Source organism: Rhipicephalus microplus, chromosome X, assembly GCF_043290135.1.
Source record: "Rhipicephalus microplus isolate Deutch F79 chromosome X, USDA_Rmic, whole genome shotgun sequence".
NCBI classification, from domain to species: Eukaryota; Metazoa; Arthropoda; class Arachnida; order Ixodida; family Ixodidae; genus Rhipicephalus; species Rhipicephalus microplus.
The window spans coordinates 376,129,475-376,417,832 of NC_134710.1; the positions used below are offsets into that span (position 1 = coordinate 376,129,475).

A 288,358-nucleotide genomic window follows, 5' to 3' on the forward strand; every position below is an offset into this window, starting at 1 on the left:
TATGTGTATAATCTTCCAATTGGACAAATCCTTCCTTTGTGGTTAAAAATACAACTATATTACTCTATTGTTCACTCGCATCTCCATTATTGTCTTCTGTTATGAAGAAATACGACTAAAACAAACATTGATAAAATTTACATCTTGTGAAAAAGAGCTACATAGCTAACGTCGGGGGTTTCATTCAGGCATCATGCCTCGCCTCTCTAAGGAACATAAAACACTTGCAGTAACCAACGTCATAAAACAAAAATTGACAATGCTTATTTATGAACAGGTACAAACTGATCACTCAGGGTTTTAATAAAGGCACCTCCCAAGAAATCGCAGTCACAACCTACAGCATAGGGTGTATCCATATGAAAAACCACGTACAAATTACGGCACACAAAAGCTGTTGTATCAAATTTCGCATTGCCTCAACGGACAAGAGATTGTAGCTTCTGCAAGTTACAGTACAGTCTCATAAGGCATTTTTAAAGAGAAGATACAGGAACACTTTTCATCTATATAAACATAATCACCTTGATCATCTTCGTTTCACACTCCAGGAAGTATTTTCCTTGTGTACCTCACACTATCGTTTGGTTATGTAATCTAAACTGTGTTTATTTATTGTTGTACATATTGCTTATTGATGATGTTGCCTTTTCATTTTTGAAACCTTGTCTATCAAAATTTCAAGTTTCTTCAAGTATTTTACACATTTTATATTATCATTTGTTTGTCTTTTACACTTTGTTTGATTTGTCAGATACATATATGCTTTATTAACCTCATTGCTGGACAAACTTTCGTTCATATGTGTTTTTTGTACACACATGTTTTGTGTGTGGAAAGTCATTTATGCTTATTTTTATTCACTTTTTATTTTACACTGAGCACTGTGTCATTTAGGTGGGTTTTGGGCTTACAGGGAGCAAGTGCCTCATCAGGCTTTTATGCCTTTTTGCCAGTCCTTTAGGCACATTGTACCTTCCTTTTTTTCGCTTTTGCCTAGAATAAACTTCTACTTCTATTGTTAACAGGTTAAAAAAATAGCGAGTGTACATAACAGCCTCTATGGAAGACGGTTTCTCTCACAAATGGAAGATTTGTTCGCAGCGATGTAAAAAAAATCATACAAAATAGGTTAAATTGGGACAATGAGTACCTTCATCCATTGATGCTACATGGTGTGGAATTGTATGCATGAAGAGTTTGAAGTGTGAAGCATGCTTTTTCTGACCTGAGTGGTTATGAACAGAAGCAGCAAAAGAAAGGCGTGTACACTGTTGTAGAACCTCATCAAAAATGATTGGATTGCTTGCTTGATCAGTAACTTATTTTACTTCGATTTGCCTGGCTGACTACCGGATTTCCTGCAGTCATCCTAAATGAGCGTGGCCATAAATTGCCCGAAAAAAGTGCCAATGTCTCGGCACAAAAAGAAAATAACAAAGAACAGCGTTAACACATTTTCTGGCCCGGATACATCGAGTGCTGGATGTTGAGGTTACTTTCGCCAAAGCACACTTGTGTGAAGCAAAAAAAAGCGGAAGTGCCCAGGCCTTCTGGTTGACACAGGACACAGCACATTTAGACCCTTAATTATGTACGTGTATGCACCCTCGTTAACCTCAACTTCTGATAACATGCTGAATTCCTTAACAGCAAAAATAGTTTGTTGTTAATCTGAGTGATCTTTTTCGCATCACACATATGTCCTACAGTAAAAATTAAGTTTTCCAAATGTGATAGACTAGGCTAAGAAGACTTTAGAAATGCCATTTTTTGTTGCTATTATTCCTATTTAGCGGTGATGCTGTTTTTCGGAAGGCTTACAGCAGTGCCCATACAACCGGGAGGATTACTCGAAATTGAAGTCTCGCATGCAAATCTCAGTGCACTTCTTTGCATGACAGATAGGTACTGTGGTGAAAGTGACTTGAGCATCCCACATGTGATAGACAAGGGTGAAAAAATTTTAAAACAGCTGTCATTTGATACTATTATATGCCAGATTCCTATTGATTTTCAAGTTCGCAACAAGTTTTTCCAATGCTGATACATTAATAATCACAGGTGTCAGACAAGCCCACAGCAAAGGGAGGAAGTGCCCGAGATCCCTTTCTCTCTGAAATTTTTATGAAGGGGGTGTTTTGCCTGTTTTGTGGAAAACGATAAAAACAGGTGTTTTTCTAAACGGCCATTTCCAGCAAGTGCCCCCCACCCTCTCCCCCCAAAATTCCTGGTTACGAGCCCGGTGCCAGGCCAGCAAGCATGCCAAAGGAGGGCTTCGCGTACCCATCACTGTACACCGATGCTTCATGTGCATAGACATAACCTCCTTGGTGCACATCCATAATGGCAAGTGATTGTTGCGCTTCGAGAGAACAACCGAAAACAAGGAACGAGAGCACAGTGCCTATTCTGCAGACCTGGCCAGAGAACAGAACATACCATGAATAAAAAACTATGAAATAAACAACCGCAATCAAGCCATTCATGAGAAAAAACCCTAATCAAAAGAGGCCGGCTGCTCGAGCTACAGTGCATTCTCCAAGGCCCACAGCATACAAGTTTATCATGTGGGCCACAAAACAAAGCAATGGTTTATTTTATGGTCTAGTCCACAATATAAAGGTGGAGTTTATTCTGTGGTCTGGAGCACAGAATAGGCACTGCATTTTGAGAATCACTATGTCATTATGAAGCCCTACCGATTACCCATCTGTCTTTTATTCTGCAAAAAAAGTTTCAGTATGTTACGCATGTAAACCCTATTTACCTGATGAAAAGAGGCTCTTCACTTATTTATTAATTTATTTTTTAGAACTCCAAATGTACCCGAAGGCATTACAGAGAGGATTGGTGCATTTGAGGATGCATGAGATTAACAGTTACACTGAAATAATAACAATACAGAGAAGGCAGTACAAGAAGGTATCAAGCAAGTATTATGTAACAGTAATGCAGCAAGAGGAAAATATAGTGGATTATTATTAGCCTTGTGAGTTTATTGCTTTTGATTTGCAGTAAACCTTTCAGGACAAGGGCTGTTCAGCACCTTGTCTACTGATTTTGATTTTTTTTCTCGAAAATTAATATTCCTGTTTTTTCTAGAGACTAGTACGATCATGCTAAAGCAACGCCCGCGTCCCCATTTTTCAGCACGGCATTGTACACGCACAGCCGTGTGCAGGAGAAGAGAAGGGGATTTATCACACCACCCCCACTTCCTTTCAGGGCAATGTATGGGCAGTTAGGCTGACTTTTAGGTAACTGAAATCCCCCCCCCCCCTTCCGTGCGCACACCTTATGTTTACACGGTCTGTACCAAGCTACGGCTTCGTACACACTGGTCGGCTCTCATTGGCGCGCCTAAGTACATTCCTTTTTATCTTGTGTCTGTGTTCAGTGTGGTACTCGTACGACCCTCCACCAATATCAAGACAGAGGCAAAGATGTCACTGCCTGCAGCAACCGATTCTTAACTGGCTTTGAAAAATACCTTGCCAGAAACAAGTGCAGCCACAAGCTGTGTGCTTAGATTGAGATACACAGCACATTAAAAAACCCTAGGTGGTGGGAACGTCCGAGCCCTCCACTACGCCTTCTCTCACACCATCCCATATCTCAATTTTGTAATGTAATATACCAACTATTATTATCTACAATCAGACTGCGAAAGTGCGACATCCACTTTAGGCAAACTTAGCATTTCTATATTTTAAAACACATATAAAAATGCTCAGCATTTATTGTGGCAAAACCATGATGTAATCATGAGGGACGTCATAGTGGATGGCTCTGCAAATATCGGCTACCTGGGATTGATTACATGCACCTAAATATACACACACAGGCCTCTAATTTTCGCCTCTTATCAAAAATGCGGCCCCCATGATCTTCGGGTTAGCACTAAAACACCATAAACCACTATACCTCAGTGGCGAGTGTTATTCGAAAATTTAGAGAAGCATAACCATGTAACCTATAATACCATGTTTCAAGGATGGCTCCTCAATTCTGCAAAAGATAGTCAACTCATATTATTTTATTTTACTTTTTGCATTGTCAATGAACGGCCAATGTACTGCAAGTACATTGGCAGTTTCATGAGCATTTTTAGAAATTATTTATTTATTTATTTATTTGAGCATACTGTTAACCCACATTTGTGGGTCATTACAGGGAGGGAGTACATAAAAGTAATACTTGGTATATAAAAACACTCAAGTAATGTCAACTGTCAACAATGGTATCCTGTCTTTAATAGAAAAAATGAAACTGTCATCCTCGGCGGGCACCGACGAAATTAGATCCAAGCTGTTAAAGAACACAAAGCACATATCAGCCGAGTTTTTGTTTTTGCTGTTTTCCCAGTCACTTTCCTCAGGTATTCTGCCTCTCGACTGGAAGTGTGGTAAGGTCATTCCGGTTCACAAGACAGGTAAAAGAGACTGCCCGTTAAATTATCGTCCCATATCATTAACCAGCGTGTGTTGCAAACTCATGGAACCTGTCATATACACTCATGTCATGCATTTTCTTGATTCTAACAATTTCTTTCATTCCTTTCAACACGGATTTCGAAAAGGCCGCTCATGCGAAACCCAACTAGCCCTTTTCCTTCACGACCTGCATGCTAACCTTGAAGGTAACCTCCAAACTGATGCTATTTTACTTGACTTCACTAAAGCTTTCGACAAAGTTCCACACCAGCGCCTACTAAAAAAACTTTCTCAGATAAATCTACCAGCTGAACTTCTTAATTGGATTGCTCAATTTCTGACTAACCGCTCTCAGTTTGTTTTCGTTAACAACGTCAAATCTAACTCGCTTCCTGTTAGGTCTGGAGTGCCACAGGGATCTGTCCTTGGCCCGCTTTTGTTCCTAATCTACATTAACGACTTACCTAACAATTTATCCTGCAACCTTCGTATGTTTGCAGATGATTGTGTCATCTACCGCAAAATAACCAACACTTTTGATCAAGCAGCACTACAGAATGACCTTAATGAAGTATTAAACTGGTGTGACCATTGGCTTATGACCCTTAATCCTAACAAATGCAAATTAGTTTCCTTGCACCGCCGCAAAACCCCACTCCAATTTTCCTATGAAATTGCTAACATGCCAGTCGAAACAGCCGTATCCTATAAGTATCTTGGTGTAACATTAACCCCTGATCTTTCCTGGCGAACGCATATCACTAACATGATTTCATCAGCCAACCGATCATTAGGATTTCTAAAACGTCACCTACGTCACTCACCGTATCACGTTCGTCTTGTGGCCTATCAGTCGCTAATCCGGTCCAAACTAGAATACGCATCACCCATCTGGAGCCCTCACCAAGTTGATCTGATCAACGCTATCGAAGCAGTTCAAAATCGTGCCGCTCGCTTCATTCATTCTTCTTATTCTTACGATGTCAGTGTTTCATCCCTTAAAAATGAATCTGGTCTATTAAGTCTTTCACTTTGCCGCAGAATTGCTACGTTGTCACTGTACCACAAGTTGTATCACAGCTCACTCCACCAACCACCTTACATCGCTCCCGCCGCACGCATTTCTCCCCGCACTGGCCATCCACTTCAAGTCTTCCGACCCCGATCTGGCACCTCAACATTTTCTGCATCATTTCTCTGCCGCGCCGTCAAAGAATGGAATGACCTTCCCCACGATGTTATTTCAATCACCTGTCCATCACGTTTTATTCAAAGTGTGTCAATGCATCTGCAATGTTAACCTGTGGCTTTTGTATCTTTGTTGTACAACCCACCCCTTATGTAACACCCCCCCTGTGGGGTCTTTAAGGAAATAAAGTGAAAGTGAAAGTGAAATAACAAAAACAAAAGGAAAGCAAAACATCAACACATCATACAACGATTTTTAGGTAACATATAGTTGTCAAGCAAATATTCAAAAGCCCTTGCATCCATTCACTCAGCAATATGTGCAGGTAGCTCATTCCAGTTTCTGATAACCTTGGGGAAAAACGAATACCGAAAGACGTTTGTGAGGATGACATATGTTCTAATGGCTGCACTATGGTTTATTCTTCTGCTAATTCTACCAGGTTCCCATATGTACATACTTTTATCAATATTTATTTGACCCTGGAGAATCTGAAATAATAATTTTATTCTATTCCTCTGTCGCCTAATTTCAAGCAGTTCCAATTTACATGATTTTTAGCATCTCGGTAACTGAGTCTGTTTTTTGTATCTTGAACATATGAACCTGGCTGCAAGTCTTTGGATTCTTTCCAGCTCATTTATTAAGCCTTTTTGGTGGGGACTCCAAACTACGGCAGCATACTCCAAAACAGGCCGAATAAAATTTTTATATGCCATCAGTGTGACGTCTTTGGTTGCGTTTCGTTGTTTTACTCGAAGAAAACACAGCTTTTTGTACGAGGAAGAACACACATTTTCAACGTTGCTGCGCCAGTTTAGGTCACTTGATATCACAATGCCTAGATATCGAAAACTAGAAACATTTGTCAAAATTGCACTTCCCATACGATACTGGAAATCAAGAACGTTTTTCTTTCGGGTAATTCGCAAAAGTGGTTTTGGCATAGTTAATATCCATATCCCATTTTTCACACCAGGTATGGAGATCCTCAAGACACTGATTAATTTTTTCCTGGTCGTTTTCACAATTAACTGGAGCATAAATTAAACAGCATCTGCAAACAGTCTCAAGATCACTGGCGGCTGAACAACTGTGGCTACATCATTGATATAAAGTAAAAACAATAAAGGGCCTAGCACCGAGCCCTGTGGTACCCCGGAAAGTACATCCAAAAAGCTTGACACAGAATTATTAACACGCACTACTTGCCTCCGCCCTGTTAGATAAGCTTCAATCCAATTTAAAACATCATTACTGATACCAATTTGACGCAGCTTATAAAGCAGCTTACCATGTGAAACCTTGTCAAACGCTTTTTTAAAATCGATGCAAACTACATCAGTTTGTTGGTGTTCATCCAAAGCCCGCGCAAAGTCGTGAACCATTTCGATAAGTGGTGTCACCGTGGATAGGCCCCTCCTGAAGCCATGCTGAGTGGCCCAAAGCAGCTTATTTGTTTCCAGAAAATGAATAATATGTTTAGCGATTGCGTGCTCCATGATCTTGCAGCATACAGAGGTTAAGGATACAGGGCGATAGTTGTTTGGATGCATACAATTTCCACTTTTAAACACGGGTATAACAGCAGCGCAACGCCAATCTTGTGGAACGGAATGGCTACGTAAAGATTGTTCAAAAATAATTACCAGATAGAAAGACACCCACTCGGCGTATCGCTTTAAAATTTCGTTGGTATTCCGTCAGGGCCACAGGCTTTCTTTGGATCTAAGTTCAACAGTTGCTCAAACACGCCCTCCTGATGAAACGAAAGAGGTTCCATGGGGCATGCGCAGGAATAGTTTATCTCGTCTGCGACGGAACTTTGTGCATCTCTATTAAAGACTGAATGGAAAAACTCATTGAAACCATCTGCTATCCTTTGTGCATCTGTCACAGGAGCATCTTCTATACTTATCTGGTCTATTTTTGATTTCTTTCCTCCCAAAAAACGCCAGAATTTGGTGGGCGAGCTTTTAAGGAAGTTTCCCAGCATCTCATTGAAGTACTTTCTTTTTGCTTCTGATAATGCTGTTTTTAGTCTACTGCGTGCCTGTGATAGTTCAGTTGACTTCTTTGGCTGCCTGCGTAGTCTTTTTATTCTGCGTTTCATGTGAACAATATCTCGAGTTATCCATGGATTTTGCTGTTTCTTTCTTTTATAACGATTTGGTACAAATCTGTCCATGCAAGTAGCAATGATGCATTTAAAGCGCTCCCACAATTCCTCGACTGTCTCTGAGTGGGAGGCAATTTCAAATTCATTAAATGATTGTTCTAAGTAATCTAAGATCGAAGTATCATCCGCTCGCTCGCAATCTTTGACCAACAATCGTTCTTTAGACCCTAAGTGATCAGAAGGCTTGCTCGACAATGGCAGTATGTTCACCGAAATCATCTTATGATCAGATATACCCTCCTGAATTGACAGGCTATAATCTTCAATCCTGCTGGACAAAAAGACCAAATCTAATAATGATCGTGATTCGGGTGTTACCCTTGTGCAATCATTAACAATCTTTCTTAAATTGTGAAAGAAGGCAATCTCTAATAGCTTATTTGCACTCATTATCTCAGTATGTTGACTAGACAAAGCCTCCCAATCAATGTGTCCAAGTTGAAGTCACCAGCCAATATTAGTCGAGTAGTACTGTTGGCATGAGTGCAAAGAAATTCATTAAGCTCATGTAAAAATTCAGGTGGAGTCGCTGGTGGTCTGTAAACTACACCAATGAGGTACGTAATGTTTTCAAAAGTTATTTTACACCACACTGACTCGGACATATCGCTGTTCACCATTATGGCCCGACAACAATCCTTTACAATAATAGCAATGCCCCCACCGCGTGCATCTCTGTCCCATCTGAACATGCTATACCCTGGAGGTGTAATACAGTCACTGGTAATGCAAGTGCTTAACCAAGTTTCCGTTAATAACACGACATGGGGACTCTCCGACAGCAGTATGTATTCTAGGTCAGTGATTTTATTAACGATACTACGAGCATTCTAAAGAATCAAGCGTAGCTATGCTTGAGGTGGCTTATTCCTTGTTCAATGCCACGATGAGCCGGGTTTAGAACTTGTGCTTCCATGGCTTTTGTATGGGCGGTACTGATACGGACAACGCTCATTTTGCACTGTATCCCACGCGTAAAGTTCCTCGTCTATTTTAATCTTGTCACCGAGCATAGTTGTATTTTTGCCATTTTTGCCATTTGCTCTGTCTGCAGCGACACTCTCCCACAATTTTTTGCGAACTGCGACAGTTTCCTGCAGAAGTGCGTCATTATATACATATTTACTCGCATAATCCTCGTTTTTTTTTTTTGCAGAAAACCAATGAAAAGTTGGCAGGGTGCGAAAATTGCGCAGGGAAAACTTTCTGCGAAAATGTATGGAGCAAAAAAAAAAAAAAACGAAGCGGCTGCAAATCGGGGTTTGCATACCAGCAACTAAATATGAGCTTTCAGAAGTACCAATGAAGACTTATCTCAATAATAAAACAACAGATTCAATACAAGGACCGATTTATTTGCAGACACAAAAGCCACTAGCAAATAGTGTCTCAAGGGCCTTCGCATGAAGACCCTTGACGTAATCAAGAAGTGCCGCCTCAACCTGTGGATATTACAGGTCACCGTCAAACTTCCGCTGATGACCATCTAAAATGAAATTGTCCACAGTTGCCTTTTGATGAAATAAAAATTTTACCATCCCTCCCTGTCTTAGACACATGGAAGGCCAGATGCACCTCCATGGCTTTCAGCTGCTCGTGCTCCCATTGCCAGTAGTGAACAAAACACTTGTCGACTCCAAAGTGCCTGCCAGCGGCCCTGTTGTTGTTTAGTGCATGATCAATCACTTTCAACTTGAAAGTGCCGTGTAGCTTCCATATCGCCCCACAGCATAACCACAGAATGGATACAGCAACGTACGTACACTAGCAGGTTACCAGATGGCACAAAACTTCAAACAGCCAAATTGGACTCTGCAGTAAACAACCCTTAGCCAAATGCGTAACTTTGAAGCAGCCCAAAAATAGCCCCAATAATTCGTTTCTTGGGGATTTTTTTTTGCACTCTTGGAATCACTTTCTCTAAAAATTTCTGCCTATTAGTTTCTTTGTAAGCTAAGAAAGTCTTCAGTAACTAGCAGCCCAAATGGCACTTTTTTTTAGTTTTTTTTGGGTGCCATATGAGTACCAATTCTATCGCATAACTTGTTTTTGTCATTCAAAATGACAATGTGGTTACAGTACATTATAAAAAATGCTAATTTTCACTTGACAACACAAAAGCTTCCGTGTGAAATGGAAAAAATGAAAGCTTATTTACAACATTGCAGAAAATTAGGGGTACAAAGCCTCTAGAGAATATAATATATGCAGGTAACAAAGTCAAGACTGTGGCCACATACAACTGTAGCAGCGGGTAGTGAAAGGTTATTTAAAAGTACACAGTAAGATATCTTGTAGCTACTTGATAAGAGGTCAAAGTATTGCATTGTGGCAGCAGTGGACTTGTGGGGCCCCGCGGTCTCTGATGATTCGCTATTAGTTTCACATAAGAGCCTATTTTACACTTCTACACGCATGTGTAGGGCATGCTAAGCCAATCCTGAATTACCACAGTCGGTGGGGTAGCGCAAAAGGGTGCACCGGAAAGCTACGAAACCGGTCCAGACAGGACGGCGGCTAACGATGTTGGTAAATGGTCTAGCCACTACAGGCCGGCGAGCCAGCGACGACAATGATAGTGTAACAAAACCAGCGATCAGAAACTGAGGGGAGACCTATTGGCCGACCGATGTTGCGAAAGAAAGGTGGCAATGTTAAAACATGGGCTTTGTCTGGCGATACGGGTGCTCAGAGTAGCTGGGGCAAAGGACCGAGAGGGTGCGTATTAAAAACGTTCGGGGAGAGCAACAACAAAAGGGCTACAGAAGCAGGGACGGCAATGAACAATAAAAATGCATGGACACCTTGCTGGTGGCGTATCGGTTATCGAAAGCGGCGTCCCAGGAAGTCACCGGAGCACCGACTTCGTTCGTTGTAACCGATTGGTGGGGCTCAGAGACGTTTGTTGTAAGTGCGATTTCGAGCCATTGAAAGAATGTATTTTTTCATGGTCATGCGGGCATCGTTCGTTTTAAGCAAAGGCTCGTTTCAAGCGAGGCCGTTATATGTAGACTCGACTGTAGCTCAATCACCCCTTCAGCCACTGCCTCAGCTCTAGGCCAACCACACACTTGACATCTTTAAACCGTTTTCGAAAAATGACTTTTTCTTAGCACAGTAATTTTATTCTGTGGTGAGATTTAGTACAGCTTCACTGAGTGCTGCAAAAGCTTCAGCTGCAACACGTGTAAACTCATATCTCATTATAACAAAGTTCCATCTTACATGAAAATAAGTTTGTTATATCCGAAGATTTGTGGTAAAGGTATGTTCCTAACACAAGACCTATTGGAAGACTATTCTTCATTTACTTTGTAATAATCAATAATTTGTTATATCTGGTTTCGTTATATTGAGGTTTCAGTGTATATATGCATTTGTTCTACACACTTTGGTTTGACACCATGGCTACAACAACAGCGAGGAGAACACTATAGAGCTGACCATAAAACATGAAGAATGGATGCTGTAGAACACCTCCAGTACGCCACAGGTCATTACAAGACCTATGTAAGCGTGCATGCAGCCACTACTATACAAGACACTGCGCCACGTAGCCATAGCACCGCTGATAAGATAACCGTTTCTTGAGAAATCAGTGTTATCTGCTCTTGCACCACAAAACTGGCTTGTCAGCTTCAATTTTTACTGAGTTTGCATCGTATGTTCCGCCAAATTATATGTCCATTTTTTATGTTTTCTTTTCTTCAGAAATTATGTATCAATGAGGTTCTACATGAGCTTGACCATGAGCACTAAACGTATTGAGATTAGAGCAATAAAAACATTGTTCAGTGAAAGCACAAAGCACACTTCATAAGAGTGGTTTTCTCTGTAAAATGAGATGTGTTCTTACTACTACTGATATGACTCAAAGCTTCCATGACTACCATGACATTTGTTTGCAAATCATAAGCTATATAAAAAGCACAAGTAGGAACGCCAACATACACGTCACAAAATCAAGAAATGATGTATAAAGGAAAATTGCAATAAAATGTTGATCTATACTGAGAGCCTAGTTCAGACATAGTGGATTGTACTGAGCAGCTTTCATAAACCTAAAACTTTCTTGTCTTGGTCACATTCAGTCTGCTTGTCATGCATGGCACAGAGGTTTGTGCATTCCACCTTAAGAGGAGATGGTGGTCTTGAAATGAAAATTTTTATTATTGGAGATATTGTAATGAAATTAGGTGTATATATGTATTTCTTGCTCCTCTTTTCAAAAATGTAAGTAGTTTTAAAGTTATCAAATTGTGAGGGCATAAGTGAAGTCTAATTGTGTCATTTCTTACAGGTGGTTAAGGTACTTTCCCTCAATATTTTTAGGTTCTGTTTAGAATGCAACTATAGCCAAAGAGCTGCCGTGTGGAGCTATGCTATTTATATTGTCGATGAGATACATCATCACATAAAAATTCTCATTTGCACTGATGCTCTACAATTCTGAAATTTAATTAGCTCAGATAACATCTGATATGTCCCTCTTAACTACAAAAACATAGCATAGCTCCACAATCCTGTTTCTTACGAGTTCAGCGGTATAAAATTTTAAAAAATTGCTTGACAAAAACATAATGAAAAGTGCCGTAAGGCTGGTCAGGTTGGCAAAAAAATGAAGCAAGACTGAAATTTGGGCTAGTTGGTGATACATTATAGGCAGAAACAGCGCACAAACTCACGGGACGAAGAGTGTCTCTTCTCTTCGTCCCGTGAGTTTGTGCGCTGTTTCTGCCCATAATGGCAAAAAATGTGAAGCTGAGAAAACCGCATTTGAAGTTTCGACATGCACTGCAAAATTTTCTAGAAGGAACTGTTACCACAAATTTTATACACATGTTCCCCACCTATTCCTTGGCAAAACAAAACAAAGTTTGCCTTATTTCACCCTTGGAATCATTTCTAAAAAATTTTTCCAATGTGGAAAGAATCATCAGAACTCCACCATGACACGCTGTTGAGGGGTTCTGGAAAATGTGTGGGGTATGAGGCTCAAAAAACTAGCTATGAGGCAGCATACTACCCTGGGAAATAAATTGCTGTGTTTTGGACCCTCAAGGGACCATCAAAATGTTCAGAAAACCGGGTATCCGTCCGGCAAATTGAATGCCCGCAAAAATGCTTCTTTTTTACAGGTGTTTTTTTCTTGACACAGAGAGTCCCCATGGCTGTAGTACGAAGTTCTTGTTGTAATCTTGTAAATGCATTGTTTAGGTGGCTCTGAAAAGAGTCGTTTATCGAAAAAAAATTTATGTGGCTGGTGCTACCTCAGTGGTCAACAAGTTGGCCCAAAAAAAATTTTCCTATTTTCTTTTGCACAGCATTTCACTTGCGCATGATGATGTATGCCTCAATTTCAGCTACATGCCATGCTGTCGCTGTTCACCGATGACAGTGTCATCAGTGCTCGCGTCAGCTCCGAGCTCGTTGGCTGTGTAGGCACTGCTAAAAATGGGATGGCGAAGGCTTTAAGCGCCGACTCCAAGGAGGTTTGAACTTTCGAGTATCCGACTTTCCCGACAAATCGATCTTCGTGTGCGCCAATTTCTCAACTCGCTGCGCCTGCTTCGCCATTGAGTAGTACACAGCATCAATCCGAAGTGTATAGCTCATCGAACTTGGTCCCACGGCGTCGTCAGTAGACAGCGTCGTTAAAGTTTCTGGCTGATTTAAGGGGTTCAGTCGTGACAGCAACTAGCTGCCAAAGGGCACTTGTGGCCGGCACCTTCTTGCTCCAAGGCCATTTTTTACAGCTTCCGAAAACTCGTCGCGACAATAATTTCAGACGGGAGTCTCCAGGCATCTCGATCGCGATGAAAAAGTACCGTTGCAAAGCAGAAACATGGATACATGCAACAAAATGAAAAAAAAAGACGCGTTGGTCACCCGAGCCAATGGGAGACTATGAAAGGTGCGCTTGCAAAGCGCGCTGCGTGAGGGCCAATCGGCGATCTAAAAACAACCTTTACAAATCCCGCGACAGCAGCCATTCCTCTTGAGCGACGCCATTTTGAGATGGCGCAATATGTGCACAAAGAAAACAGCTTCAAATCAAGCCCAAGATGGCGGCGCTCGGTCCGCCGCAATGCATATGGCGGACGCAGGAAGTTTGAACAAATTTCGTCCTTTTGAGGACATTTTAGTGCGACTGGGGTGCATTGAAGGCCGATTTTATTGCGTTTCTCGACTGAATTCAGCGCTGGAAATTTGAGAGTAGGTGCCCAGAAGTACCAAGGCCCCGAAAATAATTGGCTTTACAAAAAATCAATTATTTGACCATTTTTTACCGTTCTGGGACCCCAGTGCCACCCTAAACAAGACCAAGCTATATTAGTCGTTCGACATTTTTCTTAGAATATTCCTCGTTAGTGTCTAAGGAATAGCTTTTGCTGAGATTACATAAAGAAACAAGCAAAAAACCTCAATTAACCACAAATCAATAAGTGCGCCATAAATGTAGCTGCTCCTAAACATTGTGCACCACTCTTATTGCTGTACATCATGTACAGATTGCAGAACGAAACATAAGAACGGGGGCATCTTCATTACTATTACAGTTAAACCTGCTTATAATGAACCTTCATATAACGAATTCCTCGATATAACAAAGTTTTTCCATTCCCCGCTGTCGCTCCATAGAAGCACATGTATTTGCTAACTTTATGTAACAAAGTAACAGCGGGAGACAACCTTGATATAATGAATTTGCCCCACGAAAAATCTGGTAATATTGCTCCGCATTTTGGAATTTTTGGTACAATCATGCATTGTCCGTGGCTACCCCCCCCCCCGCTAACGAAGCGTGAAGTGAAGGCAGCGGGTGCACAAGCCGTGTTTGTGCCTGCGTGAGGCGGGCCTGCACCCCACGAGCCTGCATTGCCGCGGTCCTCGCCATCGTGGTCGCATGCACGAATGTGCCCCTCACCCCCGGCCCCCTCCCTACTCCAGACCAAAAAATAAAAAAAGCTACTACTTTTGCGCGTTGGCAGTACCACGTTTTCAACTAGCATCATATATATATATGTGGGGCCGTGCTGCATGTGGAGGGCGCTTTACTGAATAGTTTCCCGAGGTATCCGTGTCTGTATCCATGTCGTTCGCTCTTCGTTTTTGATGCCATGCACGCGCGCATAGTTTCACTGCGCATGCATGATGTGGCCACCGCCAACGTTCAGCTTTGCCTTTTTTTTTTATGACGACAGCAATTATGTATATGGACAGTGTCGGCTGGTTTTTTGACACCGCCGCCATTCATTGTATATGATATGTATACGTATCTATATATATGAAAGCTAAAGAAAAAAAGCCACCCGCACTCGGCGCCGAGCTTGTAATGATGCACCGACGCATGCTCATCTCCCACGCGTACTTTGCCCCGAGAATGGGGAAGGAGTTAGATGCTTCTGCGCGCACACTTATCTTTCGGTGGGGAGAATCGTGCGCAATTGACTTTAACCGGAACGATTGTGTTAAGTTGCCAGGCCCACAAAGATCACTTTGCTCACTGGACAGGTGCCGTTTGCAAAAGGAGTGTACTTTTCAACACCGCAAAGTAACAACTGGGGCACTTCTTAGTTCACACTCATTTTTGTTTAATTGTTTAAACAGTGCGTTAAGTGCCGAGGGGTAAACATTGTTCGTTTGCTCTCGTCCTGTCTATGTTGTTTTCATGCGTCATTTGTGTGTGAGCAGTGCGCTGCACGTTTCGATCTGCTTGCCGTTCTAAGCGTTACATTTCAAATTGTTATCGTATTCATTGCTATGCCTTTGCGGCGAAACTGTGACTTTTCTTAATTTCGGACAATCATGTCCCCATCACCGAGGAGATGTCAGATTAGGCGGTGATAAAAACTCTCCGAGACCTCGGTGATGCCGGATCTTCGGAGATTGACTCATTATGCGCTTTCGTCTTGTGCTGCGCCACGATTTCGCAGGCCGGTAGCTTTCGCGATTAGCCGATTAGTTCTGGCAAGACGGCGGCATGTTCAATGCAGTGCAATGAGCGTGATAGCAAAAAATTGTAATGTTACAAGAAGTAAGGCTGGCAGTCAACTCTTTCTGATCCGATATCGTGGAAATCCTATTAAAATAAAAGCTGGTGTGAGCAAATACGGCCACTCTAAGGAGAAGTGCTGTTTTCACACAATCTCTTCCCGTTGAAACTACACTGATACCGTATATACGCACATAATAATCGCACTCGCGTAATGATCGCACCCCTAAATTTTGTCGTCTAAAAGCGATTTTTCCCCCCGCGTATTGATCGCACCCCAAACTTGCCGCATCAAAATGTCGTGTGCCAAGTCTAGCCGATTATTTGTTGAATGAAACTCTCCAACTGCACGCACCAAACATATTCTCAATTTTTGCCCATCGTTGGCGGAAACGTGCCATTAAGAATTGCAGTAAGGGCAAATGCCGCAGTTTTCACTGAATGCTCGCCATGTGTTTTTATGTCTGGCAGATGAACGCGCCTATCATTGTTTTTGTGATCTGAAAGCAAGCATCACTACGCTAATGCCGTAAATTTACTGATTTAAATGAAAGCATTCCTTATTTAAATAGAAGAAACTGTTTTGACACTCGTGATGTACTCACAACCTCCATAACTGACCAAAAGAAGAAAAAAAATGCGGTCGCTTCGCTTCGTCAGCCGCCATGTTTGTTTTGACATCCCGCACTATTACCGCGGCGGCAGCCTGTTGGTTGACCTGTGTTCATCCCGCAGCAATGTTTTTTTCCTGAGACCACGTTTTTACGTTTTTTGTGTGTGTGTGTGCTTTGTGATCATCTGTTGAAGCGCCGTTTCACCATGAGGCAGTATGCGAGCTTTACTGCCGCGTTCAATCTGAAGGCGCTTGACTACGCGCTAGAGCACGGCAACCTAGCTGCCGGCAGACATTTCGGCATCGACGAAATCCGGATCCGATTTTAGAAAAAACAGCGCGACAAGCTCATGGCTACTAACAGCACGCGACAGGCTTTTCGCGGACCCAAATCTGGCAAGTTCCCTGAGATGCCCTGAGATGGAAAAGGCAGTCTTCGAATACGTGAAGGACGTGCGCAAGGACGGTTGTGCAGTGTCGTTAGAGATGGTACGGACGCAGGTGCGCACAGTTTCCCAGAGGCTGGGATTAGCTACAAAGGATTTCCGCGCCAGTTCCAGCTGGACGACACGCTTCATGCGGCGGAATGCACTGTTGCTGAGGCGGCGGACGTCGTTGTGCCAGCGACTTCCATCCGCATACGAAGACAAGGTAATCGATTTCCACAGGTTCGTCACGAGAATACGGCAGAAGAACGGCTTCCTGCTATCACAGATAGGCAATGCCGACCAAATGCCGTTGATGTTCGACATGCCTCGAAGTACTACTGTGAACGAGAAAGGTGCTCAAAGCGTCCTCGTGAAAACGTGTGGTGCAGAGAAGCAGCGATGCACCGTGATGCTCGCAGTGACGGCAAATGGGCAGAAGCTGCCGCCGTATGTTATTCTGAAACGGAAAACAATTCCGAAAGGAAACTTTCCCCGTGGCATCCACATCCATGCTCAAGTGAAAGGGTGGATGACGGCAGACCTCATGGCCGATTGGATCAAGACGGTTTGGGGGCGAAGAGCAGGAGCACTTCTGCTTCCTTCACTTCTTGTGCTGGACAGCTTTCGAAACCATCTCGTTGACATTGTCCGTACCAAGCTGAAGGAGTGGCGCACGGAAATCACAGTGATCCCTGGGGGTTTAACTTCGCTGCTACAGCCTCTGGACGTGTCACTGAACAAACCGTTCAAGGACAACGTCCGAAGACTGTACGCAGAGTGGATGGCGGCGAGCAACCAAGATTTCATGCCAAGTGGCAAAATCAGGAGACCATCTGTAGAAGTCCTCTGCTCATGGATTCTCGAAGTGTGGATTACCATTTCCGACGAGGTGGTCGTCAAGAACTTCAAAAAGACTGGCATTTCCAACGCGCTTGACGGAACGGAAGATGACCATCTGTGGGACAGTGAAGACACTGCCGGATCCAACAGGGAATCGCGCGGCGACAACACTGACACCAGTGACGCTTCGGAGTATGCATGAACATTAGGGGGTCAGAGAAGTAAAAAATACAGGGGCAGTGTGCTATGCATGTAGCTCCTGCGTAATGCGAGCATTTTATTACAAAGGTAAACCTTAATTCACTTTTATTTTTGGTTATGTTCATGATAGTTATCGTCGAAATTCTGATTAGCGACTTTTTGGGGTTTTCAATGCTCAGATTAATTTTTCACGGAAAATTTACCACGCGTAATGATCTCATCCCGAAGTTGCAGTCAATTTTTTTGAAAAAAAAAGTGCGATCATTATGCGAGTATATACGGTACTCACCGAGATAGCAAGCACGCCAGCGATCGCGACCGCCCTTAAAAATCCAAGTTTGGTATTGCTACTCGAGTGATTACCCCTCTCCTTCCCCACGTTGTTTCATGCTCGTTCAAGAAGGGTGGTTTACTTTCTGTTAGAGCATTTGACGGCAGTTTTAACAACACGCGGGAGATGATATGCACTTTTCAGGCGATAGGAATGGGCTGACTGATTTGCTCTCTGCTTCAGCAGCACTCGCGCACTTTCACCTGCTCGTGAAAGTTACGATGCACGGGGGCATATGTATTATCAATTTGGACTTGTTACAGAACATGGCGGCAACGACAAACACCCGCCGAGAGTGTCCATATAATTAGTATCACAATAATAATGCAGTTTTTTACTGTAAAATAGGTGTTTTGGGTTAGCTCTGCCTTCAACCCTCCTTTTGTTTATTTTGCGCATTTATCTTTCAAATTTTCGTACCGAACCTGCATATAACAAAATTGTCTTTATAAAGAATTTTTACGAGAATTTATCAATTTCGTTATATTCAGGTTCAACTGTATTTGCATCATCAACATATTAATAACTAAGTTTGGTGCTGGCATCCGATGTGCCAGGAGAGCTATGCCAGCTGAGCTGGGCTATGAGCCATTTCCCATAGCAGCGTAATAAATCACAGGACTAGATAATCTGGCACTTCAGACCATTGTTTCACATGAACTCACACAAAGGACAAGCCAACCTAGTCAGAAAGTCACAGCAAAGAGGGGGAGCTGGTTGGGTTTAATTTAACATGACACAATAATAAGATAATGCATTAACTGAATCCTCAAAGAACACTAAATGACATGAGTCAACACAGCTAGCAACAACTTTTCTGCCTTCCTACATGAATCCTACTAATAATATAGCAACTGCTATATTATTAGCATTCCTCTTCTGAATAGTCAGGTTTAAGGGGTTGAAGGACATTGCATCTGACTATGATACAACACAATGCTAAACAAAAGCTATGTGCACTAGGTTTTTCATATAATGCAGTGGTGTTCCAGCCAGTTTAAGATATGAAGCAATTTGATGGAGCAGAGAAAAGTCCATTTTGGAGTACAATTGGACCTGGAGAAGTGTGTTTTGAAGCAGCTTTGGAGCAGACAAAACAGAAATTGGAATAACTTGGAGTAGAATATGTATAAATTTTCGGTGAATGACCTTATTAGTCTACAAGGAGCCAAGGCTAACATCCAGAGAGCATCCATTAGTCAAGGTCTTAGCATGAAAAAGTGTCACATCCTGGCTTCAGTGCACAGCACAGGATATGTGTTGAAATGAAGCATTAGTGACAAGGCAAGCATGCACATATGGTTTATGCGAATGACAAGTGTCATAAGGTCATTCCAAAAAAAAGAAGTCCTAACCAGAAACCAGCAGTTTAACAATTGAAGAAAAAAGACAAAAAAATTCGTTGCAACTAAGAAAATACTGTTTAAAAGTGCCTGCGTATACAGCGCCTTTATTAATCACAATTCGCTCGGAATGACGTTCTGTCAAACTCAATAATTTTTAGAGGCATGAGCACTGCATGAAATTCTCCTTTAACTTTCAAGAACTTCGGTTGGAGAACTTACTAACGATTTTCCAAATATCAAGAAAATGTCTTCAAAAAATATAACTGGTACAAAGTAAACTGGTACGAAGGGGGTGGGATCAGTGGACAATCCAAACATAAATGGGAGGGATGCTCTTCTTCAAAGCAGACAAGTCCGCCATTCGAACATAGGCTTCCACAGTGACACCCTATGTTGATGGATTTTTCACCTTAACATATTGCCAAGATGTGATTGGTGGGTATGCTATCACACGGTCGGGGAATAACTATGGCATTCCACAAACAGGACACATGATACAGGACAACCCCCACATTATTAAGTGGGAAGAGTGCTACAGTATATTTTTTTGAAGGGCGGGAGCGGCCCAAAACCTCCTCTTTCCCAAAATCAATACCCCCTGATTCATATCCACCGTTGACGAGGGTCCTAAGACTGAGTTTGGCTGGGAAGGATGATGTATGGTTTAGCAAGTGCCCAGGACTAACAGGACTGCATATAATTTACAGTATTGCTTTACAATTTAGACTTAACAAAGCCACTGCACCTGCACAGCTCTCTAGGTGCTCCGTGAACAGTGGGAAATCCCCATGGCAGCACCGTTCAGTGCCTGCGTTATACACAAACTGTGGCCTCGGAGGAAACGAGTCAGAATGACTTGCAACCTAGACTATCTCTTTGACCTTTTATTGCGTTAGCAATTACATGGACACTCTCGATTGGTTTTTGCTGCCAGCGTCGCCGCCATGTTTTGAATAAGTCCAAGCTGACATGCCCATGCGCATCGTATGTTTTACCCACGGGTGAGGGTGAACTCGCGGGAATGGCAGCGATGAACGCGGCTGAAGCAGAGGTCAAGCGAGCCGGCCTATCTCCGTCACTAGGAGGGTGCATGCAATATCATCCCCCCATGTGTTAGATCGGCCTTCTAATGCTCAAGCAGAGGAAGCACCCCCTGCCACCTCTAACGAGCATAAAGGAATGCACGGAGGGGGCAGAGGTCGCGCTGGAGGAACTGTGAATTTTGATTCTAAGGCTGCGGTCACTAGCGCGCCTACTAACTCAACCAGCATCAGCAGTCCACTCGCTGCGCTCTCAACACGAAAACACTGTGTGAAAAGAGCACCTTTTCATAGAGCGACTGTATTCTCCTACATCAGTGCATTCTCTAGTTACAACAAGATATTGGATACAAAACAGATAGCTACCAGCCTCACTTAGCATAATGTTAAAATTTTTTTCTACTGTATTTAATGCTTTGCTTGCGGTAAACAGCTTTTTTTTTGTTTATTGATGGCAATATAGATTATTTTAATGGCGTTTAGGCCACGGCAGAGAGCACTTGTTTTTTTTATTTGTGGCTGACTGCATGGCCTAGCGTCTACGGTGGCTTTTCACCGAGTTACGTCAGTTTCCCAATGAAGACGCGCGATGATCGCTGAGACATGCGCGAGTAGCAGCTGCACCACATCATGCCAGAGGTGCTCAAGAGGGTATTTAGGTTTAGCTTTATGATAGGCATTCAGAGGAATATTGCGCAATGCAATTAGGTGGCATTTACCAACTTTTTTTTTTGAGAAATATCAAACTTTCACAAGGCCACATTTTCATTCGCGTGAAGATAGCAGACAGTGTCGATACCTAGCTATTGCCGCTTGGCCGCGGTGGCTACATAACAGAAGGTAAACTGACTCGTGAGCGAAAAAAATAAAAACTTTTCTATACCTGTTATCACCAGTTTCCTCACAAATATGAGAGATTGTTGACGATATTCTAAACTTTCAACATCGGAGACACACACAGAGATGCAGAAACTTTCGCTAGGCTGAATATTACGAAAAGCACGCCGCAGAAATGAATTCAGTAGAGGGCATCGACGGCATTATGGAAAAGCTCTAGTAGTGTTTGTTGTGACTCAAATATTTTTGGGCAGAAAACAGTTCGATGGCTTAAAAAATGTGGATTAGTCAACTTTATTGCAGTTGCCGTCAGCTTTACTTGAATGCGTGCAACAAGGTGCAGAAGCATGGAATTGTAGCGAAATTGGGCAATTGGACCATCACTGCATAATGATATAGCACTTGTGCAGAAAACCCAGTGCACAGAACCAAACATTTCCTGTCAAGTTAGTCTCGAGCACGATGGTGAAGTGCCAAACTGTGGCCAAAAAGAATCTCAGTTGACTCACCGAACAAATTTTCTCATTTCATCTAGCCGCGATGACCGGGACTTGATCATCTGAATGAAAGATTCCAAACAACATATTAGTAAAATGCACGTCCGTCCGTATGTAGAAATACAGCTGCTGTGGCTGGGAATCCCACTTGCAACAGCGCATCCAGTGGCAGCAGCGGGTGAGCCAACCACACGCTAAGGTTCCAATGGGAGTATTCATCACACCGGAAGTTATGTTCAAATAGGTATAGAACATTCATTTTTGCTTTCCTTCACTGTGATTCCAAATTATCGTGACATGCTGGTTTACATTGCAATTCTCTCAGCTGAGAAAAAATCTGCGCACTATACCTTTAATATACATAAAAGCTATATAATATACTAGCAAAAAAATTTGTACATTAGAAATCAGTGCACGAAAGAAAACTATCAGAACATTAAATGTCACTAACTATGAGGGTGCGTTGTGCTGACGTCTTCTTTTTTTTTTAAGTGCTGTGCTTCGCACTTATACACTGCATTCTTTGGAAGCCTAAAATAGCATCAAGCTGCAGTGATGGCCGTTACTCTTTTCAGTGGGCCGATGTTCACAAGAAGAATTATAAGACTGTGCGAATAGTGAACTTTACATTCAAAGCGAATAGTGACTTTGGTTGAATATTTTGAATCAAATTCGAATAGTATATATGACATATAAAGAAAAATGAGCATAATTATCATGACCTAACTAGTCTGCACAATATTTTTTGAAAATTGAACTGGGGCCTCTACTCAAATTCTATTTTTTATTTTGTTCAAAGGAAGTCTAAAGAACTTTGAGTAGTAACAGGATTTGAATTTCAGTAGGATACGAGTCATAACCCTTCGAATACATAACATTTTAAAATGTATTACACTTAGAGCATGTAGGTTGTCATAATTAGCTTTTAAGCTTATTAAAATGAATTGACTTGAGAGTAATATAATTTTAAGGGGCCATGCGACTTTTTCAAGTAGTCATGGAATAGAATCACTAAAATGCTTATTTATTGGCTCGTGAATTCACCGCAGCAAATATTTCTAGAATCCGTCCAGTACACGCAGAGTTGCAAAGATTTCTCGCACACTGCAAGTGCATTCTCTCTTCTCATCCCAATGAAAGCGCTGAGAGCAGGAAGGGATGGCACAGGGAAAGAAAATACGCCACATGTGCTTTCTGAGCTTGTGGAGTAATTTGCCGAAAGAAGAGAGCAATTTTTAGCTGACTTTTAGAATTTATTATGAATTGCACGCCGCGTGCTGCGCTATATTATTTGACTTGCGTGTCCTCGGTAGCCTAGACTACTGATCGGCAGCGTTTTCTGACAATGCTCAAAAAGTGTTGCAAGGCCCCTTTAAATCTGAAGGGGAGCTTCGAGTAAAGCGGATTTTTCTTGGATAGGTGCTTTCACGGTTCAGCACCCCTACACTGCAGTGAAACCACTTTTAGAGGTGGTACATTCGTACTAATATGCACTTATTCGTTCCTTGCGAGTTATTCGAAATTTTCAATATTTCAAATGTGAATTGAAGCGAATTCAAATACCATACTATTCATTCCAATATTTGAAGCATTCGAATATTTGCACAAGCCTAGACAATTGAATTTATGGGCATACTTTAGAAGTGCTGTGATATGAGTGCAAATGAAAACATTACATTTATTTACAGGAAGTGCGAATACTTCAAATTGTAAAATTCTAGTGCGAATCAAATCAAACAGCAAGCACTATTAGAAAATACTAGATAGTTCAACTATTTGCAGACCCCTAAAAATGCAACGCGGTGTTATTTATTCCCCATCCCCCTCTAGTCTACGGACTCTGTTAATTCAAAATTTTAGCACAAGAACGTTCACAGGAAAAAAAAAGGGACAAGCACAGTAAGTCAGCTGAACAAGAAAATCTTTTGAAACCAGATGACAGAAAAAAACTACTATGGCCTTGTCTTACAACCCTACTAATTCACTGACACATGTGAGCTAGCAATGACAAAATCATAGCTCACGTGGAAGGAAAATGTTGACTGGTAAAGGCTTCTAATATTATACTGTATAATCATTTGTCTTTGTACAGCAAAACTCATATTTTTAAGCTCGGTTCAGTTGCTCTTGTACTCAGCATTACTCAATAAAATGTTCATCGGTTTTTGTTTTTTTTGTTCACAACACCAAACACACTTCAGTTTTCTTAAGCTGAAAAGTTATCTGACAATTCTAGATGTCACAACCTAAAGAAAAACTACAGCAAAAAACTGAGTTATGCTTGGTATGCGCCTACACAAATATATAATACTTGCGATGAACCTAAAAGCTACAATGTTAGAGGGTATTATTGAGAACTAACAGACAATGATGCCAAGGAAAGTATGGGAGATGTTATAACATGTAATTGTAATGTAAATATGAACTAGAAAAAGTGGATAAATGATGACTTGGCACAGGCAGGATCCATACCGGCACCATCGCGTTGCATGTATCCGATGGTTCAGTGACTGTACCGCCTTGTTTAAGTGTGCTGGTTAACATGGTTAGCAACATCAACCGAACGACTTTCGAAGTTGAGAAAGGCAATGCCTCCGTGCTGTTGTCTCGTCAAGTATGCGTTGCCCACGGCCTCATGGAACTGACAAAACAGCCTGAGAAAACTCTACAAACGAATTTCAGTCATGAATAACATCACTTCACGAGGCAGTGTTGTCACTTACTTCGAAGAAATCAACAACTTGAGAGCTAGCTTGTCACTTGCACAACTCTCTTGCAGTCCTCCCGACGACAAGCAAGACTTCCGGTTAAGCTTGATGTGAATTCTGTTCTATCGACTTCACAGAAAAAAAGTCTTCGCTACCTCCTGCTTTCCTTCAGTGACTTCATTGCCACGACGTCAAAAATCAGACGCCCGTTGTGAAGCACAGAATTATACCCGAGCCTAAAAAGACCTATTCAGCAACATGCTTATCGTTTTTCCCGCAGAGAAAGATACCATTAACTACCAAGTTCAACAAGTGCTTGCTGACGACATCATCCAGCCATCTACAGGAACATGGGCATTGTGTTGGTCAAAAAGAAAGACAGCACATTGCTTTTCTGTGTTGATTATTGCAAACTGAACAATGTGACAAAAAAGACACCTATCCACTTCCTCCCATCAATGACTCACTCGAACACCTTCAAAACGCCAGGTATTTTGCATCCACAAATCTGTGCAGTGGTTATTGGCAAACTGAGGTTGATGAGTGTGACCTAAAAAAGACTGCATTCATTACTCCTGACAGGCACGTTGAATTAAAGGTGCTTCCTTTCGGACTGAACTCTGCTCTCGTAACTTTTCAACGAATGATGAACACAGTTTTGTAAACTCCGAACTGGCAATTGTGTCTTGTCTATTTATATAACATTGTCGTTTTTCCGGTGACTTTCGAGCAGCACCTTTAGTGTCTTTGGACAGTATTTGACGCACTTCGAACAGCTGACCTGTCACTCAGGCCTAAAAATGCCATTTCAGCTCTGAGGAGCTGATATTTCTCGGCCATGTCATAAGCAGCAATAGGATTCGCACAGACCCCCGAGAAAACGCGGGCTGTTGCTGCCTTCCCAAACCCTAATGAAGAAATACGACGTTCGCCACTTTCTGGGATATTGTGCGTACTACTGTCGTTTTGTCCCAAACTTATCGAAAATAGCAGAACCCTTACACAATCTTACGTGAAACGCCGCTTTTGTCCGGGACACAAAACAACACAAAGCTTTCTGCGAGCTATGATAATAATGCCTTCAGATTCCACCAATTTTGGGTAACTTCGGTCGCAGGTTCAGATGCTGCAGGTGGCAAGTAATCTTTTGTCCACTTTTCTTTCTTCACATTTACATAACAATTACTTCTAATAACATCTTCTATACTTCTCTTGGCATTGTTGTTTGTTATTTCGCATTACTATTGTGTTTAACCTTGAAAACGAGCCCTTAAATTTACAACTTTTTCCTATGTTAGAGGGCAAAAGATCTATTTACAAAATATGCACAGAAAATTACCATAAGGACTTCAGAGTCAGTCTGAATTTTATTTTTCCACTCGTATCTGCAAAAGAAAACAAGAACTCTGCCATGAACTGTAATTGTCAGAAGATTATTACAACAAGAAGCTGAAAATGTTTCAGTGAAAACTTTGCCGCTGATGCCTAATCTACAGATTTTCAACTCGTTAAATATGTGCACACAATATAATGAGTCATTCACACATGCTTTTCCTCACCTTACACTAACTGTGTCATGCAGTGTATTTACAAGATCAGAATGAACCAAGTAGATTGCAAAAAAAGTAGTTATTGAACAACTAAGCTTATCTACAAAGCCAACAAGGCACGCACGTGCTGTCCAGATGCAGACCAAGTCTTAAATTAAAAAATAGCCAGATAAAATAAAACTATAAATACAAAATTTCTTGCAGAAACAAACCATGGAGTGTCAACACCTTCCTACCCAAGGAGCAATGAGAGAGTCAAAGGAGCTATTATAACGAGCAATAACAGTAGTACATGTGTCATCCATACTCTTTTATGATGTACTGAAGGCCTGCTTGATGCATTGTTATGCCTCACCTTTTATATAAGAGGCATTTTCATGAGTCTAGCTACTACTGAGTTAAAAAAATGCTACTACTTGATAACATATCTTCATTAGCAAAAAGTAAGGAAAACTAGAAAGTCCAGCCACTTACACTGATGTAATGCCAGGAACTATGTTGACACATGCTGCCAGCTTCTTTTCAACTAGGCCACTGGAAGAACCAAGATAGTTTCAAAAAATTAGTGCTCATGTTTATATAAGAGCTAGTATACAAGGAGCCCTGAAAAACTTCACCTTCACTCAAGGATTTTGTGCTTGAACTGCTGTTGCAGAGATCAAAATGCTTTAAAACAAGGCAAAAGTACTATGCTCTGCAAGCCAATGAGATCATCCTTTTTATTCATCTTTTGAGCCTGTATTGAGGCCTACTAAGCGCATCTTCGTCAAGCAGCAAGAACATAACTGACAAAGGGAGTAAATAATAGAATAATGAGGTTACACCATTGGTCTAAAACAAAGTGGCTTTTTAAAGTGGCAAATAAAAGCGTTAGTAAGGATGCATAAATAAAGGCACTTTCCTACAATAAAAAGTGACAAGTGCCGCCAGTTGAGGCATATCATGTAATTTGTCAGGACTACTTGAAAGCCTGATATACTATAAATTATCAACTGAGCATTCTTTACATGATATTGTTACGTTTGAATCAGGCTTGACAGTGTTTATTTTCAGGATGAGAATGAGGTCAGGCAATGGAAGGCTAAGATAAAGCCCACAGGCGACACCCGACAACCTAGTCTTCCTCTTCCACATGCCCGGCTTATACCGTAGCAATCCCCGGTTCACAGACGAAGCCTACTAAACAAGTCCAAGTCACTGGAGGAATGATATCTCTTGGGCAAGCCACATGCAACAACTGCGTTTGATTTGACCGATGACGAGGTGTCGTCAAGCGTGCCACAACGTACGTTAAGTCACTCAAGCAAAGTACAATGATGAAAGAGCCAGTATACTGTGGTAAAAACATTTGGCATATACCACGTTTGCATTGGGGGGTCCACAATCACAAAAATTCACCTCTGTCAAATTAGATCACACCACGGCGTTGATCGAACTTCTGCTTGGGGCGACCTTATGATGCCAGTGTGTGCAGGCGCGAATTCTGGTGGGCTTCTTCAGCCTAGCACGTTTCGGCCACTGAGTCATTGGCATGGAGCTTAAGTAGAAGGATCGTATTGAGGGAGCTGTACGGTGACAGAGCGTAGAGCACGTAGAAAAGAGTAAAGTCCATAATCTAGTGCTTCATTGTATTGTACGCAGAGAAAATAAACGGTAACATTGCATTCCAGCTCTTGTGATTAGACAAGACATACATAGCAAGCATGTTCATACGTCCTACAAGACCGTTTGTCTGGAGATGGTATGGTGTTGAATGTCGGAACTGCGAAGTACAGAGGCGAAGCAATTCTTCCACAGCATCCTCGATAAATTAGCAACCACGGTCACTAATGATTACTCGAGGTGGACCATGAAAAGAAACTACAGAGCGCAACAAAAAGGCAGCGTCGCGATCAGCTGTGAAAGATGGCATTGCAGTGGTTTTGGCAATCGATGAAGGTGATCAATGCACACTGTTATCCAGCCGTTGTTGTTCAAGCATAGTGCAGGGGTGCAACAGCTGAAATACTCATTAGAGAAATTTGTGGAGCAGCAAAATGTTACTTTTGGAGCACTAAATTACAAACATGGAGCACGTTACAAGGAAAAAAAACACATTCTTTATCATGAAATACCAAATTTGGAGCAGTATAAAAAAGAAGGGTTACATTTAGGAAAAAAATATGTATAATTCAACATCATCTTAATCGTGTAATGTGAACATGAGCACTGCTATTTCAATAGAAGTAGTATTTTCAAAGACCCCGCTGAGCAAACAATGATAAAAGTCGATATTAGCATTCGTTGCATCGGTCAAATCATTTGACAGACTCAGTGAATTTAAATATTGATCTGCGAAGCTCCCGACCTTGAAATTTGGGAGATTCATAAAACCGAGGAGTAGGTGTGCTGAAAAGAAAACTGGTGCACAATGCAGTTTATTATTTTAGGGAAGCAGAAATGTCATACACTTCCAATGATTGCCAGTAGCTTATTTAGACATCAGTAAATATACTTGTACTCAGAATTGTGTGGCATACAAACGCATGAGTAACTGAGCAAAATGCGCAGTGTCTCACTAGCACTTACAGCCTCATTTAAATCTCATTACACTTTTCCGCAGGGCACCGGTGTACTGCGGCCAAGGTAGCTCAAGCAGCATTAGAACCAAAGGCAAGAAATTTTCTAACCGTCACACCACCACCCCACTTCCCACCTTTTTTTTCACAGTGGGGTTCCATTGGCCCGGCAACGGCACCAAATATCTATTGCCAGGACAACACAACTTCAAGAGAAAAGTGTTTGATGTGGCACTGCTAGGGCAATCAACGTGGTCGCTGGCAATGGTGGGGTTCGCAGCACGTTGAGCTTGTTCGGGAGAGGAAAACACTCCCAGCTTTAGTTCTTAACAAGGCATATCAGCGTTTTCAGGCTAGGTAATTTACATTTCCCGTGAAGTGCTGGTGGCTACAGCAACGTATTTTGTCTTGAAGCTCTGTCGTCCCGCTGATAGGTATTGGCTGCGGTCAACGGACTGATGGGCGTGCCTAGAAACCATAGTGCTTAGAATATTTTAAGTGTATTCTAGGCACTATAGTTTGGGTCTGCGCAATTTGCTTGATGGCGCAAACTGCAGGTGGCCAACGTGGCCTGCATTTCTCGCCGAAATTAGCAAACCTGAAAAATATTTTGAGGCTGGCTGGGCATTTTGGCGCAGCGTCATGCAATTTCAACCAATTGGCACAATCGATGCAGCTGTTGCACCACTGATAGTGAGAACAGGTCCAACAGGTCAATGCCACGTAAAGCCCATCTTGCTAAGTGGCCAGAAGGGTCTCTAACAGTAACAAGTCAACACAATGAATGATGGTCTGTCACAACCGTGAACGAATGGCTACAGATGTAGCAAGAGAACTTCTGAATGACGAATACAGCCACTATGCATTCTTGCTCTGTCACCGTACAATTCTTTTCAGCCTTGCTTAAAAGTCAACTTGTACAAGTAACTACATGCTCTGCATTATTATGGCACTGAACAAGTGCACCTCCAATGCCAATTCTACTTGCGTCAGTCTTCAGTAGAAGCAGGTGGATTTAAGTGACGGAAAATAAGTTCTGATGTCAGAAGAAGCTTCAGTTCGGGAAATGCGGCATAACATTCAGGCGTTCACTTGAATGAGCTCTCTTTTCACAACAAGCTTGTCACTGGGTGCACAACATCCACGAATCTAGGCACAAAACGATGAAAGTAGGAACATAACCACAAGAAGCTGCGAAGTTCTTTTACAGGGTGTCTACCGTTTTTACTTTTCCAAATTCCCCGACTTCTCAAGGTTTTCCATGATGTTTAAAAGCAAATGCCTTGACCGTCATATCTTCCTGGAAAACTCTGTGCACAGGAAACAAACCTTTGAGTGAAAAAAAATAATTAAATCAGGCGCTCTTATAAAATAAGTAAACATATATACCGCACGTGCTCAGAATGTTCTGAGCGTGTGCGGTAAATATGAAGAAGTACATTTGGCCAAAATAAAGTCTCTGAGCCAGGCAGTGAGCAAGTTGGCTATTTAATGTACGGAAGAACCAGAAGCAAACTCCCAAGTTAAAATTAACTGCTGCTGAAAGTTTGAAGGAGCGTGCGACAGTCCAACAACGCAGCCAAAGCTGCTACGAAACCTAGAAGCAGTGCTATCTCGTGGCATTCATCTAAAAGGAAGACACAGGAGCCCGGTCTGCTCTCTCACTGAAGTATCAAGTTCACTATATATCAAGTTCACATCCAGGCCGCTCAGGATGTGGATAGAATTGGATTAGATTGACATGGGTTATATTGACATGGACTCCTGTATTGACTATTGATTTGCATCCCCACCTGATTTGCACACCTCTAAAATATAGTTTTAAGCAACAAAGAATAACGACTACTCGCATACTCTGTGCCCCTTGCCTTGACAACAACTAATGACAATGTCACAAGAACGTAGCCGTACAGCAAAATCTTCTTTAGTTTTCTTTTTTTTCCACGGCGAGCACATGCCTGTTGGTGTTCTATTTCTCTGGACTTTGATGCTTGGAGCACGACGGAAGTTCTTAGATGCCTGCAATAAAAACTGGGGGTAGCATTTAAAGAGCTGACATTTAAAAAATATGTGATGGCAAGAAGGGAATCTGTCAGGTCAGAACAGAGCTACCTTGATCCCATAGCTGAATCACAAATGCCAGCATGTAACCTTTGTTTACGTACTCTTCTATGGATGTGACGCCAAAAAATATACACAGATTTACGAACACAATCTCAAGAAACTAAAATGAAGAATTTAGCTGAAGTTATCCAATGCTACCCTTGAAACATGAGTTACCAGTAATAAGTGCTTAGCTGAGGACGTTTGCCATTGAATCGCCAATAATAAAAATAGTAATAACAACAATAAAATGCATGACGTACTCCGGCATGCCTGTGCTGATGGCAGTTCTACCCTAACCAAAAGAGCTTCAGGCAGAGCCGAAAGCGTGGTCAAAAAACATGCACAAATTTACCTACGTGAGTAATGTGGTTCAAAAGTCATATGCTGTATGATATGGTTACACGACATCGGCTACGAGAGAGCATCAGGTAGACGACGAAGACGATGAATGCGATCGCGCTCATGTTGTTGTTGCTGTTGTACCTCCATCTTGGCCACAGCTGCTTCTGACTCTCCCTGTATATTTTGTAAATATATTTATTTCATTCATTCTCTCACCCCCGTGACTGACATTTGGTGGAGATGTGGGGTACAACACGATATAACAGAGCTCCGCAGTGGCCGACATTTGTATTTTTCCACCATGGCAAACCAGGGACCCGCTCCCGCCGAGGCGACTACAACTGTTGTCCTTCCGCAACTAAAAGATCCTGGCACGTTCTGTGGCACTGATGATGTCGACATCGAAGAATGGTTGCCGTTGTACGAACGTACAAGTAAGAATTACCGCTGGGATCAAACTCTTATGTTGGCTAACATCCTGTTCTACTTGAAAGGAACAGCAAAAGTGCGGTTCAAGAACCACGAAGATGAAATTGGAAGCTGGGATGCGTGCAAGAAAAAGATGCGCACCCTTTTTGGCAAGTACGTGGATAGAAAGGCAGCGGCCCAGAAGGAGTTGGCATCTCGTGCGCAAACGTCAGCAGAGTCCTAGGTGACTTACATACAGTCAGCAGAGCCCTAGGTGACTTACATACAGGACGTGCTTGCCCTTTGCCGAAAAGCAGACAATGGCATGGAAGAAACCGAGAAAGTAGCACACATATCGAAAGGCATTGCAGATGATGCGTTCATACTCTCATATGCAAGGACTGCAACACAGTCGATGTCATCATCAAGGAGTGCCAGTGTTTTGAGGCCGCAAAAAATCGACGTATCGCCCATCATTTCACTCAACTACTAAACACAGCAGCAACCTGGTTGTGCGAAGACGGGCCTGCACTACAGATGCCATTAACTGCAGAGCATGTGACCAAGATCATCAGACGTTAACTTGAAGCTCTGTCTCCTGCGTCCACGTGCTCCCATGCCTGTGACTCAAGCCCTCAGATGGTGCCACTGGTACATGCCATCGTGTGACGACCTTTCCCATGCTGGACTGGCCTCCGAGTGTACTACAGCTTCCTCTCAGCCGATCAACCGTCGCCGACCACCAGTTTCGTATGACCAAAGCCAAAACCTTCTGGTGCGCCCTCGCAATCCAGTCGAGTGTAGGACTGCTGAGGATCATCCGATTTGTTTCAACTGCCGCCGTATCGGTCACATGGCCCGCCATTGTAACACTCGGCGGTATTGGCATCAGGCATCCTATGGGTACACCCATCGCCCAGGGAGGGATCATGGACACTTTCAACCTTGCCGAGAATCACCTCAGACCACCAGTGAAGACGGTCCTTCTATGTCGCCTTATCGTCGTCGTTCTCCATCTTCGCATGCTCACCAGTCCCGTTCACCCCTCTCCCGTCACCCGTCGTCTCGCTCGCCCCAATTTCGCCGACTGACCACCTGCCGCAGGAAAACTAGATGATGCAGCTCCCGGAGGTGATGCTGCATCAACCACTTGCTTGCCAAATCCTCTGACCATGCTGCCAACTCGACGCAACCTTATCGACATTGAAGTAGACGACACGCCTGTTGTTGCACTTGTGGACACAAGGGCTCTCATTTCAGTGATGAATTCAGAACTCCGTTGCCGCCTTAGGAAAGTTTTAATGCCACCCACAGTATCACTCATTCAGGTCGCCGACGGGGGCATATTTCCCATGCTCCGCGCGTATAAGTGTTACCGATCGCTCCATGACAGTGCGATTTGCTGTGCTCAAGAAATGTTCCCATGAACTTATCCTCGGCATAGACTTTCTATACGCCCACTCTGCCCTTATCGATTGTGAAACCGGCATGCTTCAACTTGATTTATCGTGTTACCATGATGACCCAACACCAGCTCAACCACGTCTGTGTTCTGTAGATCCCGTTCGTCTAGCACCTCAAGCCGTTACCTACGTGAACCTGAGATCTGTCCCTCCTGTTCCCGACGGTGCCTCCATGTTGATTGATATGTGGGGTTCAACGTCCCAAAACCACCATATGATTATGAGAGATGCCGTAGTAGAGGGCTCCAAAAATTTCGATTACAGGGGGTTCTTTAACGTGCACCCAAATCTGAGCACACGGGCCTACAACATTTCCACCTCCATCGCAAATGCAGCCGCAGCAGCCGGGATTCGAACCTGCGACCTGCGAGTCAGCAGCCGAGTACCTTAGCCACTAGACCACCGCTGCGGGGCCGGTGCCTACATGTTGACACCTATTGCTGATGTTCTGCTGGCCAAAATTGTTGCCGCGCCTCACACACTTTTGAAAGTCACGGGAAATACAGCATCTCTTCCGATCCTAAACTTCAGCTGGTGCACTCAACTTATCCCAAATGGTATGACTTTGGCAGAAGTTTCTTCTATAGATGCTGCCATTTCGGCGTTCGTTGCCAAATCTTCGTCATCTGCCCCATTCTCCTTCTAGAAGAGCGCAGCGGATGCCACCATCGACAAGATGATAGCCCCTGACCTTCTTCCAGCACAGACAGCTGATATCCGACATCTGCTGAAATCCTACCATGACAACTTTGATTTTGATGACCGCCCTTTGGGTCAGACATCCTTCGTAACTCATAGAATTAACACTGGAGACGCCAGCCCCATCCGTCGACGTCCTTATCGCGTGTCTAATGCTGAGCGACAAGTTATCCAGCACAAAGTTGAAGAAATGCTCACAAAAGACGTCATCGAACCTTCCTGCAGTCCATGGGCATTGTCGGTCGTGCTAGTCAAGAAGAAGGATGGCAGCTGGCGCTTCTGCGTAGGCTACCGTCATTTAAACAAAGTAACACATAAGGACCTGTATCCACTGCCGCGGATTGACAATGCTCTCGACTGCCTACATGGGTCTGCCTACTTTTCATCTACCTACTTACGATCCGGATGCTGGCAGATGAGAAAACCGCATTCATTACACCTGGTGGACATTTCCAGTTCAAGGTTATACCATTCAGATTGTGTAATGCCCCAGCTACATTTGAAAAGATAATGGACTCTCTCCTGCGTGGATACAAATGGTCTACATGCCTGTGCTATCTCGATGACGTTAATTGCTATCTCGATGAACTACAATCGAAAGCCACCTTAGCCGCCTATCGGCTCTTCTTGAGGTTTTCCGGACAGAAGGACTTTAGCTCAACTCTTCCAAATGTCATTTGGCCGTCGGGAAATCACTGTGCTAGGCCACCTTCTCAGTGCTCAAGGCATGCAACTTGTTCCTAACAAAATTAGAGTTGTCAAAGATTTTCTCCTACCATGTTTCGCAAAATATGTTTGCAGTTCTATTGGCCTCTGTTCTTACTTTCGACATTTTGTGAAGAATTTCACTGACACTGCCTGACCACTTACAGAACTACTGAAGAAGGACATGCCTTTTTATTAGGGTACTGACAAAGCGACTGCCTTCAGCACCCTGATTGATTTGTGGGGTTTAAAGTCCCAAAACCACCATTTGATTATGAGAGACGCCGTAGTGGAGGGCTCCGGAAATTTTGACCACCTGGGGTTCTTTAACGTGCACCCAAATCTGAGTACACGGGCCTACAACATTTCCACCTCCATCGGAAATGCAGCCGCCACAGCCGGGATTTGATCCCGCGACCTGCGGGTCAGCAGCCGAGTACCTTAGCCACTTAACCACCGTGGCGGGGCTGCCTTCAGCACCCTTACAACCTTACTTACTTCCCCAACGATCTTGGCGCATTTTGACCCGTCAGCCCATACTGAAGTTAGTATGGGCCAGCAGACATGAAATCAGTGCTGTTCTCGCCCAGCAGCATCGAGGACAGGATCACGTCATCGCTTATGCCAGTCGCCTCGTTTCTCCTTCGGAGAGCAAGTTTTCGATCACAGAGCGTGAGTGCCTCGCACTAGTCTGGGCAGTCAGAAAATTTCGACCATACTTGTTTGGCCGCACCTTTTCAGTAATTACGGATCACTATGCCTTGTGCTGGCTGTCGTCCCTTAAAGACCCAACTGGGCTACTTGGCCATTGGGCCTTAAAACTCCAAGAATACAGCTTTGACATGGCATACAAATCTGGCCTAATGCACCAGGATGCCGACTGTCTATGCCGTCAACCCGTGGACCCACCTGACCTTTCAGCACGATTCTCTGACCCTTGTGTCTTCACCATGTCTGCTTTCAACGACATGCGCAAGGAACAGCTCACGATGTCCACTTGCGGTCTATCATGCAGAGTCTACGTTTGCCCCACCTAGACCCGTCGCTACACATGTTCATTCTACGCGATGGCATTCTTTACCAACACAACACCAGCCCCGAGGGACCACAGCTACTACTTATGGTTCCTGTGACACTCCGTTCCGCTGTTCTTGAACAACTTCATGACGGCCCAACCGCGGGACATCTCTGGGTCACGCGCACGTACGATCGCGTGCGGTGTATTTTTCTGGCCAGGCCTTCCTCGTTCTGCACCGGTGCGCCGATACATTGCTGCTTGTGAGTCCTGCCAGCACTCCAAAATTCCACCTTGCCACCAGCTGGTCTGCTCCAACCAATAGACATACCCACCGTCCCCTTCTACCACGTCAATCTTGATCTCGTTGGACCATTTCCTACTTCTCTCACTGGAAACAAGTGGATAGCCACGGCCACTGACTACGCCACAAGATACCATATCACACGAGCGCTACCAACAAGCTTTGCCACTGACGTCGCGGATTTCTTGCTTTATGACGTAATTCTTCATGGCACTCCTCGGCAGCTGCTGACCGATCGTGGTCGTTCATTTCTTTGAAAAGTAGTAAGTGACATCCTTTGCTCGTGTTTGACGCGTCACAAGCTCACTACGGCCTACCACCCGCAAACAAATGGTCTTACCGAGCGCCTAAATAGAACATTCACAACAATGCTCTCCATGTATATTTCCAAAGATCACCTTGATTGGGATAGTACTTCGCCTTATGCGACATTCGCATACAATTAGTCACGCGCCGACACCACTGGCTTCTCCCCTTTCTATTTATTGTTCGGCCTCGATCCAGTGTTACCCTTCGAGATTCTTCTCCCATCGACTATGCAAATGGTTACACAGTATGCCCGGGATGCCACTGCTCGGGCTCAAGTGGCCCGCGAAATCGCACAGGAACGTCTTCTTGGCTCGCAGCTCTCTCAGAAGGCCCGCTACGATAGCCATCACAGAGTAGTTTCCTACTCTACAGGTTCATTGGTCCTCTTTTGGACATCATGCCGCCACGTTGGCCTCTCTTCGAAGCTCCTATCTCGCTACTCTGGGCCTTACAAGGTTTTACGCCGGCTTGGTGAGGTCACATATGAGATCACTCCGTTGGACAGTCAGTCGTCGTCGTCCGCACCCACCACTGACGTCGTCCACGTGTCCCGTCTGAAACCATACATCTCTGCATATGATGCTACTCTCCTTTAGGCACCGAGACGGCGCTACCGGCGGCAGGGGGTTATGTTACACGACATCGGCAACGAGAGAGCATCAGCTAGACAACGAAAATAATGAATGCGATTGCACTCGTGCTGTTGTTGCTGTTGTACCTCCATCTTGGCCACAGCTGCCTCCGACTCTCCCTGTATATTTTGTAAATATATTTATTTCATTCATTCTCTCACCCCCGTGACAATATGTAGAAGCAACAGACATCGAAATAGTTTATGTACTCATATGAAAGCTAAGAAATGCCATAATCAACGTGAAGGACAGGTTGCCGAGCGTAAATTACCCCAGTCTTGTGTATGCCACAGGCCCCCATGGTTGTGACAACCAGTACAATGATGAAACCGGTGATTTCCAGAAGAGTTAAACAACATCAACATGATGTGATAAAACGAGGCGTGACCTCGAATGCCCTTGCTTAACTCATAAAATCTACAATTAATCAGATTAACTGGTCAAACGCACATGCCCTGGGAGGGAAGGGGGGAGGGAAGAGAAGCTAGCATTATCCTGCAGGTGGAATCCCTGCACGGACAGCCAACTGCCTATAAACTGAACAGGAGCTTCTGACAATAAACTCTGAAGGCTTATGTCACGTACTAAGGTGTACTTAAGTGGACACTAAAGAGAAACAGTCACTTGGTATAGATTGCAAACTGCATTTTGACAACCCTAATGCCTTACTTTTAAATATTATAAGAATAAAATAAAGGTTGAAGTTTCATTTCAAAATGCATTTCTTGTATTTTCATGACATTGACTTGAGAAAATGTTCTGAAACTTCGTTTGCTACATCTATGGCACGTACAGATCAAAATGTACATTTCTATTAAGGAGAAGTTATGTACGCCCCAGTAGACGCTTTCAAAATTTATGACATCACGGCGTTCGGTACAGGAATCTGAAGGTGGTGTCTCCATCCGCATTTTCTTTTTACGGGCTTTCTCGTTTACCAAGCGTTGCGTTGTGATGAGAGTGGTGTTTTAGAGATTCTCAAATTGTACTTCACCAATACACAAAAAATAGTTCTGCTCTTAGTGTCCCTTTGAGTATGCTGTGCCTTTTTTATGGGTTTTACTGTGAACAAGGCTCCCGCACGAGGTGCCAGAATGTCAGTAAACTGTATTCCCTTGGTTCGTGTATCCTTTCGTGCTTGCTCTAAGAAGCAACAGTTATGAACTGCCTTTTTTCCCATCTTTTCTAGCTGTTCATTGTAGCCAGCCGAAGGAGAGACTTTTCAAGCTTTGATCAATGGCAATGCTTATTTTTGTTACGAATGCACAGACTGCCGTCAGTTTCCATGATCTGGCCAAGTTTCTCAGATATTCCCCGACGTTTCCAGAAGGACCTGAATTCTCCAACTTTTCCAGGTTTTCCAGGTTAAATGACACCCTGTTTTAGTGTTTGGGGTGGTTTGAATGTGCTGACTTCTTTAATTTTGCGGGTGTCTGGCCTGACACCATCTTTGTCAGCTAGGTGACCGAGATCCGATGCTTGTCATTTCCCAAAGCTGCACTTCTTACAGTTCAAAATCAAACGGTCCTTTTTGACACAGTCTAAAACAAGACTCAATGATGACATATGGTGTTTATTGGCACAAGGGCCATGTGATGGCCAAAAAGCAGCATGAACTATGATGACCGAAAAGCAATGGTACGCTATTGAAGTGATATGAACAGGATACGAACATTGATAGTGTTGCGAAGCTGTAAAGCAGCCTAAAATTACGCGCCCGGAGGCAGGTTAAAACTCAAAAGTATTAAAATCATGGAGATGACATGAAACGCGTGACGCTGGAATAAATGGCAGTGTTGGTGGTCCGGCGCGCCGCAGCCGCGACCTCTGTGCAAGAGTGGAGTTACGGATAATTTTGGTATATGGGGTGAAAACTATGTACATCTTTTAAAAACCTAAGAACTGACTGAAGTTTAAAAAGCGGATCCCTACCAATCAGCACAACAGGATCTAGTGGTAGCTGCTGTCGGGCAATAAAAGGTGTTTTTTCCTTAAATCATCTAAATCACTACACTGAACTAGGATGTGTAGTACTGTAAGTGGATCTCCACACCTCTCACAGATGAGTTGGTCATCGCCAGACAAACGGTATGAATGTGTAGAGTGTGTGTCTCCTATTTGCAGCCTTGTAAGTGTAACTTGTGTGTAGAAGGGAGATGATTTAGACTCCAACCAAAAGTTTTGAAGAAACCTGACGTTTCGAAACCGACTTGGTTCCTTCCTTTGGGATGACTGCGGAGACTACATAGCAGCGGCGTCTTCAAAGCACTCTCAAGGTGGATAATGAACCCCCCCTTTCTCTCTCTCGTTTTGCCGTGGAGCCCAGTCCAAGTGTATACGCTGGGGGAAGGGTTCCGAGAAAGCGGTTCAGACAGCACCTAAATTCCGGGCACCCAACCATACAAATCACGACCGAGTGTGAAAGCGACAACTGCCTGCCCTTTCTCGACGTCCAGGTGACAAGAAAGCGCAACGGCCTGGAGTTCTCCGTTCACAGGAAGCCAATGCACACTGGTTTTCCCACCCCGCCTGCTACAAGGCCTCAGTTGTGACCACGCTACTCCAGAGAGCTAAGAACTTATGCTCCAGTGACACGGAGCGAAAGAAAGAAGAGGCCCGTATAATTGCAGAACTCAGAAAAAACGGATACCAAAAAAACTTCAGTCGAGCTGCCACCCACCACACAGAGCAACGAAGGATACAAAAACATCAATCAACCTTAAGGAGAGATGCTACTCGAAGACACTTTTTTTTATTATTCACCCTACAGCAATGAAACTTGAGCTGTTTATGGAACATTTTATGCTGATTTCCAATTTATAATCAGTTTTCTTTCAAGTTGCTTACTTTCAGCTCTGCAAAAGGACAAAGTGAAAACCTTAACCCTTTTGCCCCCCCTCTTTTCATCCCTGAACTTCTGTAATTTTTTACCATTCATAGTTCATAATGTTTGAAATAAAGTTTGGAATGCAAATAACTAATTAGGAAGCATATACAAAATATGTAATGGGCGTGAAAAATAATAGACGTAAAAAGTCCATATTTCACCTACCCTAGTAAAGGTTTACATAGATTTTTTTATTAGACAATAAAATATTAAAATTTAAACTAAATAATTGCATTCGCCATACTTTAGGAAAAATTTGGGCAATATTTCACGCAGATCTAAGCACTGGAAGCGCCCGAAAAAGGAGGGGCACATTGAAAAAAATGCCAAAATTTGTTTTGAGAAAAATGAGTTTTTAAGTTAAAATTGAGTTTTTATTTATGAAAGATAATAAATCTCATGAAATTTGCGCACCAAAAAGAACACTCTTTCTTGTAGTGGCCACTGAGACTAAAATACGCCAGCCCCATGAATTGGTCCCTTTCGGCTTTTTCGAGCCGACTCCTCACAGACATTTCGCTCCCAGACAGAGCCATGAAACGCTTGCCAAACTTCCACTCCATCTGGCAGAGCCTTGTGCCAACTGCAAGCTAGGAAGTAGTTCGACAGGACAGCGAAATCCAAACTAAGTCCAGTGTCATGCCATCTTGCGGCCATGTTTGTGCCACATATCGTCGTACATAATGGCAATGTCGTCTCTGCTAGGTTCTCTCACTGCGAGCTCTTTCAACCTCGCAAGATTGGTGATGACGTCATCCATTGCCGCATCATGAACTTTCCGGCTGACAGGTGTGAATGACTTTTGATGCATTGGTTTTGACTTTGATGCATTGACCGCAAGTTTGGCATTGATCGCAAAATGGTTTGATTTTGATGCATTGGTCGCAAGTGCAATCCACACAATGGCTTTCACTTGCGAGCAATGCATTTTTCCTTCATAACGGAGATAATTACACGAGAAAAGCATTGTTCAGCTCTGCTGCTCGACAAGACATGGACCCCGCAAACAGGTTTCACAGCACATATAGGCGCGCAGCGGCCAATGGCGGTCCCGATCCGTACCGCGTGATCAGCCAGTCGCGGTGCTCGAAAAACGCGCAGAAGCATGCTTCTTTTTATTATTTCTTGCGCTGCATCAGCGAGGGAAACTGTTGTTATTTGAAGAGCGAGGCTCGACCCTTCGGCTCATGCAATCAACAATGGCGAGCGGCGGCGCATTATCGGGGGCAAGGTGCTCGAAGACTGCACACTTTAGACCTTTTAACAGGCACCTTGTGCTCTTTAGATGCAATTTTAAAACATTTCCGGTTAAGTCTCGGCCTGTACTTTTTTTTATAACAGTAGAGGAACTAATCTAGTAATTTTGAAAAAAAAACACTCCCGTTTTTCGACCCGCATCTCCGCTTAATTGATAGCCCCTAGAAACGCGTACCGGTCCCATATGCTCAGGGAATTAGCGAGATGTTGGCGTGGATCTTCAAGAAGGAAGGGGTTCGCATCGGGCACGTGCCTTCATGTAGGCTGGGCCGCCTCCTCCCTCGCCCGAAAGACCGGCCAACAAGGGACAGAACCCCTGGTGTCGTTTACGAAATTTCGTGCATCGAGTGCCCCTCTTCGTATACCGGTGAGACAAAAACCTACCGGAACGACTGAAGCAACACGCGAACAATGTGCGGAAGCTCTACAAAGAGCGCAGCACAGTCGCCGAACATTCTGAGACGTGGGATCACCACATAAATTCACCGGGAAAGCGAGCCAAACTGGAGAAAAAGGTTATTACTCAAGCCGTGGCACAAACAGAGGACAGCCCATAACATCAACCACTCTCTTGGAACCCTTCCCCCTGTGTATACACATGGACTGCGCTCCACAGCAAAACGGGAGAGAGAGGGGGGTCATTATCCGCCCCACGAGTGCTTTGAAGACACCACTGCTACGTAGTCTCCACAGTTACCCTTGAGGAAGGAACGAAGTCGGTTTCGAAGCGTCAGGTTTCTTCGAAACTTTTAGTTATAGTCTAACTCATCTCTCAGTTTTATATCCAACCAGACAGACTTCTCTCGAATGTTTACTTTCAACATGTGTGTAGCGTGATCTAGACACTCGAGGCAAACTTCCAAGTATCGGTTTAATAACATGTGGTTTGCCATCTGTTTGCCAATCCCATAGGTGCTGCCAGCACGCCCTGAGCTTCCGCCGTAACAAACGTTTCATGTCGAGTGAAGGGACGGCCATGGGTGCATTGGCGGGAATGTGGTCGTGCGCAGACGCAGACGCAGCTAGCTGGTCTGCTGCCACATTTCCAAATTCCCACAGTGCCCTGGAACCCAGCACACAACAACATGTCGTTTTAGGGTGTAGATACTGCATAAAAGACAGTAAAGCGACACAAGTACAGGATTTTAAAGTTGTTTAGGTGTTTTCAAAGCTGTCACAACGCTCAGCAAATTTGTGAATACAACCATGCATTGTAGTTGTAATTGCTTAGTATGCCTGACAGCCACAGATACCGCATAGGCTTCTGCGGTAAAAATGCTTGTTTGGGGGTGCAGCATACCGTAATATGAAAAAAATAGGCCAACAGCTGCATAGGACACGCCAGTGTGAGACTTCGAAGCATCTGTGAAAAATTCTGGGCAAGTATACTTGTGTTGCAGTTCGAGGAAGTGTGTGCACATATGTGCAATAGGTGTGTGTTTAGTGACCTCCACAAAAGATAGAACGCAGTTTATAACCTGCCATTGCCACGGTGGCGAATATACTGCTGAAGCCATAAAACAGTGTTCTACAAGTAGCACGGCTGTTTCCTAGCGAGCCTCCTGACAAGGAGTGAGTAGGGCTGTCTCAGCGAAGGATGGTTGTGAAATGAAGTAGAATTGGACAGATCGTTAGTTATGGAGTGAGTGGGATGTTCCTCATCTGAGTTCACCCAGAGATAGTAAGCAAAAGACGTTTAGCATCTCTGCAGATGGAGTGACCAGTAGTTTCACACTGCCTAAAGGCTTTCTATGGGGCTAGTTCGAAAAGCACCCGTAGAAAGGCGAATGCCTAGGTAGTGGACAGGCTTAAGCATCTTTAAAGCTGATGGTGTCGCAGATTGGTAGCTTATAGCACCGTAATCAAGGCGTGTGTGCACAAGGCTTTTATACAATTTCATCAGGCATTTCCTGTCACTACCCCACGTAGTGCACGACAACACTTTCAAAATATTCATTATTTTTAAGCCCCTGTTCTGTAAATACTTGTTGTGGGGTATGAAGGTTAATTTTGTGTCTAATATTAGACCGAGAAACTTATGCTCAGACTGCACAGACAGACGTCGACCATGTAGTTCAATTTCGGGATCGGGATGAACTCCCCTCTACCAGCAGAACAAGACGCATGCGCGCTTTCGCGCATTCAGTTTAAAACCATTCTGATCTGCCCATTGAGAAACCTTGTTCAAACCTAATTGAACCTGTCGTTCACATATTGAGAGGTTGCACGATTTAAAACCAACCTGTACATCATCAACATGTGTGCAGTAAAACATATTGCGAGGGATAGCAAGGCGCAAGGAGTTCATTTTGACTATGAAAAGTGTGCAACTCAATACACCTTCTTGCAGCACTCCTGTTTCCTGGACAAATGTTCGCAACAAAACAGTGCCTAATGAAACACAGAATGTGCGCTTGGTCAAGTAGCTTTCGTTATGATCAACAAACATTCTACCCCATACATCGAAGTGTGAGAGGTCTCTCAGTATGCCAAAGCGCCACGTATTATCATAGGCTCACCTGCCAAGTTCAAGGGTGCTGAATGAATCCGGGAGATTTCTGCAACGGGGGGGGGGGGGCACAAAAAACAAGGACATACAAACAAACGAAAACATTGCGAAAAACAAAAGGCGGTGGGAGGGGGTCTCAATCGCAAGCACCAACATCAGCGTTGTGGTCTTATAGTGGCTAGGAGTGGCCGAACACACCAGGGTAAGGTTTTTTACTAAGGTGAGAGTCTCAAAGGATCAACACAATTAGCAGAATCTATTTCAGTCAAAACAACTCTCGTGTGTCTTTCTGGGACACACGTGAACGGACGGGACGGCGCAGCTGGCTGCCACAAAAGCGCGGGTCAAAGCTTTGCTCACTACTACGTTCTTTTGACACGAACGCCAAAATGCATCTGGCCCATTTTTGTTGCGCAATTATATGGACAGTCTAGGCTGTTTTTTGCCGTCGCCACCGCCGGCATCCTTCACAGTATATGTATACCTATCTATATTTATGAACACTCAAAGAAAAAAAGCCGCCCGCACTTGGTACCAGGCTCGTCGCGATGCGGCGACGCGTGCTTATCTCTCACGTGTACTTTGTCTCATGGATGGATGCCTGCGTGCGCGCTCATCCTTTGGTGAGGGAATTGTGTGCCTTCGGCTTTCACTGAAACAAAACCGTTAGTTGCCGGCCCCACAAAGGCCACTTTGGTCTCTGCACAGGTCCCTTTTGCAATAACAGCACGCTTTTCATACACAGCGAGGTATAACACTGGGACACTCGTTAGTTTGTACTCATCTGTACCTGTGATAGCGTATCGTGCATCGTTTTTGTTCAAACAGCTCATTACATGTCGAGCGGTAAACGTTGTTAGTTACGATACTCTTGTTCTGCGAGTATCGTTTTCGTGCATCATTAGTGTGTGAGCAGAGCGCCACACGTTTCGATCTGCTTGCCGTTCTCAGCGTTAATTTCAAGTTGTTGCTGTCGCATTTATTGCTTCGCCCTTGCGGCGAAACTGTAGCCTTTTTATTTCTGATGCATTTACTGTCTTTAACCTACTACTGGGTGCCCTCAGAGCTCGTAGATCCCTATCGCGTTGCCACGACCGCGGTGTTGTGCGCAGTGGTTGCGGAAAACGGTAGTTCAATTTACAATTCCCAAGTGCTTGGCTCCGCACGCGCCTTCAAAACTAAGTCATTTTATGCCATCTACGATGGCATGTGCCGCAGTTTTGTCTGCAGAGTTTGCGGAAAACAGCATTGCTTTGACTGGTTGAGCGCACACTTTCGGGGTTGTGCCAGTTACGCCGTCACCATACATGATCGTGTCAAGAAAGACCGTGGTTTCGTCCACAGCGGTTGTGGCAATGACAATCACATGCACTGCACAAGACAGTGCGTGCACCGGTCGCACGTGTACTTCTGAAGCTCTGAGTACGCTGCTCTCACTATTCCACCAAGGGATGCAACGTTTTGTGCCATGTCCCGTTTGTGGGATACAATTTGTTGTAGCATCAATTAGAAAAGCTGTAAGGTAGTCTACAGCTGCATCTATACTTAAGCCACACATATCAGGTCAACTTAGGTTGCCAGCATTCCGAAACTTTTCCCAGTCTGCCTTGCCAATCTGCCATCTGAGATCCTATGGAGGGCCTGTTTTATCTATTGTTGTACTCAAAATTAAAGGAAAATGATCACTTACATATGAATTATTTATGATTTTCCATGTGAGTAACGATAGGAGCAATGGAGAGACATACGGAGGTCTATTTATGAGTAGGTGTTGTTAGCGGGACTATAGTATGTTGGGTCCTTTCGATTTAGGAGACACGCACCAAAAAAGGCAAGGAACTGTTCAATTAGGTGGCCTCGCGCATTACAGCCAGAGTTACTCCATAGGCTATTATGAGCATTAAAGTCCCCTAAAACAAGTTACGGTTCTGGAAGTTCATCGATTAGTGACTGGAATTCATGTTTGTTCAGTTGATGATGTTGAGGTATGTAAATACTGCAAATTGTTACCAGTTTATTGAAAATGACAGCTCGAACAGCTACTGCTTGCTTCAAGAGATGTTTGAAGTGGTAAATGTGCGCAGGCTGTTCCTTGACTAACTATTATGGCAACACCACCGTATGAAGCTACAGCATCATCTCGGTCGTTTTGAAAGATAACCTGTGTAGAAAGTTAGCGTGTTTTGACTTTAAATGTGCTTCTTGCACGCACAGCACTTTTGCTGTGTGTTTGTGTAATAGTTCCTGGATATCGCCGAGGTTTCTCAACAGTCCTTTGACGTTCCATCGTAGTAATTCTGTCATTTTAATGTTGCGTTGTGGTGTGTGTACAAAGTGTTTCCTAAGATTACAGGACCTTTTGGGGGCCCTGTAATTCGGGTTTTTTTTTCTTGGCGCGTACCAAAGAGTTGCACCTATCCTTCAGCATCTGAAGCGCTGTAGGTGTGGTACTTGTATCCATCACCTCCTGTGAGGTGGTGAATGATGCCCACTCGGCAGGCACATTCACAAACTTTCGGATCTGCTTGCAGTGGTCCGAGGTCCAGCAGACACGGGGGTCTGCCGACCCTGTTTGTCAAGTGGCAGAGCTGTACAGGCTGTTCCAGCTGGGGGTGCTGGTGGTACGATCGCAGCCACACACTGTGTGACATTCGCAGGTGCAAAAACATGTGGCGCGGCGCCCCGGCACGTCACATTGGTGAAGGAGGGAAAATACAGGTTGTGTAGTGCGAAACGTTGACGTGCTTTTATGAATGAGATTGAATTTGACCTTAAGTTCTACTGTTTGTTTCTCTTTTTTCCATTCGAGGCATGCTTGTGAGAAGGCAGGATGATCTCTTTCACAGTTCAAACTGAGTTGCTTCTGAGGTACAATTGTCGGATGTGTGTAATGGATGCACACTTTGCGCAAGTGGTGCACCCTCTGCAATTCTGTGATCCATGCCTGAAATGTTCAAACTTGAAACATCGACAAGGATTGGAAATCTGTGGTCTTACACGAAGCTTACGATAGCCAGTTTCAATTGATTCTGGTAGGTCACTGGTTCCGAAGGTAATTATTAAATGTTTTGTAGGAGTATGTTGCTGCGCCTTATTGTTATTTGTTGGACTTTGACCACGTTCTGGTCGTGCCAAAGGAAAAGGTGACTGCCGATTTCCCCTAGGTGGGTCAGCCCAAGGGTGCCGTCTACATAAAGCCGGGACCAAAGGTGCGTGTTGCCTCTGCTGGGGGGTCTTAAAAGTCGAATCACTCGGCGTCGGCTCAACCCCCAGGATCCTCTTTTCCCCAGACTCGACCGCCCCCCCCCCTTTTGTTGGCTCGTGTCCGTGGTGTTGCCACACACACCAAACGCCTGCTTGCGCAGACGCCTCTGCGGGGCTAAAACAAGACTCAAACAGGCGTTATGCTCTTGAAAGGTACGACAATAAATGACAACGTTGTCAACGCAGCACAAATACTCTTCCCAAGACCCCAAAAGATACAGTCCATAAATCTTTTGAAGATAGCGGGGCGTTGCAAAGCCCAAACGACATCACATTAAATTGGTACTGTCCACAAGGCATCATGCATGAGGCTTTCTCTTTGTCTGAAGGGTGCATAGGTATCTGCCAGTATTTTGATCATAGGTCTACTGAAGAAAAGTACGAAGTCAAGTGTAAGCAGTCAATTATACCGTCAATCTGAGGCAGCCAATATACATCTTCTTTGGTGAGGGCATTGAGTCGCCTGTCGTCAATGGAAAACCTCCAGGAACCGTCTTTATAACCAAGATGACTGGTGCTGCCTTCGGGCTACACGACTCTGCGATGACGCCCTTTTGCAGCATTTCCTGAACCTAGTCAATAATAACTTTGTGTTCTGATGACGATGCTCGATAAGGTTTCTGCCAAATCGGATGAGCAGTGCTGGTATCAACCCTGTGCCGAGCGCGAGAACATGGTAGAGGTAATGGCTTCTTGGCAAAAGTCAAACACAAAAACATATTCTCCAAACAGGTGAAGTAATGTCTGCTGCTCGTGTGACCGCAAAGTGGTGCTAATGATGCCTTCGATCAGCGTCTCGTAAGAGCAACTGCGCTGGCTGTACAGTGAAACCTAATTCGAACTCTGTTATTTCGACATCCCACTTAATTTGCAATATTTCTGCGGTCCCATATTTTTCAAAGTAAGTCTGAGTGGATAATTTGAAGCGGCGGTCAGCACCAGTCTGGTTAATTCAAAAACTTTGGGTGCCATGTGGGAATTCCTGATCCCAATTTCGCTGCAAATCCGGGAGAACAACTGCCCTTAAAGGGACCGACGACTGCCCAGAACATGAGATGACTGCACGTATCGAAAGATTGTCCCTTATAGAGATTCAAACCAACCGCATTTTTCTCGTGAGAAGTGAAGTTATATTTTTGTTTCGTCATTGAAAATCGCAAAAATAATCTGTGGCTCCACCTGGTGGCAGAAAGTTCAATTATCCGCGCTGCCTTATCACGTGATCATAAACTAGTGTACGCGGTGAACAATTGTCCCGTTAGTATTGAAATATTGTATGTTTCTTTGTAGTAAAAAAATATTGCTCCTTATAAATGTATTTATAGGCCTGCGTTAGTCTTAAGCAATAAAGTGGCGCTGCCTTGGCATGATGAAATGATCCTGTGTTCGTCAGCGCGACTTGACCCAACTTGCCTACGTGTTCCCCGCGGCGGTGGTCTAGTGGCTAAGGCACTCGGCTGCTGACCCGCAGGTCACAGGTTCGAATCCCGGCTGCGGCGGCTGCATTTCCGGTGGAGGCGGAAATGTAGTAGGCCCGTGTGATCACATCTGAGTGCACGTTAAAGAACCCCAGGTGGTCGAAATTTCCGGCGCTCTCCACTTCGGCGTCTCTCATAATCATATGGTGGTTTTGGGACGTGACAACCCACATATCAATCAATCAATCAATCAATCGCCTATGTGTTCAAGAAATCGTGCATGTAGTTTCCAGGCCTCCACGATTTTAGAGTGATGTGTTTTTACTGACACTTTGTCTCAGAAAATACACACCGTGAAGTTATTGGTGACTTGACTTGGCTCGTTTGTCAAGAGAGTAATGATGATTGGACAAGCCATCTACGACACAGGCGCATCAACCTTGGGCGCAGGCGCATGCAACGCGGTACGAATACAAGGAAGCTGTATAAAGGCACATCGTCTCATTGTAATGGCTTGTTATTTTGATAAATGGTTGTAAAGCTAAGAATAAACGTGGTTAAGCATAGATAGAGAAACTCCTGCGAAAGCAGAACAATGACAGCATGCACAAGTCGCTAAAATGGCTACCGGCACCACTATCAATTCTCAGCGTTGCCGGCCAAAAAGGCACTTCAGTATTCAGAGCCTTTCAAATAAAAAAAATACTGCTTAGAGGGGTAAGACAGCTGAGAATAAACTGGAAGCAGCTTCTGAAGCAGCAAAATTCAATTTTGAAGCAGACGAACCTTACTTTGGAACAATCAGCGGCATTTATTATGTGGTCCTGGAAGCTTAAAAAGCTCATTTTTAGCAACGCGGGGGGGGGGGGCACAAGTGCATTTTACTTACTTACAGTACACATTACTCTAAAATAGTCTTTAAAGAAGGTTTTTGAACAGATTATCGCCAGGTATGAACTTCACTACCTTTTTACTTAACACGAGAACTCTCCGGCCCTTGTAAAAAAAGTGAAATAATATTTTAAAAAGTTTTTGAAAATTAGGTTCACCGCAATCACTTCATAAGAGAAAGGCACCGCACTCATAAATAATTTAAAAAAATTGCCCTCTCACCTTCCCGAAGGGAATCGTGAAGGCATTTCTTATGCCGAGACTACACAACATAGTAACTTTAACGGTGTAAATTAATTATGAGACGAGGATTTATACTGTAACCATTTATTCACACATTCATCAGCCAGCGAACGGTCGAGATTGAGGCACGCTCTTCACTCCGTTTATATATACGTATGAGCAAGGGGACGGGAGAGTGGGCCGCAGGGAGGAGAGAGAGCGAACAGAGAGAAAAGGAGTGGCGAAGCACTGCAAGTGTCATTGTACCTGACAACCATAATGTCAGCATCTTATCAACACAAACACTACACAAATGCTGGCAGCACAAACGCTACAAACGCATTTAAAAAACACTGCGTTGAGGCGGTGGCAAGTCACGTTCAAGTCAAGAAGGTGGAGGCTCTGTTTGCTTGGGACAAGGATAAGCCCGTGCGCCTGCAGCTATTGCTGACAGCTGCTGACGCCGAAACGTGACGCGGTGGGAGCTCCGGTTGCTAAGTATGTGCGTGCCCGCAGCTGTTGCTATGTGAGAGGGCGGTGAACAAATGCCAATGAACGCCTGACAAAGCCCGACTAAGAAACACATTCGCATTTAAAATTGAGATTGCACAAAAATAATAGTTACCTGAGAGTGGGCCTTCACTTAAGAAAAGTGACATGCTATCGTCAAGTGTACTACAAGCTTTTAACTGATAATAAAAAGCGCGGTGCACTGCCGTTCATGGCCACCTCGTGAGGAACCACTTTCAAGAGTGCCGCGCGAAAGTCGAGAAACCTCTCCGCATCGACTATCTTGTAAAGCACATGCTATGGCACTAAGTGATAAGCCGATGGTACTAGGCGATAACGCCTCTCGGCACAAGCAACCACACATTATCAGTATTGCGTACGTTAGCCTGTTATACTTTCTTTAATATCTATGGCCATTGACTTGTGATTTACACCCGCACCACCCCGCAGTCCACGCAAACGAAGTGCCAAACCAACAAATGCCAGATTTCTTGCAAAAAAAAAAGTATGCCTGTCACACTGTGGAATGGCTACCGATCAAAACACCAGTCGAAAGTAAAGCTAAGCCTAAAGCTCCTGTAACCCAGAGCCGGCTCGCAGGGATGCCTCTTAAAGCGCTCATCACAAGTTTCGATTATAAAACAGAGCAGTATTGCAAATCACAGTTTACGAAAACTGTGCCACATGATCACCAACGCGTCACGAGTCACGAACAAAGCACGGATGTGCCCGTTTGAAACTGGTTTGAATGCCACAGGTTTTGTGCACTACGGGTTTGCAAATCTTATAGGTTTCGTACCCTGCACTATGAACGAGTATTTAGTGCTGCTACTAAGTGGGTCTCTCGCTACCTGCAGACGCCGATGTGGGAACACGTGCGCGCAAGTGACCGCACGCGGCAGTGCTGACATGAAAATTGCAACGACCAGAGAAACGTGTTTCGCACAACAAAGAACCTGAAAGTAGAAATCCAGCTACGCAGCCCACTCGGTTGGGGCGGCTAACTCGGTGGTTTTCGCAAAGTGACAGTGGCCTCAGAACACACAGTCTAGCTAGCAGAACACTTGATTCACGACAGCACATTTTTGTGGGGTCACGCATATTTACAATAGTCCACAGGAGATTATGACGGCACCGTGGGAGCCCTCATCACGAGAAAGGTGTAAAATAAAGAACACGCTAGGGTTTTCTTTCTATAGAAACTAGGGCGTCTTTTTTTTATAGTATTCCTGGCACTGTTCAAAAAATTATGTTGTCAACTCAGTCTTTTTTCCCCACTGAAGCTGAGGTTGGCATCAAAATTCTTCGTTATTTTGGAGCAGCTTGGTCCAAGTAATCACAAACGTATAAAAAAATGTGCAATATGTACAGCTATTCCACCCCTATGCTTATAAAATAACTACGCGCTTTTGGGAGTAACTACTGCAGTTGCGAACACAGTGAAAAGTACGCTTCCGGACGCGCCGAGAAAAACTGGGTAAAAAAAATCACTTGTTGGTCCTTTTAAGAGAAATAGGGAAATGCAGTGTGGCAATGCTAATGAGTGGCAGCTGAAGCACCCCAGCGTGGCTACTTCCAGTGCAACAAAAAAAGCGAGATGAAAAAAAAAAAGGTTAGTGGTCAACTAAAATGTGTGCCTGGGGAGAAGACATGCTTCACTGCAACACAGCAGTGACGCCCAGGCAGCATATCACGTGTCTCCAGCAACGTCAGCACGTCATGGTTTACCCATTCTTGGTTGGATTGTAAAGAAGTAAATTAAGGACAGTTTTGCGGAATTTGAAATGAATGCGAACATCTGATTGCCAGTTGCTCTAGCAATTTGCGCACTTGCACTGCTACCGGAGTTGTTGCCTGCAATGCCTCCTTTGAAAACTAAGTTCAAAAGCTTCAACAATCAAGTTTTCCAACCTAACACATTGCGAATTTCACCACACTTGCCATTATTGAATTCTTTATTTTACTTGAAAGAATGGGAGAATGGTTCCCTCATGACGTGCTGACGCAGGGAGGAACAGGTGAAATGCTGCCCACGTGTTATTACTGTGTTGCAGCGAAAATGGCTTGCTTTCTGCAGATGCACAGTTCAGTTACTCACCCCCCGACAGAGTTTTTTTCTTTCTCAGTGCCAGTAGCGAGGCCTTTTGTTCCCCTGTGTTTGTGAAAAAAATTAAGACCAGGTATTGCTGGAAAAAATAACCACTGGAGCCACAAACTAGCCGGCACAGCAAACGACCAGCCCTTGATTACTTCAAACGATTCAAAATTACTTGCATCCAACTTTGTGAATTTTCTGTTAATTAAAAAAAGCCACCTATTTCAAAGATTTCTTGTGGCCCCAGTGACTTCAAGTTAACGAGGTTTTACTGTACTTTGTTTACTTCCATCTTTTACTTTACTTTGTTCACTTTCATCTTAGCGATGCCAATTGGGCAGACGGATGCACCAAACTACGGTCAGATGCGGAAGAACTGCTTCGGTAATTCTCCTGCCGTGAGGTGCCCTTAGAATAGGTGGGACAATAACCGAATCATATCATGATGTCGGCTCTCTCTCCTGATGACAGAATCGAGCTATATGCTCGGCGATACCGCAACAGTAACACACAGGGGCTTGGCTGTATACAGTGTACTCCTGGAAGGTATTGCGGGGATATGGTGGTGGCACAAATGCACCTTCTTTTGGGTTGTGATAGGTGTTGGCGGGCTGGCAAGGGTAACTGAAATGGTGTTCATACCTATGTACCAGGTCGTTATTGCGCTGTGGCCTCGGTGGTGTGTTTGGCTTGTACATGTAGTCATCGATGCCTGCAGTGGCCATCGACACGTGACAGTGAGAGGGAAGCGGCTATAGCGTAGCTTCATACAGCATGAAGTACCATATTTACTCGCGTAATCCTCGCACTCGCATAATTCTCGCACCCCCACATCGCCCAACAATAATAAGATTTTTTTTTCCTCGAGTAATTATCACACCCTCAAAAACTGCCGCAATAATGTCGTCTGCTTGTTTCAGCCACTGATCATGATAGCGCACACCATCTGGCGCCATCTCTTAAGCATCAAGCGTACTATTATACAGCAATTCGATCTAATACAAGCCGAAGTGACAAGTGCGCTTTGCGGCGTGTTTTGTATGTTGTGTCGGTAATCTTATGTTATGGGGGAATACTGAAGTTACACAGCTGCTTTCAAGTTGAAAGTGATAGATCATGATATAAACAACGGCAACAGGGCCGCCGGTAGGCCCTTACGGGCATAAGAGTTTTGTGTTCGCTACTAGTGACGGCACCTGAAAGCCACCAAGACACGTTGGGCCTGCCATGTGCCTAAAACTGGGATTGATGGTAAACTTTGTTTCTTCAGAAGGAAACCACTGATGATTCTGTTAAATAGTTATTAGCCCAATACTGACGTTCTACGCTTACTTTTTCAGGGCTCCTGTTGAGCAACAAACGCTACTGCCACGCCCGCAACGCCCACAAGCTTTGCGTATGGTATTCTAATTCTTGACTATTTGCTTGCACTTTTTGTGTCTCAAATAAATCTTGCCTTGTGTTCAACCTGTGCATTTATTGTTGAAATAAGTTTTAATTAGTACTTCTTAAAGCTTGCTGTTAGTTGCTGTTTTGAGAATCCCGATTTGGGGCCACTTCGTTTTCTTTTTCGCTCTGTACGTTTTCTGGAAAGTTTTCCCCGCGTGATTCTCGCACACCCCAACTTTGCATCGGTTTTCCACCAAAAAAGTGCTAGGATTATGCGAGTAAATACGGTAAGCTCTTCACGAATCATCTCGCATATTGTCGACGCAGTATCAAGCGGCGTGTTTGTGAACACTTGCAACGGTGGTTACATTTGGTAGGCGACCGAGTTTGGAAGTAATATGCCACATCTGCAGAGTCTCGAATGTGCGACAGCGGCTTATGCAGTGATGAAAATGACTTACTTTTTGGAGCATACCTTGGAGCAGGAAAAGTACTGCTTCGGAGTAGCTATTGGTGTTTCAGTAGCAGATACTAAATTAGCCATATACGAATTGAAGCTCAGAGCCTTGTTCATGCATCTCGTAAATATTGAAAGGGCCCTGCAACACTTTTTCAGCATGGTCAGAAAATGCTGCCGATCAGTAGTAGAGGCTCCCAAGAACACACTAGCCAAATGTTATAGGGCAGCAGGCGGCCCCGAATTCACAATAAATTGTCAAAGTCAGCCCAAATTGTTTTCACTTCCCTCAAGAAATGACCAAAGACACTCAAAAGTCACTCGTAGAAGGCCATCTATCAGCCATTGGCTGATTTGAACATGGTGCGCAAGGTTGTTACAGAGATCGCCACAGGAGGCTGCGACTTGTCCACACGTGCACGAGCAGTCGCACTGAAAAAACCACTGTTCTCTACTATACTTTATACATGAAGAAAACTTGTATGTGTATTTTTGAATCAAAAATTGTTATGCCTAGGGGCAGACTTTCGAAATTAAAAAAAATCTGCTTATTCAAAAAAAGAGAAAAAAGTGTTCAAGGTCACGAGGTGCATGTGACGTGTTTTTTTTTTTGCCCCTGCTATTTCTCTCTGCATAGATTGCAGCCCTTTTGTCGGGACGAGAGAAGAGAGAATGCAATTGCTGTGTGCCACGAATCTTTGTAACTCCACTGGCACAGGATGGATTCCTAAAATTTTTGTGGCGTTGAATTTTTTAGGCAATAAGCTCTTCCGGTGAACTCGTTCCATGATTATGAAAAAAAGTGTTTCAGGGCCCCTTTAGTACTTACTATAGAATACATTCAACTCTGTCACTACAGCGAGAAAATGGCTATTTTTCAGATGTCTCAACAACAAAAGTTTTTGCCAGTTATCAAAGTACTCCAGCACGCACTGCAGAGAACCAAATAATGCATAATGATAAGCTGCAGATCTTATCGTCACTCACTTCCTGTTGTTGCGCAGGATCGGCGCCTGCCAAAAAGGTTGTATCTATCCTTGAGGCCACGCTGCCTATCACTGACTTCGTTTAAGGCGGCCAGCGAAACAGGCGGAGATGTTGGCATTTCAACCGATAGATCGTGTTCTGTCATTGAGCCGCCTGGCACTGGTGCCCTTCTGATGTACCCGTGCCATTATCTCGCTGTGCCGTTGATTTATTTTGCTTTTTCTCAAACTTGTTAGCGGTGCGGAACTTGCAATACAGCTTAGCCATAATGAAAGATTACAAAATTGGCTGACAGCGTAGGCATAACGCACTGTTTTGGAGACTGCGGCACAGCGCAATGCCGGTACACTGTCAGAACGTACAGACTGTTGAGAATCAGAAATGCTTGCTCTGATTTATTGCTAACTTGCGCGGTTTCGGATGCCGACGAGAATAAAGTGATATGCCAGAGAGATACGCTCACCGCTTCATGTGCGCTTCGCCGCCGCGCACAGCAGACAGCTCGGGAGGCCCGGCGAATCAGAAAGTGCGACTTAGTCGTGTGCTCGCAGCAACAAAAGGCTCACGTGGCGAGACTTTTTTTGATGCGGATTCATGGCGTGCATACTGAGTAAATGAAAACAAGCGCGTTGGGATATGAAAAATGAAAAGGGTGGTTCTTTCGAGTGCGACCAAGATGGCTGTTGTAGCAAGCGTAGAACGGCAACAGCTCGGTGCTGAGAAAGCCCATTTTTCACGCATCCATTGCTAAAAGTTTAGCCCACTAATATAGCATAAAATGCTGTCATGGCTATAATAGCAATCTATGATGCATGAAAATCAGTGAAATTATGCATCGATAGCGGCCCAAGAATCTAAAAGTAATGTTTTCAAAACATTGACTTGTTTTGAGACTTTCGGTCTCAAGGACCCACCTCCCCATTCAAAACAGAAAAAAGAAATCTCAGCCAAGGTACTGCTTCAGAGCTCTTGCCATGCAGGGAAGCATTTCCCAGTTTTTCTTAAGACACAGGTGCACTTGTATATTTTTCAGATAATTTTTTTTTATGAGAAGAGCTTGCTGGTGTTCATGATTAGACGGACACATGCAATATGGATAATGCTTATATACAAACAACAGCTCTTTAGTAAATAGCTGGCATAAGATAGAGCCAATTACGGTATTCATCATCATCATCATCAGCCTGACTACGTCCACTGCAGGACAAAGGCCTCTCCCATGTTCCGCCAGTTAACCCGGTCCTGTGCTTGCTGCTGCCAATTTATACCCGCAAACTTCTTAATCTCATCTGCCCACCTAACCTTCTGTCTCTCCCTAACCCGTTTACCTTCTCTGGGAATCTAGTTAGTTACCCTTAATGACCAGCGGTTATCCTGTCTACGCGCTACATGCCCCGCCCATGTCCATTTCCTCTTCTTTATTTCAACTATGATATCCTTAACCCCCGTTTGTCCCCTAATCCACTCTGCTCTCTTCTTTTCTCTTAAGGTTACACCTACCATTTTTCTTTCCATTGCTCGCTGCGTCGTCCTCAATTTAAGCTGAACCCTCTTTGTAAGTCTCCAGGTTTCTGCTCCGTAGCTAAGTACCGGCAAGATACAGCTATTATATACCTTCCTCTTGAGGGATAGTGGCAATCTACCTGTCATAACGGTATTATGGATCAACATTGTCAGATTGCGAAGCAGCTACCATAATTTGACATTTGACTCGCTGAGGTTTTTTTCGATTACCGAATGTCAATGTTACTGCAGCATAGCCACAAATGGCATGCATTTTTTTCAAGTTCGTCAGCCAATCACATTCCCCCCCCCCTCGCACACACACATTGGTTCACGAAAAGGTCTGTCAAAAAGCACTACATTGCCAAATCGGGCAAATTCAAACTGATTCTGGAATGCACTTACTAGGAAGTGCTAGGTGCTTGTGAAACAAATTCAACATGACAAAAAAGATGGTTCAAAGCATGAATCACCACTGATAAATTTGAATAGACGTGGTGACGAAAGAGTTAATTAACACACAACAATCAATGTAAATTTCATGAAGCGGACAGTGGCAGGTTGTGAAAAATGTGCTGCGAAATGAAGTATAATTTGATATATTAGTATTTGTGGCAGAAATTAAATCAAACCAAAAAAGCTAAGGGCCACATTTTAATTGATTGATTGATATGTGGGGTTTAACGTCCCAAAACCACCATATGATTATGAGAGATGTCATAGTGGAGGGCTCCGGAAATTTTGACCACCCGGGGTTCTTTAACGTGCACCCAAATCTGAGCACACGGGCCTACAACATTTCCGCCTCCATCGGAAATGCAGCCGCCACAGCCGGGATTCGATCCCGCGACCTGCGGGTCAGCAGCCGAGTACCTTAGCCACTAGACCACCGAGGCGGGGCGAGCGCCACATTTTAAAACTATCCAGAGTTGCATATACCTTTTGCCAAATAAGCGGTAGATAATCGGTATGAGATAAAAGGAATCCCGTTCATTTTCACATTTCACTGCACTAGCCTGGAAGTCTAGTTGAGGAAAAAAAAAGCCAAATGAACTATATGCTTAATATGCCAGTTCTTGTTGCATAAATGAAATCAGAGCTGATAATGCCCTACACTATAGCACACTGGGATGATAGTACACAGATTTTTTTCGGTTTCTTTAGGACTTATGAGTCAGTCAAACAGTGAAAGTTTGTCATTCTCATTCTCTCAGTGTCATTTCAGAGCATGTTTGGAGCAATCATTAACGAAAATTACTGTTTGGAGCATCATTTCTCTTTTGGAGCAGCACTTCCATCACTGCTTATGATGTCGGTTATTGTGCCAAGGCTCTCTTTGCTGATGAAAAACTGATATACATCTTTGGCAATGCCCTTCAACCGCTGGCCAACTTTGTCCTCCTCTGACATAGAAGTGTTGACGATTTTGCAGAGATTCAAGATGGTTTGGATATAGGTCGTGTACGCCTCACCTGGGATCTGGGCTGTCTACAACAGCATTTGTTCTGCTTGCTTTGGCTTTGATACAGTATCTCCAAAGCTCGGCCTTATTTGAGACACGAAGCGATCCCATGACGTGAGCGCATCCTGGAGGTTCTCATACCACATGAGTGCTGTGTCTGTCAAGAAGCATACTACATTGGATAGCTGGGTCTCGGCATCCCACTGGTAGTATTTGCTCACCCATTTGCAGTGTGTGAACTAGGTGTCCACATCCTCGCCAGATTTGCCACCAAATGTGCGAGGCACTAACAGGTCCTGACGCAACCAGGGACCAGCCACGCCCGAAGCTGGCACTAGCGGTGCTGTAAATGCCAGCTTCGGGGATCCGGTTTCCATCATCACCGTGAGACACCCCAGCCGCCAGTGGTAGCATAAGCAAGGAGGCGACTTCGGCGTAGATCAAGTGCTTGCAGAACCGTGGCGCTAGATCGACTGCCTCGAAGCTCCACCAACAACAGTAACGTTTGAATTAAGGTTGACGGTGTTTACTTTCAAGATGAGAATGAGGTCAGGCAATGGCCGGCTGGAGTCCACCGGCCACACCCGACAACCTATTCTTCCTCTCACATGCCCGGATCACACCGTAGCAATACTTTAAAATTTGATACACAATTCTGACAGCCTGAAACTCAGTCTATGTTCCACATTCGTGTCAGTTCTGTGTCATCAAAGCTCTGCTCATACTATAAAAAACTAAGAGCAGGCCTCAAAGGTGATGAATGACTTTCAGTCTCAGTGCAAGAATGAGAGACAACCAAGAAACATACGAATAGCACTTTTGATTAGCACTTTTCTATTGTCAATATTTTTTTTTTCTTTCAGCTGAAACTAGCACTTTCTAGTGTCTCTTGCGCACAATAGATTTTTTGTGAGAAACTATGGAACCTAAATATGCATGCATAAGTAAAATAAGCTGGTACAAGAGCCTCACGTGGCAAGCTTCTTGGCGACATCCTGGTTGGGTGCCGTGACATAGGAAACCGAAAAGGTACCAGAGGAGAAGTTTCCTGAGGCACCAATGCCTGCCATAGATGCTAGGGCCCGGCGAGCTAGCAAGGAAAGTAGGCCTTGGTGCATTAACAGCGCAACAAAGATGACCTGCAGATGTAGAGTCACAATATAATAATGGTAGTTATTCACTTATTTATTTATTAGTACCCTCAAGGCCCAAAGGCACAACAGAAGGGCGTAGTACATACGGCGATGCATAGGACAGTAAATGGTGCATGGAACTAAACTAATACGAAAAGTAAGTAACCACTATCCACTGATATCTAGTGTTGTATAATAACAGCGAGGTAGCGACCAATGTGCCAGTAATGACTAGGGACGAAATTGATTATGATACCAGTGTGCACAGGGCTCTGCATTAGAGGGGAGAAGGGGAATGCAATTTTACCACAGCGTCCAACCCCCTCAAATTAGTCAACTCTATAAAAAACAATCTTTGCAATGAATACGAACATGATGACTAAATGAGGACGAGTTTCCCAGAACATCTTTCCTTTGGCCTCGAGCTCTGCGAAGGCAAAGGTGGGAAGTATGCAGTTATTAAAATGAAATCTGACAGATGCTCAGCTGACAATATCCTTGAAAACCTGCACGGCCATAATAACCCTGGGCTAGAAAAAATGACGGGGTAGGCCTGGCCAAGTAAAGGTATGGGACAGACAAGGCAGCTCCATTCAATGGTTAGAAGGGGAAGTAGTGCACCAATGTGTACACTAATGCTTATGATAATATAGATTTAGCTACAAGAGTGTGAAGTTGACAGGGTTTCAAGTGGAGGCTATTGATCCAGGTAGGCCGTTCTAGCCCTTATAATCAGGTTTTGCCTGGCACAGCCCACTACTGATGTAATTGAAGGTTTTAGATGCATAGGACAGTAGCGACATTAAGAAGGTGGCTGCAAAATATAATAAAAAGATTTTCGGAAACAAAGATAGGCGGGAATATTTGCGGCAGGAGGCGCAAGCACATCACTAAGTTTTATAAAGTTTTTCTTTTTTTCAAAAGTAAAAATTAAACCTTAGTAATAACATCTGGGGTTGAACGTCTTAAAACCACGATATGATATGAGGGACACCGTAGTGGCGGTCTCCGGAAATTTCGACCATATGTTGTTCTTTAACATGCACTGACATCGCACAGTACAGGGGCCTTTACTATTCCGCTTGTATCGAAACGCGAGTGCCGCGGCCGAGATCGAACCCGCGAAATTCGGCTCAGCAGTCGAGCACCCTAACCTCTACATCCCCGCGGCGGACAATCATTAAACCTTCAAGTGCCACTTTAGCTGTTGTACACCCCCCTTCCCAACACACAAACACACCCGCGCGCGTGGCACTACGGTGACGGGGCCCGTCAGCACAGTACTATAGTTAGGGCGAGGGGTCCCGTCAGCGTAGTGTAATCGTAGCGAGAACATAGTGTCAGATAGCGACACCAAAAGACACAGCACAAACCTGCGAGACAGACAGAAACATTAGGTCGGCAGAGCAACACCAAGGCCGTAGTTTCTACCCTGGCGCGTTCCGACCAAGTTGTGCTTCAAGTTATTTACAACGCCACAGAAACTCGTTCCTGCTGTACTGATAAGCTTGCAATCGCCGGCACCACGCACCCTCTTTTCGTAATGCACGGCTTGAAAACGGATACCAACCGTGAAAACGCCGATAGACGTCCAAGTAAACTGAGATCGTTTCAGCACATCGACGACCTTTGGCACGAGAATTGGCATTTACTGTAGACTTGAACAAGCTATAGAATTGTAAACGATATAGCACTAGGGACACACGTTTTTTTTTTATTCCTCTACTAAAGCAAAACCAATTCAAGAAGCAACAACGCGATTTACAAGCGTAAACAAAACTGGGCGCCGCTTTACTTGATGATGATATCGAACAAAAACAAACCTTACAAAAGTAAAACACATTTATCTGTTTAAGAAACAAATATACACCACGTTATAACAACTTCCTAATACATTACATGTAAGTCACTTTTTAGTTAAATTGAACGTACGAAATTTGTTTTTATTAGGTTCAATTTTGTTTTTTACAGTATTGGTAGTCCAACGCAGTCAAGACTAGTCAAGATAAACATGACAAGACTAGCCAATATGGCCATAGAGAAACTTTTTTTCTCTATGATATGGCAGCTTTCATTGAACTCGAGCGCCCATGTGGTCGCCGCTAGCGTGATAGTGAGAGTTTAATCAACGCCTCCTATTTAATCAGTTAATCGCCTTTTGAATCAGTTTACGTCGCCATAATGTAAGAAACCAAAGACCCCCCCAGCATAGTCTCGTCACTGCAGTCAAGATATCTTCAGAAGTTCGACGGCATAGCGCTGTCGAAATGCGGGTCGGGTAAGTCGTCAGGTGCCGTGTTCGCTCTTCGTGGCAAGCGCTTGATCACATATAATTTTAGTTCCTGGCTGTGCGTCAGCCCCTCTGTATAGAGAAGTGTGGTTTTACATATTTGCAGACGACTCGGATGACAATGATGACGAGCCTAATACGCCCGTGTTCGTCATTGACAGCAAACCTCGGATTGAGCCAGAGACTGAAGAAGCACCATGCACGACCAGAGAAAGGTGTGTGCCATTCTTGGGCTTAGGCCGCTTCTCCTGTACGTCATTTTTTTATTGAGCTGCGAGACACTGCTGTTGATATGGTATGGCTGACGAAAATAACACAGCATTATTGCTTCTTTTAACAGTTAAGTGAGGATCTGAATGTTCCTAAACGAAAACACCATCATCATTTTGTGCACTTTAAATCGCTAACCAGCCCAATCGGGACCTAGTTTTGTGATCACAATTTCTTCCTTTGCGTAAGCTAGGGAATAAAGTCAATGATAGCCGAACAATTCGATCATTGTTGTGATCGAAAGGTTACCGTGTGACACCGTCACAGCACGTGTATCCAAGCAAATGGCCTAGATTTACCTCCTGCGTGATATACTTTCTGTTTCCCATGGTACTCTGTGCATGTTCTGCAAAGCTTCTCCCTGTGGGGTCATAAAGTACATGGATGGGGGGAAGGGGGAAAGCGGAGTTAGCCTATTTCATGCATGTCAATACATTAAAACACCTTAAATAATACTGTTGGCTATATAAGTGCTCTTTGGGAAAAAGAAGCTAATTCTGGCGTTTTGTCTATTTTTCAACTTCTATATGGAGTGGAGTAGTTAAGACCGCAAAACTTGTCCCTTGTTAGTGAGAGTTCGACTTGCCATCCATCTGTCCATTGTGTGTTGTTCAATGTTTGCATATTTCGACATTAACACACATGTGATTGTCTCTGGCGTGTCAATTGTATGAAACTGTCCGAGTGTGTGCTTGATGTATATCATGTTCTGCTTGGAACTAATTTCCTGCCAAATTATGAATAATTGCTGCTTGCCTTTCTTTTTCATTGTGTTGATGCAGGGTAAAGTTAGCATCGGAGCTGAACCCGGGAATTATTCTGGATGACACATATGTGGCATCTCATGATGCTGCATCCAAGTCGGCTCAGAAAGTCAAGGAACTTATGCTTGAGTCATCTGCTGACAGTGTGAGCATTTTGCTGTTATTTAGTGCATGATCCTCCTGTTTGTGCATAATTGTGCACTTCGGTCACATTGCATGCTATGTACTATCAGCATCAAATGAAACGCAAACAGCGGAGCGCGTGGTGCAAGCCTTATCAATGGCATAGTGCGTGCTGTCCACCAGTCAATGACACAGACAGGTCCACACATCCAGTGTGGCAGCACTGCACGGTTCCTCTATTATGCTATATTTCTGCTTGTGTTCCAAGTAGGGTACTTGAAAGGAATAAAATTTAAAAAAAAATACAGAGGTTAAACTACTGGAGCCGAAGGCGAGTATTGTATAGCACGGTTTGTCATCATGGAGTCAATTATCACAGAATGCCTCGCAAATTGTATTTATAGTAGACAAAGGTAAGTTCATAATGCTGGCGATTTCACGCTGTTTCACTTCGTGGCGGTAAAGTGAAACAATTTGCGTGCTCTCTTTCTAAGAAACACTCGGCGTTTCCAGTTAAAATGAAGTGTTTTCGGGTCGTCCTCTGAAATAAAGGTGTAGGTGAAGCAGCACTGGCGAACTAGATATGACAGTCGTTTATATTTCTCTTTTCGTTTTATCGTGCTGAGACACCGATTGCTCTGCGACGCTGCAGTAAAAGCAAGAAATTGCGAGTGATACGATCAAAAGCGCTCGGCACGCCCACGATTTCCACCATTGTCACCATATGAAAGCTAGAGCAGAAACGGAGATAACGCACTCTAGGTGGATCGCGCAGTGCTGCCAAACCGGATGTGCCTGCCTGTCAATAGTGATGACTGGACGGCCAACACTGTACTGTTTCTAATACTTGAAACACGCACTCCGCTGTTCGGTTTCATTTGACGCCAATAGTACACTGTAATCGCCTAAGTGTCTTTTTGCTGATACAAGAAATTTGGCAGCCAACAATAATGCACAAGCATATTGCTTTTAATTTTAAATCTCCACGCCTTGATTCGAAAACGGCCCCAATAGTCCTTTGAGGTAGATGCAGTTTTATGATGTACAGACGGGTCCACTGTTAAAGGAAACACCTGTGTGAGCAGCATTTTTAGCCTTCGCTATCTTACGGAATCATAGCGGCTTAGATATGCATAATGCTACTGTTGGTTAAAGTTCCCACTTCTCTTGACAGACTATTGGCTTCTATGAAGATTGCTTCTTAATCCACTTGCTCTTAGAGGGCCAGGAATATTGATATTGTGCATTCGGGTGTTCCTTTTAACAGTGGACCATACTGTACATCAGTGTTGCCCTTGGGTAAATTCAAAGAGGAACCAAAACTCAGGTTAAAGTAGCCAGGCCATATAATGGTATTTACTGTTACCACCAAATTTGTAGCCAAATGATAGAAATGCTGTATAATGTAGAATTTTTTTTTCATATTTGAACGATGAGTATTATAGTTTTGAATGATATTACTGATTGCAGTGAAATAGAAATAAATAAATACTTTTTTTTCCAGTCATCCATAGTTTTCAAGCGTAATCCAGTGGTAAATAAGCGAACAAATTGTAAGTTCAGTGAGCATACATGTAGTCTACTTAGGATGAACAAATTAACTGCCAGTAAAAAAGATTGGTACATTTCTGCCTACTGGTGGGAACATTATTCATAGTAGCAGGCCTTGCTTGAAGTGACGGACAGGAAATGATTAGTAGTTACTGCAATGCCAGCCCAGATTTCCAGTAGTGCATGGTTGAAGATGACCAGGCCACCTTCTTTCAAGTGTGCAGTACTTTAAAGGGATACTGAACAAAAATTGTAAAAACTGACGATACTTTGAAATTCTACTCAGAAGATGCCGCTGTTGAGATAAACGAAGTTTATTTTCTGTATTTTTGAACAGTTGGTTGTATTGTGAGCGCATGGCGGCTGCTCGCTAAGGCGAGCAGTTATGTCAAACTCACCGAGGCGCATGCAGGATGCGCGTTTATTGTCCTCCACTTCCTTTTCTCCAGCTGTCCTTTCACTCTCCTCTTTCCCTTCCACAAAAGCGCTGGCACTTTGCCCCAGCCGGAAGCATTGTTCGCTGCTGTTGCTGTTCATACCGGTTTCGGGAACCCAAATGAAAGATGAGTAAGTCGAGAGACGCGGGCGATGGGCTGGCATTGTTGGCATGCCAGTTTCTGTTGAGTTGACGTCACCCAACCTCATATCTTCTAGTTCATGGCGCTGCCGCTAAACACGACAGTTTGGGAAAACGCATTATGTTAATTATTTTTCTGTAGTTTCTGCTTGGAATGAAGGTTGTCTCTATCGATTTCAGGATCCAATTTATCGATCTGGCTGAAAATATTGGCTGCAAAAGTTTTGTTCAGTATTCCTTTAAAGGGCCTCGCTGTTGTATGCTGTCAAACAAAGGCGTGCGCTTGGGAGGGTGGGGCAGGGAGAGCGGTCGCCCTCCCTAGTCACCCAAGTGGTGGGGTGCACAGCCAGCCCCATACATTGGCAATAATAAATAGGGAAGCGTGCGCTCTGGCGCACCTTCACCCTCCCCTGAAAGGGAACCCTGCAGACGCCTATGCTGTCGTATGCCGCGATCGTATTCTGTTGTCGTCACTTGTAGTATTGCAGGCAAATACATGTTTAAAAATTTGGAAGAAGTAGCAAGCATGAAAGAGATAATCAGAAAGAACCAAATAAGAAGCAAAATAGAAATTTATAGAAATGGGAAAACAGAGAGGAAAAAACCCTGAAAAAGATAAGAAAGAAAAAAACGAAAATAAACAAGGTAGATTTCCCATTTCTGCACTTCCCTCAGGCTTCGCAGCACTTGTGTGAAACTGCATCAATTTTTTGTTTGTTTGCGGATCTCCTCCGTGATTGCCAAGTTGGCAGGAGAACAGGTGCTTGCTGTGCATGAGTTGTCAGCATGAGCTCCGTGCTAGTCGCGCATTTACCAATGTGCGTGCAACTTCGTCAGTTTGAAATTAGCCAAAAGGGGCCCTTAAAAAGGGACTTTTCCCATGTATCACTTCTACTCGAATTCATAAAAGCACTACTTTTTTGGCCTTTTGCCCTCCCGCCCTCCCCCCCATTCCTCCCAGCATGTGTTGGTCACTACTGACTACGCGAAAAATAACATAAACTTTATCGCTATATCCTGGTAAGTGCATTTTCTCAAAGTGCATCAGTGATCGCGGGGCGAAGACTTGCGGACGCATCATGTGATGTGTCAGAAAATCTTAGGGGAAAGAGTATAGTTGCTTTGTTTCCTAGGTATTTTATGCCCAGATACTCAGGAAAATTGCTCCTAAATGCAGCAAAATATAAGTTTAAAATACCCAGAAAAAAACCATGGTACCAGCCGGGAATTTTCGTCACCAGATGAGGTGAAAAATGGCCAATCAGCTGCAAAGTAGCCATCAAAGGCAACCCTGGTGTAGTTGACAATATTTACTTTGTCAATTTCAAAGATCTTATTTTTCTGCTAATAATTGGTTAAACAAACATTTGAATGTTTTTGTCCAGTGTATGTTTTCTACCTTAATCATAAGACATGGTACATGAAGCTCAATTGCAATAATGCCACTTAATATATACATAATAACTCTATGCCACGACTACTTTTCTTCAATCACTTGACATCCTCATACTGACCCTGCTTTTTATCTTTTTGTTTGTTTCCATCAATTTTTTTCTAGTGGTGTGCATAGCTTTCTGGCATATAGTGGAGCAAATGTATTTTTATTCTTTAAAGAAAGTGTTACGTTGATCTTTTTTAATGATTGATCAATTCACTGATGGCCATGCATTGCACAACAGATGTAAATTTCTGCTATATTAGGCTATGTTGATGTTATTTATTGATTGATCAATTTACTGATGGCCATGCATTCCACAACAGATGGAAATTTTCGCTATATTAGGCTATGGCACATTTTCATCGTAAAATTATTGTTTAGCTCACAAGATCCTCTACAAATCAGAACTTCGCATTTGAGGCTGTATTGCTAGGCATCACAAAAATTTAACTCCTTTTTTTAATTATAATTTTCTGCTTGAAAGTCTTGTGCCCTTGTAAACAGTGGCTCGCTCAGTATGCATAAGCGTGCAACCATTCTTCTTTAGAACATGAGGAAGAAAATAGTAGTTGAAAGCCATCGCCTGTTGTGAGCTCAAGAAAGTTTTTCATTGCAGTTGCTGAAGGGAAGCTTGCTCACTCCTGGTTTTGGGAAACAGGATTGTGTACCTCCGTACTCAGAGTCCCCGAGACGCATCAAACTACGCCGCAAGGTAGGCGTTCACTTGTAGACCTACTGTCGTTGTTGATCTATATTGGAAAGCATGCTGGGGCTTAATTTTTTTTGGCACTCTGTGTGGGTGTGTTATATATACTTCTGCAGGAGTGTTTCCAACTGGGCTGGTTGGTATGTGATTAGGACGGCAACAAACTGCACTGGGACACAGGACGGCGAAAGAACAAGAAACTAAGTATGTCATTGCTTTGCTGCCGTGTGTCCAGCACTCTTTCTTCTTGCCCTAATATATATGTGAGAATAAAACAAAAACAGTTTTCTGGTGAGTTGCGAGCAGATGAGCTAGAGAAGAATTTTCATTTATTTATTTGTACATACTGCAGTGCATTATGCACTATGGCAGAAGTGGGATCCACTTGAATCACCTTCTTTTCAAGCATCTGCCCAGAAAAGCTTTTAGAGCACCGAGTCACATTACACAAGATTCCATGCTATAAACCAGGGAGAAAGTTTCTTCATGTTCATTTTTTAAGCTTCCAAAGACTTATTTTGTTATTTGTTTTATTCTGAAAATTGCTGTATTTATTATGCAATAAGTGATTTGAAAAAAAAACTACTAGTGCAATATCTTGAGCATTTTAATTAGGTTCTTCTTGGTTTACCTGTACATAATTTCATTGGGCAACAAGCCTGTGTACACTGATACTGTCGTGAAACAGTCAAGCCAATAATTTCTAGCTGTAATATATACGTTCTCATATACCTACACAAGCTGTAATGCTCTTTGATATTCTCAGGTTACTGCTGCATTCTACCTCAATTATGGATGCTCAGTTCTTCGCCTGCCTTGAAACAGTATTCTCGCATTTCTAGGCTCGATGAGGCGGTAACGCAAAAACTCTAAGCACCAGGGTTGTCACCCGTCCTGTTTTAGATTTGCTCAGCTGGTTTTTTAGACAGCGAACTGGTTGCTGGTGTGTAGCCGCTGTCAATGGTAGTTTTTTTAGAGCAGTAAACGAAGTGTCATTATAATCATGGGCATTTTTATGCCAGCAATTAGATTAGTAGGTTACCTCAATGTGCCATTTTTGTTTGTACATCAGGTTTATTTGGCTCAAGGAAAACAATGTTACATTAAATGGCACTGCATGCTGAAGACCTGACATAGCGTGTATTTTTCAACACTAATCTTCTAAGTAGCTCTCTCCCCCCCTCCCCCATCGACGGGTCGTTTCTTTTGTTTGAGAAAAGGTGGCAACCCTAAAAAACAGCTGTGTGCTTAGATGTAGTTGAAATGACCCCAGAGCCCCCACTACAGTGAGCCTCATAATCACGCACCATACCTGCCAAGTCTCGTATTCGCCGGGAGACTCCCGGATTTCGACTTTTTCTTCCGTTTGTACGATTGTCATGAAAATCTCCCAGAAATCAAAATTTCTTTGCGTGATCTGGACACATTGACAACAAAGCAGCTGAATCCGCTCTAGGCTTTTCGAACTTGCCCCATTTTATTATAAATGAATTTAAAAGTTGAATCTCAGGGATGCGGAACCCTGGTAGATACAAATTCGTGAAATTCTCCTGCCAAATTCTACTATATCCATTGGGCCGGAATTAGAATGTTCTGAACACTCTTTCTAATCGTGGCGGGTGATATGAACTTTAGTACTGAAACTGTTGAACGAAGGCCGAGAGTAACATGATCGAAGCTTCGGAAGTTTGCATGCGGCTGGGGCACACACTGTCTTCTACAGTGCGTGTGATTGTCATTGCCACAACCGCTGTGGATGAAGCGGCGGTTGTTCTTTACACAATTGTGTATGGCAACGACCTACCTGACAAAACCCTGAAAGTGTGCCCGCGCCGAACACTCAACCAGTCATAGCAACGCTGCTTTCCACAAACTCTGCGGACAAAACCACAGCAGAGGTGATTTTAGATAGCATAAGGTGACTTAATTTTTAAGGTGCATAAGCAGCTAAGCGCACGGGGATTGAAAAAGGAACTACCGTTAGCCGCAAGCGCCGCGCACAAAACCACAGTCATGGCGACGCAATAGCGATCTACGAGCTCCGAGGGCATGCGGCGAACGCAGCGGTAGGTTAAAGACAGTAAATATGAAAAAAAAAGGCCAGTCACGATTTGGTGTTCCTGTCAAAAGAATCTAGTACAGTCGACTCCCGGTAATTCGAAGTCGCTTAATTGGAAGTTTCGGTTAATTAGAAATGAGCAAGTGGTCCCATCAGTTTTGCATGCAATCGTATAGAAAAAAATGCTCGATGATTCGAAGTTAAAAACCCATAATATTGGTTAATTAGAAGTTTTTCAATCGACAGTCTCGTCGCGACCGTAATTTTACAGTAAAATGGGGAACTTTTCATATGCCAAAACATCTGTCGGACCGCGCTGGTGTCTTCGCCATCACTACTGTCCGCAGCCCCACAGATCTTGAAGCGGCAATCTTTTTAACGCTGGCGAATCGCATCGGCGGCATCGACTGACTCTTTAGTTGACTTTTGTCGATACTCGAGTATGTCACCGCATCACCCGCACGCTGGGTTGATTCCACACGTGTTTCCGCGCTTCTGATTTTGAGTGTTGTGGTGGTGACGTACGTTTGATAATGGCAACTCGTGGCCCTTACCGAACGCTAGACCTAGCGACGAAAGTCGAAGTCTTGAAGGAAGTTGACCAGGGAGGCACCGCCAAACAAGACATTGCAAGAAAGTACGGCATTAAGCCTAACACGCTGTCGACTTTCATAAAGAATAAGCGGCTAATATTGGATGCGTTTGAAAGTGAAAAACTCAAGACATCGCGGAAGCGGATGCGCACCGGCGCCTACCCCAAGTTGGAGGAAGCACTGCTGATTTGGATCAGAGAAGCACGAAACAACAAACTTCCTCTCAGTGGTAAAGTCGTCATGGCAAAAGCGTCATCGCTTGCTGAAATGTTGGGCATCAACGACTTCGCTGCTTCGAATGGGCGGCTTACGCGTTTCAAACATCGCCACGACTTGATTTTTAAAAGCGTGTGTGGGGAGAAGGCGTCAGTCGATGAGGAAACGTGCCTGACATGGAAAGCGGGCAAGCTTCGCGAGTACCTCGAATACCAGCCGGCAGACATTTTTAATGCAGACGAGACTGCGCTTTTTTATCGGCTGCTACCGGACAAGACCCTGACATTTAAAGACGACGACTGTTCTGGAGGCAAAAGAAGCAAAGAGAGAGTGTCAGTGCTAGTCGCGGCGAACATGACTGGCACAGAACGGTGTCGCCTGCTTGAGATCGGGAAGGCTGCCAAGCCTAGGTGCTTTAAAGGCGTGAAGACGCTTCCTGTGGATTATGCCTCGAACAGAAAGGCGTGGATGACATCCGATATATTTAAGGACTGGATCACCAAACTCGACCGCAAGTTCACGCAATCAAGCCGTAAGGTGTTGTTCCTTGTGGACCAATGTAGTGCCCACATGAACGTACCTGCCTTGAGTGCCATCCGTCTTGTGTACCTGCCTGCAAACACGACGTCCGTGTTGCAGCCTATGGGCCAGGGCATAATAAAAAATGTGAAGGTATTGTATAGGCAGCATCTCGTCGAGCGCATGCTTTTGTGCATGGACAACTCGTCGCAATACGAGGTGAGTTTGCTTAGTGCCATCAACATGCGCCATCAACATGCGAGCTTGGACCCGCGTGAAAGAAGAAACCATCGCCAATTGTTTCCGGGCCTGATGTTTCATGAAAAACTCGGGGGATGCTTCTCCTTGTGCGCCAGAGGAAGTGCAAACAAATGAGCTCGACGACGGTAGCTTTCGCGCCGCTCTCGGTGACGTCCGTTTTGACGAGTATGTCGCTGTGGACAGCAACGTCAAAACATGCGGTCCACTAACGGACAGCGAAATCGTGCAGATGGTTCGGCCCCATGACTGCATTCCTGAAAATGACGATGATGACGACGACATCGGAAATGAGCCACCACCGAGGGCTGCCGATGAAGCAGCGGGTCTTGCTCTTGCGCAGCGGTTTTTTGTTGGAGAACACAACGCATATCAATCAATTGAGTTTGGGGGTTGTTGTGTTCCAAGCACCCCTGTGTCACGAGCGCTCCGAACCTGCGAAGGACCGGTTGCTGAAACTGCTTCCAGATGTTGACTCCTCCCCTTCCCCCGCTCGGCGCAAACGAGCCACCGTCGTTTCCCCTAAAAGTTCGGCCGCCGCCTCCATCCGAATAGGAATAAACTTGTTTTTAACCGTTCGAGGCTGTCTGAGCTTTTTGGACTACCGCGACCAACGCGTACGTCTATGGGCTGACGACAACACCGGACATAACAGTGGTGACGAGGATGGGATTTGGACCAACGCTACGCAACGATATTGACAAGCTACAAGCTATGGCTACGCACGGGCTCCCAAATCGGCTACCCGAATTCAACGGCTCATCATGGTCATCGTGGTTTGGACGCCTGCAATTTTACTTCGAGGCTAACAACATCACTGATGCAGCAATGAAGAGGGCCAACCTGCTAACGCTGTGTGGGGAGCAGACATACGACACAGTCTGTGCTCTGATTCAGCCACGCACTCTAGCAGCCGTTGACTACGACGACATCGTAGCAGCGATACAAGAGCACTATGACCCAAGGCCATCGGAGGTCTACTGTCGAGCCCGCTTTCAACGGCGAGACCAACTGGAAGGCGAAAAAGTGGCCGAATACGTAGCAGCTCTCAAAAAGCTCGCTGCTGACTGCAATTTCGGGACGTTGACCGCGACAGCTGCAGCTACTGCGCAGGAGGGAGGATCGACTGCCACACCTGCTAACACCACTATGCTCCCCTTGGACATTATGTTGCGTGACCGTTTTGTGTGCGGACTGCGTGACGCAGGCCTACAACAACGCCTGTTCGCGGAGACGGGTCTCACCTTCTCCAAAGCCTACGACATCGCCCAACGAGCGGAGAGCGCCGGTCACCAGCAGAGGGATATTCGACGGAACGTCGAGCCGGTGCATCACACCAGTCAGCAGTCAGGTCACTCCACGTCTAAGGCGAAATCAAGCAGAAAGACACTGCGCTGTTGGCGATGCGACGACATGCACGATCCCCAGGTATGTTGATACAAGACAGCGACCTGCAATTTTTGCCAAAAACTGGGACACATTGAAAAGGCATACATCTCGAAGTGCAAACAGCTCGGACCGAAGACTTCAGTGCAACGGAACAACAATGTCGACGCACAGAAGGGCCAGACGCAAGATACAAGCCGAACAGCACTAACGTCATCGGCACTATATGACTTAAACGCCGTTACAGTTCACGATTGTCAGCCTTGCCAATGCAACCACAGAAGCCCGCCAAGAGCTCCTATTCCTGAATGGGAAAGACCAGACACGCCTTGGCACACCCTGCACATTGATTTTGCTGGACCTATCGAAGGGTGTTCGTTCCTGGTGGTTGTAGACGCATACACCAAGTGGCTGGAGGTAAAACAAATGGCTACAACTACATCGGCGGCAGTTATCGACACTCTGCGGTCGTTGTTTGCAACGTTTGGCCTACCGCGCAAGGTGGTCTCGGACAACGGCACTCCGTTTGTGTCCACGGAGATTCTCAAGTTTTACAGCGACAACGGCGTCTCGTCTGTTACATCAGCTCCTTACCACCCGGCTACGAACGGACAAGCCGAGCGCTACGTGGCTGAGCTAAAGCGCGCCCTTACTAAAGACCAGACTGGGACAATGCAACGCCGCATCGCGCGCTTTCTCTTCAGACAGCACAACACTGTTCAAAGCACTACTGATCAAACGCCAGCGAAATTGATGTTCAGACGAGAAATGAGAACCCAGCTGACAGCAATTGTCCCGGAGCCCTCAGCGAAAGCACCATCGGAGGAAGAAAAGCTCCCGCATAGCAGGAGAATTGAAAGTGGACAGCGCATATACGCCCACCAGTTCCACAGAAAGCCCGGCTGGGTTGAAGCGACGGCACTCAAACGCATAGGTTTGCGGTCATGGCTCGTCGACATTGGTGGAAAGGCCACACGCCGCCACCTTAATCAGCTACGCCGTTCAGGTAATTTGCCAAGGGAACCTCCCATTCAAGCAGCCACCTCTACGGAAGCTTCGTTCCACTTAGCCTGGCATCTCGCACCAGATGAATCGGCGCCGCCGCCCGCCGGCCCTGAACACAAGAGAAACGACACACAGCGAGCGGAGGCTTCTCTTCCTAGTGCGTCCAAAGCGTCCACGCGCCCACGGCGGCCCCCAGATCGCTTCCAAGCGACAAGCTAAGGAGGGAGGAGATGTTGTGTTCCAAGCACCCCTGTGTCACGAGTGCTCCGAACCCGCGAAGGACCGGTTGCTGAAACTTCTTCCAGATGTTGACTCCTCCCCTTCCCCCGCTCGGCGCAAACGAGCCACCGTCGTTTCCCCCGGCAGTTCGGCCGCCGCCTCCATCCGAATAGGAATAAACTTGTTTTTAACCGTTCGAGGCTGTCTGAGCTTTTTGGACTACCGCGACCAACGCGTACGTCTATGGGCCGACGACAACACCGGACATAACAGGGGTCAACGTTTTTCATCTGGTAACTAGACCACCGTGACGGGGCCGCTTCATGGCTGATGAACAAAGTTACATCAAAGAGTGCTAGCTAGGTCTGGCAATGTAGTCAAATTCCGCTACAACTGAATTGATGGGATGCGTGAAAAAATTTGTTGTCGCGGAATTTCGTTATAGCGAAAGGTCATCGATAAACCACAAGCTTTGGTAAGACCTGATGATTTTGAGTCATCCTTCGGTCCCTGCAAGCACATGCACTGAACTCTCACTAACTCAGGCATCTGGCATCACACAGAAGGAACGTATTTTATCGCGTATAATACTATCGAAATGTACAGAAAACTTGGAGATAAAGTCGGGGTGCGAGTTATACAAGTCTTGGTCTACAAGTCGGCTTCACGGCATACCTTCACGATAATGCAAGGAAGGTGGCATTTCATCCATACGGGGTTACTTTTTTTTTCTTCACCGCATTGCAGTAGGGGGCGCTGGTTATATGCAAGGGCGGGTTATACAAGAAAGTATGTGCATACGAAGACTCTTGGAGAGTGTCGAATGCACAGCGCCGCGATCGAGCATGCCAAAGCTTCGCTAGAGGCCTACTGAAAACTTCAACTGAAAGCGCCGAAGCTCCACACTATCATAGCCGTAAGTGAACAACAGGAAGATCGGCATCATTGATATATTTATTTGCATCGACGTGGCTTTGTCCGCAGCATTGAGGCAAGCAGTAATGGGTTAAGTCAGTGTGCATTGGATGCGTGCGTACTTTTGCAGTCACCCATGGTGACATCGACACGCCCACATTTGTGTTCTCAGAAGTTGCAGCAGAATGTAGTTAGGCTAGAACTAGGTGCGTGCTGGCCGCACATGCGCTTTCATAATGCCCTAGATGCCATTCATGATTACAGGGCTAGTGACAATGAGCGGTAGTTTTGTCTTGAGGGTGACGTCAAAAGCATACAGCAGGAGTTCTTGAAGATCGTCATTATGACGCACGCGGTCCGCACGGGCATCAGACCCACCGGCAGCATCATAGTGGATGGGCGATTAGTCGACGAGCATCTAAATGGCAAAAATTTACCAGAATGCGCGTAAGGTGTGGCAGAAAGCGTGCCTCCGATCAAGACTTGGGTGTTGCGATGCGGCCGTGCGCTCTGGATGTCACAAGCCAGGGAGGAAATGGCCAAGTTAATAGCAGAATTTAGAAGCAATCCTATGCAAGCTTGTTTTTCTTTTGCAGTAGCACTGGCGATAACTTCGTTGAAGCAAAAGTATCCAGGAAAAATATTCGCAGTGACGAGTCATTTTTCACATTGTTTTTTATAAGCGGTGGGCGGGGAATCTGAAATCAATGTGGTGGAAATCGCATTGTAGCCCACTTTGTTGTAGCTGGATTCGACGATACTGGAGGTAATCTTCAGGCACTCACCACATCCCACATCAGGGTGGCTGACGCTGGCTGATCCCACGGCTGCCATCACGGTTAGGTATGGGATGTCGCAGCATTTTATCACTTCCCCCACTGTTAGGAATGGGGTTGTGTGGCCGGTGCGAACACGTGGGTGTGTTGGGCTTGGCGGAGTTATGAGGATGAGTTGGAAGACAGAAAATACTTTATACAAAGTATTTACGTGTTGATGGTCTCAACTCTGAAAGAACAGGCACAACACTCTTCAGTGCGTTGGATTAAATTGGAATGATGATGTCAACCACCACATTATGCTCTCCACCCAGTTGCCAAAAGTCCACCGATCCTGCATCTCTTGTCGGCGCATGGTGCATAGTGATGATCGTACCTTCGCTTCCAAGGCTCAATACCGGTAAATGACATAGGGCCACAAGGTTTGTGAATGACCGCTCTGATAACCCCATTGGGGAGTCGGTGGTTTGCTGAATGCATCTGTTGCACCAAGGCGGGGTAAGGGCGACCTGACAAGATCAGCGTGGCGTGGAGTAAGAAGGCACTGTATTTGCGCAGGGCTTCATCGTTTCTCTCGTTCATCCCACTCAGAAAGTTGCTTTGCAGTCTCCGAGAAGCGTAGAAGGACGAGTTATCGACTGGTGTAAGTGGTAGGGGCTGGCGAAGTAGCGGCACAACACAAGCCTGCTATGAACAGCCATATTTCTGCTAAATGCAGTAACTATGCGCCTGCTCTAGGCTGAAGAGTGCACTCCGTCTTTCGGAAACCAAGCCACAATAACTGTTCAAGGTTATTTGTCCTCGCACCTTCACGTTAGGTACCAGATTCGCAGCACATGTGAGTCAAGCCAAGCGAGATAGCAGGGCTGCTGTGTTCATTGTGATGCCTACTATATATGTATCAACATTCTTTCATTTGTGGTACAAATGAAAAAATGCGTGCTTTTTTATATTTCACCAGCAGTTTTATGTAGAAATCATATATAGATACTCTCGAGTTTTCCTAGCTATCAATTGGGAACTTTCATCATTTTTAGAGTATGTGAAACCTAGGTTTCTCCTTTTTTTTATGCACTCTTGATGCAAGCTACACATTTCATGTTCCTTTATAATTATAAAGTAACTTGCAGAGCTGTGCGTGTAGCAAATGTTTGGGTGTGAAGCAAACATGAATATTTCCTGAATATTTTTTGAATAGTTGGAAGTGAAATTGTGGGGCAAAAAAGTTGGGACGCATATTCCTATGAGATGTAGCAACATTAAAGTGTTCCTTTTCGCTAGGTTGATAAAGCGCTGGCAGGACGGTGTTTCATAGCCTTATTAAAAATGAAGCAATGCAGAGGCTGAGTAGTATTTAATTATATAATTTAGTGCAACGAAAGTCTTGCTGACAACACTTCACGTGTGAAAGGCAACCATGCTATTTTCTCAGCCTCTCCTCCTCTTCCAACTTTGGAGGCCCAATGGATGTAGCACACAAGGTTGTGCTCCCTTCGAGTTATGAGTTCCATATCTGCCTCGTAGAAGTCAACACAAGATTTAAAATTTTGGATGCTAAAAATCTTGGGCATCCAATTTTTCATATCTCAAATTTTAGGTCCTGAAAGGCGCACTGACACAAAATTTTGCAGCCGAGATAGCCTCCAGGGTGGATTTCCGTGAACATTCCTATATCATCCGCAAAAAATCAACAGCAAATATAGCTTGGAAGGTATTTTAAGTCAATTTTGAAGTTTGTGTGAGCCCTCGACTTCATTGTGTCATTGACGCCCTCGAACGGGACCCTTTGGGGACCCCCTAATTCTCTTCCGTCACCATGCTGCAGTCAATGAAACAAGTTGTGATGACATTGTAGCTGCCATTATTCTTTTGCCGCTTTTGTTCTCGCAGTCTATACTTCTCTGCGGCTGGTTGTAAGTGCGTAGCCATGGCGCATGCTTTGAAAGTTTTGTGTTTGGTGATACTGCAGACCCGTTTCATATTTGAAAGTAATTCTTGATGCGGACTGTGTGGAAGTGTGTCAAGTTCTGTCTGCTCACGTGTTAAAGAGCGGCACACGTTAAGTGGCGATAGTTGCATTCGGCTTTTGGGGCTCTCTCAAATGGAAACTGAAAGTGGTCGATAATGATGGTTCTGTAATTATCTGTCACATGCTGCAGCAAACAATGTGTCATTTCATGACTGATAGGCGGCCAGCAACACATTGCAGCAGCAAAATGCAAGGCCAAAGTTTTTGTGTCAGTAACCCTTTGAGTCCCCACCTCTGTCACATCTATCATCTCCGTGTTCGAACCAGCATTTTCTTGAGTCAATACATTTGTGACCGTAGCAAAGCCTGAAAGGCAGCTTGGCTGCAGCATGAAAGTGGGATCAGGTGAAGAATTTAAAAATTTTAAGGGGTCACTTCTAATCAGACAATTGTACTTTTCTGAAAAGTTTGACTGTGGTGCCTGAAAGGCAGCTTTGCCGCAATACGACGATGTGGTGACGTGAAGCATATTTAACCCTTTAATGCTTGAATTACGAAACTTCTGAGAAAAATAAAAATCGTATTTATTTTCCAGTTTCAAATAGCAACCTTTAAATGATTCTGCAGTTATAAACTATCTGAAATGCAATTTTAATGCCTACTTTTGTGTATGTCACGAATTCTCAATATGTTACAGAAACAAGGACATGGCAACAAAAAACGTACTGCAGAACTATGTAACATGTGTGAGACCTCTTGAGTGCACACACAAAATAAACAAAACCATTGAAGATAGAACTTACATCACCAAGGCGAGAAAAAAGGAAGAAATGAGAGCTCTTGCACATGTTTCGTGCTCTCCGCCATCAGCTTCAAAATAATTAGTTCTAGCTAAAAATATTTTAGAAGAGACGATGTAAAATTTTTCATCTTTATAGCTACATGCCCCTTGAGTACTTGACAGCCAGCATTAAAGGTGGCACGCTTGCATGACTTACTTGCTCGAAGTTTTTCAGTATGTCGCGAACTCGCGACATCCAACAGTAAAGGGTTAAAGATCTTAAGGAGTCTCTTTCAATTGGACGTTAACTATATTTGTCTTTGGGAACTTCAAATTGTTCAAGTACTAAAATTCCAGTAAAGTTCCAGTGTGAATCAAATCGAATGGCGAACATTATTTTTAAATATTAGAACATTTGAATATTAGTGCACCCCTGGTAAATTATTCACTGTTTAGTGATTGTTTATCATGATTATTATATTAGTATAATTGATTCTGGCTATTCATTTACTGTTCGGGCCTTGTAGGGACCAATGCAATCAGTTTTATATACAGTGTGTCAAATGAAGCAATAGCTGAATAGTCACTCAGAAAAATACTGAACTAAAATTTTAAGCTTTTCTTTCCCTCTTTCTCTTTGTGATAAAAGAAGGTTCACAATACTATAGAAATCAGCAATAGCTTATTTCATGTCTCTTGCAGGCCACAATGATCTCAACTTACCACTCCTTGTTTTTTCTCTGGTAATGTCAACTAGAACATTACAATCACTGTTCATTCTCTGACTTGCTGCGTTTTTACCATCTCCTTGAATTTTTCGTTTCATTGCTCTCAACGCAGCTCCAAAACATTCTCTTGAGTTTTTGCATCATATGTTAGCAGTAGGAAAATTCAATTGTACTGTGCTTTTTTTTTTCAGGGATCTTGGTAAGCTGCTAGTCACAGTTTATGCCTGCCTTATGCACTATAACCTATCTTCACTCATTGATACCATGAACTTTCTTCTAGTGATGAGCGTATCTTGTTAAATTGATCTAAAAAAAAGCTATCTTCGCTGTGATTCTAAATGCCTGCTGTCAAACCTGAATTATTTTCAAAGCATCAAAATAGGTTAACTAATTTTACGATAGTACATACTTGCTTCTGCAAGTGAGATTTAGTTGCAGTACCAAGAGATTAATGTTTTATCTTGTCTGATAGTACATTGAGTCACTGAATTTCTGCTATTTGATATCACTGTGGCTATCACACATGAGCACAGTCTGAAGAAGCACACATAGCACTCTTATCTTTTATGAGCATGTCGTAATCCTCTGCCTTATTGTCGCTCTGTATTAGATAATTGCTCCGTGTTGGCATGTCACAATAATGTTGATGACGCCAGCTCTGGCTATTTTGCTGCTACCTAATAAAATGTCTTATGTTTCTCAGTCTGCATACTTCGGTGAGAACGTTTTATGCGCAAGAAGCTCATGTTAACATTTATGCGTCATTGAAAATATATCTTCTTGTAAAGTTGAAGTTTCATGTTGTATCCCATGAGTTTCGCAGCCACTGTACATCATTCACCTTTCATGTAGCTGGACATTTGGGAGAAAAGAAAACAACATAATGCTACTTTTCTCTCACTTAGTTTCAACAACAAATCTTCATTTCTGCTCTTGCAGGAGGAGCGCAGCAAAACAAAGGGTCCTGGCTGGTTTGGCTTGCCTGCACCAGAGATGACCAATGAGCTGAAGCATAATCTGGAGGTTCTCCGCATGAGGCATGTTCTCGACCCCAAGCGCTTCTACAAGAAAAATGACCTCAAGGATCTGCCGAAGTATTTCCAGGTATACAAACACTGACTTCTCAGGCCACATACCTGAGAAGTCAAATAGCGCAACACAAAGCCGAGGTCACAATTTTTAGGCACTTTAGAGACGAAAAGAGAAGTTTAAACTTTAAACACAGTTTTCTCAATAGTGTTTTTCTGCATTATGCACAGCACGTGGAGCAGATATCTTGGAAACCACTTCACAGATTTTGATTTCGTTTGTTTTTTCACGCTCCTTGAACCGTGCTTCAGGGGGCTGCCATCTTAGTTTTTCATATTTCCTCCTAAATAATTTTTTTGTAGGGCTTCTTGTTTGTAGTTCAAGTGTGCTCATTGCAGTGTCGCTGAAGAAAACGTTAACTACAAGTTTTAATGTTGCTAAAAAATTATTTCGGAAATGCAAGAGCCCTCTTTAGCATACATTTGGCGGTGCATACAGTAATTACCAACTATTTTTGTCATTTTATAAATCCTCCAGCCCCTTCACGAGGTTCAATGAAAAAATAATTTGTCTCTCGTCAAGTATTCAGGTATCGCCTGTGAAGCCATTCTTAGTGTCTGTGCCAATTTTCATCAATATCCAACCAGAAACAGGAAAGTTTGCCAGAAAAAGCCTGTCGAAAACTTCTACAGGCATTTTCTCACAAGTGTGTTTTTGACATTGCGCATTGCTTGTGGAAAATGTAGCACTGGAACGACTGGACTGATTTTGATGAAGTTGTTTTTCTTGAATCTCAAAACATTTCTTGAGGGTCTGACAATCTTTGAACTGTTATTTTTAGCCCAGATTTTTTTCTAGAAGATGACTTGTATATGACTTTGTTTCTGACAATGTGTGTAGGCAGCCATGGTGATCTCTATAAAACAAAAAGAGAGAACTGATAAAAAAAATCTTGAGATTCTCATACCCAATAGTCTTCTTTTGAGTAACGATCAACACCATTTGGAGCTTTCTGGCATGTTTTGTTACAGCGCTAGGTTTTTCACGAGCAGACCATAAAAATCGAACCATGTAGCATGATGTAACTTCAGAACTACTCGAGGTATGATAATGAAACTGCATATTACCTTCTTTAAGACGCTTATTAGTATGCATATCAAATTTCATTGCTCTAGGTTATCAAGCAAAACAGTTTTTTTTTCTACGCCACCTCTCCCCTTAAGGGGGGACGCGGCTTTGGGATCGCGAAAAATGGCAAAAAAATCGATTTTTTGAAACTCAAATTTTCAGTTTCTGGAACCCTTTTTCTGTCTGGTTCCAAAATATCTACACTGAAAACCGCGCAGAAGTGCTTCGGAAAATTCGTTTCACCCACCTAGGTAGCAAAAATTTTTCTGGAAATGGCGAGAAAACGGCGATTTTAAAAAAATAGCTTCGCGATGCTTGGGCCGGGAGCCGGCTTCTTGGGCTCATCGGAAAGAGCATTCATTTCTCCGTGTTTAACTTTCCTGCCTCAGCTGGCTCCTCCCTTTAACAACAATCGAGCAAAAAGCAAATGTTTGAAGGTCGTTTTGAGGCCCTTGATTGACCGTGGCCGCCGTGTTGCCTCAGCTCGCCTCGCCATAGGCCCGATGCTCGCTCCAGGAGATCGTCGTCTGCTGCTTGTGCGTCGCGAGGACATGGCTCTCGAAAATCGCCACTTCGTGATGTGTTCACGGCTTGATAATCACTTAAGATATAACTACGCTTTAGTTACGAGCAGTAAGGGGATGCGCGATCAGGTTACCACAAGCGTCAGCGCGGTCTACGAGCGCCGCGCGTCATTGGAGTCGTCCTTAGCCCTAACTCCGCCGACTGCGGGCAGGAACGACGCGCTAGCGCATTCGTGGCGACGTGCTTCTTCGCAAACAACGAAGCTGTAAGCGGCGGCACGATCTGATTACTACGAGTGGCTGCACCGAATGCACGATCAGATTACTACAAGCGGGCATGTGGCGGTCTAAGAGTGCGGCGCGTCATCGCAGTCGGCTTTAGGCCTAACTCCGCTGACAGCGAGACTGCGGGCAGGAACGACGCGCAAGCGCACTCTTGGTGACGTGCTTCTTCGCAAGGAATGTACCACATCACTCGCTAGCTCCTCTGAATATTGTACGGGCATTTTACGCATCGGCAGCGGACAACACAGTCAAGCTCGTCACCCCCCCCCCCCCTTCACTGCCAAGGATTGCTCGGAACAGCGGCTAGCAGATTCGCGCGTCGTCATTCGAAAATGCGATGCCAAGTGCAGTGCGTGCCGATTTTTTGTCTTCGTAGTTACACATTTCACGCATCGTGATCGAACGCCGCCGGCAAGTGCATTACGCGCCGGCTGCACTGTCCACGCGGCCGCGCACCCCACGGTCATATGGAGTGCTGTCAGTAAGCTTTTGTGATGCGATTCAGACGTGCTTGGAGCCGTGCTTGATATCGCCACGAACGTCAATGAATGTTCCGAGGTTAATGAATTGCTGTAGATTAGAGTTTCCGCGACCGGCTGTAAGATGATGCGTTTCACGGCTAGAACGGCGAAAGAGCATGTGTGAATCAGGGGCACGAATTTTTATATGCCCGTTTCGTGTGAATAATTATACTCCTGGAAATTCCCGTGCCACCAGTCTTCTGCCCATAACTTTGTTATTTAGAAAGAAGGCATAGGCCGTCATGGTGTGATCCATTTTTCTGATGCAATAAACTTCTCTCCAAATAAAAAAAAGTTCAGTGAATATTTGTAATCAAGTACTTAATTACGCTAATTACAACTTCAGCACAAAAAAGTGTGTAATAATTTCAGTATATGGTTTTATTCAATTACAATCTTTTCTGTCATACCTATCACACCACTCCTTCATACAAAAAATTTGGTTTGAAATCCATACTTGTTCTTCGTAACTCATGAAAAGGAGTAAATCATGAAAAGAAGTCAAATATCACAAGACAAACCTGAGATCACAGTTTTTAGGTGTCTTAGAGACGTAAAAAAAAGTTGAAACTTAAAACACAGCTTTCTCAATACACTTTTTTTTTGACATTATGGTCAGCCCCTCCACATGGTTCAATGAAGAAATAATTTGTTTCTCGTAAAGTATTCGTGGTATCGCTTCAAAATTTTTATGGAAGCACTGCGAGGTTATTCTTAGTGTCTGTGCCAATTTTCATTAATATCCAACGAGAAAGAAAAAAGTTCATTGAAAAAAGCCTGTCGAAAACTTCGACAGGCTTTTTCTCACAAGTGTGTTTTGGACATTGTGCATTGCTCGTGGAAAGAGTAGCACGAGAATGACTGGACCGATTTTGATTCTGTTTTTTTTCCCTGAATCCATGAACACTGCTTGTGGGTACAGCAATCTTCAATTTCTGTTTTGTGGCCCTGTTATTTTTCTAGACGATGATTTGTCCGTGCCATTGTTTCTGACAATGTGTGTCGGCAGCCATGATGATCTTTAAAAAAAAAAGAGAGAACTTATTAAAAAATTCCGAGAGTCTCATACCCTGTAGCTTTCTTTTGAGTAAAGTTCAACACCATTCCCAGCTTCCTGGCATGTTTTGTTGCAGCGCTAGGCTTTCCACGAGCAGACCATGTAATTGGATCATGTAGCATTATGTAACTTGAGAACTACTGAAGCTATCATGATGAAACTGTATATTTCCTTATTCTAGACACTTATGAGTATGCATGCCAAATTTCATTGCTGTAGGTCAATAAATAAAAAAGTTTTTTTTCAATGCCACCTCCCCCCTTAAGCCTACTGCACGCTTTTAATAGCCGGTGGCTACCTGTGAGCGCTGAGGCGCCAATCGCTGCCGCCTCAATCATTGTGCGGAACCATGTTCAGCATGCACCGCCTCGTAGAAACGAAAGCAGCTCGCTGTTGCGGAGTCGAATGTTGAGGATTGCGGGCACCGAGACAGCAAGCGTAGCGCACGCTTTCATGAGGCGACAGCCCAAATGTGCCTCCTTCTGCTGCCAGGACCGCTAGAGCATCGCGTGCAAAAAGCTCGCATCGTCGCGTTATTGCAACTCAGGCTTCTCGCTGCATCTGTGCACGGTCTGAAGCAAGCTGCTCAACACTGTGTTTGTGCAAGTAAGCGAAGCACTGCATGCAACTAGCCAGTAAACAATAGGCTGCCTGCGACGGTACCGCACCTCAAAAAAACTGTCGTCAGTTTTCGCTTGTGGTATATCACGGTACACATTTATTGCAAAGAGCCGATTATTATGTTCGTTTCGTCACTATGTCAGTCGCTTCATTGGCTGCGTATGCCGGACTCCACAGTAGTTTCGAAATGCTCTTTTATGTCGCCACCGCGTGCCATCGGATTGTCGTGCGAGAGTGCCAATAGTTTCTAAACATTGGCAAAAAAAAAATTTTTTTTTAGTGGCTTTGTGGTGGGTACTTTAGGCAATATTTACTAAGGCAGTGCACTTATTTCATTGGTGATGGTACACGTAAGGAACTGCAAATTGGTTCTTCATCATAGGCGAGCGCACGAAGGGGGGGGGGCGAAAGGGGGGCACAAAGTCAGCCCCATACATTGGCATGATAGGGGGAGTGAGAAGGGGGAGCAACATCAGCCTCAGGCATTGACATAATAGGGAGGGGCGTGCGAAGTCAGCCCCATACATTGACATGTGGGAAAGGAGGGCAAGGGGGGTGTAGTATCATCCTCCTACATTTATATAATAAAGAGGAGGTGCGACAGGGGGGCACATAGTCGTCCTTATTCATTGACATAATAGAAAGGGGAGAAGCAGTGGCCAGCCCCATACATTGACATTATAGAGAGGGTGGCGCTGTGAAAAACCTTTGACCCCCCCCCCCCCTTGCAGGGGAGGGAAACCCTGCGCCTGCTTATGTACTTGGTGGTTAATGCATACTACGTTTACGTTCAGTGCGTAGTTAGCTGCGTTCCTGGCACCTATTTCGTTTCAACGAAATTTTAGTGTAACAGGGAGGCACATAGTCGTAGTTTGACAGGGGGGCGCATAGTCATCCTCATCCATTGACATAATAGAAAGGGGAGAAGCAGTAGCCAGCGCCATACTTTGACAACATAGGGAGGGTGGCGCTGTGAAGAACCTTTGACCACCCCCCCCCCCCATTTTTAGGGGAAACCTACGCCTGCTTATGTACTTGGTGGTTAATGCATACTACATTTACGTTCAGTGCGTAGTTAGCTGCGTTCCTGGCAGCTATTACGTTTCAACGAGGTTATAGCGCAACAAGCTTTGAATGTGTGTGTGCATGCACGTGAATTGGCACACTTGTGCTATTATCAATTTCATGCTGCAGCTAGCTTGTTGGTGCAAAATATGTCGCCATGTTAGGTCACTGTTTCTGTACATAATCCTACTTTGGTTATTTTTTGTGCATATTTTGGGGGCTTGCTGCTATTGTATAAATTATTATGTAAACTGAGAAAAAATTCAATTTAATTAAACCTAAATGTTCCTCTGAGTGTGCCATGGAAAGCCGATGTGTGCTCCAAACACAGAGGTGGCTGCTCCAAGTGCAGATTTTGCCTGCTTCAATGGCTGCTTCAAAATGCTGGAAGGCATTCCCACCACTGAGATGAGATAACTTGTTGCCAGGGGAAGGAAAACCTGTAACCATTGCGTTAAATGTGTGTTGCATTAGCACTTGTCTTATTGTCCTATAGGAATTGCTTATTCTCTCTACACCTTGGAATTTATGCAATATGTATACAAAATGTAAGCCTGAAATTCACCAGCACCATTTGTGGCCTACGGGGGAGGGGAAGAGGAGGATTAGATGTGGAATCACGGTTGCAATCCTGGAAAGTAGGAGAAAATTAGTACGTACAAAGGGCTATGTGTTAATATTTTCATAACGCAGGAGGAAGCGCAAATGTAGTGCAAGTTGTGTGCTATTTCAATGTTATTTGGGAATGACTTTGTGGCAAGGCCAGAGTATGCAGGAAAAAAAAATATTTTTCATGACAAACTTGCAGTGGCAGATGTTGTTATTATGTATTGTTCATAGAGTTTCTTGTCTTTCATGTGCATAAATTTAGGTTGGGACGGTAATGGACTCGCCAGCCGATTTCTACCATGCAAGGGTGCCCAAGAAGGACCGCAAGCAAACTATGGTTGAAGAATTGCTGGCTGATGCAGAGTTTAGACGGTAAGTGATGACAATGTGAGTGCCAGAGATGTTGCCCAATTTCTGGCATGACGATGATGATGATCGTTGTTGCCCTGCTCTTTGTAGTGGGTGGTCTAACGGAAAATACATATCTTGCTCAAAAACACACAAAAAAAGGAAAAGGTCTCGTATAACTGGCTTAATGTGCTTTCTACTGGACGTGTTCTATCTTGCGGGTAGGCCGCACACCACCAGTGTTCCAATCTTCAATTTGTTCTTTGAACTGTTTCTCACTGCAGTTGCTCCTCTTGCGTCTCTAGGAAGCCTAGCACTGTCGCCAGTGATCGTTGTGGCTGCAGCTAGAGTTTTACCCCTGTCACACAGGCACCCGCGAACACCGTTTAAGGGGAGACACGGCTCTCGGGACCCGAAAATTTGACCCAAAACTGAATTTCCCAAAGTGGTATTTTCGTATTCTTTCTGCAATCGCGCACCTGTTTGCAAGTTTTCGTTTCGAAGTCCCGCGTATTAGCAGCGTACACTCTTAAAAAAAAGTTCGTAAAAACCTAGTAACTGGAAGGAAAATGTTAGTAACAGCCACTGTTACTAACTCTCTGAGACAGTTACTAACCTTTTACAAACTTGAAAGCAACAGGCGTGTTGTTACTACCCAAACCGCCTAGTTACTAACTCGAGTTAGTAACAAAAAGCTACCTTGCTTATAACCCTTCACAGTGCTGCAAAAACACGCATTCACTCACTGAGTGAAAGATTTTAATAAATTTTGCCATTTATCCCCTCGTACCTTCTCAAACCCTTCCCGTATATTCACTTTTTTTTATCATAGGTTGAATGCATATAATTTATACGGCCAACATTTTTAGAGGAATTGATATTTGAGTCTAACTGCATGTCACCCGAAATTTTATGCTGTCGTGTTTATCTTTGTTCCTCTGGATACGACGCTCTTCTTCGGACCATGGGCCCCTGGGTTTGAACCCCACTATGCCCAGAAATTTGTTTTTTTTTTCTTTTGAGCCAAAATAGCCTTAGATGATTTATCGAACTGAAAAGTTACCGTCAGCGTCCCGCGGCGTCGGGCAAAGCACAAGTGAAGCGAGAAATTATGTCGTGATGACGTCACTATTGATGTTACGTCATAAATCGCCAAAATATGTGACGCCGTTATGCCGTTATCACGTCCCGTTACAAAATAACGTCATCACACGACATTGTAGCTTGGTCAAAGGTAGATCTATCACGGATGATGTGCAAAACCATGCACGTTAGGTGCAGAAGCTTTCGGAGGGATCAATACGACGACGGAGATGAACAAGATGATGGCTTTCGTCTTCGACTCGTCTTACGTGAAAGCACATGAGACCCTATGAGTTTTTTTTTCTTCTTCTTCTCTGCATTTATCCACTTTTCTTTCCTCCAACACCTTGCTAGGGAACGCATGGTGGTGTATACGTCATTGCTAGGCGAGTTTATGCTGCAAACACTGCCTGCGCTGAACTCGCTACTGCGCCCTGTGCACATTTTCTCGTCCTTCGTTTAGTAAGGCGTTGTTTCACCATAATGAGCTTAATGAGGAGCCCGTGAATTACAAAAAAAATTGTGACGTGTTCACTTTCGCGCCACGATGTGTTTCACGAAGTGAAACAATGAAATCGTTTCGATTGATAAGTTGCTCTCTGAGAACCTTAATGTCGTAATTTCACTATTAAGAGTCTACTAAAAGAGAAAATTTTGATCACTGTTCCATTTTTAAATTTTGCGCCGCAAAGTCCACGTATATATTTTGTACTTTCGCGTGAATGATAAACGATATTCTCTTAAACTTGGTAAGTAATACCGATGGCCCCCTCAGTGGAGAATGTACTTCATTTTCACTGATTACGAACTACATAGGACTTCGTAGACGCGATCAAACTCTATCACGTCAAGGCGTTTGGTTCGGGAACTTCAGGTGTTTTCTCTTCGCACTTCCTTTTTGCGGGTCTTCTCGTGGCAAGCGCGCCGATTTTGGAAATTCACTAATGAGATAAAATTGTTGTTATCCTTAATGGCCCTTTAACGTATAAGCTATATGCTTCGTTCACGGCGGCTCATAACAGCGATAGGCAGGCGCAGCGGTTATCACTTTTGCTCTCGCAACCACCAGGTGCGTCGTCGCAGAGCCACAGCCATCGTCGCAGAGCGGCCGCGGTGGCAGAACGTTCGGTCAAATACAGGGGTCGTTTGCGCGCGGAACATTAGGGAGCACTGTATTCAAGGTGCGTAAGCGGGCACGCCACTTAAACTTTTTTCTTATTTCGCGGGCATCTGCAATAATCAGAGAACAGCAATACTTCAAGCACAATAAGTTAGAAACAGTCAAATGGGATGTTTCACAAACCGATCAACTACATCTTATTTAAAACTTTTTCGGCCAGCTTCATTGCCTCAAAAGCTGATACATAATTCTTGCCTAATTAATCAGTGTTAAATGAAGCAACGAAATAGCGCAATATTCTCCATGCAATAACCACAAGCATTATTTTGGTTGTATTGTGATAGTCTGTATGCAATTTTTTGTTACTTTTTCTGGCTAAATTTAGCTTGGGCATGTATGCAATTATGAAACTGCATTCACTGTGCATCTTATATTTCTGCTTCAAGTTCTGAAATAACAGTTGACTAGTATTGCAGTCCTCACTTAAAGCAAGTTTACTTTACATTAGTTTTGTTGTAGCTGGCATGACACTTTATGAAAACGTTCATGTCCACAATGTGATATAATGCTTCTTGAAATTTTCTATGAGAGGACTACAAAATGTTTATAGATAGAAATAATGAACGTGGTGAACTGATTATGAATGTACAACATTAAACCCTGGCACTCATATCAAAATGTCTTCTGCCTAAATTTTTCCTCCAGTTGGATATGTATCAAACTGTGGCAAGTAATGTGTAGGTAGTATATAACAAATAAACATGATTTTAAATTAATAAGTTTATTGTCATTGCAAGCATTTTGCGTACAGTGAGGAAGGAAGGAAGCAACCAAAGGTAGAAGGCAGGGAGGTTAACCAGAAAGACATCAGGTAAGCTACCTTACACTGGGGAATTAGGGAAGGGGACAAGAAAGATGAGAAAGAGAGAAGAAAAAGAAAAAGGAAAAGACAGACAGTCAATTCACTGTGGCGTGTAGAACTCTACCGCAAGTCAGAGGCATTCACACAAACTCGTAGTCCTCAAAAAACATAAGAGGGCTTTCACTGTCTTGTGGGCTGTCGAGGGATGTGGACGGTGCTGTATTAGCACCTGCACAGAAAGAGGCCGATCATTCAGTCGCCGCAATGCGTTGGCAAGTACTTGTCTCTCTGAGGTCAATCGAGAACAGCAGGTGTTCAATATTTTCATCAGTGTTGCAAACATCGCATGCTGCACTATCAGTCATTCCGATTAACGTGGTACAAGCTTTCGTGAAAGCAAGTCCCAGTCAAAAACGATAGAGAAGCGAAGTGTCACGTCGATGTAGGCCGGGTGCAGGTCAGAGTTGTAGTGAAGGGTCATGTTCATGTAGTCTGGTACGTCGTATGCTTGGTGTGTTCCACTCAGTCAATGTGAGACTGCGAGCCAGTTGGCGAATTTGCCTCGCAGCGTCCGCTCTTGAAAGCGGAATCAAAACACTGTTTACTTCCTGATCTGATGTGTGAGCAGCATGATCTGCAGAATCATTTCCATTGCTGCCACAATGCCCAGGTAACCACTGAAAGTCGATGTCGTGGCCTTTTTGTATTAAGAGGTGCTGAAGTTTCACGGTTCGATAAGTCAACTGCCCGTGGCATCCGCGTCGGTGAACTGATGGCACGCACTGTAACGCTGGTTTTGAGTCAGAAAACACGGCCCATTTACTTGGTCTTTCTTCAAAATTGACGAGTTCTAGTGCACTGCGCAAAGCCTCGAGTTCTGCCGCCGTGAACATCGTCGCATGCGAAGTCTTAAAACGCAGAGTTACCTCTTGTAATGGTATAACCACTGCTCCACATGAACTAGACGATGTAGACGTGCCATCTCTGTAGATGTGCACGTGGTTACTGCAGGTCTGGTCCAGTACTAATAGACTCAGTTGTTTTAGGGCATGTGTCGGTAGGTCAGATTTTCTCCGCATTCCTGGGCTCATTAAGTAAACTCGTGGCCGACTCAAGCCCCAAGGAGGAAGCAGTGGCTTTGATGCAGGTGCATACGCCTCAGTAAATGATGAGCATTGCTTGCAGACAGTGGCACCGTATGTCGTGCGGGGCCTTTCAGCAGCGAGGCTCCCCGGGTGGTGGGAAGGGGTCCTGGTATAATGCCTGTGGTGCATACGCGTTGTCTCGGTAATATTATGTGTCTTGATTTAGTGATCTCGGGCAATGACAATGGTTTCAGCTGTTGAAACACTGCAGGGTAATCCAAGGCATATCTTGAGTGCTTGGGCTTGAATGCTCTGAATTTTATGCAGGTTAGTCTTGCCTGTGTTAGATATTGTAATTAAACTCTACCATAAGAATCCGATAAACTGCACCCTGTACAGTTGTAGCATGGACGGTACGGGCACTCCCCATTTCTCTTCTGCAAGGAATTTGAACATGTGAATGTTGCGATCAACTGCTTCTTCACATAGTTCGCGTTCGGAGTCCACAACAGGTTTCTGTCTATTATGACTCCTAAGAATCTGTGGCTTCTGCTGAACGATATGTGTTCTCCGTTAATCGAGATGCTGTAAGCAGGCATCGGTTTCCGCGTGAATGCTACCACTGCACATTTTCCGCAGGACACCTCGAGACCTTGTTTACGAACGTAGCATGACGTCGTTGTGGCAGTTTTCTGAAGGCAGTCTCGAAGCTGTAGCCTTGTCACACCTGATGAAGTCAGCGTAGATAGAAAATTCTTCAGTGGTTGGTAGGTGCTCGACTAGTCCACTGAGGGTTATATTGCGAAGTGTAAGGCTTAGCACTCCTCCTTGAGGGACTCCTCGGCTACTGCAATACTCAGGTGTTGGGCCATTCACCATCGTCACGTAGAATGATCTCAGCTGTAAGTAGCTGTACACCCACACATATACCTTTCCACCAAGACCTACTGTTTCCAAAGCACTAAGGATGGCTTCATGGGCGACATTGTCTTAAGCTCCCTTAACGTCTAGAAACAGGGCAGCACACAGTTTCTTAGAGGCTTTCTGGTGTTCAACATATGTCACCAGATTAACAACATTGTCAATTGATGAATGGCCGTGCCTGAATCCAGTCATGGATACTAGATAAATTTCATAGTGCTCTAAATACCACTTCATTTGTGTTAAAGTAATTCTTTCCACTGTTGTTCCCACACAACTGATAAGCACAATATGACGGTATGAGGCAATATCCACGAGATTCACCAGCTTTGAGAAGCGGAATGAGGCGACTTGACTTCCATGCTTGGTAAACCATACCAGTCTGCCAGGAGTCATCGTATAGGCATAAGAGTGCCTTCCGAGATTCGTCTCCAAGGTTACAAAGGGTACACAATGCAGTCAGGTCCGGGTGCTGAAGAACGTCTGCACAGTGCCAGTGCCACTTCTACCTCATCCATAGAAAGTGGGCATTCTATGCGGGGATCACGTGAGAGAAGCGGGTTGTCGAGTATTGCTATTCTTGTTTTCATGAAATTGGACTTGACGGCGATTCTTCGACAGAAGGATTCTGCGAGGTCAATCTATCTACATTGTAGGTGAAGTGCCAGAGATGTGAATGGGTCTCGCTGACCAAAGGTTGTGCTAAGAGCCCGGATAGTTCTCCATATCAGAAATAGGGGCTTTTCACGGATCCGACGACTCGCAGAAGGATGCCCAACGTCACCAAGCCAGTTTATTCATGTGCCGTCGTATTTTCTTTTGAGTGCATCTAGTTAGCCTACGATAGAGGCGAAAATGCTGTAGGCCCGTGTGCTCAGATTTGCGTGCACCTTAAAGAACCCCAGGTGGTCAAAATTTCTAGAGTCCTCCACTACCGCGTCTCTCATAATCATATGGTGGTTTTGGGTCGTTAAACGCCACATATATATCAAATCGTCTAGCCAGCCTCTAATCATCCATGCACTTTGTCCGTATGTATCTACGTTCTGCACGACGATGTATTGCATGTAGTTTCTCAAGCTTTTGAGCTTGCATACGATGAGTGTTGCGAGTTCAACCAGTCAGCATTACTTCAGGCCTTAACACAAGTCGAGAATCAAAGTAGAGGTCGAGAATCTGTGATGATGCAAGGTTTGTCGGTTTGACAAGTTTCTGTTCTGATGTTTTCTCGACGACATAGCACCAACGATGTCTGTCAAACATTGTATTCCCGAGCACATTCACAAGACAAAACACATCTCCACAATATATGTACAGCTCTGAGATCTGTCCAAAACTAGGTAGTATGGCTTTCTGCAGAATGACCACATCTTTGACTTTGTACGTTATCTGATCGACAGTCACAGAATTAACTTTCCACACAGGAACGCCGGGTGAGAAAACTTCAGCCATGCAAGGGGGCAAATCTTTCTCTTTTAAAGGCCTGGCTTTAGTTGTCTGAATAGAGTTGTGAAACTCTGAATTACAGAGTTCATAGCTCTGTAATAACTGGTGTCGCCCCGCAATTGTCTTACAAATATTCCTGAAATTTTGGTTACGCACAGCAATGGATTTGAGATACTGATGTTTGGCCTCATAGCGCATACACCAGTATTGCTTCAGTGGGCCAAGTTCATTGATTAGTCTTGGATAATGCACCAGGAAATGAAGTTTCGGAATTACGTGGCCAGGGTACAGAATCTCAAAAGAAGATGAAAAGTAACGAATGTCATCCTGCAGACATGCAAGGTGGTCATGTGGAAGGCTGTCAGCAAATATGAGGTCAACAATCCTTTTGAAAAGCAAGTACACTTCCCAGTGCTCGTTGAGTTCCGGAACAATGTCTCCAATCATAAGGGACAAAAACCTAAACAGGCACCACTTCTGCGATGCAGTGCCCTTATATGGAGTTTTCGAAGTAAGAAAGTGTTTTTCGACAGCTTGTGGTTTGTTTTTCTTGTCATGTGCACCAAAACTGAATGCTGTGATGCAATCTAGGTCTGAATATCTAATAACATTGGTACTGATGAGGCCTTGCAAAACATGCTTTAAAACGTGAGGTATGCTTCCCTCAAGCACATCGTGCATCAGGTCCGGCGGTAGCTGCAGTGTTGCATCAAAGTACCAAATGTTTAAAAGGGGCGATTCACCTTTCACACCATAAAGTGCAGTGCTTAGTGGCTGGTTCACCCTAGCACCTTCAATGTGAGTTTCATGCAAACTCTTGTTTCGAATTCGCACATCCATTTCATGGAATACAGAGCTAAAAGTTGCATATGGTGCAGTGCAAAACCTGCACGGGCGCCCTCTGTTAAAACAACAGGTAAATCCACCCAGCCTATTCATAGAAAGGTTGTCGCCACTAAATGCAACGAGAATTGCTCTGACTTTAGCAGTAGCTGAATTTATGTGCACTGTAAAGCCGGTTGCTTCCAATCTCACAATGTCTGAAACAACAGGTTCCAAGATTGCCTTCATGCCATGCTTGTCAACAAGCCTGTATGGCGCAACAAGAGCTACATGTATGGAGCGTAGCTGTGACCTGTGACGAGCATGTAGGTTGAGCACACTAAAGTACACAACAATTACTTTATGAATGCCTCGTTTTGACCCCAAGGGGTTCACAATCTCGAGCTCATCGCTGTAAAGAACAAGAAACAGAGTGTATTGTGCCCCGTTCTCCAGAAGTGCCGACAGTTTTTCCTTGAAGAATACACCATCAAAAAAACTTCGGAGAACTGGTGATGGCTGCCCAATTGTGAAGCTTTGGTCTAAACGTTCACGAAAAGTCTCGGACAACATCAGGTTTTGGAGGACACGAGGTATAGGCACATACTGAAATGTCTCGCCAACAGCAAGAATGTGCTCCTCGGGTTTGACATAAGGAAGATGTTCCTTTGCGAAATTTTCCCGGAGTGACTTCGTGCTGGCACTTTGGAACACATCTTCCAGAAAGTCACAAGCAAGCAACTTTTGCACATCTTCTCCAGCAGAATCTAAGGGGATGTTTTGTTGTATTTGAGAAGCAAATGCCTTCATTATGTCAAAAAAGGTGTCCTTGAAATCGGCAAAAATGCTCTCTGTTATAGAGTGCGGCAGCTTGTGCACTTCAGCTACGCGAAAAAAAAGTAAACACATCTGCTTCTTGACTTTTAGTGTGAAGTCGTGAATAGAGCTAGAAGAACCGTGTGCAGTCACAGTGCAGGTACTTTCTTGTCCGTTGCTCGTATCTTCGGCAAATGAGCTCGAAGAAGGCAATTCTGCGTCGTCGAAAGCAGTGACATCTGTTGTAGCATCCAGCCGCGGTGTAACACTTCCTGCAGCGTTCCCCTGTTGAGGCTCGTCGAGCTCCACGTAGCTTCTATGGCAGCGGTAAATGTGTCTCCGGTACGATTCGAACTCGTGATATGTCTTTGCACACCCTTGCACACCACACATGACAGAAAAATCCGTATCGTGGCGATGATCTCTGATGTGCCATATGACCTTGCAAAACTTTGCCGACGAAAACGGGCACCGTGGGCACGTATGCATGGCGTGAATTTGTTTCACTCACACAAACTACGGCGATTCATTCCCGCAGAACAATCTGCGCGCACTGGGCCCGAAACTAGAGGAGCACAGCACAATAAAACGTCAGCCACGGCAACTAGCTTGAGCATACCATCACAGCAACAGCAACATTCCAAGACAAATACGATGATGAAGGAGATCGGCTCTACTAAGGAATTACTAAAAAATATGTGCTAATTTTATGTTGCGCTGCCTTCATTTCTTTTAAAGGCACATGCAGTTGGCGTAACTAAACTCTTCAACGTCAGAAATATCTTTTTATTATCAAATAAAAAAAAACTGCAGGTAGCGCGCACTACTACCTCTGAAGCCTTTCTAGAACTAGAGTAAAGAGGTAAAAGAACGAGGTGTTTATTTCTCCATCGCTGTGTGCCACTGTAGTACAAGCCAAGACAAGCACGTAAGCCGTTCGCCTCTTTCGCGCCTTGCTGAACTTGCCGTAGGACTGCTTCTCCGTTTGTGTGCTTTTTTCTTTTTGCTGCCGTGAAAATGTCGACACCGATTCAATGCTTGGTGTCATGGAAGGAGCGCAAGAAGATTATCTCCATTAACGGACACACCATGGAAGATGTCTTGGCTGCCGTGAAGGCTACAGATTTTGGAGATGTCGCGTCAACCGGCAGAATAGAGGTACGTTCTGGAAGTGCCTTTTGTTTTCTTCGCTCATACATTGCTCATACATGGCATTGCTGAGTAACCCAGGGGACCCATCTGCAATAGCGCGCGAATAGGAGAACAATACATGGCATTGCTGAGTAACCCAGGGGACCCATCTGCAATAGCGCGCGAATAGGAGAACAAAGAAGGAAAGTGTGTCCCAACTTGGGAGGCAGTCTTTTTTTTTTACTTGAGGAGCTGCAATATTTTTGTCGTATATAGTGTACCTTTGTTAAGCACTTAATGAAAGCATAAATGTGGCGGTCGTGTTTCAGCACCGGTGCTCGTTCACGCAAGTAATTAGCACTGGCCTTATGTGCGTAAAGATAAACACCAAGGTAAAATACATAGTGTGTCACGTGTGATGTGTCAATTCGAAGGAAGTGGTGACGTAAACCAAATGAAAAAAATCGGATGCCTTTATTTGAATAGAACCTAAGTGTTTCATTTGTGTGAGCACCAGAAGCCACTCCAACAGTTCAGTCAGGGATAGTAGGTTGTGGTATGCTGGCCTTGTCAGTGCACAAATGGCTAAAGGGATTTGGATGAACCAATGCCACCAAGAAACGTGATAATGGGAAGCATGAATGTAGGGTGTAGTTGTAGCTTCTGTATTAGCTGCTGTGGCCACACTGTTACTGTGCACTTAATAAAGTGCTAAGCCCCTGGCTGTATTTACTTCCACTAAAATGACGTCCCTTTTCCGTTTTGTAATGCAGCTGTAACGACAAGAAATAATGCCAGCCTTTTTGCTACTATGTTATCTATGTTACATTGGAGAAAGGGTCACTTTTGGCACAGTGAAAAATGCCAAAATGTTACTGTTACTGCGAAATGTTATGATGAATACCTTGCAACACTAGAGAATGCAAAGCATAAAATAAACTGAAATTTCATTGAATATAATAGGCTGCTCACAAGAAATGATCCTGCAGAGTATCAGCCATGCTTGCATCAAAGTAGTTATTGGCAGTAAAATCATAAGACGAAGAAAAGAAAACATGAGGACGAGTGCTGACAACGTATGGCAAAATTGCTGCTCCCGACACAAGTGTTTAATTAATTTGCATCTTCTCGAAGCCACCTATTCATTCACCACTCAGCCTGTCCCACATACATTTTGCCCACGGTGCAAGAATACTTCAGGTGAACGAACGTTGCGAAGCGAGCGCTTGGCGGGGAGGTACCGATTATGTTCTCGTTTGCGGCATGCCGATAGATGGCTCGACAGACTGAGGACCATGGCGGGCTGTTGGCAAAATCCGCAAAGCACATCCAGCACGTGGGCGGTGGGTCCCAATCTGAGAAAACTGGCCTATCGCACGATATCAACCACGCGACACCCATAGAGCGGCACCACTGAAAAGGGGGGTGATAAGGGAACGGGGTTGATGGCGGCGCGAAGTTGTTGTGGCGACAATAAATGAGCGCCGTTACTTTCTTACGTCACGGGGTTTTCCTACACCCAGATGGGGGGGGGGGGGAGAGAAGCCGGGGCAAAATTTGTAGCGCCATCTCTCGGGCCTCTTGCGAACCAGAACATTATCAGGCAGCGAATAGTCCCGGCGTTCACTCACCTAGAATATTCTTGCACCGTGATCTTGCCGCATCAGCATTGAATTTCTTAGATGCTGCCTGTAGCACACATGGTCTTTTTCTTGAAACAAGTGGCACTGCCTCTTACCTTTTGTTCAGGAAGTGATGTATAACCAGCTTCAAGGGTGCTGAAAAACACCATGTGAGCACTAGTGTGTCCAGCTGTCATTTTTATTTGATGCGACACACTATGGAAAGAAGGAATGACAGTAGTATTACTAATTCTGCATCATGCTCATGCACCACCATCAGTAGAACTTCAAGCAGCGACACGAGCAGATGACATGCAAAACCAGCAGTAATTAGTCTCAATTTAGCTTGGAAAGCTGGGCCACACCCTGTGTGTGCAGGAACGAAATACTGCATTCCACATGGCAGATGGTTCACTAGCTCCTTTTGCTCTCAAAAGGGCAACAAGCTCTATGAGAGGGTGAATACTCCTAGCTAACACAGCTGGTGAAGAAGTGCATAACAAGGTCAAGAAATCTTATGCTACTTTTTGACAAAAGATCATTTGTTAGTGTGAACAAATTCCGAGCGATTTCGAATGTTCTGATGATGCTTTGTGCTTCTTAATGCTTCCCCATTGTAGACGTAAATATCGCTAGAAGATCGACCACATTCCGAACATGTGAACCACTTATAAACCAACCGATTCTCCAGAAAGTCACCGAGAACTGGTGCCGAGCCTGAGTCAATACATGTGTTTTTGGCACATTATAGGCACTGCCAGCTGTATAGGAAAAGCACAGATGGAAATCAAGCAACTGGAAACAAGCAATGAAACTCCAGCCTTCCATGCTGGCCTCCTCGTGCGCCCCTCGCATTTCTTCATCTTTCAATGTTTCTCTGTCTCCTCTTCACAAACATTGCACTTGTCGTTCCTGAAAGCCTCATTCATAGCAGAGCCTGTTGCTCTTTGAGTTCACTTATTTGAAGAAGAAAAAAAGTATCGAACTGTCCATCATTCAAAATTCATTATACCACACTCGCACACACAAGACGCAGCCCTGCTTTTCGAGACTGACTACTGCTGGTTTTCTGCATCATCTGCTCATGTCGTACTGAAGTTCATCTGACAAGCTGCAGTCAGTCCCGACATCCATAGGGTGTAGTGTCGAATCAAGGAGGCTGGCAGACGTGCTACTGCTCACATGTGCTCTCAGTGCCCACGAAACAGGTGGTACGTGTTGCCTAGTGAACAAAAAGAGAAGAGGATGTGCTGCTTGTTCCAAAAACACACAAAGTCTGCCACATGCATCGTCTATAAAATTCGATGTTCATAATGAATTACATACAGCGCGATATGGACTTTTTTATGCAAAACCAACTAGCCCAAAGCTTCACTCGATGTTCATGCAGCAAGATGTATGTGGGATTTGCTATTCAGTTGACATTCAGCGCCTATCCTCATGTTTTTTTTTTTTTTCTTCGTCCTGTGTTTGCGCTGTTAATTTATCTGATACAGTTGATATTCAGCGTCTATCCTCATGTTTTCTTTCTTCGTCCTGTGGTTGCGCTGTTAATTTATCTCGTACACGCGCCAACTAGCCTGTCTTTTGCCACTTGAAAGTAAAACTGGTATGTGTAAATAAACATGACAGGGACATGGAAAGAATGAACAAGAACAGTTTGCCACTTGTTCACTTCATGCATACAAATTGCACCTGTGTGGCTAGCATAGTAATGTCTTTGAAATAATACTGACAGCTGAAAGTTTTATTATTTGTTGCCCACGGTAATTGTGTTTGTATAAGCATTAAATTTCTTTCAGGTTTACAATGCACAATTTGAAGCTTATGTCGACCCTCCAGGGAACCATGTCTTTTGTGATGGGAGCAAAATTAGAATAATCACTGATGAGGCCATGCCTCATGCTTGCAGGTGAGTAGCTCAACTTCGAATTGTTGCACCAAACTGAAAGCCTGCTGATTTTTATCCTGTTTTCAGCACAAATGAACTGCTTGTGGTTTCTCCCGAGTTGGAGCCATCAACTACTCAACCTTTTCACGGAAGTGATTATAGACTGCCACCCCTTCCCTTAGACCTAAAAGTTGCCATTGGCAATACAGAACTCGGAAAAGTTTCGAGTCGGACAAAATCAAGGATTGTGTCTTGGTTAAGCCACCATTTGATGAACTTCACTGTGTAAGTGCCTCCGTACTCTCCTGTATATTATTGAATACCGGCTGAACATTTGTTGCTTTCATAGATACCCAGGAAGGCGGCTCTATGAGGCTGCTTCAAAGGCACTCGTTGTTGAATACCCTGTCCTTAGAGACACAATTGGTACTGGTTGGGTAAGTGAAATTTTTTACGATTTGGACATATCGCAATATCCACAGAAAATGTTTGGCAGATTATGATAATGCTATCAGTTGGAAAGAAAAAGGGACTGGAAAAGAAAACGGTGAAACATATAAGATTGTTTGAATAACTATATTCTTTGCATTCTCGAGACATCATATCGGACCGGCACGGTGATATTAAAATTGTATATTGTGTGTGCTGCATGCTAATTAGTAACAATCTGGTGTCACGCGGAATGCACTATTTTACGTGCAATTTTCGAACCTGGCTTGTGGCATGTTTTGTCACTTCTAGAACTAAGGAGTAGCTGGTGCCTCATTTGTGCACCAACATCTGCTTTCATGGCAATAAAAAAAAAAAGCAAAATGTATGTGAATGGGAAAACTAGGAATAAAGAACGAAAACAAACATTTGAGAGCTACAAGGCTAAACATAGAATGTAGCACAAGCAAGTAACAAGTCCTTTTATCTGAGGGCGGAGGGGGGGTGAAGGAGCACAAGTGCACATTAGAATCGGGGTTTGCACTATTTTTTTTTTTTCATGTAAATGTTGTGTGCGTTGGAGTTGGGTAAGTCGGTAAGCTAATGTATGGGTCATTGTATGGGTCATTCAACGCCAACTTGTACGAGCCTTGGCGCTCAACCATCTGCGATATCAACAATGGACCATCCATATAAAGCAAGAAGTGGCCCGCCGAAATATTTTTGGGTGAAAAAAGGTCCTCAGGATCAATAAACAAAGTTCTTCACTGACTGACTGGGAGCAGCAAGCCACACATGAAGTTTTTTCGGAAAGCTTGAAACTTTAGCTTGTAACACGCGTAGTGAAAAAATCTGGTCTTTCCAAATTAAGTTAGGACAAAATTTTTCCTATAGAATGATGGTAGGCTTTTTACTAAAAATAGGTTTAACAAACTTTTATGTTTGCATGGGTTTTTATGTTACCTTAAATATGGACACAATTTTTAATGTTTGGGATTTTTTTACAAACAGACTACATTTAGTGATATGCAATATTTTGTATTGTTTGAGTGTCAGAAACTTTTACTGTCACACAAAAAATAGTTTGAGACACATATACTGTCAAATGGCTTGCAAAGCTGGCGACAAAGTTGCATAAAAGGTAATTTTTGCTCTAGTTTAGTCGTAAATTTTACACTGAGGTTGTTCTAGTAAAATTATGCTAAATAGCATATTTACTAGCAACATCAATTATCTATTCGTGGAGACAGTTTTATCAAATTACTTTTTGTTTTAAGAAAGTTAAATATTTGTGAAGTGTACTACTGGTTCTTGCACGTGTTCTGTCATCGAAGAAATGCGTCTAGCAGTAAGTAAAACATACGTTGGCTCAAGTTCTGCAGCGGAACATCTAGACTACATAATCGCATAATCATCGTTGCATTGTTGTCTGTGCTTACTGTAATGTTTTATATTGAGTATTAGCCTTGGTCAGTGAGAAATGCGAGCCCTACTGGAGTGTGTTTAACCTCGTACGGCTTCCATTGATGGCCCGCATTGTCTGATTACATAAGGGGTAATTAACACTCATGTGTGTGATACTTTGTTACCTACACATTTAATTAAATGTGGGAAAAGAAAAAGATATTTGTTGCTTGAATATACCAGATAAGTTGCACTTATGAACACACACAATCCTATACAAGTGATGATGTTTGACCAGTGCCATAGGTTGGTGCAAAATTATGTGTCCTTGATATAGCAACATATATTTTTATGAACCGTAGTGTTCTTCCCACTTTTAAGTGTGAAGAACACTCTATTGTTGTGGTTGCAGATTGCAGCTTCATTTGCATCGGATGAAGGATCCTGCAGATGCTTAAAAGTTTTTTTTATAACTTGACACATGCCTAAATTAGGCTCAGGGCTCTTTAACGAGATATCATGCTTGCGATAGTTCTGCTTGCGAATGTTTCTGCTTGCGAATGTATCATGCTTGCGAATGTTTGCGATAGTTCTAGGAGCACCTGACAGCAGGCCTGCTGTGGCGAAGCATGAAGATACAGACGTGCGAGAGATAATTGAAGCTGATGCTATCTTTCGCAAAGGTGACACGTGCGTAAGTGCACCGTCAGTTGACCTGTTAGATCGGGAAAGTGGCTAGTGGATAGACTGGTGGCACCACTGTGCACGGATATATAGCTTGGCGTTTCCTGAAAATAAAAATTGTTGAAGCTAGCGCATTGTGTTGTCCACTCCCTCATGTCCCTGTCTCTTAGCGCTCAATATGTCGTCAAGTTCTATTTACCAGCAAGCCCAAAAAATGGCACTATCAAAATACAATACGCTTTGAAATATTTTAGATCACGTGCACACAAAATTTAAAAATGAAATTTTGAACTCAATTTTCTCCTCTATCAATACACCTATGATGGTGAAATAAATTACGCTATAGAACTCTGAGCACAATTTATCAATCTTAACAAATTCATTGTTTCTCTTTTGTGTCCCTTTAATGTGTTGCACCTAACATCATGTTTCTTTTTATCTCAAATATTTGTTTATGTAGCATGAACTTCAATGAGACCACTACGTAATCTCTATGTAAATAGTCTTCCAAAGTCCAATATGCTTATTTGCAGGACTCTTGGAAAGTATCCATCCAGTATAAATTCGGGTACATGCGAAGAACTCTCAGTACTCTGCCTGCTGTGCAGGAAGCCAAGGAGGTCTATGGAAAACGGAAACCTCAAGATAGTGCCATTGCTGCACAAACTAAACGGCAACGCCGCGTGGTAGCAATTTCTGTTTTTAAGTTCATTTCAATGTTTTACAAGTAACATTTGCATGGGGCTTAGCTCGCTAATAACAGTCTACGGCTTCATCATCGCTTGAGTAAGTGAAATGTTTTGGCACTAAAACGGCACTCCGCATGAGCTGTCTTTTTCTGCTTCAACAAGCCCCATTTTAAAAAAAATAAAAAATGTGGGGGGGGGGTTAATGACATAACTAGGTAGCAGCATGTTGCCTTAATTCCAGGAAGACTATGGTTGCCTTATACAAGTGTTCGTTCTACTTTTTTTTTTTACCCTGTTAGACAACAAGCATCCCATATGATGACCACGATGAAGGTGTTTTAGTGGGACACTTGGAATTCATGTCCAAAGAGATGTCGAAGCGTGCTCCGGACCTCCAGAAATTGAGCGAATCGATGAAGCAGACACGCTCTTCTAGGAGGTCGTGGATGAAAGATACAGTGCCTACAACAGCTGAGATACTTGAAAAGTATCCCGCTTTAGGAAATGTTGAGATGGTCAGTATCATGTGAATGCAGCATCTGCATTGCATGCTTTCACTTACGATATTTACCAGCTGTCTTTTTGAAACTTGAATAGGTTTTCAAAAGTAGCTTGTGAACAGGTTAGTGGGTCTTTAGCTGTACTACATTGAAGCAGGCATTGCTTGCACAACAGTGCTATGGTCAAGTTTTTAAGGAATTATTCATTCATTCTTTACTGACTTAAAGCCTCATTTTTATGTTAAATGCATGCAGGGAAGCAAGAGGCTGTCTGCTTAGCTATTTCGAGCATATTTCTGCTTCCCAGACCACTGGCTCCAAATCTGTTTTAAAATTTAAGTATGTTCACACTCTAACAAAGTTTACCAAAAAGCGTCCCGTGGATGGTTCGATACGATCATTATACAGTCCCAAATCCTTGACTACCAGGCTTATGAAAGCAGTAGAATACTAGCACGAAAACACATGGAGAAAAGAGTGGACGACACACTGCACTTCTCGCAACATAGTTTATTGCTGCAGCTGTAACATGCGCTTAAATACATGTAGGTGCAACTCCTCAAGTATATAATTAAAATTATGTTACACACCTTCGTGTTTTTTTAATTAGGTGTATGTTACGGCTGCAGCAATAAACTATGTTGTAACAAGTGCAGTGTGCCGTTCACTCTTCTTCTGTCCATGTGTTCTCGCGCTAGTATTCTACTGTCATGAATATCCAACAAGCCTAAGCCGCTACCAGTGTTATGAAAGCACTTGACACTAACTCCTGGCTTTTTTATTTATTTTTTGTTTGTTTGACAAAGCATTTTTAATTGATTTCATTTCAGTGGGCAAACACTGGCCGACATGTAAAATAATAACATGTTTATGCCACCATTCCACAATAGCAATAGCAAAACAGATTGCAGTAAATGACTTGTGCATTGAGACAACTTTGTCTGCTTAGTTTTATATATTTGCTTTTGCATTTATTTTTCTTTTTTTACTCATGATGGCTGTCAGCTACAACAGAAATTTTCGAGAATGTCTTATGATGTTGCCAAAAAAAAAATAATTTTGGGTAGCAGATGGCACATAGTGTTGATAATTTGAATCATCATCATCAGCCTGATTACGTCCACTGCAGGACAAAGGCCTGCAGTGGAGTCAATATTTGAGTCAATTTTTTTTTTCGTGCTCAAATTCAGACAAATCTGAAAATGCATCAAGGTATATTGGGCATTGTCCATTCGCATTCACTCTGACGTAAGCACTGAAATGATGCCATAAACTGCATTTGAATCATTTTTTTTTAGGTTAGTATCATTCTGACAACAACTACACCTGCAGAAGCAAATAAACTTGTTTTTGATAAAATAAGCCACTTCGCGATATAAAAATTTTTTAATGTGTTCAGCCAAAAAAAATTGGGACCTGCTCTGTAAATATCTAGATACACCCATGTGTGTTTTTGTTTTCTCTACGACGAATTGACTGCCAAGTGTCTTTTTGACCTTCATTTCATTTATATGTTAGCTGGAAACTTGTTGCCCAGATTTGTAATTGCAAATTAATTTAAATATACTTCTATGATTATAGCTTCATGAAGAATTTACAGCAATAACAAGCATCCAGATGGAAAAAAAGCTGTTGGAATTTTTCAACAACTTTGGACCCAGGATTCTGGAGCTACTGAAAACTCGCCATTCAACAAAGGACCTGGTGAAGGAGCTCGAGAAGGAGCTTGAAAAACTGGAAGGCAATAGCCGTAAATGTAAGTATGTAAAGTATGTTCAGTCATTCTAGGTTCTCTTTGTATTACTGTTGTGATATTGCTGTGTGATTGTGATATTATTGCTGTGATATTGCAATAACAATCCTTTTCCAGATCGATTTGCAGTTGCCTTAATAGAACTCCTCCCACTGCTGCTGAAAGAGAAGCCGAAATTTCTGAGGGGCCCTGTAAGTAACTTTACGTTTCATTTAGTAAAGTAAAGCATATTGAAAAGGAAACGGCACAATTTTTTTGCACAGAAACAATGGTAAAGTGAAAAATAAAAACTTTTGACATAAATTTCATTGCACCCTAAAAGTTTATATGTTAAGGAAAACCCTATTATAATAAACACTAAAGCGTGACATGACCTTTTGGAATGACCATGCCTGCTTCTTTAGAAATGAGCATTTCTTCTGCATCTGTTTGTCGCAGAGGGAATTGTCATTTCTAGATGAGCACGTGTGCTTATGCCAGAAGGTCATGTCGTGCTTTAGCGTTTCCGTTGATAAATTTTCTCTTAGTATATTGCAATGCATATTATCTTGATGTATTCGGGTCTCACCCGCAATGTTTGTTTACAAGACTCCACTCAGACCACGGCGTGGTGTGTTGGAAGCCTCACGATTGTGTTAGATGATTCCGTTATGATTGCGCGCCGGACGCCAATACAGTCGACGTCCGATTTCCCGGACCCTCAAGGGACCACGAAAACGTCCGCAAAAACGAATGCACGTGAAAATGCACCTTTTCTTGTAGGTATTTTTCGCTGACTGAGAGGGTAATGACCGGAGTACAAGATTTCCATTGCAATTCAGCCAATACATCGTTTAGGTGGCTCTGAAAATAGCCGTTTATTTATAAAAAAAATCTGACGTGGCCTGCGCTACCTCATAGGTCAGCACTTGGGCGCGAAGTAGTCGCCTATTTTCTTTTGCACGACGTTCCTCTTGCCCGCGATCATGTCTGCCTCAATTTCAGTCAACGTCATGTTGCTGCTGTACATTGATGATAGTGTCATCAGTGCTCACGTCAACTCCGAGCTCGTTGGCTGGGTAGGTGATGGCTCTTCGTTCACGGTGTCAGAGTCGTCGGAATCCTCCGTAACTTGACGAATGATTTCGTGATCGGTTAAGTCCGCACATAGCTCAAGGTCTTTGTCAGCGTCGGCGAAGCCCTCAAAGGTTATCCCAGCTGGAATCGACACGCCGGCAGGGCGCAGGACGAAGGAGCAGTTGGTGCCATCGCTGTAAATGGTGAATCCGCTAGACGAAAAGTGCAGCACGAAACGGCTAGGAACTCGATGGATGCTGGAGGTCGGGAAACGTGATCACTGAAGATAGCGCGCAGCAGCAAACGATCAACCGCAGGCACGACTGCAGAGCTGACAAAACAACACGTGAACGAACTCAGCGAGGTTTGGCTTGGCTAAGCCGCGGCTAGCAATAGATTGACACATGCGGTTTCGAGGTTACGGCAGCCGCGGCGCGGTGCGGGAGTTGGCAACGGTGCGAGTATGGCGGGTTCGAGGATATAAAAACAAACAAAATGGCGGCGTCAATGGTAACTTTCGGTCGGCGGTTAACAGTAAAAAGTACGGGAAATTGGATGCCAAAGGCTATAAGCGTCCGGAATTTCGGACTTTTTAATACATTGACTCTATGGGGAACTTGACGGTGCCGCAGATGAGTCCGGGAAATCGGGCATGTCCGGAATTTTGGGCGTCCGGGAAATCCGACGTCGACTGTAGTCTTGCTTCGTTGAGTGATTACGCGGCCACCATTGATAATGCTGGAATCTTTGATCGCACATGTATAAAAACAAGCACGCTTTACCACCTGTCAGAGGACCAATGGACATCGCTTTGTTCGCCACTAACAGTGCAATGTACAGATGGGCCACGTCTGCGTATAGCGCGTGAGCAGCCGGCCTTGCTTTGCGGCACGACACCTTGTGTGGTCATTGCGGGTTGTGATGTCGCGTGCACAGGAGCATGCACAGCTTTACAGACATGCGGGCCTGTTTTGCACAGGTGAGAATGGTGGAAAGTGTACCTGTTTAGCCAAAGATTCGCGATCCCTCAGGGCACTTTCGTCACATCTATTTCATAAAACAAAGGGCATTTTGATGGATATAGCGAGCCTGCACCAATGATGCAAGCTTTGTGGCTTTTTTGAGGCATGCGATTATATGTAGATATGATGATGCCAACAGCTGCGGAAAAAAAAAAGTCTAGACGGCCACAGAATCAAAACGATCACAAAGAGTGCGTTGTTTTGCAGCGTGTGTTATCAGTCGAAACGCGCCTCTTCTTATGCAATAGATATGACCAAAGTGCCTTGAGCGAGCGCGGATTTTTGGTTAAACAAGCACACCTGCCAACGTTGTCACCCGTGCAGAGCAGGCCTGCACGTTTGTAAGGCCGCGCATGCTCCTGTGCACGCGGCGTCACAACCTACAACGGCCGCAAGGTGTCTTGCCACAGAGCAACGCCGGCTGCTCGTGCACTATACGCAGACGTGACTGCGGCTGTACATTATTTGCAAAGTGTCTTTTCCTTTCGCGGCCACAAGTTCAGCGAAATAAAGATTTAATCTTCGGCAGCCCGACTGCTTGCTTCGTCCGGATCATGACTCTGTGACAATATATACGTTTCATGTGCAATGAAATTTGAGTCACGAGTCAACTCTCATTTGTGTTGTTTCTTTTATTATTCGTTGTCACCATTTGAAAAAAATTTGCTCTTTTCCATTTTTTAGCATTTTGATTCTGCTAATGGCTAATACTAATGTTTAACTTTACAGGACATCTACCCTGCTCTTTGTTTTGAGGGAACAAGTATCAGAGAGGCCGAAGAAATGACCGTAGTGTTTGAGGCATTCAACATTCATGTCGTCGATGTTATAGCCGGCATGACGGCTATCATGGAACTGTATTGGGTACTGGACATCATGTACTCGGAGAGTAACAAAAACACCTTAACGCTCCTCGAGTACTTTTGTGGACTACCAAGTGTGCCCAGAGCACCACTACTTTTAAGGACGATTTCGTCGATCAAGAGCTGATCTGACAGCAATGTGCAATAAGCAGAGCTTATATAATAAAGATTGAAGTGTGTGTATCAAATGCTGAAAGTTATGTATTTATGGCATGTTAGATGATGAAACTTGTGGTTTTCGTCATGTCTGCAGAAAGCCTTTCACCAACAACATGCACAAGAAATCTAGTTGTAGAGCCGCACTTCACCTATATTTGGGATCCTCTCATTATCTGAGGTTTCCTGCACTTTACCGTGCAACTAAAGCAGTCGGAGAGTGATTAGCGATTAGTATGTTACTGAAGTTTCTAAGTTCGTAATGTTTTTATCAAGTAGTGTGGGACGTGTTACGATTTGCACTTAGTAAGTGGTTAGGACCAATTACTAACTGGTTGCTAAGAGGGTAGTATTTGTTACAAACATGCTGCTTGCTTTATTTACTAAGAGGGTAGTATCTGTTACTAAGAGGCTGCTTGCTTCAGTTACTAAGAGGGTAGTATGTGTTACTAACATGCTGCTTGCTGCAGTTACTAAGAGGGTAGTATCTGTTACTAACAGACTTCTTGCTGCAGTTACTAAGAGGGTAGTATCTATTACTAAGATACTGCTTGCTTCAGTTACTAAGAGGGTACTATCTGTTACGAGCATGCTGCTTGCTGCAGTTACTAAGAAGGTAGTATTTGTTACTAACAGACTGCTTGCTGTAGTTACTAAAATAGTAGAACCTGTTACTAAGAGGGTAGTATCTGTTACTAAGGTACTGCTTTCTTCTGTTACTAAGAGGGTAGTATCTGTTACTAACATGCTGCTTGATTCAGTTACTAAGGGGGTAGTACTTGTTACTAACACGCTGCTTGCTTCAGTTACTAAGAGGGTAGTATATGTTACTAAGATGCTGCAACTTCTGTTACTAAGAGGGTAGCACCTGTTACTAAGATGGTAGTATCCGTTACTAACATACTTGCTTAGTAGCGGTTACTAAGCCTCTTGTTACTAACTCCAGTTACTAAGAGGGTAGTAACATATGTGACAAGCACTTAGTAAGTGAAACTTAGTAAGTATTACAACCCTTTTTTTAAGAGTGTAACAGTAAATCAAAGATGCGTTGGCATGCCCCCCGCCCTTTAAATTGTGGACAAATCCCGCTTATTTCGGCAGCCTGTAACTCTTGAACGGCCCGCTCTAGTGTGGCCATTTTGGTACCTTGAAAAGCTCTCGTGTTTGGCTTTTTTTATCGCTAAGTTGGGTAACATTGAGCTTGCCCTTTCTCAAATAACAAGGAAAAAGAAAGTAGGCATAAAACATTCTCATTGGCCACTGCCGATGACGTAGCTAAAATGGCATCACCCGAATGGCGTAGGGCGCTGTATTTGAAAACCTGGCTAGTTGAGGCACCATTTTGGGTTAGGTTACAATCCTAGCACAAACGTGCTTAGAGGATTGAGAAGGTTCCACTCGGTATATCAGATTGGCCGAAGGCGAGCCAAAATGAAAAAAACGTGCCAACGGCACATCACGGGTTTCTGCAAGCGATCAGCAAGCGAGCGTCGTTGCTTCGGCACCCGATAACAGCGATGCAGGTGACTGGCGGTCCTCTCCACAAAGGCACGGCATTGCGCTGCTCTGCAACCGATGAGCAAGTGACTCGCGGTGCCGGGACATCGGATATCGTCGGCGCAGAAAATAGCAGTCCGCAAGATAAGGGCAAGCCGTCGCCCGGCTTTACAAGCGATAAGCAACTGACTCGCGACGATGCAACTGACACCAATCCGCCCGAGAACGACGGCATTCTTCGCGCCAACTCTAGTTTTCTGCCAGTTCACACGGAAGCTGTCACGAGCACCAACATAGCCCAAGTAAGTGCTTGTGAGCAGGTCATGCCTGAACGACTTGAGTCAACATCCGCGACATCGAGAAAGAGTGCAGTTTTCACCGATGCAAGCGACGCCTCATATCGGCCTCCGCCGCGGACACTGCAGCTTTGTATTTGATGGTCGACTTGGAGATCCTGAATAGGCTGGTCATTCATTCCCTTCGATAGAAAGCGTGGTGCAAAGTATGCGGCTGGCGTGCGAAACTAGTCACGAGTGACCGCGACTACGGCCTCGCTAAGAAAATTATACAGTAAAATCTCGTTAATTAGACACCCGTTAATTCGGAAATTCGGATAATTCAGACGGCTCTATTGGTCTTGGCCAAAGTGCATGTTAATCTATGGGTGCAAACCTTCGTTATTTCGTCGGAATTCGGCTCCGCACCGCTTAATTCGGACAAATGCTGACGGCTGCTGCTACACAAAAGTGTGATAAAGCAGCGCTGGCACCACTGGAGTGAAACCGAAACCTCAGTGGCATCGCCATTACCATAAACTAGTGGGTGCGATCGCAGCGTCACCGAACGTCGGTGTCTTCTTTCTTCTCCACTCAGCGCCTCCGACGCCATTTTTCCTTGTGTTGTCGTGTCGGAACCATCTCTTATTGCGGAGTTCTCTTTTTCTTCCATTGTGACCGTATTTGCATGCCACCACCATCGTGCGCTACAGTGATGGCAACAATGAAAAAGCGGCAGAACTGCGAGTGGTCTACTGACCAATCAAGAGATTATTAATGATGTCACGGGCGCCCATGAAGACCACGATCCCGACGAAGAATCATGCGAGGAGATACAGCCGCGACCTCATCGCACCTCACGGGAAGTCTCGGAGGCGCTGTTAATATAGAGGACGCTTGCCTGAACACTCCCGACAGCTTGCGTGCTGTTGGCCATTTGGAACAGTTAAGAAAAATTGTGATGTCAGCCGGAATCTGCGCGAAAACGCAGACGACAATTACAAAATACTTCAACAAATAAAGGTATGCTTCCGCAGCTTGATTTTAAATGTTGTTTTCCCGGTTCATTCGTTAATTCAGCATTCGGTTAATTCGGACAGTTTTCCCGGTCCCGTGAAATCCGAATTAACGAGCTTTTACTGTAGTCAAGTGCGACTGTTGTGCCGAAGTGACGATGGCATAGAATTCGCACAGAGTCGCTGGTGAAAAGTTGTGCAATGCATTTGAGAGGAATATTTTATTTATGCATGCAATGCTCAGTAGTGGAAAGGGCCACACATTCATGAATGATATTTTCGCGTCGATGGGGCTGTCGCGGCGAGGGCTGTGGAATTTCTGGCATTTCTGATGGTGTCTTATTAGAGCAACAATATCTCTAGTTCTACTTGACCAGTTTCAATATTTTTTTTTTGTCAGAAAGGTGGGGAATTGACAAGTGCAGTAGGGCTAGTACATAGTTACATATTATTAAAGAACATTTACAAAAAGAATTTTTTTGAAATTATTGTTGGGTTTTACAAATAAATTTTCAGATTCTTAATTTTATTTGAGATTGTTGTAAAATATTCATTCTTGCCTGATTGAACACGTATATTATCCTCGATCACTGTAGTGTTCAATTGATGTTCATAATTATTTCTAAGTTGTCCTGAAATGTTTTTTCTCGTTTTCTCAAAACTGCGTTTTTATCACTGTAGTTTTGAAGTGACGATATCTCTTGTGGTACCTATCCTATCACAGTGATTTTTGTTTTGTTAGAAACGTGGACAAATGTAGAGTGCAGTAGGCATAAAATTTGATTGAATAACATGAGATATGTTTTCAAAAAGTAACAATTTCTCAAGGGTGTTACTAAAACATTCGGTTACAAAAGTTTGACATGCTGTAACTTTGGCCTAAATTATTCTAGAGCATTCATTTTTATATGCCACTGTCTTTTATCACTACCAGCATTCAAGAGAAAGCTCACTTACAAATTAATCAATGCAAAAAACTTGTATTTCTCAATATTTTGAAAAGTACTTGTTGCACAGAAAAAGTAATAGCATATTTGAAATCAGCATGTCAAACTACGTCAAAGATGGAGGTTTGATCAAAATTCACCCATAAATAGAAAAAAAATTTGAAGTGTGGTGTCCACCCTTAAGGGGGGAGGCTACCCTGGAGACCGAACTTGTTTTTTAAGATATCTGGAGGAAACTTTCAGGGGTTGTTCACTACAATAAAACTAGCACAACTGCCAAGTTTCACGAAGCTGTGTTTCTTAGTTCCAGAGTTATTGAGGTTTAACTGGGTGCTTCACATGGGTGCCTGAGGAAGAGTCGTGAGAAATCCCAGGACATAGTAGAAAGCTGAAATTCATTGTGGTCATTCCTTGATAGCTATCCCAGGGCACTACAAAGCAGTTTTTTTTAATTCCCCCCCCCCCCAAATTTTCACGCAACTTTCAATTTGATGTAACCAGTAATGACCAGATTCATCAAAAATTAATTGTTTATTATAAATTAACAGCACCAATTTTAAAAAAAAGGAGCTTGTTACGCCCTTGCAAGGTCATTCAGGAACAGAATAAAAAAAAACGGCACACAAATCTGATGAACGGTTTTCGAGTTCTTGCTTTCCTCGGCACCACAACTAGCAAAAAAATCCGTTCTGAGAAAACAGGCCGAGAAAGTTCAAAACACGTGTTTTCTTCAAAAAGCTCCAGCACAGTAGCTAGAAGTGTCCTGGCGCACTCTTTTCTTCTTTTGCCTGGCCTCCATCTTCTCTTGGTGTCTTTTAGAATTCTTTTTTAGGCGTAAAGCGTCTTTTTCACGAGCTCGCTGGATGGCCAGATGACCTGGTTGAAGTGCAATGGAGTACGATATCACTTGGGTTGCTTTGCAGCAGCCGGCATTGTAGCGCAGCACTGCTTCATGCAGTGCTGTTTCTACCGCGATCAAGGATGAGTGTTGCTCCTTCGGCATCAGAGACCACAGAATGGAGTGGAAGGATTCTGATGCATTTTGCGTCTTCGCTCCCAGGCAGCGCTGAAGAAGTTACTTTTGTGACAGTCTTTCGTAGATGGGCAGCATAGCTGCAGCGACATAGTCCGGTAGGCTGTGTTTATGTTTTGGCTGTGGCTCACGCTTTGCCTCTGCAGCTCTATGGCGGCACCACGATTGAGCTCCCTCTGGGCAAAGTTCATGGTGAGGGTCCTGGTCAGTCGATGTGACGTGGTGATATGTTGCCATCACTGCACGCTGCATGGCTGTTAGGTCAGTTGAATTGTTTCAGGGCCCAACCATAATATCCTGTCAGCTTTTCAATGAGGGCTTTAGTCAGCTTCCCCGTCCCACTCAGTGGCTTATCACTTTTCTGCACAATGTTTCGAAGAGCACTTCCAATCCTTTTCTGAACATGGTTCAGACATTCTTCTTTTACAATTGGCACTAGCCTGTACACATTCTCTTCTGTGAGGGCAGCGAAGGTACGGCTGTCTCCGTCGGACACAAGAGTGGTGTACCCCAGGCCATGCTTGGATACAGACCGCCCAAAGAGAGTCAAGCCTGCCTCCACTTCCATGCTTCCCGATTTTGCGTCTGTGTTTTTCTGGCAAATGTGGTGCTTCTGCCAGCTTTCGTATGCTGCATCTCCAGGTTTGGGCCCTGTTTGGCATCCAAGGCAGTGGTTTGAAAGAACTACAGCATCCAAGATGAGACCTGTAAAGAAGTCAATTACGGATCCCACTCCGATGTGTGATGTGTGACGCCGCTTATGCCATGTGCCATCGTACACTACGGTGATGTCCTTGCGGAAGCTGGGGTCCATTTCTTTATATGTTTTGATCACTGCTGTGGCAGAATCAGCATAAAACTTCTCCAAAGCGGTGGCCTCTGGCTTCCTGAACGTCTCTTTCAAGTGCTTTTGAAACGTCTTGTGGTGAAGACCTCTGTAAGAGACGTTCATGGCAGCCCAAAAGTCATTAAGAGCTGTTTGCCCCTTGCCTATTTGCTTTATAGCCATTATGGCGCGGACATTTACATCGAAGGCCTGCGTGTCCTTTTTGCGGGGTGATGTCCATAATTTATCGACGGTGCCACAAGAGGCGCACACGACTTCAAGTTTTGTTGCAAGTCCAAGCTTGGTGCTCTCTCGGACAGTCATAGCACCTTTCAAACATTCTTTGCACACTGTGCGGCTGAGCACGACGTTAAAGATGTTCATTTGAACGAGCGAAAAATGTTCGCCCTCACTTGTCACTGCAGGTGCAAGAGCCGGCTGCATCAGTTGAAATTTCTTCTGCGTCGCCGGCGTAGACTCGAGTTCAGCGCGAACGGCGTCACGACGTCTCGCATTCGCATCGATTTCTTCCTTCGTTAGGAAACGTGTCCGCAGATGAAGCGACGGTCCACTCACGCTCTATGGCGGCACCGATTCAGACGAAGTGCTGGGTCCGGCGATATCAGAAGCACTCGGTGTCACACTGGATGGCATCGATTCGGAGCACGTGTCGAGCCCGGCGATCTCGGAAACACTCGGTGCATTTGCGGCTCCAGCCACACTCGATGTGTCGGATTCTCGACTGGCGACAGCCGACAACACAGTTCCGTCGCTGCAAGCGTCTACGCAGTCGGCACCCGCAGCAGAATAGCGGAATTTCGATAATCGTACAAGCCGCATAGCGCGCCTCCGCGCACCGGACTTCCGCACTGACATCGGCTTCGTTGCCGGCATCGCCTGCAACAACAAAGACGAAAGGCACAGAACTAGTGCAAAAAGAAAAAAAAAACGAGAGAAAATGATCGAAAAGATAGAACAAGGCGAAGAGCGGCTCGTAAGCAGACGTCTGTCGAGGCGGACGGAGCAGAGAGCAACAACGAAGCGAGCGCGCTGGACGCGCCATAGAGAGGAGCGACCGCCCCCGCTGCTGCACAGCAGCCAATGGCGGGCACGCTTTCTCCCGCGAGATATGAATGCGCTGCTCTAGCCAATCAGCGCTCCGCATCGCATTGCGGGAAAACGCCAATAGCGTCTCAACTGTGCTGCCGACGCCATGTTGCAAGGCGGCGAACGAGAGAGAAAGAATTCACGGTCAAAACAACACCAAGATGGCGCGGGACGACCGCATGGTCCGGGAATGGCGCGCGCGCGAAGTTTCGTTTGATTTCGGGATTTGCGCCTGTTTTGGACGCCGCGGCGGCCTCGAAAATAGTATTTTTTTTGCACTTTGCGGTTGAATTAGGTGCTGATAATTACAGAATAGGTAGTTTATGAGACACACAACCCAAAAATGTGGTTTTTCAAAAACCGACTTCTTCGCGATTTTTCGGTTTTCAAGGGCCGCGTCTCCCTTAACTCCCTCATCTTTATGACAAGGGTGATGCGGTCCATGCCACGCAATCACCCTTAGTAAAACAGAAATAAATGGAACATTTCGCAAAGGAAGTTTGGCGATCTCCCTTTGCAGCAGAACGAGGTACTCTTGTCCCCATTAGTGTGCAGGTTGGAAAAAAAATTTTGAGCACTGAACTGCCGCAGTGAAAACAATGATGTATTTTGGCAATACTAAACGTTCTTTCGTTGCAGTACTCTTTCATAACGTGTGTTTCTTCACGCATATATATGCCCGCCAGAGTGAAGCTACTCGCTTACACGGATGCCCCGTGCCTCGCGAGTCGGACCGGGATATTTTGTCGATGTGTGCAGTTGTCGTCGCCAGGTTTGCGCTTGCCCGTGAGAGGAATGACCGACAGTGCGCACGAGGCAAGGAAACACAAGAACTTTGGTACACTGGCTACAAAACATCTAGTAAAGAAACAGCGTTAGGCACAAGGTGACCAGTGGTGCTGCTAGCATCGCTACATTTAGCGAGTGCATTTCAATTCGAAATACAGTCGAATCTTGATAATTCGAACTCGAAGGGGCTCGAAAATTTGTTTGACTTAAAAAAGGTTTGAATTATCGAAAGCTAAATAAACAGAAGGCTCTCCATGCAGTGTGTATGTGCATTGAGCTAACACACGAGGGGGAAATTTCAGAAGACTTACATTTATTCACAAATCACAGGACATCCATCATTAATTGAAGTAATCAGTGATGCGCGTCTGCACACATTTACCTTGCAGCGAGGCAATAAATTTCACACGCAGCTTGCACATTTCTACTTCGGCTTCAGTATTCTCCTGGTAAGAGAAGTTGTGCGCGGAAATGTCCAGCGCCGACACTCTCTAAAGACGACGACAACGACTGGGTAGCGGAGCCGCAGCATGGCCAGCACTTGACGAGAAAGGAGGAGCGTCTCCACGCGAAGAGAAGCAGATCAGCAGCGAAAACCGACACTCCACGGCAGCTTTTTCTTCTTTTTCTTGCTCCCTTCGTGTGTGTCGTTGAAAGGAGAAGGGTTACGTGGCAGGGAGGGGAAAGGGGAAGCGTGGCAACGGCCGGTGAGAGACCCCCCTCCCCCAAAGGCGCAGAGCCATGCTCCCGCAAGACACAAGGGCTGCAGAAGATAGTGCCTTTTTCCTTTCCCTCAACCACACAACCAACCCCGCTACAGCTTTTTTTTTCCTCTCTCCGTGCGCGGCATCGGAAGGAGAAGGGTTTTTACGTGGCCGGGACGAAAAAAGAAGCGTGACACAGGTGCGTGGCAGATCGGCATTTGAGAGAGAAAAAAACATTCCACAGCAGCCTTTTCTTTCCTTTTCCTTTCCTTTCCTTCGCGCCCTGCGTTGAGGTGTGGCAGGTGCCGCCGTGGGATTGGGTGGGGTGCTGAAAGCATTTTCGGAGCGCGGTATGTTTGAATTAACCCTTGCAAGTTCTTGCGCGTTCGAATTACCGGGCGTTTTCGCCCATTGGAATACACATAGCTTTGACGGGACCTCACCGTGAGTTCGAATTAAGGGGGGACGCGGGTCTTAGAATGGTGAAAAATGGCCAAAAAGTCAATTTTGAGAAAATGCAATATTTGAAATTTTTAGACCTATTAGCATGTGTCCTCAAATTGTGAACGCTGAATTCGATCAGTAAATGGATTAAAATTGATTATGAAGTCGCCACGGGAGCCGCAAAACAACCCACAGCAGGTAGAATTCGTTCAAACTTCTCGCGCGCGCCGCAGGCGAGGCAGTCGGCCGATCGCCGCCATCTTGGGCTTGTTTCGAAGCCGATTTCTTTGTGCGCATTTTGCCACCCTTCAAAATGGCGTCGCTTAAACAGAGCGGCTGCCCTCGCCCTTTTTCCAGAACCTCCTTCCAGGCCGCTGATTGGCCGGAGCGCGCGCGCACCAGGCGAGCCCCCTGTTCCTCGCTTCCCATTGGCTGATGCAGCCAAAGTTGCCCGCGCTTTTTTTTTTGTTTATTGTTCGTCGGCCGCCGGTTCCCGTTTGCGCACGTTGTTCGTCTGCTTCCCGCACGTGTCTGCTTGTGCTACGCGCCCGACGCACCGACTTTCCTTCTTTTGCCGGCATAATTGAAGACGCTCGTCTAAAGAAGAAGACACGCCAAGCGTACGGCAAGAAACGGAGGCGCCCGTGGAACGTCCTCCAGAAAAAAGCAGCCGACAACGTGCAGCCGATTTCGCCCGATCCCGCCGAAGCGGCAAATTCCGACGACGGCGCGCAGCCGTGGCTGCTTGTGTCCGAAGCGGTGCACTCTCCTGTGCCTTGCAGCAGCACCTCATTGGATTGTGTCATCGTCGGATCGTCATCTTGCACTTCCAGCAGCATCCTAGAACGCATTGACACGGCGTTTTATTCGGCGGACAAGTTTGCTGAGTGCGCGAGAAATGCAGCAGGCTTCAAGGCATCACTCGCAACGCAGTGTGCGACAGAATGTAAGTTCGAGTTACTAGATATTGATCTGGAGGATGGTGCCAAAGGAAACGGGACAGAATTTCTTATTGTTGATCTGGCGGCGATACGCTCCTTATTTGGACTTGTCGCGTTCCCAGAATGCGGTGAAAGAAGCGTCACTATTTCAAAGGCCAAGAAAGAGTACGGCTGTGTTCGAAGCTCATAGTCACGTGCGGCAGTTGTGACTTTCGGGAAGAGCGTTTTTCGTCCCCACGTATAGCCGACGAGACCGACGCCAAAATAAGGTCGTTTGAAGTTAATATGCGTGCCACGAAGGCCATCACCAGTATCGGCAAGGGGGCAACGGCTCTGTCGGACTTCTTCGCCGGGATGAATATTTCGCATCGAGGGCTTCACCACATAAATATAATGAAAGAAGCCTGCTGTGCGACTGCTGCCGAATGCGAAGCGCCGAGCGTTGCTCGTGTCAAGGAGCTCTATGCGGAGTTCGGCAACGCGCCCAGAAACGTCGTCATTTATGACGGCACCTGGCTTACGCGTGGACATAGCTCGCATATATGTGTTGGCTGCATTGTTGAGATGTATAGTGGCCTCGTGATAGACCATATCGTGCTATCGAACTTTTGCCTGGCTTGCACCACAGGACCCAAGGAAGGTGAAGCAGGACATTCTGCGTGGCTCATTCAGCATGCCCCTCTGTGCCAGAAGAATTTTGATTGTAATTCTGGCCAAATGGAAGTGGAGGCAGCACTACGCTTGTTTGAGCGGTCACTTGAAAAGCACAAGCTTCGTTATGCGACAATGCTGTCGGACGGCGACAGCAGGACATTTCATGCACTCACAGAAAATGAGGTGTACGGCTTCATAAAGGTGGCCAAAAAGGACTGCATAAATCATGTACACAAGCGTATGGGAGCGGCCTTACGTATTCTTGTAGAGAAAAAAAAAAAAGCTCAAGGTGGCTGACTTGGTGGAAAGGGCAGACTTACGCAACAAAAGATCAAGAAGATCACCTCATAGTATGGCTACGCAATGAGAAGCCACAGGAACGATGTTCTAGGTATGCAGAAGGCTGTTCTAGCAACTTTGAACCACAAGTGTTCAACTGACAAGGCACCAAAGCATGACCTTTGCCCTGAAGGCCTTGAATCTTGGTACAAATTTCAGAGAGCTCTTGCGAAAAATGAAAAGCCGCCACCACACAAGGACAGCCTGCCTGATTTCGTAACTGAGGCATTGGAGCCTATGTTTAGGCGGCTGAGCGACAAAGCCCTCTTGGAAAGGTGCAGCGATGGGATCACCCAGAACCCAAGTGAGAGCCTACACGCTATGATTTGGCAGCAGGCCCCCAAAACTCAGCATGCATCCTTGCGGAGCATTGAAAGGGCAGTTGTCGAAGCCATCAGCCGCTTCAACCAAGGCACAACCAAGAGCAACGTGGAAATTGCCGAGAAGCTGGGCTACAGCGCTGGCCATAACTTGGTGCGTCGCAGCCTTGAGAAGGACAAGGGCAGGCTGCAAAAATGGCGAAGAGAGCATCTCGACAGCAGTTCAATAAAGCAAAGACTTTCAAAGCGTCATAAGCCAGCAGGGGACTCTGCTTACAGCCCTTGTCTGCTGTAAACAGTCATGATGGCAAATAGTGAGAATTTTTGCAAAAATAAATAATCTTGGTTTTAGACTTAAACATTGTGTAAATTTATTGTCTATGCAAGGACAACATTATTGCATGATTTTTTTTTGTGTTCCTTTCACTTGCAAGGCACTGGAAGACCACAAAGTAAAAAAATAATAATTCTCATGCTGAGGCAATGACTATTTTATAGTTCTAGAACAAGCTGTGAGCAGTATTCTGGGTGGGTACAGTGAAATTTAGCATGGCAATTTATCCTATAATATAGAGCTACAGAATGATGTCATTAATATCGCTGTAGCTTCACTTTAACAAAAGTTAAAGTTGCTAGAAACTTCAAACGCGTTTTTCTCATGTGGGAATTGAGGCTAGCCCGCTGCCTTTGCGCAGGCTTTGCCGCCTTTTCTGCCGTTCTCAAGTCTCGATGTGTCTGACCTCCTTTGCTGTCTACTGCGCTGAGAGAGCGGAGTGACGTTTAAGTCCCTCACCCGGTAGCGGATGTTGACTGTGGCGTCGCGCGTGGAGCCTCCCGAGAGGTTTTCACGCGCTGCATCAGGAGGCAGGTACTCTCCGGGACTTCAAACGGTGAGCCACGCAATCTTTTCCGTTCGTCGAGTTCCGTCGCTCGGGGCTCGCCAGACTTCGCCGATGGCGCCTCGCGCCCGAGGCGAACGCTCATCTTTTGTTGCCCCGCTGCGTACTCACGGCCGAAGGGCAGTACGGTGTCCTAGTGCGTGGCCTAGCTACGCCGACCTGTCTCCCTCCGAAGCCAACGCGAGCGCCTTTGCCTTCGCTCGGGTAACCGGGCCTTGGTCCCGGTGTCTCCGTGGATCACCTTTACCGCGGAGACGTGCTCGTGGCACCCTGTGTAGTACTTTTGTGCCCGTGGCGGGGATAAGCCTATTTGCTTTCCCGCCGCGCCTTTGCAACGGGCTGTACTGCGTTTGGCGTTGCCACAATAAAGTGTTGCGACTTTGAGCAGTATCGTGTTCTCGCCGCAGCGACGGTTAACGCGTGCCCTGCGGCTCGCTAAGACCGGACCCACGCTGGTGGCCGTACTCCTTCGGGATACGTGTACACCACACTCAGTTCGATGTTTTTGCACATCGCACTCTGCCTTAAGGGGTTTTTTCCTATGTTAAACTTGAGTGAATGCGACAAAGTTGGTATCATTTTATTCGTCTTGACATGATCTAGGGCGTGATGCTATTTCTATTTCTCTAGCATCACTTCAAAAATTATCATTGAAGATTTTAGTGAGAGAAATGTATTGTAATATGGTGACCATAAGTGTTCGTCCGTTTTCTTGCTTATAAAATGCCTTCAAATGGATAAAAATAGCATCACCCCCTACAGCAAGTCTCCAGTATTGGGATTATGCATTCACTTTTTGGATTTAGCAAGAATAAATTGCTAAGAGGTCCTGTAAGAAGTACGCAATTAAGATTCAGACCTTCAAATTTTCTAAACCTCTTGAAATAATAAGAAACAAATTAGAGTTTTGAAATCAGCATGAAAAACTAGCTTAGGTAGTGAAGTTTAGTTAATATTGAGCAAAAAATTCCTTAACCGGAAGTTCGAATTAAGCGTGTTTGAATTTATGAGATTCAACTGTAATTTTTAATGCTTTGTTCGCTTCAAACCTACTTAATAGTGTTTTTGTAAAAGCAGCATAAGGAAGATTCACAAAAAACGCAACTAGATATGTATTTATGATATTTCCACAAAAATTTAACAGTGCCGGCTGGGCCGCTCGCGGCAACTATTACAGTCTTGTCATTGCTGTGTGATACTGCTACAACTCCTTGTACCTAGGGGAGATTTACGTTGACGAAGTTTAAGAGAGCTTGGTGGTGGCCGTGTGACAGGAGTATTACTGTATATGCTGCCTTTAGATAGCAGAGTTGCGCATAAGTCTGCCATCTTGCTCCCCCTCCCCCTCCTCCCTTGATGTCTATGTCATGAAGAAAAGCCACCCCTTCTGAATGTAGGAGCCGACGCAGCCCAGCGGTTCCGTGCGTTTTCTCGCTCGTTCATGACTTATCGCTGGTGCAATAACTTTTGCTCCGTAAAAAATAAGAAAAAATTGAATAAATAATGGTTTTAGATACTAATGATGCTATAGCTTGTTCGATGGCAGTCACCATAGGAAGATATTTTTGTTTTAAATAGGAAACAAGAAAGCCTTGACTTAATTTGTTGAGAATCGTGTACAGGACTCACGACTACTTGGTTTTCGCACATTGCTCGTTTGACGTAGCTTTTCGCTATTTTAAACAATTAAGCAGGTGGCTTGATAAAACAATTGCTAGAACTATAGAGTAAAACCTCATTTATTTAAACTCGGTTATTTTGAAATCCCACCTAATTAGAAATATTTCCGCGGTCCTGTTTTTTGCATTTTAAGTCTGAGTGGATAATTTGAAGCGTCAGTAAGCACCACTCTGGTTAATTAGAAAACTTTGGTTGTTGTGTGCCAATTTCTAATCTCAATTTCACCTCAAATCCGCGGAACCGACGTCCCTTAAAAGGCAAAGGCAATGTAATCTAGCAATAATAATGAGTGTGAGTTGAAGCAGCCCAGCCTTGCGACCTCGAGCACAAAAAAAGAAAAAAAACGTGGTCAGCAAAAACGTGCTCCTGCTGAAAAAGAGGCATGCTGAAAAAGGAGACATTGTCAATTAAAAAGCAAGTATTGCGCATATCTGAGGCACCATTACAACATGTCAATATTTTGTATATGTGTCTTTATACTAGAGAAGGCATACATAAGTAATTCTAAGGACCATAGCGTTTATCATGCTGGGCTGACAATGCAATGCAATGCTCAAAAACGCAAGTGTTTCCAACGCTCTGCTAAGACAACACGATGGTGGCACCTGCACGTCGCTTTGCTTTCTTCACCTTATTGCTTCCGAGACAGGCGCGCACGCCTTCCATCGTTCTCGAAGATAACTGCCAGATAGTGCTCGTGTCTAACGGGCCTTGATGCGCTCGCTCGCGTTCGCTGCACGGATCGAGACTCTCTAACGCAGCGCCTCCAGTATACAGTCGAACCCGGGTATATTGAACTCGCCAAAAAACGTTTATTAGTTCAATATACAGCATAATTCGATATAGGCCCAGTATAGGATTTGACACAAAAGCACATACCGTATTTACTCGATTCTACCGCACCCTCGATTGTAACCCGCACCCGATTTCCATGACGAAAAAAAAAAAAAACGTAAGACATCGATTGCAACGCGCACCCATTTTTCTCGCTGGCCCGCACGATCACACCACTCGGAAAAACAACTCTTTTCAGGGGCGTCTTCCATCTAAATATGAGGTACGGGCGAAGCTTGTGCCCATCTGACGTGTAACAGAGCATAGCCGTCACTAGTTTTACCGTGGACCGATGTCAGCACGCGAACTTGCTTCGCCCCCTTCTTCTCGACGGTTGTGGTGCCAGGCATGTCGAAGTAAAGAGGCGTCTGATCGTCATTCCAGGTTTGCCCAGGCAGGTAGCCGTTGTTGTGCCGCAAGTTTAGGACGAACCTCTGAAAACTGTGAAGCTTTTCAACGTACTCCTCCGCAAAACTTTTCGCATATGCCCGTTCCCCTTCCGAGGCAAAAGCCTTTCCTCTTCATAAAGTTAGTTAGCCAGCACCTGCTCGCTTTAAATTGGCTCCGCATTAGACCTTTTTCTAAGGCTAATTGCATAGCCCGCACTTGGAGCAGTTCTGTCGTCACGGGCCGCTGTGCCGCTCGGTGCACAAGCACATACTCGCCGAGCAGCTCTTTAATTTGCGGAAACTGACCCTGCTGTGGTCCACTGAAGCCTTTGCATGAAGCTCTGCTGTCGACAATCTTCTGCTTTTGTTTACGCGAGTCCCGCAGGCACGTTTCGGGAACTCTGAACGACCGCGATACGGCCCGATTTCTATCCGTTTCTGCACACGCGATGACTTTTCTATTGAAAGCGGCATCATGGTGCACTCGTGTTTTTGGAGTCGGCCCTTCCATGCCGTCGATTAATGCACTACAAGATGACGAACTCCTCAGCACACGTACGAAGTGCTGCACAAGGGGAACACATAGGCAGAAATGGCTGACGCGCCATGCCGACGCACGTAGGGGGCGGCCATTTTGGAGTTGTCGATGGCAATAGAATGACCGCATTCATTTTTTTTTCGTACTCTATTCTAACGCGCATGCGATTTATGAACTCGCTTAACCGTAGAAAAGGTGCGCGTTAGATTCGAGTAATTACGGTAATAAATTATAAGAAAAGTAGTTTATTAATATGGCGGCTTACTTGCGACTCCTGCTGTGGTGCAAAATAGTCCCGGATTTTCTTCTGGGTCAACGACTTCGCTACCTGCGACAGCACGCACGCCTTCATGTTGTCCAACGAGTCGGAGCAGCTGTGGCTGCAACCGTCCACATTCATGCAATAGCGCCGTACCAACGCAAGTGCACTAATCACCTCGGAAGATGTAGGCAATGGGTCATCGTCAATTTCCTTATTGCTGTCGCTTTGCCTCGTGGTCGGGACGACTTCTGAAATGTAGTCCTCATCTTGCAGCTGATCCGTGATGGCGACATCATCGTCCGTACTGATGAACTCGTCGAATGTCAATCCGTCGACAGTACTTAGGAACACTTGTAAACAGCCGCTTCAAGATCTTTGTACGCAGCAGTGCGCACACGTCAGGCGCCACGAGCACCTGGCCTTTTGTCCGACTTGGCCCTGATGTCTGCCTTGTTCTTCAGGATAGTACTCAAGGGGCTCCTAGGAATTGTGTACGCGGTGGCGACGTCGGACTTCTTTTCATCGCGCTCGACCCGATTTACGATCGAGTTTCGCGGCAAACGACAAATTCTGCCTTTTTGCGCAAGCCATGATGACAGCGCGCCAACACAGGTCACAGAGCAACAGGGAACACCACCAGCACAGACCACATTGGATGAGGACTCAAGGAAAACTAACACCTCGCTGCTCTTGGAGCCTTGAAATTGATGAGCGAGTGCACGAGTTTGGTCTGCAACATCAACAACCGAATCGGAACAAGCCGGAAAAGCTCTTTATTATATGATGGATCGTGGATTATGTGCGCACATTTGTCGCACATAGGCGTCACCGAACTGATAAACGGCCTAGTCGGTAGACGAGCATATGGCGACCGCATCAGCTCGCGAGTGTGTCTCTGCAGAAAACATGCAGTGGGCATTGAAAAAACGCCATTTAGGTGACGCAAAGCAGAAGGACTATATGCCTGGCGCCTACTGAGAAAGCTCAATTAGCATATCGCTGTAAATAAACAGCTTTTTCATGCTACTGTCTGCCAAAATCGGACTTGTGTTTTTGCGTGATTTCTCAGGATTCAAATTTTGCTGCAGTTGCAAACTTGTCTACAATATATCTCTGCCTTCAAAGCAGCTAGCACTGTCATTTTTGTTGTGACGTGTAGCTGTATCTTCAGTTTACACAGTGGTAGGTGTGAATTTTCGATTCAGACCTTTAAAAAATTTAATTTTTGCCAGAAATTGAGGCATAAAGTGGGTGTGTCTGCACCACTGAAATGCAAGATGCGACAAACCTTGGTAAAATAATCAAATAAAAAAAGCACTCCTATTGTTGTGTAGCTTATGTTCATTAGTACACAGGCACGTGCCAATAGTAGCTCTGCAATACAAATTTCTTGTGACATGATACCGGCAAACAATGGGCAATTAATATTAGGATATCTCGGAAGCTAATTAGTTTAGAGAAACAGTAATTACATTTTTGAAATCAGCATCAAAAACTCAATCAGACTGAATTTTTTTATAAACACATGAAAACATCTGGCATTTCGTCTCAAGTACAGTGTCCCCCCTTAAACCTTTCCATGCAAAACCAGCATACGGGGCGGGGGGGGGGGGGGGGTCATCATTCTTAATTGTGTCCCGCAAAAATTTTATACAGCTCCTGCAATTTCTGCTCTCTTCTGCCTTCCTGCATGTTCAAGTAATATAGTGTCTTATTATGGCTCTTGTTTATTTATTTATTTATTTACATTACCCTCAGGGCCCATAAAGGCGTTACAGAGGGGGTGGGTAATATAACAAAAATGCAGCAATAACAGAACACAATAATACAACCAAATATTTAGAATACATGTTCAAACAATATTCAGTTATTATAGGCTTAAGATATGATCGGTTAGTGCAGTCTTGAAGGATGACACGTCCTCAATGGAGGCGATGGAGGGGGGAAGGTGGTTCCACTCGGCACTGGTCTTTGGCAGAAAGGAGTCTGAAAAAACGTTAGTACGGCAGAAAGGAATAAAAACTTTATACTGATGATCAAGACGTGACGATATGTATGAAGGTTGCGAGAAGAATTCCTGTTTAAGTGAATTATTTTGGTAAAGGATTTTGTGAAAAAGGCATAGACGAGAAATTTTTCTTCGAATATTCAAATCAATTAGTCCAAGGTTTGATTTCATTGTTCTTGCTTTGTCTCCTTTTCTTGACTCGACCATGGCTGTCTCTTTTGTGAGAGGGATGAACTGAATGAGGTGGGTTTCCTGTTGAGCAAGATTGGCTATTTTACTGCCATTATGTGATATTTAAATGGAGGTAATGTAACTCGCTTGTGTCCCAACGTACCCACATTACTTATTTATAGATAGTGCAGCTGCAGGTAAGTTCAAGAAGCAGCGTACCAGCAGAAAACACTTCTATTCTTGGTACGCATATTTGCTAGTACCAGTTGCTTTCACTGAGAATTGGTAGCGTCTGTCAATATCATATCGTCCGACACCAAGAAAAAAAAATGGCAATGTCATTTAAGTGAGTGTCCAAGCTTAATCTGTCATGAGGCGTTCTGTTTTTAGGTTGGCCGGAAGTGGTACCAACCATTTGAGTTTTAGGCATATTAATAACTTATATAAAAAACCACAAATTCAAATCAATTGGCATTGTTTCAGTGTTTTAGAAGCTTAGATTATAAGGTAGCTGAATGTTTTTAACGCGATAGCGTTAAGGAGCTCGTTTTACAGAAATTCTGGTGTCAGTGTCAGTGGTTGTGAGCGAAACATTATCTTGTGCGGGACCGAGAAATTGAGAAAGATGCAAATAAAATAAATGATATAAAATTCTGGGTCTGATTGGTAATTGAACCCAGGTTGTTTGTGTGGCAAGCGAGTGTTCTAACACATAGCCACGTTGCTTATAAACAAACTGAAGTTAACTTTCTCTGCTTGGAAATGTAGTGAAAGTAACTTTCGCGCTTTACAAACACATGCGTATCATATGCATGGTTCACAATATAACATGAAATATTGCAGTAATAATGTGTGGTACAAGCATACATTGCCATCAGGTGTTAGAACATGTGATTATCATAATGGCTTCATAGTTTAACGGGACCCACAACTGGCCAGAACACAGTGGTTAGATTCTGGTGGAAAGAAAAGAGCATGAATTATTACAACAGGTGACAGTATACTTTTTGCGATCTGAGTAAGATTTATATTTTAAACATGATAGTCTTTTTTGGAGTACTTCGACGCAAAAGTCTTAGTAGGTCTTTCTGCCTGTGCATTTGTCTGTTTGTCCATTGCAACGATGCCTCAAACGGCCAACCCCATCCACAGCGCCCACCAATATTGCTCAAGTTTCAGCGTTCATACTTGTGCGATTGTCAATTAGAAGGAACTATTGCGCATATTTGAGGCACCATAACGACACGTCAATAGTTTGTATGTGTGGCTTTATACTAGAGAAGGCACGCATAAGTAATTCTGACGAACGTAGGATTTATCATGCTGTGCTGACAGTGCAACGCGATGCTCATTTATTATTATATGTGGGGTTTAACGTCCCAAAACCACCAAATGATTATGAGAGACGCCATAGTGGAGGGCTCCGGAAATTTCGACCACCTGGGGTTCTTTAGCGTGCAACCAAATCTGAGCACACGGGCCTCCAACATTTCCGCCTCCACCGGAAATGCAGCCGCCACAGCCGGGATTCGAACCTGCGACCTGCGGGTCAGCAGCCGAGTACCTTAGCCACTAGACCACCGTGGCGGGGCAACGCGATGCTCAAAAAGGGCAAGTGTTTCCAACGTTTTGCTAAGACGACACGGTTATGCCACCTCCACGTCGCTTTGCGTTCTACACCTAATCGCCTCCGAGACTGGCGCGCATCTTTCTCCGTGGGCACGCATGCCTTCCTTTGTTTTCGAAAATAACTGCCAGATAGCACTCGTGTCTAACGTGCCTTGATGCAGTAGTTCACCTTCACTGCACGGATCGACACTCTCTAATGTGGTGCTCCCAAAATACAATTCACCAATTTTCTCGCTCAGAACATCAAATAAATGTTTTGTTCACTCTCTCTATATGCGAGACTATCATTTTTCATCGACATTTGCAGTGAAACATGCAGATACGGGGCCAATTTTTTAAAATCGCGTTCAAAAGTAATGAAAACCGGTGTGTTGCGCCTCTAGCGCTAGAGCCATAAACGACAAATATCAAGACCTAATAACTTTGCTCTGAATATTTAAAGGCATCGTGAAACGTCCTCCAAAAATTTTCAACTACGTGTGTATTCATAATCCTAGCCATCCATTTAATACTAAACTTCGACTCGTTTGATGTCTGGGTTCGCTGAATTACTAAAAAAGCGCAATTTTGGTTTCCCTGCTCACGTTCTTGTCAACAGTGCAGTTGACGTCAGTTTAAGACAGCCAATGAAAAGTCTGTGTCGTCGACAAAATATGGCGACGCAGCGATGTTTTTGCGTTTGAGTTGACCGTGGTTTGTAGCATCACACTGTTTAGATTGGGGTGCCGGCAACACCGTAACATCATGGACACTCGGCATGCGATGGCCGACCTCCCCTAACTACAGCGTCATCTGCTCGAGCGGAGTCGGCTCTTGGGCAACGATGGTGAAGAAGCCTGCACTGTAGAGGCACCCATATCGAGACCGTGTGGAAAAACCTCCGCTAGCGGAAGCCCCGACCACGACCGTGACAGCCCGAATATAGCCCGGACGTGACAGCTCGGATGTAGTAGAAAGCAGAACCGAGCAGGTCACTCATTATAATTGTACAGCTTAGAACTCGGAGCACAAAAACAACTCTGTTGTTTTTTCTTTTTTATCATCCTATAATTATATTACTTTAGACCGAAGTAAAGCTAACGCTCTGTTTTTAACTTTTCTTAAGATGACGTATCACTGACATCACATTTTAGTGCTTATAGCGACCGACGGTCGCGCATAGTCGCTAGCGATCTCCAAAAAACTGTGGTTTCAAACGGGCGTCATTAATTAAAGAAGGGATATTGTGCCGAAATATTTCGGAATTGGTATGTTCTCTCCTTATTAAATCAGGGGAAAATGCTACCGGGAAGTTTAATTTTCGTTTCACAAACCCTTTAAAGCGCTCCGAAATAAGGGCTTCAATTAAGAACTTGTATGTTATTGTCCATTTGTTTCTGTGTGGCTTCCATTTAACAGAGGTACAGCATCCAAAGTAGCGCTACTTTCGTGGCCTCTGTAAAGAAACGGTTGTAGTCGCACAGGCGCTGCCATGCGGCGTTTTCAGTGTACCTCGATTCCCGTCGCGTCAGGCGCAATGGAAGAAGCACTCGAACTTGTGGATGCGATCGCTGTGACACGCGAAATGTCGTCAACCAACTGCTCTGTGGAGAATTACTTCATGCATGGTGCTGGTGGTGGCTATGGTGACGGTTCGTCGGATTCATCGCTACCGCCGTCGTCTGTCGAAGCATGTCTCCTCTGACGCTACTTGGTAGGGGTCCAAATTAGAGTTCAAATGCGAGCCAAAATTCGTTTTTCTAATTTGCTCAAGTTTTCAAGCGATGACTTGTCGAAGCCATCCAACTATGGCTGGCTGCACATGAACTACTATGCGTTAATGGCCGATCACTTGTAAAGGCATCGTTTAGTTTTCGCAGACTTGGCTTAGCTCGACTTATCTAAAGTAGAAAAAAACGACCTGTGCATGACCAAAAGTACTTGCATAAGAAGCCCTGGGAGAACGCTGTAGCTTTTTTAAAATAATTTAGCTTGCTAGGAAGCAGGGGTCGTGGGACTGCAGGCTTAGCAAACACAACATTACATGTTTTGTACTTAGGTCTTCACTTTTCATTACTGCTGGCGTTACACTGGAGTATAATCCCTATCGCGATCACATCCACTGTTTGCAGCATGTCTCCTTAAGACTGCATAATCGCTGCAAATCGACAAATTCTAATTATAAAAGTTCTACGATGTTTTCCTCATTACCATTCCGTGATTACAAGCTCTGATAAGGCTTCCGTTGCACTCAAGAAAACTGGTACTATAAATATCGATGGTATGTCCCTTCAAATAAAGCCGGTCAACCACTACAAAAGGAACGCGGTACTGCACCTATTCCCTTAAAAGGACCCTGAAACACTTTTTCAAGTAACTATGGATTGAATTCACTGGATGAGCTTATCACCTTACGAATTCAATGCAGCAAAAATTCTAAGAATTCGTTTAGTGCGAGTGGAGTTACGAAGATTTGTCACATGCTGCAATTGCTTTCTCCCGTCGCGACGAAAGCACTGGAAGCTTAGCAGGCAGGGATGACAGGGGCAAAGAATATACGTCACCCGCGCCGTGTGACCTTGAACACTTTTTTTCTTTTTTTTTCTTCAAATGTGTGGCTTTTTCAGTGTGATCGTGCACGTACGCGTGGACAAGTTGTGGCCTCCCGTGGCAATCTCTGTAATGATCGAGCATGCCATGTTCAAATCAGCCAATGTTTGATAGATGAGCTTGCTACGAGGGATTCTTGAGAGTCTTCTGTCATTGGTCGAGAGAAGAGAAAGCAATTTTTAGCTGACTGTATAATTCATTGTGAATTCCAGGCCGTGTGCTGCGCTATATTATTTGGCTCACGTGTTGTCGGTAGCCTCTAGCCGATTGGCAGCATTTTCTGACCATGCTCAAAAAGTGTTGCAGGGCCCCTGTATGGCCACGTAGTGGGTGCATAGCAAGTTCGAATAGATTTGCACTAAGTGCTTGAAGTATGCACTAGAAGCAAGATATCACTATTGAGTTCAACTCTTACCGGTGAAGTCTAGGGATCCTTCTATTTTTTAGCGTTGCGGCTTTCATTGTTATAAATTTTTTCGGCACTTTCTAAACTTGACTTTTTCTCTTCATAAAAAGACGAAGGCCTTTTGAATGGTAATGAATAAACAAAAAATGGGGTCAAGAATTGTTTATACAGTGGTAGTGTTCTGTGTGCAGCAGTTTGAACGCTAATGAGTGCAGCAACTATACTCAAAAGATCTATACTGCTAAAATCGTTAAACATGGGTGGCTTGAAGGGAACCCAATTTTTCTTTCTTGTTCCACTATGCAGGTTTAACAAGAAAAAATACAGTGAGGCCATGGCCTGGCAGCAGCAAGGGGTCTCAAAGAAGGCCTTGAAGCACATGAAGCGGCTGAAAAAGAGAAGGAAATAAAACCTTTTGTAAGAGCTGTTTACATTATCTGAAAGTTGTGCTTGAGATTGTGCCATGGGTCCTGGATGTTGTCCCATTTATAGTCTGGCTAAGAAGGCTCCAAGTTTTAGCCAGATAGTATTGCAATACTATAACTTGAACCCTTTACGCAACAGTGGGACATACGTCCCACTTTTATGTCTGCAGGGGTGAGACAGCTGCGCATAATGCGCATTTTTTATAAGTTTCCGTTTCTTGTACCAAGCTGTTCCAAAAGCATAAAAATTGTAGAAATTGCGCGGAATCGCTTTGAAACAGCCCCAAAAACAAAAGTTTTGATGCGAACCTGCGCTTCAGTAGGGAAAAAAAGCCGAGTTTACTACATGACTTTCCGAGCAACACCAGGAATAACTAGAAAATAAGACACGCCCAAGTGTGTTTTTTACTTTGCAATTTTTCGGTGACGAAGGCTCCCATGGTGCCGCTATAATCTTCTTTGGACTATTGTAAATATGCGTGACACAGCAAAAATGTGCTGCCGTGCATCGAGCGTACTGTTTCGGCTAGCGAGGCTGTGTGTTAGACACCACTGTCAATCAGGGAAAACCACGGAGTTAGCCACTCTAAATGAGTGGCATGTATAGGGATTGTCTATCAGGATCTTCGATGTGCGTAGCACGTGTCTCCGGTTGCCGTGGTTTTCATGTCGACGCTGCTGCGTGCGGTCACATACGCGCGAGTTTTGCCGCGAGCGAGCGGCTTGTTGCATGCATGGAGTCATCCTTTTGCATGCGACGAGTCTCCTGGATGTTCTGGCGCGTGGGTTCTCGAACTGGGTTCCGTGAGGGACAGAACTCGTGCAACCTGCTCCCAGTTTCCCCAATTAGTAATTAAATTAGTTAGATATGCGAGTTTTCATTCTTTTTTGCATTTAAAAAAGCCATGGCACGCCAAATCTGCACATTGGTGTCTGCAGGTAGCGAGAAACCCACTTGGTAGCAGCACTAACACTTTCCTGACCAGGCCTATCCCCATCGATAGTATGTTTCAGTATTTACAACTTACGCTACTCAACATGTGAAAAGAGAAGTATTTTACCATTTTTGCTTTCGTTTTTCTGATTTTCACCTCGTGGGGGTTTTAAAGCGTCTGTCTTTATGCACGGGTGAGCGTGTGTAGCTTCAATGATGGCGTCGGTGTCGCATGTGACTGCTTCACAAAAACGTCGAAATGCAGCATGTCGCATTTCACGCTGGTTGCCGTGAGGCCGCGCTGATGGACGCTGGTCGCGCCTGGCATCAGACTTAAGAGTGCTTGCATCTTGCTAATGTAGCATCGCTATGCATAGCATGCGCGTGCGTAAACGCTGCATTACAGTATATTGGGCCTTTCATGATGCGCTCGCGGCCGTTTTGCTAGCTCCACATATACCAAATTTGGTGTTACGTGACGTCAATGGATGACGAAGTATATGACTGGTGCAAACATAGTAATTTTGACACGCGTGTCATGTAAGAACATGATAACATACCACGCTCATAGCGTGCTCACGACGATTTCGCTAGCTTCGCGTATACTAAATTTAGTACTACGTAACGTGAATAAGCAACGAAGGTAAACAACTTATTCAAAAATGATAATCATGACACAGAAGTCATGTACAGTATCATTTACCTCCACCTCATAATGTTGGGCTGATTTTAGACTGACATATCAACATTTCTAATTCGTGCTTCGCATGTCATCGATTCCCACTGTACGTGGGATCTGCCAATTTTTTTCAGTCTTGCCAAGTTAAGGAGGTGAGCATGAGAGCACCCAGATGCCGGCCTATAGATAGATATAAATGCTCAAGGTGCCTTTGGTTCTATAAAGAAATGCTTTGCTTTTAAAAAGCTTCTTAAAAGAAAAAAAGTTAGCTGCTCAAGCATGTTGACCTACTCAAGGTAGGCAAAAAGCAATGAAACATCAGAGCGACTGGAAGATGCATTGAGTGTGTGTTACTAAAAGCACTGGTTTTGTGTATAAATAAAAATCTGTTTGTAGTACACTGTTTTGCTCATTGTCATTAATATTTACTGTTTGAAGTGATGAAATATGCACTATATGAAAAAAATTACCCAGTTACGAGTGCAAGTATGTTTTAATTTTTTGACACTTGCTATTTTCATTACTGTTCCCCACGTAGCTTCCAGCATCTTTCTGCTCTATTTCTCCCAACCTGCACATAAAATCTTCAACAGGGTTACGGATATCACTAGTGCACAATTCTTGGTTCCACCGGGCACCCCGTGCTGAACCACTTTCATCTAGGCCTTCTTGCTCCAAGTCAACAAAATTAAAGCGTATGGTATGGAGCATCACGGGCAATAAAAAACTTGTTCAGCCACAATACGGTGTGGAGCTTAAGGTAAACGAGCTGGCAGAATGTTTCCTTTAGGCTGTCAGAACTGTTTTCTAGTAGGACGATTACTGCTGAAAAGCACTTGCCGAAACCTTTGTGGGTGTTGGGAGTAAGGTACATAAAATAATAGGCTGCATCTCTAGAAGCTAATGGCTAAGCATTGTTTACACATAGTTTAGGAAGTTTTATGAAAGTGATGGTATTTTGAATGCTACAGGATAAAGAATGTTGCTTAATCTTCTAATGTTGAAGAATTGCCTTTATGGGCACAGATCGCTTAAATTTTGAAGCTTATGGTAGAAGCAGTTGCAGTTGGCAGAAGTGACCGTTTCTGGGAATTAACGTTAAAGGAGTCGCATGCTTAGACACCTCGGGTAGAAAAATGACAAGTTCCAGCTAAAGCATACATGCAGTGATGCATCTTTAGGACAAAGCTCTCTGGTGCACAACTTGTTTTTAAGAAGAAGTACTTGCTTACCTACCATCCTTAATTCACTCGACAGTTGTTGTACGCTGGAAGTAAAGAACACAGCAGATGGACTCATGGCGAGGGGAATGTCGGCCATACTGAGGAGGATCCTTTGAATGGAACTCTTCGAGCGGCTTTTTTTGTTTAATTAGCTTCACACCAGCGTATATTTTAAAGAAGTTGATTCCCAGGGAAGAACAGAACACTGGCCTGAATTATGGAGCTGGGCATTTATTTTTAAAGAAAACGTGCACGGCAAAAGAGCACAAGCACGTTGAGCAAACATAGTTTAACCTCACCACATAAATGCGAGTTTCAGCAGATTTCGTGGGCACTCGCATGTGGGTGCTTGTTGACGAGCACGCATGCGATACAAGTTCTCAGACACACGGAAGTTTGTCTCCAGAAGTAGACAACACAGTACTTTTTCTTCTTGATTTTCTTGCAATACTTCCTATTTGTGACGTGCAGTACCTTGTCGTTCCTCGACGGAGGCCAAACACATTAAGACATTTCGACAGGCAGGCGAATCATCAGACCGAATGCTCGGTGGTATAGTATACCATAGCAGCATCACAGTGAAACTACAGGCTGAACTTGCAACTCTTTCTGAACTGTTACTACAAGAAACAAAGGTTCACGGAGTGCCGTGTTTAATATGTTAGCTCCCACGAAGTGACAGCGACATAGAGGCGGCAAACATGCCGCACGTAAAAAAAGCGTAGCAATGCATGAAGTAGTTTCATTCCTCCATTCTTGGCCGGCGTGTTTTGCAGGAGCAACCTAAAAACGAGAGTACGGCACGGTGGCCGTTGCTAGGGGAAAGTCATGGTGCGTCCCTGCTACAGTGTAGCCAATAGCGTGCCACTGTGGTTGCCATGCATTAAGCGTTCTGCAGATTACACATGCGCAATCGGGCACGCGCAGCGGTGTTTCTCCGGCAGTTCATTTGGCACGCGCCCCATTGAAAAAATGCAATTGAGAAGCGCCACCACGCGCCACAACGCGGCGCTCTTCTCCCACTTCCCCGCAGACAACGCCAACGGGGCCTCCCCGTAGACATGTTTGAAGAAATGCACATTGGACGTCGTTCACGTGGTGACTGGAATAACGGAACTCTAATATCTATTCTTAATCAGGCTTGACACAGTGAGTGTTGTTCTCTGTAGCATGCTATGATTGAGACAGAGCCAACCAGCGTGAGGCGACTGCGTGTGGCGCGGCTTGTTCACAAATTTCGCCTTCATGACACATCTATTAAGCTGACTGACTACGTGATCTGCCCCGCTTTCCATTCTTTGTTTTAGCGATAGTTTCTTCCACTGCCACCTGAAACGGTGCGCGTCAATTAAGGCGTCCTTTTTCTCTTAAAAGGAATGCATTGCGTCGTTGTCGACCCTGCATATATAGCTATGTTACGTAGTCTTGCTCTGTCCTCACAGCATCACATTGCTGGAAAACTAAACCGCAGTGCTGGTAATGCTACAGTCAATTTCACCTACACGATGATCGGCAAAATTTTGTTGTGGGCACGACACTTCAGCATTTCTAAATTCCCATGGTACGACAGTATTGCGAATGCGACATTCTTATCTAAGCGCACATCGCATGTAGGCGAATATGAACGTGAAAATGAAGGGCGATGCTAGTCGCCTGCAAATTATAGGGTGCCATGGATTGGTCACCCCATCATCAAAGCACTTTCTTTCGCTTCGGTGAATCGTGTCATTTTACAGTGCAATATCGTTAAAGAGCTTGTTTTGCAGAAATTATGTCATCAGCATCTGTATGTGAGTGGAAAAGCTGCGTTGGCCATGAGCAAAAATTTGAAGTAGATGCAATGAAGATGGTGCTTGCACTTTGGCCTTCCTTAGGGTAAAGTGTAGGTCTCCGCCGAAAAGTGAAGGCTTCGTGCTAGCGATTGGGGAGGAGATTGTGTGTGTGTTCTTCCGTGCATGAGTGTTTATGTCTGTGCACTAGTGTGTGTGCATTCACTTTTGTGTGGGGTCCAGTTTACGCGCGCCGTGTGTGTGTGTGCTCTTCGGTGTGTATATGTGGGATTGTGTGTGTATGTACGCGCACGCTCATCAGTCTGTGTGTGGGCACTTGTGTGTTGGCAAGTGCACGCACTTGCGCATGTTCTCTTTTGTGCATGCGAATGTGTGTCTGTGTGCGCTCTTTTGTGAGTGACTGTGTGCAAATCTGTGTGTATGTGAGCGCGCTCGTCTTTTGTGAGCATGTGTTCATTTGCAAATGTTTTTGTGCGTGTTTCCACACGTGGAAAAAAACGACTTCTACGTGTACCTCAAACGCTAAGCGTTGTCTGTGTGCATGTAAATTAACACTGGTTGCGCTCGGCCGTCACTTTCCGCAGTTACGAGACGCGTGCCAAACCAGACTGTTTCGGGTAGGAGCACATTTGCAGAAAGCTCCGCTCCCGTAGCTTTCCCTTCATATCCGAAAAAAGTTGTCTGCGAGTAAGGAATGTAAGATTACGCATTGAAGGCCTCATTACCCTAATGTATTTAACCAACATCCACGATGCAGCTCAGCTATTCTTCGAATTGTTTCCCTCTTCTGGAAGCGGTCAACAAAAAAGTTAAATAAATCAATCAGGTGACTTCGGTCTCCTGTGAACTTTCTATATCATGTGCTGTACAGGAGGGCACCTAAATTTTTTTTTAAACTGGCTCACAGATGTGTTTGCTTCGGTCACTATCATCGCGACAGCTGCTGGCGCATGAAGAAAAAAAAGAATGTAGTGTCAACCACCATAAATTCTTCTATATGTTTTATTTGAGGTGGTTGGGGGCGAGGAAAGATAAGGTGTACAGCTAACCAGCAGTCTGCGGTTTCTATAGAGCGACATCTTCAAGCACCCCAAACCATCCCGCATAGATATGAAATGAAAGGATGGATGAATAGATGGATTGATGTGGCTGTATCCTTTAGATCGGGCGGCGGCTCACGCCACCTAGCCGTAATACTTAGTGAACATACAACTAGATTTATCTTTTTTGTTCTTTAAATAGAGAAGCATAGAACTGGTACTTTGCAGTGAATTCTTTAATTTTCACTCGTGCCTTTACTTTAGTCACCAATCAGATAACCTTTTTCTAGTTAATTCTACCCACTTAAAGTCGATTTTGCCCTCCTTGTCTCTAAACCCAAGTACTTTAAAAACTCTGCGCCATCATCCTGAACTATAAGGTCACCAGCGGTTTGGTAGCGTAGGTTTCTCAGCTCGCAACTGCTTCTGGGCAGAGCTGATGGACGAGCAGACGAAACGACGGTGAGTTAAGGAAAGGTTTATGTACAGCATAGAAATAGAGGTGTTACAAATTCGGCAATGGGGCCGACAGCTTGGGGACTCGAAGAGCCGAGATCTCTTCTCTCGCACGCATCCATCGGCTTCTCCATCTGTTACGAAGCGCACCGCCGACGAGGTTACGAAAGACGCCACAAAAGTCGCCGCTGCCAAGGACACCGGGCGCGCCGACTGCGAAAGGGGCTTGAAGCAACGAGAGGCTTCTCTGACACATAGGTCTACTGCTGGCGATGAGCCGCAGGGCTGTTTTTATAGGCACCGGGTGGAACTTTTGAGTTACCAAACGTCCAACCAGAAGCGCCGCTGGCCGTATTGTCAGAATCCTCCAATATGGCTCGCCGCTGGGCCGCGTATTGCTCATCAAATCCGGAGCCGCTGCCTGTGGTTGCAGCCAAGGACGAGTGACGTTCCCACGCATTGCGTGAGACTCGCCAGACTGGAGGGCGCCGATTGCTTCAACGGGCTCATGGGCTGAGGGTGCTCGTTGTGCGTTGTGTGACAGACCGGCGCCGCCGCTTGATGACGTCGTTGAGTTGATCATGTCAGGCGGGCTCGATTGCTAGCCTTGACACAGATTGCCATTGCAGAGGCATTGACGTTCGATGTGGCGTAACAATTTGCAACTGCTGCAGCGAGACAGCAGTTCTGAAAATATACAGTCAAACACGGGCATATCGAACTCACCAAAAAATGTTTATAAGTTCGATATGTGGCATAATTCGATATAGGCCCGGTATAGGTTTTGACACAAAGGCACATAATAAACTAGAAGAAAAGTACTTTATTAATATGGTGGCTTACTTGCGTGCCCTACTGTGGAACAAAACAGTCCCGGATTTTTTTCTGTGTCAACGACTTCACTGCCTGCGACAGCACGCACGCCTCCACGTTGTCCAACGAGTCGGAGTTGCTGAGGCCGCAACCTTCCACATTCAAGCAATAGCGCCGGACCAATGCAAATGCGCTAATCACTTTGGAGGATGTAGGCAATGGGCTGTCATCGATTTCCAAATTGCTGTCGCTTTGGCTCGTGGTCGGCGTGACGTCTGCAATGTAATCCTCATCCTGTAATTGGGCCATAATGGGGACATCATCGTCTGCACTGACGAACTTGTCGAATGTCGATCTGTCGATAGCTCCCAGGAACTCTGCCAGCTCGTTCCAAACTTCAGCGGAAACACCTGCGGTGTCTTCAGTGCTGTCAGAATTTGGGGTGTCATCACCAGGCATGCGGAAGCCGGCATGCCTAAAGCAGTTCTGGATCGTCTTCTTCTTGACATTTGCCCACGATCTACTCAACATAGAAATAGCTCCGAGCAAGTCGATCTTAAGCTCCCTGCCGACACAAAGGTTCTGCAGCAGCCTCTCCACCAGGCGCTTCCGATAGCCGGCTTTCATTGCGCGTATAACACCTTAATCCAGTGGTTGCAGTAGAGACGTAGTGTTCGGAGGCAAAAAAAGCAGCTCGATATTGCTGAAGGTCGTACTGCAGTGGTGCGATGAACAATTTTCCACGAGCAGGCACACCTTGCGATTTTTGCCTACCAAATCATCATTCCACGACGATAGCCATCTGATGATAAGCTCCTCGGTCATCCATGCTTTTGAGTTTGCTCGGTAGCTAACTGAAAGCGACAGCGCATTTCGAAAACACCGCGGTGCCATGCTTTTCCCGATAACCAGAGGTCGAAGCTTTTTCGATCCGTCTAAATTAACTGCCAACAGCACGGACACACGAGCTTTGTTTGCCTTCCCGCCGCTTGTCTTGTCGCCACGACACGCAAGCGTCTTGTTTGGCAACATTTGCCAAAATAGAGCGGTTTCATTTGCATTGAAGATATTTTGGGTTCTATATCTTCCTGCGATATCTCGCCAGTTTTCCTCGAGCCATTTTTCTACGCTGTCCAGGTTCGCCGCTCTGCTTTCACCTGTAACAGCTTTGCCAACGATGTCATGCCGTTCTTCGAACCGCTGAAGCTAGCCTGAACCGCCTTGGAAATCATTCCTGCCAAGCAGAAAAGCAAGGTCCTTGGCTTTCTGCTCGATCATAGGGCCGGCCACCGGGATGTTTCACGACCGAACGTCCACAAACCACTTGTAAACGACCGCTTCAACATCTTCGTACACAGCAGCGCGCACACATCGGGCGCCACAGGCACCTGGCCTTTTGTCCGACTTGGCCCTGATGTCTGCCTTGTTCTTCAGGATAGTACTCAAGGTGCTTCTTGGAATTTTGTACGTGGCGGCGACGTCGGACTTCTTTTCACCGCGCTCAACCCGATTGATGATTTCGAGTTTCACGGCGAACGGCAAATTTTTTCTCTTTGCGCAAGCCATGATGACAACGCGCCAATACAGTTCACAGAGCACCAACAGGCAACATCGTAGACCACGCTGAATCTGCACACAAGCATAAAGAAAGAAAAAATGACGCTCACTTCTACCGCCTCCGCGCCTCGGAAAAAGCATGACGGCCTCTGATTGGCTGTAAGCGCTGCGAGCGGGCCAGGATCATTTCTTGGAGGGGTGTGTTTGCCCACGCACAACCAGGTCTAACCAACTTTTTCTAGGGTGGCGCCAGCAGTTTTTCCCGCCGCTGCGAGGGAAAGCCAACTTGCTGGGGCACTTTTGAGGCACATGGAGTTTGATATATCAGTTGTCGTTGCTATTTTCGTTCGATAATACAGTAACTTTTGCTATATATTCTCAATGTAAACTTACCGTGTTTAGGAATTGTTTGATATACGGGATAATTTGATATAAACGGGTTCGATATAGTCGGGCTCGACTGTAGCTTTGTCAGCCGTAGAGTACAGCATCTTGTTACTTAGCCTGTCGCGTTTACAGTCATCAAAGGCAATGGTACGCCAGCCATGCGCCAGCGAAAGCAGTCGGCCGTCACAGGAGCAGCCATCTACACATTCTGTGAGCTAGTTGAGCTAGAGAGACTAGGTCATTCTAGTTGAGCTACGAAATGCACATAAAGAATAAGTAAACTTCTGAAGGTACGCACGAGATTACCACGGAAATCTGAGTGATGCCCCGTTGACTTGGTTATTAGCCTAACCAAAGAACACACCGGCACAAGTTCTAATAGCATATTGCCAAGATACGTCCCCAAATTCGTTGGCCCATGTTACTAGACTGCCTGCATGTGCCCGCTGTTTCTTAAACCAAAAGAAAAAGAAGGGCACTTAACCACACACCAAAAACCAAAGCTTTATTAAAGTAAACTACAAATTTTTTGTAACAAATAAAATAAAACTACTGAAAATAATCATTTATTTTTTTGTTTTCCCTTTTTGTCCCCCGTACCTAGTTGCACTTCAATCGTCACGTGGTTGTTGATATCTGTCGCAATGGGTTCCAGACCACTTTTCGTTCCGAGTTTCGCGACTTATTTAGATTGACCTTGCAATCGTCACAGTGGACACATTCGTAGAGATAATGACTGACCAAAGACCGTTCCAAACAATAATCTTTATGCACTTGAAGTGAATTCACAAAGCAAAATTAAAATTTGCAAAGCTCCACATCTACACAAACATCACATCCGCAGCGCCCACCAATATTGCTCTGAATTCTGTGTTCATACATGTATGACTGTCGAATAAAAGAAAAATATTGTGCATATCTGAGGCACAATATCAACACGCCAATTCTATGCAGTGTGTTTCTTTATACTAGAGAAGGCACATGAGTAATTCTAAGGACCGTAGCGTTTATCATGCTGCGCTGACAATGCAACGATGTGCACGAGAAGACAAATGTTTCCTACGCTTTGCTAAGATGCTACGGTGATGGCACCTACCCGTCGCCTTGCATTCTACAAATTACGGCCTCTGAGATGGGCGCACATGCCGCGCGCTTGCCATATCAGAGGTCATACTTTCGTTTTCCAAGGTAATTGTCAGATGACGACAATGTCTCACATTGTAGAGTGTCTCGATGCACTCGTTCACCTCCGCTTCGCGCATCAAGGCACTGCCTCCAGAACCAATTCACCGATCTTCTCGCACAGAACATCCCCCGCCGCGGTGGTCTAGTGACTAAGGTACTCGGCTGCTGAACCGCAGGGCGCGGGTTCGAATCCCGGCTGCGGCGGCTGCATTTCCGATGGAGGCGGAAATGTTGTAGGCCCGTGTGCTCAGATTTAAGTGCACGTTAAAGAACCCCAGGTGGTCTAAATTTCTGGAGCCCTCCACTACGGCGTCTCTCATAATCATAGAGTGGTTTTGGGACAATAAACCCCACATATCAATCAATCATCAATCAATCGCACAGAACATCAAATAAATGTTTTGTTTACTCTCTCCAGATGCAATCTTTCGACCACATTTTCAGAGAAACATGTAGATACGGGGCCCATTTTTATGAGGGGACAGCTACAGAAGCACGCAGTAAATTCACTTCAGTAGCGCTAAATCAATGTGTGGTAGGTGGAACACAAGCAAAACACGTACAAATAAAATAACCACATCAAAAAGCGTCAGTCAAGATGAAGGCGCAGACTGTCACTAGTGCTGAGAACGCATTCCAATGGGCAGATTGCGTTTCTTTTACCCTTGTGCTAATGCATCGTGCATTTATACGGTGATGTAGAGTATAGATATTAATAGTGTGGTGCCATTAGTGCTTTTTTATCGCTGACAATCGGCTCAAACCTATGAAAACGGAGCGTTTCTGTATGAATTTGCAGACGTTCCGCCAACCGCATAACTACACTAACGCTGCGACTTTCTTACCACCATATAGGTTGATCTCACGGCCAATATATTACAGCAGCAAGTTGCGGTTACCTATAACGGAAAGACAAATAGTCTAAAGTTACACACATATACCGATATGATTGTGCAACGGCTATACTACCTGCGTTATCAAACATTAGACAAAAACTTTTGATGCTGACTAGCGACACATACGAAGCTTCTAATTAACATTATGAACTCTATTTTTCCAACCACATAGAGAAACACACCTGAAGAGTGCACACTCCTGTAAGGTCCTGCGGCCGAGATACTGCGCTGCTTTCAGCGCCATGAGTGGTTGGTCGGACCCAATAATGTCTTCAGCGCGAATCAAACAAATATCTTTCGGATACTTGGATTTTAACCCGAACCCTCATGCTCCGAAATCCACTGTGTTTACCACCAGGCTACACATTCATGCCACCCACATAGCGGCGCGAGGACTAGTAAACCGCGTAGCTATCGGGGCGCACGGCACTGGTTTTTTGAAGAACCATGACACACTCATCTCGTATAACAAACTAACAAAATATTTTTACCTGGCGCGGAGACAATACCCTCCACCACACACATAACTAAGCTGGCCTATCAGGCTCTGACACTCAAGCTTTTTCAGGTCAGGGCGTACCCAAACCCGCCGCTATCGAAAAAGATTTATCGCGAAATACAGCCAACTAATGGATGTTGCTTCTGTGGTGATGTAGGTAACTTAGCACGTGCTCTGGCGGTGCCCCGCGTTACGCTGACGAGACGTCGTGACGCCGTCCAAATGAGAGGGTGCTATTACAAGCTCCGGACTTGAACAACTGTTATAGGCAGTCCAACGGGCCTGCGACGCAGCAGCGAGACCTGGTCTTTCTGTTCCGACATGGAGCGGCCCGCAACGTGCAGAAGCGCGTTCCAAAGGACCAAATAAAGTTCATTCATATCCATCCATCCATCCACCCACACACGAAATAAATGTACAGAACATTTAAACTATATGAATGTGCATATACCCTTGGTGCAAAAGAAATGCAGAAAGATAACACTTTTATGGTCAGACAATAATGATTTTTGTGGTAGCGTCTTCAGCGGGGAACGATGTAGAGGTGATATGGAGAATTGCGCAAATCAATATGTTTTTTGGAAAAATTTTTGATGCCAAGTTTGGGTCTTCGTGGTTCTCCTGAGGCCACTACGTATTACATTTGTTGACTAGCGAGTAAAAGCGTATAGAAGCGGGCATGGGCCTGCCATCTTGCGGTTGGGCAGACCCTTCATTGCTCGGCTGCGGAAAGGCTCCAGTGGTCACTCTCTACGAAAGTATATTTTTTTATGGCGGCCAGGCCTACTCTTGGCAGCAAGGAGTGCATTCGTTACAATAGCACAGGATATAGCATTCACAATTTCAGTTATATTTTCGTGTTTAGAAAACTTGCAAGACAAATATAAATGGTACTAAAACTTTCATAAAAGCCTTTGCGTTCGAAAACTGACGATTCTTCAGCTGCTCATGGGGCTCACCGCCATCTGTGTGAGAAGGGCACACTTCCGGTGGAACAAAAAATCAACCGTATGTGACGCAATAGTTGGTAAACAAGTTACGTCATTTTGTGTGCACTAACCTTGATCTCAAATCTGGTGTCAAATTACTTTTAATGGGCCCCTGATCACTAACGACTCGCGCTAAGGCGATTGTCGGTGAGTCATTTACGACTGCGCTTCAAGTCAACGTCAGCTAATATAATATGGACTGAATACTGACTAGTTATGTTCAAGTGCACTACCGTTCATTTTGTCTCAATTTTACACAAAAAAACTTATTCTTCAAACTTTTATTTGCCGTTTGTGGCATCGTCCACCAATGCATTAAGGCAACCAACAGCGTAGCAGCGTATACAAGTGATACCTTGCTGCATGGCTTATTTGTTTCACAATACGCAGGTTCTCTAGCATGCACAATGCTTGTGATTTTCTGTTTTAACAGGATGAAAAGTCCTAGTCATGCCAAAATGTTGACATTTTTGTTTTATTCAATGGTCACAATTACTCAAATTCATTCCATTGCACTAAATGGCAATAAGAACAAAAACATCAGCGGACACTCCCTGCGTTGTCTTTTTTTTTCTATTATGCTCCGATAAATTACCAGTACCTATGCGAATGAAGACATGGGAATTGTGCCGTGATAGATAACTTGGCAATCTTCTGACCGATAACGCATATAGTAGACACTGCATGCTACAGAAGGAAATCGGGCTGCAAGATTATTGATAGATGAAAGTACAGCGAGCAGTGCTTTCCGAACCATTGCCCTTGTTTCTTATCTAGAAGGCATGTGTCACCAAGCATACGTTTGTTGCTATTGCATTCTTGCACATCACATTGTTTCCGCAGCTACCGACGAAAGCACTCAGTGTTAAGTGTAATTCGCATCATTCCGCTGCCCGTTGGACACTGCACTGAAGACATTCACTAAGGATAAAACGCACCTAACATTTTCGCACACAACAGAGTCGCAAGCACGCTTAGAACACTGAAACACGCGAGGGGGTGTGTCTTCGCAGACGAATGTTACGAGTGGGCCTTGCCTTGTATGCTCATGTAGTGCAAGGGCTGGCTGCACTAAGTAATAATAGCATGGGCCATGGGCGCTAGAAAAAGATTTTTCGTCATATTAAAACCATCATAAATTCTTTGTTCATTACATCTATGTAATATTGTTGTGGAAAAGAAATCTCATTTGTAAAACTGATTGATTGCTTCGACTTTGAAACTTGGTTTTTCCTTATTAAGGCTGGTGCACACCGGCGACTAGGAGCGGTCGCACGACCATTTGGAACTGGTCGCAAGCAGTCCCGAACGGTCGCAAACGGTCGCAAAGCGACTGCTTTGGCTAGTCGCTTCGTGACCGGTTTTTTGGTCGCGCGACTGCAGTCGCAAAATAGTTGGAACCAATAAGCGAAGGCCAGAAGTGATGTCAGCTTTGTTTACATCCAGGCTTCTCGTTTGCTTTTTTTTTCTCATTACGCTGGCCCACTGCCGCAAGGTACGAATGACGAGTGCGTTCCTCCATGGATGTTTCCTCGTGTCTGGCGAACGCTACCATGGGCTCCTTTGAGTACTCGGCCGAGCTCCTAATCGACGCGATTAAAATGTACGCATATCTGTATGACAAGCGGCACCCTTTTTTTAAAAATCGGACGAAGGACCGGGCTTGGGCAGAGATCAAAAACATGTTCGGCATCTCGAGTAAGTACCGTGATTTTGTGTTTGAATAGCTATATAAGCAAGAACAGTAGTGTAGTGCATGGCTAGCATTGAATGAACAATGAAAATATTGGTATTTGTACTGCAAAGTGACATGGTTATTTTGCATTAGATGTATTGACAGTGATGTATGCGAGCGCAGTTGTGTGCACGTTTATTCTCGCGACTTTCCGAGTTTAACATCAAAATCTATGTGAAAGAATATTGCATAGCTGATATTAAAGCTCAGACGTTCAAAATACTGCTCGCGGTTTGCGACTCACCTCGCGCATGCTCCTTGCCGTGTTTTTACGTCATCGTCACGCCAAGAAAATGTGTGCTTTTGTGAACGTGCGGCCTTTGCAATGCATTACATCGAGTGCGCGATGAGGGAGGGGGGTGCAAGCGTAATTTTACTTATGTGTTGCAATTCTACTGTTTTAAAAAAGATTACAAAGTAGCTTCTGCTTTGAGAGCATTTTGTGCGCTCCATAGAGGAGCGTGTAATTAAGACATACAAAACGTGTTTAGCAGCACACTCTAATGTCCGGATTTGTGAGTCAGACAGGCTGTTGATGCCAAATGACATGCAATTGTGAAAAAAAAAGATATGGTAGTGTTCTGGTGGCAGTGCGAACACTGAAGGAAAACACGGATGGGGGAATTTATTCTTCTGTAATGTGTCCCATATCTAATCCTCGTTTCTTCACAATCGATCCTTTCCTCTCCTGTGTTTGCCTATTGGTGCCTTTATCTCTCGATTATTCCTCTTTCTTCCCAGTGTTTATATCTCTCCACTTCCTACTGTGCCTCGTTTCTGTTTTTGTTTCTTCGTTCCTATATTTTAAAGCCAATTTTTCATGTCTGCTTCTATGTGTTGGTATGTTTTCATGTTTTGGTCCCTTTATTTTCTTCTTATATTTTCCTTCCTATCGCTCTCCCTATGTTACACTTTGAGTCATATAGTATGTTTGTTTCATTTCTTTCTCTCGAAAATTCTCATCTTCTAGTTAGTTTCATCCTTCTTTTCAAGTTATTTAACGTTTGCTTTTGTTTGACAACACTCGCTCCCGCTGTACACGGCGGGGCGCTTGGCCGTTACCAATGGTATATACTCGCCTGTGGAGCTTTGCACAGTGCAGTAATGCTTAAAAAGCTTCACTGAGAAGGTGATGAAGACATCATGTGCTGGTTCATGAAATAGACTTTTTACATGTGAACCTCAGTTGCTGACAGCATAAACAGCCTCTTTGTTACAATAGCTTGGCAGACAAGCTTACCTTCAAGAAACAGAGTACATAACTCTTTGCATAATTAATCATTGCTTCAGCTGTGATGTCGTGCACATGTAGGCGGACGGTCCGAAACACTAGGTGGGCGTCAACTCTGGAATCCTCGACCGTAGGTTCCCTCAATCATGTCGTGGTTTTGCAATGTTAAGCCCCTACCAATATTTTAGTATATATACCGTAATTACTCGAATCTAACGCGCACAATTTTTCCGGTTAAGCGAGTTCATAAATCGCATGCGCGTTACAATCGAGTACGAACAAAAAAATTACGGTCAATCTATTGCCATCGGCAAATCTAAAATGGCCGCCCCCTACGTGCGTCGGCATGGCGCGTCGGCCATTTCTGCCTATGTGTTTCCCATGTGCAGCACTTCGTACGTGTGCTGAGGAGTTCGTCATCTAGTAGTGCATTAGCATCGACGGCGTAGAAGGGCCGACTCCAAAAACTCGAGTGCACCACGATGCCGCTTTTAAAAGAAAAGTCATCGCATGTGCAGAAACGAACGGAAATCGGGCCGCATCGCGGTCGTTCGGAGTTCCCAAAACGTGCGTGCGGGACCGGCGAAAACAAAAGCAGAAGATTGTCGACAGCAAAGCTTCACGCAAAGGCTTCAGTGGACCACGGCAGGGTCGGTTTTCGCAAATTAAAGAGCTGCTCGGCGAGTATGTGCTTGAGCAGCAAGCGGCACAGCGGCTCGTGACGACAGAACTGCTCCAAGTACGGGCTATGCAATTAGCCTTAGAAAAAGGTCTAATGCGGAGCCAGTTTAAAGCGAGCAGGTGCTGGCTAACTAACTTTATGAAGAGGAAAGGCTTTTGCCTCCGAAGGAGAACGGGCATATGCGAAAAGTTTTGCGGCGGAGTACGATGAAAAGCTTCTCAGTTTTCGGAGGTTCGTCCTAAACTTGCAGCGCAACAACAGCAGATTTTTTTCCTGCGTGGGCAAATCGGGAATGCCGATCAGACGCCTCTTTACTTCGACATGCCTGGCACCACAACTGTCGAGAAGAAGGGGGCGAAGCAAGTTGGCGTGCTGACATCGGTCCACGGTAAAACTACAGTGACAGCAATGCTCTGTTACACGTCAGATGGGTACAAGCTTCGCCCGTACCTCATATTCAAATGGAAGACGCTCCCGAAAAGAGTTGTTTTTTCGAGTGGTGTGATTGTGCGGGCCAGCGAGAAAAATGGGTGCGCGTTGCAATCGATGTCTTCAATTTTTTTTTTCGCGGTGGAAATCGGGTGCGCGTTACAATCGAGGGCGCGGTAGAATGGAGTAAATACGGTAGCATGCGATTCAGTTTGATGCCCAATATTCATATTTCTAGGGTCCTGCAACCGAAATGTTCCGGGCAAAGAAAATAAAGACCGCTCACAATTGTGCAGAAATAAAGTAGAAAATTTATCAGCGATACAGTATGCACAAGACATTGTTACAGCAAGGGTCTTGTTTTCAGGTGTCCTTGTTGAGAAACGATTTAAGAACCTTCGTGATACCTTCAAAAGGAAACAACAAGATATACGTGAGAAACAAAGAAGCGGAGCCAGAGCAGCCGACATTCCAACAATAAAATGGCCCCATTTGAGGCCACGCTTGAATTAATGGAATGTGAGTCTGAGCCTGAGGCGTAAGCTCAGTATTAGCTGACTATTGAGTACTAAACAGGGAAAGTGTATTTAATTCACATGACTGTTATACATACACATAAATACACACATATAAATACACGGAAGTACACTGCACATAAACATAGAAGTCCCAGGAGGTAATTCACAGTGGGCATGCATGTGTTCAGAACATAGTGGCATTGGGCTGTTTTAAAGTCGAATAATTGTGGATACAGCTACGAAGAATAACTCTGTGCATCATTCTTTCAGGGTACTGTGCAACATGAGTGCCATTGACCAAAGGTAATGAATGATGCTTGCCCTTCATTGAACAAAAAATGAAATGTTTTGGTTAGCATAGCACAATGCATCAAAACAATGCAAAAATATAGCATACCGTACAACTGGCATGTGAACAGCTTCACAAAACAGAACTTCGAACACCAAGAATTAGAGAATTGAGTGTACTTTTGTGTCATTCACAGTTCTCAGTTACCGAAAGAAAGAAGGCTTAATATAAAATCTAAATATCTGGAGAGATCGCTTATAGCGTGTGTCATAAGGCTGTTCATAGGCAAGCATTACACATATTCATTACAAGAATGCAGCTTGAGTATTTATATTGTAACAAAACAGTAAAAATGCTCTAAAGATGTACACAATAGCACTGACAGAATCGCATATTGCATGTTCTCTTGCAGCAGCCACATCATAGCAGACGAGGCTGACGAGAGGTGAGCATGCACAAAAATGTTCGGTACCATGTGCATGCACTTGAAGTTCTACACGCATGGATTTGGACCTAGAAACATTACTTTTTATTGCTAGGTGATTGTACTTTGCAAAATTACAAAAAATGCAAGCATGTTTGAAAGATGGTGTTCAATTTGTTAGCTTGCCCTAACCACTGAATTTTTTAAAATACATTCAGCACTCAACAATGAACAGAAGCAGACAGGAATACATGAGGGCACAGGCATTGTTTCTGTGTGAATGTAGTTATTGTGCAACGCTAAATATTTCTGAAAAAGCAAAGTATTAATCAGTGAAAGGCTGCAATTGAGCAAACTAATGCATTATCTACACACACTGGCAACACATTCATGTCATTTCGTTATGAACAAGTGCCCAGCACTGATTGCTATACAAGTGAGCTGAATAATGTGAACCATTCACTCATTCGTAGCAGTAAAATCATGCTGCGAAAGTCGTAAGCAGCATGTGTTCAAGAAGCATAATGACAGCACACACAGTTTCATCAGACACATCATTGCACAGCCATTTAAGATTGACTGTATAAATTTCATTCACATAGCCAGTGAGATTTCTCTTGTTCTCATTTTGATGTGCAGCCTACATAGCATTTTATTAACATAATGCGCACATTAAACTTCTGTATGCACACCTTCTATACAGCAGTGCTTAATCAAGAACGCAAGTGACTTCTTATGATGATTAAACCTCGTATTGAGTGCAATCATATTGTCATTTTAACTCCCAAAGAATGCCTAAAACAGTTCATATACTAGTGGCACCATCAAATACACAGAGAAAAGTTTTCATCACTGCAGTTCACTGCCTCGGCCAAGCCATGCAGTGGAACCTGAACGTACCTCTGATACGGCTGAGGAGACTGGTGTCGACGTCTGCAGCAATGAGTAAAACATTTACGAATCCGCCTAAGTAATGACAAATGAAGGGCATGCATAGATAGCCAACATAAAAACATGTTTTGTAACTTTCTTCATGTTCTAGCACATTTGGAGAATGTGTCTAATGTTTTCACAACAGATTCTGCTGCAGGCAATTGTAACACTTCATAAGTTATACAGTAATACTTCCTTCTTCTGCAGTGACACTTCAGCAATCACCTCAAGAGAGTAGCCACCATCAAAACAGTGCGTAAATGGAAAAATTATTTTAGGTACTCCTGGCGATAGATCACAATCACAACATTTTGAAAAGGATCTCTTTCTGTACATTTAAGCAATATGTATAATTCACTGCAGGTCACGCTCGTCAAGATGACAAAGGACCTGCGAAGGTGCTAGGTGAGATATACCGCAAGAGCTATAGGATAAACTTGCAGATTTTGCACAATCTTGCACATGATACAAAAAACAAAACTTTATAAGGTGAACGCTTGGTCAAGTTGGTACACAGACATAGTAAAAAGAAACAGTGTGAGAATGACAAGGTAGAAACAGAAAAAACAGGAGAGAGCACCGGCTTTAAACTGATGTTTTTTATTGTGGGCACATTTATACAATGACAGACAGAACCCATGCAACTACCGCAATATTAGACGTCAATATCACAACATAATCACCCTATCAAAAAACACGAGTGTCCATTTCAAAGATGAAAAGCCCATTTATTTCTCAAAGAGAAGTAGACGCCCTATTGGCACATTTATCTTTTAAGTGTGCCATTTCATTTGCTTCAGTTACTCTATTTTTTCTTCCTTTCATAGTGTCCAAAATCACAAAAATCAGTTGAAGATCAGTGCTGTCTTGTTTCTTCTGTTTCTACCTTGTCGTTCTCACACTTTTTTTTACTAAACAGTGCTTTATGATGCAACAATGCCACCTTAAAGCATTCATATGCATAAATCACAGATCACACTTGCTTTATAGCAATGCAGGAGACGGCACACGCCATGAAGCTGTGGAACAAGCGTGCATGGAGCACCTTGAACACATCTGAGCGAACAGGGGAATTAACAAAAAACATAACTTTGGTTTCTTCGCTCTACGTACCGATGCACGCCTCGGAGAGCTACCAGTGCACATTGCGCAAGATATAATGCATGCACTAGAACTTATGCTGTATGAAGCAGAGGTGAAACTCTGTCAGAGCAGTGCAGCAACTTGAAGTGTTTACATACCGCCGATGACACCCACCTTTTTTTTATCTTGTGTTCGCTTCTCTAGTCCCAACTTAAAGGGGTCATGACTGGTCACCCAACAATGCACGGTTATCAGCAAAAACAAAACTATAGAGTCAAATGTGCTAGTACACGTGTGAAAAGTGGCCTTAAGAGACTATTTTAGACAAAAATAAGCCGTAGAAATCATCGGCTCTTAACTCAGCCAACCACAGGTGACCCCCATTTTGTCATGGCGTGCAAGACGTCACAAGCCGAAGGAGCTGTGGCAAAGGTATACGCATTGCACATTCACAGGACCCATTTTGCCATCCAAAATTATTTTCTGCAAGTACCAGCACTACATTGGTAATGCAGTAGCAATGTTTCAACCCCTGGAAGTCACTTAGCTTTAGTGGCGAGTTCGACAATGCCAAAAAAAATTTTATTTCAAGCGCAGTTGACGATGAAACACGACCATTTGCCAGAATGCACACCGTGCAGCAGCTTGCCGAACAAGCGGTTCGTGATGTAACGGCTAGGGAGTGCGTCAGTGTTGCCCAACTGTCAGGCCACTAGCTCGTTTATAAAAATATTCGATTATAAATTAACAGCTCGAGCAAATTGCTCAAATTTTGCCAGCTTGTCTGTGAACATACAAGAATCAGCCCGTACAACACAAATTATGGTTGAAAATTGGGTGTATTGACCCCTCTAAGGCAACTTATTTCTGTGATAATTATAGTGATAACTGTGCATTAACTCAAAGACTTTAACATGAATTATTTATTTTTGTGTTTTCATGGTTATATGTGGACATGACATAGTTTTCCCTGTAATGTATCTGTTGTGTCACCGATAATTTTTCTCTTCTTTGTTTAGCTTAAGAGGATCCCATGTAGACAAGTTCTGTTAGCAATAAAATGCATTTACAACACATCTTCACCTTGTACGCCTCAAGTGCTGTTCACCACTCTGTCCTGCCAAGGAACCTGGCCGTCTGTGACGAAGTAGTGCGCCAATTTATCTCGAACTTTCTTGGCATACCTGCAACGCATAAGTGCCATGCAAAATTTGTGTCAGCGTAGCCTGATGGAGGACACACACTGTAAAAGGAGCATGCTGAGCTTGAAAATCTCACGCGTAGTTGCATTTCAGTGTCGTAGTCATGACGCTACATCGCCAAAGTGTTCCTCAATTTTATGTAATAATGAGCACTACCTCTGCTGTCTATTTTCTACGGCATCATCACAGCTTCTGATAGAATGCGTATTTAATGACTAACTTTAGAAATTTTGATATGTCAAGTTTCATGACAGCCAAGGTCAGCAACTGCTCGCATTTGGACAAAACCATTGTAGACTTTTGAGAGAACGATTGCCCTGTACAGTTAAACCTAATTAAATGTAACTCGGTCAGCTCAAAATTTATCATAATTGATGGACCCGTTCAATAGGGATCAGCAAGGTACTCAACAAGAATATCGTTTTGTTTTGTTGAAACCTCATCTTGCATGGCACATGGCTGTGCCCGTCAATTTGGAACAAGGTTGACCTCTATGTTCTCTTATTGCTCCTTTGTTAACATATATTCAGCTACAATAGGAAAGTAGAAGAATCAAGGACTCATTTCTGTTAAGTAGACACAGTCCTAATTGGAACAAACAAAAAAACTGATATAAGTATATAGGGTGCTGTTTGTAGTAATTATGATATAAATGTGAAGAAACCAAATGGATGTAAAGATTGGCACTTCTAGGGACAAAACTTGTGCCACAAATCTCCCATAAAGTGACCGGGGAGATTTGGTAGAAGCTACCATGGTGGCATGATACATGAGAGCGGCCGCGTCAGCAGCACGGGTAAGTGAGCTCTGCACATATCTACCTATAACTTTACAAATTTTGGTTCTAGGAGGGTCAGAGTGGTGTATATTTGTTTGTGAAGATACAAGGAGTTCAACCGCTACAAATACTGCTATTACAAACGAAAATTTTTAATTTTAGAAGCGGAAAACAGTGTGAATCTGTGAAAACAACAACAGTCTGACCACGTGTTTTTTACAATCGCTTGTAGCTTTGTTAATATTCCACCGGGAAACTTCTTACTTCTAAAGTTGAAAGTCCTTAGGGTAGACCTGACGCTACTGAAGTTTGATCAGGCTAGGTTTAATAGTTCCAGAGTTATTCCTCAATCAAAATTAAGCCTAATCACTAAAAAGAATAAATTGGTAATATCACCTCGCAAACGCATTTAAATTTTGTCCGCTTAATATAATAATAAACCGCACCCCATAGGCTACCAGGAGGCCCACTTCTGTACACTTTAGGCCCTTAATTAAGGTGGTAATCAGCAAAAAGCTCATTTCAATAAAACAAATTTTCAAAAGGAGCTACAAATGCCACCGAAAAATAGCTAATATCTTCTTTTAGAACACAACAGTCCGTTTTTTTTCGTGTAAAAATAATTTTGATAGCTTAAGGTAACTGGAAGATACAGAGTTAGAATATAACGAGAACCGCTAATAAACAAGTGGCGCCCGCGTCTTCCCTCGTCCTCGCTCAGAGAAGGATGGTGGCTCACTGCTTAGGAGAAAGGTACCCCCGTCAGATCAAAGTCTTGAACCACGTGTTTTTTTTCCTTACGATCGCTTTTAACTTTGCTAATAACCTACCGGGAAACTTCTAACTCATACAGTGCAAAGCCCTAGTTGTAGACCTGTCGCCGCTCAGGTTTCATCAGGACAGGAGTAATAGTACCGGAATTATTTCGTGACCAAAATTAAGCTTAATCACTTAAAAGATTAATTTAACATCATCTCACAAACAAATTTAAATTTTGTCCGCTTGATATAATAATGAACAGCACCCCATAGGCTAACCGGAGGCCCAACTCCGTACTCTCTAGGCCCTTAATTAAGGGGGTATTCAGCAGAATTCTCATTTCAATAAAATTTTTTTATAAAAATAACCACAAACTTGACTGATACACCGCTGAAACCTACAATTAGAACATAACAATCCGGGTGCGGCGATGACGTAGTGGTTAGAGCATCCGCCTCGCATGCAAGTTGTCCGTGGTTCAAATCCCGGTGCCGCGCAGTTCCCAACCGGATTTTAAAAAAAAAAATCCGCGTGTTGATGGAACTGCATGAAGAGGCCTGGGGTGCGGCCTCACCCGTAACCACCGCCGGGAACGCCTTCCTCACCAGAGAAGGATTGGCCACCCTGGTGCAGTATCTGGCCACTACCTCCCCCATGCATACGTCAAATAACTCACGGCCCACAGTCCCCAGCAGCTGCAAAGCAACTGACCACGGCGGCGGTCAGATCTGCAACGCAGCAGAGGGTGCTAAGAATCTCTGGATCCGGACAGGCCGCCATTGAAACCTGAACTTGGCAATATTTAACGCTAGAACCTTATCTAGTGAGGGAAGTCTAGCTGTACTATTCGAGGAGCTAGAGGGTGTTAAATGGGATATAATAGGGCTCAGTGAGATTAGGAGGACAGATGAGGCCTATACTGTGCTACAGAATGGGCACGTTCTTTGCTATCGGGGCTTGGCAGACAGAAGAGAACTGGGAGTGGGTTCCTAATTCACAGAAACATAGCTGGCAACATAGAGGAATACTATAGCATTAATGAAAGGGTGGTAGGTATTGTAATTAAACTGAATAAAAGATACAAGATGAAGGTAGTACAGGCTTATGGGCCTACATCCACCCATGATGACGCTTCAGTTGAAAGCTTCTATGAAGACATGGAATCGGCAATGAGTAAGGTAAAAACAGTATACTATAGTGATGGGCGACATTAATGCAAAGGTAGGGAAGAAGCAGGCTGGAGACCAGGCAGTAGGAGATTATGGCATCGGCACTAGAAACGCCAGAGGAGAGCTACTAGTAGAATTCGCAGAACGCAATAATTTGCGGATTTTGAATACCTTCTACCGAAAATGAGAAAACCGCAAGTGGACATGAAGGAGCTCTAATGGCAAAAATAAGAACGAAATAGACTTTATAATGACTGCACACCCAGGAATCGTGCAGGATGTGGAAGTGGTTGGCAAGGTACGATGCAGTGACCATAGAATGGTACGGTCTCGAATTCGCTTAGACTTGAAGAAGGAACGACAGAAACTGATACGCAAGAAGCCAATCAATGAGCTAGCACTGAGAGGGAAAGTACAGGAATTTATAGTGTCGCTGCAGAACAGGTACTCGGCTCTTAGTGAGGAAACCAACTTTAGCATAGATACAATGAATGATAATCTGACGAGTATCATTACGGAGTGTGCAGTGGAAGTTGGAGGCAGGGTAGTTAAACAGGACACTGGCAAGCTTTCCCAGGAAACGAAGAACCTAATTAAGAACCGTCAAATCATGAAAGTCTCAAGTACAACAGACAAAATAGAACTGGCAGAGCTTTCGAAATTGATTATTAGGCGTAAGGTATGCGATGTAAAAAGGTATAACATGGAGAGAATTGAACACACTCTGAAAAACGGAGGAAGCGTCAAAGCAGTGAAGAGGAAACTTGGGATAGACAAAAGTCGGATGTATGCACTAAGGGACAAAGAAGGCAAAACAACTACCAATATGGATAGGATGGTTAAAATAGCGGAGGAGTTTTACAGAGATCTGTAGAGTAGCCGAGACAACCACGACCTTAATACTATAAGAACTAGCAGTAGCCCAGATGACACCCCACCAGTAATGATAGAAGAAGTCAGAAAAGCTTTAGAGAGCATGCAAAGAGGCAAAGGTGCTGGTGAGGATCAGGTAACATCAGACCTGCTGAAAGATGGAGGACAGATTGTGTTAGAAAAACTAGCCACCCTGTTTACGAGGTGTCTCTTGACGGGAAGGGTACCAGAGTCTTGGAAGAACGCTAACATCATCTTAATACATAAGAAAGGATATGACAAGGACTTGAAGAATTACAGGCCGATCAGCTTGCTCTCTGTGGTATACAAGCTATTTACAAAGGTAATTGCTAACAGAGTAAAGAAAACATTATAATTCAATCAACCAAAGGAACAACCAGGATTTAGAACAGGCTACTCAACAATTGACCACATTCATACTATCAATCAGGTAATACAGAAATGCTCAGAGTATAACCAACCACTATACATAGCCTTTATAGATTACGAGAAGGCGTTTGATTCAGTAGAAATATCAGCAGTCATGCAGACACTGCGGAATCAGGGCATAGATGAAGTATATATAAACATTCTGGAAGAAATCTACAGGGGATCAACTGCTACCATAGTGCTTCATAAAGAAAGCAACAGAATACCAATCAAGAAGGGTGTAAGGCAGGGGGACACAATCTCCCCAATGCTATTTACCGCGTGCTTACAGGAGGTTTTCAGAAGCCTAGAAAGGGAACAGTTAGGGATAAGAAATAATGGAGAATACCTTAGTAACTTGCGCTTCGCCGATGACATTGCATTGCTGAGTAACTCAGGGGACGAATTGCAACTCATGATTACAGAGTTAGACAAGGAGAGCAGAAAGGTGGGTCTTAAAATTAACCTGCAGAAAATGAAAGTAATGTACAACAACCTCGGAAAGGAGCAGCGCTTCGAGATAGGTAATAGTGCACTTGAAGTTGTAAAAGACCATGTCTACTTAGGGCAGGTAATAACCGCAGAGCCTAACCACGAGAATGAAGTAACTAGAAGAATAAGAATGGGGTGGAGCACATTCGGCAAGCACTCTCAAATTATTACAGGTAGATTGCCACTATCCCTCAAGAGGAAGGTATATAACAGCTGTATCTTGCCGGTACTTAGCTACGGAGCAGAAACCTGGAGACTTACAAAGAGGGTTCAGCTTAAATTGAGGACGACGCAACGAGCAATGGAAAGAAAAATGGTAGGTGTAACCTTAAGAGACAAGAAGAGAGCAGAGTGGATTAGGGGACAAACGGGGGTTAAGGATATTATACTTGAAATAAAGAAGAGGAAATGGACATGGGCCGGGCATGTAGTGCGTAGAGAGGATAACCGCTGGTCATTAAGGGTAACTAACTGGATTCCCAGAGAAGAGAAGCGAGTTAGGGGGAGACAGAAGGTTAGGTGGGCAGATGAGATTAAGAAGTTTGCGGGTATAAATTGGCAGCAGCAAGCACAGGACTGGGTTAACTGGCGGAACATGGGAGAGGCCTTTGTCCTGCAGTGGACGTAGTCAGGCTGATGATGATGATGATGTTGACCATGGTAGAACTTAGCACGTTATATTCGAGTGTCAGAGGTTCATTTCACCGACACCAAGGTATCCTTTCACTACGCTTTTCTTCATATTGTCATTGTGAATACTACTAGCATCTTCTACACATTCCCTTGCTTTGATGTGTGATAGTACTAAAGAACTTTCACCAACTGATGCTTATAAATAAAAGTAGTAAAACTTGACTAGCTCTTGAGCAACAGACACGATTTGACATACAAATGACCTCGAAAACAGAAAACAAATGACCTCGAAAACAGAAGTCGCCGGAAAAATCTTGTTTTCTATGGCGTTGATGATAAAACCTCAGAATCCTGAGATGAATCCGAAGCTATAATAAAGAATATTAGCAAAACGAGCCTTGGAATGGAACTCGAGTCTGTGGAAAGGGCGCATCGCTTAGGACGCTATAATGAGAATAAAAAGAGGCCAATTATTGTTAAATTCTCATTGTACAAAGAGCGTCAGGCAGTGCTTCTCAATGCCAAAAGATTCAAGAATTCCCAGTACAGCGTTAGCGAAGAATACTCACATGAGACAAGAAGTATCGGTAATAAGCTGTCGGAATATGCTAAGACAAAGAGAGAGGATAAGAACAATAAAATGAAGCTGAATTTTGACAACTTGATTATCAACGGCAGGGCTTTCAGGTGAAATGACGAAAAAGAAGAGGTCGTCCCAGTACGCAGGCAATGACAAACTAGAAAAAAAGAGAAATACCGATGTCAAAAACTTGTTGCCGTCATCGTGAACTGCCGAAGCGTAGGTAATAAATTTGTTGAGCTCTTGGGCTTAATTGGGAGTGTTAACGCAGATATAGTCCTTGGCACAGAATCTTCGCTACAGCCCTCGATTGCGGATAGTGAGGTGTTTCCGCAAAATTTCGTCGTCTATCGCAACGATAGGCTCACAGCAAGTGGTGGCGTTTTTTTACTTGTTCGTTTTTGCTTACAGTCATTTGAAGTTGATTATAAGTGCGACGGACTGGAGTCTGTATGGTGCAAGATAATACTGCCTGATAACTTCGCGTTTTTGGTCGGAGTGGTTTATCGCTCACCGAGCTCATATATTAGCATATTGCAAACATTAGATGAAATTCTTTCTGAAGCCTCAGCCAAGACAATACTCCTAGGGGGGGATTTCAATCTGCCTGGCTTATCCTGGGGTAATGGTTCCTGTACAAGTATAAGCGGGCGCATGAACCTTGCGATGAAAAATATCGCCGACACGTTTGGTTTGACGCAGTACGTTACCACCACTACTCGCAATGACGCTGTGTTAGACTTGTTGTTTTGTAACTCGTCAAATTTCGCAAATGACGTGACTGTGATTCCAGGAATTAGTGATCATCTTGCTGTTGTTGCTTGTATCTGAAAGAAAAAAGTGTGTGCGAAGTTACCTACGAGTAGAAGGATCTACTTTTATGACAAGGGTGACTACGATGCAATTTCTAAAAAACTTCGTGATTCGTTCCCTGTTTTCGAATGTCTTTTTGAGGAGGGCAATGTGCATGATATGTGGGACAAATTTAAGAATATATTTTCCGAGTTAACAAACAGACATATCCCCAGTGTTCATTCATCACGGCTAAAAAAGCACAAACAACCATGGGTAACAGCACATATATTAAAACTTATCAACAAAAGGAAGAGGGCATTAGGCGCGTTCAAGAAAAGCAAATCAGTTGCTCACTTTGAAAAACTGAAGTCGATTACCCACGAATATAAGCTAAAGATAGGAAAAGCTAAAGATGATTACTTCACTGAGCTGAGCAACAAAATTGTATCAAATCCTAAAATGTTTTGGAAGTGCTAAAAACAGTGTGGCTCAGATTCCTTTGGAATACAGGAGTTAAATTATAACGGCAAGGTAATTACGAATGACGAAGATAAGGCTTCATGGTTAAACAGCTTTTTCCACTCGGTATTCTTACCCAAACACAGCTGTAATTATCATCCAACTATTATGAGCATTTCGTCTATGCTTCCTGTCGAGCTTAGTGTTAATAGAATTGAAAAACTATTGAAGGACGTTGATGAGAGTAAATCTAGTGGTCCACATGGAATTTCTCCGCGTGTACTGAAGCGTTGTGCGGGGCCAATTTCTATGTATCTTTATGCAATGTTTGAAAGATCTTGAACGACAGGTACCTTACCACATGACTGGAAAATTGCGCACGTGGTACCGATACACAAAGGTGGGTCCAAAAAAGACGCTAGTAATTATAGACCAATATCGCTTACATCTATCCCGTGTAAAATCCTCGAACATATTTTATACAAAGAAATAATAACTCATTTAAACAAGCATAAGTTACTAATCAACAAGCAGCATGGATTTCGCAGAGGGCTGTCTTGCAGAACACAATTAGTCGAATTTTATCATGATGTAATATCGGGTGTCGATACTGTAGGACAATTTGACGGTGTGTTCTTAGATTTTCGGAAAGCGTTTGACACGGTGTCACATTCACTCTTACTGTTTAAGCTTACCACCCTGAACATTGATAAGACTGTTTTTAAATGGATCGAATGTTACCTTTCCCAAAGAACACAAACCGTAGTACTGAATGGAAAATGCTCCGAATACACCGATGTTACCTCAGGGGTCCCACAAGGCTCCGTCCTGGGTCCGCTATTGTTTTTAATTTATGTTAATGATATCTCTGCAGGAATTTCATCTTCTATACGGTGGTTTGCGTACAGAAACATTTTTGATCACAATGATGTATTAGAACTTCAGAAAGACTTATCGCTCATTCATAGCTGGTGTACCAAATGGAAAATGAATTTGAATATAACAAATGTGTGTTTGTCGTATGCTTTAACACAAAACCTACTGTCCGAACACTGTTTAAATGCCCATTACTAATACAAAACGCATGTGAGCCTCTCGTCTGTGTCCCTTCTGTATCCTTCAGTCTTTTCAGTCGCGCACTATATGTGTCACGGCACCTCAACAGTCATAAATTGAATGAAAGCATACCGCGAAGCTTTGCAGCCGGTAGGCCTTGATGGTATGAGCGCTCCGCCGGCTGTTTCCTTGTCCCTCCAGCTTTTAGGTGAAAGATGTCCTTCCCAATCCTCGCTGTCTGTGGCACCACGGGGGCAATAGGCAGTAGAGGATGCTGTGGACTCCCTAAGGAGAAAGTTATGTAGCACTATGCATGCTCCGATGTATGCCTTCATATTAACTTCTTTCGCCTTAATGGGTCGGCACAGCACCCTCAACCTTTGTGCCAGAATGTCAAAGGTATTCTCAATAGTGCGGCGTGCCCTGGACATCCTATAATTGAAGACGCGATGCTCGTAGGACTTGTCGTCGTCTTCATGCAGTGCTGAAAAGGACAACACTGAACATTGTAGCAAAAACAAGCTCACAAGCTTTATGTAACATAACGCTATCATTCGTGATAACAAATGAAACATGCAGTGAGCCGTGCACTGTCACAAAGGTCCAGCAAAGATGGTAACTTGCCATCACAGATGTTTCTGTAAGAGACCTTCAAAGACCCCGATAAACTATAACTCTAGTTACCTACATACGTGCAAGAAAAAAATCTCAAAATTCAAAACAATGATCACACAAGGAAGCAGAATTAAGCGCACTAGTCGCCAATGTGTGCTTAAAGAGTATGCCCTTGTTTTGCTCCTCATTCTGAGTTTTGGCGGCTGTTCTCGCATTGCACCAACCGAACCATTTTTGCATACTTATGAAGCACGATTACCTACTCAAACACTTCTCTATTGCATATTGCTTTTAACAAATCTCACAGGTCATTTGTCGAGTCATATAATAACGAAATTTTTACCTCTATTTTTTTCAAATGTAAGCAGCGAGGCCCTGCGTTCACCCGTGTTTGAGGCATCATTCAGACCACATACTGCTCGGGTGTAATGTGTTGTAATTGTACTAGTGCAAACACCTTCTTTCCCACAACATTAAACATGTGTCCAATCACGAGAGAGGTGGGCCAACATTTTTCCCTAAACTTCACGCATAGTCTACATTTCCACAGACACATCACGGTGCAACAATTCCTTAGTAAAATTAAGATGACACGTAACAGCTAAAATTCAATGGCTTTAGTCCTGAAAGCTTGTTCTGTTACTTACAAAATAGTAAACACAAACAGGTAATGATGTCTTGAGCCACCTATTTGATGTCCAAAATCACAACAGGGATCATTGTAGCCTACCTTCTGCAAAGCTCTTGCACATAAATTGAAAAAATCTAAGCCTTTCTTTCATACATTCTTAACTTACTCCGTCTTGCGTATGGCCACAATACGTACTCCTTCAACGGGAAGGCCTCGTCTCCGACGAAGAAGTAAGAGAGGGGACCATCGTTGCCCATGGTGCTCACTGGTGGCAAGCTCAGTGCTCCTTGCAAAATATTTTTTGGGAGATTGCAGCGGGAGAAAATCCCACCGTCACTTTCACTTCCAGAGTGCCCGAATTCCACGTATATGAACCTGGGTGCAAAAGTACTGTAGCTATAAGACTTTCAGCAAAGGCCAGCCACCAATACTTAGAGCATGTCTTGAAACCCATTGTCTTTCTATGAAAAATGTTGTTTGACCATGCACTGTAACTGCGTCCGCATGCAATACTCATTGTTACGTCAGTGGTGCACAAAATAACTAGACACCTATATTGTTTTGTGCAGCATTCATCTCTAATGAGTTACCAAGTTGCGCAGCAGTCCGCCACTCTCAAGGATGGGCTACTGTGTAGCCTTCTAAAGTTCTATGTACACGCATGCACACATGGCAAAGGAAAATCATACACATCACTCAACCTCTTGAATATCACTTGTTACTTTGCGCAATAATGAAATTGTCAACACCTAGGCTCATAATGTTGATGCTACCTTACTAGTGTACACATTTCAATACAAGAACCCAGAATCACCTGTATTATGCATCACACACAGCAAGCAGCGACTTGCTGAATGAGCCCTTATAATTGAAGTCCACAGACCCGGAGTTCGCAGGGCACTCTATGGTCACATACTTGCCATCTATAGCACCGAGGCAGTGAGGGATGTTCCACCTCTCGTGAAATTCTTGTGAAATCTACGAAAAAAATCCAACAAATTATCACCTTCACACACGTTGCCACTGCTACGAAATGTACATCTGGCTGCTTCAAATACTCAAAACTTTTTGTAGCCAAAAAGCATTTGTAGCTAAATATGTGCCTCTCCTGAAGGGACTCTTAAGTCAATATGACAAAGGTTATGACACTGATGCTATGCCAAACAGGTTGCCTACAGGTTTTACAATAATCTCTGATAGGCAACCTGCATATTCTATTGAAACTGAATGTTTACTTCTATTATATGCAAGTTATTGAGTACTAATGAATATAAAGCCCATGGTGCAATGCATTTTGCATATGATTATCCTCATGTGCTCCCCTGTGTTGAAAGGGTCAGGACTACGATGAGCTAAACATAAGCACATCATTCCCAGTTTAGTTCAACATACATTTCTCCCTTCCTGTAAAGGTGTGTTTCCAGTGTTTTGCCACAATATATTTGAGTTAACATAGGCTGATCGGGCTTCCATTGCACTTCTTACATGCAAGCACATTCACTTTTTCATGTCATTTCTCAGTTAAAACCGAACTCTCACACATCAGCCATGAGTATTTTGGTGGAAAACGTTGCAATGTTACACACTCCTTTAATGACTGAGTTACCTTTACGTTGCGTTGTATCGACTTTGCCAGTAAAGCTGCTGCTATTGAGTTGTGTGTCAACCACCTTCACCCTGAACACACGATAACTTGTCTCACCAATGCATACACAAATCTATCAAATAGCGATTTTATGTCCTTGCTTGTTCCAATATATTGTGCAATGCCTAAAAGGCAGTGTCCTGAAGTGTATGCTATTTTGGCAACGTTCCAGCAACATTTCAATTACACCACACAAAGTAGCACAAGACAGGAATGTGTCAATATCGTTGCTGCAAAAATGCTGGAAATACTAGCCTGCCATGCCTTCATCCACTCATCTGTTGTTGAAGGGTGCCGGAGGTACAGTGGCTGAAGTACAAGCCAAAGGGCCCCACTGACCTCCGACAGTATGGAGGAAACGGTTGATCTTCCCGCTGGGAAGTTGAAGGCCACGTCTCTCTGGGTTTTGCCTGTCACCAGAAACCTGGCAAGGCAATGAGATGCAGCAATGAAATAAATAAATACACTGAAATTAGCATGCATTAGGTACACTACTAGGTCCTTATGACGGCAATCCTTTCAGATAGAGCTTTCTTTGTTAATTGAGCACCTTCACTAATTACTTTACAGGTGACTGGACATTTAACATTTAGAACCTGACTGCACTGTTTGTGCACTCTGCAAGCTGTCGTATATGCAGTGAATATTTCTGTGCGTACACATTTTGGCGAATCATAAGCATGCATCAATCTTTTCATGGAAGAGCGTACGTGCTCATATCACTCAGGTTGAAGAAGGGCAACCTAAACGTACCTGTAGCAATTTGCTTAGCATGGATTTCTGAAAAGCTGTAAATTCAAGGAGAACCTATTTCACAAAACGTACATCACTCAAGTCTATTGTTTAAATTGCTTTCACACAATGTGCTACCGTCCACAATACGTTTTGCCACTGCGCTACTGTCCACAGTGTTTTGGGTCACTGTCAATTTAACAGAACATACGTATAATTGTTGCAAGGTGCAGGGGTTAAATGCTGCCCATGTTTGTGAGAAATTTCGCATGTGTACTTGTGCAAACACACACCGTCGTGCATGCAGATACATAAAGGGTGGTTGAATGAACCTCCTCCCTCCCCGAAGCTGAAAAATATTTTTGGCATGAATACTCTTTGAGTGCCTTGAACAGCATATCAATTTGTCCTAACAATTTGTGCATAATTGTACTCGCAAAGCTTAGGATTGTGTTTCACTTATTTTATAACATCATTAATAGTTGCGCTCTATGTAGTACCTGCTCATCAGGATAACAAAAAACGGAAACTGACACGTCCACAATGTGATGTCATTGGGTAGCACAAAATCCCATTTTCTGGGATTTTACAAGCAGAAACCACGTACTGATTACGCAATAAGCCACAACAGATGGTTTTCAAATATTCACCACCTGAGATTCTTAACGTACGTGCACAACAAACGCGCCAACTTAAGTGCATTTCGCCTCCACCTAAAGACGATCGATGCGGCCGTAATCAAACCCGTCACCTACGCGTAAACTGCCGACCGCAGTAACGACTGCACCATCGAGCCCGTATACGACATAAATGCAATTCGTTCTATCCGCCCAAGCAACACTTCCTTACAAGCGAAGCGCAGCCGCAAGCCACAGCATATTAATCTTCAAACCACACGCTCTTACGTAATGGTCATGGCCAGGCAGTCATGCGCCAAAATTGCAGGCCGGTAGTCTGTGTCCTGCTTGGATATTGCGGGGCGCAGCAGTTCGAGCAAAGTATCGAACGTTCGTGGCGGCATCTGCATGAAGCTAACCACCAAAAAAAAAGGAATGAGATAACATGTTACGCACTACCTTATAAGCACGTAAAACAACCATAAACTTACTCTCGGAAATACTCCTCGTCGTGCGAGCGCAGGTCGAGAAGCAGACGCCCTGTGTGGCCAGCCACTTCTCGCGAGCGAAGGGACGGTCTCACCCACCACCGCCTTGCTTGCTTTGAACGTTTTCGTGCTGCCAGCGCTGACACGTTGGCTGAGCACATCAGCACCACCACAACCTCTTCTTCATCACTCGACTCGAAGTCTATGATGCTGCCGGGAGAACGCTACGCAAACACAGCCGTCAAAAACAAACGCGTCGCGCTCAGCGGGCTCTGTATCTGATCAGCTGATCGTCGCCGGTCGCCCAAGTTCTCGTTGATAACGAGATCTGTACGTGACTCTCCGGGTTTGCGACTTCCGATCGCTCGCATGAAGCCTTAAAGCCTGCCGGTGTGAACGTCGCTCGCAATTTGGTCGCCAGTCGCAAATGGTCGCGCGACCGCGGCTAGTCGCCGGTGTGCTCCAGCCTTTAGTGTGTATTCCCTCCCCACATAGTCGCGCTTTAATCGCAGCTCCCATACCTCTTCATGCTAATCTCGCTATAGCAATAAATTTTGAACCGTTTTCGCCCGACCTTCGCGATCATTGAAATAGATATTCATACCCTTTTCACGATTTTGAGTACTTCGTGTGAGCCGTCTCGATATTAAGTGAACAGTAATGTACAAGAGGGAGAGAGGTTACAAAAAAGTGGTCAACGATGTAGGGTACTTTGTACTTTACTATGGGAGAGCAGAAAGCCGTCCCGTGGGCCTCACACTGGATGAGGCCGCATCGACTAAAGGTACGAAAACATCACTGTGTTTAGAATAAGTTGTTAACGATTTAGAGTACTTGGTACTCTACTATGGGAGAGCTTAAAGCCGTCCCAACTAGGGATATTTCCCTAGAGTTAGCAGCACTGTATCTTAGATACAAACAGCAAGAAGAAGTTTATTGACTTCCAACCAAGGATAAAGTACATGACAAAAACATCAAGCTTCACGACTACAAAGGGTGCATGTACAATCAGGAAAGCACCACTACCGAGGTACAATGTATGTGGGGGAACGTACTTCTCTATTTACTGTACAGCGCGTGGTGCTCCAGCAGGCTTAATCATGCACGGTGGTAGGTCTTCTCAACACGCGGTTGGAACAAGTAGCGACTTAGCGCTGTACAACTCTAGGTATTATTCTTTTTGTCGCCTGAAACAATGCTGCTTTCGTACACGGTAAGTGCATGCCCGGAAGTATAAAAGAGGCCTTGAGGCTGGGGGGGGGGGGGCAGGGGGGGGTACAAGGGAGTGGGAGGGGGGGTCTTGTCTCCCCCCAAATAAGGCATCAGCAACAATCTGCGCGTAAAAAAACTGACTGAAGGCGCCAATCAATGAAGAAGGCGCTATACAAAAATTAACTCAAGTGTCCACCAGCACACTTTGCCCGAATCGATTACAAATAACAACGACAATGGGGTGATGAAATGAAAAAGGTGATACAGATATACATACACCACACACACACACACACACACACACACACACACACACACACACACACACACACACACACACACACACACACACACACACACACACACATATATATATATATATATATATATATATATATATATATATATGTGTATATATATATATAAGTATATATATATATATATATATATATATATATATATATATATATATATATATATAAAACGGCGGCTTCCAAATGACACGGGGAAACAAAAGGTACGGGCAGTCTTAAACACGCATGGTCCCACTCATTTCTATCGATTAGGAAAATCATTGAAAAGCGGGTGCAATACGAAAAACACGCGGAACAACTAACCAAATATCTATCTCACGAAATTGCACCTAAGGGCCTCCGCCTAGCCTGCAACCCCTCAATGTCTACACTAAGTGAAGCAGAAAGGGGGAAGGGGGAAAAAATATTACTAGAAGCGTCCTTGCAACTGACTCGGGTCATTGCGGACCATAGTGAGCGTAAGGCCGCCGAATACAGTGTCACGGAGGCCACGCAGAAATTGGTATCTAATCTCGGAGAGCATGAGGCAAGAGAACTGGAACGATATGAACTAAAGAAGAGAGGCGAAATTTCAATAGTAAAAGATAGAAAATTCAAGCGGGACTGCAGTAGCTCCACCGCTCTGCAACAGGAAAATAGGAATGAGGCCGTACAAGAACGCCAGGAACCACCCGTACCACAACCTAACTTTCAGGAGAAAAATGAGAACTCAAAACTACAGTGCAATTCTAATCAAAACATCCTTACTCTCGAATATGGCGCTGACACTCCCGTGCCACATGATAGCCAAGAGCAGCCGAAAACTTACGAGAAAAATGTCCTCAATCTGTCAAACACAACACTCACACCCGCTCAGCTTCAACTTTTGTCGAGAGGCTTGACCTTTTGTCCATCATCCGGTAGATTCAATGAATCTGAACTGTACCAAGACCTCGATAACTTTGCGCGTAATCTCCGCCTCCGTGAATACTTTCATGATCGCGGGGACTGTGCGGACGAGAATAGAGTGATTGGTGGTGACAAATCATGGTGTCCGAGTGAGCAGAGGGACAAACACCTCGATATGTATATATCAGCAGTTCAAAAAGATATCATCAGAGCGTATGAAAAAAATCGGCCATTTCGAAACAACATATCGAAGTCAGAACGAAGGGCACTCGATGAACAACGAAAAAACACTGGAATTACTATCAAACCGGCTGATAAAGGGGGCTGCATAGTAATTCTAAACACGTCGGACTACTTAAAAGAAAGGGAACGACAGCTATCAGACACAAAATTCTACAAAGAACTTCCAACGGACCCGACTCCCGAATTTGAAAGGGAGATAAAAGTAACTCTAAACAATCTCCGCCGGGACGAGAAAATTACCAGCAAAATGTTAAAAGCAATGTTACCAGCCCATTCTGTTCCCGGTCGATTCTATTTGCTCCCCAAAATACACAAGGCAGGTAATCCGGGACGTCCGATAGTATCCAGTAACAGCACATCAACAGAAAATATATCAGAATTCATCAATTCCTTAATAAAAAACATCCCCCCAAATTTTCCCTATTACCTAAAGGACACAAACCACTTCATCTGCGAAACTTCAAGTCTCGACATCCCAGGCGGCAGTTTTCTGGTGACCATGGACGTCTGCTCACTGTACACCAACAGACCCCACCATGACGGAATAGCGGCTATGGTTTCTGAATATGTAAAATCTGACTCATCAACTAGTGTAAGTGGCGAGGTACTGTTTACACTTCTTGAACTTGTACTAAATTATAACCATTTTGAGTTCAACGGCAAGCATTTCCTTCAGGTCAGTGGCACTGCAATGGGCACGAAAATGGCCCCAAACTTCGCGAGCACCTTTATGGCTTAACTTGAAATCCCATTCATTGAGGGACGCACCTTGAAACCTTTCTACTACAGAAGATACTTAGACGATATTTTTGTGATATGGAACCATGATGAGGGAAGTCTTTTCCGCTTCATAGAGGATTTTAACAAATGCCACCCGCCAATAAATTTCACGCACAAAATTTCCAAAACTAGCATTAACTTTTTGGACGTCACTGCCATGGTCGAGAATGACCGCTTGTCAACAACCCTTTACAAAACGCCTACAGACCGTCAAATGTACCTACATTTCAACAGCAGCCACCCAAAGCATTGCAAAATGGGTATTCCATATTCTCAGGCCTACCGGTACCGAAGAATATGCACCAATATGCGGGAATTTGACAGACACGCGGAACACCTAAAGCATTCCTTATTGAAATAAAATTATCCGGAAGACATTATTGACGATGCCATACTACGTGCTCGCAACGTGAACAGGATTGATATAATTAAGGGACCAAACAGAGTATCTAAAACGACTTCCCAAACGAACCTTGTACTAACTTACTCCTCATCAGCGCCACGAATCAACAACATACTTTCCCGCCATTTCAACATAATCAGGCAAAGCAAACGACTAACTTCTATTTTCGCGAAGCCACCTCACGTGGTGTACCGCCGGGATAAAAATCTGATGGACATTCTTGTCAGAGCAAAAACAAACACCCCCAAATTTCAATCAGGGTGCCATCCCTGCGGAAAAGCTCGATACAAGGTGTGCCCACAGATGGTCACAACACGTGAATCCAAAGCGAACTTCTCGGATTTCAAATTCTGCATAACTGAAAGCCTTATTGTGACTCCAGTAACGTAATATACATGCTACATTGCAACATCTGTGGACAAGAATATATCGGCCAAACAGACACGCCATTTCGGCTGCGGTTCAATAATCACCGGTACCACGCCACTTCACTGCCGAAGCTACCTTTATCTAGACATCTGCGCCTGCCAAACCACAGTTTTGAAAATATCAGCGTAACCCTTTTGCAGTCCGGTTTCTCAAACAGGCGCGAGCGCGAACAGCGTGAGGCACATTTTATTTTCAAATTTCGTACAGTAGTAGCCGGCATCAACGAGGACCCCGGAAAACTCAACTGCCTCCGAGAAGTAAACCAGGAGAAAATTGGTGACAAAGATTGATAGCTGGAGACCATGCTTTTTTCTGACTGACTGGTACCTGTACACTGTCCTTTCTTTTTTTTTCACATGCACATACAAAGTGCGTACCTTCGCCTACCACTTGATGACCATTGAAGGGAAACGGACGAAGATTAAAGGTAAATAGCCGACCGACCCATTAACAGGAATTCCTTCCTTTACGCACGCCGCCCGCCGACCGACCCATTACGGGGAAACCCCTTTCTTTATGCACGCCGTCACGGACCCTCCCGGCACCGTGGCGACAATCTTGGGTGGCCCGACACACGTCAAGAACTGAACAGCACGTGATATGAACCGTATGTGGATGTAGACGGACAGTTGGCTTCGTTCTCAGTGTTGACAGTGGTTCTTCCTCTTTTTTACTTTCTTTCTTTTCTTTCTTTTTTTTTCGTCTTTTTTCTCCCCCCCTTTTTTTCCTTTTTCTAGTTCCCTCTCACTCTCGCAAACATTTTTCAAGGCGAGAGGGACGCGGCAGCAACGAAGTTTGGAAGCTCATGTCAGTATAACTCATCCCCTGATGAAGGGAGGACCCCTCCCGAAACTGTTGGGAAATAAATATATTTATCCTTGTTGACAACGCTCCCGTTGTGCCATATCTCATACCTTCACGAAGACTAACTGGCCCATTGAATTATTACTCCCACATATATATATATATATATATATATATATATATATATATATATATATATATATATATATATATATATATATATATATATATATATATATATATATATATATATATATATATATATATATATATATATATACACAAGTCCCCTTCTGCATGTGCTAGACAGCGGGAGGGGGGTCACCAGGTAGTGATTGGGGCGGCTAGCTTGCCATTCCTCAGAAAAAAGGATTTGGTATGCAAGCGACGAAGGAAGTTTTCCTCGCCGCTGGCCTCGAGTTCGCCGGATAGGTGGGCCCATAGCAACCGCCGGATACGCGAGACTACCGGAAACGCGCTCCGGACAGGCTTTCTACGCGCCTCCCCTAGCGATCTCCTTTGCCAAATAGCTAGCATCGTGAAGATCAGCACAAGTTGACCGAAGGCACCTTTGTTGCGCTTGTGGTATGGAGGTGGGCGGATACCAAAGGAGTGGGCTACCATCCGCCACACGGGTTTCACCGCCACGCATTGGAACAACGCGTGATCCTGCGATTCAACTGCGTGACAGTTCGGACAACGTGCATCCGGGGCTATTCCAAATTTATGCAGGCGCTGTCTGGTGGGGAGGACGGCCCAGGCCTTTTTCAGAAGGAAATTCTGTGCATCACGGGGGGTGCCGCAACGGAGCGAGAGTAATTCGCGCTTCGCGCGCTCGGCTCGTTTTTGTTCAGTGTCGCTCAGCTGCTTCCGCGTGATGGCTTCAACGATGCGCGCTGGCTGGTCCTCATCCACATCGCCTTCGGGCACTTCTTGCCTCAACATGCGCCAGGTAGCCGACGCCGTTTTATAGAAGGGCGCGGGTGCCTCAGCAAAGGGCCCGGTGTGGCAACCTGCATCCAGCCAGTCGTGCTTCACTCCACTCCAGTAGAGGAGTAGGTTACGCCCTAGGAAATCCCTTGCGCGTGCGAGCATGCGGGCGGTTTTCAGGGCCAGGACTCTGCTCGTGGTCAACACATGTGGTAGGCCGAGACCCCCTTCTGACACTGCCAGTTGTAGCAAGTTTTGCTTCAATGGTGGCGGTTTCCCATCCCAGAGGTATGCGTTAATGAGTTTGGTCAACTGGCTTGCTGTTCTTGTGGGCATCACCGCTACTCGGCTCGCATGCGAGGCTAGGGCGCAAATGCTTGTTTTGATGGCTACGGCTTTCTCTTATAGCGTCAGGCCTTGTAAGCTAGCGCTCTCTGACACTTGTGCAGCCCTGTCCACGACTCGGGACCACGTTGAGGCCGTACCTCCCTCGCTGGAAAAGTATATACCGAGGACCTTAACAGCGGTGACTACCTCGAAGTTGCCGATCACGTGCGCCGGGAAATGGCCGAATAGGAGGGATTTACACTTCCTCTCATTTAGCTGTGCACCTGATGCTAGGGCGTATGACGCGAATAACTGGTGAAAGCGCTCGAGACTGCTTGGATCTCGCACAAAAAGGGAGATATCGTCAGCGTATGCGAGGACTTTCAGGTCCGCAGTTCCTGTGAGAGGAAGGCCCCGGATGTGCGCAACGCTTGCCAGGGTTGTAAGTAGCGGCTCTATCGCGAGTACAAAGAGGGTTGGGCCAAGCGGGCACCCCTGCCTGATCTCTCTCGTGTACTGAAAGGTGTCCGTCGTGGAGCCATTTACTACTACGTGGCACCTGAGGTTTGAGTATAGGAGCCTTATCACTTGTACAAAGCTTGCCGGTAAGCCAAACTCTCGCAGGGTTTCAAACAGGTAGGTGTGCCTGACCCTATCGAAAGCCTTGGCCTGATCAAGAGAAAAAAAGGCTCCAGTGACTCTTTTCTCCGAAGCGTACTGGAACACGTCCCTTGTCGTGGTCAGGTTGGTGAACATTGATCTGCCCGGGACTGCGCAAGCCTGGTGTGGAGCAATAATATCCGGCAGAAACGTCTTTAGTCGGCTGTTCAAGATTGACGCCACGATCTTGTAGTCTACAATTAACAACGTGATCGGGCGCCAAGAAGTAGGGTCGTTCGGCGGTGCACCTTCTTTAAGAATGAGGACTACACGCCCCATGCCGAAGGAGGCAGGTTTCACGTGTCCCTCGAGGACCGTGTTGACTATGGCTAGGAGCGGTTCACATAGGCTCTCGAAAAAGGTGGCGTAGAAGCCCGCTGTGAGGCCGTCCGCACCAGGAGCCGAGTTCGGTGGCATTGACTGGATAGCGGCCCTCAATTCTGGTAACGTCGCTGCGCCGCACATAGTCGGTCATTCATCCTCTTCCAGACGCTTAAGGAATTTACACAGCTCCGACAGGGACGCTGGCTCCGAGGCGTTCGTCGTGGCGTCCGGCTCGTGAAAGGCTGTCTCGAAGTGGTGCAAGAAGGTCGCCTCGATCTCGACCGGATCTGTCGCGAGGGTACCATCTGGGCACTTTACTTCTGCAATACGCACAGAGCCGTTTCCCTTCGCGTGAGACTACCTCTGGCCGCTCGTTCGAGGTGACCCAAGTCGCGCGCTTTTCGCCAGTAGCTGCCCGAAGAAGCCGTTCGTACTGCACCTTGAGCGAGGCTAGGTAATCTCGTGTACAGGAGGTGAGGGTGTCAGCACTCTGAATGATACGCATTCTGCGCAGTAACTCGTTCATCTGGGACGTCAAGCGCTTTTTCCTTTTACGGCCTTCGTCTTGGAGGAGCACCTTCCAGGCCTCCTTGAGGTCGTCCCAGGTAGTCGATGTTACGTTGGGGGATGCTCTAATCGAGGCCTCTATGAGCGTCTCGATCTGTGGTGCAGACACCGGATCCTTTAGTAGTGCAGAATCCAGGTGCCACGATGCGTCGGCTGGTTTGGGGCCAGGCTTTGCACGGAGGGTTGTTAGCAGTGGCGCGTGATCAGACAGAGCGGCCTGACGGGGTGGCAACGGGACCACTTCGCACGCTGTTAGGAATAGAAGTAGGAGCTCCGGTAAGTACGCGCGGTCTAGCCGGCTAGCGGTGACCCTCGACACGCGGGTGGGGCCGAAAAAATCAAAGTGAGAGTCGCTGGACGATAAATTACTTATCTTCGTTTACGTGAACGACGTGAACGACTCACAGTAAATGATAAAGCTGGTACTGCATTCTTTGACTTTCAGTATTTTCGTGACGTTGGACTTGTGTTGACGCATCACTGAGAAGCTGCTTCTTGAATACTGAAAACAAGGTGCTTTTTCAAGATAGAAGTGTTAAACACATAATCACTGCTTTTCCAAGCACTTTGACACTGTTGCTTAGGTTCTCCACATCCGTGATTTTATGTATACCAACATGCCGAAAAAGTTTAGATTTTGCGTCCGCACTCCATTAACGTCTGATGATTGAGAACGTTCGCGGTAGTGGTTATACAAGACCAATTTCTGTGCCTCGCAATGCCACCAAATCAGTACCCCTTGCTGTTCGCTATTCCATTCCAAAGACATGGCTACACATGCAGAATTCAGGAAATATTCTCGCGTTGAATCGAGCAGCTTGGCATTGAAGCGCTGGAGAATGAAGCACTAAATGGCTACCGAATATGATAGCTATCAGCTGTGTTTATCACCTGTCTTGCTACTACATATGTTGTGGGATGACATTACTATGCATACGCACAGCTGCACACACACACCCACACACCCATATATATATATATATATATATATATATATATATATATATATATATATGCGATGGAGTAAAAATTTTTATTCAAGTGTGTAATCCTTGAATACGCCAATAGCCCTTTCGTAATGCGCATCGCACAGGCGCTGTACTGCCCGGACAGTGGAGGTGCCGCCGCAGCTCCAAGCTCGAGCTGCATTGCAAATGCGGTGCTTGAGCTTGGGTCGAAACAATGCTTTCAGTTTTGTTTCTTTGATGTAGTATTACATAATTCCATATCATCGCAACACCGCATATATGACTCGTATACTTAAGAGTTTGCACACTAATGTTCATTATTATCTCCATAATGGGAAACGAATGTACTGGAAGTAAAGATCGGAAGAAAAAAAACGCTTTAACCTCTGCAGGGACCAAATAAAGTCCGATGTAAATATTGAAATAACTAAATAATGCGTATACCTGACATTAGACACTACAGAAACTGAAGAAACTTCCAGGGTGGACAAAAGGCAGCATCGAAAGCGTGACAGCATGCATAAGCAGAAAAAAGAAAGGGAAGCTTCTTGAATACTGCGTAAGAAGTTGTCTACACAACTATGCTTACCATCTCTGTTCACTAACACAATCTATTGCGCAATTTTAGACTTGAAGTTGTTATTTACGAGAAAAAAACTGTTTTCCAACAACTCTTTCGTTGTTTTGAAGAGTTGGTAGTGAATTAGAAAGGCGAAAAACCTTTCAATTTTTACGGAGTAATTCACAGGCCCTTCTTTTTTTTGTGCGAAAACACCTTCAAAATGGAGTCCCCAGTGCTATCTAAACTTAGTGCCTAATGTGGAAACAGATCATCAGCCGTAAAAAAATCACACTCTTCCTCTTTTCTTCATCTGTTGGTTAGCACTCTTCCGCTGTTGGCTAGCAATGGCAGTCGACTACACCTGCGCCTGTGTGGCCGCTACTTCAGATAAAGAACGAGCCCCGCCTTCTACCTGCCCTCACGAAATGAAATAAAACTTACCAAAGTATGTTTACCACCACGGGAAATTTTAGGTTCGTTCTTTTTTGTTTGTTTTTTCCTCTGTGTTGATTTGTTTCCGAACAGCAACGCTCTTCCATGGAGACCACCGTATCAGTCAAACTCGCTGTTGCTAAGTAGGAACGCTCGTCACTGCTGTTCAATCAATAGTTTGGCTTGAAGTACGCGTCTACTACACAGCGGTAGAAGTCGGTGTTCCCTGGCTGATTCCATAGTTTTTTCTTTTATTGCGATAGCAATATATGTAGACATTCTCGGCTGGATTTCGCCACGGGTGTCGACGGGGACGTCGACGTCGATGTCATGCATCGTATATGCATAAGTATCTGTATATATGAAGACGCAAGAAAGAGCAAAAATACCAGAAAAAATGGCCCCGGCGCGCGGAATCGAACGTGGGACCTCCACGTCGTGAATACGAGGCGTCAACCACTGAGCCACCAAAAGGCACCTCCTTCAACGTTCAAACGGCAAGCTATTTGTTTCTACCACTTACCGCTCTTGGAAGGCATCTTGGGGGTGGGGGGGGGGCGGCTCTATCGTGCTTTCGGCATTATCTGCAAATTGGCGCAGCGAACGCGCGGCCGCTTTCGTATCTCACGCGTACTTTGGCCCGCGTAGACAATAGGAGGATGTACGTTCGATTGCTGGCCCTTATCTTGCATCGGGGAGGATCGTACGTCTTGGCTAGCCTTTCAGTTTCCTTGGAACGATTCTGTTGTAGCTACGGGGAGCACAAAGATCACTCCAATCGTTGCACAGCCTCCATCTGTAAAAGGGCGCGCTTTTCATACACAGCGAAGTAACAACTGAGACGCTTATTCACGTTAATCTGTGCCTGTGAGTACGTTTCATGCGTCCTTTGTGCGTGAGAAACGCGGGGCGCGTTTCGATCTGCATGCCATTCAGCGCGTGACCGTCCAATTTGTTGCTATCGCGCTCATTGCTTTGCCTTTGCGGCAAAGCTGTGCCTCTTTTTTTTACTTGGTCCTTTGCATCCGCCCTGGTGATATACAGTACCTACAGTACTCGGCTGCTGATCCGGATGTCGCAATTTTGATCCATACCGCGGCAGTCACCCTTCGATGAAGTCATTAGAGGATTTTAGTCTGTCCGGCACACCGCTATACGGAAAAAAAAGTTTGCGGATGCCGGTTTACCGGGTCTGAACTGCGAATGCGCGTGCCTTACGGGCGTTTACTGGACACGCTCAAACGCCCAAACGCCCGACCAACGCCTCCTCGACTAAAACCCTCTAATGCTGGGGAATGGCTCGTGCTCCCAGCGGAGTTGGCCTGCCTTCAGTTTTGAGCAAGCACCGCGCGGTGGCGCTCGCGACCAAGACTAATATAGATGTATGATGTATGATAAGCTCAGGGGAATGCACATAGATGAAGGTGGCTCCAGAAGTCTGGGTAGTGATCAGAAACGTATCAAGCTAAGTTTTGGAAGAGCAGTGAAAGTGGGAAGGAGACAAGATGTGCAACCACAGGAAAATTTTTATTCAGAAAGGCAAATTAAAATAGCAACTAAACAAATTGAGAAAGTAATCACGGAGGATAATAAGACAGTGTGGACATACACGAATCTAATTATACTCTTTGAGCTAGAGCTTGCTAAGACGCGTAACAAGTCACCCCGGAAAAGAAGACACAAACCCAAAAGTTGGTGGGATGAGGAAGTTAAGAGAGCCATAGCAAAATTTCAGGAAGCCTCTAGGGAACACAGACATGCTAAGCAGCAGGGTGAACCGACAGATGATGTTGAAAGAAAATGGGAAACCTTTCTAAGTTGTAGAAGGGCTGCATCCCTTCTGATCATTGAAAAGATTAGAAGAAAGGGAGCTCAGTGGCTGGCAGAAGTAAAGGGTTCCTAGTAGTACACCAACAGGCCCAGATGGCATTCCAATTAGGCTGATAAAGACATTAGGTCCGAAGTCTAAGCAGGCTTTGAGAGAGGCAGTGAGCAAAATAATAATCGATGGTGAAGTTCCCAATGGATGGAAACTTAGCAGGATGAGCATGATCTATAAAGGAAAGGGGGACAAAGCTGACATAAACAACTACCATCCTATAACAGTGACATCAGTGGTCTACAGGCTGGCGATGCAGATTATGAAGGAAAGACTGCATGCATGGATAGAAGATGAGGGGGTGCTGGGGTAACTGCAGAATGGGTTTCGGAAACACAGGAGGTTGGAAGACAATCTGTTTTCACTGACGCAGTGCATCGAAATAGCAGAAAAAAAACACAGGCTCCTGTGGCTAGCATTCTTGGATATCAAGGGAGCGTACGACAGCGTGGTTCAAGAGGAATTGTGGGGAATACTGGACACACTAGGCGTGGAACATGTAGTCACTAATCTTTTAAAGGGTATCTATAAAGGTAACAAGGTAGTTATAAAGTGGGAAAAACAGGTATTCAAGCCTTACCTCGAGGTAAAACGGGGCCTTAGGCAGGGGTGCCCCCTGTCACTCTTATTATTCATGATGTACCTACAAGGATTAGAGGCAAAATTAGAAGGAAGTGGGCTGGACTTCAACCTCTCTTTAGTCAAACAAGGAAAACGTATTGATCAGGCACTACCAGCATTAATTTAATGTACGCAGATGATATAGTGCTAATGGCCAACAACAAGGAAGATTTGCAGAGATTGATGGACATCTGCGGTAATGAGGGAGATAGGTTAGATTTTAGATTCTGTAAGGAAAAATTAGCAGTCACGATTTTCAATGACAATAAAGGTAGTGAGCTTAGGATACAGGAGGTCACGCTTGAGCTAACAGATAAATACAAATATCTGGGCGTATGGATAAGCAATTGGACCGAGTACCTGAGGGAACACGAAATATACGTGACGACTAAACGTAACAGGAATGCAGCAGTGATAAAAAATAGGGCGCTGTGGAATTACAATAGGTATGATGTTGTGAGAGGAATATGGAAAGGGGTCATGGTTCCTGGGCCGACGTTTGGCAATGCGGTCTTGTGCATGAGATCAGAAGTTCAAGCAAGATTAGAAATTAAGCAACTTGGAATAGGTAGGCTTGCTTTAGGAGCTCACGGGAATACACCAAATCAGGGAGTACAAGGTGATATGGGATGGACATCATTTGAGGACAAGGAAGCTAGCAGCAATTAAAATTTAAGAAGCGATTGAGAAAAATGAAAGAGGAGCGTTGGGCTAGGAAGGTTTTCAGCTACTTGTACATGAAGAATGTCGATACAAAATGAAGGAAGCGAACCAGGAAGTTGACTGGTAAATACTTAGAAAACAGCAGGTGGCCAAACCAAAAAGAACTATCGGTTAAGAAGAAAGTGAAGGAAACGGAGACTGACATGTGGAAAATGGGTATGATTAAGAAGTCCGCACTAGAGATCTATCGAACTTTTAAGCAGGAAATTGCCAAAGAAAGGATCTATGATAACACTCGGTGTAGTTCTCTACTGTTTGAGGCAAGGACGGGAGTACTGCGAACCAAGACATATCGGGCCAAATACGAAGGGGTAGACACAGAATGCAGTGCTTGTGGAGAGGAAGAAGAAACTGCTGAACACTTGATAATGTTCTGTAAAGGGCTTCACCCTATAGTTCAGGATGATGGCGCAGAGTTTTTCAAAGCACTGGGGTTTGGGACCGGGAGGGCAACATAGACTTTAAGAAAGTAGACTTAACTAGAAGGAAGTTATCTGATTGGTGGCTAAAGTCAAAGCACGAGTGAAAATTAAACTCTTCACTGCAAAGTACGAATCCTCAAACTCACTTTTTAAGAAAAAAAAATTAAATATAGTTTTGGTTCATTAAGTATTACGGCTTCGTGGCGTTAGCCACCGCCCAATCTAAAGGGTACAGACATATCAATCCATCTATCCATCCATCCATCCATCTATTATCACGGCAGTGGGCGGTACCAAGGAGGATACATATCCTCCTTGGGCGGTACCAACCAGCTAGAGGTGTGCGCCGGCTGGTCGGCGCGCCGCCGCTGATAGCTTTCACCACGCCGCCGCCGCCACCGCCGCCGACGACGACGACGTTTTTCATCGGTGCAATCGGCGCGTCATTTATGCGCCAGTACTGACTTTTCACAGATTTGTCTTCTTTTTCACCTTGATTTAGAGCTTCGTTTCACATTTTATGTAGCCAGTAAAAACCAGGCTTCTTAGTTATCTTCATCCAGCTTCAGAGACCGAGAGTACCACTATGAACAGCGGAACGAGTTTGGCGGCCGCTGCATGAAATGACATATTGGACAAATTGACAAAAAATAAATGTAACAATTACAGTAAAGCATAGACAATGCCATCTTAGGCTTAAAAGCAATTTTTGCTGTTTTTTGTGTCGTAATTAGCTATGATTATGGTGATACGACGTTGAATGTAATGGCCCTGCGTTTTGATGCGTGCGAGTTCGCCATTGCACAATTCGAATATTCATACGAATGGAAAACGGCATCATTATCACTCCAAGATGGCAGCTTATATTTGTGCCCGAAACAGGGTGCATATAAAGAAGAAATGAAGTGGTAGCAGTGCAGCACGAATTCAGCGCGTTAGATGAAGGAAGGAGGAGGAATAAATGAGGAAGGACAGGGAGGTTAGGTGTTAGATAAAGAACTACACAAAACCCCGAAGGATGAAATCGAAAGGGAGAAGTTTAATGAAGATTAAAAGCGTCGAGGTATAATACATGCTCGAACCTACTCAGGGTATATCAGCACCTGTGCGCGGTGTTAAAGTTGATAATTTTCAAGGATGACCACTTATATGCAGCGTCTGAACATGCTGCAGAAAATATTCACCATCTCTTTTATTCTTTAACTTATCTGTTTGTACCGGCCTTTTAAGACATTGGATACCCGGGATGAAGATGCCAAGGCAGTAAGATGGCAAGAGATAGAAAGGAAGGCTGGGGGATTAACCCTATCTTCGGATCCGGTTTGCTGCCTAGCACTGGGGGTTGAGAAATAGGGGCAAGAAAGGGCGTGTAGAGAGACAGAAAAGAAAACGCATGTGCACTTAGGAGTAAGACGGCAAACTTAACAGAGGATTTATTACATTCTGTACAGACAGGGCGAGAGGTCTCTTGCGAATGAGCTGAGTGGCTCACTATAAAGTGTACGTTTTGACTTAATCAGGGAATGGGTCCAGAATGCGCTGTTGAATCACGAGACACATACACCATTTCTGACGGTGCCGCTCACACTCGCTCAAGTCAAGGTCTTTCATTGGGGCGTGGTCACCACACTGCACCTGTGACACCAAGAAACCATTGTGGTCATCTCGTCGAACGTCTTATGGTGTCGGAATGCCACCTCACTTCCCGGCTAAGATGGACAGTACATGGCGGACATCAGGCTGGCAGCCCTTCGGTGACTTGTTTGATGAACAAAGAACGCGGCCCTCCCCCGTCGGCCCAGGCGCCGCGCGTAACAACGGCTATCCAGTGGTGAGAAGAGGCGTAATAAGCTTGTCTGAGACCACCAGTTTTAAAAAGAACAAAACAAAATTAAAAAAAACTTGCCAGTAGACAATTTACAAAAGACGGCTGGATTCATCAAAAATGCAGAGACCTACATTTGAGCGACATGTCATATATGACATAGTTCAGCAAAGTGGTTTTCATCAGGTAACTTGAACGGACCTACTGGCACTGGGAGAGGTTAAGAATGATTGTCGCTGACAGATCCACTTCTGTTGCGAAGGTAGTGCCCAGAGTCAACCAAATAAAACTTAACATTATATTCAAGTCTTGATAAAAAAATAAGTCAAGTTAGAAAGCTCCTCAGGTGGCCAAATAATAAATTACTTCACCATACTTTATGAACAAGTAATTTGCAAATAAATAATGCAACCGCTGTTTAAATGACATTCAATGACGTGACCGCAATCAACGATGTGTCATCGCTATAAAACTTGAAAGTTATATGTGGACACGATCGGGCGAATGCGGCGGAGAAGGAATATGTCACGTAATAAAATATGTCGTAAATATGTCGTAATAAATATGTCACGTAAATAAATATGTAATAAATATGTCGCGATGTGATGTTGCACATTTTCATCTTTACAACTCCGTGCCCTTTTGCTTGCTCGTGATGTGTTCGAAGGAGCTAGCCAAGTCTCAGGTAGAAGTCAACCAGAGTAGCCGGGGCTGATAAGAGCAACGTTTATGTTCACTACTTACACACTAAAGGTAGCATCATGGAAGCTTGATGAGAGTTTCTGAGAGCTGGTTCAGAGCGTCTCGGTGCTCGCGTTTTAAGCCGTGGTCTTCCTAAAATTCTCTGCAGGAGAAAACAATAGACAGTTTGCAATAATCTGCAAGGCAGCTTTTCTGAAAGGTTAGTTTTCCAACCATAAACTCTCGTTCACAGACTGCTTTCTCGCTCATTTTGTTTTTGCCATTCACCTTTTTGAGATCTTGTTGTGCTCGCGTGCCTTTGCTGGAATTCGGAGAGGTGACATTTTGTTGTACTCGCGTGCTCGCGTGCAATCGCTGGAATTCGAAGAGGTAAAGACACAATGAGGGAGAAAAGCAGTCTGTGAACGATAGTTTTTGGCTAGAAAATAAACCTTACAGAAAAGGCGCCATGCAGATCACTGTAAATGGAATGACTGCATGTCCACTCAGTCCAGGGCAGTCCAAAGAAATTGTCGTCTTCATCTCCGTCCCCCAAATGGTGGGGGTAGTGGTTAGAAAAAGGCGCCTAATTTCTGCAGCCCAGCAGGGAGCACGGCGCAGCGAATAAAGATAAAAAACGAGAAGGAGAAAGAGAGAGAAAGTCAAACACTGCCTTCTTTTCTACCCAGGAAATAGAAAGGATGCATGTTCAGTTCGTCACACGGCGAGAGAGAAACACAACGTAGGTCATAATGCAATAATACGCACAACACAGCACAGTGCAATAACGTTGCATCGCACGTGCAGAATAGGGCCTGTAGCGCTAGGCAGGCTAGGGCCTTGGGGAGTGGAAAACTTGAAAGCACCACAAAGTGTGTGAAACATACCTGACGATGGATCCCAACCTCTCGGCTGATTATCAGCGCGTCTCGTGGCACGTTGAACAATTCAAGCTGCCTCGATTTCCGACAGCTCTTCCTAGGCCATCAGTCAGTCAGGCGTGTCCAAAGAGTTTTTGACGAGGGGAACCAACAGCCCTAAAGAATTCGAAGTATGACTTTGCTGTTGTCCCCTCTTTTGGCGCACCTCGAGAGCGTTGACGCGGAACAAATCAGGGTAGCTGAGGTGACTCTCCGCGAACCTTACCTGCTTTCCAAACCAGTTACTGCATGCAAGCTTCCCTAGAATGGATGAATGTGTGGTTGAAGAAAAAGAAAAAGACACTATCTTTCCTTGCGAGACCACGGCTCAGTCCCTTGAAGGGAAAGGGGAGAGTGGAGAAAATAGTTTAGAAGTAGGTAGGAGGAGAAGGTTTGGAAGAACGTGACGGTCATGGCTGCTAGAGCAGAAAGAGAATAGGGGCCGTCGGCAGGGCAGTCCGAGTCGTACAACTTGGAAATGTGGAGCTGCAACCACGTACGCACATACCTATGGCCATTCCCACAAGAAAAAAAGTGTCCTAAATCACCTTTCTTGGGCAAGAATACAGAAAACTAGCTAAACGAGAAAACTAAAATATATAAAGAAATAACCGATAATCTAACCACCAATTGTCACCACAGCTGCGGAAGGAAAGAAGGAAAAACATAATCTGCGACTTCGGCACCAGCGGCTACACAGAGGCATTTATTCGCAGAATACTGTGTATAAGAAAATACAAGGGAAACACGACACCAATGGCGCCGCAACAACGCCGTGTGTCGACCAAACTTGAGCTCACGGAACAGCGAACGAAGCACAATGGCAGAACACTGCGAGACCACTCTTAACAAGTTTGCTCCATACCAGTCCCGATGGCCCGGTGTAGAGCTCGTTGGGTTGTTTTGTAGTCTTTCTGCATTCCTTGAAGTGCACAAAGAGCGCGAAAACTTCGGTACGAGAAACCTGAGCGTGGAAACAACTTTGCCATCAAGCCTTTTGCAATGTGGACTGGACGAATGCAACGACGTGTGAGGGGCGACGGGAAGTTTTTACGCGCTTCAAGGATGTCTATGAATGGAAAAGTGTCTAAATGGGAACGAAAAAAAAATCTACAAAAACACGGTCATTGCTATGTTGTGTCAGTACAACAGCATAGCAAGCCTGTTGGAAAAAGATGGCAGCAATATCTCATAAAGAGATTCGAGAATTAAAACCCAGGCAGCACAGAAGGTTGGCCCAATATTGGGGATAGATCGGCATTGCCTGGCCCATGAACGGCCCAGTTTTCACAACGTACCGCCAAGATTGGCTATGCCAGCCAAATAGAACGGCGACGTTGGACCAGCGTTGACAACGTACCCCCAATATTGGTTCTGCCAGCCGAATAGAACGGCTATGTTGGACCAGCATTAACAACATTCCGCCAATGATGGCTGTGCCAGTCTATTAGATTGGTTATATTGGGCCAGCTTTCAGAACTTTCCGCCCATATAGGCTGTGCCGGCCTATTAGAACGGACACATCGGGCCAGGTTGTACAAGTAGCAGCCAATACGGGCGGAGCCATCCAATAAGACCGGCATTATTGGCCCGCCGTTTGAACGTTATTGCCGGCGTCAGCTGAAAAGTCAACATCACGATGTCATAATATTAGAATATGAGCCAATTTCTTCGTGTGCTGCTTTTTGGCGCTGTTCTGGCCCCAATTCACGCGCCGATTTTTCAAGTTAGAGAGAGAGTAATATATGTGCCGGGCACAATATTAGAACTATCTTTTCGTCATTAAAACATGCCCCGCCGCGGCGGTATAGTGGCTAAGGTACTCGGCTGCTGACCCGCAGGTCGCGGGTTCGAATCCCGGCTGCGGCGGCTGCATTTCCGATGGAGGCGGAAATGTTGTAGGCCCGTGTGCTCAGATTTGGGTACACGTTAAAGAACCCCAGGTGGTCGAAATTTCCGGAGCCCTCCACTACGGCGTCTCTCATAATCATATGGTGGTTTTGGGATGTTAAACCCCACATATCAATCAATCAATCATTAAACCATGCACAGCTCGTTGAAATGCATAATCGTTGGTTGAAGTTGTGCAAGGTAGACTTTTTAAGTGAGAAAAAATTACCGATAAAGTTTCTCTGTCAGACGTGACGTCCGATGCGGTGCTATCCGTACGTATGACGAAGCTGCTGCGGATACCGCTGTCTTACGCGTGCATGTAGACGTCGAATATCTGACGCAAATCTTATCGTATCATGTGTCGGGCTAGCTATCTACGTGACCTATTCGAATCTGTTTTGCGTTCACAGCACAGTACGGTTAACGGCCGGCACTTGCTGCTGCTTGACGTGTGGGAAGAGCGGGGGTCGTCAGTTGCGTTATGGTGACTGAATCATACAACATATGCAGTTGCCGTGATCTAACACACAGACGCGCGTGCGCACGCACGCACGCGCTATATTCATGCAACGACCACACGAATTCCGAACAACATCGCAGCGAACGGTTGGTAAGGTGTTGCGGAGTGTGTGGGCGTCGTAGGCCACCCTGTCGGTGCCCAGCTCGTTGCGAACGTGAATTTCGGCGTGGAACGCATCTTTTTTATGTAATTTTTTTACGTGTGCCCAAAACGGTAGGCTGCGCGATACGAAAAGTACGACACACAAAAAAGAAGAAACGTGAATGCATAGGGCAAATCGTTAATAACAAAAAAAAAACAAACAAAACACGCACGCTCACGCCACTGCAGTGGCGTGAGCGTGCGTGTTTTTTTGTTATTAACGAAGCACATGTGCTTCCATAAAACTTGACAGCCAAGAATGATGAAGTATTCATTTACATACAAATTACTATGAGTTGCTGAAACTCACGCAAAAGAACATAATTTTCTTCCTTGGATATTGATCGAGTGCCTTGGAATTATGCTATGTGAATTTGACACATCAACAGTGCATTATGATTCCCACCATAAGGGGCCACAATCTTGGCAAGTAATAGAAGTACTCTTCCCACCTGATGTGCACCTAACGTAAAGAGGCCTTGTTTCTCAAGTTAGCAAGTATATATATATATATATATATATATATATATATATATATATATATATATATATATATATATATATATAACCACTGGAAAAATATACCAGGTGTAACCAGAAAAAGGTGCACCTGCAGTTTTAAAGTTTAAAAGAAGCAATGACATGCCAACCATCGAAAATAGAACGCCCGAGAAAGGAGCATCAATCAGTATTACAGCAGCTAAAAGCCTGCTAACAGCTGAAGGTAGTCATGCTGCTCTTCCATTCAAGTATAGTGTACACTGAGAAAAGATACTGAAGATACACCATCAGCAAATGACAAAAGCAATACAGACAGAGCTTTCTCTTATAATACAAAAAGTCTTTAGCTGAGGAGGCAAATAAGTCATTGGCACACAATAAGTGCACAAAAAAAAAAGCTGTCGCACGAGGCTGTCAGCGCTTAGACAACACAGGCAAAAATGCTCTAGACTGAAGAAAGGAAAACCCATAGCAAAAGTTACCATACTCCTGAGTTCTTGCTTTGCGTGCAAATGAAGCTAGCGTGCAGTTGAACACTAGATTAAAGCACCACAATCAAAATCTGGAAGTCAATGCTTTAGGAATAATACAAAGTACTGAAGAAGGATGCAAAGAGCATTCCTGTGAAGGCAAATATAAAGAAAGACTGAAAGCTCTGTGGCCCTGAACAAGACAACACCACAACCAATCGAAGAGCCGTTCGGACACATCAGCAGTTCTGGGCAACACTAAAAAGTCACAAAAACATACCTTTAATGCCTTTTTTACAAGAGAACTTCAAAAGAAATGTGCATACACCAATGCCAGAAGTATCGATGGAAGCTATTACTCATATTCAGCTCTTCATTGAAACAATGACAGAAGATACATGTACCTGGATGCTTAATTACTTTGGTACAACTCAAGAGCGTCGACACCAAGTGGCAAAAAAATTATGATGGAAGACTACAATGTGATCAAATGCACACGTCAACCACCAACCAAGGTCCTATGCTAGAGTGAATATCGCAAAAAGTCTTGAACGCCTAATGTCACTGGCTCATACTCAGCGTTATCAATCAAAATCTTGACCTCCCACACAGCATATTATTTCAACAACCTGCCACCTCTCACCATGTCATGAAACAAGCTCGAGTATACACAAACCCTCCTCACCGTTAGGTAGTTAGATAGCTCCACTAGTGCTTCACTCTCGGAACACATAGACCAGGGCCGTAACTAGACGGGTAGTAAGGAGGTTCTGAGCCCCTGAAGTATTTTCATGCTCTGACTTTTCGTCAACAATAGCTTAATCTGGGCAAGTTGGTTCATCGTGGTTGTGTTCTAGTAACAGTGAGAGAAGTTCAGGAAGAGACAAAAAGGACAGGAAAGAGCGCTGACTGCCAACTAAATTTTATTGAAGGTACTACGCCCACTTTTTTACAGAGTACAAGAACAGCGCTCATGCACAACGACACATGTGAGACCATGATAATATAATCTTAACTGAGAAAAGAATACTCTCTCTCCGAATGGATGAGTGAAGGTATACTGATGCACTGGTTCATGGCCTTCCTGACAAGAAAATTCTTTCACAGTCTCTCTTTCATTTCTTGTTCTTGCTTTCTTCAAAAACAGTGTTTTATGAAACATAGAACTGCACTTACATTCTTTACAGTGTATGGCCATGCGACTACCATAGCCATTCTTAACATTTTAAGCATGCTGTCTTGCTCAAACATTGGGGCATTGCCCAGTTTGTCTTATGTTTACGTTTCCATGTGTCAATAGTATCTCATACACAACATTATATTGGCATTCAGTATACCTATTCTCGTGACGAATGGTGATATAGTGGCTATTCCTGTTGCATTTTAGTACACACACTTTTGAAAACTTGCAAGGGATGGCAAATAACAAGATAAAATCATATCGGCTCGCTATTTTCTCTATATTGTGAAACACCTTATGTACGTACGATATAGCATGCAAAGATCTTTGGACATTCTGTTTTTATTTTGGTCCTGTTTTGTTTAACTTGACTTTCTGCAGGAGGGTTTAGCACACGGGTGTGATGGTGCTGTTGGGATATCCAGCATCCTTTAGTCTTTTAATCTGGTTTTTAAGGCTTACCTCATCCTTGTGGTCACATGACTTTTGAAGGGTGGCCTCAATGTACGTGGTGGCAATTCCTCTGTGTAAATTGTGTAAATGTGTAATTATGTGTTATGATGTACTAAAAAAGATGTCCCAAGAATCAGAATAAGTGACAGTAGTCAAAGTTTTTGTCACTGCCTTTATACAAATACCAGTTTATTTGTTGCCTCCTGCAGTATTTTAGGGCCTCTTATATAGATAGGATGTTTTCTCACTTTTATTACATTTTTGTATTGATGATGCCATATGCTCAGGAGGTAGAATGTCGTTATGTTCTTTCTGATAACTTCTAGCTTCTGAGCAAAGATAATGTTTCAGAAGAATGAAAAAAGGCTAGCATAATATTAAGACATGGGAAGAAAGCAGAGTTTATCAAAAATGAATGCATTAGTTGGGAATGAGAAAAAAAGATGGATGACAGGTCAGTAATGTCAATTAATTTATATTAGGACACATGAAATGTAGCAGAGGGTGGCAGGTGATTAGTTCCAATGAGATCGAGAAATTATCAGCCATAATATGAAATTGGCTCATACAGGACAGGGAACATTGATTGGGCTTCCACCCTGCAGTGGACATAATATAGGCTTAACGCTAACAATGAGCAAAGCCTGTGAAATTAATGCTCCATGAAATGAGCAGTACTGCACAGATTGCTGTGCTAGACTTCCCATTTTGCATGTTTTTACCAGCTTATCCTGTTCGCTGTTCAGACACAAAGCTTCACCAGAAAAACAATGTTATACTTGGTGAGGATAATGCCAGTGAATCCACTGTTTTATCTACACCTTCCCTTGCTTAAGTCCTCCTCCAAACTATACGATTTTTCTTGGAAATGTTCTTCTTACAGCACACCAACCGATCAAGTGAAACAACTTTATTGGGGTCCTGCAGGGCGCGCCCTAGTATGCAATCACCATTTCACTTCACGTTACAACATACTGGTGGTAAAAATATTCTTTGGCAGGGTACAGAAGTGCATGCACTGAGCTAGCTTGTGCAGCGCGATCTATTCGAGAAAGCTGAACCTATGTTTGGTACAGAATTTTGTAACCACACGATGCTTGCACAGATTAAATGTGGCCACACATAGCAACTTCTGAGCTTTTTTATGAAATGATCTCACAGTATCTGAAAACATTTGTTTTTTTGTTTACTTCATAGTTCCCAGTGAAATATTTCGCTTGTTCCTCTCATTGAATAATGGCATTTGGTGTGACTAAGGTGTTCCTAATGCCTCACTATGAGATTAGAAAAACGACTCTCCTTGAAATTGCTTCACAAGCATTTCCTAAGATATTGAATGACACTGCTTGCACATGTACAAACATTTGCTAGTTTTATTGAGGGTTGATGATAAAGGCAATCAGTTGGTGCATCCAAGCCGGACAGAGATTGACTGGCCCTGAAAAGGGCCGTTTAGTTATATATCTTGCAGCTTGTTCCAGGTAGACAGGGCTTCATTCTGTAGAAATGGTAACTGATCACACTGGTTCCTCAGCATGAAGAACATAACTTGATGCTAACACTGACTCAGATGTTCTGAAATGTCATAGAGGGTACATGAAGGCTGGGTACATGAAGGTTGCAGTTATACTAACTGTACAGTCAGCATGCTTGTGTGATATGTGCATAGCTGCATCAAAGCTACGTGTGAGAATTGCGTGAACAGCTGAAAATCTCAATGGCAGCATAGCTTAAGAAGTATGTCATCCCTTTTTTGCCAGTTTCCAATATCATCCTTCCCTTTTCATGCATCTTCTTTCAATATATCTGGGGTTTTAATTGCCAAAACCACGATATATTAATGAGAAGCAAATTTTGAAGATCTGGTGTTCTTTAACATCTTCACTTGTTTGCAGCGCAACACCAGAAACACAGGACAAGGAAGGAGCAAAAGAGAAAGAAAAGACGGCGCCGACTCTGAAAAAGACGGCACTGACATCATGACACGCACATGTCGTGATGTAAGCTTCCCAAAGAGTGGCCTCCCGTGATAATAGTGAAGAATTGGGAATAGGATCTACCAGTAAGGGCTTTGTGTGCAATTCACAAACAGTGAAAAAGATCCACCAGGGGTGAACCTCAGGTACATGGTGCACTCTGGTTGAGAGGGAGCAGAGTAAAGCAGATGTGCCAGACAGGAGATTATAAATGGTTTTGTCTGGAGCTGGTGCCAGACCGAGCTCTAGGATTAAGCGTAAGGGAGTATTGAGCGCCAGGCCAATCTGATCCCATTCCTGTGATGGGGTGCAATGTGATGACAGGTGCGAATTCCATTTTCTTTTTTTTCCATGGGTTTAGGGAAATAAATTTTCAAGGATCAGATGAAAATACCTCCGACATACAAAATAACATGCTTATTCTTGGGCGTAGTCATGCCTAGCCACCAGATTGGGAGAAAAAGGAATGTTTCCCGAAATGTGCGATAAAGTGTTTGGTGCTACGCCTTGACGGAAGTATTGATAGGTGCTTTGGAAATCGGTAGGCCATTTCTGTAATCGTTAAATATGCAACTGCATGTGCCACTGCTAGGGATAGCGTGACACTCCCAGCCATTTCGGGGTAAGCCGTTTTAATCTACATGAAGATGTTAATGAGCCCGTTCTCCATCACAGAAGTAGCTGTGGCCATTCCTTCAACTAGGCCTACTGCAGCGCCAACTAAACGTCTGCATGAATTTAGTGCTAGTACCGTACATAATAATCAGCACGTGCCTTGGGTTCACTTCGATGGTGTTGTGAATTCATCTTGCGTGACAATGGTTTAAGTTGCATGCGTGCCTTAATCATTATTGAACTAGGAGACCATGATTTATCGTCACGCATGGTGTTGCTTAGCTCGGTCCCCAGTGTTCGAAGCAGGTTCCGCCTTGTGAGTGCATGAGAGAGGCACAAGAGTTGATTTCTGCTCTGTGTTTCTATAATTCCCTGGCCTGTATTATACAGGAAGCGGATAGTGCTGGTGTGCGTCAGCTGCCTCGGTGCGCTCTCAACCGCCTGCCTGGTAAGACTGATAGCTCATTCTATCAGCGCCTTGTCGTACTCCCTCCTCACACTGCGACATGTCCTCCACTTGGAGGACAAGATGACGGAACAAGATGATACGAAGCCCAAAACCGCAATGTTTGCAAGCCACAACCCGAGCAAACAATTCAACGGTGAGGCCAGAAAATCCTAGGCCTGGAGCAACAAGCCAGAGAGCATATTCTTGGCTGGATAGATGGATGGATGTGGCCGTACCCTTTAGATCGGGCGGCGGCTAACGTCACCTAGCCGTAATGCTTAGTGAACTAACCACTAGATTTTTTTCCCCTTTAAATAGTAAAGTTGGACGGGTACTTTGAAGTGAAGGGTTTAATTTTCAATCGTGCCTTGACTTTAGCCACCAATCAGATAACCTCCTTCTAGTTAAGTCTACCCGCTTAAAGTCTATTTTGCCCTCCCTGTCCCTAAACACCAGTGCTTTGAAAAACTCTGCGCCATCATCTTGAACTATAAGGTGAAGCCCTTTACAGAGCATTGTCAAGTGTTCGGCAGTTTTTTCTTTCTCTTCGCACGCACTGCATATTGTGTCTACCTCTTCATATTTGGCCCGATATGTCTTGGTTCGCAATACTCCCGTCCTGGCCTCAAACAGTAGAGAACTACCCTGAGTATTATCATAGATTCTTTCTTTGGCAATTTCCTGCTTAAAAGTTCGATAGATCTCTAGTGCGGACTTCTTAATCACGCCAATTCTCCACATGTCAGTCTCCGTTTCCTGCAGTTCCTTTTTAACCGATAGTTCTTTCTGGTTTGGCCACCTGCTGTTTTCTAAGTATTTACCAGTCAATTTCCTGGTTCGCTTCCTCCATTTTGTATTGACATTCTTCATGTACAAGTAGCTGAAAACCTTCATAGCCCAACGCTCCTCCCCCATTTCTCTCAATCGCTTCTCAAATTTTATCTTGCTGCTAGCTTCCCTGCCATCAAATGATGTCCATCCCATATCACCTTGTACTCCCTGGTTTGGTGTATTCCCGTGAGCTCCTAAAGCAAGCCTACATATTTCACGTTGCCTAATTTCTAATTTTGCTTGAACTTCTGAGCTCATGCACAAGACCGCGCTGCCGAACGTCAGCCCAGGAACCATGACCCCTTTCCATATTTCTCTCACAACATTATACCTATTGTAATTCCACAGTGCCCTATTTTTCATCACTGCTGCGTTCCTGTTATCGTTAGTCGTCACGCATATTTCGTGTTCCCTCAGGTACTCGGTCCCATTGCTTATCCGTACGCCCAGTTATTTGTATTTATCTGTTATCTCTAGCGTGACTTCCTGTATTCTAAGCTCACTACCTTTGTTATCATTAAAAATCATGACTACTGATTTTTCCTAACTGAATCTAAAATCTAACCTATCTTCCTCAATACCGCAGATGTCCATCAACCTCTGCAAATCTTCCTTGTTGTCGGCCATTAGCACTATATCATCTGCGTAGATTAATGCTGGTAGTGCCTGATCAATGAGTTTTCCTTGTTTGACTAAAGAGAGGTTGAAGCCAAGTCCCCTTGCCTCTAATTTGGCCTCTAATCCTTGTAGGTACATCATGAATAAGAAGGGTGACAGCGGGCATGCCAGCCTAAGTCCACGTTTCACCACTGTGGGCTTAGATACCTGTTTTTCTCACTTTTTAACTACCTTGTTAGTTTTATAGATTTCCTTTAAACGATTAGTGACTCCATCTTTTACACCCAGTGTGTCTAGTATTCCCCACAAGTCCTCTTGAACCACGCTATTGTACGCTCCCTTGAATTTCTGCAGGCCGGTAGGAAGCTTCACAGCGCAGCGCCTGATCTTGTGAAACGGCGCAGCCATGCAGGCAGGGCATTCAATTCCCTCCCTATTTTTTGTATACTACTGTCCTTGTGTACATCGTAGAACACATAACAGTAATGATAGCAAACAGATCATTGATTCGGGTAGGCTTGGTGTTTTTATTTAAAATGGAACAACGAGGAAGCTGCTGAAGCTCGTGCCTGTATACAGCTGCTTTATATGGAGATAAAACTTTAACGAAAAAAAAAATGTAATGATAAACAGTAGGCTCATAACAAACAACATTTCTCTGAGGGTGCATGGAATATATGTCCCATGCAAGGCTATGCATTGCAGTCCTTACTGCATTAATTATGTACACGTACTGCAGGGCATGCAAGTGTATGCAGACACACGCTGACGAAATGACATTTTTTGCTACATACAAACGTGCACCGCACCAAATAAGACGCACGTGTTTATATAGTCAGGGAACACTCGTGAATATTGATGAAATCACACAGCTCGCTTACAGTATAAAACAAACACAATTGCGAACAATAAAATGTGACGCTGTTTAAAGAGGCGGACCCAGGTTACGAGGAGAATTATCAGTATGGCATACACACCACGTGTAAAGCTTTTGCAACATCTAAAGAGACTAAATACGGAAAGTTGCCTTTGTAAGTTAACATGACAGTACCAAATGGAGAAGCCACACGAGAGAACAATTCATCGTGGGCTAAAGAATGTGTTTTAAATATTATACACAGCTTTGCAAGATAATATCGACGAGTTTTACTCGCCTAGGTGTGGGAGGTGTAGGCCTGATAAAATGCGAAGTTGCTTCAGAGCCTTTCTGTCGTAATATTGCAATTTTATTCAACTCTTTCAAATGCGGCACCGTAAATTTCTACTGGGAGCTCGAACACGACAAGCAGGTCGCGGGGCAAAATCTTTGTAACATTTTATTACCGAAACAGCGATACTAGCAATGCTTGAGCTGCACTTGCTGTTTTCTAAATTGTAACCTCCTCAATCTCATCACTGTGATCAGGAAACAGAGAGGAAAAGTACAGCAGTAGTACGTAGAGAAATATTCAATTTCAAGCCCTTTAGCAATATCATCTAAACAAATTGCCAGTTCACTGTTGAATTTTCGATGGAAACAAACAGCTGATCAGGGAAGCAAGCTTGGCTTGGCACTGGCTTGGCCGTTCATACAGAGCCAAAAGCCGCTGCAGGAAACTGGATTGCGGATCGTATTGAGACAAAATATTTTATACATTTTTGTTTTCTTTGTTTCCTTTCTCTAATTGCTCTTGTGATGGCGTGGACCGCGCTTCGTGATCTCATGTACCGGCGCACTGTTTTTAAGTTTAGTATGGCGCACTATAATACATGATTGCGTGCTTTAATTTAAAAAGGTTCGCGAGTATGGCAGCAACACTGCAATGTCGGGAAGAGGCACGGGGAAGAGGACAGTAGTAGAACCAGTAGCAGCTGCATGCCCGGGTGGAGCGACTGATGCCCAGATGGAGGAATGTCAACCCGATGCCTTTTGTGTTGGCCGTTCTGGCAGTTCCGCCGACTTTATAGAAAGAGACGACCCCGTCGCTTGTCCTCTTCTCTTTTTTTTCGGGCATCAGCAACAACATTGACGGACGACGTGTTCGACTTCACCGTGCACGTGAGTATAGGTTGGTTTTTCATTCGAGTGAATTCTTGTTCAGATTTGCAACTTGTCGACTCCATCCTGATCACCTGTCACCGGCAATAAGTCACATACGTGTGATATTTAGGTGAAATAAATGATAATGCACATTTTCTGCTCCATTTGCGTGACTTAGCTACATCAGGACATGAGGTAAAGCCTTTGTCGCCTAGCCACTAGCAGGCAAGATCGATCACTCGCATCCTTCAGTTCACGAATCAACGCGCCTGCCTTAAAATTAGCTAGCTGCTCGCAAATAAATCATACCGAGGCAATTTTCTTTTCTGTGAACAATGCACCGTAGATTTGTCTTGAATAACAAAAAAAAAAACTTGAAAAATAAATGTCGCGACCTTTTAGAAAACGCCGTGTCTAAGAGCTAGACGCGGCATTTTGTAAAAGGCTCATTAAATTCAGTATGTTTTCGTAGTTTCTGCTTGAAATTATTATTGTCTATGAATTTCATAGCCCAATCTTTTGCTTTAGCTGAAAATCTCGGCGGCAAAAACTTTGTTCAGTGTCCCTTTAAGGGCAGGTGTAGATGCCATCATTTCAGTCGCAAATCTTTTTGCTAGTCGGTCGGCTGGTTAACAATAAGGGTACTAACTAGAGTTCCAGATTTCATCAGCAACACATCGTCATGGCTTCATCAGATGCTGCATTATATACATTCTATCCTCGTTTTTAAATAGGTGTACCGTATGGTCCACTGTTACAGGAAACAAGCGAGCTCATGGACAGTGAGCCATGTAGTGCTAACTGGCAGCGAGGCTTGTGAATGGGACGCATGCGCATAGAATCGGGGTGCGCCCAGTTTTGTCTGCCATTTCTCCGCCTGTACGCATGACAGCATTGGAAAGCGCATCCGTATTTTAGCTGCACAATTTATCTAGCCCAGTGCCTCCTGCTTCAGGGATTTCCTGTGAGCACAAAAATGCATGATTTTAATCGTTGCTGCAGTGTTTTGCAAGTTGTCACCGTAAAGCACATCATATTTTTCGCATAATGCTCGCTGCAACTAGCAAGTTTCGATGACTCAAAATGCTGTTCAGGTCTGATGTAGGAAACATTGTAAGCTCGTCCTCGTGACCATGAAATATTGGTTTATTAAATAATGGAAGGCATAGTTGGTATCAGTTGATTTACAGTGTGAAAATGAAAAGTGCGAAGGACCGTGCCTCGCAAGTAAGCCCCGAGAGCATGAGCAGAGAAGTAGCAGATGAGGATGCTCATGCGCTGCATTTCCAAATCTCACCAGCACTAATGCTTGACGGACTGCTGGCCACGCACTAGCGTGTTCTTTCTGAAACAGGACTTTGGCCCTGTAAGCAAGTTCTTGAAGGGCATAAGTAAAACGTAGAATGGGCCCCCTAAATGCACCCATCCTTGAACCATTGGGCTTATGAATTAGTGCCCTTTTCAAAATACAACTATTCTGAGCTATAAATTGTGACAGATTAGTGCACGAAGTTTAAAAATGGGAAAAAAGTCTTTAAATGTCCTCTTTATACATAGTGTTCTTGTGATGTCACTTCTGCCGTTGTCGCCCTCTCCCGCCATGCCCGTGTAACTCCCTGGGTACTTACGGCAGTTCACGTGCTGCAGTGCGGTTTGTTGGGGGCTCGTCATCTGTTGCTGTGAACAATGTGGAAGCATTGTGGTTTTTTGTTGTCTTACTTTAACGAGCTCATTGGATTAGGAAGGCCTCGCTCGTTCACTCGATACAAGACCAGATAATCAAGATGTGCGACACATATACCAGCCACGGCGTACACCGACTGCCCGCCACAACCTACGAGGGCCTATTATCTTGCTTTCACTACAGATTGCCTTGCCCAAAAACAAGTGAAAGCTCAAAATCTCTCGAGCCGCAATTTTAAGAGTGGATGTGCGAAGCGCAGCTGCTCCCATCGAAAACTAGTCGTGCAGAGCTAGGCAAGTTTACAAGAGATATAATATTATGAATATATTGTCACGGCCTACGCCACCAAAGTAGCAATGCCCCCCCCCCCCAAGTGTTTTAAACAGTGCTGATGTTGAGCTTGAGCCTCTTTGATTGCAATTTGTGGAAATAGTCGAGGAAAATATTATACAAGGCAGATAGCGACATTGCGTGGTGTGTGCCGCGGTAATGCCAGTCATCACTTTATTTTTCGCATATGCTTTAACACACTTTTCACTTTGTATTTTGCTTTTGTTGTACGCTAATGTACAGTGGAGTCACTGAACATGATAGAGACCGTGTATAGAATTAATTGACTAATTAAAAAAAATCATGACGCCCAACTTGAACCGATCGGCTATACTTCAAAGTGAACTAATATTGTTTCCCATTCTTTATAGTTTGTTTCAATGCAATACCAAATCTCCGTGATCGCCATCACGATTTTAACCGCCTTCCTTGCCATCATGATTTTAACTGCGGACAAGTTTGTATGTACAGTATCTTGGTAAGCTATATCTGTTTGCAGGTAAATACTTGGCTATGGCACTTACCCGTAATGAAGTTGCACCTGAAGATGCAAATATTGCAAAGTTTCTTCAAGTAGCTTTTGTTAATCTGCACCAGCCAAATACGCTGGTACTTTTAGGAAAATCGGAATGTGCGTTCTCAATTTCAGGTTATAACTTTCAGCGAAGAAACACCCTAAGCTCTGCTCCCTCTGCGTGGACTACTAAATCAACTTGCCTCACTAGCAGCTCATAATTTCTCAAACTTGCATCGTGAGGCAAAACTAAACGGGTGCAAGCACGAGGAGACAACATGGCAGTTGTAGGCGATAGATTCGGTTGGTGCCCGGGCATGTTGGTGGCGCATTTCGGAAGTGACGAAAAGGCGCTGCGAGATGCACGTGCACACTTTGTATAGTTGCTGTATTGGACAGCAAACTTTTTTTCTTATCTGAGCAGTTTTACCAAAGGAAGCTTCATCATATGGCGTGATAAATGAAGCGAATCCACAGGTTGAACCACATCATAGCCTCGCTGTGCTTTTGTACTTTTTTTAGCTCGCAAAATTTATTTGTACATATAAGTGACAACTTGCCAGTAATAAGGCAGCACTTGTTTCTTTACCATATGATCATCTCCGGTGTGCTGCTGCCTCAATATTTCAAATTATAAGCATTTACACCATTGTATGCCAACTTTTCCTTCAAAGTGAGACAAGCCACATGTGTATCGTAGATCAAGAAGCATGCCAGTTTTACGTACTTGCAAGGTAAACATCAGAAATGCACAGTTGATCAAAAATACTAGTTTAATGGTGCATCTACATAGCAGAGCACCTGTGGCACCTCGGAAACAAGATAATGCCACATATGTTACAAGAGATAATTAAAAAAGACAGGGGACGTTCCGTGAACAAATAGAAACAAAAATAAAATGGCACGTGGCAGCGAGCGAAGGCGGCAAGGGGGGGGGAGCCCGTGGGACTTCAGCGGATGAACGTAAGGTGTGTGTTTAATATGTGGAAGAAAAAAAAATTCAAAATTTTGGCGACTGAAATGAGGGTGACTTAGTGAGTGCGCTCATGACGAGAGTAAACACGGTTACTATTTTTTTTTTTCAAATCTCTTTTGAAAGCCACAAAAAATCTGTATGTGGTGCAGCCTAACAGAAGGTCCGTGAAGGCAAATTATGAATTCGTCGTTGTAGAAAGGCCTTTTTTTTTTTTCATGCGCACCATCCTCGCCGCGGTGGTCTAGTGGCTAAGGTACTCGGCTGCTGACCCGCAGGGCGCGGGTTCGAATCCCGGCTGCGGCGGCTGCATTTCCGATGGAGGCGGGAATGTTGTAGGCCCGTGTGCTCAGATTTAGGTGCACTTTAAAGAACCCCAGGTGGTCTAAATTTCTGGAGCCCTCCACTACGGCGTCTATCATAATCATATAGTGGTTTTGGGACGTTAAACCCCACATATCAACAATCAATCGATCATGCGCACCATAAATAGTGCTCAAAATTTAATTGCATGTGTTGTTTTCATCCTTGCTGTATTCCGTGCTGTTTATGATGTAAAAAAAAAAGTAGCACGCTGAAGTGGTGCTGCTTTTGGGCAACAGTTGAAAATGGCGGGGTGCATGAATGCGGAATACTGCCGCTTACACTCAAATCACTCTTGTGGTCACCTCCCACTGTTTGCAGCATGTGTTGTGTATACACAGCTGCATATTTCCTAGCTAGAAAAATTTGATTTTAGGCGTTTCACGCCATTTTCCATGTAACTATTCCACAATTGCACACACTGATCAGCAGGCTTTCAATTGCGCTGAAGGACACAGGTGCCATAAAATTCATAGTCGATTCTTTCAAGAAACCGTATGTAAAGGCTGAAGCTTCATGCGTACATACACACACATACCATATTGTTTTTTGTACTTTATGAAAGCTGCGAAGGTCTCATGTGCCTCCAAGCGTAACCTGTCTTATTTATTCTCCATCACCGCAAAAGTTTTGTGAGTTTAAAATAAAAGTACTTTGCCCATGGCCACTTTTGGGTAATTTTTTTGTGTAGGTGTTATTTGAGCAGCCTACAGTGTTTACTTTATAAGCCTGTATGTATATGTTGCATTATAAGGATGCAGAATGTGTGTAGCTGTACAATATAGATGAAGTGTAAAAATTAAGTGTGTCTATTGTAGTGTTTTTGCAAGCAATCTCACCCCCGTATTCTAGAACGTCCCTCCACTCAACGCTTCACCTTCACTTGAGATGGCTGATGGGAGCGCCGTCTCTAAGCAGAAAAAATTGCTGCATGTCAGCAATAATCTGCTGTGATTCTCGAGTAGCGCAGCGTCGCTTTCAAACGAGCAGCGGCACAGTGCTCAACTCTGTCAAGTGAAGGGTGAAAGCCGAGTCGGGGAGCGTTTATGAATATGGGGGTTAGTTTTGTTGTCTTGTTAACCTGCCATTAACACTGGATTGCTGCTACTTTGCTCTAGCTGTACAGTGCTCTCCAAGGCTCAAAGAGGCACCGCACGGGGAAGGCTCGGAGCAAACCATGCGTGAGTTTCCTTTCATTGTTACACTATGCACGTATTAAGTGATAGACTTTAATGTATGCTATTTGTATTGTGCAAGTTTTTGGGGACATACAACTTCCAACACATATGTTCTGACGAAAATCACGCAAGAATGAGCGAAGCTTGTGCAAAAATTATGCAATAGTGTAAGAAGCTTTTGCAGAAGTCTGTGAAATTAAGTTTTGAAATTTTGTGGCAATGTGTCATTGTACAGTGGTCAACAGTCTTGCTCAGCATGCTTGACTGCAGGGCTCCCGTCTGGACAGGCGCATCTACGGAGTGCCTGATGCATGATGGGCCAAATGTCAGCCTGCACACTGGTGCCTCTTATCCCCGTTTGTCTGTTACATCAGTGTCTCTTGTAAAGGGGATCAACTGTGCTACCTCTTTTTTTTTCGAATGTAATGAGTTCTTCTTCCAGATTATTGTTGTTTTAAGGTAGAGCCTCACATTTCTATCAAATACTGAAGATTCTATTTTTCCTTCTAGATGCTATGAAGTCACTGCTTGTGTTACAATAGAGTGAACACTGTTATGAGAAAAGCTACTTTATGGAGTTAACTCACTCCATATTGACTTAACACACAGAATTGGTGAAAACTACACTCCATTCCAGCTGCATTAGGAATAATATTCATTTGCATACTTCTGTTTCTTTTGTTTGTTTGTTGGCTGGAGGTTTGGAGTATAGGGTGGCCAGAGGGCACTGTGTAGTCTTTCTTCATCTTCCCAATTTTGTGAACATCAATTGATAGCCGTATGGGAAGCAGCCAGCATGCTGAAACAGCGGTGCAAGCATGCAAGATGTTCACCATTGCATGCAGTCAGTTGCTGTGAGCAACCTACTGCATACAATTAACTGCGAGGGGTGAACTAACGCTGTACTATGTGTGCCTCCTGGAAAGCTGCAATGGTAAAGTGCCACAATCGTATGGACAACATGGATAACACATGGATAACATCGCAATTTGTTTGTTGAATAATTTTGCAACAGAATCAATGGAGTTTTGGATAAATTTGTGTATCTGCCTGGTTCATCAAAGCCACAGAGTCAAATGCGGTATATACTCGCGTATTATGTGTACTTTTTTTGTCAATCCGGTCATGTGCGAAGCTAGTAGGAATCACTGGCCTAAAAGCTCAACTGGGAATATATGTTGCAGGCGCTGTCACAGCTGTCTCAAAGCGGATTGTCATTTGTTTGCTAAGCCTGTTCAAATGCCCCCATTTTCTTGAAGTTCTTCCGAACAGTGCTCACAAAAACCAGTTCCCACGACAGGGTTATACCAGAGAACATAAGTACTCTCCAATAATTGTCGGGAACCCAACGTAAAGTAAGATGCAGACAAGGAAGCGCGATGCCAACACAGTGCTGTGTGTGTCGCCCTTCATGTGTGTGTGTGTCCATTCCTTGTCCCAGTCTTCTATTGCATTGTGTTCCCTCCGATATCTAACCAACAAACCCAAGCTTCTATGCTAAGTCTTATTCAACGCACTCTTCTGCTGGCTCCCATACTGAATATTGCATGTCGAAGAACTCCACGCTGATGTGCTTAGCGGTAGCACGGTTTCAGTTTTCTTCGGTAAGCTTTATAACAGCAATCTGCCTCGTATATAATTATTGTAGCCTATCACAAGGAATGGTAAAAACGCAATGGCCAGATGGCGAAACCGAAAAAAAAAAGAGTGCGAAAACCTGCCTCATCTAGTGACAGGTCCTTGCACGCGTTCAACATCTGTGCTGTGTCTCTGGAATACATTCTTGCCGTGGAAGAGGTGGGAAGATAGGAGGCAAACCTTTAGGCATTTCGGACTACACATAAACAGGTTTCAGTTTTCAAGTTCGATATTCTAGGGAAAGCATAAAAGTTCATGGAAGAAGGGACCTTGCACTCAGTCCATTTTGTGCAAGACTGCACTCACCTGCTCGACAAGAGATGTGCCTGACCAGAGCATCATGAAGTCAAATGTGTCTGTGTGTGTGCTGGCAAGGTGGCTCGGGCTGGTTGGGGAGGGCAAAGTATGCGAGCAAAAAGTTTCTTGTAGTAAAGCAGGCTGGCTAATTATACTGGTGAGCAAATTATGTGAGGATGCAAATTGTGCAAGTAAATATGGTATGTACTCTTGTATGTTTCAGCTCTATTGCTACGGATCCTGCGGATCCAACTGGGCATCCGGCAGCAACAAAGAGAGGTTCTGCAGGAGGTGCGACAGCTGAAGCACAAGGTACGGCTCTTGTCCGTGCCTCAGCACGCCCAGCCAGCACAGCGCCCCTCTGACCTTCCCCGGCTGCCTGCTGGTACAATTGGAGAAGTGGAGGCAGCAGAGGCAGCTGTGCAGAGTAAAGCTGTGGCTGCAGCTTTGGTGTATATTTCTTGATTTTTAATATGCCTATGTAACATGCAGAAATTTAGTACTGCTTTAGGTGTTTCGGGAAACAAACTAGTCAGGTTATCTCATGAGCCACTGTACTACAGTCGAATATGAATAATTCGTACTCCAGAGGCCAGAAAATTTGTTCAAATTAAAAGAAGTTCAAAATAATGAAAGTTACCGTAATTACCTTAATCTAACAAGCACCTTTTTTCCGGTTAAGAGAGTTCATAAACCGCATGTGCGCTAGAATCGAGTACGAAAAAAAAATGAATATGGTCATTCTATTGCCATCGCCACTTACAAAATGGCCGCCTCCTACGTGCGTCAACATGGCGCGTCGGTCATTTCTGCCTATGTGTTTCCCATGCGCGGCACTTCATACGTGTGCTGAGGAGTTCGTCATCTTGTAGTACATTAGCATCGACGGCATGGTAGGGCCGACTCCAAAAACTCGACGAGTGCACCACAATGCTGCTTCTAAAAGAAAAGTCGTCGCGTGTGCCGGAACGGACAAAAATCGGGCCGCATCGCGGTAATTCGGAGTTCCCAAAACGTGCGTGCAGGACTGGCGGAAACAAAAGCAGAATATTGTCGACAGCAAAGATTCACGCAAAGGCTTCAGTGGACCACAGCAGGGTCGGTTTCCACAAATTGAAGAGCTGCTCGGCGAGTATGTGATTAAGCAGTGAGCGGCACAGCGGCCCGTGACGACAGAACTGCTCCAAGTGCAGGCTATGCAGTTAGCCTTAGAAAAAGGGCTAATGCAGAGCCATTTTAAAGCGAGCAGGTGCTGGATAACGAACTTAATGAAGAGAAAAGGCTTTTCCCTCCGAAGGCGAACGGGCATATGCCGGAAGTTGCCGGAGGAGTACGAAGAAAAGCTTCAGAGTCTTCAGAGGTTCCTCCTAAACTTGCGGCACAACAACGGCTACCTGCTTGGGCAAATCGGGAATGCCGATCACACGCCCCTTTACTTCGACATGCCTGGCACCACAATTGTCTAGGAGAAGGGGGCGAAGCAAGTTTGTGTACTGACATCAGGCCACGGTAAAACTAGAGTGACAGCAATGCTCTGTTGCACGTCAGATAGGCATAAGCTTCCCCCGTACTTCATATTTAAACGGAAGACGCTCTCAAAAAGAGTCGTTTTCGCGAGTGGTGTGATCAAGCGGGCCAACGAGAAAAAAGGGTGCGCGTTGCAACCGATGTCTTAGTTTTTTTTTTTTTTGTCGTGGAAACCGGGCGCGCGTTACAATTGAGGGCGCGGTAGAATAGAGTAAATACGGTAAACGAGCGGAGGGCTCACCATGCAGTGATGCATGTGCATGGAGAAGTTTTATTCACAAATTACAGGACATCCGTCGTTAATTAAAGTTGTCAATACATGTCTGTACACGTTGGCCTTGCAACGAGTCAACAAGTTTTGCGTGCAGTTTGCAAAGCATTTGTACTTCGGCTTCAGTATTCTCCTGGCAAAAGAAGTTACGCGCGGCAATGTCCAATGCTGACACTCTTCGAAGACAACTGTGTTTCCGCTGTTACCATCTGCGCTGCAGCCGGAGCGTGGCCAGCACATGATGAGAATGGAGGAGCGTCTCCACCTGGAAAAAAGCAGATCGGCATTCGAGAGAGAAACACTCCGCGGCAGCTTTTTTTTTTCTCTCTTCATGCGCGATGTTGAAAGGATAAGAGTCTCTACATAGCAGGAACGAAAAACAGGGAAGCGTGACACTGGCGCGTTGCAGATCGGCATGAGAGAGCCAACTCTCTGCGACAGCTTTTTTTCCCCTCTTTCTCTTCATGCGCAGTGTTAAGAAGAGAAGGGTCTCTACGTGGCAGGGACGGAAAAAGCCGAAGCGGGGCACAGGAATGTCGCAGATTGGCATTTGGCAAACATTCCACCGCAGTCTTTTCTTTCCTTTTCTTCATTTTCTTCTTCAAGCACAGCGATGAGGTGTCGGAAGTGCCACCGCAGGATTGGGCGGGGTGCTGAGAGCATTTTTGGAGCGCGGTATAGCTTTGATAGGACCACAGCGTCAGTTCGAATTAAGTGTGTTGGAATTAATGAGATTCGACTGTATTTACTATAGTCTGTGAAGTCCGAGTGAACTGTCCTAAGCTAGCAGACGATGTAGGCGGCATCGTGTGTTTGATGGGCAGTGACCAGCAATAGCCTGCTTAAAACAGACATTCAGTAATTTTGTTCATTTATCACCCTATTTTGTGTCCGCTGCGGCTCTCTCTACTTTGAGCTACAGTTCACCCTGCCTTGTGTTAGCCGATTTCTTACTTTTTTAAAAATCTAACATGCACCCAATTTCGCAGTGTGAAGAAAAATGCACCTTTGTTTATTGTGATGAGATTTCTATAGCGACATGCCTCTTTGTTGGCTATCACAGAAAAATATAAACAGCAAATGGTGCGACCATCTAGTGCGACCTTTATTTTTCTATCAGTTTCATCTATGACCAAGATTTGGTCGCTCTAAGGTTGCCTCTTAGTATGCCTTGATCATGTTCATTTATCTTGTTGTGCTCTGCTTACAATGCATTGATTAAAAACATGTCCTAGCTTCTTTTTGAATTCCACATATTTTATCGTTTTTCACCTGTAGAAGCTACTCCTGGTCATCATTCAGGCAAAGACATTGTAACCTCGAAGAAACGTGTATTGGAATTCGAGCACTGTACAAAGTAATTATACTATTTCATAGCTAGAATCAATATTTATGAAGGGTTATAACAGTGTTGTATTTGATTTCATAACAGCGAAACTGCATTCAGAGAAGGACTCTGAAAGGTTCTCACACTGAGTGTGAGAGGGCTGATGTGGAAACCATTTTATACCCCTGTCACACGGGCACTTAAAAGTCTTTTAAGTAAGCGGTCTTTTTCCGAAAAGGAGTTCCTGACAGCAGACACACGGCACAGAGCGAACTCATTTTCAGAAGCGGTCTTTTTCGTAAACGGCGTTCGTCGATCTCTTTTACTGCTCCGAATGAGTAGCCTCGGAACCAGTGGGCGCCAGCACTTTTCGAGTGGTGGGAAAAAAAGAGCGAATGCTTATTTTTCTGTCATCAAAACTCTTTGTAAAAACAAATTTCATATCCTGCAGAAGGTGTAATGAACTCTTTTAATGGTTATTTCCTTTTCTAGTCTCGTAAGCAGCTACAACGCGTCGGCAATATCAAGTGGTGACGCTCGGTCTTGCGCTGCTTTATCCTCTCCTTGGCGGCTTTTGCAGCGTCTGCGTCGCTTTCCAGAGCGAGAAGGCAGGCCGTGAGGCTTGCGATCCTCGCTTTTTCTCCCGTACGGTCGCCCATTACGTGTCGAGAGCAGTCGATAGCAGCGAAAAACACGGTAAATAAAAGCACAGTGGTGCCAGACGGACTTGTGCACGTCGCTAGTTATGGGAATGCTTCCTTATCTAGTGCAAAAACATTCACATTGGTGTTTCTTCATCTCTTATTCTTAAATTTATTTAAAGAAACGAGCAGTGCAACAAGTCTTTAATTTGTACATCGTGATACATCGTTTAATTTTCATTGCTTCTCTTTTAACTGCTAGCGCCACGCTTTCGCTAGCGTCTTCGAACGAAAACACTAAAAGGAGATCGTTGCTGCCGTGTGTCTGCGCCGCAAACACCTCTTTGTTAAAAGTCTTTCAACTTCGTAAAAGACCGCTTACTTAAAAGACTTTTTGCGCTCCCGTGTGACACAGGTATTAGGTCAATTGAGTTGAAGTTAGCGAAAAAAAACAATGAAATGTTGTGATGCCCAAAAATTCAAGTTGTTGTTTTCAGTGTCCTCTTCTTGCAGATTTTTATCATGAAAACATTTCGATGTGCTGTTGCGTTTACCCCATCTATGCTTCTTGCATTTTTTTACAGCGCAAGCACCTCCTGCAGATTGGGGGACTTGGCCTCCGAGAAATTGGTGTGAATGCCATGAAGGCTGTATTGGCACATGACGTGCAAGTGCTGTACAGCCTTCATGGCATAAAAGGGCCTTTGTGAACCTGAGGCTCTGTAGATTAGTGACAGGTTAGACTTGTTCATTGTTTTATGTGTGTGTACCCTTGTGTATTCTCTGTACTGCAGTGCTTCATGTGTGCTATGGTATTTTTGTTCTTGTATGCAGATGTCATCCGCTAAAAAGCAGGGTGCGACCAGGCGGAGGCCCTCAACTTTATTAAGAAGTGGCTGCCAGGGTCTGGTGATCGCTGTGGGGGCAGGAAGCGGCACTTCAGAGAAGCATTTGTTGTGGAGCAGCCCGATGATCCCCACTCTCAGAGTGCAGATTATCGGCTGCTCGCGGCAGCTGGCTTCCTGCCCAGCCACAGCAGCCAGGGCCTTGACAGCACCACTGTCACTGTGCCCCCAACGCAACCTGACCTGCAGTAGAGCGGGCCTTTTTTAGTTGTGTATATATATTTTTCAATGTATACATTTTTTGTTGTACCAAATAAATAAAAAACAAAGAATAAATGGTCTGCAGACTGTCGGTGGTGCACTGTTCGGCTAGCTTATGCTGATTCGGAAGCACCATCACCATGTTTTAGTTACAAAAAAATGCTCTAAACTATGAATATTCTCGATTACCATGTGGGGGACATACGCTTTCAACATTTACTTCCTAACGACTTTTTTCGATTTGCTGTACCAAATACCAGTACCAAATAAAGCACTCGCTATTGCAAAAGATAAATTGGTAAAAAAATAAACTACACTTCTAGTGTTAGCAAAGGGAATGAGGTATTAAAGATGAAATAGATCGGGTAACTGCTTTCAGTTCTCAGCATTCAATTTTCTGTTGCCCCAAGTATACAGGGCTGCAAAGCTACAAGAGCGGGTCATCGAGGCATATTGTTTAAATCTTCTGGTAAAAAAAATTCCCTACTAATAATGGTTACATAATGGCAAGCCAATCAGTAGCCAATATTCGTCGTGCAGGAAACATCGGTGTAATAACGGCATTTGATTGGCTGCAATGTGGCCCTGGATTGGTCCAATGTCGGTCGTACATCCGTAGCCAATATTCGTCGTGCAGCAAACATCGGCGTAAAAATGGCATGTGATTGGCTGAAATATGGCCCAATGTTGGCCGAACATTGGCAGCTTTGTCGGCAATACGATGGGCCTTCGTCGGCCCAATGTTGGTTGCATACTGGCTAAAACATCGGCAAAACGTCGGCCCATCATTGGCTTGAACGTCGGCCCGACATTGGAAGAAGTTGCACTTCCGACGTCGGCCCGACGTCGGTGCCGATGTTAGCCGATGTTGGTCCAAGATTGGTCCAACGGCGGCGTGCTGCCTGGGAAGCCTCTCTGATTTCCGAGAGGTAACAGAATTCTTCGACGAGGTAACAGAATTCTTCGACCAATAAATTTATTTTCGCGAGTGATAAAGGATCACGTACGACATGAACGGTGCGTTTCTGCCTCCTTCTTTCTTGAAATATGACCGCGACAATTTTTATGGTACCTTAAAATACGCCGCCGCTGTTGAACTGGTAGCAAATGACATGACAAAAGCCCATGGTGTGTGCCATTGCTACATTTTAACAAAACTTGAAATTCAGCCAGATGGCGCATTGCTATCGGGAAATTTTGAGCGCAAACTAATGCTTCCACATGACGTTCACAAGCATCTGTCCTGTCTTTTTCGTTCTTGTTAACGTCTTGTTTGGCGCTCACAACTTTCCCAATCGCCACAATTATTCAAGAAAAAACTGAAGTGGCATCTGAGGGCACAAGCAGTTCAACGCAATAGAAAAACAGAACGGGTGCTCGATTGCTTGCGAATCGTGCTGCTTTCTCGTTTTTGAAGCCACATTAATAATGAAACCGGAGCTTAGTATTCATTCTCCGTTGATTAGGTACATAATCATAGATCAAGCTCAGTGTGGATTCCAATGTCACGTAATAAAGGTGACATGAAGTGGCACTATGCGTCAAAACATGCTGCAGAACCCCATTCCATGCCTTCGTGCCGTCATGCTCGTTTAATACGAACGTTTGTAGATTGGACTACAGAAACAACATTAAAGACCGAGAATTATTTAATTCTTCCGTTCATTAATAACGCACTTCGTTATGCATTCTTCTGTTCTCTGGGAGCAGGTCACGTGAGTTTTGTAGCATGAATTAACATAAATTGCTGTTTCTATTTTACCACAGTCACCGAACGGTGTACTCTATCAACACATCACCTGCATTAAACTTCGCGTCAGCACAATGTATACTATGCTCAACTACATCGCAAAAAAGTACGTGTTTCATGCAAAGAATTTCCTAATGCTTCGTTAGATATTCAACCGTTAAAATTAAAAATAGCACCACCGTGAACGGGATTAACTCCGTGACCAAATTTCAGTGCAAAAAGCGCTAGAATAACTGCACCTTGCAGGTATGCAATATACATTGCATGAGGTTTTACATGTGTGGTGACTTCATTAGTTCAGGTTACATTGTTTTTGTAGAATTAGCTTTTTAGTCACGTTTACTATGCTTTTTAATGTTATTATTTCACCTCATCAGTCATTTAGTGATGGTCATTTCATTTCCACATCCTTAAATGAGAGTTATGAATAGTTAATATCCAAGCATTTTTTAAAGATATATGACTGGTTTTTATCAAAGGACCAACCCTAGAACGAGTTCGGGGGAGGGGGGAGATAGTAACAGTCTTATCATTCGAAAAATAAAATTTTCGGCTTTACAAGCCGGAACGTCAATACGACAACAAGGTGGGAGGTTTTAAATATTCGGAACAATAGGTCGGCAAAATAAATAGAGCCCACATACACTCACTCAGTAAATGTGCTTTTATCTTAGGACTCGATATAGGGCCCATCCTATAGCCGGAATTTCGGTCACATATAAAAATATTGTTCTCTGCAAAACATTTTCGCAATAGACTGCTTTCAATAGAGTAAATCAGCGCGACATTTTTCGAATACACCTGGGATAGTGGAATGACCGATCAAACTTTACGTGAATACCTATCACTTTTCGTCTCCACTGTCTCTTTCCAAGTTCGTGTTCTTCCTTTCTTGACATTCAACTTCACAGTAATTTAGCAAATCCGCATCATATTGGTTCTATACAAGAAAATAGCTTGTGGTATACGCATCTCGAATCAAACTTCGGCGTGCACTTACGCCCCATCTCACTGTTTTGTATCGATCATTTCAGCGTTCTCATTTCACTTACGGCATTGTCACGCGTTTGCGACGGCAAAGAATATGGTACGTGGGTTTCTCAAGGCGACACTTTTTATTGAGTGAACATGTGCATAGGAAAGTGCAAAGTACTAGAAATTTGTGCTTTACACTGATAGCGGTAATTAGAGCATTGGTCGTCGGTAAAATGATCTGCGCGAAGGTACGTCGCCATTTATACACGTAGCATCCATAGTGTAGGTGTTTCAAGCTTATCAGAAGATTTCAAAATAATCTAGAGTTTCCGCAGACAGCCAAGCGTCCTTTGCGCAAGGCAATTGATTAATATGCGGTGTTTAACGTTTCAAAACCACCACATGATTATGAGAGATGCCGTATAGTGAAGGACTGCAGAAATTTTGGCAACCTGGGGTTCTTTAACATGCACCCAAATTGCAGCACATGGACCTACAGCATTTTCGCCTCTATCGAAAATAAAGCAGTCACAGGTGGGACTTGATCCCGCGACCTGCGGATCAGCAGCCGAGTACCTTAGCTACTGAACCACTACGGCAGTGCCTTTGCGCAAGACAGTGACATGGAAATACAACCGAGCGTGGCAGTATAATAATGTTGCGATAAAATTTCAGCAGATGCAACATGTTTCACTGTGGATGCCATTTTCATACAGAACCGTCAGCGGGTAGCCACGCGTTGCGAGGTGGATCGACGTCTTTGGGTATTTTGAGTAGGCTAAATTTCTACCTAAAACATACGGCGTGACGACAGCACTCACGTTGACTGTAAACTTTAACGAAACGAAGTGCACGCTTCGCTGGGATGATATGCATATTATTAAGAAGCTGTTGCGTATTTCTCAAAGGTCGAGATCCTCAATGGTCGAGCGACCCTTCCCTATCACGTGCTGGGTCAAAGGAATATATCCATGTAATGTTTACAGCCAGCCTATAGACCGCAACAACTGACGGTGTGGGCCGACATCACTCCTGTAAGTCTATTTAGTGATGTATCCGTTACAATAAAAAGTAACTAAATACCTCACTCGTTACTCAAATAAGAAAAAAGGGAACGTTTCACGGCTCCACGTTATATAGATACATAAAAAAGGTAACGCATTACCGTTACCGTAACCGAAAAAAAACAGAACGAATGTTACCTCTGCCGTAGCTCCGGAGTCATCAGTTTTAATCAATGTGTCTTTGCTGCAGAAAGCCACAATGATAATTTTAAATCTCAAATTTATGTTTCACACATACTAACCCAAGCAAGGTATATACTCAAAATGTTCAATTAACGAGAATTATTGGTACGAATGCACTGAACCTTAGCAATGTCATATAGAAGCTTAATGATGCCTGCACATGTGATGGCTTCTTACTCTGCAGTGACACAGGATGAAACCATTTTTTTCATTGGAGCATTATACACAAAGTGAGGTCCAATAATCTACGGTATTCATGAAGAAACTATCACTGAACTCTCAAGAAATTTACAAATATCGGCCTTTTCTTGATCCTTTAGCACCTCCAATATAGCAAGTCGAAATCACCACTGTTGGACTTAGCCACCAGAATGGCCCGCCGCGTGCCAGTAGGCAATCACGGAGGCCTACGGAGGCCTACATTGGTGCCTTTTTATTAGAGAGGGGTGGGGGATCGGGAGATGTCGTGGGGAAAAGGGAGGACACTTACAAGTTTGTGACACCAGATGTGCCTTGCAGAGAAGTAAGTCTAGAAAAATCACGTCTTGTAACACACATCTTGCAATAGTAGCCTTTTTTTAATATGTTGCAGGTTTTATTTTTGTTTATATAAGAATTCAAATCATGCCTAGGAATCAAATATACAAAAGAACAAAGGTTCCCAGCACTCGTAATTGCATTGTTTTATTGTGTCTTTTCCAGAACAAGTCGAGAGTGGCAGTTGCTATTTCGATTTCTCGCACATCTGATGGGTATTGAGCACGTGAACACGCTACAAAAAAACAATAAAAAGTTGAATGTTTCATACATACCAGAGTCCTTCAATGCTTTTCTGGTCACGAAACTCCGGCCGAAGTTTCATTCAGGGACAAAAGCTGCCGCTAGGATCGCCCCTGTTAGCGTGAAGGCTTCGCCAGCGGCCGGCGACGCTTGCGGGCCGGCTGTTTCTCCGTCGGCAATGCGCCTAATTTCATCTGCTCTTCATTTCCACCTGTAAAAACGTGACCTGTAAAAACGCGAGCGACGCGAGCGAAGTGTGCGTGTTTTTGATTCAGTTGACGCTGAGCTTAGCTGTGAAATAGAGGCAAGGCCACGCGTGTTACTGAGTCGTATATGTTGCAGCGTTCGTTCGTTGCGGTAGTCACGGCCGCTACGTTCTCGCTTTGAGAAGGAGGACATCTGGCGTTTTCGATTTTTGAGTAGTCTTTGCAGTTTCCTGCATTTGAGTTAACTAGCACCAGATTTAAATCGGTATATACAGCCCTGGGCGACATGCTGCGCTTAGCAAATAGGTGTGCAAACGTACAGCACGTTGGGTTAGCGCTGTGTCTGCGCGATTTTATAGCGCGCTAATAATGTACAAAAATAACCTAGGTTTGAAAAGTGAGCATCAACATGATGAAGAAAAACGCTCACGAAATGGAAGCAGCATAATGAGCGCGCGTAGGAGTAAATGCTACACACTTGAGTGACTTTCCCGGCTGTCAACATAGGTATAGGGTGTCAACAGAAAAACTCGTATGGTCAGTGTCTGACACACTCGTCCCACCAAAACGACAAGTTAATTGATTACTTGGTTATGAGGTTTAACGCGCTGACGCTATGCAGGCAATCGGGCGCGCGCCGTAGTGTAGCTCTCCGGAATAACTTTAACCACCCAGGTATCTTTAACATGCGCGGGAATCTCTAAAACACAGGCATTTTCTCTTTTCGCCTCCATCAGAAAAGCGGCTGGGAACCCGCGTCCTTGGGCTCATCATTATCAGCACAGCGCAACAGGCTGAGAAGCTGGGATGAGGGCACTTGCAGGAATCCTCTTGACTTCTTCTGGATTAGGTCAGTTGGCTCTCGTGTCTGGCTCTTGAGTGTTCCCACGCAGTCAGAGCAGCTTATCGTTGAAAACTTCTTTACCACGTAACCGGCAAGATAATCAAGAATGCACTCTTTGGTGGAGAGCGTAACGTCAGGCACGGATGCATTGTTCACTGCCTCTCCCGGCTCCTCAAGAACGTCATCAAAGAGGACCGCCAACATGTCAATCTGCAAAATACATTCCAAGTTTCAAATCTTTCAATGTATAAGTTGAGATTCGTAAATGCAAAAACACATTATGTTTCATTTGGTTATTTGGTCATTTGTGTAGTGAAACTGCTCCTGAAAAAAAGAAACTAGAGCTAATAAATAAAAGCAAGGGGCACGTTACCTGACTGGAGGCAGGTTTTCCCTTGTCAAAGAGGCCCTGGAGCTTGAGCAAGAGCTGGGGTCCATCTCCCTCGACCGAGGCCCATTTTGGCGGCCGAACTAGGTTGTTTACAGGGAGCATCCGATAGATGAACAAAAAATGTTGCACAGTCGGCTGCCCTCCGTCACCAGCAACATGCCTGACGATGCCGAAAAACCTCTAGAAAGAAAAAATCAATTTATCGCAACAATGAGAAATTCATAGCACATTTATACACATAAAAGTCATCATGTTTACCTCTAGAGGATCTTGTCTGAAGTTCCCAACGAGAACGTAACGAAACCCAGACAACAGCAAGCTCTCGATGAGTGCAACTGAGCTATGCAGTGTCAGTCTGAGGGCTCCACATGTCTGCTTACTCAGAAAGCAGACTTGCCTCTGGGTCGGTAATGTCTTGATGTATTTCTCCCAGTTGTCCAGCCATGCAATGCTGTCCTTCAACACCTGGAATAAAATTATGCTTCATCTATAGTACACGAAAAACACTTCATAACACATGTAATAATCTCACAGCAATGTGTTGTGCTTCGTTGAATCGAACATGGTCTGGCCTCCGAGAGTTCAGGCAGTCGAACAGCTTGTTCAACGTTCTTGTGAATTGCGATGTTGCAGCCGACCCATGGAGCTTCTTGCAGTCTTCCTGCTCGCTATAAAACTCCATGGCCGAAGCAGTACTCTCACTGAACAGCTGTAAAATGTGTGGAAAAAAAGGATTTTAAGTTTACTTCCCAAAACGTGTGAGCAGATGTTTTTGAAATACACTTTGCACTGAACATAGCTGAGTGCATGACTTGCCTGGACAGCCAACTTCACGCTCATCTTTTGGAACGCATTGGGGAAAATATGGGCTTTCGTTAACTTCGGTACAGCCCGGAGTCCAGCCTGTTCTTCTTCATAGTCCAGTAAGTCCTTGTAGTGACAGTGGAACACCTCCTGTCTTTGAGGGAGCTGCAACATAAGGACAAGTGACAAATTTTTTATTAAACTGAATAGTTTATGCACAGGTCAAGGCATTCACATGCAACTTTTTTTTACTTACCAAAAACTTGCCCACTTTGAGCAAGTTGTTTCTGATGCACTTAAATATGTGCGGTGGATCAATTACAACGTGGACTTGCTTTGAGGGCTCACACGGGTGTTCAAAACACGTTTGAAGCTTGTGCATGTCCCCGTTGACACCTTGAGAGAAAAACAGTTTAATAGTACACTTGTTTTTCTACTACATCACTAACCACAGCTAAATAAAATTTGAAAAGACGTACCCAGAGATCTCAAGGCTGATTGGTTTGATGTGGAGTTGTCGCAGGTCACTGCGTCAACAACAACACCAGCGTTTGTAAGGTGAACAATGCACTGCAAAAGGAGCTTCGCCACGATTGATCCTGGGGCAGCACCAGAAGCACAAAATGTGCCCACAGTTTGTGACCACCCTCCCAGAAAAGGCCGAAACAGAAAGACCAGCACGTGGTCGCCGTCTTTGCCATGGTCACCTGGTCGTGTGTGTTCGGCGAAATCCACCTTGCCCAGCAGTGCCATGTCCGACTCGCGAATGTGGAGGCTTTTTCTGACGCTCATTTCATCGAAAATGAGCACTCCTGGAAAGTTTTGGGTAGGTTAACATCTTGTCTCAATTGCGCTGCTGAATATAATACAATTATAAAAATGAGTACTGCTTCTTACCTCGACGCTCTCTTTCTGGAACTGCTTCTAGCTTTTCACACAGAACCGTGAACAAAGTGCTGTCGAAGCCAAAATCAGCTTTCAGATTTCTGAGGCAGCCATAGAGGGTGCGGGGATTTGGAAGGGGCAAAAATTCATTTTCATGAAGAAAAGTGTAGACTGCTGTGGACTTTATCTTTAGTGTGAAGAAGAAGATGTGCCTGCAGCGAGCAGCATCGCCAACGCCCGGCTCTCTCGGCTCGTGCTTCGGTCCGTTGCTGTGCCGATCGCTGGACGCTTCTTCACGCTGTCTCGTCGCTGTCTTGAACGGCTAATAAACCTCCTCACATTTGGTGGAAGGTGCTCTTAATCCCCGTTGCTACACCCTGGAGCTTCGAAGCCGCACGCTACCACCTGTCATGACTGCCAACGCCACTACATCGACGCCTTCGCTCCAGTTCAACTGCCCTGGCCATCCTACGCTACGGGAGCCGAAGGTCTTCAGCGGTGCGGATGGGACCGACGTCGAAGACTGGCTCGAGCACTACGAACTGGTGAGCGCCAACAATAAGTGGGATGAAGTCGACAAGCTGGGCCACGTGATATTTTATCTCACTGGCGTCGCCGAATTGTGGTTTAATAACCACAAACACAACATCCCCACATGGAGCGTCTTCAAGACGTCGTGTGCTGAAGTGTTCGGTCGGCCGGCTGTCCGCAAGCAGAGGGCAGAACAGCGCTTGCGCGTCCGCTCTCAGCAGACTGGCGAGACCTTTACCAGCTATATTGAGGACGTCGTCGACCTTTGTCGACGTGTGAATGACACCATGCCCGAATCTGACAAGGTCAAAAACATCCTGAAGGGCATCGACGACGGCGCATTTCAAATGCTCTTGGCAAGGAATCCAAGCACAGTTTCTGAAGTCGTCAGCTTGTGTCAGAGCTACGACGAGCTGAAAAAGCAACGCACTCTGACTAGGCAGCCTCAGCCTGGTGTTGAGTCGCTGTCCAGTTTCGACTCCATGCCCGACAATTCACCATTGCTTCAGCAAGTCCGAGCCTTCGTCCGAGAGGAAGTCGCCCGCCAACTTTCCCTAGTGCCCTTTACTCACGAGACCACCACCCGTCTACCTGCTCCACTTCGCACTGCTATATCGGAAGAGGTTGCACAAGCTGTTACTTTTGCGCACTACGAGCCACCTCTATCTAGCCGTGGTCACTGCCCGGGTGCCGCACAGCCGGTACGCGCTCCTGTCACCTATCCGCCAGTCGTTCAGCCTGTGGCCGCGCCCCTATCCTATGCAACGCAGCCTGTGGCTCCTCCTGTCGCCTTTTCGCAAGAGATGCAGCCCGTAGCCGCGCCGCTCACATATGCAGACGCTGTACGTAAACTCCCGCAAGCACCCTACACCACGCGCTCACAGCCCGCACACCCGGCTGCTTATACTGCACCTTGGGCGGCAGCACCAGTCGCCAATCCCTGGAGGACGCCCGATAACCGACCGATTTGCTACGCATGCTTCACTCCCGGACACGTTGCTCGCTACTGCCGCCGTCGACCTCAGACGTTCGGCAACTATGCCCGGTCGTCGCATCCCGGCAGCCAACCCTTCGTCCAATACGGGCCGGTCTCGCCACCTCGCTATGCGCCTACTGACCACCTTGACTTCTAGCCGCAACGCGCACCCTCTCCTCGTCGGCGATCACCCTCCCCCATGCGTCGCCGGCCCGGACCCTCCGACCAGGAAAACTAAGCAACGCAGTTCAAGAGGCAAGAACTGCGCCGTTTTCGAACTGTCTAAGCCCTCGCTCCTCTCCTGCTAACGTGGTCGCAGTAACTGTTGAAGGTTATTGTACTTTCGCCCTTGTGGACACTGGCGCCGCTGTTTCTGTTATTGCCGCTAATATCTGCCGTTTATTACGCAAAGTAACGACGCCGCTTTCGGGACTGTCGCTTCACACCGCAAGCGCACAGCAAGTAACGCCTCTCGCAGCCTGCACTGCAAGAGTCTCCATCGAAGGCATTCTTTACATCGTGGAGTTTATTGTTCTTCCTGTCTGTTCGCATGACGTCATCCTCGGGTGGGACTTCCTATCGCGCCATAATGCCGTCATAGACTGCGCACGCGCCGAAGTTGAGTTTTCACCCTTGTGTGATGTCCCATTACTGGACGCTCCTCATCAGCCGCCGAAGTTGCTCGTTCATGAAGATACCGATATTCCGCCTGGGAATTGCGCCCTTGTTCCCGTTTCATGCAACGCCTACACTGACGCTACAGTTCTTTTTATGCCTTCCGATATCTTCAAATGTCGTCGAGCTTTGCCGCTGCCTTTCGCAACAATTGACCTTGCCGCCGGAAGAAGCAACATGTTCGTAAGCAATCCGCTTTCCACACCTGTCACATTGCTTGCGGGGGAATGTCTCGGCCGCGTGCAGGATCTCGACCCTTCGTTTTTGTTTGATGTTCCGGACGACTACTGCGACCACCCAAAAGCACTGTCGGCACTCGGGGAGTCGTCCAATGATACGTTTTCCAGCGCCATCGCCGACACTCTCACTCCCACCGAACATGCCGACCTGCTGGATCTTCTGCATGAGTTCAGGAGTTCGTTCGATGTGTCGCAACCTCAACTGGGCCGCACATCACAAGTCAAACATCATGTTGACACCGGACTACACCAGCCACTGCGTCAAAGACCATACCGTGTCTCCGCTGAAGAGCGCCGCGTCATCAACGATCAAGTTGAAGATATGCTTCGTAGAGACGTCATTCGACCATCTCACAGTCCCTGGGCGTCTCCCGTCGTCCTGGTGCGTAAGAAAGACGGATCTATCCGATTTTGCGTGGACTATCGTCGTTTGAATAAGATAACCCGCAAGGACGTCTATCCTTTGCCGCGCATTGATGACGCCATTGACACCCTTCATGGAGCGGAATTTTTCTCGTCGCTAGATTTGCGGTCTGGCTACTGGCAGGTCCCAATGGCAGAAGCCGATCACCAAAAAACGGCATTTATTACACCAGACGGACTATATGAATTTAACGTCATGCCGTTTGGGCTTTGTAACGCGCCTGCCACGTTTGAATGTCTTATGGATAATACGCTACGTGGCCTCAAATAGAATATGTGCCTCTGTTACCTCGACGATGTCGTGGTTTTCTCCCATGACTTTCCCACGCACCTCCTTCGCCTCAGGCACGTTTTGAGTTGTCTGACCAACGCTGGTCTGCAGCTTAACCTGAAAAAATGCCGCTTCGCTGCACGCGAGCTCGTCATTTTAGGCCACATCGTGTCCAAGCACGGCGTATTACCAGACCCAGCAAAACTTCGAGCAGTCGCAGAATTTCCCAAGCCGACGACCATGAAAGAACTTCGCAGTTTTGTAGGCCTATGCTCCTATTTCCGGCGCTTTGTTCGCAATTTTGCATCTATCATGTCACCGTTAACCCAGCTTCTTCGCGGTGACGTGAACCTCACCTCCTGGTCTCCTGCGTGTGACGTTGCCTTCACTACTCTGCGCCGTCTGCTCACTTCCCCACCTATTCTTCGCCACTTCGACCCGACGGCTCCTACCGAAGTGCACACCGACGCCAGCGGCGTCGGGCTAGGCGTGGTCCTCGCTCAACGAAAGCCCGGCTATTCAGAATACGTTGTAGCCTACGCTAGCCGCACTCTGACGAAAGCCGAAACTAATTACAGCGTGACAGAAAAAGAGTGTTTGGCTCTGGTGTGGGCGCTTGGAAAGTTCCGGCCGTACTTATACGGCCACCCGTTCGATCTAGTAACTGATCACCACGCGCTTTGCTGGCTCTCCACGTTGAAAGACCCTTCTGGCCGCCTTGCGCGATGGGCACTTCGCATCCAGGAGTACGACATTCGCGTCGTATATCGCTGCGGACGCAAACATTCTGACGCTGATGCCCTGTCCCGCTCACCTTTACCACCTGATCAGACATGCGGAAACGCCTCCAGACCTTGTCATCGTTAAATCTCGACTCGATCGCCACCGAACAACGTAGTGACCCGTGGATCGCCTCTCTTATCGAATATTTATCTGGCACGCCCCACCTTCCAGTATCTCGATCCCTCCGACGTCAAGCTTTCCATTTCGCCATCCGCGATCAACTTCTTTATCGACGCAACTACGCTCCCGATGGCCGCCGGTGGTTGCTGGTCATTCCACGCACTTTACGATCGCAAGTATGCGCCTCCCTTCACGACGATCCGCAATGTGGCCACGCCGGAGTGTTCAAAACATATGAACGCCTTCGCCATCGCTATTACTGGCGCGGCATGTACAATTTTGTACGTAAATTTGTGCAGTGCTGTCCTGACTGCCAGCGACGTAAATCAACACTGCCACGTGCGACTGGCGCATTGCAGCCACTTCCATGCCCTGCCAAGCCATTTGATCGCGTCGGCGTTGACCTCTACGGTCCCCTTCCATTCACACCAGATGGTAATCGGTGGATTATAGTGGCGGTTGACCACCTGACACGCTACGCCGAAACAGCCGCTTTGCCGAGCGCTACCGCTCAGGATGTCGCCTCTTTCATTTTGCAACGCTTTATCCTTCGACATGGTGCACCTCGAGAGCTCCTTAGTGACAGAGGCCGCGCTTTCCTTTCTGAGGTCGTCGAAACTCTGCTTTCGGAATGCCACGTCATTCATCGGAAAACGACAGCATACCACCCGCAGACTAACGGACTAACGGAACGGTTCAACCGCACGCTAGGTGATATGCTCTCAATGTACGTGGCATCTGATCATAGCAACTGGGACCGTGTTCTCCCATATGTCACGTTCGCATATAACACCGCAATACAAACCACCACGGGATTCTCACCTTTCTTCCTTCTTTACGGACGTGAGCCTTCCCATACAATTGATACCCTACTTCCTTACCGTCCTGATGCTTCTGAGTGTCGACCTATCTCCGATGCTGCTAGACAAGCCGAAGAGTGCCGCCAGCTCGCCCGTGCGTTCACCTCGAAAGAGCAACAACGCCAGAAAGAAACCCGTAGCACCTCTCTTCCGGATCACAGCTATGCCCCAGGGTCTCTTGTGTGGCTTGCCATTCCATACCAAACACCCGGACTCTCCTCGAAACTTGTCCCCCGGTACGAGGGGCCTTACATCGTTTTGGAGAAAACCTCTCCGGTTAATTTCCTCATTGAACCAGTTTCGCGATCGGACGACATGCGCCGGCGTGCACGTGACATCGTCCATGTTTCCCGACTGAAACCGTACCATGAGCCTTTGCCTGAAACTTCTTAAGTCGCCAGGATGGCTCCTTTTTCAGCGGGGGAGATTGTGAAGAAGAAGATGTGCCTGCAGCGAGCAGCATCGCCAACGCCCGGCTCTCTCGGCTCGTGCTTCGGTCCGTTGCTGTGCCGATCGCTGGACGATTCTTCACGCTGTCTCGTCGCTGTCTTGAACGGCTAATAAACCTCCTCACATTAGCAGCAAGCAGTCATAAATTCACTCTTTTTTGTACCTGGAGAGAATGAATTGCAAATTTGTTTTCCACAATGAGCGTGTTGGAAACTATTCATGCAAAGCAAAAAATAATGAGAATGGTGTTATAAAAACTGAAGAAAGTATATTTGCCCAAACAAACCTGCAATTTTTCCCGAAATTAGAAATAACACTACACAAAACGGCCAAACCAATGTCTGCCTCAATAGCATATTGTTTTGCGGTACAACAGATACAAATACATGATGAATAAATGAAGGCTACACCTTGAGATAACATTTTCAAACGCAAAAGGGGCAATCCAATAGCAATGTTACGTGTGTGATGGGGTATTTGGAACTTACCGCGCAGCTGTTGCAGACTTCGCGTTGGCTTTCATGAGCCAGTGGTCAAAAATGAGCTTCTCGCGAGCCGAAAGCTTCTGAATGTCTTGGTGCGATCTTCTGCTCCTATTCGCTTGCACTGTCAATTTCGCAATCTTTACTTGGCACAAACGAAGTTGCTGCTTAGTGCTTCGAAGCTGGTCTTTAACTGCGTGGAGCTCTGAGATGGAGCAGACATTTCTCTCTGTCTGGCATGCCATCTCTGTGCAGCTTCCAGTGCTTATCACTCCACCTGTCAAACGAAGAAATATGGATCAATATAATGCGACATCACGCAGCACACAGGCAATACAGGCTCTCAACATAGTGAAACAAGAAAACAAGGCAACGCGAATGGAGGCTTACCATCATCTCCGGCTGCTTCAGGATCGCAGGGCTCTGTGCTGGAGCTCACAGAAGCTGCAGTGCCATCGTTGTTCGGCGACGAAACGCGACGACGTTTTGAAGGCGGATTTTCTCGCTGGGAGCGCGACCGTGGTTGGGCTTCGTAAGATACGCCGGCAGGTTTTCAAATATCCGGGGTATGGCACCGACGCGGAGCTTAGGCTTCTCGCGCTGCAGAAGCACAGATTGTCCACTTATTCTGAACTCATCGGCTCGAATAATGTCCGTGGTGTCGAAATGTTTCTCGCACACACGAACGGCCTTCGACTCGAAGTTGAAAGCGCCCGTCTCCTGTCGTGGAATGGCTCGCTTCCACCTGTCGCGTTGTTCGCGGTCGCTTGGGAGGCAGAACAGCGAAGCTTTTTCTGTACAACTCCGATAGCCAGAGCGGCAACCAGGTACGCAGCACGTCAGAGGCATGGTAGTTCACATAGTTTGCCGTCCGTGATGAGTGTAGACAGCTATACCACACAACAAACAAACCAGTAAGCTCGCGCTCCAACGCACTGCAAACGCTGCAAATGCGGCCGCCGCCGTCCAAGCCGCCTTCACCAGACTTGTAGCGCCACCGCGCGGGAGCTTTGATCCCCATATGAAGCTCTCCCATAGCGTTACGGAGAAGTTTCTTGACCAGAAAAGTATTGAAGGACTCTGTACATACTGATCAAGCATTTTTATTTGTGACGTTTTTAAGAGAAATTTTAATGGGGCCCACTTGCAAGGGGTGTTCCCCTCCCCTGACCAAACACCAAGGGTCGGGGAGTCACTGTTCTCTGCAGGCGTGGTCAACGGACGCCCAGCTCGTGACCAGTATGGGCTGTGTATCTGTGCAAATATAGCATTTGCTCTCGTCGGCACATATGACCATCAACAGGTTTTTGTCTTGGGGGGATGCAAACCCTTCTTTCAACTTGCATCACGACTGAGGGAGTAGGTCGTGTTGGTGTCGCTAGAGTGAGTAGCAAGTGCTGGTGGAGCTTGAAGGGTTCAAGTGTCCTTTTTGCACCACCCGCCTCGCCCATGCCCATGTCTACACATCATTCATTGAACACCGCGCTGAGAACTAGTTGAATAAATGCGCCGATTTGTTTCCTTCCGCATCCTATACCGCTGCATAAAAGATTCTCACATTGTGAAAAGTAGGTATTTTGATTCGTTTGAAGGAAAGTTACATTCAAAGCATGACAGATACTCAAAAAAGCGGTTTCATGCAATTGTAATAAGAAAACTCCTAGCAGAGATGCTTCTTCTTTTGTGCAGCGTACAATGTAAAAGTAAGATCAGATCCGGGAAAAGCGAAATGAGTGACGTGCGTCACTGCTTGCTCATTGTTCAATGAAAGAAGGTTTCATGAAGTATGACGTTGCCAACAACAACAACAAACTGATGCATCTTAGTTTAAAAAAAAGCAAAGTGCTGCACATTTACTGTAGCACATGGACATAGATTGAAATACGCGTTATTTTTTCATGAAAGCGAAATAAAAACTATTTTACAAAACGCTTTGCATTCATCGGGATGTCGACACATCTGTGTAGTGTCATATGCTATTTGGATTAAAATTCCTGAATTTCAACTAACTCAGTAACCTGTGGCAGAAGAGCCTTTTGAATTTTCAGTTTCGGTTTCTGCGCCGCCGGCGCCGCCGCCGATGAAAAAACCGGCGTGCGCCGACTCTGTACGACCCCCACGCCGCCGCCGGTCGAAGTCGCCTCGGCGCGCACCTCTACAACCAGCCATAGAGTTTCTCACAATACTTACTAGAGGGAACTCTGGCGCTAGCGTCTATGGGAGCTGCAAGTCCTGCAACACTCAGCGCTTCACCGAGCATGGGAATGATGGGTAGTACACACATTTGTCTAAACTTCGTACTTCTGGCCTGCTTTTGACTCCGTGTGTGTTCGTGTGACTTGAAGCTGTTTTCTCATGAAACAAAAATCGGCAAATGTTCAGCAATTGCGCTTCACCATCCTATTTTTTTAATTACCTTTTCGAATTGGGTCACGAAGTTTAAAAGGGTTCAATCTTTCTTTCAAAACAAAATCGAAACACAGCAATAAACGAAGCCGCAAGTACGATTCGCCACCCGCAAGTACGAAGACTAGGCAAATGTGTGTACTACAGTACACTGTAACTACAGTCTACAGTAGAGTGTACTAGAAGCTTCTGAGTGGCGCGAGCAGCTGCCTGGGAGCGGCCGTTTCGGCGTGGAATGATGCGGTGGTGCTGGCGTCGACCAATCTACCCGGGCGGATGGCTGGCAGGCGTTCCGCGTGCGTGTTGGTACCTCTCTGTCGCGCCTAGTGTGAAGATGATCTCCCTCTTTTTTTTCTTATTCACATACCTCCCATTTTCCGCGCAAATAAAGGTTATTTGACATTATTGTTGTTGAAGTTGCTGCTGGCCGCACTGCAGCCCGAAGCAGCATAGCACATCGTACAATGTAACGAGCGCGTTTTTTTTAATCTTCAAAGTGTACACATTTTAGACGAGAAACCAGCTGGCCGGTGCACACCGGAAGCGCCCCCCCCCCCAAAAAAAAGGAATATGGTGCACAAAAAACGAAGAACCTTGGTCCATTCCACGTAAAACACCAAAGCTGGACTCAAATAAAAGGCTCATTGCTTGTGGCTGCGTGCACACACGACAAAAAAGTAGGCTTTATTAATAATATTTGAAGAACAGCAGAGTTTTTCCAAACATCCCTTTGGTTTTAAAATATGGGAATAGATTCATTGTTTTAGGACCCACAGAAATTCAAATACGTAATACTGCAAAAGAATGTCTTAGGTCAAACATAGTAGTTGAAGATTTTGAGAGTTTAAAAAACGCAACAACACTGCAAAGCAGAGTCGTAACTAATGTTAATCATAATTGATAACATAAAAATGCAAGGTTTACATATTTATAAAACAATACATTTGCAATTAGGTAAATTGTAAAAACGTAATATATAAAGCCAGGATACAAAAGATAACATAAAACAAAGCAAACAGAATGACAGAGTTAAGGTCGTCTTTCCAAAATGCATTTTAAGAAAAAGATGTTATTGTCGAAAGATCGTTTGAAGGGACACTGAAGTGCAACAATGAATTGGCTTAGATCGATGATTTATGCACCGAGATACCTAATGCTGCTAAATTTACCATCACAGGTTTAATGCAAAAAGATTCAAGATAAAGATTTATTCTGAGATTTCGCGTCATTATTTGCACGTTCTCTGGCTTACAAGCCTCTTCTAGGAAAAATTGTTTTTCTTCTTGGTGTACCGTCAAAAAATTAAGAGTGTAAGAAAATATGCACGAAAAATGACATCCTTTTTACGCCACTGTAGCAATTTATAGCCTACTCAATTTTAGGTGCTTCTGTGTGCTTTTGTCACTGTAGAAGATTTCTCATCTTGACTTCATTTGCGCGTGTAGACCATGGGTAAGGTCCGATGGTGGCAAAAATGAAGTTTCTGCTGCTCTACAGCAGAGTGGGACGCTTGCAACAAGCTGCAGAGCATCTGAGGCTTCTCGAACAGTTACTAAACTGGACTTGCTGATTAGTTTCTCTTGCACGAACGCTTCACATTGCACGATTCCATTGTATGCACAGGTGAAGTATACGGCTCGTTGAATGCAAAGTTCACGAGTGCTAGGATTCAGTGAGCACGCTACGTACGACACGCCAGCAAATCCAGGAAACTCGTGCAGCGCCCATGACTTTGATGGTAGGACAAGACCACGAAGGTCACCAAGAGTGACAACCGCGTCAGACGAGGGACTTGAGCTTGCCTCGTGAGCTTCGTCGCCATCTGCAGAAGTTGCACCGTTGGTATCCACAAAAAGCTGTGCAGGAGTGCTAATGCGTCGCTGTTTTCTGTTGTCATTCTCAGCCGGCACACACTGATGACGCCGCTTTGTTTGGGTCCGCGGAGCCGGAATTTTGAGCGTCAAATATGCAGGCAGGTTGGGCAAGATCGTCGGGACTGCATCAGGGGCGAGTGTCGGCGCTTCCCTAGGAATTCGGACTTGAACACCATTGATATCATGTACGTAGTCTCTCACAATGAAATGCGGTCTGAAATGTAACTCGCACACAGCACAATCGGCGTCAAGCGGCTTGTCAAGCCGATGGAGGTTCCGCTCTCAAAGAAGTCGTCGTTCTTCGTCTTTCGGGGCCTTAAAAAGTGATAACTTCCGACTTTGTTGCACACGCGGATATCCAGTTGTGTAACCTGGCGCGTAACAATCGTTTAGACGCTACTTCTTCGTCATTTCGCGACTAAAACCGAGATGCCGGCCATGCCGCCGAGCCAGCCGAGTAAACCAAGTGGGAAGACTAGGCGATGGCAGCGCCGCCGCTACTTTCGCCACAAGTTGGGGATAGAGAAAGCAAGGGGAAAGCGTTTCGGTCGCGCCACTCAAAAGTTCTAGTACACTCTAACTACAGTATAGTGTTCTACAATAATGGTTAGTGAGCCCACTCTACGGGGAGAGGGTACGTTGCCTTGGCGCAAAAAGTGTCAACAGGTTTTCGTTTTCTCGAGTGCTCGTGTGGCCGCGCTAACATAGTCAGAATTGGGAGTTTTCATCTTTTCACTCCGCTTCTGTGTTGGCTGTGTGTCGTCGTCGCTGCAGGTTTACGGCCGAGCAGTGCTTTGTCAATACGTTTCATTTTTCAGTTCTTATAGTTGTGAATAATGTAGATTGGTAGTGAACACCTCGCGGTCATCGGCACTTAGTGCGGAATGGCACCACGTCGCCAGAACCATTGTTATGCGCCCGGATGCCAGACGGGCTACGTTCACGTGAAAGGTACTCCAAAACCGTCACTGTTCGTCGTCCCCAGGGATGAGAGACTCAGAAGACTGTGGGAGAATACTTTACGCCGTGCGGACAAGCCACTCGAAGACACAAGTGCGGTTTGTGAACTCCACTTTGAGCCTCGGTACGTAATTCGCGATTATGTACACACCATCGGCGGCAAAGAAGTGCGGATCCCATGCGGGAGGCCTATGTTGAGCAGTGACGCTGTTCCCACTATTTTGCCAAATTTGCCATCGTATCTCACCAAAAAAGCAGTGAAAGAAAGGCCGCCTCGAAAAAGGAAGTCTGAGAGTCATGCTTCGCCAGTGAAGCGCCGGCTGTGCACGAGTGGCAACTCGACGGTGTTGCACACAAACGCCGTAAATACTCCGGATCCAGACGCTGCAGCATCGAGGCCAGAAGACGAACAGCTGGCCATCAATGTAGAAGTTTCTTCTTCAGAAAATCCACAGGAAGACCGCAAGTCTATGTCGTTATTTAGCTGTCTTGAGGTACCATCGCCGCACTGGACTAAGCACATCTTTCTAGATCACAAAGGCATTGTGTACTGCACGTCCATGTTGACACCGAAGAATGAAGTACGATCGGAAAAAGTGGTCATGTTTTTTGAGTCACGCATTGCGAGCTACTGCAAAGTGTTCATCAGAGGTACCCTGTTGAAGGAAGGCACCGTGGAAACAGAGGCAGCAGCAGAAGAAGTGCTGAAAACAAGTGATCGTATGTTCATTTGCGTTGGAGCAATATCTCACGAAGACTATGAAGAACGATTTTTTACGAAGAAGCTAAAGGACCATGTGGTTGCATGCAACGAAATGTACTTCAGCATTAAGTGTCTTGGCCAGGTTGATAAAAAAGGTATTTATAATGTGCATTTTTACTAGTATGACAGCTATAACTCTTGTCACTACGAAAGATTCCTTGCCAGTTATTGCAACCTAATTCACTGCACCTTTCTTTCAGGTGCACAATGTGTGTCTTGCCGCTATTTGAAACGAGCACTGCAAATCCGACGAGCCTGGGTGAGGCGAACAGCAACAAGGAATTGCCAATATGCAGCGCTGAAGTTGCGTGTTGTGGCCAGAAGAAACACTAGATTGTTTTCTTGCTTGAAAAGTGTGAAAAAGAAGCTGGAACAAATGCAAATCAGGAATGCTGCTATAAAAACAGAAACTTTAGAAGCACAGATTGCAAGGCTTCCACCAAGACAGCAGGAAGCTGTACGACAGTGCTTTGCAGCTTCAAGAGTAAAACCCAATGGATTGCGCTATACGACAAGCTGGGTTTTAGATTGTTTAATCATGAAGATGAAGAGCCCTCGACTGTATGAACACCTTCGTCGCAATAACATCCTAACCCTTCCATTTAAATCAACCCTGAAGCGCTATGTACATGCATACCACACTGTGTTTGGCTTTAGTGATAGAGTTCTAAAGCAGCTAAAGGAAAAGACAGCGGAGCTTGATGTTTGGAAGAAACACGGTGGATTGGTCATCGACAAACTGAAACTGTCAGAACATTTTTCAGGGAAGAAGTCGGGTGCAATTGAGGGTTTTGTGGATTTAGGTCCATTTACAACTTCCAAGGACAAAGGTGTACCATGTGACCACGGTATAGTTATCCATTTCGTCCCATTTCAAGGCAAATGGAGTCAAGTTATTGGTTACTTTGCTACACATGGAAACATGAAAGGGGACACACTCGCCAAAGTTGTCATTGAAGCAACCATGCTAGCTGAAAAGAGTGGGCTCTTTGTGGATTTTATTACTTGCGATGGTGCAAATTGGAATAGAAATATGTGGAAAGTAGTTGGGATCCAAGCGACAGCTGACTCTACTACTTCGAAAATTGAACACCCCAGTGATGCATCACGGCACCTATATTTTATATCTGACTTCCCACAACTCATCAAATGCCTACGCAACTCGCTGCTGAAGTCTGGATTCAACACCCCTGCAGGTCATGTAAGTCTGATGTTTTTTACGCATATCACACATTGGATTTCATATATGCTTACATTATCTCCAAGCTTAACCAGGTGCTTTTCAATATGGTCCACTTAATTTCATTGCAGGTTGATATGCAACATGTAAGGGAAGCTCACAAAATAGACTCCTCCAACGTGACCATTAAAGTGATGCCGGGCATAACACGGTGTCACCTGGATCTTAATGGATTTGAGAAGATGAGGGTCAGCTATGCCTTCCAGCTTTTTGGGACAAAAGTCCTCTAAGCTTTCCACCTATACAAAGACAAGTTGGAAGCAACACTTGGAAGGATGGATGTAACGCAAGAGTTCTTCAGGTGAGTCGTCTCTTGTCATAGGCTGGTTGAAATTAGGTAGTGAAATGTCTGCTATAACCAACTTGTAAATGAAAATTATATCTTAATAGAATGCAACATTAGCACCGACATTTGGGCGAGTTGGTTTTGGTTCATAGTTATGAACGGCGCAAAACACACGAGACACAAAATGACGTCCTTGTGTTTTTCGTCATTTGTGTCTCGTGTGTTTTGCGCCGTTCATTACTATGAAGAATGCATCATGCAATATAAACTACAAAATTATGAAAACAGCTGTTTTGCATATTTCAGCAAAATCCAGCAGCTCATAAGAGTGATGACATCGCGGTTCCCTGCTGAAGCCCTCAGACCGTGTTCATCAGGAACAGCAGTGCTGCAGGATTTTCTGTCCTACCTCAAAGCATGGGAGCAGCATACGAAAGGTGGAGGAGGCTTTCTGAGCAATTCCACTGGTGCTAGCCTACGTATGACCATTTCGAATACACTAGAGTTGCTTGACTATCTCACTGAAAATGTTGGCTTTAAATACCTAATGACTGCAAAAACTAGCCAGGATCCTTCGGAAAACCTTTTCGGTATTATCAGGCAATCTTCAGGCAGTAATGATCATCCAACACCAACTCAGTTTTTGAGAACAGTAAACTGCATGTCATTCTATGGTTTAGTTAAAGGTGTCAGTCAAGGAAACTGCGAAGAGGGCATGCTAGGTTCCCTTTTGGAAGTTAGTAGCCCACGAGACACACCGCAAAATGCAGCAGACATGGATTTGGCACCGAGCTCTTCTCCGAATGCGCAGGCATTGGTTATACCTTCCCAGGGCCACAGCCAGCACGTTGCGAGGAGCGACTCGAGAAATATATTTTACATTGCTGGCTACGTGGCACGAAAGTGCATTTTGAAAAGCAATGGTGAAGATTGTTTGATACTACTTACCGCGCCTGCCCCAGACGAAAGCTTTCAGCTTGCAAGGTTGACACTATTTCGTGACAACGGTGGACTCCTCTACCCAAGTGCTTGCCTATTTCGGTTCATAAAGAAGCTTGAAGACTTGTTCACGGGCTGCTTTTCTTGTGAACAACTCCATGCAGACAGCATTTTAGATGTGCTGACCATTGTGAAAGCAAGGCTTTGGCGAGAGGTTGGGTGCCCAAGCCATGTCTCAATGCTCTCTCAAAAAATAATACAATTCTATGTTGTTACACGACTTCATTTTTACATTAAGGGGCTAAATACAGACAGAGCAGCAAACGCCAGAAAGCAAAGCACTTAAAGATAAGCCGCTGCTGTTGAACATTTTTTCCTTGCTTTAGAAGATTTTTAAAAATTTAATATTGTTCCTGTGTGCATTTTACAAGTGTAGGTTAAACTTGATGTATGAATCCTTTCTGAATATTCTTTTTCTGTTTTACTGACCCAAATACAAGAGAATGCCAGATTTGAAAAACAAGCGAAATAGTATGTTGCCACTCGCCACGCATACTATAGCAATAAACCCTTCACTAATGGCCAACTCTGCTTAATTCAGTTGTGAATGGTGACCTTGGTCCTTGGTGTACCATCAACAGTGCGATTAATATGATCTACGAGAACACCTGTAGGTCTCCATAAAAATGGAGGTTATTTGAATGGAAATGTGTCTATTATTTGTCATTTTCAGTATTTCTTCTGATTCAGTGTCTTTACTTATTGTGTGAACAATATGTGTTGAGTGTTCATGTGTTTTTGTGAACTTTTTTATGCCAAGTGTGCTATTGAAAATATTTAGCATCTCTTTGTGATTATTTGTAGTTGTGAATATTTTTCTAGCATCTGTTGGGCTGTTTTAGGAGACATGCTCCTTGTCGCACACGCTGATAAGTACACAATGGGGCAAGGCCCTCTTCAAGCCATTTCAGCTTTTTCCATCTGCTTTCACTTTGAGAAAAAAAAATGAAAGGGATTGATATGCATGGCTTTTGTGGAGTACGGTCATTGTGCTGCCCCACCAAATAAACTTTTAACTTATTCCCGTGAACGATTGTTGTCTATATTTTTTTCCACACCTTCATTACAAATTCACTTTTATTTCTTGGACATGATTAGGATAGGTCTTTCCTTCTGTGCACTACCACACATTTTCTTGCACTTTTCAGGAGAATATATCAGCTGAGAGCGCGTAAGGTGCTTAAGTTTGTAGTAATATTGTTTTATTTAGTGAGAGTACAACTTCACTAAAGTTACTGTTGAGTGCAAACGCTAGCATATTGGTGGAAAAATGTGAGCCGCTTATATGCCACTCTGCGACTTATTAAATTAGTGATGATGAAAACATTAGTCTCTTTTATCTAAAGACAATCGATGTCAGTGCACGTTAAAATTTCCGGAGTCCTCCACTACGGCATGCTTCATAAGCAGAAAGTGGTTTCATAAATCAATTATCTAAAGGCAATAAAACTGCGAGAGCGCAATACAAAACTGGCTGTTTACAGCGTATATTGCATCCCGCTGATGACGCGCTCATGTTTAGCGATACTCGTGCGCCAAAACGACGGCCAAAGCAAGAATATGCTCAGGCAAAAGAAGAAAAGCAACGAAAATGGCTATGAACAGGGGTTGCACAAGAGTAGTTTGTGCTTGAAGCGCTGGCAAACTAACCTTCACGCTGCGTTGGCCGAGAGCAGCAACGCGTCGCTTCCCTAGCAGGTGGTGGTGGCGCCATCTACCAGGTGAGACATAAAGTGCGTCAGTGCACGGCCTCCAGTCAGCCCACTAACCCTTTCTAGAACACTTTATCTACAGTACCCATCATTTCCATGGTCGCTGAACGATCGCAGCGCCAGAGTGCCCTCAGGGTAATTTTGCGAAACTCTATGGTACCAGCTAAGCGTTTTTCATCTGCGGCCTATAGGGGCGCGTCATTCGAGAGTTGTTCGAGACCTGCAACTGTACACCGCTAATTCGGAGGCTATGCAAAGTGTTGCGTTGTTGCACCGTCCGCCACAAGTGACGCTAGCGATCGAGAACATTCTAAAATAATGGAGGGAACAGGTGTGGCAGCCATTTTTCTTCTCATGCGGCAACATCTTCTAGAGGAGGCGTTGGCCCGACCAACACCTCCTTGAGGAAGATGCCTGCCGCATGAGAAGAAAAACAGCTGCCACACCCTTTCCTGCCTTCATTCTGAAAATGTTCTCGCAGCTGAAAAACGCTTAGCTCGTACCGCCCGCTGCCGTGATAATGGATGGATGGTTGGATGGATATGGCTGTACCCTATAGATTGGGCGGTGGCTAGCGCCACCAAGCCATAATACTTAATGAACCTAAAACTATATTTATTTTTCCCCCTTAAAAAGTGAGTTTGAAAATTCGTACGTTGCAGTGAAGAGTTTAGTTTTCACTCGTGCCTTGACGAGTGAGTAACAGTCTCGGTCGCGAGCGTCACCGTGCGGAGCTTGTTAAAAACTGAAGGCAGGCCAACTCTGCTGGGAGCGCGAGCCATTGCCCAGGGATTGTTTAGAGGAGGCGTTGGTAGAGGGATTGTAGAACACTATAGCGATTAGTTCGAGGCCCCGCAAGATAATCTGCTTTATCTTGCAGTTGTAAAAAGTTGTACCGAGCGCTTGTAGCGTTTCGGGCCTGTCTGTGGGGATTTACAACTCGCTGGCGCTACGCGTGTGCGAGAAAAGACGGAACATCGCTAACACGTGCGGTGGTCCAAGTCCATGACGGTTAGCACCCATCGCGCAGGTAAGCACGCACTTCTTCGAATCGAATCATGCGTAGCGCCTTATCTAACGTTATTGAAGCGCGTCCCGCGGGCTATGGGTGCTGTGCCGATCTACACTAGCCTTCAACTTTTTCGACAGGGTGCCGTTTGTGTCGACCACGGACCGAAGGATCTACCGCGGTAGTGACCACAAACGAGCGGCCACTTGTTGCGTTCATTTCAGGTCTACGTGCTTGAGCGAGCCGCGCAAATTCAAACCGCTGGCGTCATTTGTCCTTTATTTTTTTTCTTCTTTGCGAAGCGAGCCTTATGTTCGCTACGGTTTGTGGCACATCGTTCAACACGCGAGAAGCGCTTCGCACCGATCAATTCTACCGCGGCACCAATCGCAAGCAGCGGTGTTTCGACCTTAGGTATCCTAGCGAACGCCGTGTTTTGTTTTCATCTTCGCTCAATGACCTTATTCTTCTCTTTTTTTTAGGCTGCACATCTAGCATGCGTCCCGCACGGTCAAGTTTAATTCGCGTATCCGAACTTCCAACTTGGAAAATTATATGCCGGTGTTCCTAGTCACCCGGCCCGGCTTTGTAACTTTGGTAGGTTGGTTCTCCGCTAGGCAAGGTTCCTTTTGGCGTTGCATAAGTGGTTGCCAGACTGGATGGGTGGTTGTTGCCAAATTGCCGCTAAATTTCGCGGAAAAATTTGTTCCTCTGGTTGTGGCTTCTCCGTAAGAGTTTGGTGCTATCCGCGGTGCATTTCTTGGCTGAAAATTTTTCTCTTGTAGTTGTGGCTTCTCCGTCAAAAATTGGTGCTATCCGCGGTGCATTTCGCGAGTGTATGAGCGACGCTGGCCGTTTTACTTAACGGAATGAACCGAGCCTAGCAGAAGTCAAGCGTGGCGCTGCTGCGCTATTAAGAGGCCGTTTTAATTAACGGAATGAACCGCGCCTAGCAGAATTCGAGCGCTGGTGCTGCTGCGCAATTAAGAGGCCGTCTTAATTAACGGAATGAACCGCCCATTACAGAAGTCGAGGCACGTTCTATTACTGTATGCGCAGCTGTGCGATTAAGATATCGCGTCTCAGTATTAGGGATTACGGGGAAAACTGAATAGAGTCGCAGGAGGTGATGCGCTGCCCCCCTTACTTTTCTTTTTTTTTCTCTCTGAGCTAATCGTGTCGCGTCGACCGCGCGCTACGACGGGGGACACTACGCTTCCCCTAGCTGTGTCAGCACAAGACATAATGTTCGGACTCGTATATACATGTGATGAATAAGCGTTCCAAGGCTGGTTAATTGGGCTACGTCGGATATGCTACTGCTATGTACGCCTGGAAGGCTGCTTTATCGAAGAAGATGAAGCGAATTAAGCGCGACTTGCGCGTACCTGTAAATGGGACCCGGCCGACGAGCCGCCGTCGCTTACAGGGCCCCACCCACAATAAGCAAAAATTGTCTCTCAGCTCAAGAGCGCAGTATAAAACAATAGGGTGGGTACATAAGAATAAAATGGCATAATATGTCTCACTACACGCTCATCACTCACGATATGGCAGGGATCCCTAAACGGGATATCGGCGAGCGATCACCTCCATTATTCGAAGGAAAGGGTTTTTCACGTTGAGACGTGCAACGACCAAGTACGTCTCGAGAGGCAAAAAAGGAGCCTTGCCCCTGTCTACCCTGCATCGTGAGTGTCCCGCGGAGCTGGGACAGCTAGCTGTTTCCTGCAACTATTGTACCTTGTTATGCCAGCGAGTCCTCGTCAAACGTCCGTGCCTCTGGAAAAGGCAATCTGGGTCAAGGCCAGCCCGCAGTCCGCCTGGCGCGATCAACTCGACGGCGTGAACACGCGCGGCGCCCCTCTGGCCCACGTGCATTGAGTCAGCTGCGCACGTGACAGCGAGCCGGCGTCCTCGTGTCTGGTGGTCTGACGCATGGCGCGGCGGCCCCATTGGAGGAATCTGCCCTGACGACCAGCGGCGCTTCTGATTGGACATTTTGGTTGGACCCGGTGTAAATAAAAGAAGCCCTGCGGCGCGTCGCGATCGGCAGTCCTATGAGAGAGGAGTCCCCATGTCGGAGAGCCGACATGTGTGTGAGTCAGTGGTCTTAGGCGAAAAGTTGACCTATGTATTAGAGAGGAGAGCTCGGCTCTTCGAGTCTCTGTCGGCCCCAGTGCCGAAATTGTAACGCCTCTGTATATATGCTGTACATAAACCTTGTTTAACTCACCGTCGTCTCGTCCGCTCGTCTTATCAGCTCCGCGCAGAAGCAGTCGCGGGCTGAGAAACATACGCTACCAAACGGCTGGTGACCTTCCCGGCAGAGTTGAAAGCAGTGGCGCCTTCGGGGCCGTGTTGGCGTCGCCGTCTTTCGCAACAGTGGTGGCTTCGGCGGGATCGGGCCGTCATTCGCAACAGTGGTGGCTTCGGCGGGATCGGTCCGTCGTTCGCAACAGTGGTGGCTTCGGCGGGATCGGTCCGTCGTTCGCAACAGTGGTTGGCAGCTGCGGGATCGGCCGGCGTCAGCGACATCGATGCGGTGAGTGCCTGATGTTTTCCCCTCAGTTCACCAGACTACTCTAGCTCAGGTTGTAGTAGTTTAGAGAAGGGCTGTGTGAAGCATTAGAGTGAGCTTTGACCGTTTCAAGCAAAGTCGAAGTGCTTTGAAACCAAGGTTAATGCGGAGGGGGTAAACACGGGAGAGTGAAAAATTGCTTGCGCGTCTTGCTAGTTGACTTATAGTGGGTACGGCAAGTAAATTGTTAACAGGGGCAAACAGCAAGAGGCTAGTGTGAACGATGGAGAACCTTAAAGTGAAGGAACTCATCGAAATTTGTGAGGAACTGGGCACTACTTTGGGCCGTGCGAAACGAAAGCAAGCGATCCTTGAGATCATGAAGGATGAGGGAGTGTCGGCTGAGGAAGTCGATGAGGCCTGGGTGGATATCAAAGCACGCCGAGAGGAGGCTGAAAAGCGAGAAGCTCGCGAACGTGAAGAAGCTGAAAGGCGAGAAGCTCGCGAACGTGAAGAAAGGCGAGAAGCTCGCGAACATGAAGAGGCTGAAAGGCGCGAAGCTCGCGAAGAAGCTGAAAGGCGCGAAGCTCGCGAAGAAGCTGAAAGGCGCGAACGTCGCGAGGAGGCCGAGAGACAGGAGCGCCTCGAGATGAAACGAATAGAATTGGCAATCCTACAGTGTTCGCAGGCGCCTAGCGCAGCTTCTCCGATGATTCAGGTCAGCGGTATTAGAATTCGGGATCAACTGCCACCGTTCGTAGTAGGCGAGGACATGGCGAAGTATCTCGTCAAGTTTGAACACGTCTGTGAGCGAAATGCTTTGGAGCAGTCTCTTTGGGCGCGGAACCTGCTAGCTCTTCTTCCCGGCGAAGTGTCCGACGCGATAACTTGCTTGTCGAGGGAAGCGTTTGAGAGCTATGACGAGGTTAAAGAAGTGCTCTTGAGACGTTATAAGTTGTCACCCGAGGCTTTCAGGCAAAGGTTCCGGTATGCTGAAAAAGGGAATGAGTCACACGTTGACTTCGCGTTTCGTCTTAAAGCCGATTTGATTGAATGGCTCAAGGGCGAAGGTGTTTATGACGACCGCGATAAAGTGGTGGAATGCGTTGCATTGGAGCAATTCTACCGCTGCATCGAGGAGGATGTCAAACTTTGGCTGCAGGACAAACTTGGTGAAGTACAGCTAAACAAGGCAGCAGAGTTAGCTGAGGAGTATTATACTCGCCGAAAGTTGCATAGCAGGGCAGTGCGCGTTGAAAAGGATGAAAGAAAAGAGGGCTTTTCAAAGAAACCTGATCAACCGAAACCCGCTCCGCACCGTAATTTCAAAAAGGACCCGTCTCTTACGAAGGACACTGTAGAGGAAGGGAAAACAGAAGCGGAAAAATCGAGTGAGGTTTCTAAACAACGCACTGATACCACACGGGCGTTTGAATCACGGAAGCCACTAATCTGCTACAACTGCAAAAAGGAAGGGCACATCGCGATAAACTGTAAGCAAAAGTTTGCTTTTGCAACAATTAGAGAATCGGAAAAGAACATGCGGTTGTTGGAGCTGTATATCCAAGAAATTAGTGTGAATGGGAAAGCGTGTCGAGCACTTAGAGACTCCGCGGCAACCATGGATGTTGTCCATCCTTCATTGGTGTCTCCGGATGACTTCACTGGAGAATGCGCGTGGATCAGGCAGGTCGCCGAGGAGCAGAGTGTTCGCTTACCAATCGCCACGGTTGTCATTGAAGGCCCGTTCGGTAAGCTTCGCACCGAAGCGGCTGTGTCTGCCGCGCTAAATGATCGTTTTCCTTATCTTTTCTCCAACAACTCGGAGCAGCTTCTCAAAGAGCAGGGCAAATAGTTCTTCCCCAACTTAGCGTGCATGGCTCTCACGCGATCGCAAGCGCGGAAGCTATCGCGGCAGCTTGATCTGGTTCAATGCGGTGAACTCTCAAGTGACCTTGTCGGCGGGTCGACGGAACCCCAGAAAGGAAAGTTTCCGCATGAGTCATGTGAACAGTCACGCGAGCGGCCCGTCGCCGAACCGACCGGCGCGGTTTCCGTAGAAAGGGGAGACGACATGGCGCCATTGAGTCAGAGCGAGAGGGTTGCAACGCTCTCGCCTGTAGCGGAAAGTTGGAGCGAGCTGCCGAGAGTTGATCGAGAGACGCTCATTCGAGAGCAGCGTGAGGATCTCTCGATTGAAGCGCTAGTGGAAAGCCAAATTGAAGCGCTAGTGGAAAGCCAGAAAAACGCGGCAAAAGTGCTGTCGAAGGAGCACTACGAGGAATCGGTGAAGAAGCGTGCTTTTGAAGTAGGGAGTCAGGTAATGCTGCTGCAGCCGTTCAAAAAGAACAAGCTTGAGGTTGATTGGGAAGGGCCCGCCAAAGTATTATCGAAGCCTTGCGATACAAATTATGAGGTGCAAGTAGAAAGGCGGCAGAACAAAATTTACAACTTGATGAAACCCACTGTTCAACATCAAGCGGTCGTAAATCTGTTGTTGAATGCTTCAAAGGAAGAGGAAGGAGAAATTTTGAGTTCTAGTGAGGTAATTGAAGGGGGATCGAAAGTAATCCGGGAGCAGATAAACCTAGAGCCTAGCTTAAGTGAAGGAGGACCTGAGAAAGAGGACCTGAGAAAGATTGTTTCCGAGTTTGGGTATGTGTTGTCGGACCGTCCCGGAGACACGGCGGTGATCGAACACGATATCGAGCTAAGCGGTGACGAGTCAATCAATAGCAAGCCGTATCGTTGTTCCCCTGTGCAACGTCGAAAGTGTGAGCCGCTCTTGGTGCCGCATAGGTATCGTCGCCTAAAAGTGGCCGGTTACTGAAGTGGAGCATGTTGCTCCACAGCGCAACTTTGACGTTCGCTAAAAAAAAAATAAAGGAAAGGTAAACGCTAATGCAGGTGCATTGAGCAGTGCGTTCCAGCTAGTAACTTCTCAACCTTTCGGTTTCTGGCTGGCGATTCGGGGCAAAAATTTTGACCTCATCACGACCTTAGCTGAGCGCTCTCGTTTAGAGTGATCTCAAGGGGCCAGCTTTATGTGGTATTCTAATCCGTTACGTTGTTGTAAGTGTGAAAAATTCAAGTTCTTACTTTAAGAGTCTTGTGTCCCACATGTGCCTCTTAATGTAGAGGGAACAAAATTCCAATAGCCACGTAGATAGGTATATGTTGTACTTTACTTTGTCTGGTGTTCTGTCGGGTGACCGAGGGCACTTGCTTGTGTCGTGTGTTGTCTGTTGTCGAATCGTTCTTGGCAAGTTGCAGAACCATCGACAAGTGCTGAAACCGAAGATGGTCAGAAGAGACGAGTGAAGCTGGCCGACAAGTTGTGGCGACAAGCCAGTGGAGCTGGGATCCGTCGTCAAAAATGGGATGTGTTCCCGGAACAGTTTGGAGCTGTATTCTCCCCATGGCCCTGGAGGCGAACCTGGAGGGACCTGGTGAACGAGCGCACCTGACATCCGAGCCCCGTGGAAGCAGCTCGTCTTTCCGGTGCATTGTCTGGCGGCGGGGGTGCTGTTATGCCAGCGAGTCCTCGTCAAACGTCCGTGCCTCTGGAAAAGGCAATCTGGGTCAAGGCCAGCCCGCAGTCCGCCTGGCGCGATCAACTCGACGGCGTGAACACGCGCGGCGCCCCTCTGGCCCACGTGCATTGAGTCAGCTGCGCACGTGACAGCGAGCCGGCGTCCTCGTGTCTGGTGGTCTGACGCATGGCGCGGCGGCCCCATTGAAGGAATCTGCCCTGACGACCAGCGGCGCTTCTGATTGGACATTTTGGTTGGACCCGGTGTAAATAAAAGAAGCCCTGCGGCGCGTCGCGATCGGCAGTCCTATGAGAGAGGAGTCCCCATGTCGGAGAGGCGACATGTGTGTGAGTCAGCGATCTTAGGCGAAAAGTTGACCTATGTATTAGAGAGGAGAGCTCGGCTCTTCGAGTCTCTGTCGGCCCCAGTGCCGAAATTGTAACGCCTCTGTATATATGCTGTACATAAACCTTGTTTAACTCACCGTCGTCTCGTCCGCTCGTCTTATCAGCTCCGCGCAGAAGCAGTCGCGGGCTGAGAAACATACGCTACCAAACGGCTGGTGACCTTCCCGGCGGAGTTGAAAGCAGTGGCGCCTTCGGGGCCGTGTTGGCGTCGCCGTCTTTCGCAACAGTGGTGGCTTCGGCGGGATCGGGCCGTCATTCGCAACAGTGGTGGCTTCGGCGGGATCGGTCCGTCGTTCGCAACAGTGGTGGCTTCGGCGGGATCGGTCCGTCGTTCGCAACAACCTGAAGTGTGGGTCTGCTCGTTTTTTTGCCGGGGCGATTGTACGTGACGACTTACTGCATCCGGGGTCACCATAATTAAGCCGAGGTCCTTGCGAATTCCCCATCACTCGGATGTCGGCGGCCACTTCTGTGCTGTTCCCGACTGTCTACAGGTTGAACTGCCGCTCGAAGCGATGGCGTCTTCGACAGAACAATAACGCGACGGCTCCTGAAATGGTGACAATGTACTTTGCACAACTAACGTTACGGCATTTCATAAGGATCACGATCCTAAAGCTTAGGGATTGCGACCGAGATAGGGAGCACCAAATAAGGAAATTTAAGAGGTTTACGTGAGCAAGTTTGGCCATGTCTCGACGCCCAATGCACCGAGGTGGAGTACGTGCCCTGGGTGGTGTACTGTTAACATGATACGTGGGTCATATCACGTAGCATCGCGTAACGTCGTTCGCACTCCCGCTCAAGTCACCATTGCTGTGGAGAAGGAGGGGTGCCGAAGTGGAGTACGTGACCTAGGTGTTGTATGATTCGAACCGTCTTCGCCTATCCCGTATTTTCACACATACGCTCGCGTCGCGTCGGCGCCGTGACCCACCCCCTCTTTCTCCGCAGACACTCGCGTCGAGTCGGCGCCATGTCAACCAACGTTAGAGGTCCAAAAAGGTTTTTTATGTTTTTTTTATTCCAGGCCTCTTTGCCCATCCCGTCTTTCTCCGCAGGTGCTCACGTGGCGTTAGGGCCGTGGCCCATCCACTCTTTCTCCCCAGATGCTCGCGCCACGTTGGCGCCGTGACCCACCCCCTCTTTCCCCGCTGATGCTGCATCACGCAGGCGCCCTGTCAACGTGAGAGCGCTCTATTCCTCTTTCACCTCATGACCCTTATAAAATGCCGTAACGTTAGCCATGCAAGCTACGCTGTTACCAGTTCAGGAAGCGTCTCTTCATGGCCACACCACGGATAGACCCCAGCATTATTGAAATCGCTAACATCATAAGGTGCCCTGCCGCGGAAGAGGCCTTCCTTCGTGAAATCGGACTGTCACCGGCGCCATCGCTTTGACCGGCAGCAGATTCTTCCCGGGACGACGGTGTACAGCGACGAGCGGGCCACGTACGAGTGCATACTCAGACTTGTGAATGCCAACGGAACACCGCTAAACTTGGACTGGCACACCGTGAACCGCAGTGTCAACTTCGTTGATCCTATGACAGGCGCCAACACGCAAAGGATTGAAAGTGAATGGCAAAAGGCCAAGCGCCGTCTCGTTCGCAACAGCAACAAGACGACTACCTCACTTATGCCGTCTCACCTCGCCTAGCTTTGGTGGAGATCAATTAACGCACGTCCCAACGTGAAAGACCCTTTTCTTCGATTAATGGGGGTAATTGCTCGCTGGTATCCAGTTTAATTGTAATTAGCGCGGAGTGAGACATATTGTCATTTTATTCTTATGTTTATGTTGTCATTATGTTGTATTATTATTATTGTCATTATTATGTTTATTATGTCATTTTATTCTTTATGTATACTAAGCTCTTGAGCTGAGAAACAATACACAATCATTATTTGGAATTTTGGTAGTTTGTGCTTATTGTGGGTGGGGCCCTGTAAGCGACGGTGGCTCGTCGGCCGGGTCCCATTTACAGGTACGTGCAAGTCGCGCTTAATTCGCTCCATCTGCTTCGATAAAGCAGCCTTCCAGGCGTACATAGCTGTAGCATATCCGACATACCCCGATTAACCAGCCTTGGAACGCTTATTCATCACATGTATACACGAGTCCGAACGATATGTCTTGTGCTGACACAGCTTGGGGAAGCGTAGCGTCCCCCGTCGTAGCGCGCGGTCGACGCGACACGATCAGCTGAGAGAGGAAAAAAAAAGAAAAGTAAGGGGGGCAGCGCATCACCTCCTGCGACTCAATAGTATTCAGTTTTCCCCGTAATCTCTAATACTGAGACACGATATCTTAATCGCACAGCTGCGCACACAGCAAGAGAACGCGCCTAGACTTCTGCTAGGTTTGGTTCATTCCGTTAATTAAAATGAATTCTGTAATGTGCGGTTCATTCCGTTAATTAAAGTGGCCTCTTAATTGCGCAGCAGCACCACGCTCGACTTCTGCTAGACTCGGTTTATTCCATTAATTAAAACGGCCTCTTAATTGCACGGCAGCACCACGCTCGACTTCTGCTAGGCTCGGTTCATTCCGTTAATAAAAACAGCCAGCATCACTTATGCACTCGCAAAACGCACCGCGGATAGCACCAAACTCTTACGGAGAAGCCACAACTACAGGAAAAAAATTTTCAGCCAAAAAATGCACCGCGGATAGCACCAAACTCTCATGGAGAAGCCACAACTACAGAAGAAAAATTTTCAGCCAAGAAATGCACCGCGCATAGCACCAAACACTTACGCAGAAGCCACAACTACAGGAGAAAGTTTTTCAGCCAAATTTAGCGGCGATCTGGCAACAACCCCCCAAAGTCTGGCAACAGACTTATGCAACGCCAAAAGGAACCTTGCCCTCCGCTAAACAAAGGTGGCGCATGCTTCATACTAGCCGTAATACTACGCTTGTCGCTAGTAACTTTCTTGCGGATGCACTAGAAAGCGTAAACGAGAGAAACAGTGCGTATATTGCACTGCGATGCAAAATGTGCTCGAACAAAATGACCCTTCTCCCGCAACATATGGCACCGCTGTGTGATCGACGCCCGCATTTGTTCGATTTGCATAACAAATTGATCTCCGCCGAATGCGTCTGTGCCTTTGGAAATCTGGCACCGGTTGCCACGTGTGGGCGCACGTGATTTTTAGCCACGCTTGGGCCATCGCGGCGACTGCTCGACTAAACAACTGGCCGCACCGTCAAGTAGTACAGAGTGTGAAAGTCGTGCTAGTTAAATTGGTCAGAGTACTTTGAAGCTAACTACAGCAGCCTCAGCAGGGCCCATCGTCGTGGGTACTTCACCGCGTTTTCAAGCAGTGCTATTTTTCTTCGTGAGAGATAGACTCGCTTTTAGTAGTTTCTGCATCACATATACATGGCTCCTGTGGCAGCGTTTTTGCCCTTGTTTTAGTATGTTTGCATGTGAAACTTCTGAATGAGTAGTATTGAATGAGCCTATTTTTTGCATTGTTTGATGACGTGATAACTTAGTGGAAAAGAAAAAGCATAAGTTCAGGAAAAAGGTGAAAGCTTGAAAAGACAAAAAATTCATCAACACGACTTGTCACTGGAGCCATTGTTTCGACAAGGGAGCTTTTCTTCTAGGCTGCAACTTGAAAGTTCAGGGCTGCTTTGACGGAAAGTAAACTTGTAAAAATGCCGGTTCCAGCGACAACCCATGTTCACGAATTTTTCATCTGGCAGAGAGAAGCATTTTTGCATTGTTTCATGATGTGAATGACGAGTTGACTGAGAAACACTCTTTTGCATTGTTTGACACTGTTTCGTCTTCCTTTGCAGCACATTAGAGTGTGCTTCATACACCCTTGTGGACCATGATGAATGGAAGTAACAAGTCGCGCGAGACGCTCAAGGAGTTCCTCCGCAAGCGAGTCGAATTTCACCCGGGCATCTCCATCCAGAAGTTGACTGGCCACCTGTCCCAGCTTCCCGCTGAAATCCGCATGAAGTATGGCGGCAACGTTGACTCCATCCGCCGGGTGCTCGAGCAGTTTCCAGACACCTTTGTTATTCGCAACCATGATCAGGTTCACGTGACCACGTCGAAGAGTTCCGGCAAGACGACGGGAGCATCGTCGTCGGCGGGTGGCAGGGATGACGAGACCATCACCCTGACAGGTGCCAAGGGAAAAGTTGATTGTTAGTTCAAGACATACGGCTTCATTTCTGTGCAGCACCCGATAAGCACGAGCGTTTACTTTAGCCTGCGCTCGTTTGAAAACGGACAGCATTCGAGTCTCCTCTCATCTGGTCTTCAGCTCGGAGACGGTGTCGTTATAGACGCGGAGGCGGGCCCCAACGAGTGCGAGGCCGAATTTCGCGCCAGCAGGGTGGCACGTATTAAGGGCGGGAATGCCGCTACTCCGTCCGATTCGTCGTCGCCGGCGTCACAGACTCCGGTGTTTGCACCACTCGTGAACCGAACTGGTGCCATAGAGACTCTGAAGTATGAGTTCGGTTTCATCAAATTGGAAAAAGAGCAGGAGTGCTGTTTTTTCACACAGCCGAAATCGAGAGGCACCTCGGGACGGCTGTGCCCGCTCTGCCAGAGGTGTTGGCTGTCGGGGACAAGATTCGCTTTGATGCCGACCTCAACAAGAACACGACTGCACGGGCCAAGTGGGTCGTGACAACCATACACAGCATACAAAATGTTCCTCCGTGCCATTCGGGTAGCGAGACGAAAGGCAGTGAGATAGCTCTGGGTACTACGATCAAGCAAGATGGACTTATACAGATGGTCAAACCGGAGTTTGGTTTCATCAAGTTTGGTACGAATTACCGTGACCGCCCCTTTTTTCACCTTAAAAATGTTGTGATGCCGCCGCGTGACACTATCAAGAGCCTACCGGACGTGTTCACCATCAACGATCGCGTGCACTTTGAAGCCAAGCCTAACCATTTGACCTTCTGAGAAGGTCAAATGGCAGGCGACGACGGTATGGCTCAGTGAGTTTGGGCCCAAAGGTGATGGACTTGATCCTGCTGATGAGAGCGGTAATGAGGTATTCTTTTCAGACGACGAATCGGACATTAGGGACCTGATATACGGGCGACTGGCTGCCGACACTGATGACGACATGAACGACGACATTTTGGGAGCGGGATCGAGGCTACCGGCCGCCTCCGCGAATACGATAGTGGATGGACTGAAGCAGTACTTGCGACCCGTCAGCCCGGATTTGTTGCCTCTCCCAAAGGACACGAAAAGTTTGTTTGACTTTGACAAGAACGATACCTTTAGCCCGGTGCCCCAGTCGGTCGAGCCATCCATAGTAATCTTTCGGGGCGCAACAGGGCTTGTCACTGACATCACTGACTTCGGTGGCACAATTGAGGTCCAAGACCAAGCGTGTTCACTGGGCTCTCTGATGGTGAACTTCCTCAGTGGTGTTTTTTACAGTGATGGGGTGCGGTGTACGAAGCGCCTGTGTGAGGTGCTCGGCTGCGGAGACGTGGTGTCGCTGTACTTCATGGTTGGAAGCAATGGAGGACATGAGGAGGTGTGGTGCGACCTGGTGTGGCAGGGGGCGCGACCCCAGGGTGTAATTCAGATGAGCCCCGAGGATTTTTGCCGTCGGCTGCAGATCAAGGTCCCCGCATGTCATGGGGGACCCTCATACGAAGACTTGCAGCTGGAATTGTGAGTCGGATTTGCCTTTGCGCACCTTTCCTGCTTTTGTCCGTAGCCTCAACACCGTCACTTATTTTAGCATCACTAACAACGTTACAGTGCTAAGAGCATTTGGCTTAATGGCTGTAGGTTCATGGTGCTTGGTGGTAGACAAGGCTGCTGGTGTTATTTTAAACAAAACTTTTGCAACTCGCATATTTCAGTGCCAAGGTTGCTTTGGGAAAACTGGTGCCAGGGAGGGTACAGCAGTGTGATGCTTGAAGGTGCGCTGGTCACCTGCGTATTTTACTTGCTCTCTCTGGAAAGTTTTAATCAGTGCAGGAGTATGTATGAATTTCGCTGCGCTGACGTGGTGTGCATGTCATTCCCTCCCTTCTAGTTCTTGTGTTACTTTGTCCTAGATATCTCTTCATATCTTGCCAACAAAGCGGAATCTCTCCCATAGCATTTGCACTATTGTAAAGTACACCTTTTAGGACATCGAAAGTGGATTTATTTTGATGTAGAAATTTCAAGATCGCTTCAAATGTTTTTATTATTGGCGAGTCTTCTGCTAATGTTTCATGTGAGGGTCAATTCCCTACACTAGAAAGGCATATATGTTGAATTTGTCAGCTGGCTATTGGGTGATTGGCTATTTCAGAGTTTGGCAACATTTTAAGAGGGAGGGCCCCATTGAATGAAGTAGACCGTGGAGGCTGAATGGCTAATTAAAAAGGGGTGGAGTGCTTTGCTAGCATAGAAATAAAAGAAGAAGTAAACGAATGGACTATTATGCAAAAGACTAGAAGATAAGTCATGTTTGGTTGTCAGTATCCATGTCACTAAGTTGTAATTTACAAGCATAGGTACTAAAACCCCTCTTGAGGTCCAAACTTCCATCCATGCCAGCCTTCAGATAGTGAGTCACAAAGGGAAGGTTCTTGGAATGTGCCCAGGGCTGCATAATACTGCCTCCTGAGCCCCAGGTTGCTGCGCCCTGGGCTGTGTGAATCAAGAAAATAAGGCTTGTGCAGTTTGGACTTACGTTCGTACTGTGAGCCCCACTTATACTTTTTCAGTCAACTCTCATGCTTAGCAGTTGAAAGCTGCTTGTCATGGAAAAAAAATTAATTTTGCAGGCGGCCTGGGAAGTGTTGCTCACTCGCAGTAGCATGGGCCGAGATCTTGTACACACTCCAAAAAAAAGGAACAAATGATGTCGCTGCATGTAATTGGTTGAAGCTTGCATGAATGTCTCTTGTGTATGACGTATGCAGGACAATCGACCAATGGCTCGAGGAAAAGGTAATGTGTACAAGATCCAGGCCTTGGTGTTCACCTGATTTAGTTTAAACAAATGATGCAAGCAGTTGCTTAGCGGGTTCTAAGTGCTGGATATATCAATAGAGTACAATTGACCATTAAGGCAGTAGTGCTCACCAGTACTAGACTACGAGGGGCGTTAGTACTTCCTTGACCCTCTTTTTGCTGTACTTGTGTTCCATGCAAATTGGCAGTGGCTGGCTGCCCACACCCATGTGTCAACATTAGCTTCTTTAGATTACAAGGCAGTTGTACTGAAATTGCAGATTGAGAACAAGACAGCTTTAGGTGGCACATATATAGTGGAGCGGTTGCGAAGTATATTACATTTCGAGTAAGAGAGAGTAGATGCGACACCCTGTAGTGTTTATAATATAGGTTGACGAGGACGAATGCTGGGCATGGAGCTGTGGTTTTATTTCTCGGCTGTGACACATTTACGTAGGAGGTGAAGTGATTAAAAAAAATAATAAAACCTGCGCACATTGGTGTAAATGTGGTTTGAAAAAAGCCCAGATAGTCAAAAATAATCTGGAGTCCGGCCCCGCCCCTGTAACGCAGCAGGCTTCGTAGTTGTCATTGCTTACGTGCACTACACCCTAGAACTTGACTCGTGCGGCTTCACTGTACACGTGAAACTGTTCAAATGACTACAGCGCCCTTTTTTTGTCGTAACAGGGAGGAGGGGGGCCACTGCATGTCCGCGCACACAAGTATATCGAACAGCATCAACCTACACAGGAGAAGGAGCCACCACAGTCCGCCATCCTTCCCGCCAATGTCCAGCAAAGCTTCGCCGTCTTCGCCATCGGGGAGCATTCATGGGGATCGTGCCACTCCAAATGGCATCTGCGGTGAGTTAACAACAATGTAGCCCTCAACCAACCGAGTACTATTAAAACATGTCCCTCTGTAGACTACTTTGCTGATAGCTTTGCCGTCATACCGACACTACATAATACTGAGCAACCCCCTAGCGTACCTATGTTTTCCGTAAGAATGCTTTCCCCCCCAAGACCTGTCATTCCCAGAGTGCCGTGGTTCTATCGAGAGGTCAGAAGGTGAATGCAGACGGTTTCGCGTGCATAGTCAGCCAGAGTGATAGCCACAGCTATGCACCTGTTGCCAGAAGAAGACAGGGGAAACTGGCCAAATAGGTCTAAGCCAACGCGAAATAACGGTTCTGCTGAAATGTCGAGGGATCGAAGGAAACCCCGGGGGAGCGTCGATGGCGTTATGTGGCACTGACCACACACTGCAGTGTATCCACATATGGAGCGTGAAAGCCTGGCTGACGGAAGCGTCGGTGGATCTGGTCGCAAGTGCGCGATATACGAAGGTGACAGACGATTGGAAGGTCATGAAGTGTGTGAAGAACATCCGAACGGAGCTGTTTCGTAGCAGCAAGTAGCAGGGTTGGTTTGTCAGGTTGAAAGTTGTGGGGTTAGAGCGTACCATTTTAGACGACGAACGAGCAATAAGTCTGTTTGGTGGACAACGAGTCTAGGCGTTCGATGATCGTATGGAAAGATGCATCACCGTGTTGCGGTGCATCATTGATGGACGTTTTGCACTGCCTCCGTGATAAGCCAGTCTATGACCAAGTGACATCTTGTGATGACATCATGTGTCGTTCACATAATGTGACATCGAGGATATGTTTTGAAATTGCTATCTGGTTATATCACGTTGACATCATACGGTGATAGCGTGGCGATTATTTTTTTGCATCAGTTGTGTTGACACGGATGCCATGGGATGCCAACCAATACTGACACTCAGTTTTTCTTCTTTGATGAGGTGCTTAAGGCTTTAGCCTCAAAAGAGAAAAAAAAGACTGTGCACTAATCTTTGCGTATACAAGCTTTCATGTAACCTGAAAAATATGGTAACTGGACATAATATAAACTTTTCTGCCCATTGTAAACTCTTTAAAGCTTGTGTCCCCGTCAAATTACAATGGTTCAGTTGCTGACTGCAAGTGTGATTTTGTCTACGAAATAGCACTCGGCTGCACAAAAATCTACATTTGACAGACAGGGCTGTCCTCTTGAAGAACAACACACGTGTTTGCTGACAATGTGAAGAGTGCATGTGACAACACTCTGGCATGTCATTACGAAGAGTGGTCAGTGCACCCTTCTTTTTGAGTAAATTAGATTTCTTAAAAAAAGGGCTGAATCAAATAAAGACAAAACATCAGAATAAAAGCAGCATTTAGGGCAAGTTGGCACAAACTCAGTAAGACTGCGGAACAAACAAAAAAGGGCACGGACAGCAGGGAAATCTTCTCTGTTGTCCGTGCCTTTTATCGTACGGAAACATCAGAAGCATCCTTCGTCATGAAGAGAGCAGATTGGTGCATCAGCATGCCATTCATTACTTCACCTTAGTGACGAGGAGTTATCGTTTCTTGGCCATTATTTGCAGGGTAGATAATGTTATAACTAGTCTTACTCTCCATGGGTCTAATTCTTATTTTCTGAATTTCGGAAGCTTAACTTATAAGGGTAGAGAAATGGCTGGCCTTTTTCATTAATAAAATGCATTGAAAGTTGGCACATGTACTACTACATCTTTTTTGTTTTTGTTTTTTCACTATTATTTGCGTACTACACCTCCCACATCTAGTTTAGCATGTAATGTTTAGTTTTTAAATGTTGGCTTTGCTGTCGCTGTGTCCCTATTCATTTGCATTTGGCAGACTCACGGGGCTCAGTTATAAATACCCGGTCGTGTTTTTTTTTTCAGTTGGAAATTCTCTCGCAACTAGTGCTCTCTTTTCCAACGACATAAGCGTAAGTACTGCACTCTTGATGTCGAACTCATCGGCTTGTGCTTCACTGCGTTCGATTTTTGGTGCATTTCAGTAAAAATGTTTTCTCCAAGATGCACCAGAAACACCATCACTTGCATCACATGATATTTGCAACACCAGATGCACCAACATTCTCACTTTAATGTAAATATTGGTGCAAACTTGAAACTTGTCTAACTTTTGGCACGCTAGTGGATTCATAAAGTAATCTATCCATTGTCTGTTGCACTTTGCTGTCAAATTCAATGTCACAGGTTCGATTCCCAGTCATTTTGCCTGCTTTGCGACAGGGTTGAAGTAATTGTGTTTGGCTTGTGCAAGTGTGAGAGATATTTGAAATTTGCCTGTAGCTCATAGCTTACATCATGATTGCCTGTGCATTGCTTTAGGATACTGCATAAGTGGGTCTGATATTTTTGTTCAACAGTGGTCAATCTGTTGCTGTTCCGTCTGGTCCTGCAATAGCTGGAAAGCACCAACTACTGTTGCAGTCAAAGCCTGCTTCAATGAACGCTGCTTCAGGGAAATTTTCGGTACAATGAAAAATTCACTATTTCACCTCAGCACGCCTTGGGAGTAAAGGCATAAATATCGTCATAATGAACACTTTTTTTTGCCATTTGCTTAAACGAAATTCGGCAATGCAATTTTAGGCCCATACACGTAATTCGGAGCAGTAAACACAATCTTGAACATTTTTATGCATGGTTTGAACACGAAAGTAGGTGTAAGAAATTTAAATCGTGTGCTGGCACCATCAAAAACTGCTGCGTTGACAGAGCGGGGGGGGGGGTGCACCATTACATAGAGATGGCAATGAGATTGCCCTGCTTTCACCACTGGCTTGATTCTTAGCCGCAGACAATCCAAAGCTGAAGTTCAGTTGTTCGGTTGCCCATACTGCCGGGCGCAATCTCGAAACAATGCCTTTTAGATGCAAATCCTTTCTGTTCTTTATACACTTCGCTAGTGTGGTCACTGGTCAGAATGACTGTTCATCCGCGTTATTAACAAAATCAGCCTGCCACGGCAAGTGGATGACAAGACTATCATAGAATAACGCGCAAGTTACCACTTCGTAATACCACGTCTGCTTCTCGGTGTTGTCAGATACCTTTTGACGGCGGACAACTGCTAAACGTGCAACTTTTTGGTTAGTTCACGGAAGCCATTGTTTCAGTGGGCATTTCAACTTGCCGTCACTATGCATGTGCGAGCATTGCGTCACGATGCTGCTGGGAAAGAAAACAAAGCAGCCGACACTATTTGAATTTTGTGAATAAAACTTCCTTTGTTTTGCTAGTTTAGGTCAACTAAATTTTTTTGGATTTTGCTTCAGTGAAAATTTTTCCGCGCCCCATCAATCTTATTGTAGTGGGTTTCAACTTTACGGTAATACCTCGTTAACTCAAAGTTGTAAAAACCAGGGAACATTTTAAGATAAATGGATTTTGGAGATAAGCAAAGTTGCACACTGCCGGGAAAAAGCACTTTTCAGAAAAATGATTATTAATTGCAAGCTCTTTAATGGCAGTTTGTACTCTTTTCTTCTGCTGCAGGTATAAAAGAGACAAAAAAATAGGCGTACAAGAGGCTTTAACCGGCTAGATTTCCCCGTGCTGCCATTTTATTTAGCCTAGAAAAACTGCCTAATGCTCCTCTGCTTTCCGGTCGTACTCGGGCCTAGACAGGCGTCCTCTAGTTGCTTGACGCATCGCATCAGTCTATCTTCTTTGTCGTTGCACTCGACGTTATTTCAAAGCAAGCGCAGCTAATTTCTCGTCTCTGAAGATGTTTGCATCGTCGTCTCCACCACTTTCTACGTTAGTGGCCGTTAGAATGATTTTGGCGTCCGTCATCTCCCCAGTCACCGCCACATTCTGCTCAAACAGCGTAATGGCGGCACCCTTACCTCTAAGCTTGATAACCTCTTGACAAAGTTTCTCACAGTCTCTGCTGAAATTCATCCAGCAACTTCTGCTTGTTTTTCAGCATCGTTGAAAGCATAGACAAAGGAATTCCGAATTCCTGCTCGATGCTCAATTTCATTCGGTCTCCTTTCTTCATTTTCTTAATGAGGGCAACCTCTTTTTTTTAGCGTTAGAAACTTGCACTGCTTCGACACCGTGCTTGCTGCACTTATGCTAAGCTGCCGTTCCTCACAGTTGGTGAAACATCTGCACTGCTCTGTTTGCACAGATGAACGGAAATCACACCTCAGGGAAAATCACAAGCACTGTACTTGGAGTGAGCAAAAAAAGAATTACCACGTGGTTTGCGCAGATGAACGGAAGTCACACATCGGGGAAAATTATGTGCCCTGCACAAAGTGAACAAGGCAAACTACGCAAAGCATGGCCAGAGGGTGTCCCTGCTCAGCCCATGTGTCACATGATGTGCCACAGGGTTGCTTCACAAAGTTGATATGTTGCAGGGCTGAGACTTTGCGCACTTTGCATTCGCGAAAAGCATTGATGTAGTCGCAGGCGCAGCTAAATAAGAAAAAAATTACGGATTTCAGGCATGGCAGCATCGCGCAAACCTTGTGAAATGTTGGGGCGGCAGAATTTTCGTTCCACTCCCAGTTAAGGTTTCGAGTTGTCCCCTATCCGACCCAAAAATACTTTGAAATGAAGGAAAAAAAATGTACATGGGACGTAGAGGAACGTGTTCGGTGCTGGTGAAAATTTCTCCCTAGCAAATTTTTCGAGATATGTGTTTGAGTTAACGAGGTATTACTGTAGTTTCGTTACATGAGGTACTCGTTCGTGATGAGGCACGGGATGCTCAGAAATTGTACGTTTCCAGTTCGGTGGTGTGGTGCGGGTACTAGAAATGGTTGGCACAATGCCGACACGGTGAAAGCTGTGGAACAGTTTTCTAATTTTCACACGTTTTTCAAGGTGAAAACACAATCTACCTTGCACAGACATAATATATGTGCATAGGAAGTGTTTTAATGACATCCACGTCTGCGTGCTGTGTTGTCTGTAAAGATGCGAAATTTCTGGCAATTTTGAGGAATTAGAAGAAAACCTTTTCTTTTCACGTTTTTTTCGAAATCTTGAGAAAAATAAAAATAAGTTTGTTTAGCTTATGGCAATAGTTCTGCCAAGTGTCAAAAGCAATGGCTTTTGTAGTGTAAATGACCGAAATTAAATGTTTTTTTTTCCTTTTTTTGCAAACGAATGCGGCATTCAACAGATCGAAGGCAGCCAGAAGCATCACCGCGATCTCATTTAGCTCTCATTGAATGGGTGCGGCTTTTTAAAATTGCTATGGCGGTTAGAACAAAAAACCCAGAATTTGGTCATGGCTTCGACTAAGGATCAAGATAGTAAAAAGATGAAGTCCCAACTCTTATTCAGAGTTAGCATCCCCGGCTTCATCTGTAGCTTTCATCATCTCAAGATGCACTTGGAAAAGCGCAGCTGCTGTGCCAGTGCTTACAGACCTGTTTCCTGCCACCGGTCTCCTTGACCGTGATGTACATCCACGCTTCTTGAATTAGCCCAAGCCGCGGAGCAAGAATTTTCGAGCAGGCAAAACTGCACTCGCTCAAGCGCCCTGAAAAAGTCACGAAATCGGGCACAGCACTTATGAGCCCTCTGTCCGGAAACTCCGCTAACGAAGAAGGTAAAACCTGCACGCCACTCTCATCAAACTCTCATTCAAGGCCACTGCGCTCCGATTTGCCGTTCGTGCTTCACGTCCAACTGGGTGTTTCTATCCGGCTCAAAATTTTAACGCGACAACATAAAAGCTCGTTTCCCAGGAAGGCTGACGTTGGCGTCGTTAGTAGGGAAGGAAAAATCAGTGTTCTCCAGGACTTTGAAATTAAGAAAGATGCAAATGTTTGCGGTTCTAGGCATGTTTTAGGTAGAAATCACATCCACACATTCTTCATTGCACGCAGCTGTTTGACTTCAGAGCTACTACACTGCTGGAAGCTACTTGGAAAAAAAAACTATGAATGTCATGCAGTGTCATGTAAAGTGGATGGGCAGAGTCGCCATCCGAGAAGTGCTTTCCACAAACGTAGTCACGAGGCTTCAGCTGGCGATCTTTCCTAGGTATGGTGCGAGCCCACATTTCCAATGTGATTGGGTCACTAACTACATGATGTGTAACACTAACAGGATGTGTAATTGCTGTTGCATTTTGGCAGACCATGTTTCTGCCTCATCCTGAAGATGAATCTTGCTCGAATTCTGCGAAGCGATCTCCCTTGTCGCGACGTGAAAAGGGCGCGCAATCAGTCGGCACAGCTGGCACAACGCACTGAAGGCACCGAGAGCACCACAGAGGAAAGGATAGCATTAAAGAAACAGAAAGCCTGCATATTGCGAAGGGATTTGCGGCAGCTTGTGGAGAACTTTTTCTCCCGATGTAACCCGTGCATGCACACCCACGACATGCGAGCGAGGAGCAAGAAACATGCTGCGGACGTTGTCTACTTTTGAGCCATTACTAGCAGCTCGTTTTGATCGCTTTGCGGCTCGTAATTCTAGCAGTATCAATTAGTAACTGATGCTGAAATATCTGTTGCATCTAGTCATTCATGTTACACACAAAAATGGGGAAAGTTTTGCTGTGCATGCGGCGCTATTATGATTTTTATGTGTAGCGGTCATAGAATCGCGTGTAAAAGATGGCAACACGTCAAAAGCGTCACCTGCTGAGCGTTGTCGCAGACCACACCCCTCCGTGATGCTGTCGCGTTGCCCTCGCCCGCTGGCACGTCCTGGGAGTTTCTTTTCCTCAAATACTTCTTTCTGTGTGGTCCAAACCATTACAAAAGCTGCTTGCACACTGCTTTTTGATTGATTTGTAGGGTTTAACGTCCCAAAACCTCCATATGATTATGAGAGACGCCGTAGTGGAGGGCTCCGGAAATTTTGACCACCTGGGGTTCTTTAACGTGCACCCATATCTGAGCACACGGGCCTACAACATTTCCGCCTCTATCGGAAATGCAGCCGCCGCAGCTGGGATTCGAACCCGCGACCTGCGGGTCAGCAGCCGAGTACCTTAGCCACTAGACCACCGCGGCTGGGTGCACACTGCTTTTTAAGCAGACTTCCCCCACAGGTAGCAGCAATGTATGAGGGAAAGTCAAAACTGAACAATAATGGGTACCAAAACATTCGGAATCTGCCCCCCCCCCCCCGCAACATGACCACATCAGATCACACCCGATCAATGAAGCTACGCAACTATAGACTCAAGCTAAGCTGATGCTGGAGGAGCCGACTTCATGTGATGTCGATGATCTTGTAGCGATCTGCAATCTAGTAACGATGTGCCTTATGAATTAAGATACGACCATTATAGAATTCCACTTGTCCGAACCGCGTGTTGAACGCAAGCGCTTACATAATTAATTCCCAGTCTTCTCAATAGACATTCACATCATATACAAATTGCTCAGAAATTTTTGTCTCTAAGATCTTTCGAAAAATATATCAAAGCTTACCTTCTATCCTGTCCTCAATATTGATACCGTAATTACTCGAATCTAACGCTCACCTTTTTTTCAGTTAAGCGAGTTCATAAATCGCATGCGCGTTAGAATCGAGTACGAAAAAAAATGAATACGGTCATTCCATTGCCACCGGCATTTCCAAAATGGCCGCCTGCTACGTGCGTCAGCATAGCGCGTCGGCCAATTTTGCCTATGTGTTTCCTATGTGCGGCACTTCGTACGTGTGCTGAGGAGTTCGTCATCGTGTAGTGCATTAGCGTCGACGGCGTGGAAGGGCCGGCTCCAAAAACTCGAGTGCACACGATGCCGCTTTTAAAAGTCATCGCTTGTGCAGGAACGGACGAATATCGGGCTGCTTGGCGGTCGTACGGAGTTCCCGAAACGTGCGTGCAGGACTGGCGGAAACAAAAGCAGAAGATTGTCGACAGCAAAGCTTCATGCAAAGGCTTCAGTGGACCACAGCAGGGTCGGTTTCCGCAAATTGAAGAGCTGCTCGGCGAGTATGGGCTTGAGCAGCGAGCGGCGCAGCGGCCCGTGACAACAGAACTGCTCCAAGTGCGAACTATGTAATTAGCCTTATAAAAAGGTCTAACGCGGAGCCAGTTCAAAGCGAGAAGGTGCTGGCTAACTAACTTTATGAAGAGGAAAAGCTTTTCCCACCGAAGGTGAACGGGCATATGCAAAAAGTTTTGCGGAGGAGTACGATGGAAAGCTTCACAGTTTTCAGAGGTTCGTCCTAAATTTGCGGCACAACAACGACTACCTGCTTGGCAAATCGGGAATGCCGGTCAGACGCCTCTTTACTTCGACATGCCTGGCACCACAACTGTCGAGAAGAAGGGGGCGAAGAAAGTTCGCGTGCTGACATTGGTCCACGGTGAAACTACAGTGACGGCAATGCTCTGTTACACACCAGATGAGCAGAAGCTTCCCCCGTACCTCATATTAAAATGGAAGACGCTCCTGAAAGTAGTAGTTTTTTCGAGTAGTGTGATCGTGCAAGCCAACGAGAAAAATGGGTGCGCGTTGCAATCGATGTCTTACTTTTTCTTTTTCGTCGTGTAAACCGGGTGTGCGTTACAATTGAGGGCACGGTAGAATTGAGTAAATATGGTAAATTGTGTATATAGCAGTCATATGTTTCTCTAGTTTCGTTATTTGTAGTGTTACGACTCTTGATTCATTGATTGATGATTGATTGAATTGATTGATTGATTGATGAGTGATCCACCGTCATTTGGTGTTTTGGTATGATGTGCGATGTTTTGGTTTCACTTTCAATGTCTAAGCTTTATTTCTGTGCCTTTTCGCCCTTGGAAATTTTGGCCAATATTTTCAACTGCGCCGAAATAAAATAAAAAAAAGTTTTTGCGTAATTTTTCTTCTATTTTTTCGCACTTCGCATCTATAGTCGTCTGGTGCATGGTTGTTTTGCACCGGCACGCTTGTGCCAAGCTGGCCCTGTAGGAAGAGAGCGCGTGGAAAATTTTTGAACCGTCCTGTTATGTGTGAAACCGCTGGCATTGGTGGTCCACCGCGTTGGTGCAGTGGTTACAGTTCTTGGCTGCAGACATGAAAGTTGCGGGCCCAGTCCTGGCTAAGGTGGCTGCATTTTGGTGGTGGAAACTTGCTGTCGGCGGCCCGTGTTCCGTGTTATGTGAATGTGAGTTGGAGAGCACCAGGTGGTTGACATAGACCTTTTGCACAGAGTGCCCACTTGGTACTTTTTTAGTGTGCACCTTGTGTTGAATAGGGCGTTCTTGCGTATGTCACGCTCTTATGGACCTCATGTACACCGTGGTAAAACCTTGTTAAAAGATCTTTCCATTCCTGAACGTCGTGGGGTCTCTGACCGACGCTTCGCGATTCCCATAAAAAAGGCTGAGTGACTGGGACCGCTGACTTCCCCCTTGCTGAACCAGAATGACCGTTTCTAGGCTAGGCGGCGCAGCTAAAATTGCCGGAGCTAGAGAGGTCTGTGCGGGGGAACTAAATTGCCAAAGTCCGAGACCTTTCGACAGCGAACACAGATGCTCTGCTCTGTGAAGTAGTTGTAAATAGAGTAAATAAACGTCATGTTTGTGGCATATAAGCCCATCGTAAGCGAGTTATTATAATCGATCTTTTTTCTATAACAAACTTGCTAATGTTGGATTGAACGGCTCATATCAGCTTGTGTTGGTGAACTGGTGGTTGATGTCGGCTTGTGTTACCGCATGTTGCTCTATACCTATATATTTCTTTCTTTTAGGGAACTGTGCTTCGTCGTGTTGCCAGGATGATGGCCGAAGAGGTTCACGTGCTGCAGCATCAGGAGCGATTGGCCAAGGGCTCGGTTCGTGATGTGGCTACGCAGACAACAGAACGCGGCATGCGTTCCGTCCCATGACGAGACTCTATACACGAGGAGTAAGAAGACATAAAGAAACAACGAAGAGAAATAACGGCGCTCTTATCGAGTGCCCGACTAGCCTCGACGACCTTGACGTCGTCACATCGTGCCTTGGGAAAACAGGGGTTGGGGGTGGAATGAATTGTGTGTAGTTGCCACGGTTAGTTGTGCCTTGCATTTTTTTAGGGAGGGGGGGGGGAATGTCACATCGTAACGGGAGGGAATCTGGTTCCACAACCCTGCTTGCTTGTTGTCCTTGTTGTTATTTTTATTTGTTTTCTTTTTCGTTGTTATATTCATTCTGTTTATAATCATTGTTATATTATTTCATTTCTTTCATTTCATTCCAGTGGTGCACGCTTTTTTTTTGTACTGGCAGTTCTACAGCTCTGTCACCAATATATTTTTATTGGCATGTGGGTGCTTTTAGCATCAATGTCGGTACATGAACGTTGTCTATGATGTCAGCGTAGCGCTGTAACTGAAACGGTACTGTTCAACTTCTTTACGAGCAGGAAAATCGGTAGTTAAATGTTCAGTCTTGGGAGTGGTAGCGCTGAAGTGACGAATAACTAAACAAAGATGCAAAGCATACCTGATTCACATCGTCTCTCCATCATTTCGTGCCAGTTTAGCTCCACCTCCCAGACCGTAAACTTTGCCCACATTTGTTCTTGCAAAGCATTGCTTTATCAGACTGTGAAAATCAATCTCTGCATTGAGTGTGATCTGGCAGTGTTTGACATTTGTGCCCACGATTGCGCGTGTTTACAATTTGAGATAACACTGCCCACGCCTTTCCTGACTGGCACGTGAGCCGAGAGTCAAGCTAGCGGACTGTTCTTCGGTGAGTTGTAGAAAGCTCAGCTCAATATTATTAAGCATTTATCACTCCATAATCGTTGTTGGAGAAGTAGCTAGTGATTTGTTTATGCAATGGGGAACATTGATTGGCTCATTATATGCGTGCCATGTTAGTACAAAATGAGTGTGAATAGGTGTCAGTTTTGCTACTGAACACAAAGCCACGATTAATGAGCTAAATTATGGCAAGTACATTGTGGAGGAAATTATGTCAACATGCGCACTGCTTGAAATATTCATTGCCCATGTTTTTAAAGTTTGACAAGAGTTCTTATTAAGTGAACGGAAGTAAATTGGTGCTAACCCACATAAGTGCATTTGGAATCCGAACAAAGAGCATTTAGTCGAAATTCCATATGCTTTGGCATTTTAAATAAATGGCTTTATTGGTTAACAGGAATCAACACTGTGCGGAATTGTACGCCGAGCAGGCACGAGTATATATTTCAACATTCTGGCAGACCTCAGTGCCAAAAATTAGTTAAAGAGGAGAGATAAAATAGATGAAGTTCATAAGCATACTCAGTGGCAAGCAGGTGAAAAATTTTTTTTCAGGTTCACCTCATTATTGTTTAATGTACAGTTTGGGATATGAAAAGATTGCTGCAGTTTACCTGAAAGCTAGTGCTTTTAGCACACAGGCCCACATTGACAATGGTCTTTATCTGTGATGTAATTTCAGACGAAACTGGTATTATTATGCATAAACGTATCTTATATGAATTGACACTGTGCGATATGTAACTGAACATGTAGTACCCATAATCAGTGTTAACACTACTAACAAATCAGTTATAAAGTAACTAAAAGTTAGACTGCAAACTGTGTTGGAAAACATGTATGTTTCTAAGGTTTCTGTGTTCACTGGCTTCTCTGCTACACATGTTTTCCAGCACTGTTGGCAGTCTATGTGAAATGAAGCCACTTGGTAATGCTTTTCGATGAAATTGATTGACAGGTTCTGTTTGTAGTGACGTCCCGCTTCGCCGAATTGTAGCGAACAGGTTAGCTTGGTGCCATGTGCGCAATGGTGGCAAATAAACCACTTGTGCAATTAGTACTTATATTGATCCACGCATGACGCTCAAGAATGCGCGAGTCTTGTAGGGATTCTTTGTTATGCCTGTTCTTCGGCACAGTTTGCAAGCTTGGCTAACAGGTAAAGTTAGGAGCGTGTCTTGACGGAAGTGTTAGACAATGCCCACTGTGCTTCTTTGGTTGTGAAGTGGTTATACACTACGTATTTTTCTATGCTCACGTTGCAACCTGACATACTTTACCATGAATGAATTTACGTCCGTTGACGCAGAAGCAGGTGGGTGTGGAACCTCGTCCCATCTTGTTAGTTTTTTTCCCCTTCTGTTGGTACTCAGGTTATTCGTGATAGCGGCCTCGCTGGCGACTGTTCATTCCTTTGGTTCGCTTGTTAAAACACACTCCATGGCTATCCTCATCTGCGTGTGCCAAGTTGTGAATCGAAGGGACGAGGAGGCAAGACTGATATTTTGCAGGCCGGAGCATTCGAGTATTCGACCCCCTACATACAACGCTGAGATGGCTATTGTTGCATTTTTTTCTACAATGGGTCTTGGTACAGGCTCACGACGTATATGGATTTTCTTTCCTTTACATTACTTTCAGATCTGTACAGATTTCTAGAATGTGCAGTTCTTTTTCTCTCAGAAGCTTTTTTCGCTCCTTTTCTTACAAATTGAATTTTCAAAGTGCTCAAGATTGTAAGGTTCCAACAATGTGCATGTCTCTTTTTATCTATTGACTTATGTTGTCTCTTACTTTGTGACATAAGGTGTAAAAATAAAGATGAACCTTTCACATGTTCCATATTTTTCAATAGAGTTTTTGCCATAGGTGCTTGTCTGGTAAATACAACCAAGTGTGTTATGTTTAACACAAGCAAATGAATTGAAAACTTATGCCAGAGAAAGCATAGATGACGTTGACTGTTTGTTGTCTTTACTCGTAGAGATGCAAGTTTAAGTGAATCAAAGGGGACAAAAGTCACTCTTTAGGCCAGTTTAATATGAGCTGACCACCTTCAAGGTTTCCTTCCGATTCTCTACCAACAGATTTTTTCATAATCCGCAGCTACACTTCCTTGTGCTACATATTTGCCCAACTAATGGCGGCACCCCTCGTTCTTCAGCATCATTTCCTAGTTGCACATGCTGTGGCTTGTATATCATGCGTGTTTGTATCAAAGATGCTCGTTAAATTTCCCCACACCATAGGGCAAGTAAGTTGCGCTTGAACATAGCGTTTGCTGAATGTGACTAGCCACAATTAGTATGGCGAATTGCATTGCAGAAAAGCTGGTTTTACAGTTTTAAAAAGGCTCTAATGAGCTAAGACAAAGGTGCCTCCCATCCACTTCGTTGAATGTTTCAGTGCATGTCTCTCTAAAATGTTAGCTGATGTAAACGAGTCCCTCAGTCAAAATTCTCCTTGTTTCATACTGAGACTGGCACCTATAAAACAAGTGGGCCAGCCTGTGCTTCTCATGCTTGCATGGACTTGATTGGCTTGCTTTGATTGCTTTATTAGTAAGCAACAACATTCCCAGTTTCACTACATAGCATTAGTGACGCGGCTTGGTATTCGAACATATGTGGTCCAGTGTCATGTTGTGCTCTGTATGCTATAGAAAAAAGAAAATGGTGGGGGGCGGGGGGCCGATGTGCCATCCCTGGCAGTGCCACTGCATGTGAATAAGCACAGCAAAGGCTGCATTTGCAATCCTTTGTTCCTTCATATTTTCTCTCTCTCTTCTCCCACCTCCTGACATGGATATATTATCTCATTCAGGTGTATAAAATGCAAATTATTTCCGCAATAGCACAAGGGCACAGTAAGTGCCGCTGCTTTGCCGTCGTGGCAGTGTGAACAAGAGGGCCTATCCTAGTGTCACAAAACGAGCGCTCAAAAAAGGGCGCGCCACCAAATTCTCGCGACGAAACGCCGGAGTGACGCCGCGAGGTCAACGATAAAAAAAAGAAAGAAGACAGAAGAAAGAAAACAAACATCCAAAGACTTCCCGGGCACGCGTCCTTCTCCCCTCGGAAGCGTGGGCTCGCCGACGAACCTCCTTTCATCGGCGCCCAAGCAAGCCCTCGAATGTTCTAGATAGAAAGTGGCGGGGTGATGCTGGGTTGCGTCATCCGTCGCGGACGGCCTTCGAACCGTCTCGCCCTCTCCCCAACCTTCGCTGCGTATCGCGCCGACGAAATGACGAGAACTTTCTGGAATCACGCGGGGAAGGTATTTAATGGAGCAGCTGAGGTGAGAGGTGAGGAGAAGACGGAAGTTAGCGCCAGAGCGCGTAGGAATTCCGCCGTGTAGTCGGCGAAGGTTTTGTCCGTAGCGACAAAGCAGGAGAAGAAGAGGATTTCCACCTGAGGGGTGAAGGCTCGAGCTACAAGCAAGAGCGTGTGTCTACCGCTATCGAGCGAAGACGTGTGGCAACAGCTGCGGGTGTGCAGCGGACGTGTTTCCGGCGAAGAAGTTTGAAGCTTGGAGAGGGGCCAAGTGAAGACGTGAGGTTTCCTGGAAGAGAAACTTCGGGGGCAGCGGAACGACAACATTGCTGGACTTTGAGTGAGTGATTCTCGGAAGAGTACCATCCAGACTTTTGTTCCAAGAACTTTGGACTGAATAGGTTTTCTGTCTCTTTAGTCTTTAAGTATCTTGGTAGTTCAATGCATGCAACTGCATTGTAGTGCATATTGTTGTCTGAGTCCGTTGTTTCGAGTGTGGCTGATTGTACTGTGTAGTACGTTGTTTGATTGGTGACATATTGTACTCGACTATTGTGGAGTGTGCATACTTGTGTATTGTTTTTGATCTGCCATTAGTGAGAATATAATTTTGTTTTGGTTATCAACTCTCGGCTCTGACTTGTTCTTTGGGCCACAACCGGCGTCCGCTGGCACGCCAAAAAGAACCACTTCTAAATTGTCCACGCCTTCGTGGTGCGGTTCGGGGGGCCGATACTTCGGCTCTTGGAATTAGCCCGGCGATCGCCTCCCGAATTAACGGGACCCGTGACAATTAATCTGGCGTCTGCGACAGGACCTTCTGGTGCACAGTGTGTCTAAAGTAGTGAGAAAGAACCTCGAGTTGTTGATAGTGCTATCGTAATGATTTTGTGTGTTGCTCAGTGTTCTCGTTAACGATTGCAGGAGAGTGTTCCGATATACTGATTCAGGCAGATATTTTTTGCACACGGCAAGGTTTTATTTGCGAGACGCAATGGATCTCGAAAAGTTAGTCGCTCTTGGAGAGAAGATGGGTCTTTCTGGCGCCGAACTACGGAAGTGGGTCACCCAGAAGGAAAAAGAAGAAAAAGAGAGGGCTAAAGAAGAAAAGGCAGCTGAGCTGGAAAAAGAAAGGTAGGCGGTCGAAAGAGCCAAAGCGGAAAAAGAAGCTGAGTTGGAACGAGAAAGGTTGCCGGCTGAAAGGGCGGGAGAAGAAAGAGAAGCAAAGGAGTGACAGCTGAAAGGAGAAAGAGAGGCAAAACATCGACAGCTGAAGGAAGAAAGAGAGCAGCAATTGAAGTTTGAGCTGGAGAGAGAAAAGTTGGCAGCCGAAAGGGCGAGAGAAGAAAGAGAAGCGGAGATGGCTGAAAGGGAAGGGCAGCGGCAGCACGAGATGGAACTCGAGTGGCTCCGTTTGCAACAGCGAATTGAAACTCCGGTCAAAGCTAGAGTTGTAAGGAGCAAGCGGAAAGAGAATGGCTTCTGCTTGAACCCAAGCAAGCTGCTCGTACGTAGCGTTTGATGAAAGGAAGGACGACCTTGACGCGTATCTCACAGATTTGAGACGATTGTAAGGAGCCAAAATTGGCCGGAACATCAATGGGCAACTGCTTTGAGTACTTGTTTGAGTGGTGAAGCGCTCAGTGTGTACGGTAGGCTGACGCCGACCGATGCAGCCAACTATGCAAAGGTGAAAACTGCTTTGCTGAAGTGATTTAGATTTACTGTGGAAGGATTCCGGGACAGATTTTGGACAGGAAAGCCAGCTGATGGTGAGACGGCTACGCAGTATGCCGCCCGACTTTGCCATTATTTTGACAGATGGATTGAACTTCCAGGGACAGTGCAGGAGTACAATGAGCTTAGAGAGCTCCTTATTAGAGAGCAATTTCTTACTAGTTGCCACTCAAGCCTGTCGCTGTACTTGAAAGAGAGGAAGGCTGAGTCACTTGAAGGAATGCTCGAATTGGCTGATCAATTCTTGGAAGTGCAAAGTGGAACTAATTTGGCCAAGGTCAAGAAGGAATGTCCCGAAGATTCGAAAATTTCGGCACTTGAACAAAAGAAGCGGGCACCGGAGAGTGTTCCGCGATGTTTTCTGTGTAACCGAGTGGGTCATAGCGTGAACAACTGTCGTACTAACTTTACGAGCCCTACGGTAGTAAAATGTTTCAAGAGTGGTCAGACTGGGCACAAAGCAGACGCATGGCAGAAAGGAGTGAGTCAAACTCACCAGGTAACCAGTGTGCTAGCAGCACCGAAATCCGATAGTGATGCCGTCAATGACGGATTCGTAGAGTTGAAAAATGGGGAGAAACTTCCTATTGTGGGTGCTGTAATGACAAAACAGCCTACCGGTTTTACGAAGGGAATGCCAACGCTGCCTGGAAAAGTTGCGGGCAAGAAGGTTACGGTATTAAGAGATACCGGCAGCTCCACTGTTATTGTGCGGAGAAATTTGGTACGAGAAAGTGAGTTAACCGGCAAAACGAAACCGGTTTGCCTAATTGACAGTACGGTTCGGATGCTTCCCGAAGCAGAGATTGAGGTTGAAACCTCGTACTTCAGCGGGAAGGTTACCGCTCTATGTATGACGACCCCCCCTGTACGACCTCGTCATCGGAAACATCGACGGGGCGCGAGGGCCGAACGAACCAGAACTTCTGGGGAAAGACCCGAAGATGGAGCCCCCGCCGACACAGGGGCCGCGAGATACAGAGGAGAACAATCCCGTGAAGGATTTCACTCGAGCCCAAGGTGAAGCCTGGGCACAAGAGACAGTGAATGAGAACATCATCGTATTGAATGAGTTTACGTGCTGGGCAGCTGGACTTACGTCAGCTCGACCTTAACCGACCGACAGTGTAAAACTGACGGAGTCGGCCAGCCTGGCCCAATGTCGGGACATGAACAAGAGGGTGACAGGACCGGTTGAATGTTATGACCCGTTAACAGTGCCGAAAGTGATAATGATGGCTGAGACGCCGTCTCAGATACCATCGGTGGAAAGGGCCCGCCAGAACAAAACCAGGAAAAACAAGAAGAGATCGAGCGAGCACCGCAAGAAAGGACGCAAGCGCAGCTTGAAGTACACCGGATAGGCGTTGAGGTCGACTCGAAATGTGTTTGACAGTGCTGAGCGCAATATGTTAAGTTAATTTGGTTGTTGTCCTGTGTCACAACTCTATGTCGAGTGAATCAAAATGTTTGTTGCAGTGATGTGATGTATAGTATTGTACAACTGTTGTAATGAGAGAACTTTGTACATTTGTATTGTTTGAAATATGTGATGGAGTGTTGTACTCATGTACCTGTGGTTATATTTCATGTGTCGTGAGATTGAATTACAATGTACAATTGTATTGAGTGATCTATTGTGAGTGTGACGTGTCATGAGCGACGGACTATGTTACAGTCTTTGAGAGTGTGGGGACCGTTCGCGCTCGTTTCTGTTGTTTTGAATATTATGAGATACTATTCTTAAAGTGGGGGGCAGTGTCACAAAACGAGCGCTCAAAAAAGGGCGCGCCGCCAAATTCTCGCGACGAAACGCCCGAGAGATGCCGCGTGGTCAACGATAAAAAAAAGAAAGAAGAAAGAAAACAAGCATCCAAAGACTCCCCGGGCACGCGTCCTTCTCCCCTCGGAAGCGTGGGCTCGCCAACGAACCTCCTCTCATCGGCGCCTGAGCAAGCCCTCGAATGTTCTAGATGGAAAGGGGCGGGGTGATGCCGGGTTGCGTCATCCGTCGCGGACGGCCTTCGAACCGTCTCGCCCTCTCCCCAGCCTTCGCTGCGTATCGCGCCGACGAAATGACGAGAACTTTCTGGAATCTCGCGCGGAAGGTATTTAATGGAGCAGCCGAGGTGAGAGGTGAGGAGAAGATGGAAGTTAGCGCCAGAGCGCGTAGGGATTCCGCCGTGTAGTCGGCGAAGGTTTTGTACGTAGGGACAAAGCAGGAGAAGAAGAGGATTTTAATCTGAGGGGTGAAGGCTCGAGCTACAGGCAAGAGCGTGTGTCTACCGCTATTGAGCGAAGACGCGTGTCCACAGCTGTGGGTGTGAAGCCGACGTGTTTCCGGCGAAGAAGTTTGAAGCTTGGAGAAGGGCCAAGTGAAGACGTGAGGTTTCCTGGAAGAGAAACTTCGGGGGCAGCGGAACGACAGAGGTTTCCTGGAAGAGAAGGCAGCGGAACGACAGAGGTTTCCTGGAAGAGAAACTTCGGGGGCAGCGGAACGACAACAACGCTGGACTTTGAGTGAGTGATTCTCGGAAGAGTATCATCCAGACTTTTGTTCCAAGAACTTTGGACTGAATAGGTTTTCTATCTTTTTAGTCTTTAGGTGTCTTGGTTGTTCAATGCATGCGACTGCATTGTAGTGCGTATGGTTTTCTGAGTCCGTTGTTTCGAGTGTGGCTGATTGTACTGTGTAGTACGTTTTTTGATTGGTGACATATTGTACTCGACCATTGTGGAGTGTGCATACTTGTGTATTGTTTTTGATCTGCCATAAGTGAGAATATAATTTTGTTTTTGGTTATCAACTTTCGGCTCTGACTTGTTCTTTAGGCCACAGCCGGCGTCCACTGGCGCGCCAAAAAGGACCACTTCTAAATTGTCCACGCCTTCGTGGTGCAGTTCGGGGGGCCGATACTTCGGCCCTTGGAATTAGCCCGGCGATTGCCTCCTGAATTAACGGGACTCGTTACACCCAGCATCATAATTAGTTTTATTGCATTGAATTTAACGCCTGTTAGCAGCTTCAACGAATCGAAATAGTTGAAAGCATACTCACCTCCCCGCTGCCGACACCATCACGTGACGCGAACAGCATCCAATAGGAGCCCACCAGGCAGCCCCGGCGCTGCGCGCAAGTACACGCAACAGTCGAGATTTTCTGACCGTCGTTATAATTTTGTCAGGAAAAAAACTTCGGCCATTTGGTTCTAGTTCATGTGGATGCCTTACGTCTTTTGGGTTTTTTGGTGACCGGGAATCTTCAGCACAGTTCGCCGTAACTGATAGCATCCTCGCGTATAACGGCTGTCAAAAGTTGCGCGCCGTCCCACTATTTCTGCCAGCGTCGAACAATTGAGTCGTTATTTTTGTAGCTTGAGTTGGTCAGCCATAGCGCGCGCGAGAACGATGAACATATAATGAATACGAGTCGTGTCCCATACGCGAATTCCCAGCTTACTTGACGCCACTGAAGGTGCGTCTGGCTCTCTCTCCCAATGTGGGTTAATGATTGGGTCCGCACAAACGGTGCACAGATAGTACACATTTGAACCAACGCATTAGTCAGCTGTATCAGTGCATCTTTTTGTGTGTTTCGTGTTTTTCTGTGTGCTGCTTAATCTTTCTATTAGGGCCAGTCAAGTTGTACGCACTTACGCCGTGATGGTGTAGGGTACTACTAAGGGATTACTAGCACATGAAGGCTTGAGGGCGATAATAAGAATGATAATTCGTATCAGATTAAAATGCTGGCCAGCTGTCACTCTGCAGGCTCTTGAAACGTCAGCCTTTGAGTCGCTAATAGATAAGTTGTATTGGCGCAATATAGTTGTAGCTGATGCTGAAACACAAACACGCAATAAATTTTATTAAAATTTGTAGGTGAAGCAAATACGCAACGTGCACAGGGGCTACACGAGTGTTCCGATTCGATTAGAAGCACGAAAAGTACGCTCGCATACTGTGCCTAAGTATGCTGGTATTTCTGTGGGAAAAAAAGTACTTGAGCTAGGTGACCCCAATCATTGACAATGATCCTAGTGGTGGCACGTCAGCGCTTTAGTGTGCGGCCCATGTGTATTCATTGGGTTAACGTAGTTTCATGCGCTGCCGAAGCGAGTCTCGGAGGCTACGTGAAAAGGAGCGCGTGGTTGAGATCTGCTCGCAGTCTTTCAATGAGTTTTCTCTATTAATTTTTATTGATTATACTGCATCCTGCCAGATATAGTTGGCTCGTTAGCTTATGCTCCGAAATCTTATGTATCCTACATACTGTGACTGGAACCACGGCTTTATATTTCTTGTAAACATCATGAATATTTTTTTAAAAAGCGGAGACTATAGCGAAGTCAAAGAGGAAGCGCGACCGATCCCCTGGATATTGTCGATTTTGCATGCGATATATACGTTCACGCACTCATAAAAAAATACCCGCACGAGTCGGTGGCGTAGACAGGGGGTGGCAAATTGGGCCCACGCCCCTCCCGTATTAAAAAAATTGTCATTGGCATACGGAACACAAGAGGACAATCGACATCGCCTGCCAACCTTGCATCCGCTTTAAATGAAGGGGGTGCCCCCCTCCCCCGTAAATTTTCTGCTTACATCCTTGGCACGAGTATACATAAAGATTGGGTGAACCTTGGCCGATAAAGAGTTTCAGCTACGTCCCTGAAAACCAGAAGCAAGTGCTCAACCGGATATGCTTGAAAAAAAACAACATAACTCTGTGTTCATATGCCATTCAAATTGTGCTGGCCACGTGCATACCTGGCGCGTGTGCTTTAAATGGTCAATGTCAAATATGTCGCGAAGAAACGCTAAAATGATAAGCCACCATTTTTAGCTTTTCACGCACACAGTTTTCATTATGTCATATTTTACGCTGCGATGTTCACGTAACATTACAGGAACCCTGGACTCAGCATCTTTGAGAACAAGTCGGGCTAACATTACAGCGTAGCAAGCAGCCTGGAAGTTACCATCGATTCTCAATATCACCGAGAAATCACTCCGCTTTTATCGGCAAATGATGCATTAAATACAAATGGCCACGCCATAAACCTAAAGACCCCGGTCAGAGGGGTATACAGGGGGTGGCATACCGAGCCCATGTCCCCATCCCCGAACTCGTTTTTTCTCAAGTGGCAGTTGCCTACTGCGTGCTAGAGCGCGTCCCCCCAGGACCTCAATAAATGTATTTCTCAATCAATAAATCAACATTAACCAAGACATACAAAGTGAAAAATGGCCATTTCGAAAAGATGCCCCCCTCCCCCACAAAAACTCTGCCTACGCCTCTGTTCGAGCCATTGGACGATCTGAGCAACGCGAACCTCACAGTAACCGTGGCCGCCGCGGAATGTCGCCACGTGCCTACGCGCGCGCTCACGATCACACCGAAAGAAGCGGCGCATTGAAAGAAAAAAAAAGAAAGCACTCAAGTTGAGACCACTTAATTCTTGGGCGCTCCCCCACAGTCAGTGAGAGGCTCAAGAAAAGGTGAACAAGAACGTGATGACGCGTTCTTGCAAACGAACGCATCTTCTTGCTCCATTTGAAGCAGACGTTCCGTGAGTGCCCACAGGGGAAGGTACAGAGCCTTCTGAACTATTCCAAGCACACCACACGAATCAAGTCATGCGCATCGCCATCAGTAAAACAGAACCGAAAACATAATCGGAACTTAATTTGCATCGACGCCCCAATTCAAAGAAGGGGTAGACGGTCCAAAGCTCATGACAATTACTCAGAGACTGAGAGTGCCATCTTTGCCAATGCAGCTGGACCAGTGAACGGGAAATACACGGCAGCCCCCCGCCGCACAAGCATCAAGGAAAGCAGATCGACTGTACATCAGCACAAGACACAGACAAAACTAGGATGAAAGAAGCAGGAATTGCCCTCGCCCTACGAAGCCCTGAGTTCACCTTCATTCTCAAAGATTCACAAGCAGCCTACCGAAATGTCTGTAAAGGCTACATTGGCTCATTTGCGCACCGAATCCTTACACCGATATCAGCCCCGCGTTCAGAGGGAGACTAGGAAAAGCTAATATGGATACCCAGCCACTGAGGAGTTAGAGGCAATGAAGTCTTTCATGCATCGGCCCGATTCCGAACTTCCGACCCTGGTATATCGCATCAACCCGCTCCGCGTATCGATCCGCTTCTCACGTATACAGAAATTCTGCAACACCAAAGACTTCAACGAGATAAACTTCCACTCTCAGGTAGCGTGGTTGCGTCGTCTACAGACCCTGTCCCGTGCCCTGTCCTACATCAATCCATACATACTGTCAAAGAAAGATCCCCCCCCCCCCCCACAAACACACACACGGTGCAAGTTCTGCGCCAATTGAACAGCTACCCTGTACTACATGGTATGGGAGTGTCGACACAATCCTCATTTGCAACCCAGGACACAACACGACATGGAAGAGTGGGAGGCAGCCTTGTCCAGCTCGTATCCGAAGACCCAAAAGGCCCTCGTGAAACGTGCGAGGACAGCCGCCCCACTCACCGATCTATACTCGAGCAGAAAATCTAATAAACGTTTTAGTATCTCCCTCTCTTCTTTCCCTTTTGTCATCTCCACCCTGTATAGCTTTGAGCGTGCTCACTCGTACGAGAAGAGAGAGAAAACGCCGAAAGCGCTGTAAAAGTCCTCGTAACAGCTCCTGTACTTTGCGGATTCTAAGAATGTTTTGCGCGGAACTCTTTCAGTGAATGCATTGTACGAGTACTTGAAAAAATATTTAGGGTCCCTTTAACTACCACATACAACTGTTTCTTTCGTTCTTTCTTTCTTTTTTTTTCAGGGTATCTCCGAAGCGAGTAATCCTCCCCGGCCGCCGTCTCCAAACAATTCGGAGCCGTTAAGCCCCATTAATTTGCTCTCATCTCCGCCGCTACAGCAACCGCAATGTACATATATATCCTTTACAGTTCCAACCATAATCAACGTCTCGTACAGTTACGCTTGCTCTTGCACCCAGCGATGCCCGCTCTGGGTACACCTGATTGATCTCGATACGAGGCAATTTAATTGCTGTAGCAAAACTTCCGTGATGAGAACGATGATGATAATGATGATGCCCTAAATATTGCTCCTACCAACTCAGGGGATCGGCCAAGAACTGAACGTCACAGACGCTCCTTCTCTTTCGTTCTTTTACAACCGCTTTGCACTTTCTATCACAGGGCAGGAAACATGAGACTGCATCTGGTGGTTAACCTTCTTGTCTTTCCTTTCTCTCTCTCTCTCGCTAGGGCCATCCCAATACAAAATCGCCAATACGCCTAACGCACGAAGCCCCGTGTTCTCAGGGTCAGACCATATCGCCAAGATTCACTGAAGGGCATCATACCTGTTTGCTCATTACGGGACTCACTTGTATTTTAGTGGTTGGCCCATATTCTGCAGACTCAGCACATTGGGTTTCCCATTTTTAAAGTACAACAAGCACCCGTATTTTAACTGTTGACCCGTACAGTGTAGGGGGATGAAAAAAAATGATCTTTTACTTCCAAACTAAAAAAAATTTTCCAAACCTGTACTTCAATGACCTGTACTTCAATTGAAAGGCAACGGGCTAGCCTCAATTCCCACAAACTCGCAAGGTATAAACACCACGTGTTAATGTTATCAGTATCACTTTTTTTTATTGGCGCACTGAGACCAATGAATGAATGAATGAATGGAAATTTTTGTTCGAAGAAAAGGACGGCGCTATAGGCCGCAGTTTGGGAGTATGGGAGGAAGGAATTATAAAATTCTGCCAAATTCCTTATTGCATTGAACCAGGTTAAGCGTGATATGATTATACTACCTTTACGTCGTCAAGGCTACCATGTTGGTGAACCACCTCGTTATAAAGCTGCGAAAATGACGACACATGCGAGCCCACGTCAATACGTGAAAATTGACAGGCGTCGGCGTCGACAACACGAGTAATAGTGACGTCATAACGTCGTTGCGTTATGACGTCACCATATTATGTAATAATGATGTCACACACCACCAAACTTCGTGACCTCAACGTGATGTCACTGTGATGTCGCATAAAGCGGCCCGATCCGGAAGGCAGTGCAAAACAACATGAGGTGCAGAGAAATCTTACACTGCCACCGATCACGGAGGCATTGCTAAACACCATTAGTTGCAGAGAGCTTTTGGAGGAGGTCTCGAAAGATCTAATATGTCGACTTAAAAAAAGGTGAATTTCACCCTGTAGTCGGCTGAGGAGAACGCATATGGGGCTCGGTGCATTTTTTTAAACGATAAGTTTCAGTGTCACTGTATTGGGCTGTAGCCTTGCCGTTTTTTTAAGTTTAAGTAGAAACACTAGTAAACGAACACTGCAGTTGGTGCGTATTATACTATAAAAACTTGTCCTCCTTTACGCGAAAATGTGCTGATAACTTATGACCCAACGAAACCCACGAACTTAAAACACTAGTGACACTCAATGCAAAAAGGGACATGAGTCATGTTCCAACTAGCCCGATTAGCTGCAAAGTAGTCTTTCCGTAGAACAGACAGATCGTAAAATGATAACCGTCAAACATTTGCTGTCTGCCGTGGTGGGAGAGAGGAGTGACAATAACTCCCTCACCTGGAAGCGGATGTTGACTGTGGCGCCGCGCGCGGGGACTCCTGGGTGGTTTTCGCGCGCTGCGACGGGAGCAGCCAGGTACTCTCCGGGACAGCAAACGGTGAGCCACGCTATCTTTTCCGTCCGTCGACTCCCATCCCTCGAACTCGTCGGACTTCGCTGACGGCGCCTCGTGCCCGAGGTGAACGCTCACTGTTTGTTGCCCCGCTGCGTACGCATGGCCGAGGGCGGTACGGTGTCTTAGTGCGTGGCCTAGCTACGCCGACCCGTCTCCCTCTGAAGCCAACGCGAGCGCCTTTGCCCTCACTCGAGCAACCGGGCCTTTGTCCCGGTGTCTCCGTGGATCACCTTTACCGCGGAGACGTGCTCGTGGCACCCTGTGTAGTACTTTTGTGCCCGTGGCACGGATAAGCCTATTTGCTTTCCCGCCGTGCCTTTTGCAACAGGCTGTACTGCGTTTGGTGTTACCACAATAAAGTGTTGCGACTTGGAACAGTATCGTGTTCTCGCCACGGCGATGGTTAACGCGTGCCCTGCAGCTCGCTAAGACTGGACCCACGCTGGTGGCCGTACTCCTTCGGGATACGTGTACACCACACTGGCGCCCAACGCGGTATCAAAAGCTCTAGCTTTTGACTGCTCTTAGCGAGTCAGTTCGCCTGCGTGATTCGGGCTCGTCGCAACATGGCTGCTTCGCGGGCATTTTGTCCGCTGTCCCTTTTAGCGGATGCCCCGTTGCACAAGGACGCCATTGCCTCTATTGACGGGAACCCTTCTGCACCCGTCCGTGTCGGCACCCCCTATTGCGGTGACGACACGAGGCGCCTAGCGGCTCTCTTTGGAGATGGCGCGTCGCTTCGGAATGGGCCTCTTGCCCTACCCGAACGTTACGCACAAGCGCCTCCGACTGCTAATGCGCTCTTCGGCATGCATGGCAGTTTGTCGGCACAGCGCTCGCAGTCGGTTCCCTGCGGAATTGACGGCGTGCAGGCCTTGGCCCTCGCCGACTTTTGCCCGCCATCAGCCGTGCAACCGACACTTCGAACGCACGCTGAGCAGGCGCCTGAATTGTCGATGGTAGCCGCACCAAGTGCGCCTTTGGTTCGACAGCAGGTGAATCCCACAAGGAGCCTATTTTGCTCTGGGAATGGCGCGCAGGGCGGTGGTTTGTTTGAAACCGCCCCACTGATCGAGCTGGGCGACTGCTCGCCTTCGCTCGACCGCGCCGCTAACGCACCAGCGGCTTCCTACGAAGCCGGTGCGACGACGCAGACTTTGCTGCAGAACGCCGTGCAGATGATCCAAGCACTCTCGGGAGCTGTGCAAACGCTTTCGGCTGGTCCGAAAAGCAGTCACCCCGCTGTTATGTTGCCTTTGCCAACCTACAGTGGATACGGTGATCAGCTCACCGCCCGAGATTACCTCGACTCTCTGTCACGTTATCAGAGAGCGATGGGTTTGGATGATAAGGTGGTGCTCGAACGTGTTGTTCCAGCTGCACTGACTGACACGGCGGCGAGATGGTATCGGCTTACCGGTTACCGTGCAGCAAACCTCGAGGAATTTCGTGCGGTATTTTTGCGCGAATTCCTACCCGCTGACTACGAAAGGAGGATGCGGCGAGAGCTCGAGCTCCGTACACAAGCTCCTGACGAGTCTTTACAGGAGTATGTACGTGCGATGCATGAACTTATTTCTATCGCTGAGCCCCGAGCCTAGAACGGGTGATACGGCAGGCACATCCGACTTTTTCGGCATACCTGCGCGGCGGCGGCCGCTTCAGTGACTTGGAAGCGTTGGCCGCCGAGGCGAAGCGCATCCAAGGCGACATTCTCGCCGCTTGTGCCTATCGCCCGCCGCCGCCAGCCAGCGATGCCCTTGAGCCGCCTTGCGCTTGGAGAGGGGCCACGACCCTTCCCCAACGGCAACAGCCTGTCGGCGCCGCCTTTGCCGCTGCAACCGGCTGTGCGTGGGAGTTGAGCGATCACGCTCTTGACCCCTTTACGCATGAAAGGCGGGCAGCCTGCGCTGCTCCACCTGAAACCTCCATACAGGGACGCTTTCCGACCCAACGTAATGTAGGAGGTGTGGCTCGCAGAAACGTATCCTACGATAACGTAGCGAGCCGATCACGACAGCTCGAGGCTGCTCCGTCTGGGAATACAGACCGTGATGGAGTGCGCTGTTACCGCTGCCGTGAAAGAGGGCACATAGCAAGGGAATGCACCGGATTCAGGCCTCCTGCGAGGCAGGTAAACGGGCTTCCGGGTCAATCGTGAATGCACGAGTGACCCAACCTTTGCTTCTTCCCTCTGCGTGCAGGGCAAGCACTTTTCTTGCTGATACGCACGCGCCGTTCATTCCGGTCACCATTGCCGGCCGTGAATTTTCGGCGTTGCTGGACACGGGCGTTAGCGCCTCGTTGTTTGGCGAACAGGTGTAGTCCCACTTGCAGAAGCACTCAGTGCGCTTGCGGGACAGCCGAACGACATTCACCCTTGTGAAAGGCGTGGCCCATTCGCCTGGCACTGCAAGGTTGACTGTCCGATGGGGAGATCTAATGAGACGCTGCCATCTTGTTCATCTTCCAGGGCTCAATGTTCCAGTGATTCTCGGTCGAGACTTTCTCCTTAAAACTGGTATCGTTGTGGACATTGCGAATGGCGGCTATCGTGATGGCCCATTTTGCCAACTCAAGCCGTTCATCAGCCCGCCGGCACTTACCGTCGCCTTCGCGGCAGAAGTGTCGGAAACGTGCCCTGCGCAGAGTTAGGGACCAAGCCCCCGCTCACGACATTTGCCCTCTCACAGTCCCCTTCGGGAATGAGAGGCGCGGCACGAACCGTGTCGTGCGCCAACTCCGGGGTCGTACCCTGGCGTTCCGTGCTCGTCGGCTCGACACCCCTGTGTGGATCGACCGACACGACACGAAGAGGCACTACATCCTTTGGTCGCCTGCGCGACTCAGTTAGATGAAGCACAGAAGGCTCGTCTGTCGACACTGTTACGTCAGTACGACGAGGTCTTCACCGATCAACCTGGCTGCACCGATTTTGTGAGCGAAACTGGTGACGCGCTTCCTTTGAAGTGTAACCCCAGGCCAGTCAGTCTCGCTAAAAGGCAGATTATCGATGGGTTGCTAGATGACATGCTTGCGACTGGCATTCTTCGCCGCTCGTCTAGCTCCTGAGCGTCTGCAATTGTGCTGGTGCCTAAGAAAGATGGGAGTCATCGGCTCTGCGTCGACTCCCCACTGAAACGTTCCGTAAGATGCGGAGACCTCACATACGGAATTATTGGAATATGGAAGACGTATGATGCGGGCTCCGCATAAGACGTATGATGCGGGCTCCGCATAAGACGTATGATGCGGACTCCGCATCTTATGGAAAGACGTATCATGCGGAAATTACTGAAATGTGTGCATGTTACGTCTGAATCTAGTGCAAAGCAATATAATGTGTAAATTGAATAGACGTCCACATCTTGAGTACATGCAATACTGTGTACAAATCACAATATTTCTTAAATGTGCATGATGAGGGATTGAATCATCGGCATCTAGCTTACTAATTGTTGTGATGCAGAAGCAAAATTACCTTTTAAATAAAACACATTACAAAACTGCTAAATTAACATGCTAGCGATCATAAATGGTGGTTACATTGCAACACATTAATGCAGTGTTCTATGCAAGACTTAAAGAACTTAGAAAGTTATTATTATCAATAGAGAAGCATTAATATACACATCAGCCCTGCTACAATCAATATGTTTTTTTATTTGTCTGTATGCTCCAGCTGTGAATAGTGACATTGCAGTTTGATCGTACACAAATGAGGTGACTGCACCGCAATTTCACGAGCTCCACCTAAGCCACAGGATGGTGGCACAATGTAACAGCAATTTTAGAACGAAATGTTTAAACATAAATAATAATCATAGCACTGTGAAAGTGTGGCGCTGTGTTTATCTCATGAATGCCTTGTGGAGATCGGCGAAATGCTGCTTGAGGCTCCGGCACCACTGTAAATTTCGAAGGTCACTGCGATAGAACTTGTGTGTCCTTCATAGGCACCTGGAAATGAAAATAATTGGCACAAATAATGTCAGAGACACATGTTAGAACAATAGTTTACATGCACAAGAAATATAACACACAGAATGAAACTGAAAATTTAAGGCACACAATCCTTCATGTTATGCATATGTGAACAATAGAAGGAATGAGTGTATAAATTAGTTCTGCCACATCAAAAAAAAAAAACAGCATGCTTATCACAGTGAAAATAACTAGGTTGTCACGATTAGATAATCGATTATTATGTCCTTATGAAATTATGATTTAAACGCTTCGTGCACAGTAAAACTTTAGGAACTGCAAGTGAAACCTCTCAGTGTTCATTTAATAGTGTGTGCATGTACATCTGCTGCCTTTATACTATACAGTTTGTGCACAAAATTGGCATCTTGAACAATTTTGAGAGTTAAACCTAAGCAACTTATGAAGGTTAAAATCACCATGAAAGCAAGCAGGACCAGGCAGGTGCCATTAAAAATCTGTGCAAGCCAGATAACTATAACCGAACTGCACACATATAGGGGAGCAAGAGTAACAGTAATTCGGCTGCTGACACGCATGTCGCGGTATCAAACCCCGGCTCCATTTCCGATGGAGGCAGAAATGCTGTAGGCACGTGTGCTCAGATTTGGGTGTACGTTAAAGAACCCCAAGTGGTCGAAGTTTCCAGTGCCCTCTACTACGGTGTCTCTCATAATCATATAGTGGTTTTCGGACGTGAAACCCCACATATAAATCAAGAATAACAGAAATAAACTGCCAACAGAAAAGTTGGTTGCATGTGCTATCTGTAAGTGCTTACAGCTTACTTCGTACAGCATGCTCATTGCATTTTAAATACCGATATTGAAAATAACTGCTCTATTAGGAATGTAAAAGGTAAGGTAGAACTGAGCGACTGTACAAAAAGTGACCCTATTATGACATCACGTTTTCTTATAACAAAATTGACTAAGACTCAAATATCATTATGCAAGGAAAAAATCTTCAAAAGAACAATCAAGTTTGAAGTCATAATTATTTATATGTCTCCTATGACTATAACCAAGAAATCGACCTCAACATGGCTAATGTTAGTTTTTAAGGCCTATGTTCACTAGACAATGAACTATACCACAAAAAGCACAGCGTTCAGGCAAAGCACAACACAAAAAAAGCAGTCCTTTTTGTTATTACCTACAATGCCTTTAAAATGGTATTTTTACCTTTACTTTCCGCTTTTTATCTAAGTAACTGGTGTGAAACAAGTTAGCTGAAAATGCACTGTGCCTCCAAAACCTGTTGGTTGAATCTGTATTTTAAAAAAATGGTGAAGCTTGCACTAAATTAGGCTCCACAAGCCTTGGAACAGTGAGACTACAATACTCTTAGGACTACTTTACTTACTTGTGTTTTCTTTCTGGGCCTAAGCATAAAGACAAGGGCTTAACTGAATTGCTGCTAACAAACAAATGCTTTCGAAATTGCCCGAGCGTCAAAGGATGCTCAGCCATTTGTTGTTTTTTGCACTGGGCTATTCTACGCCAAACATACAAACCATACTGCCTGGCGACCATCACAGATGTATAGTTTAAAAAATGATGGTAATTTACTCTTCTGAAAATAGTTATTTGCAGAAATGTTTTGAAGAGAAAAGAGTAGTGGTCACGTGGGTACCTTCAGAATTTCGCAGAATGTCGTGCGGGTGTTATTTGTGAGAAAAATTTCAAAGTACCGCTTTTTCTTGCCACATCAAATTTGATCTACATATTAAGTAAAGATGCTTCTTAAAGTATTTGAATTCAAGTAACATTAGTGCAATTTTTCTGCTACGTAGGCTTTGATGAATTCCGCCGAACTGTTTATCGTTTGCATTTCTTGTATGGCAATACTGCATTTTGTATGAATATATGAGCCACAAATACTCACTGCACAGAAGTTATATTTTACGAAAAAAAATAATGTTAGGTCCAGATTACAAATATCACTATATAATCGTTTTTGTCCACATTGAGATGCAATTTGAGCTGTGTGTTTGTCTAATTGAAAATTACTTTTATATGTAAGTTGAAAGCAAATAAACAGTTCTTGTTACATGGCAAGTGTTATCATTACAAATTTTGTTTAAATGAGGAAAATGATTTTTGAAGTCTCCTACTGAGGGCCATGAGGAACTTCGGAACGGAAGCTGTCGTACATCAAATGCAGAAAATAGTCATCATAAGAAAACTTCAAAAATTCATTTCTACTTTAAGACAAAGTGTAATCATATAACTTGCCATATAAAGAGAACTACTTCCTTGCTTTTGATGTGGCGAAAAAATTGCACTAATATTACTGAGCTTCATGCACTACACACAAGCACCTTTACTTAATACCAAGACCGAATTTGGTGTAGAAGAGGCAGTATTTTTGAAACACTTTACTTTTTACAAACAACACCCAGACGACATCCTGGGAAGTCCAGAAGGCACCAACGTGGTCTAATATTTTGTTCTCTGCGATATACTTTAGCATTTTGCTGTTTTCAGAAAAATGCAGTAAACTAGCACAATATTTTTTTTAAAAACACATTTAGGACGGTTGGCAAAATGGCTGGGATGTTTGATGCGTAATTGCCTCAGTGCCAGCATTTATTCTTCCGAAGCTCAAGCTATCACCTCTCTGTTACTGCCTCCCTCACATACAATGCCTGCATAGGAAAGAAAAACAAAGGCAGGTTCGACAAAGTTCACAAGGCAAGATATTTTCATGTTGGATAAATTCATTACCATAAACAGCAGCAAAATAACATTCATTTTGAGTAGTCCAAGACACAAGCTATATACCAGCATACTAAGAGCCAAGCACAAACTTTTCAATTGAACATGTGTGGTGATAGACAGGAAGCACTTATTGCAAGACTGATCAGTCTGTAATTAACTAAATGAAGTACAATGCACTGTTCAATCCAACACCATATAGGCATCTTTGCTATAGCAAAGCCATGTGTCATTGATTCATGCACTAGATGGGACAATGCAAATGTAACAAAAAAGGTGAAAAAATAAAACAAGGGAAAAAAAAGATGAAAAGGGGGGATGCAAAGTAGGAGCAGTGTAGCACTACTTTTACTTTGCATTCCCCTTTTCTTTCTTCTTTTTTCTTCTTTTCTATCATTTATCTTTTTTTTTCTTCCCTTACCCCCAACCTCCAACAGGAGAACACTTTGTATCAGCGCAACCTAACTTGAAAAGAAGCAAGGGCTGCACTCTTCTGCGTTATAGGTTTTTTTTTCAGACAAACATTTCCAACAGGCACACACGCCTATACCAATAGATGATGTCATTACTGACCCCGTTTAAACTAACACGCCAAGGATGACAAGGTGACTTCTAAAAATAGGTCCTCCTATCGCAACATCGGCCAGCCTGTCTGAAGCACTTCTACTGTTCACCCTGATTACCCCACTAGATGTTTCCATCTGTCGACTCACATCTTCATTTTGGATAACACTAAGACGAGCTTACATTGATGAATACGCACGAAAGTTTAGTGATGTATCATGTATCAGATTAAGCAACTCTGTTAAAAAATTATTGATAGCTTGCTTCCAGGCTTTTTATACTGTAGCCTGAAACTTCATAATGTCTTCTATGCACATGAGCCAGATTGACAACGTAATGCACAACATGCTTAAGAATACTGCGAGGAACAAGATAACGACAAAACGACCAGTCACCCAAAATTTTCGCTGTACATATTTATAAAATGTTCATGTACCCTAAACGAGTTGCTTATGATACAAGCCTAAAAAACCTACAAATAGGGCCTTGGAGTCTTCTGGAAGTAGACGTGTTGCATTTTTTCTGTAGAGGGCTTTACACCCATAAGTGAGGAACAAAACTCCTGTATAATGAAGAATGTTGGCAGCTATCAGTTATAGAAAAACCTAATGCAGCTAATCTTCCCCGACTCATCTGTACATTTAGAGAGGTGACGTAGCTTCTGTGATTCTGGCAGTAACTCCAACAAGACCAGTGCGAAAATTGGCACTACTTGGCTAGACAAATGTCCAAACATGCCTGCTCGACTCCCTCTAGCCATCCTGGCTGAATCTGACACATTATTTCTTAACTGCTGGCTGGGCAAAAACAAAACCACTGAAGCACTCACAATACCCAGCGTGAAGTTCCTCTGGAGTGGTCAACTTCGTCTTCTGCGATGAAAGAGCAGCACAGTGTACTGATAAGGCACTCCTTGCAATGGTTTTCAATGCCACACAGTGACCTTGCTGTTCCTGTCGAAGAGAGCTTCGGGAGCTTGGAGGGTGCTTGCTCTTTTCTGGGGGCTGCTGCCGCTCCTCGTTTTCTGCTCAAGGTCAACCTGCATAAAGTTGTAGACGAGGCTTTAAGAGTTGTATATAATGATATACAAATTTTCGCTGAACACACATTTCCTCGTGGCACACTGAGGAATTTCTTATAAAACTTAAGGCCTCGCATATGCAAACATTTACAATCGATCCGAAGATGCACTCGACTCTAAAGAAGCAAGTTTGTTATGTAGTGTATATAAAGAAAGGTCATTCAGCACAACCACAACTACAGTTGCACACGAAAACGACATTTTACACAATCCTGTTTGTTTACATGGTCCATTTTATTTTATTTACACGATCCATTTTACACGGTCCTGTTTTACACGATCTGGTCTGCATGAACTCTTGAACCGGGCACCATATAGGTTGAAAGACACACACAGACTTTGAGACAAACCTAGTTTCCCGTGGAGCATCCTCTTGCACTATAACAACACATCTCAATCTATTTAGTTGGTCAAAACGAGGTGATTGATTGATTGATTTGTGGGGTTTAACGTCCCAAAACCACTATATGATTATGAGAGACACCGTAGTGGAGGGCTCCGGAAATTTAGACCACCTGGGGTTCTTTAACGTGCACCCAAATCTGAGCACACGGGCCTACAACATTTCCGCCTCCATCGGAAATGCAGCCACCGCAGCCGGGAATCGAACCCGCGACCTGTGGGTCAGCAGCCGAGTACCTTAGCCACTTGACCACCGCGGCGGGGCAAAACGAGGTGAAAACAGCTCGCACTTGAAAAGCACGGGCAGAAGGAATGACGCCTGCACCCTGTGCTTTCTGTACATTCTCGTTGAGGGTGCAGTTTTCACCTTATCCTTATGCAATTTCGCATTTATAACATTGTTCACTGTATAATCTTTGTGGCGTTAAAGTGTGTGATACCGTCATGTGTATCCCATGTAATTTATAAAAATAGAATACAAGATAGCGTGATTCAAAAATAACAAAGTGCATCCAGCGCCATGTCCTGCAGCCATTCTTTAGGCAAGTGGCAGAATGATTTATTCTTCAAAACATATCTTACTTGTAACCACTACAAGAGCTAACTCGTACACTTGCACATTCGGTTTGCCTCTTCAGATTATAAGGTACCTTTTTTACACCAGAAAATCTTCAAAAAGAATAGAAGTGTTGTAATTGTGAAGAAAGAAAAGTAGAAGGAAAAAAAAGATATTGATTGATTTGTGGGGTTTAACGTCCCAAAACCACCATATGATTATGAGAGACGCCGTAGTGGAGGGCTCCGGAAATTTTGACCACCTGGGGTTCTTTAAAGTGCACCCAAATCTGAGTACACGGGCCTACAACATTTCCGCCTCCATCGGAAATGCAGCCGCCACAGCCGGGATTCGAACCCACGACCTGCGGGTCAGCAGCCGAGTACCTTAGTCACTAGACCACCGTGGCGGGGCAGGAAAAAAAAAGATAACCTGCCCTGTACAGGGACCGAGCCTGCGAACTTCGAATAACATGTCCGATGCTCTATCAACTGAGCTACCATGGCGGCTATCCCTCTTCCATTTTGTACGGTATATATGTGCATTTATACATGGAAGAGTCAGTCAGCGCTGCCTGTTACCATTATAACGAGTGTGGGACACCTTTTTTTGCCTACTGGCAATTACATTACGATTGCAATTACGTTACGATTACTTCCAATATCCCTATACTTCTTTGGCAGCATTATGCATCTGTCCGTTCTCAGAAAATCTGCTAGTCACAGGAGGAGGCAATAGTTCGCCCTCCCACCTAAATGCATGTACTTGAATACATGCACAACTGATCAAAAAAAAAAAACCAGTCACACACCGCTAAGATTACCGAGATTCACTGTTTCAGATTCATGAGTAAAGGAAAGAACTATAAATTTAAGGGTTTGTTGTCTTTGTTGAACACATTATAATGAGAACTAGCAGACAATGATGCCAAACAAACTATAGGTGATGTTATCAAAAATAACTTTCACAAAGTTGTGAAAAGAAAAGTGAACGAAAACGTAACCTGGCGGCAAGTTACTAATGGGTTGACGTTTTTTGACAATTGAATTGACATTACTTTTTATAACATCCCTATATTTTCCTGAGTAATGTTGTCGGGTAATTCTCATTATTAGAGTGGTGAGTAGGCTGACAAAAAAAGTATATGGCATTGATACTTCTTTTGAACACCTAAAAGTTTGAGGAACTTAAAAGAGTGGAAGCTACTTTGAGTAGACCCGAATATTTAGTTGGAGCGAAAAAAAAACGTACACACATTTTTACCAGGCTTTTTAACCTATTTTGAGACATAAAAGTGTATGCTGCCAGTAATGTTAAGTACCATTACTTTTGTCACACTATGCACTGTAGCAGGTGTAGTTAGAGTGGTGATAGTGAAAGATTAATCAAGCACGCCACCAACTGCGTTCACATCAATGGTCGCGTATTTTAAAAATAAACCTGCTGTATAGTAAAAAAAAATTGCATTTATGATTTTATCCAGATCAAGCTAAACCGACTGGGTAAGCAAACCATTTGCATAAAATCAAAAGGCATAAAGTGATTCATGTATTATAACTATGTGAACAATTTCAGCAATGCAGGGCAAAGTGACAACAGTTCAATAAAAACCCCTCTCATTATAACATGCATGAAAAGCACCACGCCAGAATATTTTATAGTGCATGTAATATCGAGACTACGAGACTGTCTATTGACCTTTTAGAAGAAGGGTATCTCCTTCACATTCAAGGGGCAACCCCTTAGCCTTTTCCTGAGCTTTTCTGTGAATATTTCCTGAATTTCAGATATCATTAGGATTGATTTAGAGTAAACAGAGTTTGCTTACGCATTGAAACCTAGTTCTGTATGTAACTGGAATTATGGGTGCCAAACCATCTCCAATTAATTTTTAACATTTCACTTATTTTTTAACTGAGCAGCACAACTAGCTATGGGTGCCCAAAAAGTAGCAAGAAACAATACCTTTACCTCTTTGAGCCTTTTGGAAGTGTTCAGCTTCTCAGTGCTCACCTTACAACATTTTTTTTAAATACGTCTTTGTATGCCCACTGCTCTTGCTCCTTGTACAGTGAGGAGAAGCACATGGCAAGAAGAGACAGCAAAGAAGCATAGCGAAAAAAAGCGAAATAAGCGCGGACCTCTTTTATATCGTACAATGTGTGTAACATTACTATTGCGACCACATATAGACAAATTATCACGGCTATGTATCCTTTGTAGAGTCATACACAGCTGCAACACCACGATTAAATTTCAACCTTGTGTTGGTTTAGGATCCCTTTATAGTGGCAAGCTAATGATATCTGCATTTGTTTGGCACATACTAAGATGCAGTGAAATGTGATATGGTAATCTCATTTAGAATGCACGTCATGTGGCTTCATTGTATATGTGGCCACAAGTAACTCTGGTTGCAAAGCAATATGGCAGAGCCTAAACACACGTCACCGACCACTCCAATCTGAACTTGCCTTTGCTACTTGCCCATTATCATCCCAGCAAAAAATGAATAATTGAATCTGCTACAGATAAGTGCTAGCTTATGCTAAGGACCAAGTATGAAGGGTGTTTTGTCATTATTGAGATCAGTTATTTGTTCAAGAACACTTGCTGTCAAACACAAATACATTGCTGTCGAATCATCAAGACTCAAATATAAAGCAAAAAGAAGTGTCTCTTGAAAAATTACAGGCCACAAGGCAAGATAAATATTTGATATACTTGGGATGTAAGGCACGCACAAGAGGTGCTGCCATATTATACTTTTCCTTGTGTTTAAACCTGCTTGCTTTACTCACCCAACACATCTGTAAAGATGCCGTGAAAACACCAAGGAGCTGATGCAGCAAGGTTGAACACATGTCCAGGGATTCCACCATTCCTAAGCAGCCCTACAGCCTCCACAGTCCTGCAACCATTTGTAAGATAAATATAGTTCTACCCAAAGTTCTTGGTTTACAGACACACATGCAAGACGCATAACCACTCTATAGGAAGTTTGCATGATAATGCGCTGGGTAGCAAAACGGATGCCAATATCAAGTATCCCGGCCTGCCGCTTCTTTCTTTCCGTTCTTAATTAATCAATCCATGGTTATTAAATGTTCCCCCAATGTGAAGTGTGCTGGCAGTCCGGTGAAGAATTGCAATGTATTTAGAACACAGTCCAATTCATGGCAAGTAAGCATGCAATAGCGTTTTGTCAGCTCTTCGAGAAAAGAGCATGAAGTTTAGCTAAAACCCATGTTTTTTATAAACACCATTCAATTTGATATAAAAGTTGTGAGCATTATGTAAAGGAACACGGATTCATGTTTAATCAATGATTTCTTATAATGTACTGATATGAATGCAACTAACTGAATATGAAACGATCAATTTTGCTCGAGAATTTAGAGTTATGAACACTATCGCACTTGCCTGCTGCATCTTGTCCAAAACAGCGGCATGATAGGCTAGTTTGTGTAGGTGAGTAGTAATGAGCAGTGCAAAGTAACAACAAGAAACACCAGTAACAACAGTATGGGGCAAGCACAGACTGCCAACTGTATAATTTATTACACAAAAGTTCGCCTGAATATCAGTCAGACAACTTGTGCAAATGAAGGTCCAGTTGGGCATGAACAAGTTACGAAATCAACAATGCCTGCTTTCACTAACAGGACCCTCATTCACATAAAGTATGCAGCGATAGGCCCCTACCGAGGTACGTCACAGCATGATGTCACTGGCACATGTAAAAGAAGTGGCTGGAAAAACACATCCGCTGGTGGCTCAGCCCGGTACAGTCGTGCGGTGTTTGGGGCAAATTTTAATTTTTCAAAGCTTACAGTTCACGTTACAATGTCGACATTAGCTGTAGTGTGTGTCAGCAAGCATCCAGCTGTGTGGTAAACTGTGTGGTAAAATATTTGCCACGCTGTCTGTTTATCTTGAAGAAGTGAACACACGTGGTGGCCTGTGCGAGCAACAGCGGCATAGTCTTCAAAAATGTGCACTGTTGATTGCGGCATGTAGTGTGCATTGAAAGGTATTGAGAATATCGGTTCAACTGAGAATACTGAGTGTGGTGTGTGCAGTGTCAATAACAATGTGTCTTGTTTACGAAGACTAGCACTCATGGCAGGGACTGGTCGATGAAAAAACTTGATTCGACATTTTAGTCAAGGTAAATATGCACTTGACGTGACCATCTGCGAGTGGGTACATCTCGGTGTTTGCGCTGTGTGCAGAAAAAAATTGCAAGGTCACCGGGCTGGAAGATACCATTTGCTGAAGCTGCATGTATGAATCGCCCCGACGAGTACGCAAGCTCAATAAAGGTATAACTCGTTTTATCGAAGGCCTCATATTTCTTCATGTAATAAGCAGAGATTCTTGTTTCACATATACTCAGTACCTTTACCGCTCGATATTCATGAAGTGACAATGCAAACAACAAGTTTGTGTGTTAGGTCCTAAGGGAGCAATGTAAATATGCAAATAAGTTGTAGGTGTCAGATGCAGCGATGTAACTGCACAAAAGATTACGTATATATTATGCTAGTGGGGTTAGAATCTAGTGGGGTTAGAAAATTAGAATGACTTGGGGTTAGAATCCACTTGTCCCGTTTACGTGAACGAGCATCTTTGCCCATCACTAAAGAGGCTGCTTGGTATGGCAGTGAAAAGGAAATATGAGCACAAATGGAAATCTGTATGGAGCAGCAACGGAAAAATCTATGCAAGGGAAAATGATGGTGGTGATGTTGTGCAGATCTCGGAAGAACGTGATCTTGCTAAGATTACTTCAATTACTTCTGGTACCACACAAACCACTTCCTAAGAACCACCATGAAATATCACGATTTCATCTTACCGCATCAATTACACTTTCAAAAAAATTCCAGTACTTCCGTGCTGCACTTGAATGCTCGATCAGCAGCCAATAAACAAGAAAATATTAGCAACTTGTTAAATCTTTTCTGTTTTAAGTTCGATATCATCATGCTAACAGAAACATGGTATCAGGACAGCAATTCTCGGCTGTACCTAGATGGCTATGCTGATTACGTTTTAAATCGAATTGATAAACGTGGAGGTGGCGTTGCAATTTATATTGCATCAGGACAAAAATATGAACTCTTAGCAGATTTTTGTAAAACAACTTGCGACTATGAAATGTTAACACTTCAACATTTGTCTGACATAATTTCGGTGGTATATCGCCCGCCTAATGGAAATGTTTTCAAATTTATGAGTTTCTTTGATAATTTACTGGAATATGTTGCTGCTAACGAATTTAGACTTGTATGCGGGGGAGACACTAACATAAATTTTCTTGTAAACAGTGCTGTCTCAGTAGATTTTACACATAGACTTAGTTCTGGTGGCTTTGTCAACCTAATTAACACCCCAACTCGTGTAACACTGTCTTCGTCTACATGTCTTGACATTCTGATTACGAATATTGACACTGTAGTAGAGCATACTGGAACAGTGACATCAGACGTCAGTGATCATTGCCCTGTATTTATGACGTATTGTGCGAATGCTAAAAAAACTTTTTCTAAATCAAATGTGTTCGCAATACAAGATTTAAGCGAGAAAAACATGGATCTTTTTAAGCATGATATTTCCAAATATGACTGGTCTTTCTTATATGAAATAAGTGATGTAAATGTCGCGTATTCGAAGTTTCTTTCTGCGTTCCTGCAAATTTACAATCTACATTTTCCTTTCAAGAAATTGAGACAGACTAGAAAGATAAGAAAACCCTGGATTACGCAAGAACTTTTTAAAATGATAAAACACAAAGATAAATTGTACCATAGTTTTCTTGCTACACGTTCGCCTGAGGTGCTGATAATGTTTAAAAAGTATCGAAACAAACTGAATGCGCAACTCAGGCGTGCCAGGATTGCTTATCATGAGCGTATGTTTACAGACGCCACGGGTAAACATCCTGATATCTTGTGGAACATAATAAATAAGGTTCTTGGTCGCGAGAAACATTCTGCCGCGCCGGAGAAGTTAATCCACAATAAAACCGAAATCTCTGGTTTAGCACTTGCTAATCACTTTAATGAGTACTTTGCAAGCATAAGCGCGGTACAACAGCCACAACAAGCTCCACCAAATACATCATCGTTTCTTTCCACTCCTAATAGCTTATTTTTAAATCCCACTAATGAATATGAAGTATTTACCACATTTAAGAATCTTAAGAATAGTAAAGCTCTCGATATAGATGACATACAGATAAAGCCTGTGAAGTATGTATTAGAATACATTGCTCCAGCTTTAACACACATCTTTAATTTGGCTTTACAGTATGGAATTTTCCCAGAAAAAATGAAAATGAGTAGGGTAACTGTTATTTTTAAAGGAGGTGACAGAAATGATACGTCAAATTATCGACCAATTTCAATAATTCCAGTATTTTCCAAAGGCTTAGAAAAGATTATTTTTTCGCGTGTTTCAAGTTTTTTTGACAGACACAGTGTTCTATCTGATGCCCAGTTCGGCTTCCGTAAAGGCAGGTCAACGGAAACCGCTCTGCTCACACTCAAGGAATTTGTACTGAAAAATATTGAGAGAAATCTTTTCACCTTGGCGCTCTTCATTGATTTTAGTAAAGCCTTCGATTGCATAAATTACAAAATTCTACTGTGGAAATTATCACAGAATGGCCTAAGAGGTATTCCATTAACATTATTCGAGTCTTATTTAACTGATCGCAAACAATCTGTTTGCATAAGAGACGAAAAATCATGTTTTCTTCCCATAATAAACGGTGTACCACAGGGTAGTGTATTAGGTCCGCTGCTCTTTAATGTCTATGTTAATGACATTACTAATATTACCACCTCTGTTCAATTTATCATATACGCGGATGACACTACACTTCTTGTTTCTGGTCCGGATTCACAGAAATTAATAAGACAATGCAACGATCTACTGGTTAAGTTATCTCAATGGTCGATTGCTAACTGCCTTAAAATAAATCCTACAAAAACTAAAGTAATGTTATTTCGCGCTAAAAACAAATCTCTGACTTGCCAACAAACGTTATTATTTGCTGGTAAAGAACTTCAAATTGTTGATGAACATAAATTACTAGGCGTTACTTTTTCTTCGCATCTTACTTGGGATAAACACGTAGAAAATATCTGTAAAAAACTGTCAGCTATAACAGGTGCTTTATCTAGATGTAGGTATCTTCTTCCACCGAAAGCAAAACTTAACATTTATTATGCTCTATTCTTTTCTCATTTAAGTTATTGTAGCTTAGTCTGGGGGACTACTGGGAAAACAAACATTATGAAATTATTTTTTCTGCAAAAAAGGATGATTCGGCACATTGACAATATGGGCTTCTTAGAGACAACACGGCCAGCTTTCCTAAATCATAGAATCATTAAAATAGAACATCTTTACACTTTTCGCCTACTTTATTCCTTTTATTTCTCTAAAAAATATCTTCATAATTTTCTTGCGTCTACTGCATCGTTGACACCTAGAATCACTTCCGCCAATACTAGAAACAGTGACATGTGGTATGTTCCTAGATTTCGCAATAACTATAGGCTACAATCATTAGAGCACAACTTGCCGCATATTTTAAATAAATACAAAGACGTCAAGTGCTTCTCAGCCAAGGAACTCAGGACTCTCTTTGTTAACATGTGATGACTTAACGTATTACTATTATTGTTTTCTATGTTTCACTTGTCAGAGCAAATTGTGTATGATTTCCTGTCTTCTTCTGCATGGAATTTTTGTTTTCATTGTTTTTCAATAATTTCAGATATTGTTGTGTACATTTGCCACATATGCCTTGTAACGGACCATCGACCCCGTCAAGCTGTTTGACAACAGCTTTTAGTCGATGGTATCCGCCAGAATCTTTGTATTTCTGGAAATAAATCTATCTATCTATCTATCTACAGGTTTAGAATCGCATACATCTCGGTGGTCTATCAGGAACGTCACAAACAACTTCCTTGCCAACCAGCCCTTGCACAGAGGGAGGGAATGGCTGGCACGGTGCTCGAAGTGACGTCACACTATTTGCAAACATAGAGAGGTTTCTTACTTAGGCAACATTTTGCACAATATATTTTTTAGATGCAAGACTGTACTCATCCACATTGATCATACTGATGTCTTTTGTTGTTACATTGTGCTGTGAGTTACTAGGCATTTAGTCACCATGATCTTTAAAAGCTAATTTCAGTGTTCTCTCTCATATTGCTGACAACTTTGTTGTTGCATAAATTGGGCAAAAAAGCAACACCGAAAGGCTGTCACAATAAATACACCAACATGGGTATTCTCCTGCAAACAAAAGTCGGCACTGGTCCTGTCATTACCCCTCTTCCTTCTCTCTTTGCCTTGTTTGTGCTGAAACAGCCAAACACCTGATGAGTTAGATGAGAAATATTAACGCATCAAAACTATAAGTGCTTGCATCAGCAACTACACAACAGCGTGATAACCGCACCCCTGCCACACAGCAGTGAAACATATTTTGAACATGCTGGCAGTGTATTATTTTATAAAAAGCAACTCTGGCAGATTACAAAATCTCACATTGTGCATGCAAGTTTTCTTCAAAGTCAGGCGTACAATGTAGGTGCTGGCCGGTACATTATTAGTTACAAGCAAAGGCGTCTTGCAGGTACACATGCAGATTGCACGAACACCTCTCTCTCTCTCTCTACACTAGGCACACACATTATATCTTTCAACAAGCACACGCCACTGTTTAGGGGCATAATAACGCTCTACCGTGAACGTATGCTAATCAACCCACTTAGGCGGTTGGCTAGGTGAATCGAGCCAAGTTACAAATTGTATCGCCCGCGAACGTAAACAAAATGCTGCTTTGCATGAAATGGCACTGCAGGCTTCGTTTAATTAACAACGTAGCAAGCGCCGTGTGCGTCTTCCTCACTACATTGCACATATGAAAAAATCGATCACCATACACATGCACGTTGCCGCAGTTGTCTCGAATTAGCTCCAGTAAGGCCGCGCCGATGCGCCATGGCTCTGCTGGCGTTAGCGTTGTCAAAGCGAATCGGCAACCGCACTCGCAAAGGCGCGTAAGGTTGCCGTTTCGCGACGCCTGGTTCGAGTGCAGCAACACACACTTGCACTGAGTGGCATACTTGGTCTACATAAAAAAGTGTCCCCCTTACCTTTAGTTTCTTTCACACTGTCCTGAGGGAAGCGACCACAGGCGTCAGCCGTCACCTCGGAGTCCTTCGAGCGCCCGCCCAACCCGCCGATTCCTTGGACGACTCGCACTTGATCCGCACTCAGACAACCGCGGGAATAGGGCGCAATCTTAGCACATCACACGAACGAGGAACGGCGCTTCCTTGCGTAAATTTAACATTTCGTGCTCTCGTGTGTAGCAGCGCGAACACATGAGACACACACCGAAACGGCATGCTCACAGAAACAAAGAAGACAAACAACATGTGGCTTTAGCTGTGAATGGATTTGACTTGGATAGCTGTGTGAGAAAAATAAAAAAAAACATCTGTCGCTGCTATAAACTGAAAAAAAGATGTATGTTATCTGGCAAAATAACTTTAAAAGTGATAAACGGTTATTCAAAAAACAAGTTACAACTTATGAATATTTTCGCAGGTCTTTGTTTTGTTTTTGTTCTAGCAGACGACAGCCTCCTACCGCTTCTACGACAGAGGTAGTGTGGTTTCACGTTCGGTGCGTGTCGCCGACGCAAAGCTCTACAGTAGTGATATGAATCATAGGATGGCTACAAAGCAGTAACATTTTGACATAGTGCAGTACGCAATCTTTCAAGGTATGACATTTCTTTGCTCTGAAGCAAATCGAAGCAAGCCGGCCGGCGCAATCAGCTGATGTCGCCGCTACGCGAGGCATGGTCATGCGCAATAGCGTCGCGCCCCGCGCTCGATTTGTCATCAAGCGATAGAGCTACTAAGTGGAATACAGCTAGATGCAGGGAATAATGGCGTATCACTCTAATTCCCTGTGGTGGCCGACTCAATCGCAAGAGAGCCCCAGGAAACAACCTTCAACTGCTCAAGCTTGTGTGTGGGTGTAAAAATACTTGTTTTCATCCGCGGCGGTGCAGCAATCTATAGTTGAAAGACATGCGAAAAGCATGTGACGTATATAAAATCCCAAAACATATGCACACAACAATAGATACGATCGCATATCGTACATAAATATACCAACACATAGCGTGTAAAAAGCAAATTTATATACATAACTTAAACACCAAGCTGCCTTCAGCGCGAATAGCTCAGCAAGCTAACGCACTTGGTTCACGTACGCGAGCACAACTAAGTGGCGCAGGTTCGAGTTTCGCGAAGTTTATTTTTTTTGTTTTTTTTCAACGTTTTTATTGTACTGCTATCTTTTCTAATGCCTTAGGTTATAAAAAAAATAAAAGCAATATTGCGTTCAAGTACGTATGTGGGACTGTGTTTTTTGCGCAACAGTTATTATGATTTTTATTTTCATTATTAATTTTTTTATTTATTTCATAATATAACAAAATTAAGGACTAAGGGGAACAATGGGTCTGATTGATTGTGAAGGGACTCGAGAAGTGAGAAAACTCAAACCAAAAAATTTATTTGAGAAAAAACTGAGCATTTCATAGCCGGACCAGTTTCTTCAAGGGTAGGCCCTAGGTATGCGCGAGACTTGCTATATGACTCATCTCAAGCTGTGGCAGTTGAGGGAAGGCAATATCACCGAGAAGCAGTTCCAAAATATATTTTGGTTGATGTTTTTTGATTCCTCCAAAATAAGGGCTGCACAATTGTGATCAAGCCAAACCAAGAATTGCGGGCATGAAGTCATCAGACAGAAAATGAATAATGTTGATTGTTTGAAAAATTGCCCTTAATAAAAGGAAGAGTTATGGAGTGCTACGTAGCTTAACTCGCAATAGGAATTTTATGTATACATATAGATAATTTAAAATGGACAATGTTGCACACACAGACATTGGTTAAATTTCTTTGCAGCACAGTTGAAGCATCTATGTAGAACTGAAGCATCAAGAGAAGCTCATGCGTCCTCACTTTATTGCGCTTTACATAGCTTGTATGCGTCCATGCAGTCATGATATGATATATATTAAAGCATTTGTTTAACCTATAATCTTCTTATTAATTAAAGCTGGCCCATAAGGTGTGTCCTATGTAGCACTACAATTGAAGCGTAATCTGCATGGGGGTCTGAAACAATGCTTTTGACAATCTCAAAACGACCCAGCTCTATACACGACCATCCGTGCATCAGTGATAAGCACCATTATGTGTTTGTACATATCAGCTGTGCTCTCATACTTAATTATTTTTCTGACCACTTCCTCTGCCCCTACCTCGTTTCTGTCGTGAAGCTGTGACAAGTTGTGTATAGCTGTATTTATATTGTAGGAGCATATATACTATCAATAAAAAATATTTTTAGGCTACATGCAATTTGTTTTGATAGATTTTCATTTCTTTTGTCGGTGCTCAGAAGAGCTAAGCTCATGGCCGATATTTTAAAATGACATTTCTCTTTGCCAATGTTAATGAGAACAGTTTCATTATTATTGACAAGTTCATTCACATTGAATTTAGTTCTCATTATTATTGTTTCTACCAAAAAACGAGCCCTTCAAGTTATGCTTTTTTTGCTTGATTTGTTTTCGTGTGACAGCATGCAAGTAAAATGACAGTTATTGTCATTCCTTGTGAATCACACATTTACCGTGTGACGGACTTTAGCACCTGGTCATCTACAGAAGTGTTATTCATTCTGGAAAAGGGCGAACAGCGGTGACTGACAACACAGACTAGGCTGCGTTATTTTTTTGTACTATATATGTCACTGTGCATTCATTTATAACTTTATAGAGCTCGGATTTCCTGCTTAAAATGTGACAACAACTGTAGAGTTTCCACATTTTTGCAACAATCCACATGCCTTTCATACACTATTGCACATTTTCGTAAGCACCTTACAAAATCTGTATATTTCCGTAAGACCTTACATTCTGCATTTTCCCTATGAAAGCTTCTGTACACTCCATACACTTTCCTT

The 288,358-nt window shown here is 44.8% G+C and overlaps 8 protein-coding genes across 11 annotated transcripts; 4 read left to right on the plus strand and 4 right to left on the minus strand.

Annotated features, from left to right (window-relative positions):
• Window positions 1-21,976: 21,976 nt before the first annotated feature.
• Window positions 21,977-60,428, minus strand: LOC142777311 (uncharacterized). Its single transcript, XM_075881616.1, has 4 exons — window positions 60,287-60,428; window positions 58,556-58,722; window positions 26,666-26,725; window positions 21,977-21,995 (listed from the first exon to the last, which is right to left on the minus strand). Exons 1-4 carry the CDS (start codon window positions 60,362-60,364, stop codon window positions 21,992-21,994), a joined length of 309 nt encoding a protein of 102 aa, XP_075737731.1. The 5' UTR covers window positions 60,365-60,428; the 3' UTR covers window positions 21,977-21,991.
• Window positions 60,429-60,860: 432 nt separating this feature from the next.
• On the plus strand, window positions 60,861-129,129 carry LOC142776400 (deoxynucleotidyltransferase terminal-interacting protein 2-like). 2 transcript variants are annotated; one of them, XM_075880017.1, is made up of 7 exons: window positions 60,861-60,994; window positions 61,113-61,221; window positions 62,059-62,185; window positions 66,346-66,441; window positions 78,799-78,963; window positions 84,961-85,070; window positions 129,005-129,129. In XM_075880017.1, exons 3-7 carry the CDS (start codon window positions 62,162-62,164, stop codon window positions 129,105-129,107), a joined length of 498 nt encoding a protein of 165 aa, XP_075736132.1. In that variant the 5' UTR covers window positions 60,861-60,994; window positions 61,113-61,221; window positions 62,059-62,161; the 3' UTR covers window positions 129,108-129,129. The 2 variants fall into 2 exon arrangements, with proteins under 2 accessions (XP_075736132.1, XP_075736133.1); XM_075880018.1 differs by lacking the exon at window positions 66,346-66,441.
• Window positions 94,086-106,433, plus strand: LOC142776399 (uncharacterized). Its single transcript, XM_075880016.1, has 8 exons — window positions 94,086-94,359; window positions 97,757-97,866; window positions 97,933-98,130; window positions 98,195-98,282; window positions 101,351-101,566; window positions 103,133-103,307; window positions 103,422-103,495; window positions 106,112-106,433. The coding sequence occupies exons 1-8, from the start codon at window positions 94,219-94,221 to the stop codon at window positions 106,370-106,372; spliced, it is 1,263 nt and encodes a 420-aa protein (XP_075736131.1). The 5' UTR covers window positions 94,086-94,218; the 3' UTR covers window positions 106,373-106,433.
• A 20,653-nt stretch (window positions 129,130-149,782) lies between the features above and the next one.
• Window positions 149,783-158,598, minus strand: LOC142776401 (uncharacterized). The gene is made up of 2 exons (XM_075880019.1): window positions 158,253-158,598; window positions 149,783-150,079 (listed from the first exon to the last, which is right to left on the minus strand). Exons 1-2 carry the CDS (start codon window positions 158,549-158,551, stop codon window positions 149,989-149,991), a joined length of 390 nt encoding a protein of 129 aa, XP_075736134.1. The 5' UTR covers window positions 158,552-158,598; the 3' UTR covers window positions 149,783-149,988.
• A 2,046-nt stretch (window positions 158,599-160,644) lies between these two features.
• LOC142776402 (uncharacterized) lies at window positions 160,645-163,258 on the minus strand. The gene is made up of 3 exons (XM_075880020.1): window positions 162,852-163,258; window positions 162,649-162,774; window positions 160,645-161,435 (listed from the first exon to the last, which is right to left on the minus strand). Exons 1-3 carry the CDS (start codon window positions 163,007-163,009, stop codon window positions 161,195-161,197), a joined length of 525 nt encoding a protein of 174 aa, XP_075736135.1. The 5' UTR covers window positions 163,010-163,258; the 3' UTR covers window positions 160,645-161,194.
• A 32,430-nt stretch (window positions 163,259-195,688) lies between these two features.
• On the plus strand, window positions 195,689-203,721 carry LOC142776403 (uncharacterized). Of its 3 annotated transcripts, XM_075880022.1 has the most exons (4): window positions 195,689-196,473; window positions 198,629-198,855; window positions 202,756-202,908; window positions 203,006-203,721. In XM_075880022.1, exons 1-3 carry the CDS (start codon window positions 196,470-196,472, stop codon window positions 202,879-202,881), a joined length of 357 nt encoding a protein of 118 aa, XP_075736137.1. In that variant the 5' UTR covers window positions 195,689-196,469; the 3' UTR covers window positions 202,882-202,908; window positions 203,006-203,721. The 3 variants fall into 3 exon arrangements, with proteins under 3 accessions (XP_075736137.1, XP_075736136.1, XP_075736138.1); XM_075880021.1 differs by having other exon boundaries at window positions 202,756-203,721; XM_075880023.1 differs by having other exon boundaries at window positions 198,629-198,717; window positions 202,756-203,721.
• Window positions 203,722-208,895: 5,174 nt separating this feature from the next.
• Window positions 208,896-210,176, minus strand: LOC142775384 (uncharacterized). Its single transcript, XM_075876749.1, has 4 exons — window positions 210,003-210,176; window positions 209,729-209,935; window positions 209,453-209,650; window positions 208,896-209,289 (listed from the first exon to the last, which is right to left on the minus strand). Exons 1-4 carry the CDS (start codon window positions 210,150-210,152, stop codon window positions 208,969-208,971), a joined length of 876 nt encoding a protein of 291 aa, XP_075732864.1. The 5' UTR covers window positions 210,153-210,176; the 3' UTR covers window positions 208,896-208,968.
• Window positions 210,177-228,009: 17,833 nt separating this feature from the next.
• On the plus strand, window positions 228,010-257,115 carry LOC142776404 (uncharacterized). Its single transcript, XM_075880024.1, has 5 exons — window positions 228,010-228,239; window positions 238,499-240,362; window positions 242,337-242,512; window positions 244,410-244,456; window positions 252,213-257,115. Exons 2-5 carry the CDS (start codon window positions 239,800-239,802, stop codon window positions 252,348-252,350), a joined length of 924 nt encoding a protein of 307 aa, XP_075736139.1. The 5' UTR covers window positions 228,010-228,239; window positions 238,499-239,799; the 3' UTR covers window positions 252,351-257,115.
• Window positions 257,116-288,358: the final 31,243 nt, after the last annotated feature.

Coding starts and splice junctions, on each gene's coding strand:
- LOC142777311 (XM_075881616.1), bottom strand. CDS start 60,364: ATGCCAATTCTCGTGCCAAAGGTCGTCGATGTGCTGAAACGATCTCAG. Junction 58,723..60,286: donor CGTCTATCGGCGTTTTCACG/GTTGGTATCCGT, acceptor CTACATCTGCAG/GTCATCTTTGTTGCGCTGTT. Junction 26,726..58,555: donor GTCGCCAAGAAGCTTGCCAC/GTGAGGCTCTTG, acceptor TGGTTCTTCCAG/TGGCCTAGTTGAAAAGAAGC.
- LOC142776400 (XM_075880017.1), top strand. CDS start 62,162: ATGCTTGAGTCATCTGCTGACAGT. Junction 62,186..66,345: donor TTGAGTCATCTGCTGACAGT/GTGAGCATTTTG, acceptor TTTTCATTGCAG/TTGCTGAAGGGAAGCTTGCT. Junction 66,442..78,798: donor GCATCAAACTACGCCGCAAG/GTAGGCGTTCAC, acceptor CTGCTCTTGCAG/GAGGAGCGCAGCAAAACAAA.
- LOC142776399 (XM_075880016.1), top strand. CDS start 94,219: ATGTCGACACCGATTCAATGCTTGGTGTCATGGAAGGAGCGCAAGAAG. Junction 94,360..97,756: donor CGTCAACCGGCAGAATAGAG/GTACGTTCTGGA, acceptor AATTTCTTTCAG/GTTTACAATGCACAATTTGA. Junction 97,867..97,932: donor GCCATGCCTCATGCTTGCAG/GTGAGTAGCTCA, acceptor TCCTGTTTTCAG/CACAAATGAACTGCTTGTGG.
- LOC142776401 (XM_075880019.1), bottom strand. CDS start 158,551: ATGTCCAGGGCACGCCGCACTATTGAGAATACCTTTGACATTCTGGCA. Junction 150,080..158,252: donor ACCGGCTGCAAAGCTTCGCG/GTATGCTTTCAT, acceptor TATGCGTTGCAG/GTATGCCAAGAAAGTTCGAG.
- LOC142776402 (XM_075880020.1), bottom strand. CDS start 163,009: ATGTGCTCAGCCAACGTGTCAGCGCTGGCAGCACGAAAACGTTCAAAG. Junction 162,775..162,851: donor GACGAGGAGTATTTCCGAGA/GTAAGTTTATGG, acceptor TTTGGTGGTTAG/CTTCATGCAGATGCCGCCAC. Junction 161,436..162,648: donor TGCCTGGCCATGACCATTAC/GTAAGAGCGTGT, acceptor TTGCCTTGCCAG/GTTTCTGGTGACAGGCAAAA.
- LOC142776403 (XM_075880021.1), top strand. Junction 198,856..202,755: donor AAGCTGTGGCTGCAGCTTTG/GTGTATATTTCT, acceptor ATTTTTTTACAG/CGCAAGCACCTCCTGCAGAT.
- LOC142775384 (XM_075876749.1), bottom strand. CDS start 210,152: ATGGAGTTTTATAGCGAGCAGGAAGACTGCAAGAAGCTCCATGGGTCG. Junction 209,651..209,728: donor TCAGACAAGATCCTCTAGAG/GTAAACATGATG, acceptor TTTTCTTTCTAG/AGGTTTTTCGGCATCGTCAG. Junction 209,290..209,452: donor GAAAACCTGCCTCCAGTCAG/GTAACGTGCCCC, acceptor TGTATTTTGCAG/ATTGACATGTTGGCGGTCCT.
- LOC142776404 (XM_075880024.1), top strand. CDS start 239,800: ATGAACGACGACATTTTGGGAGCGGGATCGAGGCTACCGGCCGCCTCC. Junction 240,363..242,336: donor GAAGACTTGCAGCTGGAATT/GTGAGTCGGATT, acceptor TTGTCGTAACAG/GGAGGAGGGGGGCCACTGCA. Junction 244,457..252,212: donor TCTTTTCCAACGACATAAGC/GTAAGTACTGCA, acceptor TCTTTCTTTTAG/GGAACTGTGCTTCGTCGTGT.